This window comes from Gopherus evgoodei, chromosome 6 (assembly GCF_007399415.2).
Source record: "Gopherus evgoodei ecotype Sinaloan lineage chromosome 6, rGopEvg1_v1.p, whole genome shotgun sequence".
NCBI classification, from domain to species: domain Eukaryota; kingdom Metazoa; phylum Chordata; order Testudines; family Testudinidae; genus Gopherus; species Gopherus evgoodei.
Window position 1 is genome coordinate 120239798 of NC_044327.1, and position 272907 is coordinate 120512704.

Consider the following 272907-nt stretch of genomic DNA (forward strand, 5'->3'; position numbering starts at 1 on the left):
TGCATTGCCTCTCAGGGGCACAAATATGATTGCTTGCCCCAGACTCTAAAATGTTTTGTTACAGCTTTGGACAGAAAGGCAGCATGTGGCAGGCCAAACACTGTGGTAGTAGGGCCCACTGGAGAATCGCAACACAAAACTGCACAGCAGTTCTTCCAGCCCCTTTCACAGAAGAGAAAATATACTTTCCCCCATGCCATAGGGGTGATTGGCTTGAGGGCCAGACATAGTATGAGCCACCACTGCTCAGACCATCTGCAGCCACTTGGTTCTCCTTTTCCTGGGGACTTTTACCTCTCCAGTCTGATGCTGTGCAGCTTTGTTAATGTTAAAAAATGCAAAGCTATTAATATTGTCATGGTAGCTGTGATGACTCAGATGGGTAGGCATGCGAATAAGCACTGTGTAGTTAAGTGAGACAGAGTTGCTGTAGTAACAACTGTAATAAATATGTATGCTACAACCCTGTTTAATCAAAGCTCCCTCTTCTCCTAATCATGATTTTGAGCCCTGTTGTGAGTTACATACCCAGCTGCTTCCTCCTTCTCTCCCCTCTATTTATCAATATGGCTTCGATGACCCTGAAACATTTCAGATAAGCACAGTATGGAAGATGTAAACCAAAAAAACTTGTTATAGTAACATGAAAGTTCAAGGCTGCATGTCAGGCTAAGACAGCTTGAAGGAGAGAGATTTAAAAACATTTATCCTCAATGGGCATAAATCAATGTAGCTCTATTCATTTCAATGGTGCCATGTCTGAGGATCTGGCCCAATATAAGTGAGGAACATTTGATCATGGACTTGCAACCCCTTCTGACTTGGTATTGTCCACAAACTTTATAAGCGTACTCTCTATACCACTATCTAAATCATTGATGAAGATATTGAATAGAACCAGATACAGAACTGATCCCTGTGGGACCCCACTCAATATGCCCTTCCAGCTTACTGTGAATCACTGATGACTACTCTGGGAACAGTTTTCCAACCAGTTATGCACCCACCTTCTAGTAGTTTCATTTAGGTCATATTTCCCTAGTTGGTTTATGAGAAGGTCGTATGAAACAGTATCAAAAGCCTTACTAAAGTCAAGATATAAACACTTCCTCCCTATCCACAATGCTTGTTACCCTGTCAAAGAAAGCTATTATGTTGGTTTGACATGATTTGTTCTTGACAACTCCATGCTGACTGTTACTTATCACTTTATCATCTTCCAGGTGGAGCAAATAATTAAGCAATCAATATGCAAACATTGTCTTTCTGGGTACTGAAGTTAAGCTGACTGGTCTGTAATTCTTGGGTTGTCCTTATTTCCCCTTTTATGGATTGGCACTATATTTTCCCTTTTCCAGTCCTCTGGAATCTCTCCCATCTTCCATGATTTTTCACATATAAATCGGTAATGGCTCAGATATTTCCTCAGCCAGCTCTTTGAGTATTCTAGACTGTATTTTATCAGGCCCTGGTGACTTGAAGACATCTAACTTGTCTAAGTAATTTTTAACTTGTTCTTTCCCTATTTTAGCCTCTGATCATCCATCGTCATTGGCATTCACTGTGTTAGACATCCAATCACTACTGTCCTTTTTGGAGAAAACTGAAAAAAAGTCATTTAGCACTTTTCTGCCATTTCCACATTTTCTGTTATTGTTTCTGTCCCCCCACCCCAATTGAGTAATGGGTCTACCCTGTCCTTGGTCTTCCTCTTGCTTCTAATGTATTTGTAGAATGTTTTCTTGTTGCCCTTTATGTCTCTAGCTAGTTTAATCTTGTTTCATGCTTTGGTCTTTCTAATGTTATCCCTACATACTTCTGTTATTTGTTTATAGTCATTCTTTGTGATTTGGCCTAGTTTCCACTTTTTGAAGAACCCTTTTTGAAGCTTCAGACCATTAAGACAGGGTGGTCTCTTGCCATACTTCCTATCTTTCCTACGCAATGGGATAGTTTGTTCTTGTGCCCTTAATAATGTCTCCTTGAAAAACTGCCAAGTCTCTTGAACTGTTTTTTCCCTTTAGACTTGCTACTCTTGGGATCATAGAATATTAGGGTTGGAAGAGACCTCAGGAGGTCATCTAGTACAATCGACTGCTAAAAGCAGGGCCAACACCAACTAAATCATCCCAGCCAGGGCTTTGTCAAGCCGGGCCTTAAAAACCTCTAAGGATGGAGATTCTACTACCTCCCTAGGTAACCCATTCCAGTGCTTCACCACCCTCCTAGTGAAACAGTGTTTCCTAATATCCAACCTAGACCTCCCCCACTGCAACTTGAGACCATTGCTTCTTGTTCTGTCATCTGCTACCACTGAAAACAGCCGAGCTCCATCCTCTTTGGAATCCTCCCTTCAGGTAGTTGAAGGCTGCTATCAAATCCCCCCTCATTCTTCTCTTCTGCAGACTAAATAACCCCAGTTCCCTCAGCCTCTCCTCATAAGTCCCAGCCCCCTAATCATTTTCGTTGCCCTCCGCTCGACTCTCTCTAATTTGTCCACATCCCTTCTGTAATGGGGGGGATGTGGAAGCAAAACTCCAGGCGTGGCCTCACCAGTGTCAAATAGAGGAGAATAATCACTTCCCTCGGTCTCCTGGCAATGCTCCTACTAATACCGCCAATAAATATGCCGTTGGCCTTCTTGGCAATGAGGGCACACTGCTGACTCGTATCTAGTTTCTTGTCCACTGTAATCCCCAGGTCCTTTTCTGCAGAACTGCTGTGCAGCCAGTTGATCCCCAGCTTGTAGCAGTACATGGGATTCTTTCTTCCTAAGTGCAGGACTCTGCACTTGTCCTTGTTGAACCTCATCACATGTTATCTTATCTACCCACTCCTGGAGTTTGCTTAAGTCTGCTTCTTGAAATCCATTATCTTTATTGTGCTGTTTTCCTACTATTCTTTAGAATCATGAACTCTACTATTTCATCACCATGTTCATCTAAGCTGCCTTCCACTTTCAAATTCTCAACCAGTTCCTTCCTGTTTGTCCAATTTAAAACAGCCTCTCCCCTAGTAGCTTTCTCCACCTTCTGAACTAAAAAATTGTCTCCGGTGCATTCCAAGAACTTGTTGGATAATCTGTGCCCTGCTATACTATTATTTTCCCAACAGATGTCTGGGTAGTTGAAGTCCCCCTTCACCATCAAGTCCTGTGTTTTGGATGACTTTTTGTTAGTTGTTTAAAAAAAGCTTCAACCTTGTCTTCTTCCTGGGTAAGTGGTCTGTAGTAGACCCCTACCATGACATCACATTTGGTTTTTTATCCCTTTTATCCTTACCCAGAGACTTTCAACAAGTCTGTCTCCTATTTCCATCTCAATCTCAGTCCAAGTATATACATTTGTAATATATAAGACAAACCTCCTTCCTTTTTCCCCTGCCTGTCCTTCCTGAGCAAACTGTACCCTTCTATACCAATATTCTAGTCATGTGTATTATCCCGCCAAGTGTCATAGTTGTGTTTATTAACTAGCATTTCAAGTTCTTCCTGCTTATTCCCCATACGTCTTGCATTAGTATACAGACAACTAAGATACTGATTTGATTTCCCCCCCTACATTCTCTCTTGTCTCTCCCTCATCCCTGCTATAACAGTCCATGCTCCCCCCAGATTCCAACCCTTCTCCCAGGTCTCCATGTTCTTGACTTACCTGTGGGCTTGACTTACCTGTCACCTGCCTCCATCAAACTTAGTTTAAAGCCCTTCTCACTAGGTTAGCCAGTCTGTAGCCAAATATGCTCTTCCCCTTCCTTCCTCCATAGGTATAGTCCATCTCTGCTTAGCAGCCCTTCTTCCTGGAACAGCATCCCGTGGTCCTTCCTGGCAACACCGTCCTCGCAACCAGGCATTCATCTCCAATTAGTGAGATGTGGCAGGTCCGGAGTCTAAAACTCACAGCAAAAACCCTTCATAGAAGAGAGGAGTTAGGGGTGCTGTTTCACTCATATACCGAACACAGGCTGCACTGGTGATGCCCCACATAACTCATTAAATCATTGCTATCTTTATGTGATTTTCTAAATTGTATATAATGAAAGAAATAGTCCCCCTCTATCGCTTTTGAGCTCACGTTTTGTGCTCAACCCAGCAGCTTATTTTGGCTTCTGTGACGGTGGTGGCATTAGCTTTATTATTGCAAGAGACTTACTGGCCCCTTAGGCATCTTTGGACTCTTTCATCCCAGCTGACCAGACTTCGCAAACCCATATGGTCTTCAGAGAACTAGCCCCTCTAAATTTCACAGCTCATAGATCCATGCTGACAATTTAAAGCCAGAAGGGACCATTAGATCAGTGGCTCTCAACATTTCAGGAATCTGAGTTGTCTTGCGTACCCCCAAGTTTCACCTCACTTAAAAATGACTTGTTTACAAAATCAGACATAAAAATACAAAAGTGTCTCACACACGCTATTACTGACAAATTGCATCCTCTCATTTTTACTATGTAATTATCAAATAAATCAATTGGAATATAAATATTGTACGTACATTTCAATGTATACTATTTAGAGCAGTATAAACAAGTCATTGTATGAAATGTTAGTTTGCACTGGGATGATTTAGTTGGGGATTGATCCTGCTTTGAGCAGGGCGTTGGACTAGATGACCTCCTGAGGTCCCTTCCAACCCTGATATTCTATGATTTCACTAGTGCTTTTTATGTAGCCTGTTCTAAAACTAGGCAAATATCTAGATGAGTTGATGTACCCCTGGAAGACCTCTGTGTAACCCCAGGGGTACACACACCCCTGGCTGAGAACCACTGCATTAGATTATCTAGTCTGACCTCCTCTATATCAGAAACTCCAGAATTTCATTGAAGTACCCTGCGTTGAACCCAATAACTAATGTCCGACTAAAGCATATCTTCAAAAAAGGCATCCCAGTCTTGATATGAAAACATCCAGAGATGAAGAATCCACCTCTTCCCTTGGTTGTCCATTCCAGTGCTTAATCACCTCACTGTTAGAAGTGTGCGCACTAAGGCATTTTCTCTAGCTCTTGAATCATATTTGTGGCTCTTTTCTGTATCCTCTCCCATTTTCCAACATCCTTTTAAAAATATGGATCCCAGAACCAGATGCAATATTCCAGCATCAGGCTCATACTGCAATGTACAGAGGTAAAAGCCATCTCCCTACTGTTCACTTGAGGGCCAGGGATAGAATCCAGTCCTTCTGGCTCCCAGTCCCGTGCTCTTTCCAGTAGGCTGCACTACCTCAATATCCACAATGATAAATATCCCTCATAACAGAGAGCATGATGATTTGTACATACCACCTACATTTAATGTGTTACACTGAATTTCATATCAGTACCCTGAAGAGCAGAATCTGGCTCACAATCTCTCGCCCCACAGTATTACAGCCAGGCTTCACTCAGAACACAAAGGACAAACCAGAGAAAATTTTAAAATACTACTACTTCTTTACAGCTGTTGAAAAGCTGCAGTAAAAATATAGAAGTGAACAAGAGACTGTTTTTAACACAGATACATGAACTTTTATCTACATCCAAATCTAAGGAAGACGTCTTACTGTTTAGATATGGGCAGGTGAAAGGACAAACAAGCCATTTTATCTCTGAGCAAAGAACAAACACCAAATGGCGAAAGTTACCATCCTTTGGTAACAGTCACATCCTTCGCTGTCCCTGCTCAGCCAAATGGGTTGAGGTTTAAGCAGTCCCCTGCTTAGCCCCTTCCTCATAGATTTTAAAACCAGCCTAATGACGATAGCTAGAGATGAGGCTAATTTCCCTCCTCATGCATATTGTAGAACTGCAGCAAAAACTGCATGGTAAAGGTGGTAACTGCCTTTGCATTATGTGCCTGAGTTTGACTGCCCTCTGCCCTGTAACATTGCCAAAACAAAATTACTTTGCTTAAAATGGATCATGTGTGATCTTCTGCCACAGGAGGATTTGGGGGGTTAAATTTGACATGGAGTTCTTGACAGATGAGTGTTTTAAAAAAAATCAGAGGTATGTTTCACTTTGGTGCAAGTCTCCTAAACTGCTTGTGGCCTGTCACGTCTCAGAGCCTGTTTGGTTTACAAGTTTGAATGATTACTATTGGAAGGAGTGCTGATACCCTCCACCAACAGCCCAGTGGTTAGGGCACTCCCTGGAAGGTTCCAGCTGCAGGTTCAAATTGACACTTTGCCTGATTCAGAGCAGCAACTTCACCCCACATAAATGCTCTACCCACCAGCCTGTTGTGGGATGTTGCTTGAAGATGTTCCATGCTGTATGAAATACATAAATATTCACTGGGCCAGCAAGAGAATGGGAAGGTTATGATAGGCCAGCAGTTAGGGCACTCAGTGGGGAGGTGGAGACCGGCATTCAAGTCACTGCTGTAAATGAGTTAGAGGGAGAATTTGAACCCAGGTTTCTCACCCAGGCTAAGCAATGCCTCGACTATTTGGTGTAAGGGGGAAGTCCTGCTGCTATCTGTCTTTTGTGCAGGCAGGCATGCTCAGCACACACATGCAGGCAAGATAGGCAGGGAAGTGCCTAGCTTGAGAATTCCACTGGGGCACAGGTGTGTTAGGCCATGAGTGCGGGGACTGAATTAGATGACCTCTTGAGGTCCCCTCCAGTCCTACAATTCTGTGATTGTAGGTGCCTAGCAGGTTGGTGGTGTCAGGACTTTGGCAGCTTGCACATAGCCATTGGCAGAAACTTGGGGGATTTTATGAGTGGAAAGAGGTGCCAACGGACTTCAGGCAGCAGCTGAGTGGTGGTTCTGTGAATGCCAGTGGTGCCTAAATGTAGGTCTTAGGCACGTAATGGGGCAGTTAGACAATTAAATGCCCCTTGTGAATCCAGCCCTTGGTGTGCTTAATATAACATCTCTTGCCATAAAAGAACAACAAATACGTAACTTTGATCACTTTGCTTGTTAACTTCAGTTGGAATTTTTGGGGCCCAGTACCTCTTAAAGATCAGGCCCAATCTCCTCATCCACTTCTGGAAAAGCGCCTAGAAGCCAGTGGAAACTGCTGCAATAAAATTAATACTATTAATAATTTGATGATCTGCAGGTAGTAACACCTGTGCTGGAGGGCCTTTTTCCATCCATTGAAGCTATGCAAAGAAAACTTGTTTCTGAGCTAAGTATATGTGATTCTTAGATCCATTAATTTTTACAGCATTAAAAAATGCAGATGGTAGAGAGGGGGATGACTGCCCTCTCCTGTTCATTTGGTATATGATAGCCTATGATTTTCATTCTTTTACTCCACTTGACTGAAGTGGAGATTGACAAGAAGATGTGAGGAACTAGGGGGTGGAAATGGGGGGTGGAAAGCCTGGGGAAATAGTTTTACTTTGTGTAATGGCCCATCCACTCCCAGCTGCCCCACCACCAGTTCCTCACATCTTCCTATCAATTGCTGGAACTGGGCCATTTTCATTACCATTACAAACAGATCTTTTTCTCTCCTGCTGATGATAGCTCACCTTAACTGATCACTTTCCTTATAGTGTGTATGGTAACACCCATTGTTTCATGTTCTCTCTGTGTGTGTGTGTGTGTATATATTCCTACTGTATTTTCCATTGCATGCATCCAATGAAGTGGGCTGTAGCCCACGAAAGCTTGTGCTCAAATAAATGTGTTTGTTAGTCTCTAAGGTGCCACAAGTACTCCTGTTCTTTATAAGCTCAGAAAGTTGACAAGGCTGGGGGCGGGGTTGCTGGAGCAGCAGAAACCACAATCTCATCTCAGCTCTGGGTGATTCACAGCCTGGTGCAGCCTGAAGAGTGTGTGACACCGACTGGTGGGAGTCAGGGGATGAATTGAGTGAGTACATCCCTGCTATAGCCTCCACCTGCAGGGCTACTACAGAGCCTCTCAGGAAACTAAAGCGGCCCTCTCCTGAAGAGGGATGAACGTAGCCCTGCCCATGTACAGCTGGGTACACTTTGCACAAGTTGTAGTAGTGTCTGCCACTGCTGCCACTTGCTGAACAGATGTGGGGTGTGCTGGCTGCTGAGAGAGCAACCTTTAGAACAGCATAGTGGACAGGACTTACACTCCAGTTATTACTTATAGCTCAGGCTCTTCGTCCAAAAACATCATGTGCCAGCTCTCTGTGTTCTAGGGCAACATTTAAAGACAGATGTTAAACAAACAAACAAAAACAAGTTTTCAAGGTTCTGGCTTTTCCTACTGAGAGCCCCAGGCTGAGCTCTGGACAAGGAGTTATGGTAAAAAAGTTTAGGGACAGATCCAAACTGAAAAGAAACTTTCCTGTAGGGACAGTGGTCAGCACCAGCTGCTTCCAGGGAGGCGCAAGAAGCAGTTATGGGATAACCAACTCCCACAGACAGCTTCTTCCTGACTCCCCTGAGCTAGAGGTGGGCTCGTGCCCTGAAGCACTTGTTTAGAATTGTGCAAACTGGAGCAGCCCCTTGGAAGCAGGGATTATCCACTCCACTGAAGACATCGGGAGGGGAATGCAAACTCAGTTCATTAGAGTCACTTCTTCTGTCATTCTGTGCAGCTTCCCTAGATTACATGCTGCAGCTCTCTACATAAGAGCAGCCATACTGGGTCAGACCAAAGGTCTATCTAGCTCAATATCCTGTTTTCTGACAGTGGCCAATGCCAGGTGCCTCAGAAGCATGTGCTATAGTGGTCTGAGCCCCAGCAAGGAATGAAGACCCTCTGAATTTTAACCCAGCTCTGTCACTGATTCCCTCTGTAGCTCTTGACAAACCCCTTACCTCTTTGTTGCAGTTTCCCCATAGGGCTAAACCGCATAACTAGCTCACAAGGACATTGTGAGAATTCATCAATGGTAGAAAAGTGCTAAGTATCATTGTAGACCTGTATGTATGAGCAATGTACCCCAACTGCTTCCTGACCGTATCTTGATCTCACCCACCATACACCCCGCATTGGGAACATGGCAGACTGTATATGCTATGTGCCGTTCAATACCAAACTACTAGCATCCCCCTATACTCTGCATGCTACTCCCGATGATCAATAACTGACTTTTCAAACTCTCTGTATCGTTTATTTTTAAACATTTTCTAATAAACTTTTAAATCTGTTCTTTGTGCTTTTTGTATGCAGTAGTTAACAGAAGGGGGATGTCCCCCTGGAGTGCTGACAGTTGCTCTGTTAGAAGGTTCAGAGACTATAATGTGGTTCAAAAAGAACTAGATAAGTTCATGGAAGCTAGGTCCATCAATAGCTATTAGCCAGGATGGGCAGGGGTGGTGTCCCTAGCCTCTGTTTGCCAGAAGCTGAGAATGGGTGACGGGATGGATCACTTGATGATTACCTGTTCTGTTCATTCCTCTCCATAAATAAGGCACTTAACAGCACAGGAGGTTTCAAACAGAGTTACTATGGAAGGGATCACACAGCTTTCCTAGATTTTAAGCAGGACTGGAGCCAGTGAATAGTCTAACAGCTGAGTTTCACACAGGAAGATCTTTTTCACTGCCTATTATTATCAGAAAGCTTTGAGACACTCTCACAGAGCTGGGACCAAGCATTTAGGTTTTGTGAAATACAGCAGTTATAAACTCTAGTGTTAATATAAGCAGGCTTCTGCTATATGCAAGATCAAGCCATTAGAAGCTACTTTTCCCTTCCTGTTCCAACTTCAGAGGACTCAGATACTGATCCTGTGTCCCACAATGCATCAGAGCACTCACATGTACAAATTAAAATCAGTGGAATTACCCTTGTGCTTCAGAAGGTCTACCAACATGCTTAGAGTAATACGGACATGCTAAAGTGCATTGTTGGATTGGACGCATGGGGTCCAAATCCGCAAGACACCATGTGCCCTCTTACTTCATTCAGCAGGATTAGAGCACATTTAGCACCTCACAGGGTCAGAGCTGTGGTTTCTGCTTACTATACACAGGTCTGCTTCAGTTGTATTTCTCATCTCCCAGGTGAGCCCCAATACTGGCCACAGTCTCACCCTTCAGTTCTTCTGCACATCATAAGTGATAAACAAATAAAAGGAAAAAAAAATAAGTGCATGTGCAGGCCTTTCCCCTTGATAGGGAGTGTTCCTGAGCATCAATTTAAGAAGTCTTCCATGTAGGTTTGGCCTTTGGTTTTCAGTCAAGGCAGTGCAGTAAAAGTCATAACTTACACCAGATCACCAGCAGAGGGCAATCATTCCTCACCTCACATCAGCAGCTGAATTACTTACTGATGGAAAAGTTAAAGCAGCCTAAAATTCGCCACCCGTAATCCCAATCTCAATTGAGATGCATGGTTCCTCTTCCCACCTGTTCAGTGAATGGAAGAAAGTTGCCCTTCAGTGCTGACAGTAATATTTCTTGTAGCTCACTCAGACGAGCATGCTCTAGAATGATGTGTTCCTGCACATCCAGCCTCCCAGACACCTTTCTGATTCAACCAGCCTCCAGCACTCAGGCCTGCCTCAGTGACTCTCTGCCCATAGCTTCAGACATTTTTGTTTCAAATTGATACTGCAGCACATGCATCCTAATTGCCTACCTGTGCGTCCGGCCCAGGGACAATCCTGTTGCTTGATAAGTAAGGGTTGCGTTTTGAGCAGTTTACAGTAACAGAACACAGATACAGCATTTTCCCATTCTCAGAAAATTGTCAATTGACACTTAGCATGACTGTTGAAGAATATCATTACCTGGCTGCTGTGTGCTAAAAGAATAATATGCACAGTAAATGCAGTGTCACTTGTCAAATACTAACCTGTCTTGCAATGCTCGGGGTAAGCCCAAATATGAAAACTCCTGTTGAAGCTGGAAAGAGTGTCCAGTGGCTAGGGCCCTACTCTAGGAATTAAGAGACCTGGCTCCAATCTCCTGCTCTGCCACAGACTTTTTATGTGACCTTGGGCAAGTCACTTAGCCTTTCTCTGCCCCATCTGTAAGAGTGGGGATAACAGTACTTCCCACATCCCAGGTGTTGTGAGGGTAACTACATTAAAGACTGTCAAGTGCTTTGAAATAGGATTAGAGCCGATACTGTATCAAGATGGTTTTCGAGATTGCCTGAACAACAGGGCTTGATGAAATTTGCTGCTTTGGGTCTTTCTTAGCCTGGAAGGTCTTGCTTAGAATAGAATCTCTCTGGGACAGGGACTAGGTATCCACAGGAACGTGGGAAGCCTCTAGCAAGTACCAGATTGCAAATAAGTACTACAGCTACTAACAAACTGACTCCAACCAAGCCTCCAGATCCGAGTGCCCCTAAACTTGGAGTGTGTTTGAAACCCAAATCCAGATACAAATGTTGCAAGTTATAAGATGAACCAAGGCTCCATATCCAGACACTCCTGAAATGTGAGGGGTTCAAAACTGGGCCTGCGTTTTGCTGCCTGAGCCCATGTGTAGTTTCAGTTTGCGTTGGGCTCATTTCCCAGATTATCATGTGCAAACTGCGAAATTCAAAGCAGAAAGGGAGTACAACTTGCCACATTCCACCTGGCTGGGGAGGGTGGGGGAGACAATACTTGTCTTTGCTATAGAGGGGTGCAGACTCCCCGAGGCCCCACCTGGGCTCCCTAAGAACCTTGTGATAGTTTCAGGCTGGCAACATTTCAGGCTGGTAACAAAACATTCCCACAGCTGCAATATGACCAGCCAAGATTTTTAGCCTAGGCTCCTAAGTCCATATTTAAGGACCCAAATAAGTGGGCTGATTTTACAATGTGTGCTGCTGGGGGGCTCCATAATTCTGAAAATCTTGGCTACAGTCTTTCTACATACAAACTTCCTACTGAGAACAGTGGGTGTTACCCAGGTGCAAACGGTGCAGGATCAGGCTTTCAAATTGCTTGTTCAAATGGTTTTGCTAAAATATGCCCATTCAATCCTTTATCCACTGTAATGGTCTAGTCCAGCATGATGATATTAGCAGGTGCCATTTTCTCTCATGCACCAAAACCAGCTCTTGGCCAGACATGTTATCCAGCAGTTCTTCACTAGGGCTTTAGTGTGACCTCTCCTGGAATATTTTGAAATAGAAAAATAGTTATTGCCAGATAGGAAAGTTAGTTGTCGACTTATGGTATGGTTGGGGGCTGAAAGAGAAAAATTATAGATGAAAGAAGAGTCTGGGCACCTCCTTATTGTAAAGATACTGAAACTGGAGGAAGTTCAGAAAAAGGCAACAAAGGTGATCCAGAGGGCTAGAAAACATGAGTCAGAAGGGAAGATTAAGGGCATGATGTATGTGTGCAGGATATATGTGAGCAGGGAGGGACACAGTAACAGGGTACCTGAAAGATGCAAATACCAAGGAAAGAGGCATAGACGCAATCACCAAGGAAAGAGGCATAGGCGCCAACTCCATGGGTGCTCCGGGGCTGGAGCACCCACAGGGAAAAAATTAGTGGATGCTCTGCACCCATTGGCAGCCAAGCTCCCCTCCCCCTGCCCGAGTGTGCCGTGTCCCAGCCACTCTGCCTACCTCCCAGTGCTTCTCGCCCAGCCACTGCCAAACAGCTGTTTGCATGCTCAGGGTGGGGGGGCGGTGGCACGGGAACATGGTATGCTCAGGGGAGGAGGCGGGGAAGAGATGGGGCCGGGGCTTGTGGAAGGGGTTGGAATAGGGGTAGGGAGGGGGCAGAATTGGGGCAAGGACTTTGGAGAAGGAGTTGGAATGAGGCAGGACAGGGATGGGAAGAGGCAAGGCAGGGGCAGGGCCTCATGGAAGAGGTGGCATGGGGGTGGGGCTGGGGCAAAGTGGGTGTTGAGCACCCACAGAAAACGGGAAGTCGGCACCTATGGAAAGAGGAATTATTTAGTGTCGTCCATGGGGAAACAATTCCCAGTTATGGGATGAAATTAAGGATGGGAGAATTTTGGCTGACAGTCACTGGAAACTGAGAGGGCTGTGCTCCCAATGGAAACCTCACATAAAAGCAATGAAGTACATGCTGCAGGGAACACTCCTGCATTGGCAGAGAGAGAGACAACAGGAGCTAGCTGGTCTTCCCCAGCTCTGCTTCATGAGAGCTATTCCATATGGGCAGCGATTAAGATCTGCACTCTATCTGAACTCTGTAAAGCCACAGGCGAGGAGTAATTTAAATCAATGCTCTCTGCTGTCCCTCCATATGTTCAATGCATGTCGCTCTGTGAGGATACAGCTTAGTTGCTCAGGGACTCACAGAACGACATTTCCGCATTGTCTCAGACGGAAGCACAAGTTTGCTTTGGCCCAGCAATGATGTCATGCAAACACGCTGTCATTGCCAGTGCTCTGCAGAGACCCCTGACCCTGCTCTCCATCCTCAGGCACAACCATCTTTCACTCCCGCGGGAGTGAAGAATGCAGGGTCAGAATGTAGCTGTGCACGCTCAAAGCAAACATTTTAAATCAGAGCCCCACTAGACTGAGTTGGGGGTGGTTGGAGCACGGAGACAGCATTGGCCAGTGGCCAGAGACTGCAAGTCAGTTAGACTTGGGTTCCATGTAGGGTGACCAGATATCCCGATTTTACAGGGACAGTCCCGATTTTGAGGTCTTTTTTTTTTTATATGGGCTTCTATTACCCCCACCCCCATCCCAATTTTTCACATTTGCTGTCTGGTCACCCTAGTTCCATGGCTCATTTGCCTGCTGATTTGCTGTATGATCTTGAGCAAGTCATCTTCCTCTGCCATTCAGTTACTTCCTCCATAGAAAGTAGGAAATGAAACTACCTCAACCTCTGTAATCCACTGAGATTTCCAGAGGGGATGTACTCAGGATTAAAGGTAGAAGCACCCAGGTTAGTGCAGTAATTGCCTTGTTTTGCTACAGCTGCAGCCTTTACAGTCCAGTATGGCTAAATAGCACAGGATTTATTTCCTTAGGTTTGCTGGTATCACACACACACAAAAAATATCTATTCCTACTTCCCTGTCCTCCCAGGAAGGACAGATGCAGGTGATTGAATAAATGAACCATGTAGCATCTCTGAATTGCTTTATGCCTTTTCCCATGGGTGTTCTCTCAAGTTTCTTAGACATTTCTGGAGACTAATTTATCCACACACCAGGTATGGCACAAGTGTCCTTGCACTGCCCCAACTCTGCTTACAAGCCCCAAGCATCTAGGAATGAAAGCGTCATTAATTCTCCATGGCCTGTTCAGTATTGATCACCAAGCTACGACTGCTAACATAGGCGCCAACTCGTAGGCTGATAGGGCTTTCCCAATTCGCCTATGAACACTAGGCCACCAGAACTTGTCTGAGACCATTCAACTACTAATCAGATATTGATAGCATTCTTCGGCTCCAATGTGTACTAGATCTGGATCAGGTGACTTACTGATGGAAAGCTTAGCACCTCACTACCCAATTCTCTGAGTATCCAACGCCCTTGGTCTTACAGGCTTAAGGAAGGAGGAAGAGACACAAGCTCAAGAGATATAGACTGAGCTATCAGGCCCCTCCCCCAGAGTTAATAAATCAGATCCCACAAAGGAGCTTTGTGTTTTCAACCAATTTAGTCCATGTAAGTGATTCAAAGAACAAGAGGGAGTGCTGAGTGCAATGCATCTACAGGGTCCCCTGTGGGGAGTGGGGGATGTTGGGGACACTGCACAGTAGCCCGTGCTGTGTACTATGCAGGAGTGGGCTGCAAATGGAGAATCATTTTAACCAACTTTGTCTTGTCTACAGCAGTCAGTGCCTTGGTTGTTTGTGCAGAGTGGATGCAAAAAGAAAAAAATCCTCCAAAGGTTAGTGATCAAAACTGGATTTGCCATAAACTTTAAGTTGGAGGGTGAAGGGGAAAGGGAACAAGTGATGCAAAATAGTGATTGTGTTTTGCCCCTGAAGAAATGATGCCTGTATGGACTGGCTGACTGGAGTACGTGCATCCCCTATAAATGTTTCTATTGTTCCTCTTTCTGAGCATGCAGCTTCTCCCAGCACCTGGCGATGGTAATCCCACCAAAATGCGAGGCCCATTCCAACCTGGTGGTCAGCTAGGGATTGCTTCAGATAAGGAGGTGTGATTGTAGAACTGCACTAAGAGATATTGACCTTGGATATAAATCTTATTTGGTTTGGCATCTTGCCTAACATGTAGCTCTGTTTGGATCACTATACCTGTGTAACCCAGGCTTGCTCGGTGTGGTGCTCTGTCCACTAATGGCACCTAAACCATTTAGAGACTGAGTCTGCTACAGGCTTGGTAGGCAGTAGCGTCTCGTACACTAAGCTTCAGTAGATCCCAGGTTTGATCCTACCCGCTGACAACTGGGCCTGTTGGCTTTGCACCAGGCGGAGAAAAATCAAAGTATAAAGTTGTGAGGACTGCAGGCCATTTGTTAACCCTCAGTGGCTGAAAAACAGATATAACACCACATTTTGTGGCTACAATCTGACCCCAACCCTAACTGCCTCATTCAATAACCTGCTGCTAATTATTGTGATTGTATTGCTGAACCCCAAATCAGTTTCAAGAGCTAGAAAACAATTTTTTATAGCTGGATCTGCAGAAGTACTAGCAAGGGGATACATAGTATTTCAAACCCCTTTTCACTGTGTGCTTTCAATGTGTGATCAGGACATCTACAAACTGTCACTTTGTTAGTGGTCCCAAGTCACACAGCTTTGGGATCATGGAAGAGGCCTGATGAGCCCTCACCCCTGTTCAGGAGACCCCCAGCCCCTTTCTTTGAGCTGGGGTTGGCCTTCAAAGGGTCACACTCTTCTCCTTGGAGCTGGGCTGTAAGTTAGCGAGCGGCAGGGCCTTAGCCAGCATCACCCTCAGCTGGCCCCTGTTCCCCAGTCAGAGAGTTCCCAGGCTGGCCTTTTCCTGCTTGTGGCTGCCCAGCGGTGAGGGAGGAGGAGGCAGCATATAGACTGATCCTCTTCCTTAAAGCTCATCCCAACTGGTTGGGTGAGAGGGGAGCCTTGCACCACACTCTCTGCAAGGCTCCTGACCCTGGGCCCTTAAACAGTTACAGGATTTCTTCCCCAAACACCACTTATTCTCATGGCCACGTCCTCTCTATTATTATCTTCTAAGTCCTTCTATACACACACACACACACACACTCTCTCTCTCTGAAAGGGTCATGCCATGTGAAAGGTGGACTGACTCCAAGGCATCTCTACCCTTCCAGGGCAGATGACCCCAGTCGCAGCTACCAATTATGTCTGCTCATTGTATTGGGTGCAGGAATAAGGGCACAAGGAGTCTTCCTCTCCCCTGCAACACATGATTGCATCCCTCTGCATTTAGGGATGCACAGGGACTGTTCCCTTCTGGTGCTCCTGGAGGAACAAGTCACCCCAAAGTAAGAAGGGAGATGGTGCCCTGCATTAGCCAGGGTCATGCAGCACATGAACCGAACCTAAAGAACCGAACAGCACATGCACTCCATCTCGCCCACAGCAGCTGTCATGCAAGAGGATGTTTGCTAACGATCAGTTTCCCCTGGGGTGGTCAGGCTCCATGCTGCTCACAGCACAGGACAGTGTGTAAGCTGTGAAGAAGGGTGGTCAGCACAGCTTGGAGCCCGGGAGGGGCACCCAGTGTCCTGAGCACTTTCCCGCAGTTATATAGGCAGATTACATCTCTTGATGGGCACAAGAGTAGTAAAACCTGCCTGGCCAGTCAAAAACCAGGCAGGTGGCAGCCCTATTTTCTTCTTTTTTGTGAGGCACGTACAACTTCACACATGCCCAGCTTGTAACTAGCAGCCACGCACATCGCAGCCGGCGCATGGGTCCCCCTCTGCATGTTCAGGAAGCCAGACCCTCACCTGCCGGCTGCCAAAACCACAGCAGCCCCCAGCACCGGGAACCAGGACCTGTCACCCAAGGGTGAGGCTCACCAGCAGTGAGGGGTAAGGTAAGGAGCGGGGTGGGGTAAGGCAGGGGCTGATGGGAGGGGCTCCCTCCAGGGCTGAGGCTTCAGGCAAAGAGCAGGTGTAGGGGCTTCTTGGCCGGGAGTGTGTGGTCAGGTGAACCTCTCCCTACAGACACTTTAAATGACACTCCACAGCCCCCAGGCAGGAAGCATTTTGCAGAGCATAACTTACAGTCTAACCCCATTTATCCGACGCTCCATTATCCGGCTCTCCATGTTAACCAAACCACCACTGCATACAGGTGCAGAAGTGGGAGATCTCCCCTGTAGCCACTAGAGGGCGCTGCAGCCTTGCATTTTTCCCATTCTCTAGCTCGGCTGTTCTCAAACTTCATTGCACTGTGAGCCCCCCTCTGACAACAAAAATTACTATGTGACCCCAGGAGGGGGGACCCAAGCCTGAGCCCACCTGAGTCCCACTGCCCCGGGTGGGGGAGCCACAGCCCAAGCCCAATTGTCCTGGGTGGGGAAAGAGTCAAAGCCAAAGCCCAAGGGCTTCAGTCCCAGGCAGGGGGCCTGTAACCTGAGCCCCCGGCCCAGGGCTGAAACCCTCAGGCTTCAGCTTTGGCCAGGGCGGTGGGGCTTTGGCTTCAGCCCTGAGCCCCAGCAAGTCTAGCGCCAGCCCTGGCAACCCCATGAAAACAGGGTTGTGACCCACTTTGGGGTGAGAACCGCTGCTCTAGCTTAGCTGAATTTTTGGTGCTCGGATCAGGCCCTGGTCCCACTTGGCTCAGATAAATGGGGTTCTGCTGTAGTTGTCAAGCAGACTTACAAACAATGCTAGTTTTATTTGTCAGTAGACGGCACACTTTATACTAGCCAGCTACAGACAACACCTAATGCTGCTCCTTTTTTAAGAGTCTTCTCCTAGCATCAGTGACCCAGTCTGACTAGTGGGGCTGGCTGAGCAGACGTGTGGTCAGAATAGCTTGGCTCAGACTCTTCTCCATACAGCAATGTTTTGTATGGGAATTACAATCTTTGTGTGGGCTGAGCTGTCTCCTTTCACCCTCCAAGCCAGTAGTTTGGTTATGCTCGCTATGAGTATAAAGAAGAAGAATGGCTCAGTGGTTTGAGCATTGGCCTGCTAAACCCAGGGTTGTGAGTTCAACCCTTCAGGGGGCCATTTAGTGAACTCGGTAAAAGTCTGTTTGGGGATTGGCCCTGCTTCGAGCAGGGGGTTGGACTAGCTGACCTCCTGAAGTCCCTTCCAGCCCTGATATTCTATGATTCTCCTCTATAGCATTATACAGCAGTGGAACTCAGCAGCAATGTTTTGTTGGGACAGTCACTTGCCAGTACCACATATAACTGATAAATGCAATTTTTTCTTTGTGTGCCTGTTAAGCAGGGGCAGCTCTAGGGATTTTGCCGCACCAAGCACGGCAGGCAGGCTGCTGTCCACAGCTTGCCTGCGGAGGGTCCGCTGGTCCTGCGGCTTTGGCAGACGCTCTGCAGGCACGCCTGGAGAAGGTCCGAAACCGCAGGACCAGCGGACCTTCCGCAGGCAAGCCGCCGAAGGAAGCCTGCCTGCCACCCTTGCGGCGACCGGCAGAGCGCCCCCCACGGCTTGGCGTGCTGTTAAGCTAGAGAGCACCAAAGCAGTTAACAGTGGTTGTGAGCATGGAATCTTTCAATTTGTAAAAAATAAAAATAAAATAAAAAATTAAGGAATTCTTGTTATATTGTCATTCAAAAGCCTATTTACATCACACACCTGGTGTCAGCTGTCCCATGATGGATCTGATGCTGGGATGAGTGCTGGAGCTGGTGGAATGAGATGGAAAGTGTTCTGTCCTCTTGTCACCTATTCCTCTCTGCACTCAGCTGAAGATTAGTCCTAGCTGGTTTCAACTCCCAGCAGTCTCAGTTCTATTGTTAAACCAGGCTGACAATTTTCATTTTTTTAACGTTACGTTTATTTTCAGTTCACGTTTTGAGAGAGTGCTGAGCTATATTGTTAAAAGAGCAATAACCACAGTGAAAACAATAACACAGAGCTGCCATGTACATCCTTGTGATGGAATAGGCATCAATATTGCTGAATCGCAGCCCTGCTCTGTGTGTTTGCCAGTGTATCATGTTGTTTGTTACAATGAAGTGTTTTCACCTCTGGTCCAGCTTTACAAGTGAGAAAGATGGCTGGTTGGTAAATGTACCTTTTGGCCACTATGAAAGCTAGAGGGTAGGCTAAGACCACATACAACTTAAAATATCTCTGGTAATTGGCCATATGTGGCCTAATGTTTTTAAGATGCGATTATTTAATAAACCAGCACTGCATTCAGCATGAAATGGCAAGGGCTGATCTTTAGGGAGCGTGGAGAGCAGTCACTGGAGCAGTGCAACTCAACTCCAGCTTTTCACCTCCATGCCCTTTCTCCTGCACACTGTTTTCAAGGCAGCAAGCTGGCATGTGTTAATTGGCCATTTATAGCTTCATAGGCGGGCTGGGCACAGTGTCAGCTGCTATGCTGGTCCATGCCAAAATGTACAAGACGAGAATGAAGGATCATTGCTTCTCAAAAGGTTTGATGCTTTCAGGAATTGTTTCACGAGATGCTTTTAGCACAGCTGTAAAGCAGAGTCTGTACCCATATGAACCGTAAGCCATTTTCATTACACTTGGCACAGGCTGTTAAAAGTCTGTTTTGTGCAGAAAAAGCCTCCTGTTTCAGATAATGAGATCTCTGATTAAAGTTATCAGCTGTATGATTAAAAAAATTCTATTTCCCTCCTGTGGCAGGGCCACCTTACCCCATCTGGTTTCAGGCAGGCTGCTGCCTCAGTTTCCCCTCACTCAGGCTGGCTCTCCCCACCTAAGAAGGACTCACTGCCACACCCATGTCTCTTTCTAGGCCCAATTTTAGCCTTCGAACACAAAACTTAGGAAAAACATTAGACAAAACCAGCTGCTCTGCCCACCCTGGCTCCAGCTCCCAGAGGCTCACTCAATGCTGGAAAAGAGGACAGACTCTTCCCACCAGTCCCCCTGAATCAGTGGCTACTGCAGGAGCCCACCTCCCTCCTACTGCACTTCCTCCACCCTTTATAGAAGACACCTGACCCTGTCCCAGCTGGTTGTGATAAACAAACAGGGCTGACAGCCCCCAGCCCTTAAAGGGCCAGGCCACCCTGTTCCACCTCCAGAACCAGGAAGTACCAGAAGAAATCTTACGTGGAAGTTCGTTCTCATAAGCCTAATTCTGAAGGCTGGAGCAGTTCAGATATGATTCATATAACCATCCAAATCTTCTGGCTAGGTTTTTATACCACATCCATCACAATGGTATTCAAGTATCAGAGGGGTAGCTGTGTTAGTCTGGATGCATTCACTTCGTCGGATGCATTCACCCACGAAAGCTCATGCTCCAAAATGTCTGTTAGTCTATAACGTGCCGCAGGACTCTTTGCTGCTTTTAATGGTATTCAAGTGAACACACACAGGCAGTGTTATGTTTTTCATTTCCCCATAATGTGAACGGTGAACGGTACTTAAGAGAACAGTAAGTGAAGTTAAAATAGCAGACTTTACGTTTCATTGTGAAGGCACTGAACTCCTTGTTCATTCTGACCTCTTCCAGAAGTCAGTTCCACAGTACAGAGCCAGTTGTGCCAGAAATCTGCATCCTGTGTAATTTTTGGATGCTTAAACCAGATGAATCAAAGAGCCAGCACCTTAGAGAGTCCCCAAACACACACTTCTGTGGTAGCATAGTATAGATATAAGAAACTATTGACATTTAGAACATGAGCTTCTTGGAAACTGGACCATCTTTCCCTTTTATTTTATAAAGCACTAACCTCCACCAATCCTTATATTATCAGATTTGTAGGTAATCCTGCCCTTTTCTGCCTAGAGTGAGAATATTCAGACACTATGCGATGGGGTTATTTAGTAACTTCTGAGGCAGTGTAGAAAACAGTAAGTAGACTCTTCAAAGCATGCTTTGAACCATGGTGTTCACCCTGAAATTTTCTGGGTGCAGCTCTTCATTGGTGCAACAATGAGGTATTAAAATGACATATTTCAAAGTTGTTCTTACAGGGTATCTGTCCAAAGCATAAACAATTTATGCAGATTTACTAAAAAGTCATCCTTATTTTCAATGCAGGCTTAACCAGAGTCACACTCAACCATTCACGGATCCCTTTACCCAGCCTGTCCTGCCATAATGCATAAGCTCTAGCAAACAAGGGTCTTTTCAGACAAAATTTTGCTTATTTGAATAAGCAAATTCTAGCCTTTCAGTTTAACGAAGTGAATACTATAAATAGTGATTCCACCGTCCACAGTTTCCAGCATGTAATTTTCAAGGCTGATTCCCCACTCTGGCACTTCGAGTGCAGAAGGTGATGGACTGCAAGGAATACTGGCCACTCCAGGCTTTTATTAAACTCCCAAGGTTACAGCTTTTTTCTGACCTTGGATGGGTAGATGCTGCCACCACCCAAGTGCAAAAACCCCATTTTTGGAACCCAGGAAGGCACACTTGGGAATTTCTTCCAGTGGGGTACCCTCAAGCCCTTTCACCCCCCCTCTGGGAAAGAGGGGAGAAAGAAAACAAAGGAAATCAGCGGTTGCCACCAGCTAATTAAACAACATGTGCACAAACCTCTTAGGGACACAAAAATCTAATTCTGTTCTTAAAAAAGGTACATTTTATGAAAAACAAAAAGAAAATACATCTGGAACTTAGGCTTTGTGCTAGGGTTAAAAAGAATTACAAGGATTAAGCATCAAGATAGCTTCTTGACGTCCAGCTTAAAGGTTACAAGCAAAACAAAAGCATTTGGGGTTAGCATAAGAGGAGTCCACAAGCCATAAAGAAATAAAAGAGATAAACCTAATTGCATCTTCCTAGACATTTCCTGATCTACTTACATATCTGGGGTTCCAAATGAGTAGTTTCTAGGTTTGATTGGATGATTTTCTATACCTGACCCAAAGCTTTTTACAGCATAGTTTTAGCCCTGTCTCACCTCTGTCCCCTCTCTCAAGAGAGCAACAGAGACAGACAGACAAAGGGAAAGTCCCCCCCCCCAAATTTTAAAAGTTCTAGCCTTCCCATTGGCTCTTTTGGTCAGGTGCCCACTCCTTTTCTTTTACCTATGCAGGGAGACTTTTTAAACCTTTGCAGGTAAAGCAAGTAGAGAACTACTATCAAGAGGGATTCTACAGCTCACTGGCTGGCTGGGTGTCCACAAAAGGGAGCTACCCCCACTCATTTATCACAGTAATTAATGTAATTTTGTGGTCACTGTCTTCACAAAAATCTAAGATGCCTGCAGTTTGAGATTACTAGATTCACCAGAATTTTGTATTGTCTTAAAAAAAAAAAATCAAACGGTCTCTGAAATTGGGAGAGAATTTTACATGAATAAACACCACATGGTATATTGGTGCCCTTTTGAGCTCCCATTACAATCAGAGAAACCTGGATCAAGTCATTAATTATAGTAACAGGGCAACCACTTCCTGAGCATTCCCTCATGGCCAGAGCTTGCTCTGTAGGCATCCTGCCTCAGTTTACCCTCTTTAAGACTCCTTAAATAAACTCAACCAGTGCAGAGTCCTTAAAACATTCCCCTTCTAGATCAAATTTATTTATAGAATTTTAAAACAAACTCACTCCTGGGGCTTCTCCCCTTTCTGGTTCTTCCCTGATTTTTGCAGGCCACTCTCAGCCCTACCTGTTTGAAGTCTTTTCTTCTTGGTGTCTCAAACTCACTCCTCAGTCACTTTGCTTTGCCAAAATTTCCTCTTTTATAAGCCCAGGTGCCTTCCCTTGAGCTCAACTGGGCAGCAGGTAATCAATCCCAGCTGCGCTGGACCCCCCTACCCCTCATTCCTTCTCCAAGGGCCCAGTCACACTGTGATACTGCTCATAAGCAGCATTGTACAGTATTCCTATTGTAGATTCCAAAAGGTTCTGTTGCTTTGAAGTTGCTCAAATTTAGATTTGTCTTAGATGAAAACTGACATTATAAATCATCACCAATAGTGTGATTGACAACAATCCTGTTTATAATACCACTCGCCATAGCTCTGTTCAAGGGCTCCATAGTGCCTTATATAGGAAATAGTTACTAGGGTGCCACACAATCATATTAAAAAGTAGGGTTTAAGTAAATCTTTTGCATAACTTCAATGCTAGCGCCAGAATAGCCCACTTAATGCAGTTCTGCGATGGGGCCAAGACTCTTTATACAGAATTGCAACAAAAAAGGAATTCCTACAGTTTTAAAAAAATTGAAAGTAGATCATGAACAGTATTAGGGATGACTGAAGAATTCGTCTACACAGTATTTACAGAGATCTGAGATTGTCAGCGTCCATTATGGAGGTAAGGACCTGATGAACAACCATTCTCTAGCTGGGTAGCGAGTTCTCCTCCTACAGTGAAAAGTAATTTTTTCTAAAGATTTCAGATATTCCCTGCAACTTTTGGATACACAAGGCTGTAATGTACAAGAGATCAGAATTGAGTTAGGCTACAGGGAGTAGCGATGCTGCTTATTCTTTTAAATAAAAAACTAAATGTTGTTCACAAAATGATTTTCACCATAAATATCATTTCAGATAGAAGTAGAAGTAATTTATAAATTATAAAGTCTATGTCATCCAGTCAGGGGACTGAACCAATACCATGTGATTTAAGTGGCCAATCACACATTATGAATAATTAATAATGGTGACGCTTATTGTGCCAATAACCCATAGTGTAAAATGCATGCACTAAAATGATTCAAACAATTATGAAAAGAGCATAGTTGTACAAATCACTACAGACCTAGCTGTGAATAGAAAAAAGGTCTAAAATAATCAGATAAACTATTCTTCCAAATAGGTCACTTTGCCATGGGTCTGACCATTAAGCTGATACATTGTATTCTATTGCAACAACTGCTCTATGGAACACAAAATAACCTAAGTGCAAATGTCTGTGAATCAGAACAATTCTGACCTCTTTCATTAGACTGAATAGCATGAATGACCAAGAAAACCCCAGCAAATAAAAAGTCAGAAGCACCAATGTAACATCAAGAGCAGGATGAATGTCACAGCTCAGTGACATTAAACTATGGATGAAATGCAACCTTAACTAAAATGAGAAGTTTGGTTAGATCTCATCCAGTAGAAAATAACCAACTTGCCTCCTTATAAAACTTCAAGAAGTATTCATGATAATTTACTGAATGAATTTCAAATCAAGTTCTGTTTTCAGTCACAGCTCACTCCATATCACAAAAAGAAAAATGACAGAACATTGTCAAGCAGGGAAGAATCAGACCTTAACTTTTATTATAGTTACATACATGAGAAAAACCCTGGTGTGTCATTGGCTGAAACAACTATGTGACAAGTTAGAGATATTTCCACTGTTTACCTCCTTACAGGTCGATAATACTGACATTTGGAACAATGTTAACTGATCAGATCACAAATCAAAATGGAAAATCCTGAGTAGCTGCAATGAGTTCCATGAAAATCTATTATTTATTTCTTTGAGGTTTCTATTTCAGACCCTCAAACTTCACCTCCCCATTAAAATGCTACTTCCAAAGGAAAAACTGATAAACTTTTGACATTCATCACCACAGTGAAGAGAGTCCCAGATATTTCTGATGAAGACATTCAGATTGTATGTAGCAACAAATATAAAATGGCTTCTTGTTTCAGTGAACTTGAAGATTTATTGTCCCTCCAGGAAAATACTGACATTGTTTGATCAATATTAACTCCTCAGGTCAGTAAATATGGAGGTTTAACAGAACAGAAGTAAATATTTGCTTATTCTATCAAGATACAGTGTTAAGAGTCGCTTCCCGCACTACTTGTTTGATCCTACAATCTTACTCACTCTGTTGTGTCCCAAAAGTTTTCCTCTCATTTGGGCCTCCAGCTGCAAGGTTTGTGCATCTCCTGCTAGATATTGGGCACGCTCAACTCCTGACTTCAGTGGCAACTGAGGGCACTCAGCCCATTGCAGGACTGAACCCAGGCAGGGTTTATATTCACACATATTATATACTCTTTCCTGGCAGCTAAGGAGGTGGGATATGGATACCACAAATGTTGGGTGCTATGAATAATGTTTCAGGACCTCATGGCTTGCTGAAAGGTATGCTAATAAACTGAACAAGGGTGACAAGTCATACGCTCACTGGGTCAAATTCACCTGGCATAAACAGGAGCAGCTCGACTAGAGGCACATCCACTGTCTCAGTCTGAATTTGGCTCATCATGAGTAAATGCGCTGAGCTTCCGTTGAGGTATATAAATAATTTTTTACACACTTTAAGTGATCTCTTCCTGTCCCTCCCTTATTTCTCCTTCAAGGACAATGTGCTGACATTTAAAAGTAGGGCACCCAAACGTTCAGCTCCAAGAACCAGGACATAGCCCTTCTCGCTGCTGGATGTTTGGGTGGTCACTTTCTTTGCATTCCAGGTGCCTTTTACCTCTGAACTAGGTTTCCCTTGCCTCACAATCTGTTCAGCTGACAGCCTGAACTGGGCTACTAAGCAACTAGAGTAACAATATTTAAAGCAGCTTAAGTACAGTAAATTCTTAACAATAAGAACAAGCAAGTTATTCAACTCTTAAACACCTAGCACAAGTTGTCATAAAGCTGAACCTGTCCCTAAATCCTGATTCCACCAATACTAGAAATGTTGGTTAGTAATATTAAATTCTGCATTAGTTAGTCTTTCATCCAATCCTCATAAGATTTTCCTTCACATCTCACAATATTTAATAGATTATTTTTCAAAAGGGTAAAAATAATTTGTAATGTGACAGTAGTGACATATGAACCCTCAGTAGTTTATCTTTTCACAAACAAAAGTAATGCCGTCATGCTGGAAAACAAAATGGCAGGATGACAAGAATAATATATATATTTTTTAAAACACTATTTACATGTTTTCCATTTTTTTCAATTTGATCTGGCTGATTAAATATACGTATATAACATTTATTCAATATACAAATTCTAGTTAGCTGATTAGTTATTAAGGTGCCCAGAAGTGTGGATGAAAACAGAACCTACAATAGATCAGTTGTGGTTATACTTATTTACAAAGTAGCGTTGTTTTTCTATTGACTTAGTAACCGTCCAAGGAAGCTGAAAGCAAAGGGCCTTGGAAAGATCTGAATATTTCTTCATATCTGAAGTGTATATACTTCATATATACACACTGTATATATACATATATATATATAGTGTAAGAATCGAATGCCACCAGTAAGGGGATCACCTTTCCTTGCTGGTCGGTCCCTATTGTGCAGCCTGCACAGAGGACCACCTCCAACAGCCAAACCACTGGTTTAAGTGACCACTTGAACGTATCTTGAAAGTTTCCAGTATGATTTTGTTCAAATTTTAGCCAAAGACCACCAATTTCTGTTAGAAAAATGATACAACAATACTCAGCACTTATATAGTACTGTGGCTATTCAAAGCACTTTACAAGCTTTGGCTAATTTACCTGCCCAACATCTATTTGAGCAAGGTATTATACCTATTTTGCAGATGGGAAATTTGTAATGGAGACATTAAGTGACTTGCTTAAGGCTACATAGCAAGTAAGTGGATCATAACTCAGTACTCCTGAATTTCCAATTCTCTCCTCTCTTGCAGACCACACTGCCAGTATTTGCTGGTCCTTTCAGCAGTTGCTTAAGACAGGTTTTGCTGCATTATGTTTTTTCAATTCATCCACCCATAGTTATGGTGCTGGATCGTCTAAAAATGGCAGACTTCAGATCCACATCTAGACTGCAAAAGGAAAGACTTGTTTATTTGAGGAACCAGATTAGAAGAATGTGCTTATTAGTGAAAATTCTCTTTCCCAATGAGACAAACAAAATGACCCATACACTGTGGGTCAAATTCTTTCCCCATTAATATTGCAGCCTCATTTTCTGTCCTGATGGCCAAATTCTGCCCTTAGTTACATTCTTCCAACCCCTATTTCCTGATTAAAGGCAGAATTTGGTCAAAGCTGTATTTAGGACTAATTACTGAAAGAGATGCCCTTACATTACTCCTTTCTGTATAGACAATACTCAGATGAAGAAGACCTCTGGTTCAACGTGTTTTGAACCTGCCAAACCAGGGGAGCATCTGACCATAATGAAGGGATTCCCCTTCATCCTTATTCCTTTAAGATATTATATATAAAAAAGGAAGTTGATTCAACTTCTGTTTGTAAACTTGTACAGTCATCTCTCCATTGTACATTGAAGTACCAAATAGGTCCCAGAAGTTACAAGGCAAGATTGTTAAGGCAGCATAAGAAACTCAATATTTCATTCACACCTCTTGATTCCTTTAAGTGTATTTCTAAGGTATCAAAAGGGGTTCCTGGTTTGTGCTCACCTTTTAATAAAAAGGCATTCATTATACCGTAAGAAACTGACATGTTCAATGACAGATCAAACCTTAACTACTGTTCACCGTAGGGTAATTGATGCATTATCAAAGACTTACAAAGAGATTAGCAGTGAATATCAGACATTGTTTCTTTACCACCTCTCTTTCTGAAACACCTCTGTTTGTACAATCTCATTAGGGTGTTCTGAAATACAAGCCCCATTGATATCATTGAGCTTATTGTCTGGGAGATCCTCAGGTTTCGTGCAAAGTTTCAGCGCCCTAGAGATGAAGACATCCAAGTCAAACTGAGCATCTGTTTCACTGTTTACATCCTTGGATTCTTTATGATGATGGTGAGGAGAAGAGAGCAGACTCTGTTCTTGAAGCTCTGGAAGAGGACTAGGGCATTCAAGCCCTGACTGTGTGCTCTTTACCCATTGAGCTATCTCTAGAAAGAGGTTAGATGGTTCTTCTTCCAGTGATAACTCTGCAGTGGGTGCTATAGTTGCTGTTTTCCAGTGCGACAAGTCTAAGATAAGTTTGGGCTCTGAGTAATGATGGGGTTTATTGTCTCTCCAGAGCAGTTTGTCCAAGTAGGAAGGTGACCCCACTTTGTAATCACATGATTTCCCATAATCAATATCAAACATTCGATCCATTGAGGAATGTGATTGCTCCAAGAATCTCTCTGAGCTGCTTTGAGAATATTTGCGTGGATCAACTTGTGCTTCTTCAGCAATGGAGTCAGATCCTGCGCGTGGGTCCCGTTGTACCTCATCTATATCATGGTATTTGTCATGTCGCCACTCCAAATCAGAAGAGAGACTTACTTGATACCTGGGAAAGACATTCTGCGATTAGATGGACAATTGTTGGCTTTGTTCTTAAGTAGGAGGAGTGTTTAAATAGATGTTCCCACCACTGCTGCAGCTTTTACCTTTCCTATGCTAAAGTACCTTTTATCCAAAATTTCAGGGGTCCAGATCCTGAAAGGTATTTAGGCACCTAACTCCCATTGATTGCAATGTGTTTTACAAAGTGGAATTAATTATACCTTCAAAAGCTATTGTGAAATAAATACATTTTACATATATGTTAAAGGCAGAGGGTTTAAGTGATTTTCCCAAGCTTATACATGCAAGCAGGGGCAAAGATGGGAATAGAAACTAGTAGACCAAACATCCAGTAATTCATCTAACCACTAGACATATTCTCTCGCCCTAGAACATTAGACTCTTGGACCAAAATTAGTGAGCTTTGGGGATCTACCTAGAAACACCTTTAAAAGACTTGTTTTTCAGAGGGCAGGTGTACTTTCTGAAAATCAGATTCCTTTACAGTGTCCCCTGTTGGGCCCAAATATCACTAATGACTTTTTAAAATCTTGCCTTGTGTTCTGAAATATTCTTCCCTATATCAAAGATCTCCAGACAACTAGGAGAACAGTCAGAGCCACTGCTTTAATGTGTCATACCAGGAACTATAAGAGCAAAGGGATAAGAGGGTGACAAACTGACCCTGAGATATTGATTTGCTACTTCAATGACCATAACTGACAAGGATCTAGTATATGCAGGTTTACACTGAAAGCATGTTTAGTGAGGCTCCCAAAATTACTCTTTACTTAGCTTAGCTTGTTTGCCCCCAGATGCTTGTTCACTCAGGCAGGGAAATTAATAACGTTGAACAGGACGGATTTTTAAAATTTTTATTTTTTAGTGATGGTGAAATGTGGTGAATTGACAGTTCTGGAGACTTGACGCCCGACCTGATATGACGCCTGGAAGGAGCAGCTGTGGGGATGTGAGTAGAGTTAGGTCTCTCTGGCCTATTCTGTCATTGACCTCTCTGCTTCGACTGCCAACAGAGCTGCCAGTTAGCAAATGTTTTTTGTGATAAAGGACACCTGTTCACTGGGAACGGAACCAAGACAACCGAATTCATTTCACACAGGCTGCTGAACTGTATCAGATGGTAACAATACTTAGTCACTATCCACCTGCTGTGGATTTGAATGTGCAGCCTGGATTTCAAAGGTTCCATAGCACAGTAAAAATCCTCTGAGCCAACCAGGCTCCCCAGGAAGGAAGGAGTTAAAACTGAAACATACATTTACCTTCTCACACCTCCTCACAATTCATAGCCTCTGTCATTAAAAGTCATCATTTGCCAAGAATTGCCGAAAAGTAGTAGCTGATATACCGCAGTTATTCCCTACTCAATGTATATGCAAATTGAATATAATTAACTTAGGTTTAAACAGAGACTGGGAATGGTTGGGCCATTACACTAATTGAATCTATTTCCCTATGTTAAGTTCTCCTCACACCTTCTATGGGGCATCTCAATTATCACTTCAAAGGTTTTTTTTCCTCTTGCTGACGACAGCTCATCTCAATTGATTGGACTCTTCCAGTTGGTATGCATGTTTGCACCTTTTCATGTTCTCTGTATGTATAAATATCTCCTGTCAGTGTGTTCCATTCTATGCATCCGATGAAGTGAGCTGTAGCTCACGAAAGCTTATGCTGAAATAAATTTGTTAGTCGCTAAAGTGCCACAAGTACTCCTGTTCTTTTTGAGAACCTGCAGTATCTCGGATAGCGCTACGTGGAAACTCTAGGCAAAGACTGACTTTTTAATGGCAACTTTTAAATTACACGGTTACTAACTAAAAATCACTGATGTATTAAAAGACCAGCTTCCTGAGCACAATAAAACTATCCTCCTGGTGTGTCACTTGTCCATATTTTTAAAACAAATACATCTTTATTTTCAGTCCAAAGCGTCACAAGTCAAAACTAGCAGCACTTTTTAAACAGCAGAAACAATGAAAGAAGGTATTCAAACAGCTGCTGTCTCATAAGCAAATGCCTTTTTTAGAAAAGATGACATTTCGAAAGATCCTTGTAATTCATTCAATTGTCTTGTTCATCTCATCTATTTTTATTTCCCTCAAGACAGGAATGGAAGGGAAATTATGTCTCCAGGAGGAAATCACATCAGTGATGGCTTACAAGTCTTAGCCCCACTTAGATAGCTTTCAGAGCCTCAAAATATAAAAGTGTTAATAATAGCCAAAGGATTGAGACATCATTTGCCTTGACAAACTTTTACTCCTGGAGAAAGAGTGTCTATGAAACTCCATGAAGAGATCATTAATCTTTGAGACACTCAGCAGCTTAACAGCACTACTTTGCAAAGCTGCAGTCACTGTATCAGGAACTGCTAATGGAAGGCCTACAGATCCCAGTCGTCAGCAGATGGGATCAAACATGGGGCCTCTGGAGTTTAGTGCCTGAGTCTCTACTGCATGAGCTAAAAGCCAGCTGGCTGTTAGCTAAGGCTGTAGAGCAAACTCATTTTATCTCTCTCTCTAAGTGGTCTCGGTGCCACTAGACGGGACAGAACACCACACCCAGCAGGTGTGTGGTTTACACTAAGGCCATGGCTACACTTACAGTTTTGCAGCGCTGGTAGTTACAGCTGTGTTCGTACAGCTGTGTAGGGCCAGCGCTGCAGTGTGGCCACATTTGCAGCACTTGCAGCGCTGTTGGGAGTGGTGCATTGTGGGCAGCTATCCCACAGAGCACCTCGTCCCATTTTGGCGCTGTGGCTTGTGGGAAGGGGAAGGAAGTGTGCGGGTCTTTCCGCTTCCTGTTCCAACGCCCCGTGGTGCTTTGCTGCACATTCCGAGCAGTTTGGCGGCATTGTGAGTCTGCAGCGCGATTTCTGAGATTTCTGTTACAAATGGAGCCTGAGCTGCTGAGGACCTTGCTGATGAATGTTGCCAGCACATCACGCATGGCAGTAGAGCTATTCCTTCAGCTGCAAAGTGACAGTGAGGAGTCAGAGGATGATATTGAAACGCCTGACGCTCAAGACACTCAATTGCTTGTGGCAGTAACAGACGTGCTCAGCACCGTGGAACGGCGCCTTTGGGCTCGGGAAACCAGCATTGAGTTGTGGGATCACATCGTCCTGCAAGCCTGGGATGACGAGCAGTGGCTGCAGAACTTTCGGATGAGAAAAGCCACTTTCATGGGACTGTGTGCTGAGATCGCCCCTACCCTGCGGGGCAGGGACACGAGATTGAGAGCTGCCCTGCCAGTGGAGAAGCGGGTGGCTATTGCAATCTGGAAGCTGGCAACTCCAGACAGCTACCGATCGGTGGCGAACCAGTTTGGAGTGGGAAAGTCCACCGTTGGAATGGTGCTGATGCAAGTTTGCACACCCATTAATCGCACCCTGCTAAGAACTGTGACTCTGGGGAACGTGCAGGACATTGTGGATGGCTTTGCACAAATGGGTTTCCCTAACTGTGGAAGGGCAATAGGTGGGACGCATATTCCTATTCTGTCACCACCCCACCTGGCATCAGAGTACGTGAATCGCAAGGGGTATTTCTCCGTGGTTCTGCAAGCGCTTGTGGATCACCGGGGGCATTTCATTGACATTTACTCAGGATGGCCTGGAAAGGTGCATGATGCACGCATCTTTCGGAACAGTGCCCTGTTCAGGAGGCTGAGGGCCGGGACTTTTTTCCCAGACCGCAAGATCACAGTAGGGGACGTCGAAATGCCCACTGTGATCCTTGGAGACCCCGCTTACCCCTTAATGCCATGGCTCATGAAACTGTATAAAGGGAAGCTTGACAGGAACAAGGACTGGTTCAACTACAGGCTGAGCCGGTGCAGAATGACTGTGGAGTGTGCTTTTGGCCGTTTGAAAGCCCGCTGGAGGTGTCTTTATGGGAAGCTAGATTTGGGGGAAAGCAGCATCTCCGCTATTATATCCGCATGCTGTACCCTCCATAATATTTGTGAAGGGAACGGTGAAAGATTCAGTGAGGAATGGACCTCTGAGGTTCGACGCCTAGAGGATGAATTTGCACAGCCAGAGAGCAGGGCTCCTAGAGAGACCCAGGAAAGGGCTTCAAGGATTAGGAATGCCTTAAGGGAGCAATTTGATGCTGAGAGCCAACAGTAATGTTTGGTGCCTTTGCTGTGCTCCTTTCTACCTTGGGGTACACTATTTACCACTTCCTGCAATAATAAAACGTATTGTAAAAGCCATAAAATCCTTTATTCAAAGTACAGTACATAAAAGGCCAGGGGGGTTAGGGTGGTGGACTGTACATTTAGAGGTTTGAATATGTCCTGTTTGGATTACTGTTCAATGTCTGCTGCACTTCAGGATTACTATGCTGCAGGGTAATGGGGGTGGAGTGCACAGGGTAAGAATTGTAGTTATCAGGGCTGGTAGGTGATCGTACAGGTGTTGGGGGCAGCTGGGGGTAATAAGAAACTGGCTGCTGGAGAAAGGTGTTTTGTGCAAATACTGGGGAACAAGAAAGAGAGCTTTGGGAGGGGTGTGGGTTACCACGGTACAGATCTGCCTGCATGGCTACAAGAGACTCGAAAGAGTCAGTTTGGCGAGCCAGGAGGCTTATCATCTGCTTTGAGGTTTTTTTGGTAGCCAGTTCCTTTCTCCTGCTTTCTGTTTGCCTCCACTCATACATTTTCTCTCTCCATTCCTGCGTCTTCCTACGTTCTCTGTTGTAGTGAATCATAACTGCTTTGATCAATTCTTCTTTTGATTTTCGCGGATTTTTTTTCAAGTTCTGCAAGCGACGTGAGGCCGGTGATCTGGCTGCATTAGTCAAGGTCACTAAAAAAAACACAGATAGAAACATGTAATACACAGAGGCTACATTGTTTATTATCACACAGTGAAGGAGATTTTAGACTTTTTGTAGCATCCTTCCCACATACCTAACATAACACAGAGAGGCCAGGGAAGCGAAGGCATGGCGAGCAATGGGGTGAGTGTTTCTGCCCCGACTGCATCTGGGAGGGGGAATTGACCGATGGGTCACTGGGGTTTATCTGCACTGGGTACAGGAGGTAGCTGGTGTCCTGCACAGGGGACAGTAGTGAACAGGAAGGCGGTGAGATGCTGGTGGGGGGGGGGGCAGTCCGTGTAACTGCCGGCCTGCTGGTGAGGGGGGGGGAAACTGGAGCGCACCGCGGGGCTGGCTGCCTGCTGGAAAGGGGGGGGAGAGACCGGAGCGCACCGCAGGGCTGGCTGCCTGCTGGAAAGGGGGGGGAGAGACCGGAGCGCACCGCGGGGCTGGCTGCCTGCTGGAAAGGGGGGGGAGAGACCGGAGCGCACCGCGTGGCTGGCTACGTGCTGGAAGGGGGTGGGGAGACCGGAACGCACCGCGGGACTGCGGGGGGACCGTGAACCTGGCGCCCTGCACTCAGGTATCCCTAAATTCTCAACAGGATTTTCTACTGCCAGATATATCACTGCTGCGTGTTACCTGGGAAGAGAGGGAGGGTCTTCTACAGCAATGTGGATTCCGCCCTGGCCCCTATGCAGCTTGCCTGTGTGCAGCCATGGTCCCCCCACCCCTCCCTGCACAGTGGATCGGACGAGTTAGCCTGACCGGGACAAGGACCACGGTGGCTCTCCCTATAAACTTGCGAAAGCACATTGCGCACGCTCTGGCTGCAACTTTTCAAGAGATTACCGAGGCAGATTACAGAGACGTGATAGAGCAAATCAATGGGCTATTCCACGTTTAGGCATGCATGCAGGCAGCCATAACCCAAACCCTCCTCTCCCAAAACATAAAAATCTGCTTACCCCGAGCATGCTCCGCAGCTTCTTCCTCACCAGCAACTTCCAGCTGCTGCGACTGGCTAGCCTCCTCCTGGCTTGAGAAGAGCTCCTGGCTGCATGCCTCCTGGGACTCCGGGGTGTCTCCCTCCACCCCAGTAGCCTCACTCTTGGCTTCCTCTACACCCTCCCCCACTTCTCCCTGCTCTGAACTCTCCATCATGCTCCTCGGATTGGCAGTGGGGTCACACCCAAGTATGGCATCCAGCTCCTTGTAAAAACGGCAGGTTGTGGGGGCAGCTCCTGAGCGGCGATTTCCCTCACGGGCTTTGCAGTAAGCACTCCTCAGCTCTTTTATTTTGACCCTGCACTGCAACGCGTCCCGTTCATGGCCCCTTCTCAGCAAGGACTGTGATATCTGCCCATAGGTATCATAATTTCTCCGGCTGGAGCGCAGCTGTGCTTGCACAGCTTCCTCATCCCAAACACTGATGAGGTCCTGCAGCTCGGAATTGTTCCATGCTGGGGCTCGTCTGGGGCGTGGAGGCATGGTCGCTGATTGATTGATTGATTGATTGCACTCCACACCTGGCTGAGCAAACAGGAAGGGGATTTTTAAAATTCCCGGGGCATTTAAAGGTGGGGTCAGCTGAGCCCAGGGCAGTGGAGTGTGCATGATTACCAGAGAGGCTTCTAAGGTATGCTGGGATACCTCCTTATACCACAGAGGTCAATAAAAGTGCTAGTGGGCGTCCACACTTGCTGACCAGCGCTGGATCACCAGCGCTGGAATCCCTACACCCGAGGCTCGACCGGGTGTACAGCCAGCGCTGCAACCAGGGAGTTGCAGCGCTGGCCGTGCTTTGCAAGTGTGGCCACATCCTAGGTTGCAGCGCTGTAACCCCCTCACCAGCGCTGCAACTCTCTAGTGTAGCCATGGCCTAATACACACGGTGAATCTTCTCCAAGCTGTAGGGTTCCTCCTTGGAAATACAGGCTGTACACGGAATATCCAGTAGGGACAGAATTTCACAACTTGATTCAAAGAAAATGTGTTGCTGGATATATAGAGAAACAGAAAGATGCTCAGCAGCAGAATTGTTTAAACATGGTTATTGCTGGTAGGGTTCTGACCTTTGTCGACAGGGTTGATTTGTCTGAGAACCATGTCAGAACCATGACAAAGCTATGCTAATGACTGCCTAGGAGGATCATCTGCAGGCATGGTTCTCAGAATGAAATATCCCTGACCTTATGGTTAGAAGAAGCCCTGCTCAAACCATGTTAGCTATAACTATGTTAAAATATAATGAAGAAATAAAATAATGTAAAACACAGACCAGAATCCCATTCCCAACGTGGCTATGACAATGCTGAGTGCACTTATCAGCTGAAGCTGAGATGATAAAGTTATAATTGTACACTACAACAGAATAGATACTTTCACTATGCAAGTCAAAAGATCTAAATTATTTTGCATATTATTATGATGTCTTCATAGTTTGTATGGTTTTCCATACAAACAGCGACTGATTCACCTGAACAATCTACATTAAAATAGGATGGCAGCAGCTATCTTAAGTCTGTGTGTTCTGCAGAAAAGTAACTGATAAAGATGATTTTGTGGCTGATGGGCATTCATAAATTTATGGATTACAAGCCTAGAGGAGACCATGGCAACATCTAGTCTGACCCCCTGCATAACACAGGCCAATGGACTCTCCTGAATTCACTTCTGTTTCATTAAGAGCATGTCTTTTAAAAAAAATCCAATTTTGATTTAAAGATTTCCAGTGATGGAGAATCCATTACAAACCTTGGTAAATTGTTGCAATGTTTCATTACAGGCATTGTTAAAAATTTGCACCTTCATTTGTCTAGCTCAGCTCAAGCCATTGGATCTTTTATACCTTTTGGACTGAAGAGCTAATAGCAAATTTCTGTTGCCCATATAAGGTACTTACTGACTGTAATTGAGTCACACATTAGCCTTGTCTTTGTTAAACTAGACAGATTGAGCTCCTTGAGTCTTTCACTGTAAGGCAGGTTTTCTAACCCTCTAATCATTCCTGTGGTTCTTCTCTGAACTGTTTTCAATTTATCAACATCCTTCCTGAATTGTGGACATGAGAACTGGACACAGTATTCCAGCGCCAAATGCAGAGGTTAAATAACCTACTTGATATTCTCCTGTTTTTACATCCACATTAGCCCTTCTGGCCACAGCACCGCAGTGGGAAATCATGTTCAGCAGATTGGCTACATGACTCCAACTCATTTTCAGAGTCACTGCTTTTCAGCACAGAGGCTCCCATACTATAAGTATGGCCTACGTTCTTTATTCCTGGATGTAGTACTTTCAGTTTGGCCAGTATCATTAGCATCCTTGTGGCTGAGCAGCATGGGGTAGTGCTCAGAAGGAGAGATGGGATTTGGCAACCTTTCTGTGATGTCTGGATGTAGGCTCCACGCAGGCAGCACACCTCCCGGGACATCATGTCAGGTCAGCAGCTGGATGCCGCCATCTATCTTACAGTATCCTATCTTAACTATCTTAACCCTCCTTTCACTCTTTATTAATCCAGTCCCGTATCAGTCATTCCCTTAGTTTGCCTTGGGTTGACTTGCATCTGGTATGTTCTTAGAGAGCCTGTTTCTGTCTAGGAAAGTCATGGAAGCTCCTTCACTGGAGGTTTCCAAAAGGAGGCTGGATAGCCATCTGTCTCGGATGGTTCAAACACAACAAACCCTGTATCTTGGCAGGGGGTTAGACTAGATGACCCTTTTAGCCTTATCGTTCTATGAGCCAATCATAAGAGCAGTGTAGGTCCTCTCTGCAACTGTGTGAAGTAAATAGATGTGTACAGATCATGTTTTGGAGCAATTAGACAAAATGGATATTTACATGCATTGGAACTGATCTGGACATACAAGCCAATAAGGCTGAAAGATCCTTGAAAGCTCCATAATCACAGAGGCAACCAGATTTTTTTTAAGGAGATATCCCGCCCAGCCACTCCTAGTGCCTCTAGAGTGTTAGATGGTGCTCCTAGGAGTGGAGCGTGAAACTGCATGAAAAAGGAGCTCTTTGGGAGTATGCCCAGTAAATCTCCTAATGCGCTCAAAGACGAACCTTATTCCCAGGTACATTTTTAGTTTCTTAAAAACATGGTCCCCATACTAGGCTCAGACCTCTCTACCCCTCCTTTCCACCCATCTGTGGCAACGAGGGAGATTTATCCTAGCCACAGAGCTACAGTAACTCAGTCAGACTGCACAGCCCAGCCCTAGGAGGGGGGATGAAGTGTCCCAAACACGGTGAGATGCAAAGCACAGATGGGGAGAGCACCACATTTCATACCTGCAAAACTGAGAGCTTGTTGCCATTTTAGGAGTTCTGCAGCAAACCAGCCTTTCAGCTTCTCCATTGGCTAGGTCAGGCTACAACAGACCTAGTATCTGTGGCCTTATGCAGCTTGAAAGGTGCAGATATAGTGTTCTTAATCAGACCTTTAATGGTCCCAAAGGGTACCAGAATGAGTATTATAGCATTTGGATCGAGAAATAGAAAATGGAGAAAAGAAGCCAAATTCTTCTCATTTAAACAGATGCAACTCAGCTAAAGTCAAAGTAATTCCACTCATATAACTGAGAGCAGAATACAGCCCAGTAATTTATATGCCCAGTGAAAACTTGGTCCCACTGGAAATCAATGACAAAACTCTCATTGACTTTAGTGGGACCAGATTTGAGTTAGAATGGTCAGCTGTATAATAAAAGATCAGTGTCCTTCCTGGTTTTAAAGCATGTATTGCTGATTCGTATAACGATGGATCAGAGAACTTCCAAATGAAGTCATGGGTTTTGCCTGAGTAAGGAATTTATGACTGCCTAGCCTGTTAAGCCATGGATACTGCACCTGTCCCAGGTGGACATCTGGCTCTGGTTGGCTTCCATCAGTAAAATATCATCAATCTCATCCTCAATCCGAAATGGATGCTGAGAAATTGGTTCATCTTCAGGGCAGGAGTATGGGCTCATGTAAGGATGCTGCAAACCCATCTCTGCAGTCAATCGATCCCTGGGGTTAAATGTCAGGATCTTCTCCAGAAAATCAATAGCTGTGTATCACAGAGAAACAGGTTCATTAATTCCCCAAAAGCAAAACTGATTTTATTAACAGAAAAACAGGCTCCTGAATCCATACAGACCCATCTGTTTGATGTTAATCATAATTAAAATAAGAACAGAATTAAAGGTTAAGTCCTATGTACATCTAACACAGAGGCATATTTGTTCTGGATGCTTATGTATTGAACTTACCCTTGTTGGGAGTTATGGGCATGCATTGGAACGGTACTGTAGCCTACAGTTTTTAGTTCTATTAACAAAACAGAGAGTATGGCAGAGATAGAGCTACATCTCCAAGAGAGAATTGTAGAATCAAGGCTTTGATCCAGCAGGCAGGTCCTTGTACCTGAACAATAATCCAATTTAAGGATAAGGGGCTAAAATGTTATACTAACGTCCCAGTCCAGCTCCCACAGAAATCAGTGGGACTCTTCATGTGTAATTCTATAAATCATTCAGTTTCTCAGAGTAGAGACATGACTAATACTCTGAAACCTGCTTAATTTGGATGTGTAACCAGTACTTTCATGCTTTCAAATCCATTTTATGGACTCACTTCATAGCCAGAAACAGGGACAGCTGTAAACTGTTAAATGTTTATGTGCATTTGAGGTGGAATTAAATTAAAAGTGCTATTTTTAAAGTGCCTGGCGTAATCAAGACCATGAAATAATTCTGCCTGTTAACATTTAAAGAATTCTGTGTGCATAATTTTTTCTTCAGAAAATACAGTACAGTGTGACGCTTTCAATGTACGCAAACACGTGATGTAAGAGCAGCTATAGTGCAATTAAAGTGCATATGAAATTAAAGTGCAAGTGAAAAACATTTATGATTTTTCTATCTGTTTAAGCTTCCTTTGCATAGGGTATGTGAAAACATCAGCTCTTGTTGTTAAGGACATTTGGTTTACTGGGATGCTTCTCAGGCCATGGCCTTAAATCCAGATAATACAAATAGAGGTGTGCGTTATTTTTTCTGTCAGATCATGTTTTTAACCCTAAATCCTGGAAATATTAACTTACTGTACCTGTAACAATGGTGGTAAATATCCCAGTTAATCTGGAAAGAAACTGATCTGGAGGCTTCTTTGTGTGCTCACAAGAAGAGTTAACAGTTAATCACAAAGAGGAAGGAAGGGGGATACCTGTTATACCTGTGCATAAATATTAACCAGTACCTGGTTGTCTCTCACTGGATGATTTTACTGTTTGCATTAATTAATTATGATGGAATCAACAGTTTTATAAAGTCATTGGCTTGCAACAAGGATTATGGTGAAACAATTCACTCACAGTTCAAGTCATTTGGGCAAGAAAACTTCAGTAAATTATGTAAGCATGGCATTCCTTCCCACAAATCTTCAGAGAGAATAAATCCCTTCAGTACTTAATGTCTAGAATCTGACTCAGACTTGAGATAATGAAGGCTGATGGGTATCACAATTGATAAGGACCAATAATGGCCTTCTCTAATTAAGAGTCACATTGATCTACATGCCCAGGTCTCTGTTTTGACTCTTTACCCACATACAAGCAATTTTTTCCTTGCAGATCTTATGTATGGAATGCCAGCCACACTGATAGTCCAGGATTCAGAGCAAAGAGAACAGAGAAAATACACTGCCACATGGCAGCACCTGAGCAGGCTTGGCCAACCATGGATTTCAAATAAGAGCCTAGGGAGTTCCCTTCTTTTTCACCATGCAAGGGAACAGCACAAATATGAATGCAGAGCCCGTGACTTGGCATTCGGCAAGAGGCACAGAGACAGCCTTGGCATCTGCTCCCTGCAATGCTCTTGAAATTTCCCTGTCACCCCTGACCAATTAAAAAGCTGCTGCAGAGTACCGATGAAATGCTCAACCTCTGGGTCCAAAGGCTCATTGCTTGCAGCACTCAGGCACAGAAACAGAAGTCAGTTTTACCTGGCCCCTTGACCACAGAAGGGAACGATTGTGCTGGAAGTGATTGAAGTGCTACCAGTCATTCCAGGTGGGAAAGTCTTGAAGGTAAATACACCTTCTGCCCCAATCAAAAAAACACCAAAAAAACCAGCCAGGAGTTTGCAAAAAGTCCTGCCTTGGGATACTGTAGAGGGGTGTCAGGGATCTCAGATCTACATGCAAGAAAGGAATTATTCTCTGACTGTGCACATATGTATTTGTCCAAGAAGAAGGGAAACAAGAAAATTATCCCAACTTGGGGATAAATTCTGGGTCAATATATTAATAACAACTCCAAAACAGACACATATGAATGCAGACAAAACAGTGTTCACTGGGCTATAGAGGGCAACACATGATACTTTGCTAGCGTTACACCTCTGTAAAGCAATGTGCTCCCTCTAACAGTACTGCACTGCTGTCTTGTAGCCAGACTATTAAGGAAAATGTCTCCTTTAGGACCTAACACACCTCTCCCTTCCCCTGCGCAGGAGTAGGGAGGAACGAAGTGATTTGGGCTGAGGCACAAAGGAAAGGTTAGAGAGTGCCAGTTCTGTGAGATGATCCCCATCTCCGTTGGGCTCTGGGAAATCTCTGTGTGTGATCCACGAGGAGGTGGGGGAAGTGTGGCATGATGCACGCCAGCTGTCCTTCTCAATATCATTGCCCACAAACCTGGAGCAATTCCCCAGCATAACACTGATCCGGGTAGCATTAACTTACGACATTTCCCCATGCCCTGATGTGATTCCTTCCTTATGATGTGGCTGGAAGCCTAGTGGCCTGGGGGACACCTCAGGGCTTAGCTTCTGAGGGGGTGGGAGGGGCAAGATGAATCATGAAGGGAATTCTTCCTGGAGAGAGCAGGTCTCCAGCAGCTCTCCAGTGGTGTTGTGTTTGAGCTTGGGGGATGGCTGCTCTTGTATAGGTCACTGGGGGAGATCTGGTCTTAAAAGGAGGATGAGAGAAACCTGATCAAAATGTGACTTAAAGCTACGGTACCTTCGCCGTTCACTTCTGGAAGCAGCTTGCGTAAAGGTTTCTTCACTTCCCAGGTGCTGTTGATGAAAGTTGGCATCACTTTGAGCAGCTCCTCTTTGTCCTCTTCATGGACAACGGGGATCGTCTCCAGAATGAGCTGCATCTGTTCCAGCTCATGATTCCCTGTATGAGCAAACAACAGGCTGTCAGCGCCAGTGAGATTTTTTTTTCATCATTGGTGCCTCTATGTTGTTGTGGTTTTGGCTTGGAGTTTTTGAAGACAGAGGATTTTTTCCACTTTTTTTTTTAACCTTACGAAAATCAAGAATATAAAGTCTTAAATTCATTGGGTATTTCCCCCCTAAAAGTCTCCTTGCCGGAGCAGAAATGCGGGAGGAGAGCTTTTGCAGACCTTAGTTAAAGGAACTGGGATGTTGAACCTTTAACTAAAGTTTTCCTCTCAACGGCTTGTTTTTATTACCACTAATTCTAATCAGCTGGAATAAATATCCCTTCCCCATTCAGTTGCTGATGTTTCACTTCCTTGATACTTGTGATGTTGTTACTGGCGAATTAATTGAGAGTTTCAGTCCGATGGCCCAGACTGAATGGACACAGAGATGGAATTTCCCCCTTAGAGATGGGAACTCTCCAGGTCAGGGTTATAGCAACTAGTGGGCATTGCAAGAGAAGCTTACACTGCTACTGTCTGTGCTGTGTCTGTTGAATAGTTAAATAGAGGAGAACTTCACTCCCCTGACCCATTGACTTGCCACCTTCCATAAGCCCTATATACACTAAACAAAACAAGAGAGGTCAAACTTGGCTTTGGCACCTCCCTTTTGTTCTTGAAGAGGATGGGCCAATGACACAGGACAGGTCTACTCTGGAAAAGGCCGCCAGCAAACCCTCCTAGTGGAGATGCAGTTTATATGGGCTTATATATATAGCTTATATCAGAAATAAATGATACCAATAAAAGCACAGTAGTGCAGATATGTGTCTACACTAGGGCTTCTGGACGACATAGAAACATCACACACACACAAAAATCACACCCCATATCACATTGCTATGCCAGCAAAAGTTACTAGTGTGGACCTGACCTTAGGCAAATCCCTAGAGGAGGCAGCATAATGACCTGTGGGGTTTCACACTGGGATGCCTAGGGAGCCCACCCCCGTGCTTCCTCTTTCTATGTGCAGGTTTGGAACTGGGGAGCGGGGCTGAGTTGTTTGGAAAAACTCCTGATTTAAAGCTTCAGTTCTGGAGATGGGTGGACGGGAAACTGATTCTTGATAAGAAATATGTATACGGGCAGTGTTAGGATATAAATATTCAGGCCTGTCTGCAAAGGCTTAGACTTCAAGAATTTAAGTTTATTCATCACTTAGCTAGTTATAGAGGTATAAAAGAAAGAATCAAAAATCACTGTCTGTCTGTGTAATGGCCTTCTCTTATTGTGACAGTCTGAGGCCTGGTTCTTCAGCTAAGCAGCGGAGGCCAGTCATAAACTGGGAAATGTATGGTCACATCCTCACATTCCAAACTAGGCACATTGCAATAAGGCAATCTGAGGCTGTTAGGAAGGTGATCTGATCTATCTCCTCCAGAGAAAGGAAAGAGCTTAGAACATGTAAAAGGAAATTTAGTTTGATAGTTTTCTGTCTTGTAAGAACTCATTTATCAATAGACACAGCTGGAAAACCCTTATATCTGTATAGATGTAGTTGTGAAATCCTCACTTCTGTATAGTTTTGTATGTTTATTTGCATGGTTTCTGTCTGGTTCTGTGATTGTTTCTGTCTGCTGTATAATTAATTTTGCTGTGTGTAAATTAATTAAGGTGATGGGATATAATTGGTTAAATAACCATGTTACAGTATGTTAGGATTGGTTAGTTAAATTCAGTAAAGTGATTGGTTAAGGTATAGCTAAGCCAAACTCAAGTTTTACTATATAGTTTGCAGTCAATCAGGAAGGGGGGCGGGGAATGGGAACAGGGACTGGGGATGGGGGAATTGGGATCATGTTTTGCTAAAGGGGGAAATGAGAACAGGGGATGGGAACAGAAACAAGGACACAGGCAAGACTCTCTGGTGTCAGAGCTGGGAAGGGGGACACTAAGGAAGGAAACTGGAATCATGCTTGCTGGAAGTTCACCCCAATAAACATCGAATTGTTTGCGCCTTTGGACTTTGGGTATTGTTGCTCTCTGTTCACACCAGAAGGATCAGGGAAGTGAGAGGGTGAAGGAATGTTTTACAAACACGAAGCCAGATTACTCACTCCCCAGGCAGGACAAGAGGCAAGAAGCTCCAACCCTTGTGCTCCCACATTGTACCTGCTGGAGTCCTGTGCTTCCTCAAGGGTAAGGACTGCTCCCTCCTCGCACCCCAAGTCACCCCAAAGAGTATGGTGAGTGCATGGGCTGAGGAGCCAGTTCCAGAGCTCTCGCAGTCACTCAGCTATGACATCAGGAGAGAAAGGAAATGAGGCTGGGCTGATTTTATACCCTGATGTAACCTCTATCACTGGCACACTGTATCTAGTGCAGAGCCCTGCAATGCCTCATAGAAACCAAGGCAGGGACGAGGGGGAGACTGGTCCACACTACCAACCAGACAAGTGGCCTTTGCTGTCCCATTTGACTGTACCCAGTTGCCATGTTATGTCTCTGATCTGGCAGCCTTGCAGAATCTTTGCTAATTAAATGCCCCCCTTGCCTCATTTTAAATTCTCATGCAAAGGAACAAATGTACTCCTGACACACTCCTTCACAGTGTGGCTAAATGTCAGCTGCAGGCTGGTAGTTGCTCAGAAACTAACAATGAGAACTCCCAGTGAATCTATAGCTCTGCCTGAACTCCCCATCTGTCTTTTCCAGAATCACTCAAACAGCCAGGTATTAAAAAATCCTCTTAGCATTTGTAGATCCGGGCTTTTAGCCAACATTTTGGCCTCACGTGGGCTTTTTCAGGCCAGTGTTTTCCTGAGCACAGTTAAAGGTGACATCCTATGATTATTTATTTCTATAGCAGTAGCATTTAAGGGCTGCAAGACACCAGGCACTGCCTAAGGTTAGGCTCCTAACTCCGTACTTAGGAACTTAAATAAAAGAGGCCCGAATTCCAAAGGTCCTCAGTGGGTTTTCTGGGTGCGCCGAAGGACAGGCCTCTTATTTAAACAGATATACTGGACAAATCACACCCCCCACTAGGGAACAATCTGTTCCATTTAGCAGGGCACAGCTCGACTACATGATAGTTTAGAGTGGGTGATAAAGAATCAACTGCACTCAACTGTAACTTCGGGCAGTGTCTTAGCTGCTACCAGTGGGATTTCGGTAAGGCGAGGGGCCAATGCTCCTACTCTTACAAAAAGTGCTGTGAAATCTTTAATGATCCTCTACAATATATGGGTGACTGCTACAGTATTACAATCTGAAGAATGTCTGGTTTACCTCCATGTGGCTGTTCTCTTTACACTATCCCAGTGCTGGTGCATTATCTGAAATGACTAGCCCAGTCCACACATGACCACTATGATAGCTAGGATATTTGTCTCAGTGTTCCTCCATCTGTTATATCCATTTGTTGTCTCTTGTGTTATGCTTAGAGTATAAGCTCCTCTGAGCAGGGCCTGTCTTTTTGTTGTGTGTTTGTACAGTGCCTAGCACAATGGTCTAGGACTGGTGTCCCCTAGACGCTAACACAATACAAATAATATTTAACAGGATAAAAGTGGGAAAAAATTCAGTCACTATAAAATCACGTTTTTGCTTTTGTCCATGTTCACACTCCTTTTGTGTTCATTTCTCACAAACATTTAGCGCAGCGGACTTTTCCTGGCATAAATGTTTGTGAAAGCAAATTTCAGAGGCCAAGAATATTCATACACATCAGTGCCGTAACAAGGGCGAGACGAGTGAGGCACTTGCCTCGGGCGCACAAATCTGAGGGGCGCAGAAAAAGACAAATGAAGTTTTAATTAACAGGGAACAGGCGCTGGGCGCGGCAGCCCCAAGCAGTCGGCTGGGCTGGGCCTCCCTGCTGTCTGCACCCAAGGCCTCTTCAGGCCCTCCCCCACTCTGCCCTCCAGTGCTGCTGCTCTTTGCCCCGTTGCAGGGGGGTCCCGCACTCCAGGTGACAGGCAAGTGCCACAGGGCGGAAACGCGGCTGGGTTTCCTGCCTGAGGCCTGCGCTGCCCGGCTAGCACCATGGGCGAGTGCCACACAGATGGCTTCTCCTGCAGGTGGGACCCCTGTGCCCGGAGCGCTCCTCCTGGAGTGCCGCTGGGAGGATGTGGCTTTTGGTTCCTGTCCACTGTCCCGGTGCTGGCCTGGACCATAGCCTGGCAGTGGGAAGGGGCCCAATTCCCCCCCAAACTTGGCAGCTGAGAACCGCCATCTTCATCTGCCCAAGTCAGGGGCAGGTGTGGGGCTCGCCCAGGCAGGACCGGGGCCCCTCCCGCTGGGCTGCCCTGGAAAGTGAAAATAGTGGCGGCCAGGGCTCCTATTCTTGCTGTGTAGGGAGGGGCCCATGCAGGGTTGGGGGGCACAAGGGCCAGGAGCCCTCCAGCCTCTCCCCTAGAGCCTGGGGGGTTCAGGCCCCTCCAAGCAGGAGCCTAAGCAGGGTGGCCTGAGGCTCCAGGGTCAAGCTGTCCCAGTCTGGGGTGGAGGGCCGGGCTTTGTGTCGCTGGCCATGAGGTGCCCCCCACATGTCCGGGCCCCTTTTCCAACAGCTAAGCCGCCCGGCTGTAGGCTGACAAGCCCCGGCCCTGGGACTTTGGTACGGGTGATGGATGCAGAGCGCCTCGGGTCTCCAGCCTGATCTCCCAAGCAGGGTCTCCCTGGGACAGCACCAGCCTCAGTCCGGCGAGGCAGAGGCCAGGCTGCCTCTCCCTGCCTTCACAGCGAGGGCACCGAGAGCAGGGGCAACCCCTGAGCAGAGCAGCCAGACCGCTGAGGTTGGTGGATCACACACAGGCAGAGCCCAGCCCTACATGATTCAGATATGACACTTTTTCCTTTTTTTTTTTAACAAAGTAACTACTATGAAATTATATGGACGGGGAGGGCACAATTTTTTATTCTTGCCTCGGGCGCAAAAATAGCTAGTTACAGCTCTGATACACATGAAAGGGAATTTTGCGTGCATCAGTATTTGTTCTAGAAATACTTGAGCACTCATCCGAGCAGGGACCACAAACTCTATCATGTGACTTAGCTGACAATTCGCAGTAAAGCAACACAGCTGGAACAACAGAGAGAAGTGAACTGTTTTCAAACAATCAGCAATGTTCAAAAAAATGCCATCACATAACAAATTCAAAGGAACCAAGTTTGGCTCATGATTGTCTGTGACCAGAAAAAGAGGCTGAATTTTTCAAACAAGTCTTCATTACAAATGACCTGGCTCTAGACAGTAACATTTAGATCTGGTTCCACCATTCCTTTGCAGCTGAGCTCAACAACTGCAGTTTTCTAATGGCAATCTATCTAGCAATCTATCTATTACGAGCAAATAAAGGCCAGTTTTGGTGCTTGGAGATTGGTGCTTGGAGACTCTAATAAAATATGCTTTTTCTTGAAGCATGCACCAGCTGATATAAGAAAAGATTGACACAGTGAGAATTTCTATAAAGAAAACAAACAAATGTATTAAAGCTTCACAGACAGCACAGGCAAGGATTAGCACTGCCAAGGGAAGAAGTTTATCAGTACAAGCAGTTTTCAGATGTTCTCCGTGGGTAAAATGAACTCCAGTGCAGAGAGGGCTGGAACAAGGCCCTAAGCGCCATTTAAGCCCCAATTAAATCCTTGATGTGGGACTTGAGCTGCTCAGTTGCTTATTGATATGGAATGCACAGGAGCGTTTGTTGACCCTCTGCACTAGGATGAATTTCACCTTCGGGTGAATTTTGCTATATTCTTAGCTTTACTTTGCATTGGGCCAGCACTACCAAAGTCACTCAGCCCCGGTCTACTCTGAAGAGTTAGGTTGAGAAAAGGCAGCTTACCTCAATCTAACTCTACACTAAAATGCAGTGATGTCACTCTAACACTACACTGACTTAATAACTGCACCTCCGTGAGAGGCATAGTGCTTAGGCCGATGTAGTTAGGTCAACACAGCGTCAGTGTAAACCAGGAATCAGCAACCTTTGGCACACGGCCCATCAGGGAAAGCTGCTGGTGGGCCGGGATGGTTTGTTTACCTGCAGCGTCCGCAGGTTTGGCCGATCACAGCTCCCACAGGCTGCGGTTCACCGTTCCAGGCCAATGGGGGCTGCGGGAAGTGGCAGCCAGCACATCTCTCAGCCCGGGCCGCTTCCCACAGACCCCATTGGCTCAGAATAGTGAACCGCAGCCAGTGGGAGCTGTGATCGACCAAACCTGCGGACGCTGCAGATAAACAAACCATCCCGGCCTGCCAGCGGATTTCCCTGACAGGCCACGTGCCAAAGACTGCCGACCCCTGGTGTAGACACTGCATTGCTGACATTGACTGTTGCTGCCCACAGTGCCCCATACTGACAGTTAGCACTCCTGGGGAGAATGCACCCCGCCGATACAAGGAGCATAGTGTGGAGATGCAAAAGAGATTTAATTACTGCGGTGGCTGTAAACTGACGTAACTTAGGCCGACTTAATTTTGTACTGTAGACTTGACCTTAGACTACTCACTGCATAAAGTTAAGGACATGTGCAAAATTTTGCAGGATTAGGATTTAAATTAAATGGTTGCCATGCATCAATAGAACTGTCAAAGATACTTCTTTCAATACTAGTAAGTTTCTCCATTGCTTAAAATCCTGAGATTTAGCAAAAGATGTATTTTTCCAGATATTAGAATATTGGGGTTGGAAGGGACCTCAGGAGATCATCTAGTCCAACCCCCTGCTCAAAGCAGGACTAATCCACAGATTTTTACCCCAGTTCCCCAAATGGCCCCCTCAAGGATTGAACTCACAAACCTGGGTTTACCTGGCCAATGCTCAAACCACTGAGCTATCTCTCCCCCCCATTCAGGGGTGATTATCAATCAGTGGCAAGTAAATGGTGGAGGAGTTAGAATGGATCCAGAGTTCACTGTGTCATCAGCTCTTAATAGAGCAAGTCTGGGGCGAAGTCAATATTTTAATTGTTAATTCTATTCTTTATCGAATATTGAATTTGGATCAAGAGTTCCCATGACGGTTTTCACTTTCTTATGTGCACCGAGAAGCAGCACTGCATAAATACTGAGCTGTACTATCAGCCTTCTGTCTGCTTGAATCTCTGAATATAAACATCCCTTCACTAGTGCTAAGCCTATCTGCTAAGATCAGCTGCATGTCTATAGCTGATCAAGAGGGGACTTTTGTACCACAAAATTCCTTGACGGTTGAATGATATTTTTTCAACCTGCTTTGCCAGTAAACAGTGGACTGCAGAGCTACAGCAAGAGTAACGAGCACTTATCTGTGAAATATTTACAGGCCAGCAGTTCTGAGAATGCTGCTAGCGATGGCCAAGTGAGATAGAGCGATCCAGCCCAGAATGTGGCTACTGCAGGAGAGTTTGCTGGAATCTCATCAGTGTTGTTCTAATTATTAACACTGCTATCAAAGTCAAACTCACATCTACCTGCATTATTATTTTAGTAGCTGAAATTACCTGCCTTTATTAACCAGGGATGCTAGACAGAGACATCATTTACAGGGGGCAATCACCTCTCAGAGAAATAACGTAAGGAATCCATGACAACAAACAACAGACACCATAATCACCAGCTGAACTACCAAACTGCAGCCTCAAGGGCTTGTCCAGACTACAGAGTTGCAGCGCTGGTGAGGGGGTTACAGCGCTGCAACTTAGGATGTGTACACACTTGCACAGCACGGCCAGCGCTGCAACTCCCTGTTTGCAGCGCTGGCCGTACACCCGGTCGAGCCTCGTTTTTGTTAACCTCTGTGGCATAAGCAGGTATCCCAGCATACCTTAGAAGCCTATCTGGTAATCAAGCAAACTCCACTGCCCTGGGCTCACCTGACCCCTCCTTTAAATGCCCCGGGAATTTTAAAAATCCCCTTCCTGTTTGCTCAGCCAGGTGTGGAGTGCAATTAATCCATCAGTCACTCAGCGACCATGCCTCCACGCACCAAATGAGCCCCAGCATGGACCAATGCAGAGCTGCAGGACCTCATTAGTGTTTGGGGAGAGGAGGCTGTGCAAGCACAGCTGCGCTCCAGAAGGAGAAATTATGATACGTATGGGCAGATATCGCAGTCCTTGATGAGAAGGGGCCATGAACGGGACGCATTGCAGTGCAGGGTAAAAATTAAAGAGCTGAGGAGTGCTTACTGCAAAGCCCGTGAGGGAAATCGCCGCTCAGGAGCTGCCCCCACAACCTGCCGGTTTTACAAGGAGCTGGATGCCATACTTGGGTGTGACCCCACTGCAAATCCTAGGAGCACGATGGAGAGTTCAGAGCAGGGAGAAGTGGGGGAGGTTGTAGAGGACGGAGACAGTGAGGCTACTGGCGTGGAGGGAGACACCCCGGAGTCCCAGTACACATGCAGCCAGGAGCTCTTCTCAAGCCCAGAGGAGGCTAGCCAGTCGCAGCAGCTGGAAGTTGATGTTGAGGAGGAAGCTGAGGATCGTGCTCGGGGTAAGTAGATTTCTATGTTTTGGGAGAGGAGGATTTTGGTTATGGCTGCCTGCATGCATGCCTAAACGTGGAATAGCCCATTGATTTGCTCTACAACGTCTCTGTAATCTGCCTCAGTAATCTCTTGAAATGTTGCTGCAAGAGCGTTTGCAATTTGCTTTCTCAAATTGATCGGGAGAGCCACCGTGGTCCCTGTCCCGGTCAGGCTAACTCGTCCGATCCACTGTGCAGCGAGGGGTGGGGGGACCATGGCTGCACACAGGCAAGCTGCATAGGGGCCAGGGCGGTATCCACATTCCTGTAGAAGACCCTCCCTCTGTTCCCAGGTAACACGCAGCAATGATATGTCTGACAGTAGGAAACCCTGTTGAGAGTTTAGGGATAATTGAGTGCAGGGCGCCAGGTTCGTGTTTCCCCAGCCCATGGCGCTCTGTTTTTAAACCCCCCCCCTCCCAGCACGTAGGCAGCCACGCAGTGCGATCCTGTGTTCCTCACCCCCTCCTCCAAGCAGGCATCCAGCACCGCGGTGTGCTCCGGTGTTCCCCACCCCCACCTCCAAGCAGGCATCCAGCACCGCGTTGCTCCCCCCCCCACCAGCAGGACAGCGTGAACGCGGACCAAAAAACACCCCCCCCAAGCAGCTAGCTCACAACCTTCCTGTTCACTACTGTCCCTTCTTTAGGACACCAGCTACCTCCTGTACCCATTGCTGATAAACCCCAGTGACCCACTGGTCAATTCCCACTCCCAAGAAGAAATCGGGGCAAAACCACTCACCCCATTGCTCGTCATGACTTAGCTTGCCTGCCCTGTCTGTGTTATGTGAGGTATGTGAGAAGGATGCTACCAAAAGTCTTAAAAGTCCTTCAACGTGTGATAATAAACAATGTAGCCTCTGTGTATAACATGGTTCTATCTCTCTTTTTTCTAGTGATCTTGACTACTGCAGCCGTATCACCAGCCTCACGTAGGTTGCAGAACTTGAGACGGAATCCTAGGAAATCAAAAGAGGAATTGATCAAATCTGTTATGAGCCACTACAACAGAGAAAGTAGGAAGACACAGGAATGGAGAGAGAAGACCTATGAATGGAGAAACAGTGTACATGAATGGAGAAAGAGTGTACATGAATGGAGGCAAACAGAAAGCAGGAGAAAGGAATTGTCTGCCAAAAAACCCACAAAGCAGATGATAAGCCTCCTGGCTCGCCAAACTGAGTCTTTCGAGTAGCCATGCAGACAAATATGTACCGTGGTAAGCCACAGCCCTCCCAAAGCCCTCTTCCTTGTTCCCCAGTATTTCCACAAAACAACTTTCTCCAGCAGCCAGTTCCTTATTGTCCCCAGCTGCCCCCAATACCTGTAAGATCACCTACCAGCCCTGATAATTATAATTCTTACCCTGTTCACTCCACCCCCATTATTCTGCAGCATAGTAATCCTGAAGTGCAGCAGACATTGAATATTGATCATAATAGGACATATTAAAACCTGTGAATGTACAGTCCATCACCCCAACCCCCTTGCCTGTTATGTACTGTATGTTGAATAAAGTTTTTTTTTCTATTTATTTCACTACGTTATATTGTTGCTGGAAGTGGTAAATATTATACACCTAGGTAAAGCAAAGCACATCAAATGCATCAAACATTACTGATGGCTCTCAGCATCAAATTACTCCCTTAAAGCATCCCTAATCCTTGAAGCCCTTTCCTGGGCCTCCCTATTAGCCCTGCTCTCTGGCTGAGCAAACTCATCCTCCAGGCGTCGAACCTCGGAGGTCCATTCCTCACTGAATCTTTCACCCTTCCCTTCACAAATATTATGGAGGGTACAGCACGCGGATATAACAGTGGTGATGCTGCTTTCCACCAAATCTAGCTTCCCATAAAGACAGCGCCAGCGTGCTTTCAAACGGCCAAAAGCACACTCCACAGTCATTCTGCACCGGCTCAGCCTGTAGTTGAACCGGTCCTTGCTCCTGTCAAGCTTCCCTGTATATGGTTTCATGAGCCAGGGCATTAAGGGGTAAGCGGGGTCTCCAAGGATCACAGTGGGCATTTCGACGTCCCCTACTGTGATCTTGCGGCCTGGGAAAAAAAGTCCCGGCCCTCAGCCTCCTGAACAGGGAACTGTTCCTAAATATGCGTGCATCGTGCACCTTTCCAGGCCATCCTGAGTAAATGTCAGTGAAACGCCCACGGTGATCCACAAGCGCTTGCAGAACCACGGAAAAATACCCCTTGCGATTAACGTACTCTGATGCCAGGTGGGGTGGTGACAGAATAGGAATATGCGTCCCATCTATTTCCCCTCCACAGTTAGGGAACCCCATTTCTGCAAAGCCATCCACAATGTCCTGCACGTTCCCCAGAGTCACGGTTCTTCTTAGCAGGGTGCGATTAATGGGTGTGCAAACTTGCATCAGCACCATTCCAACGGTAGACTTTCCCACTCCAAACTGGTTCGCCACCGATCTGAAGCAGTCTGGAGTTTCCAGCTTCCAGATTGCAATAGCCACCCGCTTCTCCACTAGCAGGGCAGCTCTCAATCTCGTGTCCCTGCACCGCAGGGTAGGGGCGAGCTCAGCACACAGTGCCATGAAAGTGGTTTTTCTCATCCGAAAGTTCTGCAGCCACTGCTCGTCATCCCAGGATTGAAGGACGATTTGATCCCACCACTGAGTGCTGGTTTCCCGAGCCCAAAGGCGCCGTTCCACGGTGCTGAGCACGTCTGTTACTGCCACAAGCAATTTAGTGTCTTCTCCGTCAGGCGATTCAATATCATCGTCTGACTCCTCACTGTCACTCTCACTTTGCAGCTGAAGGAATAGCTCCACTGCCATGCGCGATGTGCTGGCAACATTCATCAATAAGGTAGTCAGCAGCTCAGGATCCATTTATAACAAAAATCGCAGAAAAAGCGCTGTAGAATCACAATGCCGCCAAACTGCTCGGAATGTGTAGCAAAGCACCACAGGGCATTGGAACAGGAAGCGGAAAGACAATCACACTTCCTTCCCCTTCCCACAAGCCACAGTGCCAAAATGGGACGAGGTGCTCTGTGGGATAGCTGCCCACAATGCACCACTCCCAACAGCGCTGCAAGTGCTGTTAAATGTGGCCACACTGCAGCGCTGGCCCTATACAGTGTGGCCACTCTGCAGCACTGGCCCTATACAGCTGTACTAACACAGCTGTAACTACCAGCGCTGCAAAACCATAAGTGTAGATATACCCTCAGTGACAGAAACTAGGACTTGCAGCTCCAAAACAAACTGGCATCTTCCACTTCAGTCACAGGAGAAAGTCTATGACAGTTACAGTAGCATCAGTGCTTACGCTGTGAGCAATCTAGAGGAAAACACAGGGTCAGAATCTGCTGTTACCCTGTGTAAATCCAGAGTAACTCCTACTCCCAGTCAGTGAAATCAATGCAGATTTACAGCAGTATAAATCAGATCAGTTTCTGGCCCACTGTCACAAACACTTAAACATGCCAGACAATCCACCTGGAAGACGACAATACACACTCAGGGCACATGGTGCCTGCCCCTTCTGTGGGTGCTTGGGGAAGGAGGGGACAGGGCCTGGCAGAATTATAATCCCTGGGTTTAGGGGAGAGCAGTGATTCTTCTGGACTTTCTTTGCCGGGGACGAGGCACACAGAGTGTGAAAGGGGCAGGGAGGAGGACCAGAGGGTAGATAGGATCATGCCTCCACCCCCAGGAACCAGCAGGTGCAGTGCAAATGGCATGCAGGTGGGAGGATACGCTGTGGCCTAGAAATAGGTATGGCAGTGGATGGGCTCCCTCTGTGTGCTGGGGAGTTCAAGGAGGTCTTTTTTCTCCCTAGTGTATAATACCTCCCAGGGTTCTCCCTGGAGCAATGCATCATCATGCCTCCCCCAGCCAGAGTTCTGCCTACTGGCCTGCTATAGCCCTTACCCAGCATGTGACAATGGGTTTAAATGGACATTCCAAAAGGCAGTGATTAAATTAGTGCTGATGGTCATCATCCCCCAGTACACACCATCAGTAGGGGCTCATATAAAGATATTTCAGATTTGGGGGTGAGAAGAAAAAGAAACAGTCTAATTTAAATGACAGAGAGACCTATTCTGAGGCCCTCCTGCAGCGCTCTGCTGCAGTGATGCTCCCTAATTTCCATCCAGCGGCTAACGAATACTTTTTCCTAAAGAAAAGCTATGTTTTGGACATTTAGAGATTTGCATAGTGACTCCAGGTGAAGCTAAAAAGAGAATAACAGGAAACAAATGGTTTGTTGTTAGGCTAAATCCCTAAGTGGGATGCAAATTACAAGTCGTTAAAAATCAAAAGGTCTTAATGGTTATTCTTATTTCACCGCAGATCCGGCCACTGATTACTGAATGTGTTCAACATGAGGGAAAGGCACATATCCATTCACACAAAAGCTGCTCACTGAAACCCAAGATAGCTATTGCTCTTAGGACGACAGGTCTCGCTATCTGTTTAGCCTGTATTTATACGGCAGTTGTGAGTGCATTAATTTATGAAAGACAAGAGAGGAACTAAAGATACTATGTAAATATTGTTATCTAGAGTATTAGGAGTTGAACATCATGCCATATCTCTTTGGAAAGCTGACTTCCCCTTAGACTTGCAAACAGGTCTAGGATTTGGAGTCAGGACTTCAGCCTCAGGATAATTAAACTTTTCAAATGGATCCCCACACTATGTTAAAAATGAGAGAAATGTGTCAGAGAAATCCCCCGTTGGCAGTGTTGTTGTAGCCGTGTTGGTCCCAGGATATTAGAGAGACAAGGTGGGTGAGGTAATATATTTTATTGAACCAACTTCTGCTGGTGAGAAAGACAAGAGTGTTTCTTCAGGTTTGCGTAAGCTCAAACCTTGTCTCTCTCACCAATGGACATATATCCTATAGAAGATATTACCTCACCCACCTTGTCTCTCTAATAGCCTGGGACAAACACAGCTATCACACTGCCTACAACAGTGTGATATCAAAATCAATCCATGTGACACCTATGAATTGTTAAGCTAAGCATCCTGAAACTGTCCAAACCAGCATTAAAAGCCATCACAGAGCTATTTTATTCTCCCCAATAACTAAGCTACTAAATTTAAATTGTTGGTTTGTTGCAAATTTCTATGACACTGACTGACAGGTGAGCTGACTCCTAGCTTTAATTTTTATAAATATGTCAAAATCTAAGAACTTTGGTCTGCAAGGGGCCCATGGAAAACTGCAGGCATCCCTTTCCAGACACTGTGCAGCTGGTCTCTTCTGCAATGGGGCATTTCTCCTTCACTAGAGACCCTGGGACTAATCTGCTCCCATTGAAATCAATGGTAAAATTCCCACTGATTTAGCAGGATCTAGCTCTTTCTGTTACATGTATTTCAAACATCATAAAAGAAACTGATAAATGCAATGTATCTTTTTGAACACTAGGAGGAGTGCAGGGAAGGAGTTGAGAGGAGAAGAGAGGAAAACAGTAAGATTAAGGTTAGAATCCAAACATTACGCAGCTTGTTTTGTTCTTCTATCACGCAGGAATCTGATCATTTCCATTGACATCAGAGAGACAGGCATAATGCACAGAACATAAGCTTAAACAATTACTTCATTAAATAAACCACTTAGCCAAGGATGCACGTCATGATACATTACAGTAGGCATCGCAAGGTGCCGCTGTTAAATATAGTCTTTCCAAGTTCTTTTTCTTAATGTGCAAGCAAGTTTTTAGTCAAGGAAGACATGCTGCGCTATTAGTTCTGGGGTATGCAAGCTGATATGTGGAGTGAGCAATGTGAGCAGCAGGAGAATTTACTGTCTGCACTGGGCTCTGATTGGAAGAGGGCTTTGGTGTTGGGCTGAGGTTCCTAGGAGAAGGAATTGCCCTGAATGCTCTTTGACCATCTCATTTCAGGGCTGATGCACCTGGGTAAATAAAACAAGTTCTACTCGGCATATACCCAGAATCTTCTTCACTGATTTCTCCACCGCTAGGAAGCCAACTTGTAAAGCCTGGGAAAGTCTGCTACAACTCAGGGAAGGGGCAATGCTGGTGTGAGAATGGGGACACTGGTGACAGGAGAAGAGACAATACAATAATATGCTTTCAGTCAGAATTGTTATTATTTGTATTACATCAGTGTCTAGGGACCTCAGCTAAGATTGGGACCACACTGTGCTAAGTCCTGTACAGACAGAGAATAAAAGCTAACTCCTGCCCCAAAGAGCTCACAATATCAATAGATAAGAGAGACAAAGCGTTGGGGGGAAAGGGATAGAACTTACAAGAAGAAAGAGCATTGGGATGATTTGCAAACAGCATGCTAGGCCCTTGATTTTTCTTGTTGTCATTACTTAGTTTCTTTTTTTTTTTTTTTTTAAATAGGAGGCGGGTATTAAGTGAAAAGAGACAAGGAATGTAGAGGGGCATTACATTGGGTGTTACAAGAAGAAGGGGAGCACAGAGGGCATGTGATCTGAGCATCTGGGCAAGACCCACCAGCCAGACACCTGGGAAAGAATTCTCTGTAGTAACTCAGAGCCCTCCCCATCTAGTGCCCCATCTCCAGCCAATGGAGATATTTGCTACTAGCATTTGCAGATGGACCACATGCCTGTGTAGGCAATCTCATCATACCAATCCCTCCATAAATCTACCAAGCTCAATCTTGAAGCCAGCTAGGTTTTTTGCCTCCACTGCTCCCCTTGGAAGGCTGTTCAGAACTTCACTCCTCTGATGAGAGATAAGGAGGCATTAGTACCCTTATACAAGGCACTGGTGAGACCTCATCTGAAATACTGTGTGCAGTTCTGGTCTCCCATGTTTAAGAAGGATGAATTCAAACTGGAATAGGTACAGAGAAGAGCTACTCTGATGATCCAAGGAATGGAAAACCTGTCTTATGAAAGGAGACTCAAAGAGCTTGGCTTGTTTAGCCTAACCAAAAGAAGGCTGAGGGGAGATATTATTGTTCTCTATAAATATATCAGAGGGATAAATACCAGGGAGGGAGAGGAAATATTTAAGCTCAGTACCAATGTGGACACAAGAACAAATGGATATAACCTGGGTATCAGGAAGTTCAGACTTGAAATTAGAAGAAAGTTTCTAACCATTAGAGGAGTGAAGTTCTGGAACAGCCTTCCAAGGGGAGCAGTGGGGGCAAAAGACATATCTGGCTTCAATACTAAGCTTGATAAGTTTATGGAGGGGATGGTATGATGGGATAGCTTAATTTTGGCAATTAATTGATCTTTCACTATTAGCGGTAAATATGCCCAATGGCCTGTGATGGGATGTTAGATGGGGTGGGATCTGAGTTACTACAGAGAATTCTTTCCTGGCTGTTTGGCTGGTGAGTCTTGCCCACATTCTCATGGTTTAGCTGATCACCATATCTGGGGTCAGGAAGGAATTTTCTTCCAGGGCAGATTGGCAGAGGCCCTGAGGGTTTTTCACCTTCCTATGCAGTGTGGGGCATGGGTCACTTGCTGGAGGATTCTTTGCACCTTGAAGTCTTCAAACCACAATTTGAGGACTTCAATACCTCAGACATACATTAGGGGTTTGATACAGGAGTGGGTGGGTGAGATTCTGTGGCCTGCATTGTGCAGGAGGTCAGACTAGACGATCATAATGGTCCCTTCTGACCTTAAAGTCTATGATGGTTAGAAACCTTTGCCTAATTTCAAGCCTAAACTTGTTTATGGCCAGTTTATATCCATTTGTTCTTGTGTCCACTTTGGTGCTTAATTTAAATAACTACTCTCCCTCCTGGGTATTTATCCCTCTGATATTTTTTATATCGAGCAATCACATCTCCCCTCAGCCTTCTATTGGTCAGGCTAAACAAGTCTTTGAGTCTCCTCTCATAAAATAAGCTCTCCATTCTTCTGATCATCCCAGCAGTCCTTCTCTGCACCTGTTCCCATTTGAAATCATCTTTCTTAAACATGGGGGACCAGAATTGCATACAGTGTACCAGATGAGGTCTTACTAGTGCTTTGGATAATGGACTAACACTCCCCCCTCTCTATGGAAACACCTCACCTGATGCATTCTAGGATGGCATTAGCCTTCTTCTGAGCCACATCACACTGACAGCTCATAGTCATCCTGTGATCAATCAATATACCCAGGTCTTTCTCCTCTTGTCACTTCCAACTGATACATCCCCAGCATATAGCAAAAATTCTTGTTATTAGTTCATAAATACATGACCTAGAATTTTGCACTATTGAATTCCATCCCAGTTCTATTACTCCAGTTTACAAGATTGTCTAGATCTCCTTATATGATATTCCAGTCCTCCTCCGTAATGGCAATACCTGCCTACCATGTTTCATCTACAAGTGTTATTAGCACACTCCCACTTTTTGTGCCAAAGTCAGTAATAAAAATGTTAAATAAGATTGTCCCCAAGACTAATCCCTGAGGAACTTCACCTTTCAGCATGACCTACTGTAGTTTCCCCTTTAACCAGTTCCTTATTCACCTTGCAATTCTCATATTAATCTCAATCTTAACTAATAACTTCTCATGTAGAACTGTATCAAATACCTTACTGAAATCCAGGTGGAGAAGATCTCCTGTATTTCCTTTGTCTAAAAAATCAGTTATCTCTTCAAAGAAGGAGATCATCTGGCATGATCTACCTTTGTGAAACCATGTTGTATTTTATCCCAATTACCGTTAACCTCTATTTCCTTAACTACTTTCTCTTTCAAAATTAGTTCTAAGACCTTGCATACAATTGAAGTCAAACTAACAGGCCGATCATTTCCCAGATCATCCCTGCCTCCCACTTCTTAAAAATAGGAACTATATTAGCAATTCTCCAGTCTTAGGGTACCACCCCCGAATTTACAGATTCATTAAAACCCTTGCTATTGGGTTTGCAATTTTATGTGCCAGTTCCTTTAGCAGTCTAGGATAGAGATTATCCAGGCCCCCCGATTTAATCCCATTGATCTGTTTGACTTCCACCTTGGATGTGGTAATTTCTACCTCCATAGCTTCATTGCCATTAGCCACTCTGCCACTACCGCTAAGCTCTTCATTAGCATCATTAAAAAGTAAGGCAATTATTAGTTTAGGTGTTGTGCCATGCCTAGATTATCTTTAATCTCCACCCCATCCTCAGTGCTCAGCGGTCCCACTTCTTGTTTTCCTCTTATTTATATGGCTATAAAACATTTTACTATTGGTTTTAATTCCCTTTGCAAGGTCCAATTCTGCTTGGTTTTTGGCAGTTCTCACTTTATCCTGGCACTTTCTGACTTCCAAGAGATAGCCTACAAGGAATGGAAAAAGGGAAGGATCAGCAAGGAAAGCTTTCTGCCTTCTCTTAATTATCTGTTTGAGATGCTTTTTCACCCAGATTGGTATGCAACCCTTCCCTATGAATTTTTCCCCTTGCTCGGGATGCAGGCTTGAGCTAGCTTCTGCAACTTCGATTTAAAGTAATTCCAAGCCTCCTCCACATTCAGACCCTTCAGTTCTTCAGTCTAGTCCACTTTCCTAACTAATTCTTTTAATTTTTTAGAGTTAGCTCTTTTGAAATCAAGGACCCTAGTTGCAGATCTGTTGTTTATCCTTCCATTTAGTTTAAACTGAATTAGCTCATGATCATTTGAACCAAGGTTGTCTTCTACAACCAGTTCTGCAATGTGGCCCTCACTATTATAAAGTGAATCCACAGACCATAACACACAGAAAAATTAAAAAGAGACAAAATCCTCATGACATTGGACATATCATGAAGCAGAGAAACAGGAGTGGAGTGGGAGGTGGCAATACTTTTTGCCACCTGATATTATACAATCACAGTACTTCCTCCTTTAATTTTTCACTCCCAATTTCATGTAGCTTTTACTTGTAAATTCATATGTCTATAGGAAGGACAGGTCCAATGGGCCAAATTCAGCCCTGGCATAAGTGGGTGCAGCTCTTTCAACTTCAATGGAATTGCACTCAATGATCCCAGCTCTGACTTTGGCCCTAGAATGCTGGCACATAAAGTATGCTGCATTGTTGGATTCTGCAATTCAATCACAGATTCCTTCTCTTGTTCACAGGAGGGAACCAATCTCATGTCCAAAAATATGTTTGTACCAGCAAAGCAATGAAACACATTCTGCATCCCCACTGGATCTTCCCTGGAGCTTCGCTGGGTGGAGCAGCACCGCCTCATCTTGACCTAACACGCTGCTCTGTTTTTTAAAATATCGAATTTACTGTAAGCTTGCTGTGCTGGGTTGGCTGAGAATGAGCTGAGAATGTGTCAACTTGTTTGCACCTCTGAGTCCAAACCATCCTTCTCACCAAAAATGGACTAAGCTATTGTTGTAAACTGCTAACCTCAGGGAGTGGATGGCTCGGGAGTTAGTGAAGGCCTTTAGAGCCTTTGTCAGAAGGCTACCAGTTCAAATCCAGAAAAGGTCACTAGTGATAGGCATTCAGTGGCTTCTGTGAAGCACACGCTGGTGGGTCTCAGTCCTACTCTTAGGCCTGGGCTACACTAGTGCGGGGGGGAGGAGTTCGAACTAAGATACGCAACTTCAGCTATGCTATTCGCGTAGCTGAAGTCAAAGTATCTTAGTTCGACTTACCTAGCCGTCCTCACGGTGGTGAGTCGACTGCCGCGGCTCCCCCGTCAACTCTGCTTACTCCTCCTGCCGAGGTGGCGTACGGGGGTCAATTAGCAGATCGATTTATCGCGTCCAGACGAGACGTGATACATTGAACACTACTCGCTGATCCAGTAGTGGACATATAATACCTCCCCTCACAAAGGGCATACTTGTTGGCAGTGCCCGAAGAGGCAGAATACCGACGGAGGCATGTCGGCAGCATGTGGCAGAGGGGGAACCCTGCAGTGCTATTTCTTGTGCTATACCTCCTTTGTGTGTAAACAGAGGATCAGCCTCTCCACGGCTATTAATCTGGCATCTTTCACAATCTGTTTCTCAGGCCCTTAATCAATAATCTATTAAAAGATCCCCATTGACTTCAGTGAGCCCTGGATCAGACCCGTAATATGGTTTAACTGAAAATCCCGGGTTTGGCAAATGTTGAGGGTAAGGGAAGCAAATAAACATGCAAAAGTCTTTTACAAACAGGGGGCAAGGTGTGGAAAACATGTTCCAAAAACAGGGGCCCATTGTATGATCATTACACAAAAACATGGAAAAGTTGAAGTAAAGATATTGAATGCAACCGCAAGTGGCCAGGCAGAATTTTTTTTATTCATGAAATTGTACCATCATGTTCAGGGAGGCAGTGTGACCTAGTGGCTAGAGCAATCAGGCAACCTTGGTTCTATACCTGGTTGTGCCACTGGCCTGCTGGGTGACTCTGGGCAAGTCATTTCCCCGCTGTTTCTCAGTTTCCTCACCTGAAAAATGGGGATAATGATACTGACTTCCTTTGCAAAGCTCTTTGAGTTCTACTGATGAAAAGCCCTGTCTCTGTATCACAGTATAGAATGATTCATGATATGCTTTTGGATTTCAAGCATTTTCTCTTAAGGGGACTGGAGAGAACAGGATTCATGTTAGTTCCTTGGCTGTGAATTCTGTTCTCAAGATAAAAACAATAAATCTGATTCTGGTTGTATTACAGATTACCAAAGCTTCAATTTTCTGAGCTATTTTGGTGTACTCAGTGCCCTTTGATGTATCTGTAGACTTCTCATTTATTTTCACCCTCTGTCTCTCACTCTCCTCTCCCCATCTACTGTACAGATAGGCACAGAGGACAAAAGTCTAACAATAGACCCTAGTTTAAGAGCTGTTGTTTCCAATAATTGATCATCATCATTCATCTAAATTGTTTAAGCATTCCAGACAGTCTATTGAGCTAATGATATTGATTCGTGGTAAGCACCCAAATTAAACTATATCATTGAAGCATGTACAAGAACCAATTAACCCAGTAGAATGCAATTATAAAGAGGTTTACAATGGTCTCTGTGAGTAAAATCACGCAATTGTCTTTTATGGTCAGAGACAATTGCAGAACCATGCTATGTAAGCTCAGAGTGACAAGGTCAGGGACCATATAGGCACTGTGTTTGTGCAGCAGGGATGGAGCAGCTAACCTGAGCTGCTGTGCTGCCTGCGTACGCACACAACCTGACCTGCAAACAGATGTAAACCAGACTGCCAGTCAAATCCCTGATTTAAAAACAGACTCGTAAAGAGGGAGCCGGGAGAGATCCTCAATTGTAGACAGAAACCTGCCTTTCTCTTTACACTGAGAGTTGTGTGTCCATGTAGAGAGATCCCTCTCCTGAAGCGGTCCTTAAGTGTCGAGCATGAAGGCCTGGGTAGATCTCTGTGCCATACCGTGTCTCTGTAATCAGGGAAGCAGAGAGAGATGCCATGTCCACAGCCACAGAAACATTTTTAGAGTGGCAGAAACTGAAGATCAGTAAGAGCTAGTGGTGTTAGGTTGCCTGGTCTCCACTGCTGTCAGAGCAGGAGTATTACCGATAAATGCACACACACTATGCTTGGTCAGGTTTGAGTGAATCAGACAATTGGGTTTTCATCAGTCCTCCCCCCGGGATGCTGTTGCACAGTATCATGTGTTTCAGACCTGGCCTGCACACAGCTTTTGTATCAGCATAACTATGTTGAGTAAGGGTGCAATTTTTTATTCGATATAGTAATACTGGTACAATCCTAGTAAAAATGTGCCTGATACTACTATAGTTTACGCCTCTTCTCATACAAGAATAGGTACACCAGTAAGCACACTTACACTGATATAACTGTATCCATACTACAGGGATTGTACTACATTAACTAGCCTCGTACAGTTAACATGATACAACTTTTGTGTGTAGACACAGACACAGTCGGGAAAGTTCTCTTCTTACGTAGCCTAAATTTTAACTTTTTAAGATGTCATCCTATTACCACTAGCTAGTAGAAAAGCCTTACAGGAGATGAAGCTCAGGGTACGTCCAGACTACCCGCCGTATCGGCGGGTAGCGATCAATTTTTTAGGGATCAATATATCGTGTCTCGTCTAGACGCGATAGATCAACTTCAGCGCACTCCTGTCAACTCCGGAATGCCACCAGAGCGAGCAGCGGTAGCGGAGTCGACAGGGGAAGCCGCAGATGTCAATCCCGCGCCATGAAGACCCAAGGTAAATCGATCTAAGATACTTCGACTTCAGCTACGCTATTCACATAGCTGAAGTTACATATCTTAGATCGATACCTCTCCCCAAGTGTAGACCAGCCCATAGACTAGTGGTTAACCTACAGAGCTGATAGGTTGTGTCTGTGTCTATCACCGATGTTGTACAGGTCACGGCATACCTCTCTATGCTTCAGCTTCCCCTCCTGTAAAACAGGAAGAGTAATACTTACCTTACAGGGTGTTATAGGGCTTAATTCATTCATGTTTTGAAAATACTTTGAGATCCCCTGATAAAAGATGTATAGAGATGCTAAGTACAGTACTACTCTTAGGAAAAACAAAACAAAGGGACAGGTGTTTTTTGTCATTTTAATTTTGATCTTCACCTGTAAACTAAGTATATTAGCATTATGGGGTCTACTAAGGAGTCATAAAATGGTGGAAATCAGAAAAACAAGGAGCCAAACACTGTTTTAAACTTTTGTCCAATCTGGTTTATGCCAAATCCTGCTGTCTTGGACTATAATCTGGTCTGGGTTCTTAAAAAACAAACAAAGTAGGTTTCAGGTTTTGCGGAGCAGTATTTCTGAGGGTAAGTCTACACAGCAATTGGAGGGTACTTCCCAGCACAGGTAGTCAGAGATGCGCTAGCTCTGCTTGAACTAGTGCCTAAATGGTGACACAGGGAGTGACTCGGGATAGCCACCCAAGGATGTACCCAGATGATTGAGAGGGTTACTCAGGCAACTACCCTTAGCTGTCACCTATGCCACCATGGCTACACTACTAGCTAGAGAACTTACAGGGGGGAGAGAGAGAAAGAAACAGAGAGACACACACATACACAAAGACAAGGGCAATTTTAACAATCTCTTCTACGCAACACTGAATGCTTAATTATAGCTTTTACAAGAGAAATATTGAAGTTGAAAGCTTTGGTCCTTGGCTGAAATAAAATAAAAGGGATGAAGAGATCCAGGGAGTGGCTGCAGACCAAGAGTTACACAGCTGCAGCACAATGCAGTGCACTGAAATATTTTTAAAGAAAGCGCTGTTCTATATTATTAATGGATCTGATGATTTATTTAGAAAAATCTACGCTTGGCTGCTTATGAATGCATTAAACTCCTCCTGTCTTTCAAAATAATAATAGGCAGTGATAATGATAATAGAGAAGGAAGACTATTAAATACCCAGGAAAGAAGACGGGTATTTTTGATCACTTCAGAGTATCCACTTGATTCTTGAAAAAATTACTGAATATCCCAGCTTCATATAGTGCTTAAGGGCCCAACCAGTGTTTAGCAAGTGATGATATAGCCCCTGCTTCTTACAGTAACAGCTTAGCAAATACATTGGATAAAGATTTTCTTGAGAACATCAGGATACCTTCTAGGCTTTTACTGCTAAAAGGTTCTATGTTTCTATGTGGAGCTACAAAACAATTATCCCTTTTTATTATAGGAACATAGGAGTAGAAGGGACTTCCAGGGTCAACAAATCTAGACATGTCATATGATCAAATCAAATGCACCTTTAGATTTCTAGTAACTACCCCTTCCATGCAGAGTTCAGCAGCCATTTTGTTCTCTGGTCTGGTTCTAGCCTGTACTAGCAGAGAAACATGCATATTGCACAGTAGCCACTGAAGTCAGTGGATACCAAGCCCTGCTCTGTGATGGGGCATTGACCAAAACTTTCCATAGTGATTAGTGGTTTTCGGTGCCTCTATCTGTAAGAGCCCAACTTAAATTACTAAGGAGCTTGCTTAGGCTTAACGCCTTCTAAAAATCAGGCCTCCTTAAGGTGTGTCAAGGTAAGCACCCAAAATCTTTAGTCGCTTGTAAAAATCTTGGCCATTTCTAACCTTTTCTAAACCTGATCCACTTCCACAGAGACTAGCCTCACGCCTTATTCTTTGTTTTTTGTTTTCCTTAATGAACAAGAACTCTTTCAGAGCAGACATGCATGTTTTGAAGTTAGTGTATGGAAACAGAACTCTCGCTAGCATAAATACGGCAAACGTCAGAGTCTGAAAGGAAGCAAAACTCTATCCTGAACTTCTGATGTGCTCACTAGTAGGCTGTATTCTCTTCTATGCAGCTTAGAACAATTTCAGACTTGTTTTCTGATCACACTTTTATTTTTTGCCCAGTTTCTCAGTAACTATACTCTCTTTTGCTGTTTTTATTGTTGCATCTCTTATTTCATGCTTCTTTCTCTATTACTTGCTGATATAACTTGTCAAACTCCCAAAACAGCTTGGGCCAAAGCTGTGAAAGGCAATCAAAATCATGTCTGCAAGATTTAGGGGCATGTTCATTTACAAGCCTCCATTGATACATGCCACGCAGGAGCCCTTTCAGTGCATTTCCAGAAGTGTGACCCCTGAGGAGTAGCGGTCACCTCCATAATGTGTAGCAAAAAACCAAAATGATGTCAATTTTTCCATCTTGCCTTTCACTATAACACAGTAGGCCTGTTTCTGAGCTCTCTTTCACAGGTGTTAATCAGAAGGTAACACCATTGGAGCTAATGGAGGTATGGCAATATGAATGCGAATCACACTTCATATCTGCTGAACACTAAAGTGGATTTTCCCAGTGACCAGTAGAACCCAATCCTGCAAAGGTGCATGCATGTGTTTACACAAGGGCAGTACTACCCTTTGACTTAAATGGAACTAGTCATAGTGCAGAAGGTGAAGCAGGTGTATAAGTCTCTGCAGGACTGATCTAAGATATTTTATAGGAGACAGTTTTTAGATGTAGGGGTTTTTACAGCTGGTTTTCAAGAATATTGTAGAAACAATTAGTGCAGGGTGACAGGATTCTGGCAGAAGAGCAGTAGGCACCAACCAGCATACAGCAAACTTCATGTCCTTTCCAAAGTGAAATGTTATTTGTGGAAATTTTGTAGCATACGTTAGGATGTTCTCTCTCACAGCAGAGGAAAAGATCTTTAAGATACTGACCACAATTCGAATCCACCACAGAGTATAGACCTCTTGAATAGGGCCATGTCATCTTATGCGTCTGTACTAGTTGTCCAAAACTTTTCATAATTTTTTTTCCAACCAAACTAGAAATTTTTGCAAGAAATCTCCATTTTTGCTGAAAACCCAAACCTAAAAAGTTTTCAGTTTTTAGCGTTTGATCAAAAATCCGAAAAATTCTGATAAATCTCAATCTATAGATAGAAACCTACCCATTACAAAACTGAAAACTTTCATTTTCATTTAACTGTTTTTGTGGAAAATAAAATCCATTTCCTGAGCAGCTCTAGTTTGTGCAGACCCTTGAACAGCGAGACCCTGATCCTAAGTGCAGTTTCTATGCATTGCAGCAATAAAAATGTTTAATGATAATTACATGTTTTGTGGCCAGTTCAGTTCCCAGAGGATACAGATGTAACAAAAGCCACCATCACAAGCAGCAGAGTTGTAGGCAGGGTTACTAGGCCTGAACGGAAATGAAGACAGTGAACTATCTTCTTACTCTTCGGGTCTATCTACAGTAGGGGAATTTGCACTAATACAGTTGCACCCGGGGCAACTCTAATGCTGCACCAGTGTAAAATAGGGCTTGGGCAGGTGCAACTTACTCTGGTCAGAGGCGTTACCTCTAGCACGAGGTATTATAGGATACTCGCACTGCTGCTGCCTGGGCTGTTCCTGACTGCAAGTAGAGAGGGATTCAGTTAAACAGCTAAACATTCGAAACAGCTTTAAACATTCACCTGAGGCGTAGAAGTGAGGAGGGGAGTAGCAAACAGGAATTAGAAACCTACCAGCAAACAACATCCTTCCGGTGAGCATTTCCGCCAGGATGCACCCTGCTGCCCACATGTCAATGGCTTTGGTGTAGGCGTTAGGTGAGAGGAGCAGGCGTGGAGATCGATACCATTTTGTTACTAGGCCTTCAGAAAGATAACCCTGAAAGATTAAAAATATACATGTCTATATAAATAACTATGGAAAACACACTTCATCCATTCCTGCCTTTTGCTGTCTAATCGCCGGGTGAAGGGATGAGTTTCACTCTCGTCATCCCAGCTTGGAAAGATTGTGCTTTAACTCATCACATCACAAAGAAGCAGGCAGCATTTTTTTTCTTTCAAAATGTCACGAAAAAGAGGAATGCTGAGCCAGACGATCAGTACTGTAGGAAACTGCAAGACTGACATCCTCACTGAGGCTGACAGTCAGCGGTAAATTCAATCAAACCGTGCGAGCGTGTATATAAACACACATAGCCACACAGCGGTGATCTCCGGGTACCAAACTGCAGAGCCACACGGTTGCATTTGTCATGCACCTTTCACCACCTCCCCTGCACTCTGACCATAATCCCTCCCCACTGAAAATACCAGTGCCTTTGCAAGTTACTGGTAGCTTGTTTTAATGATGGCTAGATGGCTGGAGAGCTGCATTTACTGCTACTGACTGCCTACTGATTGTATCCATGGCTAATTTAAATGAAAGCATCCTGTTATTTTTGTTACTCTATTCTCCCTTCCTGCCTCCAGATTGTGGGCTCATTTCATCTTCTCTTTTAGACTGCACGTTCTTCAGGATAGGGACAGTCATTTACTATGGGCCAGCATTTTCAAAAGTGCTCAGCACCCACACCTGGGGCCAGGCTGTCAGAACAGCCAGTACAGTGGTTGCTGAGCCCTTGAAAATCAGGCCTGACACATTTGTACAGTGCCTAGCACAGCGGGGCCCCAACCCCAGTGCTTTCTTCTACAGGGCCGGCTCTAGCCATTTCGCCGCCCCACACATGGCGGCACGCCACCGGGGGCGCTCTGCCGCTCGCCGGTCCCGTGGCTCCAGCGGACCTCCCACAGGCGTCCCTGAGGAGGGTCCGCTGGTCCCGCGGTTCCGGTGGACCTCCAGTAGGCGTGCCTGTGGATGCTCCACCAGAACCGCGGGACCAGCGGACCCTCTGCAGGGATGCCTGTGGGAGGTCCACCGGAGCTGAGGGACCAGTGGACCCTCCGCAGGCACACCTGTGGGAGGTCCACCGGAGCCGCCTGCCGCCCTCCCGGCAACCAGCAGAGCGCCCCCCGCGGCATGCCGCCCCAAGCACGCGCTTGGCGGACTGGGGCCTGGAGCCGGCCCTGTTCTTCTATCCCCATACTGCTCCCATCAAAGGGAGCAGTCTGCCCGCAGAGTGCACGAGTCTGAGATGCAGGACAAGCAATACAGAATCCTGGTCAAATGACAGTTTGATTGATATCGCACAGGAGGTAGAGAGGGAAACGATCAACTCTCCAGCACTCGCTTCTAACCCAAGATGATCTGTCTTGGGGTTTTATACAGCTGCCCATCACCGTAGTGTCTGAGCACCTTCCACAGACCATCAGTAATGAAAGATAAGTGAACTTAAAATCGCAACATTATTTTGCATGCAAATGCTATTTTAGATACTTGTTAAAGGATTCAGAAATGTATTGTATTAAACCCAATTCAGCAGAGCACTTAAGAACATGCTTTAAAGTTAAACATGTGCTTTACTGAACTGGAGCTAGTTATAATTTTTCTGTGTCTCTGAAATCTTTACGGCGGACCTATTGTTTCTATGCAAAGCACCACAACACGAGAGTGGACTGACTGATGATGTGATGGAACAGGTCTAACATTTTACTATTGATCTGGTTTTGGGTGGGGAGCCCGAGGATTAATAGAACTTAACTGTTCTGGTTTTTGTTTTATGTTATTTTATTGTACAGGCATTTAGAAAAATTCCCAAATTAAAAATCATCAGTAATTCACAGAAAGACACACGGTATATTTACTAAGCTAATTTGTTAGTGACTGTGTTTGTATACACACAGACATCAACACCTTAAAAGCGGAGATGAAACTGCAGCCTGAATTATAATGCTGAAGGTGTTAAATAGCTGACACCGCATAACAACTAGCTGTGGAGGCAGAAACCCTGAAAGCTCCATGTGTGATTCTGTATCTCACCTGAACTGGTACCTCAGAGAACATTAACTCTGATGAACTTGCAGGTTTTTTTTAAATACAATTCAATGTTGAATTTTGCATGCATTCATCGTTTTTATGCAGGGGCAATGGGCTTACACTTTATTCTGAAGTCTACACGAATGATTCGTCGGACCAGCACATGACAATCTGCTAATCACTCCTCAGTGTCGTTAATATCAAAATAAAGTCTTGCATGGGAAGGAGGCCCTGATTCTGCTCTCCTCTACTTTAGGATCAATCGGCCAAATTTTGCTCAGAGTTTCACCAGGACAAATCTAATTTCACAGTTGTTATTGACCTGTGTAACTCCATAGACCTCAACGGAGTAACATCTGATTTACACCAGTGTAAGTGACATCAGCATCAGACACAGAGCTGCAATTGGTGTACAGTATCTGAGAACTGAATTTGGACCATTAAACCATGTGCTTTCCGGGCCTGGGTTTCCATTTGGTACTAATTTTAAGGAGATTGCCCTTTTATTATAATACTACTACTACTACTTCGCTCTTCAATAGCGCCCTCCATGAAGAATTTCAGAACGCTTTGCAAACATTCACAGATTCGAAGACCAGAAAGGACCACTGTGATCATGCAGTCTGACCTCCTGGATAACAAAGGCCACAGAACTTCCCTGAAATAATTCCTAGAGCATATTTTTTAGCAAAACATCCAGCCTTGAATAACCTAAATCTCAAAACACCCTTGTAAGACTGATATTATTGCAGCTTACAGATGTGGAAACTGAGGTACAGGAAAGTTAGCACTTAACTTGACTAGGGCCATACAGGGAGACAGGCTTTCAGCTGGTAATAAAGTCCAGATTTATTTACACCCAGGCCAGTGCTTTAACTTCTAGGGCCAAGACTGTCAAACCTGGGACTAAAATTTTCAAAACCACCTATGATTTAGGAGCTTATGTTCTATTTTCAAAAGTGACTGAGGCATGTAGGAGCTAGAGACACAGGCTTCGAAAATAGAGCTTAGGCTCCTAAGTCACTTATGCCTTTAAAATTTTTTTACCTGGGGGAACTATCCTTCCTCTCCTAAATCTTTATTCAGGCATCAGAATAAGTAACGTGACTTTCAAAAATGTTGCGCATACAGAAGTCCATTGAAGCCAATAAGACTTGTCACATTATTAACAGTAACCTAGCTGGAGCACAGTCCTTGATATTAAATTAAAGGTACTGCTGTGAGCAGGGGCACCTCTATGTTTTTTGCTGCCCCAAGCACGGCAGTCAGGCAGCCTTCGGTAGCGGTTCTGCGGGAGGACCACAGGTCACGCAGATTCAGCGGCGGTTCTGCGGGTGATCTACCGGTCCCGCGCCTGCAGCGTACCCGCCGCCGAAGGCTCCCTGGCTGCCGCCCTCATGATGACCAGCAGGCCACCTCCACCCCCCAGCTTGCCACCCCAGGCACACGCTTGCTGCACTGGTGCCTGGAGCCACCCCAGGTTTTGAGAATTGCCCCTCTTATTCTCCAATAGTATTTTCCAGCTTCCTTAATTTACTCTCACCAAATTTAACCCTGGTGCACACCCACTCTGTTCTAGATTACAAGATGATGTTTCATTTTGTAATAGCAATGCTGATACTAATTTCATAATTATTTATTGCTTTGTGGACAGAACCCAAGGCTAAAGTGACCATTACACTTTAATTCCAAGCTAAGGCATAGCTTTCCCAGACAGCCACTGTTGACAGACATTAGAGAAGGTTAGTGGTGCTCAGCTGGGAAGGACAAGAAGTTATGCAGCAGAACCTAGGGAACTCAATTGTTACAAATGTGCTCTATAAACCAGTGATGTCTGTATAGATGTAAATAGTCCTTGGTAGGTGCCACTAGATGGTGCTCAAGAATACGAAGCATAGTTCCCAGGTTTGGTAGGATCCATATAAATTGTTTTTATTGTGCACTGCAAATAGCATCTCTCTTTAGGTGGCATTCTTAACGTGATCAGGGTCTCATGGTAATAGCCATGGAATAACAATGAACCACAGAGACTGTCCCCATCCCAGACAACTCAACATCTATGGAAGGATGGGTATTAGGTTTGCCAACTTTCTGACTGCAGAAAACCAAACACCCTTGGCCTGCCCCCTGCCCTGAGGCCCTGCCCCTTCTCACTCGGTCCCCCCTCCCTCTGTCACTTTCTCTCCCCCACCCTCACTCATTTGCTCATTTTCACCAGGATGGGGCAGGGGGTCAGGGTGCGGGATAAGGTCTCCAGCTGGGGGTGTGGGCTCTGGGATGAGGGGTTTGGGATGCAGGAGGGGGCTCCAGGATGGGGCAGAGGGTTGGGGTCTGGTGGGAGGTTAAGGGCCCCATCTGGGGGTGTGGGCTCTAGGGTGGGGCCAGGGCTGAGGGGTTTGGGGTGCTGAATGGGGCTCTGGGCTGGGGCTAGGGGGTTTGGAGTGCAGGAGGGGGTGAGGGGCTGGGACAGGAGGTTGTGGTGGGGAGGGAATGAGGGGTGTGTGCTCTGGGTGGCGCTGACCTCAGGCAGCTCCTGGAAAGCAGCGACATGCCCCTTTGGCTCCTAGGCACAGAGGCAGCAATGGGAGCTCTGCATGCTGCGTTTCCCGGCCAACGGGTGCTGCGGAGCAGGTTCAGGGTGGTGCCTGCGCTGGGGTTACGGGCAGCGCACAGAGACCCCTGGCTGCCCCTGCACCTAGAAGCCAGAGGGACATGCTGGCTGCTTCCAGGAGCCGCACAGAGCCGGGTGCTGCAGCCAACCAGACTTTTAGTGGCCCTGTCAGTTGTGCTGACCAGAGCTGCCAGGGTTCCTTTCCGATTGAGTGTTCCAGTCGAAAACCAGATGCCTGGCACCCCTAGTAGGTATACATCACCAGACTGGCAGTGCCAGACAGGGATTTGTAGCCATTAAACTACCTATCATTCCCAGTGATCAGACTGGACCTGCATCTCTCATGGCAGCACCCTAGATTCTGTGTTAGGTTCACCTAGATTCTGTGTTAGGTTCACCATATTACCTTCAATATGGAAGTTCAGCGTCTCCCAGAATGCAGTGCTCCATCTTCCTCTAAGCATCATTAAGGTTGAGCATTGCTTGCAGACTTCAGGCTGTAACTGCATATTAAATGATGGCAGCCACAGGTTACCTTATGTGACTCTGTGAGGCTGAATTTATTCCACAGGCCACATTTCGCCTGTCTCTTATCTAATTCCTTCAAAACAACATCCCTGGCAGAGGCTCAAGGAGTCTCTGAAAGGAAAGCAGTGTGGAAGCGATTAACTAATGAAAGAGGAGACTGGGCTACAGGCTGCTTTGTCCTCTGAGATCCCTGGGATGTAGGAGAGTTCCTCATTACCAGACAAGGAAGCATTTCTAGTGACTGTTCGGAGGGATGCTGAGAAGAGCGAAAGCAGAAGCCACAAGAAGCAGCAGCTAATTATGAGACTGGAGTCTGGCAAAAAGTGCAGCAAAACAAACAACTCCATTAACCCAGGGGAAGATGGAAGTGGGTGAGCACAGAGAACCTGCATCAAATGAAGATATGGTGGGAGAATACCAACCACGTAAGAAGAACAACAGCACCCTCTCTTCTCCTGAGGAACATAAGTACATAAGACGATTTAAGACAGGCTTTTTGTAGAGATAGGTGCTGACATTTCACCCCTCAAACTTTTGGGAAAATCAGATGTGGATTCCAACTTCGCAGCTCTGTAATAGGTCAAGTCAAAGCCCTAGATGTGAACGCACTGAACTTTGGATCTGAACTATCCCAGCCCCACGAGCCCATCTGGAGCACGGCAAGCCCCACAGCCCCCCTCCCCTGGCCAGCAATCCAAAGTGCCGCCAAAGACTGAGAGCGCTGCCCAGTGAGTACAAGCCCCAGGAATCGGGCCCTACACTTGCTAAAGCCAGCCCTGGTGCTCAGCACTCCTGAAAAGCAGGATCTTGGACTTTAGGTGTTGGTTATTTTTAATACTCCTTAGTGGAGGTAATTCGCTTGGTTCAGCCATCTGCTCTGTAGCAACGGGTCAGATTCTCTTAGCAGGGGCGGCTCTTGACATTCCACCGCCCCAAGCATGGCAGCATGCCACAGGGGGCGCTCTGCTGGTCCCGCGGCTCCGGTGGACCTCCCGCAGGCGTGCCTGCGGAGAGTCCACTGGTCCCACGGCTTCGGTGAACCTGCCGCAGGCGTGCCTGCGGAGGGTCCACTGGTCCCAAGGCTCCACCGAAGCCACGGGACCAGCAGACCCTCCGCAGGCACGCCTGCGAGAGGTCCACCGGAGCCACCTGCCGCCCTCCTGGCGACCGGCAGAGCGCCCCCCACAGCATGCCGCCCCAAACACGTGCTTGGCGTGCTGGGGCCTGGAGCCGCCCCTGTCTCTTAGGGTCCAATACAGACACAGAGTGTGACTCAGCTAAGTACCAGGTAAAAGCGCTGTGCAGGACAGAACATGGGAGGCCTGACCCTAGCCAAGTGAGGGCACTGAGATACCCCTGCCTAGTCATGCCCAAAAGGGAACATTGAAACTCAGTGCCCCATGATAGGAACAGTGTTTATGTCACTCTCTCTTCAGACACACCCATTTGTTCTCCACGCCCTGCCCATTTTTTGTTCTGTGATCCTGCAAGTAAAGGAGCTGGCGAGCTGTGGCCCGGAGATCCCTTCCTAGTGTAGGGGACAATGCCTAGCATTTAACCATGGCTGCACCTGTATGGAGCCTCCTCTAACAAGAGCCCTGCACCACAGGCAACCTGTCGTGCACCAGGGTCTGAACAGCAGACCTACAGTACTAACCACATGGGCCTCTGCCACTTGAACTAAGTCCTCTCCCCGGCAGCTGTAGCAGCCTCAATAACCTCTTATGGGGACTGGTTACTAGAGGGGGGCAAAGAGCAAATAATACTTTTATGCATGTGCTTGTGAACTGATACAAAGCTACTCTGAGGCACATTAGAACCAATGTGATTCCCTGCAGCAGGTGCGACAGCGAGTTTGTGTGGCATGATCTTGGGTTGCTGTGGGCAGCGTGGAAACAAAGTGTGATTGCTAGGTTAAACGTGCACAGGAGATTGTCTTTGAGAAGCAAAAGAAAGAGACAATTTGCCACTTGTGCTTTTGGGCTGTATGCACCATTGTGTTAAGCCGGTGTGGGGTGGGAACCCATTTATTTGCATGGTAGGAGGTGAGCATAGTGTCCAGTGGTGAGAGACGGAGACTAGGAACTGGATCTCTTGGGTTCTTTGCCCAGCTCCTGTAAGGTATGCACAAAAGGGAGTGCACAGTGACACAAAAGAGAATGCATGGTGGTGGAACTTTTTGAACAACCTCCATACTGCATCCCCCTGCAGTGGTAATCTGTAGACACTCCCTGTGCTTGCTGGCGGTTTGCTGAGGATGATATATTGTTTTGGAGCCCTGTTTTTGCACAGACCCCTGAGTCTTTGCTCTGTGTTACAGGTGTGTGCTGTGTGTTTGTATTGACTGAAATAATAAAGAATCCTGTGTTTTCAAAAGACAGAATCTGCATTTTGACACATTACACTCAGTCATTGATTCCTTGCGGGACTCTGAGCAAATCACTCAACCTTTCTGTGCCTCAACAACCCCTTCTGTAAAATGGGCCTGATACTTCCCTGCCTCACAGGAATGTGGGGAGGCTTCATTTGTAAAGCACTTTGAGATCAGCAGATTAATTGTACTATTAAGCTACCCAAAATCTAGGAAGAAAACGTGCGAGGTGACATGTTCTTGCAACATGCCAGGAAACACAGAGTTGTATTCAGAACGTGCAAAGCAATCCAAAACCGTAGAAAATATATTTGTTCAGTATGTGTTTACTCCTTCAATAAAAGGATCTCTAGCTGGGCAAAGGTCACCAGTGGGGTATGTCAGGGTCAGCAATCGAGAACACACTTGTTTAAATGTTTATTATTTAAATGTTTATTACTTGATCTGCCAAGGAAAGAAAAGGTCAGCTGTATAAATACATGATACCTCCTAAAAAGCCAAGATAAGAACAATTTAGCCATTTAAATCGCTGGGCAAAGCATAACCACAGCTTTGTTCCTCTCCCTGTCTAGGCAAGGAACCAGTCACCTCCAATTGTGTGTTGTTCAACTGGTTCATTTACATTTGGGATTAGCCTTGGCTACACTATTTTTGTCCATGTTAAGGATGGTATTTATGTGTGTTCCTGTGTGAGGGCATTAATGGGGAAAAGGTACAGGGAGCTCTTCTCACACACTTACCCAAAGGGAAAGGTAGAAGAGGAATAATGGCTCCATAGTTAGATGCTAGCTCAGAACTTGGGAGACCCGGATTCAATTTCCTGTTCTGTTACAGGCTTCTTGTGTAACTCTGGGTAAGTGACCTAGTCTCTCAGTGCCTCGGTTCCTCAGCTGTAAAATGTGGATAATAGTATTTCCTTCCATCACCAGGGTGCTCTAAGGATAAATACATTAAAGACTGTGAGGTGCTCAGATACTATAGCCATGTAAGTACCTTAGATGGCCATGAAGGACCTTAGATAGGCATTATTTGGCACAGAACGCTAGGGAAGAAGAGCCGATCAGTGCTACCCCTTGTTAAACCTCCCACGAAATCGAGATATCAACCTACAGTCTTAGGATACCTGAGAAAGAAATGAGCAGGAACTGTCAACTCTGAGGGCAGTACACTGTATCAGGGTGAATAGCACTGGAGTGGGAATCAGAAGATCTAGGTTCTATTCCTGTCCTAAACACTAACTAATAGTGTGATCTTGGAGAAGTCACTTCATTTCACTTGTATACATCTCCATGAGTCCATCTTGGAAATAAGACACCTGAACGACAATGCTCATGAGGCATCGTGGCCCCACTATTTCAGTTTTCAATATTTTGCTGAAAACTTCCATTTGTGGGTATTTTGTGTTTCATCAGAATGTCTACATTTTCTGCAGCAAGCAGACACTTGTAGCAAAAAGTTTTATTGAGTCAAAACCCCACTTTTCCTTCAAAAAATTTTTATCTGGAAAATTTTCAACCAATCCCACTAGCTCCCCATTGCTGCGGGTGTCCAGTCACCATTACTGTCAATGGGAGGTATGCTTGTTTATCAAGAGAAATACTAACACTGCCCTTAAAAATGATCATGAAATGGATTCAACTATTAAAAAGCCCAACACAGCAGTGTCACTTATTAGGGTAACTCTGGACTATACGGCTTGTGATCAATGGGCACATTATGATCCATTTTTTCTGCATAAAAGCAGGGACAGCTAAATACAACAAATGATAAGAGAGTTTATATTTTTCCTGTCTTCCCATAAATGCAGGTTTTTGTTCTGATTTCTAAATGCATGAGTCAGACAATACTTTAATCAACAGCATTTGCTATTAAAAGAATGCTGTAATTTCTCTCTCCCTAAGGTACAAATTAATTGAGACTGATTAGCCGAGCATTTGTTGCTGTATCAGATATAGCACACAAGCCCTGAAGTGTTATCAGATCAGACTATTGGTTTTCAGACACTGCTATTATTCACTTCAATGGAGACACTCTCCTTTATTGGAAGCTATACAAGAAAATCAACAAACGCTTGTTGAGTAACGTATGGAAATGGACAATTTGGGGCAATTTGTTTTTCTATTCTCCAAATGCTCAGAAGTAATAAATATTATAAACAAATCAAGTCAACAGAATAACAAATCCAATATTGATCGGGCCGATATCAATCCTTAAATGTATAACAATTCAAGGAAAAACACAAATGAGAAAATAATAAAACAGCAGCACATATAACATCTGCGCTTCTCTTGTATATACACCCATTGTCTCTTGCTTCTAATTAGACTGTGCACTCTTCCAGGAAAGACTATCTTTTTGTTACATCTTAGTATATAGACTAGCACAATGGGGCCCTGGTCTCTAATAAGGTCCCTTAGGTGCTATTGTAATACAAGCAACAAGAACAGAGGAACTCAACACTTCATTACAAGAAGCCAAAGCAGAATGAACACTCCTATGAGCAAGTCCCATGAACTACAGCTCTGTACACTATTAGAAACTGGTAAGTATACAACAATCTTATACTCTCAGTAAACTAGTCTATAAGCATTAAATTGATCCCATTCACTGTGCTGGCCCACTGCATGGATGAATTTCACCCTTGAGTCTCTGCTACTAAAGTTATTAACTAGAGATGGGCCTGATCCACAACCCTGAAGAAGTGGCTCTAACTGATAGAGCTAACCATCTAGTGAGAATGATGGACACTAGACCATCATAGATGGGAATAATCTATTCAGAAGAAAGGGAGCAATAAAATGGCCAGTGCAGATTTGGGCTGCAGATGCAGAGACATCAAGAGCAGGGAAGTGACTGTTTTCCCTGCTATGGGTATGTCTACACTGCAAGTAAAGGTCTGATTGTAGCATAGAGAAGCATACCTTGCTAGCTTTAGTCTACCTAGTACAGGTAACAATAGTAGTGTAGACGTGGTGGCACAGGCTAGCAATCAAGGTACTTACCCAGGCTCCCCAGAAGGATACTGGTTATCAATGACCTAGATTAGAGATGTCTATCTGTGCTACAATCACATCTCCATATGCAGTGTAGACAAACCCATTAATGGCTTCAGTGCAGTCATACCTGGAATATTGTATTCAGTCCTGGGCACCACATTACTAGGATGAGAATAAAAAACTGGAGGAAAGTCAGAGGAGACAAAAAAAAAATAATAGGGGGCTGAAGTGATAAGCAAAGATTAAAAGATATAAATCAGAGCTCAAAGAGCTCAGCTAAGCAGTGACTACGCTGGACATGACAGTTTAAAAATATTTGTAGGTTGCTAACACAAAGAATGGAGAGGAATTATTGAAGGCAGTACCACAGAGGAGAGCTAGGAGTAAAGGGATAACTTGGGCTAAATATCAGTGGAAACTTTGTGATAGCAAGAGCTACTAATTCATGGTGCAGCCTCCCAAAGGAAGTCCTGGAAGAACAGTCTCTTGGGGCACTTCAAACTAGATTGGACAAAGGACTGGGTGAGGCCCTGTCATAGTATAATTCCCCACTCTGAAGCTTAGCGTCCAAAAGATGGGGTACCAGCATGAATTCCTCTAAGCTTGATTACCAGCTTAGGACCTGTAGCACTGCCACCAACCAGGAATTCCAGTGCCTGGTACACTCTGGTCCCCCCAAAACCTTGCCCAGGGAACCCCAAGACCCAGACCCTCTGGATCTTAACACAAGGAAAGAAAACCCTTTCCCTCACCGTTGCCTCTCCCAGGCTTCCGCTCCCTGGGTTACCCTGGAAGATCACTGTGATTCAAACTCCCTGAATCTTAAACAGAGAGGAAAATGTACCTTTCCCCCTCCTTCTCTCTCCCCCTCCCAGACTCTCCCTGAGAGAGCAAGTAATCCTAACACAGAGAGAAAATAACCTTTTTCTCCCCCTTCCCTCCTTTCTCCCCACCAATTCCCTGGTGGATCCAGACCCAGTCCCCTGGGGTCTCACCAGAATAAAAAAAACAATCAGGTTCTTAAACAAGAAAAGCTTTTAATTAAAGAAAGAAAAAACAGTAAAAATTATCTTTGTAAATTAAAAAAAATGGAATAGGTACAGGGTCTTTCAGCTATAGACACTGGGAATACCCTCCCAGCCTAAGTATGCAAGTGCAAATTAAAATCTTTTCAGCAAAATACCAATTTGAACTCCTTTCAGCCAAATACACATTTGAACTCCTTCCAACCAAATACACATTTGCAAATAAAGAAAACAAACATAAGCCTAACTCGCCTTATCTACCTAGTACTTACTATTTTTGAACTTATAAGAGCCTGTATCGGAGAGATTGGAGAGAAACCTGGTTGCACGTCTGGTCCCTCTGAGCCCCCAGAGTCAACAACCACCAAAAACTAACAGCACACACACAAACTTCCCTCCCTCAAGATTTGAAAGTATCCTGTCCCCTGCTTGGTCCTCTGGTCAGGTGACAGCCTGGCTCACTGATCTTGTTAACCCTTTACAGGCAAAAGAGATATGAAGTACTTCTGTTCCATTAACTCTTAACTATCCGTTTATGACAGGCCCACTGAAGAACAAGCTTGCATTGGCAGGCAGAGGGACTGGATGAGTGGCACCCATCTCTAATTCCCACGAGCGGTAATGATTCAGATGAGACATTGCCTGACTGAGAAACCACCCAGCTTGATCTCCTACAAATGCCCGCCTCTCAGAAACAGGAAGTTGCAAACGTGCCACTGGAGCTGTAGCTGCCTCAGTGTACTCCGTTACACTACCTGCAGCTTTGGCTCAGGCTTCGGTCCGCCCTCCTTGGGTCATGTAATAATTTTTGTTGTCAGAAGGGGGTCGAGGTACAATGAAATTTGAGAACCTCTGGTATAGAGCCTAGCACAATGGAGTCCTGATAAACTTCAGAGAGTTTAATACCAGAAGGGACTATTAAGCCATCTCAATGATCTGTCATAGGCCACAGTCTTTAATCCACCACTTCCCTTGGTAGCCTGTTCTCACTGTTAATTTTTTGTGTTTTATGCCAAATTTGAATGTGTTGAAATGTGTATAGAGTGGCTAACACAATGGAGACCCAGTCTGTGACTGGGGGCACTAGTCACTACCATACAATAATGATCCTGAGAGGTGCTGAGCACCTAAACTCATTAATGGGCTCAATGCTTCTAACAAGCAGGCTCTTCAGTTAAGCATTAGAGTCCTTAATGGCTTCCTTGTCCTCCCTGATCTGTTTCCACCTGCTTTGAGGCGAGGATAGTCCTTTTGCATTTGTACAGCACCTAGCACAATGGGGTCCTGGCCCATGACTGGGGTTCCTAAGCACCACAAATAATAAACTAATACTGAAAACGGAACTCTGTTCAATGTTTGCTTCCCCCACCTCACATATTTTTTTGTGATGCGTATTTTGGACTTGCTCTTTTCTTTTACTGCTTCCTTCACTCTGGTTTTCTGTCCCCCCTCAGTTACTCCCTTCACTGAGCTTCTCGCTTTTTGTCCTTTCACTGAGTGTTTTCCCAAAAAGTGACAAGAACAGACGCAGAACAGTTTTTCTATGGCAGCAGATCTCAGCCTCAGGTTTTGGTGCATCACGCAAGTGAACGGCCGCATTGTGGGATTACATACAAGAAAAGAAAATGTAACCTCACTCCGTGAACACTTATATAAATTAAGCCTTGGTTCAAAGTTGTTCCTTACAAACCATTTGCTAACGTTCAAATATTTCAGATATTGAACAACTATGTCTCCTCATTTCCTTCCCCATCTCTACAGGAAACACAGCCCGCCAACAAAGAAAATGGTTGGGGTCACTTGATCACAATCTATAAAACCAACATGGGGAACAGAAATTTGATAATAGAGGGTTCTTTAATGTAGCAGATAAAGTTATAACAAGATCCATTGACTGGAAGTTGAAGCTAGATAAATTCTAACTACAAATAAGTCACACATTATTCAGGGGAGGGTAATTAACCATGGGGACAAGTTACCAAGGGTTGTGGTGGATTCTCCATCCCTGGCAGTTTTTAAATCAAAACTGGATGGTTTTCTATCAGAGATGGTCTAGTTCAATCCACAGCTATTGGGCTGGAAGAAGGAATTAATTCAGGAAGTCCTGTGGCCTGTCTTATGCAGGAGGATAGGCTAGAAGATCAGAACAGTCCTTCCTGGCCATCCAATCTATGAACCACCCACCTATAGGGATCTGATAGTTAAGGCCACTGGCTAGATTCTTGTACTGCACTAAAAGCCTCCTGTCCAAAAAAGGCACAAGCATCCATTTCCATATAGAATATCACCAACCAAAGAAGTATGCATGGATTGCTCTATGTTCACAGATAGGGCTGAAGTTGGGTTGGCACGTGTAGCCACAACATACCATTCTGACGAAGTGGGTATTCACCCACGAAAGCTCATGCTCCAAAACGTCTGTTATCTATAAGGTGCCACAGGATTCTTTGCTGCTTTAACATTCCCATGGTGATCAATGTGACAGTTGCTATATGACATAGTACATACCCTTGAAAAACATGATGAACTCCCCGCTCTCCTGTATTTTTCCAGAACTACACACAGCTCTGCAGATGCAGAAATGTTATCATAGCTTAACCTCTGTTCCCAAGGCAATACATTTGCTCAGTTGTAGGAAGATTATATAAGGGTTTAAATAATCTGGCCTTAGATAATTATGCTAGATTTTAGATGTCCTGTGTCAGAGTTTAAATAGTCATAGCAAAACTGACAAGGTAGAAAGGTTTTTAATCCTCTGTAGTTTTTGATGTGCTTAAGTTTTCTCTATCTTCGCATGGGCACACAGCCAAAGTGCCTGGATCCTACAAACCCTTTCTGAGTCTCATTTATTTTAATGCAATTTGTGAACAAGAACTACTTGCTTAATAGGGGGTTGGAAAATTGCCCCAGGTTACTTGCTGCTAATGCTTGCCTCTTCCTTGTCTGCCTTTTTTCTGATATCACCACTTAACCTCCTCTTCTGAATAACAGACGTCACTTAGGCCATGTCTACATCTAAAATTTTGCAGCGCTGGTTGTTACAGCTGTATTAGTACAGCTGTATAGGGCCAGCGCTGCAGAGTGGCCACACTTACAGCAACCAGCGCTGAAAGTGGTGTTAGATGTGGCCACACTGCAGCGCTGTTGGGCGGCTTCAAGGGGGGTTCCGGGAACGAGAGAGCAAACCGGGAAAGGAGACCAGCTTCGCCGCGGTTTGCTCTCGCGTTCCCCGAACCCCCCTGCAAACCGCAGGGAAGGAGACCTGCTTGCTCGGGGGTTCGGGGAACGAGAGAGCAAACCGGGAAAGGAGACCAGCTTCGCCGCGGTTTGCTCTCGCGTTCCCCGAACCACCCTGCAAACCGCAGGGAAGGAGACCTGCTTGCTCGGGGTTCCGGGAACGAGAGAGCAAACCGGGAAAGGAGACCAGCTTCGCCGCGGTTTGCTCTCGCGTTCCCGGAGCCACCCAGCAAACCGCAGGGAAGGAGACCTGCTTGCTCGGGGTTCCGGGAACGAGAGAGCAAACCGGGAAAGGAGACCAGCTTCGCCGCGGTTTGCTCTCGCGTTCCCCGAACCACCCTGCAAACCGCAGGGAAGGAGACCTGCTTGCTCGGGGTTCCAGGAACGAGAGAGCAAACCGGGAAAGGAGACCAGCTTCGCCGCGGTTTGCTCTCGCGTTCCCCGAACCACCCTGCAAACCGCAGGGAAGGAGACCTGCTTGCTCGGGGTTCCGGGAACGAGAGAGCAAACCGGGAAAGGAGACCAGCTTCGCCGCGGTTTGCTCTCGCGTTCCCCGAACCACCCTGCAAACCGCAGGGAAGGAGACCAGCTTGCTCGGGGTTCCGGGAACGAGAGAGCAAACCGGGAAAGGAGACCAGCTTCGCCGCGGTTTGCTCTCGCGTTCCCCGAACCACCCTGCAAACCGCAGGGAAGGAGACCTGCTTGCTCGGGGTTCCGGGAACGAGAGAGCAAACCGGGAAAGGAGACCAGCTTGATTACCAGAGGCTTCCTCCTTCCACGGAGGTCAAGAAAAGTGCTGGTAAGTGTCTACATTGGATTACCAGCGCTGGATCACCAGCGCTGGATCCTCTACACCCGAGACAAAACGGGAGTACGGCCAGCACTGCAAACAGGGAGTTGCAGCGCTGGTGATGCCCTGCAGATGTGTACACCTTCAAAGTTGCAGCGCTGTAACTCCCTCACCAGCGCTGCAACTTTCTGATGTAGACAAGCCCTTAGACTCTCTTTGCCAGCCCAGGAGGACGGATGTGCAGACAGCAGAAGGCACAGAGTGAAGAGGCTCAGCAGATACATTTTTAGGTGGGATACTTTCCACAAGAAGTAGCTATGAATGTAACAATACCTAAAATACTTTAGGGAGGACCATGATCCTAGCCTCACTGATGTCAGTGACAAAACTCCCTTTGGCTTCAGCATGGCCAGGATTTCACCCTGATGTACATGAAATCACTCGCTCATCACTGTACCCTTTAGGCAGTGGCATTTCAATGTGGCAGCCTTTACTCAGAGAGTAGAGAGCAACCTATCATGCAACACACTGGCTAATCTCTCATGATGGACTATAAAACTGCTAAGTGTCAGAGGGGTAGCTGTGTTAGTCTGGATCTATAAAAGCAGCAAAGAGTCCTGTGGCACCTTATAGACTAACAGATGTATTGGAGCATGAGCTTTTCTGGGTGAATACCCATTTCATCAGATGCATGAGACGAAGTGGGTATTCACTCACAAAAGCTCATGCTCCAATACATCTGTTAGTCTATAAGGTGCCACAGGATTCTTTGCTGCCCTTATAAAACTGCTGTGGAGTTGTTAAACTATATTATGCAATAAATACACCTTTCGAGAGTGACTAGTCTCTATGTTCTGGAAAGCCGATACTGCATTTAAATGTTCAGCCATTCAGTCATTTTCAGTTACTTGTGCTTCCATCTCACAGTGTAGCTGCCTCTACCATTTGGCTTTCATGGGGCAAATCCTGACCTAAGGTTCTCTGGAGTTCACAGTATAGAGTGAACTCCAGAGAACCTTAGGAGGTTCCACACAATGGAGACCCAGTCTGTGACTGGGGGCACTAGTCACTACCATACAATAATGATCCTGAGAGGTGCTGAGCACCTAAACTCATTAATGGGCTCAATGCTTCTAACAAACAGGCTCTTCAGTTAAGCATTAGAGTCCTTAATGGCTTCCTTGTCCTCCCTGATCAGTTTCCACCTGCTCTGAGGCGAGGACCAGCTCCAAGGTCCAGTGGTCTAAATTGGCTCAGAGGCTTGGAATACTGCATTAGAAGTAGGTTCAGGAGAAGCAGATCAGTGAGGAGAGTTCAGGTGAGACTGGCAAAGATGTAAGACAAATGCGGTTTAGTATGAGTCCCATCACATGAAATATAAATATGCGTAAACAACCGTAGCAGAGCAACAGAAAACTCTACAGTAAGATGTCGTATGTGTTTCCACAATAACCCCACGCTTTGAGTACATCATAACTTTCTCAAACTTTCACATTTTGGAGCTGAAATATACCATGGAGTATCATTAAAAGACACTGACAACTTAAAATCTAGATAATTTAAAATAAATGATTTAAAAGTAGTTTCCGGTGTCTCCATATCATTTTTTTTTTTTTTTTTGTAATTTTACAGTGTCATTTTCCTATTTTTTCCCTTCTAGGCCACTGTTATGCCTAAAGGCCCAGATCCTCAAAGGTATTTAGATGCAAGACTCCCGTTGATTTCAATGGGAGTCAAGCACTTAAATAACTGAGGATCTGGGTCAAGATCCACACAAACAATATGGGAAACTGACTAATCAGCTACAGGGAAATAGTGAAACTGACTTGTGGTGGGGGCCCTCACCCATGCAGCACCCCCAGGCAGCATAATATCTGACTCAGCTTCCTCTGGTGAGCTTTCAGTAAGTCCCATGAAGCTTATGTGTATTGAACAATACCTCAGGGGTCTGTCTCGTTTATTTAACCCAAAGGTAGAATATCATACAAATAGGCCTTCACCTCAGCATCTCCAGCTCAAGAGGGAAGAGGGCTGAATTAACCCCCAGTGGTCAAACCACAGCAACCCTTCCTCAGAACAGCATATCATTCCTCTCATCCAGGGCTTCTGCTGCTACCTGACAAAGTCCTGCCATAGGGCTAGGTTTTGCTGAAGTCAGCATTCAGAGTTCCTCCCTTGCAGAGCCCATCCCACCCAAGAAGCATTCTTCCTGGGTTCCCTTTCCTGGTAAGCTCCCTCACCAGCCCTTTCCTTGGGACCTCTCTCTTTCTGTGTTCTACAGACTCTTCCTTTCTGACCAGGAGCCCCTGTTCTCTAGCCCCCACTAAGGCTGTGTCTACACTATGCAGCTTTTAGTGACACGGCTGTGTTGGTACAGCCGTGCCGCTAAAAGGCACGCAGTGTAGCCACTGTTTGTCAGCTCTCCTGCCAACAAAAAAACTTCCACCCTCAAGGAGTGACATTAGCTTGATTGAAGTGCTGTTTACACTGCTGCTTATCCTCAGCAAAACTTTTGTCTTTTAGAGAGGTGCTTTTTAACACCTCTGAAAGACAAAAGTTTTGTCATTCAGTTGCCAGTGTAGACATAGGCTAAATGTGTTTGGGGGTGCAGTGTGGAGGGGTGGAACATTCCTTTCATCAGGCCCAGATGCTTCTCTGCCTAATTAACTTCTTCCCAACTACTCAGCGAATTAATTAGTCCCAGGTGAATCTGAACTGCCTCATTCCTCCTTGTGGAGCCTGGTAAAGGTAGGCTGAGCCCCCGATTAACTCAGAGGGCAAGTTACTCTCTGACATGACTACACACAAAGTAGAGTCAAACAATAAAAGAAAAACTGAAACATGGGGAAATATCAGTTGTTCTTTCTAATCTTTCAGCTACAGTAATTTTAGGTGTTGCTTGTAACAACAACAGAAGGTAAAACACATTAGAGAGAGAAAAGTGTTTGGTTTTTTTTCCTGTATGCCTTTAATTCACACACTGACTGGGAGGCACATGGCACATAATGAAATTTTGTGATGTAGTAAATGAACAGATACACACACGCAATCAAGATTACTGAATTACAAATGTACTTTGTTCTCTCTCCCCGTGCCCCGCCCTGCCCCAGGGTGTAGTTTTGTTCTGATCACGTCATACTTTACTAGTTAATATTCCTGGAATAATGGAAAAATCATACCAGCGTGAGACCTCACTAAACACTTTGCTGAGAAGTGGTGAGAAGTTTTTTAAATTTGAGATTCTCCTTTACTTTTCTAGCTCTCACAAATCAGGCAGCCCTGCAAGCACATGACCCAAAGCCAACTCTGCTTCATTGGATTTACTCCAGAGTTATAGTATACCTGACATTGGACCCTAGCCTTCTGAGTAGTATGTAAAGAGCAAAGGATGGGTACAAGGTACCAATCTCATATGACAGCTTGTAGCTCCTGCAATCAGTGGGATTTCTGCCACTGACTTCAATAGGAGCTGGAATGGTTCCTGGTTCTAAGAACTGCAAAGGGAAGAGGAGGGAATCTGAAATAAAAACAAATAAAAGCTTTGGGAATAATGCTGATACAACAGCAGATTGATTCCACGGCAGCTTTTTTTTTTTTTAAAGCATTTTTTAAAAAAGAGTGGGTGACAAATTGAATTTGTCTGGTTTACAGGCTGAACACTGTTCCTGGCTCAGAGCAAAGCACAATAAAACCGTCATTTTGCAGGACTCTTAAAAAACGTGACATGTATTCTCATTCTCTTTGGGTTACAGAATCAGTTTATTTAATTATCCTGGCCTATTATAAGCTTCGTCAAAGGATGGAATAACAAGGGCAAGGGGAAAAAATAAAAAATAACCAAAGTCTGTGCTCTTGAGAGCACCGTGTTCCAGAGGAGCAAGAGCAGCCAAGGACTGGCTCATCCATCAAGTGCAAACAAGCAATCAAGGCTTGGCATTGTCTGAATGTAGGGCATAGGCAGTACTTGAAGACAGCACCGGTGGGACCACCAGAATACCAAATGTTAGCTATTTAGTAGATATTTGTTCTGCAGCGATTGTTCAGCAGTGCTGGCTAAGTTACCTCAGAAGACAACACAGGCATATAAAATAATTAGAAGAACACACGAAAGGGATGAAAAAAAATGCATGTTATTTCCAGTTACTTTCCCCTTCTTAATAAAGCAATCTGCTCAAATTTATTTAACTGTGAGGGCACTGGGTTCCACCACTGTAACTGGGAGAGGTCCCATTTTTTCCTATTTTAAAGATTTCCTCATGATTAATCAACTGAGATTTTGTTTTGATTGAGCAGAGAACGATTATATTGGACCCATTAGCAAGTGCACAACAAATGAGAGGCTTTAACTTGCAAGATTTAAAGACATTTTGGAAACAAGTTACCAAAAGGTCTCCCTTAACAAGGGTAATTATGTCCCTGCTAAATGCAAATTCATGCTCATGAAAGTCATAATTAAATTTGCAAGTATTAGGAGTAAGGAACTTGCAAACGAGACTGAAATTGTAGTACCCTGTCATATCATTTACAGGGACTCACCACTACAAGTTTTTTTTCTCTCCTGCTGGTAACAGCTCACCTTAACTGATCACTCTCGTTAGAGTGTGTATGGTAACACCCATTGTTTCATGTTCTCTGTGTATATATAAATATCTTCCTACTGTATTTTCTACTGCATGCATCCGATGAAGTGGGCTGCAGCCCACGAAAGCTTATGCTCAAATAAATTTGTTAGTCTCTAAGGTGCCACAAGTACTCCTGTTCCATTCTAATTGGTTTCCTTACCATACAGAATGTGGTAGAGATGGTTAGGACAAACCAATCTAAATCATATCACTCATAAAAAACAACTCCACGCAACCTGTGATTTATCCTTCTCAAATGATAAAACCAACAGGGACCTTGGTGCAAGGATTTTACTGGAACTAAATGACCCATACAGGTTAACAGGATGAGACTGCCCAAGGGTCTGAAAATAAACCAAATGTTCACAAGTTCCAAAACAGCAATTTTCCAGTTATGCTAAAGAGGCTGCAGCAATTGGTCAGCTAATTAGCAGAAATGGGCCTGAACGAAAACCACGTCTGAAAGGGCCCTCCTCCCCACCCTCCACCCCTAGTTATGGAAAAGTCCAGATTTCACTGCTGGTCCATATAACCATACCTCCAGATCAAAACAGCTGCAAAACTGAGCCAACATCCAGATTCACACGTTTAAACTCAGGTCCATGGAGCCACTAACTCGTGGTATCTTTGACGTTTAAAAAATATTTATTTGTACAAATCTACTGATTCCACACAACATCTAACAGCCACGTGAGACCCTGAAAGTGTGATCATTCTAGCACAGTATGTACGGGCAAGTTGCATCTTAGGCGCATTTAACATGCGCAAATTCAGCTTTGCGCGGTCAGCAAAAACGGGAATAAAAGAAAAACAACAATATAAAAACTGCATCTGTAGTACGAGTGATTCCGCCCGCCATTCAACTCAATGAGTGTTTCACTATACGTGGTTTTCGCTTTACGCGCTAACCACGGAACGAAACCCCCGCATAAGATGAGACTTGCCTGTAGTATTTTTAACCTGATACACTGCTGTCAGGAGAAAGGCATGTGGAGGTTCTACAGAATCAAACAGAACTAGATTTTCCTCTCCCCAGGTTGCTTGTGCAGTGCCAATGAAACTCAGTTGAATTAATCATTCACTCTTAATGAACTTGATGTTATCTTTCCCTCTCTCACCTCTGAGCTCCTCGGATGGAATCCTTACCACCCAACATGAAACTTCAGTACACAGGCTTTGTGGCGGTGACATACAAAAAGGAAGTGGGAATGAAATTCTCCTCTTGGCCTGCAGAGCACCTCTGCTATCATGCAAACAACTGCTACTCTGGTAATGGTCAGGGATACATTTGTCTTACATGAGGTTCTGGGCAAAGGAGCTGTGTAGGTCACGGCCTTGCTGGCCAATGGACACACTGCTCCAAGCTACTGCAGAGTACGCTACCATTAAGCACTGCTCTGGATGCAGTCTCTTTGTATAGCATCTCTGGAACTCACAGGGAAACCTTGACAGTTCCCCTATAGTGGCAGAATTCAATATTTTTTTTTTATAAAGTTTATTTTTAAGCATTTTTTAAATGTTTATTGATTTAAATTTTCACAGTTGTGGGCAATTGGGAGGGGTTCAGACAATAATTATTTAATGACAGTGGACATTGAGATTCACAAAGGTGAAGCTTTATAATCATTTAAATATACTTATATCGAACTCTGGTAAGTTCTCAAGCAGCATTTTCCTTACTTTGCCTATCTGTACACTTCAATTTTTATCAGTGAAAATATTTTTTGTCAGCTTGTGTATATGGTGAAACTGATCAGTCTACTGACATTTACTGATAACAACAATTATCCTTCCAAGCCTCCTTATAGTCCAGGCCTTGCACACTCAGAGTAAAGAAGAAGCAGGATTTCTCCCTGAAGGCCTATTACTGCAAGCACAGCACTAATCACAAAGCCAGGGGGCACAGATCAGCATTCACGTTGCACTCCCCGTCAGTACCCAACCCAGGCCGGGCAAGCTAATGATCCAACCAGAGGACCAAATTTGGTGATGTATCCTAGTTGTGTGCCATCAGAGACATGTTGTGCATACGCTAAGAAGACGACGATGACCACAAAGCCATCTCCAGCTTGCGAGATGAATGGGTCAATGAATAAATAAATACACCAGAAATATTCTCCCTCTCTTTCATAATCTTAAATGGACTCAGAACGAGCATTATAAGCCCTGTTCTCACTACCACACCCAGGTCATTAGGAGCGGTTGGAAGATTTCTAGAAATTTGACAGCATTCTGAGGTCACTGGATAAAGTGCCAACAGACTCAAAGAGAGAAGAAGGCAAAGTGGGCTCTTTGTAAAGTCCATGTAAATGTAAAGTCCATACATTTTCTGTTAATTATTTGGTATCTCAATGTTTTTAAAATATATTTTGCTTTTTTAAAAGTAATTCCACTGAATTACTACTAACTTGCTAGCTGACCAAGTGTGTTAATTTTGAGGCCTAACAAACTTGACATTGCCCTTTTAAATCATGAAAACGAGTATTTCTAAAGGAAGAGCCATACCAGGACATTTTACAAGCATCAGTGGAGATGTCAAAACAAAGACAATTTCAGCTGTAGCAAATGGCAGGGATAGAGCCTTCACACACCAACTCATGGGCTTAAAAGTTTAAAGTTTTAATTCAACCCATTATAAAATATTAAAAGAAATAAAATACAGAAAAGAGGAGAGAAGGGAAGAATCTAATGTTTTTGCAGCAACTTGCCAGCTTTTTGGATCTTTGGATTCATCTTTTTGGATCTTTGCCTGAAATTCACCTCTGGATGCATGTGCATTTCCCATTGATTTCAAGTCATTGGGCTTGGCTTATAGTGGTTCTGAGTAACTCCAGCCCCTACTGATTTTATCTGGAATTGTAGGGCCAGATGTTCAAATGAGCTCAGGGTCAGATGATCAAGTGCTCAGCTCTTATAGATGGGGCCAGATTTCCTACAGTGCTTGGTACCCAGCAGACCCCAGGGGGACACTTATGACCTGACTTTGGAAAGAGTTGGGGCCCCAACAAGATGAGCTCTTTTGGAAGATCCAGCCATTAATTTAAGTACCCTAATGGGAGCTGAGCTCTGGTTAAAATCTGGCCCTGATTGCGGGTGCTAAACTCTTTGGAAAATTTGAGCCTTAAATGTTCTCGTGTTAGAGTAAATGAGTCTTTAAGGTTAAGCAACTGATGTAGCATGACAGTGAGGCAGTGTGATAAAACAGATGCAAATAGGAGTCAAGACCCTTGGGTTCTTTCCCAACTCTGCTGTGTGATTTTTAGTAGAAATTGGCCTAAACTGTAAAATTCAGATCCAGATTTTGAACCCATGGACAATGGGACAGTGGAGTTGAAGAGCTGTTTGTTTCTGCTCATTATAGAAAAGATGCCCTGACTCTGAAATACAGATCTAGGTTCAGATTTCAGACTCTCCTCTTCCAGTGAGTCTGCGGGGTGTCTGGATCCTGGATTTTGATTGTGACCCATCCGTAGCATTTCAGGGTGATCTGAAAGTGAGGGAGGCTGTTTGATAAATGCCAATTGGGCGGCAGCTCCAAATACAAAGGCAGTCTGCAAGAAAGCACAGAATCAGGAATGAATAAGGGAAACAAAGAGAAATGTTAAGGAGATTTGAGCAGAGTGCTGAGTGCAGGAGGGACATAGGAAGCAATGAGATCAGAGATGTAGGAGTGGTTCTGTGGAGTACTCTGAAGATGAGAAGCTTGAACTGAATGGGAATACAGAAGGGGAACTGGTGATTTAAGAAAGGAAAAAGTGGTCTTTGCTGTGTTTTGGATAGATGAAAAAGGCTTGGCGTAGGCATCAGTGGGGAGGATAAATTTGATGTTTTTAGTGGGAGGAGCAGCAGGAGGATTTATTGACTGCTGGGATATAAGACAGAAGGAGCTCAGATGAACAGACTGAAGAGGTAGTAGTATCAGTGACAGCAGCGGGAAGGGAGAGGGGCTGGGATCAAGATGATGAACTCAGAGTTAATTATTCACCATTACTAGATTTGATATTCTCTGTCCAGGAGAAGCATTTGCAAATGTCTCAACATCCAGGAGGGGAAATTTAGTAACTTGATCTGAGATTTAAGACTCCTGATCTGAACAGCCTCAGAATTTGGAGACCCGGACAGGAGTCTGAATTCTGCATCCTGAGCTCATCTCTCTGGTTAATTGAAACATCTAATTATCTGATGCGTGAGAACCTTTGAAAAGGATCAGAAGGATACCTCAGTGATAAGCACTGTACAAATGCTTAGAGAGACACATAGATGAGTTCTTTGTCATTGATCAATCTCAGTGATGAATGCGGCCAGCTTTTTCCACCAGCATCTTCCAATAGTGGAGCGCGCTCTCTTTCCATATAGAATTATCCTAATTAATGCCTGCTTGCTGTAATTCATATAAACAAGATACACTGCCAGGAAAAGACTATTATTAAGCCTGATTTTTTGAAAACTGTATTTACAGCATCAGTCACAATATGCAGTAGCTATTATCGGCCATTTTGTTACTCAGCTGGAGGGCTACAAGGGAGGGAGGGGTTGGACTGGAGACACATTTGGTCGGAACAGCTGCAGTCTTTTAGGGTATGTGATTGATATACAACGTGCAAGTTCTCAGATCCTAGACATCAATCTAAGCACATTCCAGCGATGACAAATCACCAAAAAACAAGCACTAAAGGGTGAAATTTTCTTGTCATGGAGTCTTGTAAGTGAAATGTTCTTAAGGGAAACAATTCTGCACTAGCCTCTATAGGGTTGGACCTGACAGATCTTTTATAGCAGTTCACTGCCTACAGATATAGCAGCTGTGGGTTGCATTTATTATCATTATATATTACAGTAGAGCCTAATGGACCCAATCAACATGGGCACAGAGTATGAGATAGTCTTTGTCCCAAACAGCTTACAGTCTAAATGGACAAGACTAACAAAGGGCCTTGTCTAAGGGCCACCCAGAAGGTTAGAGGCAAAACTGGGACTAGAACAAAAGGTTTTCTCCAGCCTAGTCTAGGGGGCCTATCCAGTGGACCACAGACCCTCTTCATGTCAGACGGTGCTGTGCCTACCACTTGCATTCTGGTCCTTGTAGCAATTCAGACTAACCGGGGATGCTCAGGGAACATTGCCGCTTCATTCAATATTTCCACAGGGAGTGACCCTTAGAAATGGGACAGAGCACTAAAAGAACGGAGGCTGTGAATGTTGCTGTTAATGAAACAACACTACTCAGCCTCAGATTAGACACAGCAACCATGAAACACACCCACTAGAGCTACGCAACTGCCTGTAAAGAGGGATGGAGGTAAGGTTCAGATGGGAATTCCCCTGGCATATGGAAAATGTTATATAACATAACTAGCAGAGTCATATTGCTATGACTAGCTTTAAGTTTATGATCGTCTCCTCTGATTGGCAAATACAGCCCTCCCCATCACCTGACTGCACAAATAAACTAACATATTCCAGAGTGTATCTGTGCTGGAAGCTCATAACACAACAGTTAATCTATAGCACACAGGCCTCTGTTCCTAGGCCTGACCCTGTCCTAGATTCACAAATTATGAAGCCAGAAGGGACTACTGTGATGATCTAGTCTGACCTCCCGTATAACACAGGCCATAGGATTTCCCTGAATTAATTCCTGTTTGCACAAGAGCATCTCTTTTAGAAAAATAGCTAATCTTGATTTTAGAACTGTCAGTGATGGAGAATCTCCTTGCTATAGCCCCATATTGCTGGTAATACCCGTAGCTCCTTTCTTTTTTCCCTTCACTTGTTCAGTACAGATTTTGCCCTACCATGGGAATCCTAACTCTTTGAATTTCGTGTGTTTTGTTTTCCTGTTGCAGAGCAGGGTGTTTTTATTCAACACCACAATCTCTTGACACCAGGAGGGAATCAGAAGGTGTTAACGTGAGACATTGACCCTCGGCATCTCTCTTTCTGCCAGCACTGGTTGTTATTAATCCAAAGCACAACTGTTTGGGAATAACAGTAATTCTGCTACAGAAGTGGTTAGACAACTGTCATTATCTTGTACTCTGATAGGAAGATGATATTCTTTAAGTCAGTTACTTTCCGTATTCACGCAGCATAGTGTTATTTGGAATACGTTTTTTTAGAAGTTACCTTTCCATAGGAAAGGCATTTGCTTTGTACATGTCTGGCCAAGACACCTATTTCTAAAGGTAGGAGCCTCTTGTTGGACTGGGAGGTGACAGTGTGCAATGATTGAACCAAGGGACTGGTAGTGTGCATTCTTGGCTTCTATTTCCTATTCTGCCAATAACACGTTATCTGAGGAAGGGGCTGTACGGCAGCATACACACTGGTCAGCTGGGGAAGGAAAAAGAAGAGTTGCAAATACAGGTCACTGCACATCCCTTTCTTCTGGGCTTGTTTTACTTCAAAGCCAAGACTCAAAACTCAAACCACTGGGTAAATAACCACCCAAGGTCTTTCCAGGTACAGCCAGCAGGAGAGGAGAAGGCACCGCCTTCCTCTGCAATAGCCACTTTACATCATTTCCCCTTTCCCTTTTATAACCCCACCCAGATCAGCCATGTGATGGGCTGGAATGGAGTAATCCCATGCATGCCGGAGTGCATTTACACTTTGCCACAGGGATAAATTCAGCAGCTGCAAAGAAAGAGACGCTCAGAAGGACCCAGTTAAAGAGCAACAAACAACATCCTACTCTATTGACCTACTGCACAATTAACTAGTAATTGTACCAGAAACTAGTTGGGGGTATTTTTTTGTCAGCAGACATGATATTTTTGCTCTCAGTTTGATCACAGAAATCTGTGATCATATGGAGAAGAACTGCATGTTTTGGCAGGTCAGATAATGGAAGGATAAATATGGAAGGAAACAGCAGGACCTAGCAGCACGACAGCTAGAGCGAGGAGCATGTGCTGTAGGGTTTGCAATATCCCAGCAGCACAGATAACGAAGTTTTGCAGCATGGTAGCATCTATTCCCGATAGAGAATGTTCATTAAATTTCAACCAGGCTTCACTAATACTGCAAAGCCACAGACTGAGGCCATGAGGCATTAAGCATCCCTAGCTCCCATTGAAATCAGTTAGTATCAGACCCTTAATTCCGCAAGTTCTTAACTCTCTTGTGTTTCCATTACTCTGGGGGAAGCATTAACTCTTCAAACAAAGGAAGACTTCTGGACAGAGTGTGTCTTTAATAGTTTACAGTTTCTTGGATCTGTTGGTTCCCAGCATTGGCAAAGCAAGCTTTGTAACATAGCTGGAGCCCAGAAAGAGGAACTTCATTGTTAATAGCTCAGGCATCGTCTCTTAACCACCCTAAAGTGTTATCAGGAGGTAGCTTATCTCAAGCTATTGTTTCACTTGTTGCTGTTTTGCCCAACAACTTACTATTGAGCTAAACCAACATATTCATACAGTAAACATCCCCATAAGCAGGTCAACCTATAGTATCTCTAACTAAGGCTACGTCTTCACTACCTGCCATATCGGCGGGTAGCAATCGATTGCTCGGGGATCGATATATCGCATCTCATCTAAACGCATATATCGATCCCCAAACGCACTTATATCGATTCCGGAACTCCACCAACCCCAACGGAGGTGCGGAGTCGACATGGGGAGCCGCGGACATCGATCCCACGCCATGAGGACGGTGAGTAATTCGATCTTAGATACTTTGACTTCAGCTACGTTATTCATGTAGCTGAAGTTGCGTATTTGAGATCGATTTTCCCCCGTAGTGTAGACCAGCCCTTACTGCAGAGCAGCCACCTGTCCAGCACACCATCCTTGTTGCCAATGTAGTGGTAGAAAAGAGAGAAGACTCTGTTGTAATGTACAGAAAAGGGATTCTTTACTGAGGCTGTTGGACACAGACAGGACCCTTAGTTCTCTCTGGCTCAATTGCTGCCAGTCTAACTAAACCCAGCTTGTGCTGCTACTGTGACCACTGGCCTGGCCTGGATTCAAAAGTCTTGCAAGGGACAGCTGACAACAGCTGGGTGGGAAGCTATTTTCCCATCCTGTGAAAATTTTTCAGATTTAATTTTTTTTTCCTGCATCAGGACAAAAACAGAACCATTTTCCATGAAAAACCAGAAAGATCTCAGAATAGTGTGGTGATTACGGAACTTACCTTGGATGTGGGACACATGGGTGTGAGCCCCTGCTCTAAATCAGGCAGAAGCAAAGATGTGAACTCTCCTAAATCTCAGCTGGATACCTAACCCACTCGTCTCGCTGACTCTAGTTTTGACCAAAAATTCCATCCTGTCCTGAGATCCTCTCACAGTGAAAGGTTCATCAGTACCCATAAAAATATTCAGTTTCGGCAAATTGGTATTTAAAAAAAAAAGAGGTTTAAATGAAAAATTCCGTCAGCTCTACTGCAGACAATGCTGCAAGAACCACAGGAAATCTAGCAAGTGGTCATCACAGATGGATTTGATATAGCTCCTTCTCTCCTACCGCTTCCCATAGAAAACTTAACAAGAGAGGCTGCCAGAAAACAGCAGTGCCTTGAAAGATGGGTGATCAGTAGCATAGATAAAACATGATATCATGAACGGAGAGCAGCATATAGGATTACTAACCATTAGGATGGCTTAACTGCCAAGACACTGCCATGCTGAATTAAGTATGTTTGCAGCAAAAATACAGCATGTGTTGTTTTAATAACTGAGGGTGGAATTGACTTCAGTACCTTAAATAGATTACTTTGTGGGATGCTGTAGCTGCCTGTGAATATATTGCTGCACAGAGGAGGCTACAGTATATAACTCAGTAATTGCTTTAGAGAAAGTTCCACTTTTGGTGCTGGGTCACTCCTCCCATGCAAACCCAGGGTCTGCGAGAGTGGGAAAGGGAAACTGTAAAGTAGCCCTTATTGAGCTTCCCAGATTATTCCATCGGGGAGGGGGGTTGGCTTTGTTCCCCCACCCCTGATGAAACAAACAGGTTCAGGCATTAGAGCTCAGATCTCTCAGGCCTTGGCTACACTTGGAGGTGTGCAGTGCTGGGAGTTACAGCTGTCTTCGTACAGCTGTGTAGGGAAAGCGCTGCAGTGTGGCCACACTGACAACTACCAGCGCTGCAGTGTGGCCACATTTGCAGCATTTGCAGCGCTGTTGGGAGTGGTGCATTGTGGGCAGCTATCCCAGCGTTCGAGTGGCTGCAACGGGCTTTTCAAAAGTGGGGGGTTGGGTGGAGTGTGACGGAGCGTGGGGGAGACAGAGAGAATGGATTTTTAGAGCTGACACTGTGTCAGCTCCCTGCCTTGCAAGTTCTATGGACTGGAAGATATACAGCACCAACCTTCAATCATTTTAAAAGTTTCGACCCCTTTCCCCACCCCTCTCTTATTCACTAAATGCAAATTATGCACTCCTAAATACCCTTCAGACCACATAAGCAGCTGCTCCAACACGGACTCCCCCTTCCCCCTCTGCCCTGTGGCTTCTCTACTCAAGCAAACAGCTGTGAACATTCCAAAGCAATTCCCCTGCCTGCCTCTTCTCGAGCAAACAGGAGCTGTGTTTGTTTTTTAGATAAGCAACTCCGGGGAGCCCGGAGTTCAGCCACTCTTCCGGTTTGTTGTGAACAGGCATTCTGGGATACCTCCTAATACCCTGGAGGCCAATTACAGCGCTTTTGGTGGCCACACTTGCGGAGCAGCACTGCATCACCAGTGCCGCAATCCTTATACCCGAGGCAGAGCAGGAGTACAACCAGTGCTGCAGCCAGGGAGATGTAGCGCTGTATGTGCCCTGCAAGTGTGGACGGTGAGTAAGTTGCAGCGCTGGTGGTGGATTTACAGCGCTGCAACTCTCCAGTGTAGCCAAGCCCTCGGACTAGCTGAAGGACACAGCATTCTGCAAGTCAGACGCTGCTTACCCTACATGGATCCCGAGGCTCCCTTCCCTGCACATTTACACTGCTCCCAAGCAGGCCTGGTGCCACCGGTGGGACATTTGCACCACCAAACAATCTTTAAGGGGACTCTGATTCCAATCAGAAAGACCAAAATTATAAATCACAGCAAAATAGTAACACAGTAGCCACATTTTACTTTTTTAAGCTCTTAAACTCCAAGATTTTCCAGGGTTCTGACTAGTTCCTGAACACCTGGAAGGTTGTTTGTTTTTCAAAACAGCAACATGCAGGGATCCCAAAATACCCACTTGCCCCCACAATAATGATACCCTACCACCAGCCCTGCTCCCAAGGACTATCCATCTGCCACCATTTTGGGACCTTCCATCCTATAAAGTCAGGGAAGATTCAAACCACAGAACGTTTTCCCAGAAAAGTTAGCAAAGGTTCAGATTCTTGTCATTGGGCTCAGCTCTAGGAAGGAAGGTCTGTGTGGTAAACTCTTCCTACCAGCAATTCAGTCCTGCCCCCAGAACACCCCATTCCTGTATACGGATCTAACACAACACAGTGAGTTCTCCAGGGATAGGGCAGATGGTGCTACAGAGGCAGTTGTGGACAAGGGTTAAAGTAACTTAAACGAGTTATCGATACGCTGGAGTCCTGAGCAAGGGTCAGGGCCTCGACCAGAAGGGGCGGGGCCTCAACCCAAAGAGGTGGGGCCTTTAGAACCTTGGACCCTTTAAATCCAGATTTAAAGGGCCCCAGGCTCCAGCTGATGTAGTGGCAGCTGGGAGCCCTGGGGCTTTTAAATCACTGCCGGAACTACCAGCTGCAGAGGTGGCTGGGAGCCCTGGGGCTCAGGGGCCATTTAAAGGGCCCGGGGCTCCAGCCACCGCTATCGCAATGGAGCCCCGGGCCCTTTAAATCACCACCTGAGCCCTGCTGCTGGAGCCCTGGGTAGCAGCGGCGGCCGGGGGCTCCGACGGCGATTTAAAGGTCCAGGGGCTCCCAGCCACCACTATCGCAGTGGAGCCCCGGGGCCTTTAAATTGCCAACGGAGCCCCAGGGGTCCCAGCCACCACTACCACCCCGGCCCCTTTAAATCTCTGCTGGCTCTGGCAGCGGGGCTCGGGTGGCAATTCAAAGGGCCCGGGGCTCCAGCCACTGGTGGGAGCCCCAGGCCCTTTAAATTGCCACCTGAGGAAGCCGGTCCGGTACAGAGTACCAGCTCTTGCCAGTACACCATACTGGGTCGTACCAGCTTACTTTCACCTCTGGTTATGAACCACATTTTCTGACAGTGTATGGCAAGAACCATGTATAGATTCTAAGGGGAAGACTTGGCTTTGAAACCCTGCCCACCCCCCATCCTCCCTTGCTTTCTGCTTCTAAGGCCTTTTCTGTACAGGGACATTTTCCTGGTCTAAGCTAAGCTGTGAATTTAAACAGATATAGTTACAATAGTTTAACCATTGTGTGGACACTCTGGGAGAAGAGTGCCTACATGGGACTAAACAGGTATAAATATATCTGTATAACCAGTATAGCTTCCCAGGTAAGCAGGGCCTAAAATATCCAAGTCCAACTCCTGAGCTCTTTCCTAGTCCCTGAACCTGCCTCCCTTGTAACAATGTGTTAGTACCTCATGCCCCGAGCAATGACTTCGATCTGGTGGAGTAAGGCGCTTACTCAATGGGAGTAAAGGTGACAGACTCTGCCCAACCTCCAATTTAAACTGTCCTGACTTAGGCAATACCCCCAATGATGGAAATAAGAGGTTGCTCTGAGTAAGGACTTCTGGGCATGGCCCCAACTGCCATGGCATAATACTTGTCCTTTGTCCTCCTAAGTAATATTTAATGGACCTACAGTTCTATTCTATTACTATGAGTGGTTAACTCTACTCCAGCGGCTGGAACGAAAAGGGCATTTGACCTTCAACCTTTCAGCCTTGACCACAGCACAGACCATGCCGGTTTGAACTAGGTTCTCCTGGTTTAATTCAACCTTAAGCTAATTATAAGAGGGCGGATAGTTTGGGTATGTATAGCCCAGTACAATAGAAATCTGTGCAATGAGGATTGGCTGTATGAACAGAACCTGTTTCCTACCTCGCTAACCTATAAACCCTACAGAACAGGATTTCTCATGAAACCTTTTTAATGCCAGATTTGTGTAGTTCACCTTTGTGCTGTTATCTGAGTCTCCCGACATGGAATGTACAGTATTTGCATTATAATGCACTATGCAAGGTGCCAAGGAGTGGGAGGCTTTATACTTTATTTGGTCCTTGACCTCAGTGAAAGAAGATAATTGCATCTCAAAGGTTTGCTCCTGGTTACATAAGAAGGAATAAGTATAATCCAGATAGACGTGGTAGGTTAAAAATAATGGTTTTTAAACAGTGAGCTCCATTCTAATCTTTGCTGCTTTCTCCCTTATAAGGTACAGCGTCAGGCATCACTCCCCCCTTTGGCACATTCTGAAGTTAGACAATTACATTTCTTTCCCTCTCAGTTTTACCCTCAATAGAACAGGCAGCATGTTTTCCACCATATGTTTCTAATAGAGATTGAAATTACCATGGCTTTTTGAAAGAGGGATCCAAACTGGAATACAAGATCTGAACACCCACGTCCCCCAACACCCCGAAGGTATTTAAAATTCAAAGCCTGATCCACAGCCACATTTAGTGCTTTAAACCCTTTTTCAATTGTTTCCTTTTGCACCAAGAGCTCTGATCATATAGGCATACTGAATCATGCCTTATCACGGGGGCTCGGGGGACCCCTTTCATAGCTACATTTCTATGAAACTACCCTTTCAGCTCAGCTCTGTGTAAAATATTACTTGACAAACCCTCACTGCAGAGCCAACAGGAGTGCATGATGCGGTGAAATCCTAGCCCCATTTAAGTCAATGGCAAAACTCCCACTGATGTCAGGATTTCACCCACTGTGCGCAGATAGGCCCTGTGTAAACAACAGTCTGTGCATTTTTTGCAATATTTTTTAATTTCTCAATGACAGAAGGATGGAGTTTTGACAAGTATCTACAAAGCCAGAGGCCAGGCTCTGCTACCTTAGGGCTGGTCTACACTACGGGGGGGGGGGAATCGATCTTAGATACGCAACTTCAGCTACGTGAATAACGTAGCTGAAGTCGAATATCTAAGATCGGATTACTCACTCGTCCTCACCGCGCGGGATTGATGTCCGCGGCTCCCCCTGTCGATTCTGTAATGCCGTTGGGGTTGGTGGAGTTCCGGAATTGATATAAGTGCGCTCGGGGATCGATATATCGCGTCTAGATGAGACATGATATATCGATCCCCGAGCAATCGATTTTAACCCGCCGATACGGCGGGTAGTCAGACGTAGCCTCAGACAGGCTGATTCTGCTACCCGTGGGTTCAGTGACAGCAGACTTCATGAGTAGCCCCGTTGAGTTCAGTGGGACGACTTACAGAGTGAAGTATCACTCAGTGGGTTCAATCAGAAGTCATAACCCATCCCAGGCCTGCTCAGGGGTCAGCACAGCTATACAATGCCCCTTATTTGCATTATTTACTTCCTGAATTGAAAGGTGCCAATCCAGCCCGATGAGAATGAAAATGGCAGAACCTATCCCTAGTGGGAGAGACATAAGAAGCCAATACTGTGTAAGCTGAACAGACTAGACAGGACACATTGCCTTCATGGGTGGGTGGGGGGGAGGCAGTGTGGATGAGTGAAGGGAGGATTAGACAACAACCCAGAAAATCTGTTCCTGGTTCTGCCACTCGTATGCTAGGTGATCATGGTTAAGTCTCATCTCTGAGCCTCAATTTCCCCACCTGTAAAATGGGGATAATGATACTGATCTCCTTCATAAAGCACTTAGCGATCTAGAAATAAAATCCACTCTGTAAGAGCGACATGTCATTACTATTGGCTTCATTCTATGGCAAATCACAACCTTCCACAGCACGAGAAATAATCTCCCCAGTGACAGTTCTTTGACGCATTAAGTCCTAGCTCTGCCTTAAACATCAAGCTTTTTCAAGTCCTAGGCTGCATATTGCTTCCTCGTTGTCTTACCCAAGCAGAGGGTTGCATCACGCAATGTCCAGAGGGATTTGCTTTTATTATTCATTGCTGAAGGCAAGGGATGTTAGATAAAACCCCATGGAAATCACCACCTGCATTTCCCTCCTCCCCCTCAGAACATATTTTACATTCCTCATTCTGTGCATTTCTCTCTTTCATCTGGATTAGTCAGACAGTTACGATCAGCTCCTGCGGAGCAGTAAAAGTGTACAGCAAGGGCACAAAGTGCCATTGAACAAGGTACCATGGGCATAGTTCTCAGTAACGGGATATTCCCTTTGCACAAGAATTTCACTGCAATTTGCTGTGTTAAGACAAGTTGATCATTTATCCTTCTCTCAACAGTGGAGTGGTTTGAACTGGTCCAGTCTGGTACCAAAAAAAAAAAAAAAAAAAGAACCCCCTCCACCCAAAAAAACCAACCAACCTTCAGTAGCAAACATGAAGGGATTGTGAAAATACTGCAGCAACACATTTTACAGTCTAATCCAGGTTTAACTATATGAAGGTATCTCTGCCTAAGCTCCATTCAAAATACTTTTCTAGTAAACATCAGATATTGTAAATCTGTGGCCACCAAGGACTTCATACTTGTCAATGTGCTGAACACCATAGCACAGCTGAACTTCAAAGTGACAGCCAGATTGCTGAGCCTTTTGCTGCAACTGAGATAAAGAATCTCCATTAGCTATAATTCGTATAAGGCCTATGATACACTGCTGAGCCATCCTAAGTCCTTCCAGTAGAGAGCAGTGGTGCACACACACTAGTCACACGATTACAGAATGAATGGTACACATTGATCATGCTGCACTAGGTCAAAATATAGGAGCGGGCTGGATGGACCTCACACTTGGTGGTGGTGTGTTTTATATAGCTGCAGTTTCTCCTGCTTAGAGAGTTATGTAAGAATCTTAAACTGTTATATGCCATTAATCGGGCACTTAAAATGTAAGTCAGGTACTACAATCTACTTGGTTGGATCTGTGATGTTTTCTTGAGTTTACATAGTGCTTCGTAAAGCCTTAAATGACAGATTTTCTGTTTCCTAATAGGCTGGAGTCTAAAGAGAACCCAGTCTTATTATTTAGATGTCTCGTCTCAGAAACAAGTGAGAGGAACTAATTAGTGGGACTGCCAGGCTAACCAGAGCAGAACATACATACAACAAGAATCAAGATCTGACTGATTTTGTGATAAGGGGCAAACAGATTGGCAAATATGTATCTTTAGTTGAATATAAAATATACAATGAATGACGGATGGGATGTTTTTTACATAAGAAAAACTAAGAGAGATAGACCTAGTTTACTAACAGCACCAGAATACGCACGGTGCATTGTTCACTGATTCAGATAAAGCAGAAAAGGGTTTGCATTGCAGAGTGGTTAGATACACCAGTTTATGATATATTCTACACTTGTTCCACGTACAAAAATCCCAGATGAGGTCAGCTAGACCAGTGGCTCTCAACCTTTCCAGACTACTGTTCCCCTTTCAGGAGTCTGATTTGTCTTGGGTACTCCCAAGTTTCACCTCACTTAAAAACTACTTGCTTACAAAATCAGACATTAAAAATACAAGTGTCACAGCCCATTGTTACTGAAAAATTGCTTATTTTCTCATTTTTACCATATAATTATCAAATAAATCAATTGGAATACAAATATTGTACTTACATTTCAATGTATAGTATAAAAAAAGTAATTGTTTATATGAAACTTTTAGTTTGTACTGATTTTACTACTGCTTTCTATGTAGTTTGTTGTAAAACTAGGAAAATACCTGGCTGAGTTGATGTATGCCCCTGGAAGGACTCTACGTACCCCGAGAACCACTGAGCCAAAGCACTGCATAGTGATCAAGTGCAGTATGTGTTTCTAGAGTTCAAAAAAGAACTGGGTAAGTTTAGAGGACAGGTCCATCAATGGCTATTAACCAGGATGGGCAGAGATGCAAAACCATGCTCTGAAGTGTCCTAACCTCTGTTTGGCAGAAGCTGGGAATGGGCTATGGATCATTTGATGATCACCTGCTCGGATCATTCCTTCTGAAGCACCTGACGTCGGCCACTGCCAGAAGACAGGATACTGGGCTAGATGTACTATTGGTCTCGCCCACTATGGCCATTCTTATGTTCTTATCACCATTTCACCTCTAAAGACTAGGCTGACTGCACTAGAGAAATGTGTTTGGTGGTTTCAGCTAAGTCCTAGTGGATGCTCTGATACAATCCTTTCTGGCAAGATGGTACAGACTAGAAGAGTAGGGCTGTGGCAGGCCAAGAGTAACACAGAAGAAACCAAGGAGAGCGCAGCCTGAGTCAGGCCTGCAGGATTTGACCTTAAAGAATGAAAAGTGATACAAATGCATCCTGCTGACGAGAGAGCCGAGGCCTGTTTCTCCACTGTTTGCACCCTGCAAAGCCATTTACACTAGGCAAAGTGGGTGTAAAATTCCATCACCGGTGAGCATGAATTGAAAAGTCAGATGTGGCCACACTTTTGCCTACGTGTGAAAGATGAAAGCACCACACAACTGTGAAACGTGTGTTATAGTCCCCATCCCCAAAGTAGCTAGGCCACGTAGAATTTAACAGCCTGCTATTGCTAGCTGCTACCTCCTCCAGCTCACATGTGCTTTGGTGCTGAAGTGCCCAAGTTCAAACCTGGCTGATGAGCTGGTAAGGAACAGAAGAGAGTGGAGAATCAGCTCTTTGGTATGCAGCCTGAAGCACTCATCCATCCCCAGATTTCAAGTACTCCAAGAGTAGTTAGGTCTAGGGGATTAGTTTGGGCTCATTCTAATCACTGTTCAAATTTATGTTGAACAGCTACTAAACCGGGGATAGGCAACCTGCGGCACACAAGCTGATTTTCAGTGGCACTCACACTGCCCCGGTCCTGGCTACCGGTCTAGGGGGCTCTGCATTTTCATTTAATTTTAAATGAAGCTTCTTAAACATTTTAAAAACCTTATTTACTTTACAACCAACAATAATTTAGTTATATACTATAGACTTATAGAAAGAGACCTTCTTAAAATGTTAAAATATATTACTGGCATGCGAAACCTTAAATTAGAGTGAATAAATGAAGACTCGGCACACCACTTCTGAAAGGTTGCCGACCCCTGCACTAAACAGTGCACGAGAGAGAAGATTCCATGGCATAGTTACAGCAGCCATTCACCCTGGAACAGGAAGACAGAATTAGAACCTGACATAGGACAAACCTCAAAAAGTGTGAGGTGCTCTAATTACAACAGCAAAATTCAGCAGGCAGTCCCTTCCCTCCCAACCACTGCCCGGAGGGCTGTGGCTGCAAAAAAAGCCTGTGGTGGCTGCATATGACCACAGTGACTACATCTGAGAAATGATACACTAGAAATGGATTGCTATGATTCTGCAGTGTGACACCCAGAAATATCTCCTAGAAATGGAGCATAATACCAACAGGTGCCCAGAATAGGAACAATAAGTAATTTCCCCTTAGGAGAAGTGCTGTGGTCCTATTGCTTGCAGTCACAAATATGTAGATGCTAAGAGGCTGAAGAAGCAGCAATGGAAGAGTGGGCCTAAGATGCAGGCTTTCCTCTTAAAACCAGTGTTAAGTCAGGAATAACTCGAATGAGGTCTATAGAATCCTGTGGATGCAAAACTAGTGTAATCAAAGTCAGAATCAGGTCCACTGCCCAGAACTGAACACGAATCCAGAGCTGAGCTCTTCCAAAATTTGTGGGGGCTGATCAGTTCTGGGGATTTGGTTTGAGCCCATCTCTCCTTGGGACAACAATCTGATTGACGCAGAAAGAGTAGTAGTTTCGTTTCACATACCTTATGAGAGTAATGTTGATCTACAATCCTTGCCAGCCCAAAGTCACCAATCTTCAACACCAGGTCCTCTGTGCTGATGAAAATGTTGGCGGGCTTGAGGTCTCTGTGCAGTATATTAGCTGAGTGGATGTACTTCAGCCCTCTCAGCAACTGGTACATGAAGAGTTTGGCATGTTCCTCAGTCAACGTTCCTTGCTCCAGCAGTCGAGCCAAGTCAGTCTCCATGTACTCCTGGACTATGTACACTGTGTTAAACTTGAAAAACTCCCCTTGCAGATCGGCTCCCTTAGGCCCCAACACCTCATACACTTTCACAACGTTGTCGTGGTCCAGCCGGCGGATGATCTTGATCTCTCGGAAGGCATGCTTCATGCTCCGTGCGTCGCTGATGGTGATCTTCTTCACAGCCACTTTGCGGCAGCTTTTGCTGTCAACCGCAGACAGAACCAGTCCATTTGCACCAACGCCCAGGGGCCTGAAATCAACAAAGCGGCAACCCAGATCATAGCCATACATGCTGGCGATACAGTCGCACTTCTCTGCCATTGTTGGACTCTGATCTTTCTTTACCACTTGAAAAACTGAGCAAGGCAAAGAACTTCCAGATCATAAATGTATCTTGAAATAAAGCAAGTCATTATTACCCACAGATACCTGAGGGGTTGCTTGTTCTGAGCCCATAGTTTCAAAAAAAGAGACTTCCAGATACGTAGAAATGGGGAAAATAGACGTCTGAGCAAAATGATATATTTCAAAATAGATGAGGGGAGGGGAGGAGGGAGACTTTCCAAAGAGCTTTGAAATTTGGAATGCAGAAAAAAAAGTGAAAAAATAGTTCTTCCTATCAAAACACAGTTAGTTTATTTTTCTTGAGGCTATTAAAAGATACACTCTGCTAAGTTCTTCAGCCCCTCTTGCTTTTTTATCCCTGAAGTCTACGATATATTGCTGAAATAATAGGCTAGCTGGGGTTGTAATTAGCCTTTCCCCTAGGTCTCTGTGTTCTCACTTACTTCAGGTGTTGCTTCACAGTGGAGTCAAGCTAGCAGATTTCAGCATTTAATGTGGGAACCTAGAATTGCTTCAGATGCTGCTAGCTTCCAACCATGACCTTCAGCCCCCAAATTCCTCAAATAACCTTCAAACTGGAGAGCCACACTTTCCAGAGGTGAATTTGAATGCCAGTTTTCTTTCTCTGAAGCCACTAGTTCAGCAAGACTGTTATTCTTTCTGCCACCCTCACTCTATACACAGGCCTCTTTTTCCATTTGGTAGGCAGAAGGGTTGACGGAAGTAAACCGCTTTTCTGATTGAAACTTGTTTTTCATCAGCTGAGCTCAGCACAGTAAATTTCCAGGCTCAGTATTCCAACACTTTCCCCTTGTATAGCTTTCGTTAACCAACCCAAGTGTCATTTGATCTTCATAGCCGGTTGTAACGTTTATTGCTGGTGGAATTGCCTGCATCATACCGGCTGGTTATCCCTCAGTGGTTCTCAGCCCTCCTCCTGGAAAAAAAGAAGAGATTGATTGATTTGATAAGAACATCAAATATGCTCCTCTTATGTAAATTCTTTCTCCTTGAAGGTTAAACATGAGCAAAGCAATAGGTGGGAAATAGCAGTTATGACCTTTAGGAAATTAATTAGTTATGCTCTCCAAACGCACACATCATTAGCAGCTTTTTTCACATGCTTAATTCTGTCTTTTTAAACTGAAAACATAAAGGGCCAATAATACGTACTTTGTGTTTTGCTGGGTTTTCTTTTTTAATGTTTGAATATTTTATGAGGTTATCTGCAAACATCTAAGATTTAATAATACTTGTGTCTCCAACTGTCCAGTTAGACAGCACAAGCATGCTTAACTGAATTGCAAAAAAACTGTATTAGCGGTGCATGACATGCACATGTGCTAAGCAGCCCAGAGTAAAGAATTTGTCATGTTTTTCTTCGGTTTGTAATTTACGCTCTTTTTGTTTAAAAGCTGGTCAGCTGGGTTTTTTTTCCTCTTTTGTACGTAAATACTCCACTGGGGGAGAGGAGGCACTCCCACTGGTACACAAATATCTGGCTTGCATTCGTGCTCTGCACAAGCCAAGATAATTGAAAAGCTGCTTCAGCCCAAGCTATGATAATCATCTCACCCTTTCAGTAGTGCCTTTCATTCAGAAGGACTTTAATGTGCTTTACAAACTTTTATCAGCTGACATGCAAACTATACACAGGAATACCTTCACCTGCCGCTGAAGAGGAGCCACCTCTAGGGTGGAATCGAACTACCGTTTAACTTCATAAAGCAGCCTCAAATAACAGGCATGCCTTATGCCACTCTTAGACTAAATTCTGCAAGGTAAGGACTGACTTTATATGTGTTTGAACAGGGCTCAGCCCAATAGGATCAGGGTTCCTGACTGGGCTTTTCATGGTATTGCTGTATTATCCATGTGAAATGAAGGTGATTCTTCTAACAGCAGTAGACAGGAAGGATGGCTCAGCTCTTAACCCACTACCCTAAGGCTTTGGAGACCTGGTTTAAAGTCCCTGCTCTGTGTGACTTTGGGCCAGTCACTTAGAACTAAGTTCACAGAAAAAACCTTAGGTGTGTGACACTGAGCATCACCATCCTTAACTTTTAGGCACCCAGAAAAAACACTAGGATTCACAAAGTCTGAGTTCGGAGCCTGAGCATGGGGAGAGTTAGGCACCTCAGCATGGGATTCACAAAAGCCAGCAGCACGCCAAGTGACTCCTCGCCGAAGCAAGCCAATGGGTGATGCCAAGCCGAGAGCTGTGAGCTCAGACCCTAAGGTTGCCAGGTGTCCGGTTTTCGACCAGAACGCCTGGTCAAAAAGGGACCCTGGTGGCTCCAATCAGCACCGCCATTAAAAGTCTGGTCGGTGACACAGCAGGGCTAAGGCAGGCTCCCTGCCTGCCATGGCTCCGTGCAGTTCCCGGCAGCAATGGCATGTCCTCCCTCTGGTTCCTAGATGTAGGGGCAGCCAGGGGGCTCCGCGTGCTGCCCCTGCCCCAAATGCCAGCTCCGCAGCTCCCATTGGCCCGGAATCGCAGCCAATGGGAGCTGCGGGAGCAATGCCTGTGGACGGGTCAGCGCGCAGGGCTGCCTGGCCACACTTCTGCAAAGTAGCTGGAGAGGGGACATGCCATTGCTTCTGGGAGCTGCCTGAGGTAAGCGCCACCCAGAGCCTGCACCCCTGACCCCACCACCCATGTCCCAACCCCCTGCCCCAGTCCTGATCCCCCTCCTGCCCTCCAAACCGCTCGATCCCAGCTCGGAGCACCTCCTGCACCCCAAACTCATTTCTGGCCCCACCCTGGAGCCCTCACCCCCTTCCACAGCCCAGCCCCCGAGCCAGCCAGGTGAAAATGAGCGAGTGAGTGAGGGTGGGGAGAGCAACCAACAGAGAGAGGGGTGGATGGAGTGAGCGGGTGCAGGGCCTCGGAGAAGAGGCAGGGCAAAGGTGTTTGGTTTTGTCTGAGTAGAAAGTTGGCAAACCTATAAGACCCACCCCTCTGTCAGAGATAAGTGCCTAGAGTCCAGGCTACAGGGAGGCGCTTGCCTCTGCCTGGGACTCTCAGCTGTAAACCCTCCCTTGGGGTTAGGCGCCTATGCTGTTTTGTCAAGAAGCCCAAGGGGCAGAGGAGCAGCAGCAGCAGCTCCCTCATAACTTTTAGCCCAAATGGTTGGGGTACTCATTTGGGATGGGGGAACCCTCAGTTCAGGTTCCCCCACCTGAGGGGGTTCAGGGATTTGTACAGGGACCTGCCACCTCTCAGGTGAGTGTGTAACTGTCTCTCCTGCTGAAGTTGTTCCACTGTGGCTTAATAATGAAAGAATCATCGGGGCCAGAGAGAGAGAGAAAAAGCAAGCATGAGAATGACTCTGTAGCCTGGTGGTTAGAGCCCAGACCCAAGAGACCCAAGATCTGCTCCCCTCCTCCAAGGATCTTTTCACAATTATTTATCCACAGTGGAACTGCTTCAACAGGAGGGACTGAGAGCACCCACAGCAGCATGTCCCACAACCCAGGGATTAGGGCACTCACCTGAGAGGTAGCAGATCCAGGTTCAAATCCCTTTACCTGAGGGGGGACTTGAACTGGGGGTGTCCCAAGTGAGCACTCTAACCACTGGGCTAACTGTTATGAGGGAGCACCTCCTCTTCCCTCCCCACATCGCACGCAAGCTCACCGATGGGGCCCAGTCCACATGGTGAGGTCTCAGCACGCTTACAGGCTCAGGCCCCATGGGTGAGTGAAGTAGAGGAACACCTATATTCCCCTGGTTGGTGCATCCCTCTGAGACTTAGATGTCTGGCATGGGACTGCAGTGCGTATGCTCAAGAGGCAGAAACGCAGGAAATTTTTACTGCAAAAATTTAGATGCCAAGTGAGTTTAGGCACCTACAGGATCAGAGGCAATTGAGCAGGGGCTTTGTGGATTCCAGAGGGTCCTGATTTTGGTGCCTGAAGTAGCAGATAGGTGCCTACTTTCTGTTGTGAATCTAGCTATTTCTCTGTGCCTCTGTTCCCCATCTGGAAAAGGATAATAGGACTTCTGTAAAGCACAGGTGTGCCGTGAGGATAAATACATTAATGACTGCGTGGTCAGCTGCTCAGATGCTGCGGTAGTAGGGCCACAGTAATCATACAGCACAGCTTAACTTTGTGCTGGAGAAGAGATTGACACCTTCTGAGTTCTCAGCACCTTGGGTTTTCCCAGAGACCTGCAAAGGTATGTTCTACACTGCAATAAAACACAGGCAGCTGACCCATGTCACCTGACTCAGGCTCATGGTGCTCAGGTTGCATAGCTATAAAACTACAGTGTAAACATCCAGGCTTGAGCTGCAACCTGGGCTCTGGGACCTGGCAATGAGGGAAGGTCCTGGAGCCTGGGATCCAGCCCAAGCCCGCAGCTCGGGCATCTACACTGTAGTTCTACTGCCCTGCAGCCAGAGCCCCATAAGTTTATGTCAGCTGACACAGGCCAGCCATGGGTTTGTAATTGCAGTGTAGACCTACCCTTATAAATAAATAGAGACATCCTATTTCCTAGAACTGGAAGGGACCTTGAAAGATCATTGAGTCCAGACACCAGCTTTCACTAGCAGGACCAAGTACTGATTTTGCCCCAGATCCTTAAGTGGCCCCCTCAAGGATTGAACTCACAACCCTGGGTTTAGCAGGCCAACGCTCAAACCACTGAGCTACCCATCCCTTAGTGTTTGCAAACAAAAAAAGGGCTACATTCAATATATGAATTGTTCAGCGAGACGAGCACATACAACTCCAGCACTGCCACATTGTTTTGTTGTGAAAGAGCAGTCCCACACGGCCTAGAACCTTTGTTACCTAAACAAATTGCTCCTTCAGGGTTTGAGAGCATGGTTTCTATAGGCTCGGTTGCTTTCCTCCAGATCTTAAAGACATGAGGCTAAATTCAAATCTGGCATAAGCAGGTGCAACTCCCTTTGAATTCAAGGTCCAGTGGTAAATATTCTAAACATTAGACTTGGTAGGTTGTTGGCCACATGCCTGTGCACTTTGGTGGCTGCCAAAATCTTACATCATGACAAACCATTAGATTTAGTACATTTATAAAGACAGACAGGATCTGGGACCTTTACCAAGGAGAACAAGAGTATTATCAAGAGTGGAGTAGGATAGTCAGCTAACAATGCAGCTCATTTCTCCTCCAGAAATGCAAATAGTCCAGTGTGTTCCAGAGGGAGGAGGAGAACATCTTTATTAAGATTCATGCTTTGTGTCATTCCAAAATGGGGGATGTGTCACTGATTGGCAGAGTCTGAGATGGAAGGGTAACATGTTCATTTGTATTTAGGTACCAATCTGTAAGGGTAAGAATGGGAGGAATTCCTTCATTCCTTGGTCAACTCTGTGAGTGACAAATATCTGAGTGGAAAATGAAAATAAAAGTTGGCTTTACTTTTCATGGTCTCTCTCATGAAGCTATGCTTAATAGTAACATTCTGCTGCCACACGCACCCAGACTGGAAGGGCTTCAAGTGTAGAGGTCTGGATCTGGATCTATATTTGGGCTTTGAGAACTGAAAAAGGCCAATTTCTGATTCCAGAAATGGAAATTAAGCCTGGACTTGCTCATTCTCTGGTCCCTTGCAGCCACTGCTATTGAGTCTGTCCATCTCTAGAGAGCTCATGTAGCAACCCATATAAATCTATTTGGGGGAGGGTAATAGGGAATACTTGCTTCTTTCTCTGCCTCAAGAATCATCCACATTAATACTTCGCTCTATATGGGGCTCTTTATCCCAGAGTATCAAATCAAATCACTTATAAACACAACTCTCCTATATGGTAGGTATGTTTTATTTCTGCTTTACAGTGGGTAAAGAGAGACACAGACATTACATGACTTGCACAAGCCACAGAAGGAGTAATTGGCAGGATTGGGAACAGTTCCCAGAAGCCATGACTCCTAGTGCCTTGTTCTAACCATTATACCACACTGCCTCTCTTGAATTAGTGTTTCCCCTATCCAGAGTCTCATTTTGTGTAGCTGCATATAGCACCTATTGCTAGTTTACTTATACAAGCAGTCACATACATGCTGTTAATCCCAGCACCAGTCAGCAGTGAATGAGACACTAACATCTTTTAAAATCCATGTTTATACAAGGCTGCCCTAAAAGATCTGAACTGTAGGTTTGCAATCAAAATGTGTCATATACATCAGATTGTTTTCCTTCTATTAAAAAAAAATCCACCTCAAATGGTTTGCTCTTCATCCTGTGGCAACCTGCATGGAACTTGGAAGGAGTACTACAGATTGCAGGTGGGAAGAGTTTGGAGATAGGACCAGAAAGTTAGTCTGTGTGCACATGGTTTGAATGCTAGCTGTAGTTACAGTATCTCTGTAGATGGATCTCTTGATAAAAAGCCAATTGCATGTTAGAAACAAATTTAGTTTGGAGTCCTTTCATATTATTACCGAGCCAGCAGTATAGGGAACACATATGATGTTCAGTCTGAATAACACATTTAAAATAGCATTATACTTCATGCCAATTAGGAAAGTTCAGATAGCACAGCAACAGCACACTAGCTCCTACTCCACCTTTTTTCCTTGCAGCTAGTGTATGGGCTATGACAGAAGGGACGTGGCCATGTGTCTCTCTGCACTGGGTCATAGGAAGACAGAATTAGATTAGAATTCCCTGCCCACTTCTGAAATGCACTGGGTGGTCTTCCGCCAGAGCCTTGTCACTATTCCCCGTGTATATTATTTGTTGTAATTAAATACACAGCGTTAAAGGCAAACAAAACATATGGGATTCTTCTTGTGTGTTTGCTACCACAGCTATTTGGCTCCATAACATAAGCACCTACATGGAAAATATATTTTGTTCTATTTGCTGTGGGTAGCTGCATATCCTTAGGTGAGAAGGCTCCCTTTTCAGATATCACACAGATGCATGGCCAAAGTAAGTCTACTCGCCTTTCATATGTAGCAAAGAGAACGAATAAATCCCCAAACAAGGAAATATTGTTGTTCTCTCTCTATCTCTCTCTGCAGGGCTGTATTTTTCTGGATCAGGTCTCAAGAGAGAGAAGCAAAGTTTTTCTTGAACAGGGAACAAACCTGTTTGTTTCTATTTAACAATTTTCTTTGAGGTTTGGCACAGTTAGTGGGGTGTGTGTATACAACACCCACACACCAGAGAGAGCGTGCAGCTTGAGGAAGTGCTATATCTGGTGGCAACAGCCACAGTTGGAAAAAAGAATACATTTGTCAGTCTAGTAAAGTATAATTCTACATGCATCCGAGACCCCAGAAGATCTTTGAGATACAGTGTGCACAGCAACAACAGATTTCATTCTCTTCCATATGACCTGGAAAACACAGATTTGGTTCCCAAGCTGGGGTGGCAGCTAGCTCTGGTCTGTGTGGGTTTCAGCTTATGAAAAAAACATTCAATATTTGATAGAGAATAGTGCTGTAAATGCAATGCGATTTTGTAGGGCTACATTTTTGGTTAGAATAGCTCTTCAGAATTTAGGTCAGCTTTGCAAAGTGAATGTGCCATGGACTCTTTCTGACTGTAACAATCTGGGGAATTTCCATGTCATGGTAGAATGAGAGAATCTGAGGGCTTGTCTAGACAAACAATTAGTGTGCAGCAAGCTGGGGTGTAAATCTACACTGCAGTAGCCTGCTACACACTGAAGGTATGTCTACACTACCTGCCAGATTGGCGGGTAGTGATTGATCTATCGGGGATCGATGTATCGTGTTCGTCTAGATGCGATACATTGATCCCCGAATGGGCTCCCCATCGACTCCCAAACTCCACCAGGGCGAGAGACGGAAGCGCAGTCGACGGGAGAGTGGCAGCCATCGATCCCGTGCTGCGAGGATGCGAAGTAAGTCAATCTAAGTCAATCTAAGATATGTCAACTTCAGCTACGCTATTCTCATAGCTGAAGTTGCGTATCTTAGATCGATTCCCTCCCCTTCCCCCCAGTGTAGACCAGAGGTAAGGGTTTATCTGCACTGCACACTAAGCCCAGATCCATGGGACCCAGGCTTGTGGACCTGAGGTTTCCAAGCCTGTGCTTGAGTGTTCACACTGCATTGTAAATCTGGATTTACAATTGCTTGACCCAGGTCTTGCAGCTCTGTTAACTTGTCCATGCTGCATAATGAAGACCTTCTGACTTGGGTCTGTGGCTTGGCCTATGTTCACACAGCATAATGACAGGGTTGGGAGCAGACTCACAGTAGGCTCTGATCCACTCCTCTGGCAGGTCCTGATGACCTGAATCTGAATGAATTATGTATAGATGGAAGGGGGGCTTTGGCTCAAACCTGAGTCAGAGCCCGGCCTTAGTGTGAAGTGTAGACATACCCACAGTCTCCATGTGAAACCTGCTGCCACACACTAAAAGTCCTCTACTGCACTTTGAGCTACCCTACTTTGAAACAGGAGTAGGTCAATATGCACCAAGAACTGTTACTGCCTGGTATCAGGATCCACATGGACATATATTGAGTGACAGCTAGTGCGCTATAGATTTACACCCCAGCTTGCCGCACACTAACTGTTCGTCTAGATAGGCCCATAGATATCAAACCAAATTTAGAGGAGATGCAACTTAGAATATCTCACACTGATTTTAATTCCGTGTCCACTCACATTCTCTTAGACCTCCTGACTCCCGCTCAACAGACGCATAAGTGAGTCTAAATTAGTGCAGTTTACACACAAAGCAGACCAAAGGTGTAAAAGAAGAGCATGTTTAAGTAACTGCTCCACCCCCTTTCACACCTCACACACTTTAACACAGTGGTTCTCAGTCAGGGGTATGTGTACCCCTGAAGATATGCAGAGGTCTTCCAGGGGGTACTTCAACTCATCTAGATACTTGCCTAGTTTTACAACAGGCTACATAAAAAGCACTAACAAAATCAGCACAAACTAAAATTTCATACAGACAATGACTTGTTTATACTGCTCTCTATACTATACACTGAAATGTAAGTAAAATATTTATATTCCAATTGATTTATTTTATAATTATATGGTAAAAATGAGAAAGCAAACTAATTTTCAGTAACGGTGTGCTGTGACACATTTGTATTTTTATGTCTGATTTTGCAAGCAAGTAGTTTAACTTAGGTGAAACTTGGGGTTATGCAAGACAAATCAGATTCCTGAAAGGGGTACAGTAGTCTGGAAAGGTTGAGAGCCACTGCTTTAACAGACAACTGCTCCACCATTTTTCCCAAATCCTGGTTTTGTCACAGCTTTGCTTGGCAAAGTCGCCAACTCTGTATCTCAGTTTCCCCATCCGTACAGAGGAAATGAAGCAGAATCTTGCTAATCACACAGATGCCTGAGTAACCCATTATAGGTTACATGAATGCCCAAATACTAACAAAGCAAAGCTAATGCATTACAGTGTTCTCTCTCGATTTACTTTGCAATTGCAGTTTAGCTCTATTTACAAATATTCTTTGTTAAAAAAATAATGAAGCCTCAGTAACATGAGATAGGCTACAGCATTTGATATTAAACTTCTGACAAGAGGTGTGGACAGTACCATTTTTGTGTGTAAATTAAGACCCTGTGATGGGGTGTATTCAGCCATTGCAGCTCCTTGCTGAGAGCCCTTTGGTCCTACTACTCCCACCCCAAGAAGCAGCAAGCTGGGAAGAGAGAAGTAGGGAAGGAGGAGTCTCCAAAGCAGCCATTTTGGAAACCATAGAGATCTGGTCCTCCAAGGGCTAGAGGAGCTAGCCACAGCCAATCAGGGCCCTGCTGGTCCAGATAAAAGGAGCTGCTTGGTATTAGCCGGTCAGTCCCTAGCTGGAACCAGAGGAGTGAAGATAGGTGCTCCTCTCTGGCTAAAGGAGTCTGACAATCACAGAGAGTTTATGGCTGGCTGAACTTACACAGCTGTGATTGCAGACGGAGCAGGACCTGGGGATGTTGGCCCCGATATAGGGCTGGAAATAAAAGGGTCCAGTAGGAAGAGGCCCAGAGAAAAAGCTGGGGCAGAGTGAATCAAGCAATACATAGCTGTTATATGTAGAGTCCCTAGGTTGGAACTGAAGTAATGGGTGGCCCTGGTTCCCCTACCACCAAAGGAAGGGGCAGGGCTTATATGAAAGACCGAACATCAGGCTGAATTTAAAGGGCCCAAAGACAGGGCTGGAGACCCTAGTGAGGGCAAATTTGTGGGAGTCTTTAATATTCCAGAAGGGGTTCATTAGAACTTTGACTTAGCCAGAGGGCCAAGCTACTGAAGACCTGCCAAGGTCAGCTGGCAGCCTGCAGGGGACACTAGGTGTGAGAGGAGGACTGTGGCACCGCACCAAGCCATTCAGAGATGCTCAAGAGGTGACTGCCACTTCACAGAGTCAAATTTTGCAGCCCTTCATTGAACAAAGCTCCTGATGTCTCTGTTAATTTAGTGGGAGTGCTGCTCCATTCAAAACCACAGGCTGAGAGAGCAAGGGGAGGAGAACTAACAGGCAATTATCACAGGTGAATGCTGATCAGGAGCCATTTCAGTTCTTCTGCCAAGGAAGTTATAGTTTTTACGACCATGCGCATTTATTTCTGATTTAGAATAAGTAAATGCATATAAAAATTAGGCTGGGCCCTTCAGCTCCTGGCAAGATGCCAACGCAACCCTCTGTGCAGTAGAGTCAATAGGGGTATTCACAAGAGTTAAAGGCCAGCAGGATTTGACATGGATAAATTATTAGTGCATTTTATAATAGGGCTGAAAGAGAAACACCTTTGCTTTAGTATAAGTCTGGCTCTCGTCTTCCCTCCCATGATGCCCAGCTCACGAATCGTTATGATGCCAGTCCGTCTGGAAAACAGGCTCTTTTTCTTTGTGCATGAGCTGGTGAGTGCCAGTGCTAAGCATGGTGGATGACAAGATACAGACTTGTTGGACTCCCAAACCATTACCAACATCTAAGCATTTTGAAATCTATGGGTGAAAAGCACTTTTCACATGTAACTGCTGAGCAGCAGCATCACCAATTCACCATCAATACTGCAAAAGCAGACACTTCAGTGAACTGGTTACCTTCTCCAGCTATATCATGGACTGTCTACCATACATTGGGTACCCTTAAAAACCAATTCTGTCATTTCTAGAATAATTTCCCATTACAGAGCTCTCTGTCTATACCCACTGATTTGTATGGTCCTTGTCACCACAGTGCCTAAGGATGGGATTTTTTTCTAAAGCATTTGGAATTGGGCGAAACCTCCTCACACTGCTGTCAGTGGGAGTTTTGCCACCACTGACTTTGATGAGACAAGAGTTAGGCCAGTGCAGAGTACTTCTGAAAAACTCTACCCACTATCCCTCTGTAAGGTGTCTCTGAAGACAGCAGAAACTTTCAATACAGTAAACTTTAAGTGCAATACACTGTGTGTGGAGTCATTTATTTGGCAAGTCAACAATACACATCAGCATCTCACCTCAGTTCTCCTGAAATGGCTTAGCTAATTGTATTAATTCAGATCCACACATGAACCCTCTCTCTCCTGCAGCTGTCTAGCCAAATACCCTGCATATAAGCATGAAATACTCTCAACAGTCGAATCCCTCTGGATTCCTGCATACCAGTGCCTCTCTGCTCTGATGCAGACGATTGTTAGCACCAACTGCTAAAACCCGGAGAAATCTGCCAATCTCCTGAAGCAGTGCGTGTGACACTCTGAATGTTTTCATCACTTCAGCTCCTGCATTCTTAGTGGTTCAGCAGGAATTCCAGGCACATCACAGCTTCAGCTGCCTCTGCGTAACTCCCCCTCCACCCTCCCTCAGTAGCTCAGCTTCACGATCACAAATCATAGCCTGAGCAGCCACTGCCCCATACAAAAGTTGGGGGCATCACTCCTGCCAATCCCATGCAGTGCAGGGGGTTCCTCCTTTCCAAACCCATCCTGTCCTGTGTAGTTCCAATCTGGTGATCTCTCTATGCATTCAAATCCTCCACAATTTCCAAATGCCAATGTGCCTATTTGCTTATTCCATTTCTTCTGCCTCTTCCCTTTTCCACCTCCCGCAAGCTATTTCCTATTGCTGCTCAGGGACATGTTTCCATGGCAACTAAATACTGGAGTTGTTCAACCCATCATAGCAAATCTTAAAGGTAAAAGGTCTCCTTGCCAATTCTTTATAATATATAGTGCCCTGTGTTTGTAGGTTAGGACATATCCCATATTGTACACATGGGGAACTCAAGCACAGAGAGATTAGAGGTCAGTTTTCAAAAGACTTTCAGCTATTTTCAGGTGCTTCAGTTTTTAGGCGCCAACGTGACACACCTGCAGCCTGAATTTCAAAGGTAACTGAAGGCAACGGGAGCTGTAAGTGCTCAGCACCTGTGAAAGCCAGACCCTGGGTGTCTCAAGGGGTTTGTTCAAGGCTGCACAGTGAGTCTATGGCAGACATGTCATCAAATTCAGGAGAGTTCTTGGTTTCCATGTCAGTGATCAGTCCACTACACCACACTGCCTCCCAAAGTAAAATGGAACAGAGAATTATCACAGGGCTGCTCCTTCGCCACTCTGACTGCATTATACATAGTGTTAACATACATAACATACATACATAAAATGCACAGACACACTGGCCTGATTCTCCTGATCCTAGTATAAATTGGGAGTAACTCCACTGACCTGAAAAATCTTCAGTCCCATCCCATGATCAGAGCAAGTCCCATTGTCTGAACTTATTCTGAGGGCGGGACACTTAGGAAGTAATTTCTAATAGCAGTTGGCTTTATAATTAACTCTTTCATACACTACACCCTAAGCAATATGATACAGGGGTTAACAGACTCTTAAAAAACAACCCCCCAAATGACAAAAGTTTTACTGATGAAAAGCATGGGTGCGAACAGTGCTTTGTCGGGAGGCACTCTCTCCTGTTGACAAAGCCACAGTCACTTGGGGGTGTGGGAGGAAGGTGGAGTGGAAGTTTTTGTTGGCAGGAGACCTCTCTCCTGCCAACAAACAGCACCTACACTGCACAGCGTTTAGCAGCAAGGGTGTAGCGGCACAGCCATGTCGCTAAAAGCTGCATAGTGTAGCCACACCCTTAGTTGAGGGACACTTTTGACTTCTACAAGCCTCATAATGTCTGTGATGTTTTTTTTTTAAAGTGCTTTTCTTTGTAACTTATTTCTCATAGTTTTTTGAGAGGAACACCGCCTTCCAACCCCGTTCCCCACCTTGGTGTTTGTTAGCTAGACACAAAACGAGAGACATCGCTATCATGCACTCACACCTGCCTTCCATTGACACTTATGTACTTAAAATAGGGCAAGGGGAACAGGACTCTGCCCAGGGAGGGAGAGAAGGCCCAGGGAGGGAGGAAAATCCCTAATGTTGGTGAATGGCTAGAATGTATCCGACACCTGCCTAAGCTGTTCTGATATCTTCTTTTTCCTAAATACCTCTGTTTTATCTTCCTATTTCATACTTTGGTATAACAACAATTGGAAAAAAGTTCAGAGAAAACAATCAATAATAAAATAACTGAACCCAACCAACAGTCTCACCTCCCCTCCTCCCCCCACATCAGGATCAAGGTCAGTTATGGAATTTAAGTCGGCGGGGCCTAACAGTCTACTAATCATCACATTGCTGCTCACAAGGCCTCTATTAATGAAGCCTTATGAGGCTACTCTGACAGAGCCAAGAAGTTTTCCTTGCCAGTGTGTTGCATGAAGATCATCTAGTCCTTTAAAAAAATCTTCAAATAAGAACACATAATAAAAGCACAAAAAACTCACCTCTGAAACCTTAGGGCAGTGGTTCTCAAAGTAGGGCCGCCACTTGTTCAGGGAAAGCCCCTGGCGGGCCGGGCCAGTTTGTTTACCTGCCATGTCCACAGGTTCAGCCGATCATGGGTTCGCCGCTCCGGGCCAATGGGGGCTGCGGGAAGCGGCGCAGGCCGAGGGATGTGCTGGCTGCCCTTCCTGCAGCCCCCATTGGCCTGGAGTGGTGAACCGCGGCCAGTGGGAGCCGTGATTGGCCGAACCTGCAGACGTGGCAGGTAAACAAACCAGCCCATCCCGCCAGGGGCTTTCCCTGAACAAGTGGCGGCCCTAATTGAGAACCACTGCCCTATGGCACCCAGACAGGGATCTATACTGAAAATAAATTGAGACAGAAATCGGACTATTTATATGTGTATGCTTATTTATATATTAAATGAGCCTTCTGATTTAATAGATGTCATTTGGATGACATATCCTCAATAAAGACCTCTAGCCTTCTTTCAATACTCCTAGATTCCAAGGCCAGAAAGGACCATTAGGATCATCTAGTCTGAGCTCCTGGATAACACAGGCCATAGACCTTCCCCAAATAATTCCTAGAGCGAATCTTTTAGAAAAACATCCAGTCTGGATTTAAAAATTGTCAGTGATGGAGACTCCACCTCCATCTTCAGTAAGTTGTTCCAATGGTTAATTCTTCTCACTGTTAAAAATTCATGCCTTATTCCCAGTCTGAATTAATCTAGCTTCAACTTCCAGCCTCTGGATCATGTTCTAACTTTCTCTGCTAGACCGAAGAGCCAATTATTAAATATTTGTTCCTCACGTAGGTGCTTGTAGACTGTAATCAAGTTACCCCTTAACCTTCTCTTTGTTAAGCTAAATTGATTAAGTGCCTTATTTTATTGCTCTAAGGCATGTATGTTTTCTAATCCCTAACTCATTCTTATGGCCCTTCTCTGAGCTCACTCCATTTTATCAACATCCTTCTTGAACTGTGGACACCAGAACTGGACATAGTATTCCAGCAGCAGTCACACCAGTGCCAAATACAGAGATAAATTAACCTCTCTACTCCCACTCTAGACTCCCGGTTATGCATCCAAGGATTGCATTAACTCTTTTGGCCACAGCCCTGCACAGGGAGTTTATGTTCAGCTGACTAACTTCCAAACCCCTCAAATCTTTTTCTCAACTGGAATCTCATACTGCAACATGGAACAAAACATTCAGAACATTCATGCAAGCATGGAAGGCAGAAGTTAACGGGAGAGGCATGATCTGCTTGTCTCAGCACAGACAGAGCCAGGAACTCTGGAGTTCTCTTTCCAAATCTCCCACAGACTCGCTTGGGTGTATAACCTTGGACAAGATGCTTAACTTCTATGTGCTTCTGTAAAATGGGGATACTATTACTTACACACCTACCCCTCCTGGGTGTTGGGGCTATGACCTTACGTGAATAACAGCTATGTCACTACTCCATAAGGACTTCAGAGTTGGGCTCACAGACATGGACCAGTTCAGAGATTCATGTGCCAGTGTTCAGATCTGGGTTTTTGATTCAAGCCCGTTGCTGCTTAGCTTTGTAGCAATTTATCCCTTAAGGCACTGACAGTGCTCACCTTCCATGTTCTGTTCTGTCCAATAAACTCGTCTTCTCATTCCTAGACAGAAGGATCTCGGCCTCCCTCTCTCCCATCTCTTCTATCTCCTAGGAACCCATGTACCCAACCTCTCTGACTCTGACCATGCTCCCTTTGTGCTGCCGCCTCTGCCTCCTCGCTAATTCTTACCCACCCCGATCTCCCAATGTGACCCATCTTCCCACTGCAGGTTCTTGGCACAAGGGGCAGATTGGAAACCAACTGCAAGAAGCAGTGGCTCAGGTTCAACAGGCCACACAGATGGTGTTACTCCCAACAGGCAGGGCTGGTTCTTCCAATGATTTATCTGTTCTTCCTCCAAGTCTGAAATGTCCCCTTCTCCCCACCACAGGATGCCCACAAGGTCCACAACATCCTTAAATGGCATTAAACCCCAGGGAATTAGTCTATGTCTTACGGAACAGTCTATGGTTCATCCTAGACTTTAATAATCAGAGATAGGTCCCAAATGGTTAGAGCTGGAGTCAGATAGGAATGTTGGCCAAATAGGGCCCGTTTCCCCCTGGAGCTTACCTAATTACACCAAGGAGGCACGGAGAACAAGAAGACGGGTACCACACCTTTATTTTCGTTCAGCTGAGCGGGTGTTTCTTCCCGACTAATGCCAGAGAAGAACACACCTTACATGGGCGACCTGAGCCCCTTTTATAATCAGCAACAAACAACTTAGTTTACGTCACTTTACTGACCTATAGATAACAGGTTACACAGAATACATGGATTATTTTGGGGAGGGGGATACAGGACACATCTGTTGCGGATACATTTATCATTTTGAAGGGAAGATAAGGTACATGTCTTGACCCCTGGCATCAAATATCTTTTGAGGATACATGAGAAAGCAGCTGCATACACTTTTGTGCCAAGCGGGCCAATTAGTAAATAGCTAACATGGTTAAATGTAAGATTAAATACATGCCCCGTCCTTGATTCCCTGGTCCCGTCCATCATTCAAATCCCTAGGCTCATCCTCTAGCTAGGCCCATCCTTTAGCTATAAGCAGAAAGAGCAAGAGCAAGACACAGGCCTTTTGATTCTTAGCAGGCCTTTTGATTCTTAGGCCTTTTCTATCAGGAACATCCTCCTTTTTTAGGGATTATATGGATCTGGGGCTTTGTTAGGGGCCCATCTCTAATAAGAATCGTCAAACACCCTTTTGTCCTGTATGTGTAACCTTTGGGTGGGCTAGAGATCACTTCATTTCCTGTCTCCAGTGCCTTAAAACAAACAAACAAACAAACAAACAAACACACACACACACACACACACACACACACAACTCCCACAGAATGTAGCTGGAGACCCAGAGTACAGTCTCAAACGATTTGCAGCAAGGCTTGCACAGGGTCAACCTCCCCCCAGTTCAAGTCCCAAAAGGAACTAAAGATATTAATTTAATTAAATAACTATAAAATCTTATGATAAATAAACAAATAATCTAATTTTGACAGCATGACATGGCTATTTTACAATCCACGGACATTACCTTCACAGTTTTACATAAACACAAATAAAGAAAACAAATTAAAATCTCAACAGTTCAGTCCCCACAGAAATGCAGTGAGAAAGAAACTGAAAGTTCCCAAAAGCTTAGGTTTTAAGTCTCAGTTAGAGTCTTTGATCACCGAATCTAGACTCTAGATTTGGTGATCAAAGACTCTAACAGTCTTCTGAGTCTAAAACATCTTCCCTCCACTTGCTTGTAGGAATCTTCAGTTGAAATCCATGCAGACTCTTCCTCTGCTGAAATCACTGCTAGCAACTAACTGATTAACCAATCACTCAGTTAAGTGTATAGATTTATGGAAAACCCTGCTACAAAATGCTTCTGAGTTAGGGACGACAGCCTGCTTCCTGCTCCTGGGCTCAGCTTCTCCCAGCTCCCACAGGGCACATGGCCTTCTGCAAAGCAGCTGCCCTGACTGCTTGCCTCATGGAGTCTGACCCCAGCAACGGGGAACTTACTGGAGCAGACCCAAGACTACCACACCAAATTCCAGAAGCTTCTGGATGTGGAGTGCTCAGTCTGCCTAGCAACAATGACCCAGACACAACTCCACTCCTACCTCCCCACAGTGGGTCTCTTAAAGAGGCATCTCCCTAATAGGCACATGGGCTACATATGCACTTTCCCCTTCTGCTTATATAACATGGTGTGGTGACTGACTCTTCAGACAATTTACCCCACACAATTTACCTGGAGAAATAATGGTTCAAAAAGCTCTAAAATTTTCTCTGTTAAAAGCAGAAAAATAATAAGTTGTTAGTTTTAAATCCATTGTACTGATGTAAATTTCAGAGGCATGTTTAGCTGATCTTTGAAATATTAGCATCACGGATTTAATTTCAAATAATTAGATTTCCCAAAATAGATCTTCTGAAAACTGCTTTGATCCTTCTAAAGTACTTTGCACCATTAAACTAAGTACAAAAGCACTTATCGTGTAGCTGTACGTTTCTTTTGCAATACCTACAGAATAATTAGCATTTTCCTTTCTAATATTCTGTTTGAGAAAGTTCAGTTTAGCAAGTGTACTGCAGAATTTCTCTCTCCTCACAAGTTCCTCAGTGATAAGTCCGAACCCACAGCAAATCAAGAATGGTCTTGCATATTTGAGAAATCTTTATTACTAATTTTTATTGAAGCCAAACATCAGGTCTTTTAGGATCCCCTGGCACCATTTTTATAAATCAAGAGTCTTAATCTAGGTGTCCTGACCCAGTTAAACTCAGGTAACCCAAATCTAAAATCCTTCCTTTCAGTTTCAAAGGATAAGTTATTCCTCTTTTCGTGTCACAGACTCTTGTGTAGGTGTTCAGATATTACAGCAATGCGGCTCATAAAGATACCTAGACAGACAGTGCAGTCTTGCTGTGTGCCCTTAAACAGCTGCCATGTTTCACCCCAGAATGGATGTATTTTAGTGGTGGGTGAAATATTCTCTAAACTGACAAAGATGATATATACTATTGGCCAGATTCTGAAACTTTACTTACATTGAACAATACCTTATTTCACAAGTAGCGTCACTGAATTCAGTAGAATCAGTCATGGACTAAGGTACTACTCAATATGAGAAAAGGTCCTAAATAAGAGACTGATACTGCAGACTTATTCACGTGAGTAGTGCTATTCAGGAGGGTAAGAGTCAGGTCTGATATAAAACATTTTAGAATGAAAAGCATGAGGCAAATGCAATGTATTATTATTCATGTCATAAATGACAATTAAAAAAACTTAAAAGTAGCAGGAATATAGATTCTAAAGGTAGCTGTGCGAGTTTTGCATTGACAGGATAAGATCACTTAGTTATATAGTGACCTTAAGAAAGGAAGAGCTAATCAATAACTCACTTATGGGAATTTCCAGCATGCAAACGCTTTCAAACCGCCCTTCTTGACACAATGTCCAAAGTAAGGTCTCAGTTCTAGACTCTAGAATCAAAATTCTCCCATGTTTCTAAAGCAGCAGTGATGGGATACATCCTTCCACATTCCTTAACATAATACAAACTGAGAGATACAACCCAGAATGATGCATCTGTGACAAATGAGATTTGGTATCTACAGAAAACATCAAGAGGCAACTACTAGAGAATTGCAAACTTCAAAACAGGGTTGGGGATGGGAAATCCCACACTTTTTTTGAGGTAGGAATACCAAACCAATGCATCTACCATTCCCCTGTGAGACCACTACAAGCAATGATATTACCAACTAATTAGAGTGATTGCATCAGTTACAGCATTATCAATTACAGCATTAGATAATAAAATAAGCTGCCTGTAGCCAGCAGCTGTCAGACAGCCCATGTTAAAAACAGACCATTTAGCACAATAGATGTAACAATAAAATCTAGCTTTTGCCTTATTCCAAGAAAACAGATCCCATCCTCCACCCCTGGTCACCAGATGCACCTTTCAAAACCAACCAGAGCAGATTCCTGTATAGCCTGGGCAAGAGACTTCAGATGTTTGTGGCATTTCCTTGTATGCTTAGTGAGAACTCAAACTCATTCTGCTTCAATGCAAAAGGAAAAGCATGCAAAGCCTCTGACACACAGGCAAACAGAATGAGAAGGCAGGTGTCATTTCTGCAGTGCTGCTGGAATTGCTTTCTCTGGTTCCATTTTCTTGCAGAGAGGCCAATTAGTTTCTTGTATTGTCAGCGTCTGTCAGGCTCATTTATTTTTCTCATAATAAATTGGTTTTGCTCTCTCTGCAAACTTGGACACTAGGTGAAAGTATGTAACATCCCTCTCTCCCCTCTTCCCATACCAAAGAATATTTTTATAACAGCAGTAGCTACAGAGCCAGTATGTGAAATAAAATCTTATGGTTTGACGTGGCCCGCTAGAATGACTCTAAAGCAGGTCAGCCCTATATCTTTTGCAGGGATGTCTACTATTAAAATAGTTCACTGAATCAGTGGTACCTCATGATAAGACTTTTTGTTATTTTCTGACCTGTGGCTACTGGTTTTATTAAAAGCCACCCACCCGAATCAATGCACACACTGCAGGACAAGTACAGGTGTCCTCTTAGAATCCTCTCAGATGTCTGCATGGTCCCCTCTGGGGCTGCAGATGACAATCAGAGAATCTCTCAGATGTAGCATTTAGAATCCTTGTTACACAGATGCAGTGTTACACTGAGGGGACATTCAAGCTCCCTTGACATTAACAAGCTAAAACAAACTGATATGAGCATGAACCTAGGATTCAAGCCCTCTTAACACATGACAAAAAGTTACCTGGCGGCCCTCCAGTCCTGTTTATATATTCCTGACAGGCACAGAATACGTTACTACTCTCATTAGGTGGAGGCTCCTACAAACCATCCCAGTTGTTGCTTTGTCTCACTTAGTAGAGAGCTCCCATCTCATTGCCAGAATCCAGTGCAAATAAGTTGAGCAAAGACAGCTTAATGTGGGGTCTCAGGAGCATAAAATTGCATTTCAAAGCCTACTTGAGCTTCTGGGTTTCAGCTGTGCTAACATACATTCCCAGGAGAGGTGGGGAGTGTATGTTAACAACTTCCATTGACCTTTAAAAGGAAAAGCAGAGAAACATCTGCTGAAATGATAAGCAGCTTGTTGGCCATGTTCAGCTGGAGGAGGATCTCTAGTGGAATAGTTCTACCCTAAGAATTACATGTTAGTGCAGTAGTTCCTTCTAGAAATTATACTCCAGAGAAGCAGGATGAACTAGTGGTTACAGCATGGAGCAGGCAGTATGGTTCCTTCGGTCTTCTTATTACAAAGCACCATCTGGGATGCTCTGTGAACTTAGGTAGGTCATTTTTTGGTACTATGGGACTCCAATTCCTGCAGCTGTAACTATAAGAAGTGTGACTAAATATTGGCTTCTACTGGAGACAGAGATGCAGATTTACCTGGAGGCACGATCAAGTCTTGAAATCCACTGAAAGGAGTTAAGATCCCATGGACTGGAACACCAAATGAGTGTAGCAGTCTTTTAGACAAGGCTAGAGTTCCATCTAACTGCAAAAACTACCTCCAGGGCTTTCAAACTAATATTCTCAAGCAGAAGGTGAATATGGCGGGGTGGGGGGCAGGAAGATAATACTCCCCACCTGTGCTGACCCAATGAATGCACGGGTGTAATCAGATTGATCAGCAGTGTTCCATACTGCATGTAATGAAGTACACTGGCCCTTTAAAAGTAGATGGGACCAGAAGATCCCATTCCAGGAAGCTAGAACGAACAAAAGCCAAGGAAATGGCCTTGTAGCAGAAGAGAGAAAGTGGTGTTGGGGAATTAGTAGTTGGATGGAGGGGAAAAAACCCAGGACACGATCCTTTTAAGGGCCTAGAACCAGAAGCCCTGTAGTGTAGGATGCAGGCAGTGCTCTCTTCTCTTCCAGCCAATCCAGAGAGCTCTCTGGTGGAGAGCAGTATATAAACTGCTTTCTTCCTCAGAATAGGGGAGCTGCTGGGAGGAGAAGGAAGCCGGAGCTAGAAGGCCAAGCGCCAGTTAGAAATGGCTAGGAGTGGTGACCTTGTGAAGAACAGGTGCTAGCAGAAAAAGAGTTCCATGTGGGTGGCAGAAGAGCCAGAGATAAGTGTGAACTCTTGGATTGCCCTGCCGCACTTGATTTTTGAGATATTAAGGACGACGCAGGACAGCTGGTGGCCGTCAAACCAGCTGCAAGTGGAGAATGGGTCCACTCATACAAGAAACTGAGTAGAGCTCAGAAGGGGCCCTGAAAGAGGGAGAACAGGCGGATGCCACAGGGACCTCTGGAAATGCGGGGCACTCAGTAAGTGGCAGCCCCATTACACTGTAGGATTATCAACTTCTGTTAGCTTTTTTGACTGCTGCTACACACTGAGTTCATGTTTTCAGAGAACTGCCCATAATGACTTCAAGATCTTTCTTGAGTTATAAAAGCTAATTTAGACCCCATCACTTTGTATGCATAGTTGGGAATATTGTTTACGTTGTACGCTACTTTGCATTTATCAACACTGGATTTCATCTGCCATTTTGTCACCTGGTCACCCAGTTTTGTGAGATCCCTTTGTAACTCTTCGCAGTCTGCTTTGGCCTTAACTATCTTGAGTAACTTTGTATCGTCTGCAAATTTTGCCACTTCGCTGTTCACCTCTTTTCCAGATAATATCTGAATATGTTGAACAGCACAGGTCCCAGTACAGATCCATGCAACAGGAAGAAAGTGGCATCAGCCCTATAGACAAATAATACAGCCCAAGCAAAACACCAATAGTCTTATTCGGTGTAGAGTCTGTGAGGGAGCCCCACAGCTTCAGCGTGCACTCTATATATTGTAGCATTACAATGTTTTACAATGGTGAGTATTATCATCCATATTTTACAGATGGGGAAGCTGAGGTGCAGAGGTGAGGGCCTCAAGATAACGTGGGAAGAGCTGGGAAATTGAATCCAGCACCCCTGCTTCCTACTTTCATGCCTCCCCCACTAGGCCACCAGTCATCGATACGAAATACCCAACTTCGCAAACAGTTTTGCAGCCTAGCTCTGTCCAAGGTTTTAGTTTGCTTAAAACAGGGTTAGGTACCATCTACATTTGGCCAACTATAGGCCAACAGTGCTGAAACCATAAACCCCTCCCTTCCCCCAACAACAACATGGTGGGTTATTAGGGGATTGCGGATAAGCACTTGCTAACTCATCACATGGTTCTTTTGCTGAGTCAGCTATTAACTAGGATTATTTTCTTCTATGTAATAATCATCAGCTGCTTTCATCCTGGATTTGATCAGCATCTGTAAAGCACTTTGAGACGAACAGCTAGAGACTGCCATATAAGTGTACAGTGACAACTACAGCAGCTTGGGAATTTTCCACAAACCGCGTTCTGAATGGAAAATGCCAGTTTGTTAAAACAGAAACTGTTCATCGGAAAGGGATCTCCCAATTAGAAAAAAAAATTGGAAAAAAAAGATGTCAAAATTGACACAACCTCCCATTTCCACTTTTCTTTTTCTTAACCCAGAATGTTTTGGGATTTTGGTTTGAAACTTTTTGTTTTGAAATTTTAGTTATTTTTAAAGGTAAACATTAAAAAGTTTAAAAAATTTTAAAAGTTTCTAAATTATCAAAATAAAATGACCAGATCAGATTTTTTTTTTAATTTGGATAATCAGTTTGTGAAACTTTGAGATTTTTGACTTTTCAACCCATTTGTGATGGGAAAAATTTTCAAAATCTCAGAAAATTCTCATAGGTCAGAAAAACCGGTTTTCAGCCATGCTCTGTTTACAACAAAGCGGCAACACATGTCCTGAAAGCAACATGCAGGTCTGTCTAACAAACCCTGCACTGACTCTCCCTTCAGCTGGATAATGCTGTATGTACTAGCAGAATCTAGTCCCTTAATTAACTGACAAGTTATATTATAATGTTTTGAGTTTTCACAGGCTCTTTGAAGTTAAGCAGTACATGCAGGAATGAAATCACAGTGAGAAAGTTGTGATCTTGAGCTGTGACTGACTAGATTTCATCCAGTGTTTATAATGACCCTAAAAGGAGAGAGAACAATTAAATGGAGTGAAGTTTAGAAGAGGCTTTAGCATCATGGGATATGCTCCTGTTACACTCTCTATGCAAGCCTTAGGTCTAGTCTCACAGTCCTTAATTACAGGAACTGTCCCATTAATTTAACAGCAGGATCATACCCTTTTACTTTATTGTGGATTTAACAGTGGGTTTTCTGCAAACATCAGGGCATCATACATGATACTGTTTTTGTTTTCTGTCCTTTAGCAGAAATTAAAAAGTAATAATCAGAAAAATACAAAACTTTAAGCTTTGTTTTAAATTACTACAATGAATAGTCAGCATAGACCTCATGCAAGAAGAGAATTGTACGAAGCCAGGAGACTGTAGAGTCAGTATTTAAATAGAGATTTAGTGAATGGATAAAGAACGATACACAGCTCTAGAAACAAACCAAAGTTAGGATGCAAGTTGCAGACAGGTGCAAGCAGGATCCTGGTAGCCACTAAAAACATTTTCCAACAGTCTGGTAATTTGGCTACCACTTCTTTTCCATTTATTTAGCGTACAAAATGCAGCATCTCAGATGCCACAGTGTGGCTGCTAGTAAATGTGGACTTTTTAATGTCAAGCCCTCAGCATGGAAAGCAAATATTGCAACTACATGGACAATCCAAAGCACATAGGATGCTTTGCACAGTAAAGAGATAGACAAGGTGGGTGATGTAATATCTCAACACTATATATAACAACACTGCAAACTTGCATGGTAAAGTCACATGGAGAAACAAAAAGGAAAAGAGGGAGGAAAAAAAATCAAGTCCCAAGGTCCTGAAAAGATGGCACCTTGATGCTGAATGTTAACAAGGTAGAGGACAATTCACAAGACTCTGTGGCAAAGAAATTACACATGTATCACAGTTTTAGCTGTGAAGATTGCAAAAAGGAGGCTTTGGTAGCTTAAAACCTGGGGGAAAAGATTTGGTGGTTCACAGGATTGGCAAAAAGAGATGAAGCCTAGGCTTATGGTTCAAATCCAGGCCAGCTGACTTAGCCCCAGAGAAGGGCCGGTGACCTACGGAAAACAGTGAATTCCTAGTCTAAGGCCTTGTCTACACTATGGGGGGAGATCGATCTAAGTTACGCAACTTCAGCTATGTGAATAACGTAGCTGAAGTCGATGTACTTAGATCTACTTACTGTGACGTCAACTCCCCTTGCACTTCTCATTCAGGTAGAGTACAGGAGTCGACGGGATGCACTGATCACTGCACGTCAAACTCCCGGTAAACGTAGACAAGGCCTTAGTCTAGTGTCCTATGCACAGGTGCCTGCATAACAAAAACAGTCGTCCAAACTTGTATGTACCTTCGTTGGCAGTTTCAGTGAAGAGGCATGGGAACTGAATGTGAGCTCGACAACTCCGGATTTCAGGGGGAATTGTGTACAAATCTAAAGCTAGAATTTGGACCCATAATTTGCAGTAACTAGCCAATAAGACAAGTTACAGTTTAGATTCCCTTCTCTGTATTTCCCTCCCACTCCATGGGTAGGGTTCACGCAACTCATGTTTGAGGCCACTTTTGAGCTTTGAATCCATAGTGAAGGACGCTAACTAAAGCAAGGAAGCTGTGGCCAGGTGTGAGTGGATGAGACACGGTGCTAAGACTGCCCTTTAGTACAGGAGGAAACCCCAGAGGTGAGGAAGTCCAGGACCAGGCAATAAAAGACATGACAATTCCACCCAGAAGGTTAAGGCACAGCTACCACAGCAGGCAACAACCATCTTATTCTGCCTACCCAGTCCAATAATGAATGAAGGGCCAGATCCTAGGAGGTACTGAGCCTAATACAATGGGAGTTTTGGGAGGCCAGCTCTGTCAGGGTCAATGAGCATAACAGTAATGGCACATCTACTTTCTCTCTTGATTCCCAAAGCCCACTGTAACCAAAAAAAGCATCGTTTCAGTGATCTTATGAAAATAGCTGTAAACAAACCTACAATGATCATCAAAGCAGCAGTGATGCCATTTAGCTGTGGATGATGGAATACTTAGTCCATTTAAATTGGACCAGGAATTGGAGTCCAACTGATGTGAGATTATGATTAGATATTAAAAACTGACCAGGCCATACATCTGCCACCCATTTTAAAGCACTCTGGGGGAGTGTTAGGGAAAATGCAGTGGCACAGTATGGCTGTCTGTTTTGAATGGATTTCAGAATAAGTCAATCTATCCAGCAGATGGGCATGATGACGGTGCAAACTTGTGGCTAGTGAGGGGGGAGTGCAGCAGAGATTTTGTTCTGGGTAGAGCAATGGAATCACTGAAAATTTAGCTCCCAGAGCTGTTCCCAACATGGTACATTAGTGGAACATCAGGGCTAGAAGGGGTAAGAACAGAGAGGGACACCAGTTGTAGGGTATATGGATGCTCCCTTTGTTGATCTAGCCCAGCTTGTGGCTATTCTTACTTATAATACCTAGAGATGAAGCTGCAGAGAGCACAGGCTGCAAGATGCCATGCTCCCTCTCAGTCCTACTGAAAGGCCCCTTAGATTCAGGAGGACATGTGGCCAGTTGTCAGTATGGCCCTTTGCTGGGAAGACGTCACCCATCCATATTTTGCTGCATTCAGACTTTATAAAATTCCAGATATGACAGAGATCACATGCAGGAGAAGCACCACAAAGAGGATGAAGTGTATATAACCAGCCCTGGCGGTAGGAGAACCACCTAACCAGCCAAGACAGTGATTCTGTCATTATTCTGACTGGTTACAAGTCCACATGAAAAGGTCTTGTCATCTTTCAGATTAGTGAGATCGGTGCTGAGAGCTGGTTTCCTTCCACAGTGTGCACAGGAAAGGCTCCTATGATAAATGGCACCAAGAGAGATTACTGACTGATGAACACGGTCAACCTCCCATTTAAGCAGGTGATGCTTTACCAAGGATTCCCCACTGCTCTGAACGCAGACAAAGGGAGAGCAGAAATTCAGAAGACAACAGGGCTTAGGGTAGGGCAAAGGTTTCAGAGGCAGGACACATGGTTCTACTTCTAAATCTGGTACTGACATGAGGGGAGACCTTGGGCAAGTCACTTAATCTGCCTATGCCTCCGTTTCCATAGCTATAAAATAAGGATAAGGATACCCTCCTTTAGAAAAAGCTTTGATATCTGCAGACCATAAATCTTAGCTATTATATAAATTATAAATACACATGACCTACAGAACATCACTGGCAGCACTGTAGTTCCCAGCTCAGCTTCAGGCTCCCAGCATGATCACAGAATCAGAAATTAGAGATAGAAGAGGCCTACTGGATCTATTAGTTCATTGCCAGTGCTACTGCAGCATGGTTCCCTGTAACCTTCTCCAGGACTTGTAAAAACAGCACAGGAGTCATATATTCTAAGTGTATTTTGTCACCCAGTAACGTAGTTATAGTTCAATCTCTTGCATCTGTGGAATAGCATGGGATTTAGCTGCATAATGTCCTAATTGTCATAGCTGAAAAGAGGGCAGGCTTATACCCCACCCCACTTAACAACACTCCCCCCAGTTGGTTCTTCCTTTATTGTTTGGGCAATGGGTTGATTTTAAATTGGTACGTGAGACATCCAGTGTCTGACCATTGGCTGTCACAAGCAGTCTTGTTGCCTTGCAACAGCCTTTGGGAATCTTAAGGGTGGGGGTGGAAAAAAGACCCCATAACATAAACAATACACACTGGATAATAATGAGCATTGATAAAGCACTTGTCACCTTCAAAGCACTGTACAGACATGAACTAATTCAGCAGCACAACACTCATCGCGACGGCAATCGTTATACCGTCTTTGCAAATGGGGAAATGGATGTGCAGAGGAGTTAAAGCCATAAGCAGTTTTCAAAACATGATGCTTCAATGTAGGCATCTAAACATAAGGCTTGCTGACAGAGCTGCTGTGTACCCACAGCTCCCACTGAAGTCAGCAGGAGTGGTGAGTGCTTAGTAGCTATGAAAATCAGGCCATTTTTACTTGGGTGCCCACGTGTGGATTTAGACATCTGATTTGGAGAATCCTGCTCATTTACCTGCCCAAGGACACGCATCAATTCTGTGGCACACCTGGCTCTCAATCCAGTGTTCAGACCATTAGAAGAAGGCACCACATCTTTTTCAATAAATAGAAGAAGAAAATGACATTGAGAACTATACAGTCAAATTCCCCAGGAATATTTAAAGGAGCACTGTGAAGACAAAAATAACCTAAGAAATTTCTTTGCATGGGTTTAATCACATTATCAAAACTGAAAAGATGTTAACATTTTAACATACTTTTCACTAACTTCCTGTAGATAAGTGCTGTTAAGAGCAGGGGCTACGTGTAACTCTGTTTAAACAGAAATTAGCATGGTGAGAGCCTACAACTGGGGCCACTTGGTCCTACCATATTACCACTAATAAAGAATACTAGCAGCTACTTATTCTGTCGATTTACTTCATGCCCTTCACTCTGTTTGGATGGTTAAAATATCCTGGCTGGTTTCACTTTATGGGTCTCATGCATGAGCAATTATATCTGGGTTTCAACAGTGCATGGAAATGACTTTCAATTTTTGTTTAAAATAAAATATCCATGAATATCGTCATGAAAGCTGGCCAGATCCTGCTCATTTTATAGACACATACAATCCCACTGAGTAGAGTGTGCAAGCAAAGCACTCAGGATTTGCTCCCATGTTGCTGTTCAGACTCTTTTACAGAATCACTTTAAATTCACCCTGCTGTTTTCTTAAGTGACATTAGTCTCTCCGGCTTACTTAGATTCTTGTGCCAGTCAACGGTATTTAGAGAGTCTTTGATGTTTTCTATTTTTTTCTTCTTTGATATGGGTTTTTTCTATGCTGTTAGATAGCCTTCAACTAAAATTTCCATGTGGTTTATTTATGCCTGGTGAATTGCTAGGGTTCCTTCCTGTATAATGTACAGGATCCAAAGACACTCTCAGATAAATACTATTTAACAAATAAGCCTTTTATTTTTGCTGGATTTATTGAAAGTCTGGAGTTCTCCCTAGTTGGATGGATAATTAAACTGTAAGTGTAGCAACATGTTGGTTATTATTAACACAGCACCACAGGAACCAATTAAAGAATAAAAGCAGACAGACATATCCCTTGCCTGAGGACCTTGTATTCTAAGAAGTCGTGATCCTGCAAACCCTTACTCAAGAATAGACAAGAAGACTGGGCCCTAAATTAAACAGTGCACTGCAAAATGGAGAGGGGCAGCAAAGAGGGCATTTCTGGGAAAGACCATGAAGTATGCTCATTGTATGCGCTCAGCTTATTAGCTCCTTCATAAACTGCTATACTAAAAAAACCACATGGGTTGAGTTGGGCAGGAGCGCAACAAGACTTAATTCTCCCTTTTCTCCACTTCCCCAGCAGCACTTAATTGTCCTCTCCCTCCCCTATCCCAAGGCCTTTAGAACACCCTTCCTTCCTGCCCCATCTCATTATTTGCTGCTTAGTTGTATTGTGGTAGACTCAACAAGCTGGGGCCCCATTGTGCTAGGGGCTGTACAAACACAATAGATGACTTTCCCTGCCCCAAACAGCTTGCAGACTGACTAAAAAAGACAGAACAGGTGAGAGAGACGAGCAGCGTGAGGAAGATGAATGAAGTAATAATGAAGGGGTGTTCTCGTGCAGACTGGTTGTGTGCATGATTCAGAGATTTGGACAGTTTTCTGTTCCCGATAGTACAGGTGCTAGTGGCAGATGAAAGGTGGGCAAATTCCCAGCAGCTTTTCCTTTCTCCTGTTCCCTACAGGATGGCTCCGTAGGAGCAAACAGTAAATCCAGCAGTTCCAGGAACTGTCGCCTAATGGGCCTGATTCTCTGCTCCAAAACCTACTTACCAACGTGAACTAGTAGGAACCAGCAGAACGTTTTCCTGTGGAACTCCCACTACAGGAGTGACTCAATCCCTGCCCCCTACCAAGGCCTGGATTGACTTCCCCAATGCCCCATTGAGAAGAATGGAGCAATTTCCCTATCTCACAGTTATCAGGCTGTATTCAGAGGAGGCAGATGTCAGAGCATCGGTTTGCACTTGAGTCACATTTTAAAGCTTTTCCCCACAAGCAGGAGGACTAGAGAATTCCCCTTATTCCAATGAAATCTGAGATTGTGACATTCATACGGCTCAAGGAGCTCAGGGCCTTGGCCTTAATCTAGCACTACTTAAATGCAGCTGCCTCTTCTTTTTTCTAACTCCACTATCCTCCTCTGCTGCCGTTCCAGCCAAAGTAGCCTGTCTACATTTACTCTGCCATGCACCTTAACATCTCCCATCTCCTCACACAGTATTACAGTAGATAAGCTGCACATTATCAAAGAATCATTAAAGGTTAGGTTTGGAGGGACCTCAGGAGATCATCTAGTCCAACCCCCTGCTCAAAGCAGGAACAATCCCAACTAAACCATCCCAGCCAGGGCTTTGTCAAGCCTGACTTTAAAAACCTCTAAAGATGGAGAGTCCACCACCTAAATTATGCCACCTCCAGGTGAGGAGGAAGAGCTGCATCAATCCAGCACTTACTCCTGCTCTGCAGAACACTCTGGGAGCGTGCAGCTGGGCTACAGATGAGAGCATGCTGGGAGACCAGCAGAAGGACTGGATTTCAGTAGAAGGGGAAAACTGAGCCCCAGACAACCATGTACTCCCCGGGACTGGGTCCAGTTTCAGGGGAAAGGTAGTGCCTCCCCACATCACACCATGAATGCAATCAGTGATGCAGACAACTTAGGTTTCCAAATGTTGCTGAAAAACAAGCAATATTCTTGTGCAGCTTGTCCTCATTTACCTCTGCACCAGTGTCTCCCATCACAGATGTCCTGTCCCGAGGCCCCTGAAAGGATCACAAGACTGTGCGCTGAGGCACTGGCAATGAATGGCACTTGGATCCATATAAAAGGAAGTTACATAATTAGAGAGTTATTGTGCTGAACTCCTCACTGAGTTAAGTTCCTTCTTATTGTGACAAGCAAAGCCGCCACCCCCCCTCCCCATTCAGAATCATCTCCTATTATGCAGGGATTGTTTAAAGCAGAACAATCAAAGGTTATAGATACTGACACCAGCATAATGCTTCAGCTGCTTCTGCCCCACCTGTTCTAATGTGGATCACCTTTATGGAAAGGGTAGGAGACCCTAGAGAAATTACCAGATATAATAACAGGGTTCTGTTATTAAACTACATTCAGGCAGTGATGAAGTGTTTTTATTACTGGTTCAAATCAATGAGCTCCCACAGAGTTTTGCAGGTTTGGGTTTTGGTTTGATTTTTAATTTTCATCTTTTCATCTTCCTAAACAGGCAGAGAAGTAGCAGCACAGGGAACAATTTTGCTTCAATTTTTTTCTGAGTATTGTTGGGCCTAGCAAAGCACAATACACCAGGTTCAAAATACACTTGGGTTCAAAAAAGAACTAGATAAGTTCATGGAGGGTAAGTCCATCCAGGGCTGGTTTTAGGACGTGTGGGGCCCGATTCGAAAGAGCTGTCACTGAAAGGCCGCCAAAGACAGCGGCAGTGATTGAGCTGCCACCGAAGATAGCAGTGGCAATTTGGCAGCAGCTCAATCGGTTGCCGCTGTTTCCGGCGGCACTTCAGCAGAGGGCCCTTCATTGGCAGCAGCTGTCTTCCTTACCTTGCGGGGCCCTCTTAGGCACGGGGCCCGCTTCATGAGAATCAGGGGAATCGGCCTAAAGCTGGCCCTGGGTCCATCAATGATTAGCCTCTGTTTGCCAGAAGCTGGGAATGGGTGACAGGGGCTGAATCACTTGATGATTACCGGTTCTGTTCATTCCCTCTGGGGCACCTGGCTTTGGTCACTGTCGGAAGACAGGATATTGGGCTAAATGGACCTTTGATCTGATCCAGTACGGCTGTTCTTATGTCCTTTTATGTTCTTAGGTGTCAAAACAGTTTGTATCTCTGGGATCCTTCATGCCTTGACAATTCTACTTTGCAAGATGCTGTGTATGCAGGAGCCGTATATTCAGTAACATGTAAACTACCTAGGACCAGATCATATTAGTTTTGCCAGCATGGAGGTTTTCCTCATTCTCTCATACTAGGATTCCTGGGAGAAACAACAACTATTCTGGTCAGCATCACCAGGTGTGAGGTCTTATGTTTTTAATCATTGTAACTGGCAGTCCCCAAAGATCACAAGGCATTCAGGGGCAAGATAATCTTGGATAGGGGTTTACAGCCTAAAAGTTGGGTTTATAACTGATAGTTGCCCACAACGTCAATCCAGACCTTTACCCTTCTGTGACAGGGAAATTGAATTCTATGCAGTTTAATGTTTGTAGTTCTTTTAGATGAGATCTTAAAAATAAACAGTCCTATTTGCTCTGTGTGAAATGTAAAAGATGCCATGGAATAATCTGTAGGAGGGTTTTTTCCCCAGGTATCTGGAGTCAAAATGCCCCACACGCTAATGTCTGCAAGACAAGATACCCTCCACCCTAAAAGTGGATGCTTGCATATCAATCCAGTATCATGGTTTGAATGATGGTGGAATATTTACAATTTATTTGGATTTAAGCACACATACACAAAACAAACACTCCAACATAAAGCACAGCAATAGCATTCAGTATGGTCCAACTGGATACTCTCCCAACACCTGCTTATATGGGGGAAGAAGGACTTTTCTTTTTAAATTATTGTGCTTATGGTCAGGCCAAATTACAGGAATCAGACAACACTCATTTGATCATGGAATGAATGGAAAGCAATGCAGAGACTTAAATAGACCTGAAATACTGCAGAAGTGATATTCGCTCAGCAGCAGACCCACAGTCAGACAGACAATCTTAGCAATTCAACCATGGTGTGAAGCGTCAGATCACCCGAATACAGAGCAGAAATGGGAAAGGATCACTTTTCCACTTGGAGATAATGTAAGAAGATGAAATGCTGGTCTAAAATCATAAATTCCAAAAGGATAACCAGATAATACCTTGAAAAAATAATTATTCATTACATGACCTTGCTAGCCAATGTGCCTTCTGCAACCAGCCCAAATAAAATATTTGCATGGAATGTTATACTGGGAAACCCCAGTTCCTAACCTAGTGATGTATTAACAATCATCCATTGAGATCCATACATTTCTCTTACCTGATCATTTTAGCAAGCTAATTCTTACTCTCATAGCCCTCACTTTTATTATTTTATTGCATTCCTAAGTACTTCACAGAAAAATAGACGTGATTTATCCCTAAGCAGACTGGTATTATAGCTACAATCTTTTGTTACAAGTGTTACAACAATTCTCCATTTGCAGCCTGGTTTAATCCTACAAACCATAAGTTTTTCAGTTTGATACACCACTCTTTTTAGAAAAAAATAACTAAACTTATTGAAATGGTGGAATTATTTTATTAACTAATGGATCATTTGGGACTCTCCTCCTTATGAATTAGTATGAGTGAAAACAAGATGCCTAATCATGGCAAATCACTTTGCTATCTTGGATTGGTATCTACAGCCTTTTATTACAAAAAGAAATGTGCCACCAGCAGAGTGTGTGTGTGTGCATGTGCGTATATGTATTTGTATACTGTGCACACTGAAAAAGGAGCAGACTAACATAAAAGATACTGTGGGCTTACTTCTGATCTCACACCAGTGCAACTCAGATGACTTCAGTGAAGTTCTTCCTGAGCATCCTGGCGTACATTAAGAGGAGGATCAGGCACTGTTACTGCTACTCCACTGAGATACCAACAAGAATTTGCATAAATTCAAATTCCAGAATATCAAAGGTGCTGCATGTAAAGGTTGCAAATAATGATGAGCAAATTTCAGGGGTTCTGTTTGGATGCTTTTATGATGCAGCTTGGATCTGAACTTTCCCAGTGTTGAAAGTGGTCAGATCTAGAATTTTAGTTTAGGCCTCACCTCTAGGGGCACGGGTTCCAGATGGTTTTTATGATGTCTGGAACTCATTCACCCATCACTTGTTTAAATGTGCTTAATATAGAAAAATTATCTATTCAAATAGGTTAACATTGGAGAGCTTTATTCTGTCCTGTATATGCATTAACACTAAACACCACCAAGCTCAAATGTGCTAAGAGGAGACATTCCTCCTCTTTTCAGAGCAACATTTTCTTCTAAATACAGAAATGGAGGATGCAAGTCCTTTCAAATTATTTTTTTCAGGAATTAATATGATAAAATTTTAGGAACATGTGATAATGGGAAACTGAGAGCCAGGTACTAAGTAGGCAGGCCACGTGCAAGTGTAATAGGCTTGGGGAAAGCACTATGCTAATCACTAAGTCACAGAATGTAGGGCTGGAAGGGACCTCAAGAGCTTCGCTGGTCCAGCCTGCTGCACTGAGGCAGGACAAAGTATACCAAGATCATCTCTGACAGGCGTTTGCCTACCCTGTTCTTAAAAACCTCCAATGATGGGAATTCCATGACCTCCCTCGGAAGCCTATTCCAGTACTCAACTACCCTTATAGTTAGATGTTGTATACTAACAGCTAACCTAAATCTCCCTTCCTGCACATTAAGCCAATTACTTCTTTTTGCACCTTCAGCGGACATGCAGACAAAATGATCACCACCTCTTTGACATATTTGAAGACTTATCAGGTCCTTCCTCAGACTTCTTTTTTCAACACTAAATAAGCCCAGTTCTTTTTTTTTAACCTTTCCTCATAGGTCAGGTTTTCTAAACCTTTTATCATTTTTGTTGACTATCCAATTTGTCCACATCTTTCTTAGAGCCAAGATGGTCAAGGGACACAACCCCATGCTCCAGATGTCCCTAAACCTCCAATTGTCAGAAGCTGAAGTCTAATCTACGCTAGAAAATTATGACCGTTTAACTACGTTGGTCAAGGATTTGAAAAATCCATACCCATAAGTGGCGTAGTTACGCTGACCTACATCCCCATGTAGACAGCTCTAGTTTAACAGAAGAATTCTTCCTTCAACCTCGCTACCGCCTTTTAGGGATGGGAGGTAGGTAGCTGTGCTGCTGTAGCATTTTAATTGTAGATAAGCCCTGAGACTGGACGACTCAAAATAGCCCTGTTCTGTTCGTTCCTTCTGAAGCATCTGTCACAAGCCAGGGTCAGAAGACAGGATACTGGGATAGATGGACCATTGGTCTGACCAGTATGGCTGTTCATATATTATGTTCTGATAAACCTTTGCAATAACTGTGAATACTGTCAATAACAACTGTTAAAGACAATACTTTGAGGAGATTTTCCCCAAGTTTGACTATTTTTGATTATCACATCCTCACATGCAAAATATCATTATGTGCACATGCTTATATACCCTCTCCCCAAGGCTCTTCCCTGGGAGGATTTACCCTTCTCAGTCTCCATGGAATAGTGTCCAAACCTCTGTTGAGCAAGACAGTTCCTTCAAACGAGGAAACAAGTGCTAGTCCCACAATCTCCTTCAAACCCTCATTGATTTTTTACAACAGAAGTCTTCAATTTGCACAGCCTGTTGCAGTTCTAGTCCTCTTCTCCAGTGGAGTGAGGGAGTCTGCCATCTAATCCAACAAGCCTGGCAAAGTCCCTGGAGCGCAATCTTTACAACAGACCCTTCTAGTTCTTGCACTGTTTCATCACTCAGCCCTTCAGTCTGGCTCCCACTCTTCCTCTTTATAAACTCTGCCCTGTCCCCTTAAGTTCTTGTTGGTTCCCTTCCCAGAGAGTGACCATGGGTGTGCTACCAGGCTGCTTGCCCACAGTGGAAGTCACCCAAGTACTTCAAACAGCTAATGAACACACTGCGTGCCCACCACACCCAATTTCTGGATAATTCAGGCCCATCCAACAGAGTCATCCTGTATGGCTCTGGCAAGTCAGCAGGCATGTCGAGCCACCCAAAAGAAGGGACTAAGTATTCTCCCCACTGTTTCTTCCCTTCTTTGCACCACTAAATGCTGCCATGCAAGCATGTGGGCTCCATAAGCTTCTCCAAAGACACAGCTCTGCCAGCCAACTACTGCCAGACCACCCCTCCTAGAGCGCTCCGATGCAGAGACTAATACATAGGGCTCCCTTAGGGCCAGAATTTCATAGCCTGACTCACAATGAGTAGTCCCTTACGAGTAGTCCCACAAGCATGGATTTCAATGGGACTACTCCCAGAAGAAGATACTACTCAATATGAGCAACAGTATCAGGATCTCGCCCTTTAACATAGGCTAAAACCATCCATACTAGAACTGAGTTCATTTTACTTTTAACCCATATACAACACATTGAAGGAACACGGCGTAAATCTTCATAGAAGAAAGGCTACTGTATGAAACTACTGTGCCATCTAGATCTCTTTTCCTATGCACTCCTTCTAGGTTACCAAACTGGCACAATGTTCCTCCAGTAGAACAGACTTACCATCACTAGGTACAGAATAGGAAGATTACTGTTAAAATGGTGACAATGCCAATCCAAATATCCATCCTAAGCATCTCAGGAATGTACAAGGACAATTTCATAACCTCAGGTGCGGGAGCCTAAAAGCCTGAACACTCCCCAGGACCTTATTTAGAAACTCTCTGTCTTTTACTTAGGGGGGTAAAGTGTAATGTAGAAACAGCCCCAGAGGCTTTTCACAGTGACCATGCAGCCTAACATGGAATTCATGCCAAGGGAAATAAAAGCAGCATTTAAAAGCTCCAGCAAGTAGAGAAATGGAATACAGCAATTCTGTCTACCGACTCCAACCTTCCAACAAACAGAAGGCTGTAATAAACCACAAGCAATCTCTGCAACGTGAGCTCCTGAGATCATTAGAAACACTAAGCTATCATCTCACAAGTGCTTGCATTTGTGTCTCCGAAATCAATGTCTGTAATCACACCCTTTATCCTGCTATTCACTGACAAAACTCATGCTGTATTGCATTATATTTTGGGGTGTTGTGCTTTATGGCTTGCAGATCCACAAGCTCAGCTTATAAACATCACAATAAAGATATGCCTTAAAAAAAAAGAGAAGGAATTTCATTTGTTTGCACAATCCATTTCACAAAATGTCAATATCTTCACTCTTCAACTCCTCGCCTTCCTTAGCAGTAACGCAGTATTGCCTAGAGGCCCAACCAAGAGTGGGGCCTCTTTGTGCTAGGTGCAGTACAAACAGAGCAAGAGAAATTTACGTCTAAATAGATGAGACAACAGGTGGGAGGGGAAACAGAATCCCCGAGAGGTGAAGTGACTTGCCCAGGGTCACATAACAGGTCAGTGATGGAGCCATGAACAGAAGCCAGGTTATCTGATTCTCAGTCCAAGTGCTCGATCTGCTAGCCCATACTGTCACCCACTTGTCTGAGTTGCCTCCCTCTATACAAATACATGTCAACAAGCAAACATGATGACAAAAAATAAAAGAAAGAATAGGAAGCAATGAGATGTGAATGGTCTCTTACTTCCCATATCAGTCCCTACTCCTCCAGCTTTGCTTGGCATTCCTTGCCGTCCCTTCTCTGACATCCATTCTGGATGCAAGGACCTGTCCTTTTAATGTGTCTGTCCAGTAGCACGTACCACTTAAGGGCTATAGAAATAAAATACTTCCCTGGGGTGGGTTGATAGATAACATTCATTTGATATCATTGCCTGTGGGCTCAGGAGAGAGATCAAGGAACGAATGACCCTGGAGACTTCCTTCCATGAACAAGCTTCTCATCCTTAGATCTGTGGCACAGGTGAGGAACACTAGCTGGATAGAACGTACATGTACTGACATGTCACCTGTGCTGTATAAACAGAGGACTAAGGCTTCCAGGGCTTTCCATACAACAGCTTTGGGGAACGCTGAAGTCACTTAGGAGATCTGGCATAAATTGGCCGTTCACCAGCCTGCTCCAGCTTCCCAGTCATTTGTCTTCTTGCAAATTAAAGAGATTTAAGCTTTACCTGTTGGCTGGGCACACCAGCTCTTCAGAGCATTGCAGCTCCAGGCTGCCCTCCATATTCAAACTTGCAAAGGCATTGTGGGCCATACTGTGCTACTGCTATTCAGCACAAGTAAAATCTTACTCCACAAGTAGTTCCATGTATTTTAAATGGCATTTATCTGAGGAGTCCGGTACTACTCAATATGAATAAAGGTGGCAGTTTGGTCTTATATGAGAATTAAACACAAATCAGTAGTTTTGCTGACTTGTGCAATTTTACTGGCACTATTTGGTGCTTTTCCTAGAGCTTCAGCTCTCAGAGTCAGAGGAATATGTGAGAATCTGAGCTTTCATTTAAAAAAAAATGAAAGTACATTTCTAGACCTCACGGTTAGAGAGAGACACTGGAAAACATGAATCCTAAACTAAAGGTTCAAAAGCAAGAAAACAATGACCATATTATTTTTTTTAATTCTCACGACTTTTAAGCCAATCTCATGATTTTTCGGGACCTGGCACAGGATTTTTGAATGTGTGGGGCTAGCAACGCAGAATGCCAAAGCAATGAAAATAACATGATGGTAGCAGCTTGTCACTATCAGAAATAATGTGGGAGAATTTTCTAAAGAGAATTCAAAATAAAAGTATTACAAGTCCAGATCCCAAAATAGTATGAACCAGAACAAAGCACGTACCAAGAGACTTAACTTTCGACATTACATGTGGAGAATAAAAAGTTATGCTGTGAACAAGCTTCAGCAGCAGCTCAGCACAATCACCTACAGGAATAATGAGATTATGTGGAATAACCTTCTGTAAAAGAGCATCACTGAACGGAGCAGCCCATCTGTGCAGAGTCTGGCTGCTATGTGGGGTGATAGAGAAGACTGAGCTCAAACCAGCTGGCTATTTTTAGGAACCACTTCGGTAAATAACCTATCATGCAGAGGTATGGCAAGGAAATAGAGGAGTGTACTGTAAGAGCCACAGCAGCCAGAGCACTGCACAGATATACTGAGCCAAATTCATCCCTGGTGTCTCGTCTGAAGTCAGTGGAGCTGCACTAGGGATGCATTTAACCTGCAGTTCTTTACTGTTTTGATGTGAAACAGATGCAAGAAGTTTGCTTTTGGGGAAATTAAAAATCTGGGTGATGTTCTAGTAAGAGCTAAAGCTGCAACAGTCGGATCCAAATGTTAAACACCCCAAAGTTCAGGGGTGTTCGGGGATTGATTATTGGTATTTGGGAGGCAGAGCTCTGAGCATGCCATAACAGCAAGACACAAAAGGAAGACATAAGCCCTGCTATGGGGAGATTACAGTCTAAGGCCCAATCCTGCCTTGTGACCTGCACTGACAAACCTTTACCCTTAGCAACATCCCACTGAGTTCAATGTTCGATGGGATGCTGTCATAAACAGATAGCTAAGGGTTAATGTCTCTTTCACCTGAAACACCTGACCAGAAAACCAATCAGGAAACCGGATTTTTTCAACTTTGGGTGGAGGGAAGTTTGTGTAAGAGGTCTTTTGTCTGTCTGCCTGTTTCCTCTGAGCTTTGGAGAAGTAGTTCTATTTTCTAGTCTTCTGTTTCTAAGTGTAAGGACAAAAAGATCAGATAGTAAGTTTTATGGTTTCTTTTCTTTGGTATTTGCATGAATATCAGTGCTGGAGTGCTTTGATTTGTATTCTTTTTGAATAAGGCTGTTTATTCAATATTCTTTTAAGCAATTGACCCTGTGTTGTATCATCTAATACAGAGAGCGCATTTGTTTGTATTTTTTCTTTCTTTTTTATATAAAGCTTTCTTTTAAGACCTGTTGGAGTTTTTCTTTACTTCAGGGAAATTGAGTCTGTACTCACCAGGGAATTGGTGGGAGGAAGAAATCAGGGGAGAGCTGTGTGTTGGATTGCTAGCCTGATTTTGCATTCCCTCTGGGGGGAATAGGAAAGTACTTTCTGTTTCCAGGATCGGGAACAGAGAGGGGGGAGTCTCGGTGTAGTTTCACAGAGCTTGTGTCTGTGTATCTCTCCAGGAGCACCTGGAGAGGGGGAAGGGAATCAGGATTATTTCCCTTTGTTGTGAGACTCAAGGGATTTGGGTCTTGTGGTCCCCAGGGAAGGTTTTTCAGGGGGACCAGAGTGCCCCAAAACACTCTAATTTTTTGGGTGGTGGCAGCAGGTACCAGGTCCAAGCTGGTGACTAAGCTTGGAGGTTTTCATGCTAACCCCCAAATTTTGGACGCTAAGGTCCAGAATCTGGGAATAAGGTTATGTCATGGTGGCAGTGGCGGGAGATAGACAGAATCCAGAAGCCAGTAGGAATATTATATTTTTCTTTTCTCTGCTAAGGGCTTTTTAGCAGAGAGAAACAGTTTGGTTTTAAAAGGGAACCAGAGAGAATTTTTTTTTCTGCTCTCTCTAGCAGTTTGTGGTTTGCATGTTAAGCGAGAAGACTGTTAAGGGTCTTTTGTCATGCAATAGCACTCCCATTGAGAGTCATACCAGCACTCTATATGCATGCAAATAAAGTGGTTTTTCTGGTTTCCCTTCATTGAACATTAGCTAGAGAGAGAAAGGGAAAAAAGTACTGTTGCTAGGCAGACTCCAGGAGGGAACAGAGCCTGCAGTTCAAAAGAGGAACACCGGAGGGCACCCCAACACAAGAAAACAGGAACCATGTCTACCAGGACAAAAATGGAGGCCGAAGACCAATTCAAAGAAGCTGAACACAGGCGAGAGATGGAAAAACACAAACAGGAACTAGAAATAAAACAAAAAGAGATGGAGATAAAAGAAAAGGAAGAAAGCCTCAAACTGGCAGCCTTCCAAAGAGAACAGGCAGCCCAAGAGGCAGCACACAAAAGAAAACTAGAAGAAGAAGAGGTGGCCCACCGCCGAGAAATGGAAAAACAACAAAAAGAAATGGAAAAACAACAAAAAGAGAATGAAGAGAAGGAAAAACAGAGAAAACATGAACTGGAGTTGGCAAAAGCTGGGCTGCATGTGCCAGCCAGCCCTAACAACCCGGCGCCAATTATTGCTCCACAGCACAGAAAATTTCCCACCTACAAGGCAGGTGATGACACCAAGGCCTTCTTGGAAAATTTTGAAAGAGCCTGTCTTGGGTACAGCATCCCCGAAGACCAGTACATGGTAGAATTAAGGCCACACCTCAGTGGACCTTTAGCAGAGGTGGCCGCTGAAATGCCCAAGCCGCAAATGAATGACTATAAACTTTTTCAAACCAAGGCCAGATACCGGATGGGGATAACCCCAGATCATGCCCGTCGGCGCTTCAGAACCCAAAAGTGGAAACCAGAGGTGTCATTTCCCAAACACGCCTACTACATTGCAAAAAACTATGAGGCCTGGTTAACAGGAAACAACATTCAAACCTTGGAAGAAGTGAACCTCCTCATACAAATGGAGCAGTTCTTGGATGGTGTTCCTGAAGACATCACACGGTACATACAAGATAGAAATCCCAAAACTATCGCTGAGGCGGGGGAGATTGGAGCCAAATGGATGGAACTGGCAGAAAGCAAAAAAGCTACTGTCAAGGGGAACGATTACCCCAGGGGGCACACAGACCATAAACCCTACAACCGAGGACAGCCAAAGACCCTACATACCACCCAAGTAAAGCCACAGATACCCTACTCTTCAACCTCACCAGTCTCCAGTAACTCACCTCGGCCCAGTGACCCATCAGATGGAAGATGCTTTAAGTGTAATGAACTGGGACATATCAAGGCCAACTGTCCCAAGAACACCATGCGAGTGCAATTCATTACACCTCCATCACACCAAAGATCCCCAGGCCCAGATGCCTCTCAAATACCCTTGGAGCGAAGGGAAAATTTGAGAGTGGGCGGAAAGAAGGTTACTGCGTGGAGAGACACGGGGGCACAAGTGTCAGCTATCCACCAATCCTTCGTTGACCCCAAATTCATCAACCCAAAGGCCAAAGTTACAATTTACCCCTTCATGTCACAAGCTGTAGACTTGCCTACTGCTCAACTGCCTGTCCAGTACAAAGGCTGGTCAGGAATGTGGACTTTTGCCGTATATGACAATTATCCTATCCCCATGCTACTGGGGGAAGACTTGGCCAACCAGGTGAGGCGGGCCAAGAGAGTGGGAATGGTTACCCGTAGCCAAACCAGGCAAGCTTCCAGACCCATTCCTGTTCCTGAGCCGTCCACAGATGCCCCGTCTGTGTTACCAGAGATCCAGACAGAGGTAGTGGACCCGGATTCCATGCCTACCACTGAAACAGCCACAGCACCTCCAGTCCCAGGCCCGGAACTGGAACAGCAACCAGCACCAGCAAGTGCAACCACATCTTCAAACTCAACGCCAGAGGGCGCCAGCGAGCCAGAACTGGCAGAAGCACACGACAGCCATACCCAAAAGGCTCAGCCAGAGCCTGAAATACCCTCAGGTGCACCAGCGGAGAGCGGTTCACCAGCAACGGAAACAACCCCATCACCTACATCGCTTCCAGAGGGACCAAGCCCAAGTCCACAGTCTGAGGAAGAACTGGTGACCCCAGCCTCAAGGGAACAGTTCCAGGCTGAGCAGGAAGCAGATGACAGCCTTCAGAAAGCGTGGGCGGCGGCACGGAGCACCCCACCGCCTCTCAGCTCTTCAAATCGATCCCGGTTTGTTATAGACCAAGGACTTTTATACAAGGAAATTCTTTCTGGTGGACACCGGGAAGAATGGCAGCCGCAAAAACAGTTGGTGGTCCCAACTAAGTACCGGGAGAAGCTCTTAAGCTTAGCCCATGATCATCCCAGTGGCCATGCTGGGGTGAACCGAACCAAGGACCGGTTGGGGAAGTCCTTCCACTGGGAGGGGATGGGCAAGGATGTTGCCAAGTATGTCCGGTCTTGTGAGGTATGCCAAAGAGTGGGTAAGCCTCAAGACCAGGTCAAGGCCCCTCTCCAGCCACTCCCCATAATTGAGGTCCCATTTCAGCGAGTAGCTGTGGATATTCTGGGCCCTTTCCCAAAAAAGACGCCCAGAGGAAAGCAGTACGTACTGACTTTAGTGGACTTTGCTACCCGATGGCCAGAAGCAGTAGCTCTAGGCAACACCAGGGCTAACACTGTGTGCCTGGCCCTAACAGACATCTTTGCCAGGGTAGGTTGGCCCTCTGACATCCTTACAGATTCAGGGTCTAATTTCCTGGCAGGGACCATGGAAAAACTGTGGGAAACTCATGGGGTGAATCACTTGGTTGCCACCCCGTACCACCATCAAACCAATGGCCTGGTGGAAAGGTTCAATGGAACTTTGGGGGCCATGATAAGAAAATTCATCAACGAATTCTCCAATAATTGGGACCTAGTGTTGCAGCAGTTGCTGTTTGCCTACAGGGCTGTACCACATCCCAGTTTAGGGTTTTCACCATTTGAACTTGTGTATGGTCACGAGGTTAAGGGGCCATTACAGTTGGTGAAGCAGCAATGGGAGGGGTTTACGCCTTCTCCAGGAACTAACATTCTGGACTTTGTAAGCAACCTACAAAGCACCCTCCGACACTCTTTAGCCCTTGCTAGAGAGAACCTAAAGGATGCTCAAGAAGAGCAAAAGGCCTGGTATGACAGACATGCCAGAGAACGTTCCTTCAAGGTAGGAGACCAGGTTATGGTCTTGAAGGCGCAACAGGCCCATAAGATGGAAGCATCATGGGAAGGGCCATTCACGGTCCAAGAGCGCCTGGGAGCTGTAAACTACCTCATAGCATTTCCCAATTCCTCACTAAAGCCTAAAGTGTACCATGTTAATTCTCTCAAGCCTTTCTATTCCAGAGACTTACAGGTTTGTCAGTTTACAGTCCAGGGAGATGATGCTGAGTGGCCTGACGGTGTCTACTACGACGGAAAAAAAGACGGTGGCGTGGAAGAGGTGAACCTCTCAACCACCCTGGAACGTCTGCAGCGGCAACAAATCAAGGAGCTGTGCATTAGCTTCACCCCATTGTTCTCAGCCACCCCAGGACGGACTGAACGGGCATACCACTCCATTGATACAGGTAATGCTCACCCAATCAGAACCCCACCCTACCGGGTGTCTCCTCATGCCCAAGCTGCTATAGAACGGGAGATCCAGAACATGCTACAGATGGGTATAATCCGCCCATCTACCAGTGCCTGGGCATCTCCAGTGGTTCTGGTACCCAAACCAGATGGGGAAATACGCTTTTGCGTGGACTACCGTAAGCTAAATGCTGTAACTCGTCCGGACAACTATCCAATGCCACGTACTGATGAGCTATTGGAAAAGTTGGGACGTGCCCAGTTCATCTCTACCATAGACTTAACCAAGGGGTACTGGCAAGTACCGCTAGATGAACCTGCCAAGGAGAGGTCAGCATTCGTCACCCATACGGGGGTGTATGAATTCAATGTCCTTCCTTTCGGCCTTCGAAATGCACCCGCCACCTTCCAGAGGCTGGTAGACGGTCTACTAGCTGGACTGGGAGAATTTGCAGTTGCCTACCTCGATGATGTGGCCATTTTTTCTGACTCCTGGCCCGAACACCTACTCCACCTGGAAAAGGTCTTTGAGCGCATCAGGCAGGCAGGACTAACTGTTAAGGCCAAAAAGTGTCAAATAGGCCAAAACAGAGTGACTTACCTGGGGCACCAGGTGGGTCGAGGAACCATAAACCCCCTACAGGCCAAGGTGGATGCTATCCAAAAGTGGCCTGTCCCAAGGTCAAAGAAACAGGTCCAATCCTTCTTAGGCTTGGCCGGATACTACAGACGATTTGTACCACACTACAGCCAAATCACTGCCCCATTGACTGACCTAACCAAAAAGACCCAGCCAAATGCCGTTAAGTGGACTGATGAGTGTCAAAAAGCCTTTACCCAGCTTAAGGCAACGCTCATGTCGGACCCTGTGCTCAGGGCCCCGGACTTTGACAAGCCATTCCTAGTAACCACGGATGCATCTGAGCGTGGTATAGGAGCAGTACTCATGCAGGAAGCAACAGATCACAACTTCCATCCTGTCGTGTTTCTCAGCAAAAAACTGTCTGAGAGGGAAAGTCACTGGTCAGTCAGTGAAAAGGAATGCTATGCCATTGTGTACGCCCTGGAAAAGCTACGCCCATATGTTTGGGGACGGCGGTTCCAACTACAAACTGACCATGCTGCACTAAAGTGGCTTCATACTGCCAAGGGTAACAACAAGAAACTTCTTCGGTGGAGTTTAGCTCTCCAAGATTTTGATTTTGAAATTCAACACATCACAGGAGCTTCTAACAAAGTTGCTGATGCACTCTCCCGTGAGAGTTTCCCAGAGTCCAGTAGTTAAAAAGTGTTCTTAAAATGTAAAAGTCTGTTAGTTATATACTTAGTAGTATATGTAAAGGTGCATGTGTTGTATTAATCTGTTTATTTTCAAGTTCTAGAAGGAAATTGCCGCCAGTGAGCTTCCCCACTGTCTGCAATTTGGGGGGCGTGTCATAAACAGATAGCTAAGGGTTAATGTCTCTTTCACCTGAAACACCTGACCAGAAAACCAATCAGGAAACCGGATTTTTTCAACTTTGGGTGGAGGGAAGTTTGTGTAAGAGGTCTTTTGTCTGTCTGCCTGTTTCCTCTGAGCTTTGGAGAAGTAGTTCTATTTTCTAGTCTTCTGTTTCTAAGTGTAAGGACAAAAAGATCAGATAGTAAGTTTTATGGTTTCTTTTCTTTGGTATTTGCATGAATATCAGTGCTGGAGTGCTTTGATTTGTATTCTTTTTGAATAAGGCTGTTTATTCAATATTCTTTTAAGCAATTGACCCTGTGTTGTATCATCTAATACAGAGAGCGCATTTGTTTGTATTTTTTCTTTCTTTTTTATATAAAGCTTTCTTTTAAGACCTGTTGGAGTTTTTCTTTACTTCAGGGAAATTGAGTCTGTACTCACCAGGGAATTGGTGGGAGGAAGAAATCAGGGGAGAGCTGTGTGTTGGATTGCTAGCCTGATTTTGCATTCCCTCTGGGGGGAATAGGAAAGTACTTTCTGTTTCCAGGATCGGGAACAGAGAGGGGGGAGTCTCGGTGTAGTTTCACAGAGCTTGTGTCTGTGTATCTCTCCAGGAGCACCTGGAGAGGGGGAAGGGAATCAGGATTATTTCCCTTTGTTGTGAGACTCAAGGGATTTGGGTCTTGTGGTCCCCAGGGAAGGTTTTTCAGGGGGACCAGAGTGCCCCAAAACACTCTAATTTTTTGGGTGGTGGCAGCAGGTACCAGGTCCAAGCTGGTGACTAAGCTTGGAGGTTTTCATGCTAACCCCCATATTTTGGACGCTAAGGTCCAAAATCTGGGAATAAGGTTATAACAGATGCCACACAGACATGTTCACACCCACACAAATCCCATTGCAGAAAAAAGGCCTAGGTAGGAGTATCACACCAAACGCACTGGGAGACCCATAAGATAGTGATAATTTACAGTGGGTTTTTTTTGCAGGGTAGGGTGCCCATTATGGAAGATAAGGGGTGTCTGCAACAGGCCCATCTGATTTTAGATTCTGAACACCCTGAAAGCACAGGCTGTTCAGTAGAGCTGGCTGGAAAGATTCAAATAGCTCAGATCAAAGATTAGACTGGTGCTGATCTCTGTGTAAGTGTGTTGGGCTGATCATTCATTCCCAATTACTAAGCTTGTCCTGTGGTCTGAGATACCCCCAAAGTGGATCAAAGCAGGAGCAAATAGATCAGCCAATCCAGCCACTAAGAAGGGGCCAGCATTCTTTGGAGATTATTTCCACTCCTGCCTCTGGTCCATCAAAGCACAAAAATGGGCTTGGGGCCCCGTATTTTCATTTGATCCAGGCCAGGTTACCTTGAATCTCTCCCTGATGATATACACGCTGTGAACACACCAAGAAGATGGGCAGGAGTCACCGAAATTCTTGGCCCAAATTCATCTCTGGTCTTATTATAATGGCTTCCATGGAGTTACACCAGGGGTGACATAGGCCTCTTTCCTTTTCTATTCAGCTAGTAATAATGAAGCCTGCTCCCTACAAAAGCTAGAATGCAGCCTCTTCCCTTCCTTGCCCCCTTAACCATCTTATTATTGCTTGTTTCTGTTTACTGGGTAGAGATGGGCTTAGAGGGTTTAAAGAGGCAACTAGATAACTCAGTAGGTCTGGAATTAGATCTTGCCACACTGAAACATACCTTGAGTTCTGAAATGGAGCAGCTATTTGCAAAGCAGAGATGGAGTCACTTTAGGTGTTGTCCTTGCAAACTGTACTGGGAAAGAAAAGAAGATTCAGTTTGTTCAGAGTTTAAAGGGGCAGTGACATTTAGGCATATGTTGCCATTTTGTTTAGGAAATCAATTTAGCTCTCTCTTTTTTTTTTTCTGTAGCTCAGTTGGTTTCAGGGTCTAACAAGAACTGCCAAAACAACAGTTCTTTCATTGCCTATTTGTTATGTTCCTGGAGCCCCATCAAGCAAAACTCCCACAGATTTAATTGTAAGTGGGATCAGGCACACACTCCTACCCCCCAGAACCTAAGTGCTTTGCACATAGTCGGTTGTCTTTGACTTTTTCACTGAAGAGAGGTTCAATCTGTGAAATTTTTATTTGGATTTTGAGTGTTCAGATGTTTTGGTATTCTGTGTTTAGTTCAACTTCATCTTCGTGGGGGGACATTTCCATGTTGTTATTCAGTTGTATTGCACCTTGAGGCCCCAAACAGGCATCAGAGCCCCATTATGCATGGCACCATGCAGACACACAGCAAAAGGACAGTCACTTCCCGCAGAAGCTCACAGCCTAGATTCTACAACTGTCACACAAGTCCAATGACTAAAATAACCCATTCAAATAGGAGTTCAGATGCCCAGTCAGTGCTTTGCACAAGACATTTGGGAGGTCAAAATGAATTTAAGCAGTGAATTCCCATCTGTTCTTCCCCTTCTAGTCTTAAATTTTAATTGAAAAAAAAAGTGACATTTGAAATGCTGCTGAAAGAAGCTTCAAGAAAAAAATTATTTTCTGAGTTCTACTCAGCGATACTGCATCACATATTAATTCTGACACATTTGCAACATTGTAGAAAAGGGCAAAAAACTTGTGACACTGGGACTTAAATGCAGACAGTGATACATTCTGGGGGCTCTTGTTTTTGAGTGAGATCTGGCAGGGACTCTACAGCTACAGGATCTGCCTGTATTGTTATGATAAAACCAGTTTTCCAGCCTTTATAACTGGTTCCTTTAGAGTCATATTCTGTTTCGTTTGTTATCCCCATCACCCTAGTATCCAGACTGTGCTGAGATTTAACATAAAAGTTGTTGGCTGGATGCAATTAAGAGCTAGTTTGTTTTATATGTTAAGTTACTGATTTTTCAGTTTGGTAGCTGAACCAAAAATAACTAAATAAATAAAAAATTGGTTCATTCTGAACCAAAAGTCTTTATTTTTCAGTTTTTCACACCATAATGTTTTGACATTTTGGAAGGTGAAAAATTAACTTTTTCAGCTAAAATATTTGCCTAATTTGACTCAAATTCACAAATAGTTTGGGTGCCCTGAAAAATGCTAATTTACTATTCACTGAAAAAGTTTGCCCAGCTCTCTCTCTTTTATACAGACACATAGAGAATGAGATTGTGAAAAGTGCTAGATCAACAGCCCTAGGAAAAGGTTCTCCATTTAGCTGCAGACGGGCAGCTCTAGGCAGTGGTGAGCTCCAGACAGTTCACACCGGTTCACAGGAACCGGTTGTTAAATTTAGAAGCCTTTTTAGAACCGGTTGTTCCAGGACAACTGGTTCTAAAGAAGCTTTTAAATTTAACAAAGGCTCGGGCAGCTGTCCACCCAGCCTCTGGCCCCAGCTCACCTCCCCCTCTCCCCTGAACTCTCCGCCCTCCTTCTCCTCCCCCTCCCCTGCTTCCCGCGAATCAAATGTTCGCGGGAAGCCTGAAACAAGGAGCAGGCAGGTAAGCCGGGCGGGGGCTCCAGGGAGGCACGGCACGAGCGGCCCAGTCTGGCTCCCCCTGCCCCGGCCAAGCGCCCCCGGCTCGGGCCAGTCTCAGCCAAGCGGCACCGGCCTGGCCTGGCTCGGGGAGTCGGGCGCCAGTCCCAGTGCCGGCTGAGTGACTCCGGCCCGGCCTGGCTCGGCTCGGGGAGTCAGGCCCCGCGGTGCCGGCCAAGCAGCTCCAGCCCGGCTTGGGGAGTCGGGTCCCACGGCGCCGGTCACAGTCCCAGCGGAGCGGACCCGGTCCGTGCCCCAGGCAGTGTGGTAAAGGGGCAGGGAGCAGGGAAGGGGTGTTCGGTGGGTTGTGGGGAGGTGGATGGGGTCGGGGCAGTCAGAGGGCAGGGAACAGGGGGATTAAATGGGGGCAAGGGTCTCGGAGGGCAGTCAGGAAGGAGCTAGGGTTGGATGAGGTGAGGGGGGCAGTCACGGACAGAGAGAAGGGGTGGTTGGATGAGGCAGGGGTCCCGGGGGACCATCAAGAATGAGAGGAGGGATTGGATGGGGCAGCAGGAGGCAGTCAGGGGACAGGGAAGGGGGGGATGGGTCAGGGGTCCCCGGTGGGGGGGTGTCAAGGAACATGGGGGGTTGGATGGGGCACGACCCTCCGGGGGGTGCACGACCCCCTCATGAGGTGAGGAGGAGGGAACCTGTTGTTAATATTTTGGCAGCTCATCACTGGCTCTAGGTATTTTGCCACCTCAAGCACGGCAGGCAGGCTGCCTTTGGCGGCTTGCCTGCGGCAGGTCCCCAGTCCAGCGGATTTGGCAGCACGCCTGCAGGAGGTCCACCAAAGCCGCAGGACCAATGGAGCCCTCCACAGGCATGCCACCGAAGGCAACCTGCCTGCTGCCCTCGCGGCGACCGGCAAAACGCCCCGCCATGGCTTGCCGCCCCAAGCACGGCTTGGCATGCTGGTGCCTGGAGCCACCCCTGGCTGCAAAACAGGAACAACATGAGCAGTAATCTGGTCCACTAACATCTATTATTATGATTTATTATTTGTATTAGTACAGCACCCAGGAGCCCTAGTCACAGACCAGGACCCCATTGTGCCAGGCATGGTACAAACACAGAATAAAAAGATGGTCCCTGCCCCAAAGACTTTATAATCCAAGTATAAGGCTAGAGCAGTGGTTCCCAGACTTGTTCCGCCGCTTGTGCAGGGAAAGCCCCTGGCGGGCCAGGCCGGTTTGTTTACCTGCCGCATCCAAAGGTTCGGCCAATCGCGGCTCCCATTGGCTGCAGTTTGCTGCTCCAGGCCAATGGGAACTGCTGAAAGCAGTGTGAGTCAAGGGACATACTGGCAGGGCCAGCGCAACCCATTAGGCAACCTAGGCAGTCACTTAGGGCGCTAACATTTGGGGGGCGGCGACTGCAGCAACAGGACCTTCCATTGCCTCTGTCGAGGGTGGCATTTCGGGGGCGGGACCTTCCGCCACCTCTGTCGGGGCAGCATTTTGGGGGCAGGACATTTTGCCGCCTAGGGCGGCAAAAAAACTGTCAACGCTCCTGCGTACTGGCTACCACTTCCAGCAGCTCCCATTGGCCTGGAGCAGCGAACCATGGCCACTGCGAGCCGCGATCAGCCGAACCTGCGGACGCAGCATATAAACAAACTGGCCCGGGCCCCCAGGGGCTTTCCCTGCACAAGCGGTGGAACTAGTTTGGGAACCATTGGGCTAGAGACAACAGATGAGAACAGACTGGGGACTACAAGTAAACAAAGAGACAATATTGATCAGCAGGATAGGCAGTGGTCATTTGGCATTTAATATTGTCATTGCACTACCCTATATTTCTGGCTGCATTTTCTCAAAGTAGTCCTTTAGGAAACCAGGATGGGCAGCTGCACCTAGAAACTATGCTAAAAAGCCAATAAATAAGAGAGAACCAGCAATAAGGAGTCAAGCCAAAAAGAAATTTTAAACTTGAGGAAACAGATAGCCTTTTACCTCTAGGTTACCAGTTCAAATCCAGCTCAAATCAATAGTGATGACAGGTCACCACTAGCTGATGACTTTTTACAAAATATTACCAAAAAATCACAAACTGGCACCCATGCGTGTCAGCTGATAAATGGATTAAATGGACATTTACATTGAAATAGACTGACAGGTTGTCCCTCCAGGTCAGGACTGAGACATGCTGGCATGGCAAGATGGGAAGCTTATGTATTATTATTCTTTATTATTTGTATCACTGTCGTGTCTAGGAGCACCTGTCATGGACCAGAACCCGAGTGTGCTAGGTGCAAGACAAACACAGAACAAAAAGACATTCCATGCCCCAAACAGCTTACAACAGAGATAGGCAACCTATGACACAGGTGCCGAAGGCGGCACACGAGCTGGTTTTCAGTGGCACTCACACTGCCCGGGTCCTGGCCACCGGTCCAGGGGGACTCTGCATATTAATTTAATTCTGCATATTAATTTAATTTTAAATGAAGCCTTTTAAACATTTTTAAAACCTTATTTACTTTACATACAACAATCATTTAGTTATATATATATTATAGACATAGAAAGAGACCTTCTAAAAATGTTAATGTATTACTGGCATGCAAAACCTTAAATTAGAATGAATAAATGAAGACTCGGCACACGGCTTCTGAAACCCCTGGCTTACAATCTAAGTAACTGCTGCCTTCTGTGAACCTGTTCTGGGGATACACATGGAGAGAATGTGTCAGTCAGGTCCCTTATTGAAAAATTCCTTTAGAATGTAACAAGATTCTATAGAAATGTGTTAGGATTCTACACGAATAACATTAAAATACAAGAGCTAAGATCTCTTTAAATATTAAATTCTATAGGTGTTTTAATCACTCTACCTAATTTTAAAGCAGGGATACAATTCTCTGTTAACTTCCACACATTCGCCAAAAAGTGTAATCAATTTCTTATTTTCTATTAATTTCACAGGACTTTTCTATAAGGGATGCCTTATAGAACTTTACATTAAAGATTTAATTTATGAATACTCTTACTTCATTTCAGCTGTTAACAGAATAATAAAAAATAATAAATAGACTAGGCTGCATATTGACATCAAAGGATCTTCTTTTGAGCTGGGACAAAACGGTTTCTTTGGGCTGAGATTCGGCTCAGTTTTTGCATTAAAGACTTAAGTGAGGCTTTGGTACTGCAGAGGGTTGGTGCTGCAGAGGCTACTTTTTGCCTTAAAGGAACACAGGATACTAGTTTGTGTGACCCTGACGTTACTGCATTTGTTGAATACTGGAGAAAATAGTGAAGAAAACACAGCTTGTGTTCCACAGAAAAGGTTGATGTCGTTGTACCAATAAAAGGTCATTAAAAATACAAAGGTATCTAATAGCAAAAATAGAAGCATTAACATAATATTGAGAGGCATACTCATTCTGTCCTTGATGCATGTTTGTAACTCCCATTAATCTTAGTAAGAGCTAAGCAGAGGAACCAGTCCCCTGTGCACTCAAAATGGGGAGCACCACCCTCAGTGCCACTAGACTGCTAGAGAATATGAATGACTCAAATGCCACTGGGTATTATTCTGGGGCAATCCTGCCATGAGGAGAGGGAGGGAAAGGACTGTGCTTCTTTGAGGTAATTGTGACATTAAGAGTGGGCTGCAGGGTCAGAGAGAACAGGCCAGGGCTCAGCCTTGGACACAGGAATGAGAGAGACTCACATTCATCTGAATCCCAGAGTTTAACTATTGCAAAAACTCAAAAGGATACAAGGTCAACTCTCAGGTTACTGGCCACAAGAGAGAAACAAGGACCAAGAAAATCAGACACAATCAGACTCATAGGACTGGAAGGGACCTCAAGAGGTCATCTACTCCAGTCCCCTGCACTCCTGGCAGGAGTAAGTATTATCTACACCATTCCTGACAGGTGTTTGTCTAACCTGCTCTTAAAAATCTCCAATGTGGAAATCTCCACAACCTCACTAGACAATTTATTCCAGTGCTTAACCACCCTGACAGTTAGCAAGTTTTTCATAATGTCCAACCTAAACGGCCCTTGCTGCAATTAAAGCCCATTGCTTCTTGTCCTATCCTAAGAACATCATAAGAACATAAGAATGGCCGTACCGGGTCAGACCAAAAGTCCATCTAGCCCAGTATCTGTCTACCAACAGTGACCAATGCCAGGTGCCTCAGAGGGAGTGAACCTAACAGGCAATGATCAAGTGATCACTCTCCTGCCATCCATCTCCATCCTCTGACAAACAGAGGCTAGGGACACCATTCTTTACCCATCCTGGCTAACAGCCATTTATGGACTTAACCACCATGAATTTATCCAGTTTTCTTTTAAAAACTGTTATAGTCCTAGCCTTCACATCCTCCTCAGGTAAGGAGTTCCACAAGTTCCTCAGAGGTTAAGAAGAATAATTTCCCCCTCTGCCTTTTAACAACCTGTTATGTACTTGAAAACTGTTATGTCCCCTCTCAGTCTTCTCTTCTCCAGACTAAACAAACCCAATTTTTTCAATCTTCCCTTATAGGTCATGTTCTCCAGACCTTTAATCATTTTTGTTGCTCTTCTCTGGACTGTCTCTAATTTGTCCACATCCTTCCTGAAATGTAGCGCCCAGAACCAGACACAATACTCCAGCTGAGGCCTAATCAGGCCCAATCTATACCTCTGATCTGTGTTCCTTTACTAGGGTCACTACTGAAGGGCCTGCCCGAACAACCTTCACCAGATCCTGCCCCAGGTTTCCTGAGCTAACTCTTATTTTGTACACTCGAAATGGACCTCAGCCTGCCCCATCCTGAAGGGACCTTATCACAATGGGCCTCAAAAGCCTTGTGTAGGGAGCATGAACTGTCATAGGGCTAGACTGTGTTTGGGTGTGAACGGGGCAATGAGTGTAGAAGAAGCATTCCCCATCCCCTCGGAGTATGTCTACACTGCATGCTAAACCTGCGCTCTGAGTCAAGTTTGAACCACAGCTCCCATTCTGTCCACACAGAAAATCAGTCTGACTCAGTTCAGCAAGCACTCGGAAGCCAGGTCTTAGGACTCTGCTTGCAGGTTGGACCAGAGCCTTGAGTCCAGCTGAGACTCAGGTCCAAGTCCTGTCACTTTGCAGGGTGGACACAGCTCAAGTCGCAGACCTGACTCAGAATATCTGCATAGTGCAGTATAGACACATTAGCATGGCTGTGAGACCAGGGTCATGCAACTGTAAATCCAGGTTAGCCATGCAGCATGGATGCTCACTGCAGGCTTGGAAACAGACCTGGGTTTCCAATGTAGTGCAGACATCCCTTTAGCGCCTTGCAGAGGGGCCAGACACAATCCCAACCCTTGCACTCAGGGACAGCTCAGGGCTAGTGCCAACAGCCCATGGCCCAGCCCTATTCCATACCAGCTATCACAGGTGGCCCCAATAGGGTAGAGAAGCATACGCTGCACCCTGGGAGAGGTTTTAGCAATGGGAGTGCAAGTCATAGCTGACCAGGAGCCCTGGGAGTAACTATACCTGCCTCTAGCACAATGGCTCCTTCCCCCCTCTGCAGACCCACTCATCCCACAAAGGGGTTGTTGTTCTCCATAGGCCCTCAGCAAGTTGCACCGTGGCCCATCTTCTGCAGAAAGTTCTCTGATAACAGAGAGCATAATAGCTCACCACAAAGGCTTGGTCTCACTGCAAAGGACACAAACAGGGGAAGAGACTACACCTCAGTTAAGGGCCAGATGGCAATTCACAGAAGCAAGGAAGCCCTGGTTATTGCAGCGGATATGGTCTTCTCTAAGGCGATCCTCTGAACAGCGAGCAACCCTGATCCCTTTGTAAGCTGGGCACACCAGAGCGGGGTGGGTAATGACACAGCAACCTGAAGTCAGAATTCTGGTGTGGTCTGAGTTTCTGTGTTGTTTTTAATTGCTTTTAAATTTTTATTAGACTCCATAGATACCGGACCAGCCCCTCAGCTGGTGTAAAGGGCAGCAGCTCCACTGACATCCATTTTCCCCATTTATAGAAGCAGAGGATCTGGCCTGCCAATGTTTTATATTTAGCTGAATACAGCTTAATAGTATCCCTGCTGCCTCAATGTACAGTAATAAAATGGTGATCTGAAAGGAGCAATTAAGGCAAGCATAATCTCACTCAACCTCTGGTCCCAGTGGGAGGTGGCATATCCATCACTGGCAGAGGAATCTTGCCAAGAAAACCTAGCTAAGTTGTTTGCTTTATAAAATCCAAGTTGAAGATTCTCTCTCTCTCTCTCTCTGTGTCTGTGTCTTTATTATTATTTTAGAAGGATACCTTGGATTTCCACAGCACCTTTCATCTTCAGATCTCACAGTACAGTACAGGGATCAAGAAAGGCTGCAGAGTAATTACTATGGCAAGGGAAACCTGCTTTTCTTAATAGTAACAAATACGTAGAATTTATTGTGATAAAGAGGCTCAGACAGAGGATAAATTTTGCCATGTAATCAATGCACATTACCATAGGTGCTGGAACTAGGGGTTTATAATTTGGTTCAACAGCTTTCACCACCCCCACTAAACAAATTGTTCCAGTATCCCTGCACATTACAGGACATAACCCTAAATTCTGATACTGTGGGGTTTAGCTAGGAGGAATTCAGGGCCACCCAAAAGGATTTGGGGGGCTGGGGCAAAGCAATATCGGGGGGGCCTTCCATAAAAAAAAGTTGCAATACTATAGAATACTATATTCTCATGGGGGCCCCTGCAGGGCCTGGGGCAAATTGCCCCACTTGCCGCCCCCTCCCCCAGGCGGCCCTGGAGGAGTTTGATTGCATCCTCTTTGCATAGATCAGTACATACGAGCACTGTTCAACATCACAGAGAAGGAGCAACAGAGCCAAAAGCAGAACCCAGGGATGGGAAATCAGACCTCCAGGCTCCAACCCTAAGCACTCCAATAGACCATCTGCCAACCTCTTTAGTGAGCAAACAGCCTTAAAACATGGGGATTGGTGCTCTATGCAATAATGCATAGACAGTTTGTCTTTGATTTCAATTTATGGGCTGCTTTTCCCCCTTCAGTCTGTTAAACACTTAGTTTAGATAAAATAAGCTAAAATAGCCCATATTATTCAAAAGGGAAAAAAAGCCAAATTTTCCAGATTTCAAGCTCAGATTTTTCCCTCCCGGTTGCTCTTTTGCTGCATGAATCTCTGCACCACCTCTGAAATTTGTGTAATGAAAAGATGTTGCAAGCATTACAAAGTGTCATTTACTTTAAACTTCTTCCCTCTTTTTAAATTGGGTTCAGCCCACTCCACTTCATTTGAAGAGCAGACTTGATTAACTTCCAAGTTTGTGGTTTTTAATCATTAGAACCTCTTTTTCACATAAGCGTCATGGCATTTCTAATGATTTAATGAGGCAGAGACCTTAAGCCTTTCCTGAGTATGGAATAATCTTTGCACTTTATTGATAGATATATAATGAGGACTTTCAAGCACTGTGATCATTCCTACCAATTTGATTAACACCGCTGATGCACATTCATTTCTGCTATCGTGACAAAGTTTAACACAGTGGTCTTTGAAGCATTTGCATTTTGCTAATGAGCTAGCATTTATTATACAGTAGAGACAAGGAAAGTGAGGACGTATCTTTTATTGGACCAACTTCTGGTGGTGGAAGGCTTTCGAACCACACAGAGCACTTCTTCAGCTCTGGTGAAGGAAGCAGAATGTCTGAGCTTAATACAACTTGAGACAGATTGTTAAGCAGAAGGGGTAATGCATGTCTGAGGCACTCAGTTGACATGAAGTGGACAATTGGGGGTTAGATTTGTTACACATAAAGGGTTCAAGTTCCCAGGCTCACCTTTGGAAGGTGTGAAGGTTTCCTTTGAGGACAAGTACTGAAAGACCAGATATGGATAATGGTGTGATCGTTTTATGAGAAGTTTCACCCACAGATGATATGATGTTTTTGTCTACTATCATTTCTTTGTGCGCATTCATTCAAGAGTGTAGTGATTATCTGGTTTCACCCAGATAGTTGTTATTGAGGCATTAGATGCAATGGATGAGGTACACCATATGCTTGATAAGCAGGTGTAGACCCATGGATCTTGAAAGATGTGTTGTAGGGCATATTGATCATCCTAGCAGTGGAGATATATCTGTAGGTTTTGCATCTCTGTTGTTCTAACAGAGCCTGGTGCTGTTTTGAGTTGGTATGTTCTGGTCTTGCTTCTGAGGATGAGTTTGGTGAGGTGGGGCAGAGGTGTTTGAAGGCCAGAAATGGGCATTTGGGAGAGATTTCTTTCAGGATGTGCCCCGTCCTCCCCAATATGGGTTATAATTGTTTGATGATAACTCAGATGGGGTCCCATGTGGGGTGCGAGGTGAGAACTAGGGAACTTAAATTCATAACTCTGCTAGATACCAAAAACCATTGGCTTAACCAGGACACTGACTGTATAGTTCATTACAACAATTTGTAACACACCACACTGCCTGCTACCCTTAATTACCCACTTCAAACCCCACTTAACAATTGAACCTCCAGTTGTCCACTTCATTTCAAGTGACCTCTCTAACACGCATTACCCCTTCTGCTTAACATTCTATCCCTACTTGTATTTAGCTCAGAGGCTCTGCTTTCTTCCCCAGACCTGAAGAAAAGCTCTGTTTAGCTCAGAAGCGTGTCTTTTTCACCACCAGAAGTTGGTCCAATAAAAGATATTACCTCACTCACCTTCTCTCTCTCACATGTTGGGACCAACATGGCTACAACAATACTGCAAACACAGATTCTAAGTTACTTAACCAACTCTCTGTTCCTCAGCCTTCTTGTCAGGTTGGGATGGCGATGCCATAGTATAAATTAGAGTTGTGTACTGTATAGGAATTGGGTAATAGCCCTTTAAATAGTTAGCAGCCTTCTAGTGGGCCCCCCTGTCTTCTGCAGTAGTAGCTATCAAAACCCTTTTAAAGCAGCAGTATATGTACATACCTAGGCCTAGCATATGGTTAGTGGGTATTTGAAATTCAACTGGGTCCATGTGGTTTCCTCATATTATTAATGTTGTGTAGAGAGCAAAGACACAACAGAATGCTTGAACAGTGAATTGCTATGTCTGATATCCACTGGATTGCATGTGTTTAGGGCAGAACACTACTGTGATGAACCACAGTTGTATACACACAGACACCACAGTCATCAACGGGGATAGTAACCAGATCTTAACTATCAAATGCACAAGCTTTTAGACTCCTTGTCAAGAGAGATCCTTTAGTGTGGAGGAAGCAGTAGGCTGTTGTAGTTGCTCAGGCCACCCACTAGAGGGAGACAATATCAAATTCCTAAACCAATATATGCTGCAAGATCAGTCTAGTGCACATAACTCCTCCCCAGTGCAGGCAAACACCTGAAGAGAAGGGAGTTACCTTACATGTGGAGAACCACTGTTGACAAGGCCAATTCAGTCAGGGTGGATATGGTCCACTCCCAATAATTGATGAGGAGGTGTCAATACCAAGAGAGGGAAAATTGCTTTTGTAGCGAGCCAGCCACTCCCAGTCCCCATTCAAACCCAAATTAACTCCTTGTTGTTTCTGTGGATACAGACTAACATAGCTACCCCTCTGATACTAAGGGTACGTCTACACTACGGGATTATTCCAATTTTACATAAACCGGTTTTGTAAAACAGATTGTATAAAGTCGAGTGCACACAGCCACACTAAGCACATTAATTCGATGGTGTGCATCCATGGTCCAAGGCTAGCATCGATTTCTGGAGCGTTGCACTGTGGGTAGCTATCCCGTAGCTATCCCATAGTTCCCGCAGTCTCCCCCGCCCCTTGGAATTCTGGGTTGAGAGCCCAGTGCCTGATGGGGCAAAAATCACTGTCGTGGGTGGTTCTGGGTACAGCCTCACCCCTCCCTTCGTGAAAGCAGCAGACAACCATTTTGCGCCTTTTTTCCTGGGTGAACTGTGCAAACACCATAGCACAGCAATCATGGACCCTGCTCAGATCAATACCGCAATCGTGGACGTTGTAAACACCTCGCGCATTCTCGTGCAGTCTATGCTGAACCGGGACCTGCAAAGCCAGGCGAGGAGGCGGTGGCTACGGCAACGCGGCGACGAGAGTGATGAGGACATGGACACAGAATTATCTCAAACCGTGGGCCCCTGCGCTTTGGAGATCCTGCTGGTAATGGGGCAGGTTCTAGCCACTGAACGCTGATTTTGGGCCCGGGAAACAAGCACAGACTGGTGGGACCACACAGTCTTGCAGGTGTGGGACGATTCCCAATGGCTGCGAAACTTTCGCATGCATAAGGGCACTTTCATGGAACTTTGTGACTTGCTTTCCCCTGCCCTGAAACGCCAGAATACCAGGATGAGAGCAGCCCTCACAGTGGAGAAGCGAGTGGCAATCGCCCTCTGGAAGCTTGCAACGCCAGACAGCTACCGGTCAGTCGGGAATCAATTTGGAGCGGGAAAATCTACTGTGGGGGCTGCTGTGATGCAAGTAGCCAAAGCAATCATTAAGCTGCTGCTACGAAAGGTTGTGACTCTGGGAAACGTGCAGGTCATAGTGGATGGCTTTGCTGCAATGGGATTCCCTAACTGTGGTGGGGCAAGAGATGGAACCCATATCCCTATCTTGGCACCGGAGCACCAGGGCACCCAGTACATAAACCACAAGTGGTACTTTTCAATGGTGCTGCAAGCACTGGTGGATCACAAGGGACGTTTCACCAACATCCACGTGGGATGGCCAGGAAGGGTTCATGATGCTCGTGTCTTCAGAAGCACTGCTCTGTTTAAACTGCTGCAGCAAGGGAATTACTTCCCAGACCAGAAAATAACAGTTGGGGATGTTGAAATGCCTATAGTTATCCTGGGTGACCCAGCCTACCCCTTGATGCCATGGCTCATGAAGCCATACACAGGCAGCCTGGACAGTGGTCAGGAGTTGTTCAACTACAGGCTGCGCAAGTGCAGGATGGTGGTAGAATGTGCATTTGGCTGTTTAAAGGCACGCTGGTGCACATTACTGACTCGCTCAGACCTCAGCCAAACCAATGTCCCCTTTGTTATTGCTGCTTGCTCCACAATCTCTGTGAGAGTAAGAGGGAGACCTTTATGGCGGGGTGGGAGGCTGAGGCAAATCACCTGGCAGCCAGACACGCGCAACCAGACACCAGGGCGATTAGAAGAGCACACTAGGAAGTGGTGTGCATCAGAGAAGCTTTGAAAATGAGTTTCATCACGGGCCAGGGTACGGTGTGACTGCTGTGTTTGTTTCCCCTTCATGAACACCACCCCCTTTATTGACTCCTTCCCTGTAAGCAACCCACCCTCCCCCTTCGATTACAGCTTGCTTAAGGAAATAAAGTCACTATCGTTTAAAAATCATGTATTCATTATTAAAAAGTAATCATAATAAGAGGCACAGAACTGACAAGGTATCCCGGGTGTGGTTTGGGAGGAGGATAGGAGGGAAAGAAAAGGCCATTAAACACATTTCAATGTAATGACAGCCTTTTGGTTGGACTGTCCAGGGGGGTGGAGTGGGCGGGTGCACGAAGCCTTCCCCCACGCGTTCTTACACGTCTGGGTGAGGAAGATATGGAACATGGTGAGTGGTGACAGTGGTTACACAGGGGCTGCAGTGGCACTCTGTGACCCCGCTGCTCTTCCTGAAGATCCACAAGACGTCGGAGGATATCAGTTTGATCACGCAGCAGCTCCAACGTTGCATCCTGCCACCGCTGATCTTCCTGCCTACACCTCTGATCTTCCTGCCACCACCTCTCATCTCGAGCGTCTCTCCTATCCTCACGTTCATCCCTCCTATCTTCACGTTCACTGGCATCTTTCCCGTACTTTGCTACCACGTCCTTCCACTCATTCAGATGAGCTCTTTCATTGCGGGTTACTTCCATGATTTCCGAGAACATTTCGTCTCGCGTCTTCTTTTTCCTCCGCCTTATCTGAGATAGCCTTCGGGATGGAGTAGGGAGGCTTGAAAAATGTGCAGCTGCATGAGGGAGGGAAAAAAGGGAGAGAAGTATTTAAAAATATACATTTTACAGAACAATGGTTATAGTCTTTCACAATGAACAACACTATTCACCTTACATAGCACATGTGATTTCACTACAAGGTCACATTTTGAATCTTAATATTGAGTGCCTGGGGCTCTGGTGTTACAGATCTCACAGACGCAGGTCCGGGCATCAGAATTCAGCTTGCATGCAGCCATGGTAAGCCATTGTCTTTCGGCTTCTACAGCCTTCATATACACAGTGCCCTCTGATGCTTCTTTCCTGTTAACATGCAGCAGCAGAAGCCAACCCCCTCCCAATCCAATTCTCTAGGATGATTGCTTTACCCCTCCCCCCACCGCATGGCTGGTATCATGGAAGATCACTGCTAATCACCCCCCTTTCCACCCCTCTCCGCGTGGCTGGTAACTGGGAAGATTCCTGCTAGCCAAACACAAAAAAGCTCAGCACTATCCTTCCTCCCCTCCCTCTGCTTGGCTACGTGCAAGGAAGGATTTCTTTTAAGCAACAGCCCAGTAGGAAAATGGCCATCTCTGTCCCCTTAATTAAATTCCTGAATTTCAACCAGGTTACCATGAACGATATCACTCTGCTGAGGATAACAGAGCAAGATAAAGAACAGATGTTTCTTGAATGCCAGCAATCACTGGGACCATACGCAGCTATGCTTAGTCATGCAATAATACCCAATTACTTGCTACATGCATGGCGTGGTAAAGTGTCCTACCATGGTGAACAGAACAAGGCTGCCTTGCCCAGAAATCTTCTGCAAAGGCTTTTGGAGTACCTCCAGGAGCGTTTCATGGAGATGTCCCTGGAGGATTTCTGCTCCATCCACAGACATGTTAACAAACTTTTCCAGTAACTTTACTGGCCGCGAATGCATCCCAAGCCCTCATGGCAAATCAATCATTAAAAAATGCTTGCTTTTAAACCATGTTTTATATTTACAAAGGTACACTCACCAGAGGTCGCTTCCATGGCTTCACTGTCTGGGCTAGTGGCTTGGGAGGGTAATTCCGTCTGGGTCACAAAAAGCTCCTGGCTGTTGGGGCTAACAGAGTGCTGTGTGCTCGCTGCAAGGTCGTCCTCCTCTTCCTCCTCCTCCTCATCTTCCCCCTCCGCAGAATCCTCAGCCATGGTTGAGATTACAACCCTCACCTCGGAATCCATGGACAGGGGTGGGGTCGTGGTGGCGCAGCCTCCTAAAATTGCATGCAGCTCAGCGTAGAAGCAGCATGTTTTCGGCCCTGACCCGGACCTTCTGTTTGCTGCTTTGGTTTTCTGGTAGGCTTGTCTGAGCTCCTTAACTTTCACTCTGCACTGCACTGAATCCCTGGTGTGGCCTTTTTCCATCATAGCCTTGGAAATTTTTTCAAATATTTTTTCATTTCGTCTTTTGGAACGGAGTTCTGTTAGCACTGAATCCTCTGCCCATATAGCAATAAGATCCAGTTCCTCCCGTGCGGTCCACGCTGGAGCTCTTTTTCGATTTTCAGGAGATTGCATTGCTACCTGTGCTGATGAGCTCTGTGTGGTCACCTGTGCTGATCAGAGCTCCATGCTGGCCAAACAGGAAATGAAATTCAAAAGTTCACGGCGCTTTTCCTGTATACTTGGCCAGTGCATCCGAGTTCAGATTGCTGTCCAGAGCGGTCACAGTGGTGCACTATGGTTTACCGCCCGGAGGCCAATACCGTCGATTTGTGGCCACACTAACCCTAATCCGATATGGTAATACTGATTTTAGCGCTACTCCTCTCGTCCGGGAGGAGTACAGAAACCGATGTAAAGAGCCCTTTATATCAATATAAAGGGCCTCGTAGTGTGGACGGGTGCGGCTTTAAATCGGTTTAACGCTGCTAAAATCAGTTTAAACGCGTAGTGTAGACCAGGCCTTAGAACCGGTAAAATATTTTATGGACAAAATGTTTCACTGCTCTGGCAAGTAATGAAACACTGGACTCCAAAGCATAAGTGTCTCCAAAGCCATTACAGGATTTCTCCCTTCAACTCCCCTCTCCCGCCCCCCGCAATTTGTTATTCTTGTCTGAGAAACTACTGAAATGTATTAATTAACAAAACAAAATTCATATTTGTCCCTTGGCTGCTTGAGTCCCAGGCTGCTGGCGCTATCACAGGCAGTTCAGGTTTGCAGGATTGCTAGGAGCTACATGGGCAAAGTTAGTTCAGAGAAGAAAACATCAGAGTTCTTTTATCTTCCATCCTACACTTGATATTTTCTTCACTGGGCAGTTGTAGCTCCCCATAAATATGGAAACAGGAAAGGTTTTTTCTTGGGTTAACAGCAGTCTACGACTTGATTCGTCTCTTAGGCTTTGTTGGAAGAGGGATTCGCAGCAAGGAAAAAGTATTCAAACTAATGAAGAGTTTTATGTAATTCACACCCAACAGCAGCAAATACAGTATTGGGAGCAGTTTAATTAGGTGACACTCCTGCATTGAAGTTCTGTCATTCTGATTAAAGATGGGTAAAAAAATAGTAATGTAATAAAAGATAGATCATGCTGTTGGCTTATTCCCTGTAATTCCTCTCCCACCCCCATCTGTTCCATTCCTGCCCTTCCTCATTTGCTGTTCCAAGAGCCTTTTGTCACCTGCACAGGCAGGCATATTTAGCATGGAGCTGTGCAATCTCTTCCCACCAGGTGGGCTCAGCTTCAGAACCTAGGGCTGTCATTAAGAAAGTATTTTCCCAACCACCCGAGTGATCCTGTAACAGCCCAGCATAGCCTAGGTCCACTCCCCATCTCCCAGGCTGGCTTGGACAAGGAGAAAGCAGCACTCCCAGTGCCTGGGTGGAAGTGGACATTTTGTAATCCATAAATCTTGCAGAATCACAGTGAGGTGACATTCACCTTAGAGTAGACTTTTAGGGATGGTCTGTGAATCAAGTAATAGCCAGTAGGATCAAATTGCTTTGAGATAACATTGTTCTCTGTAAGTGGGCAAGCTTTGGGAAAAAGAGTTTGTTCTCTCCTGCAGTTAGTATTAAGATATAGCCTATATTTTAGATTATCTGATACTGGCTTTATGTTTCATGTACCTATTGTTCCTTGCTTATTTTATCACATTCCTGTTTTTTATGTTATTGCTGTTGTGTGCAAACAAATCCAACTTTTCTTTCACCCATCTCTGTTGGAACATTACCTACTGTAACAAATCCATAGCCACCCACAGCCTCATGGTTTTCACTATGCTACACACCATGGCCACTCAGAACTGAACAGAATCATCAGCATTAGAACTGAGATCCTCCTGCTCCATCAATATAGGCCTCCACCTCTTGGCACATCTCCCAAATTATTAGCAGTATATGATCTACAGTTGAGTACTTCTCACCTCATGTAGCAGAGGACAGGTGCGCACATGCACACACCAATTCATTACAATATTAGCAAATGATATACAAGGGGAAATGTTTTCGAAGGCTGGTACACTCTGGAATCACTAAATCAAAGCCACAGAGAGATTGGGGTGTCCCTCTTCCCTGAATGGCAGGAAGCAGGAAGTGTAGCAACAGCATCATAAGCATTAAAGAAACAGTCAAAGTTTCAGGGTAACTGCATCTTTAAACCCCTCCCCCCACCCACCTCTGTGGTCTGCTTCAGGAATGCCTGCTCAAGGTCTCAGGCTGTTAGCTGCCAACTTTCTCTGGGAAAGGATCTCTTTTCCTCTCCCTGCAGACCTGGGATTTAGGTGGCAGTCCCTTGCACTCACTGTGATTCTCTTCAAGCAGATCTGACTAACATCCAACCTCTCTACTTTTTCTCCAAGGGCTATGACCAATGTGTCTCAGCAGCTACAAGTGACCCAAACAGCTCTTCAAAAGCAGAGTACCTTCATTTAAGGACAAAGGCCCACACAGAAACAGGGCCGGATGGGGGGGAGGGGGGCAAGAGGGGCAATTTGCCCCAGTCCCCGCAGGGGTCCCCACGACAGTTTTTTGGGGGGCCCTGGAGCAAGGTCCTTCACTCGCTCCAGGGGCCCCAGAAAACTCTTGTGGGTCCCGGGCCCCCGGAGTTTCTCCTACTCCCAGTCTTCGCCGGCAGAGGGTCCTTCTGCTCCAGGGCAGAAGGACCCCCCGTCAGCGAATTACCGCCAAAGTGAGACCCCCCCGCTGAAGTGCAGCCGGGTCTTCGGCGGCGGGGGACCCTTCCGTTCCAGGACCTGTCGCCGAAGTGCCCTGAAGTGCCGGCAGCAGATCCTGCTTTGGCAGTAATTCGGTGCCGGAGGGCCCCCGCTGTGGGTCTTCGGGGCACTTCGGCAGCGGGTCCTGGAACGGAAGGGCCCCCCGCCGCCGAAGACCCGGCTGCACTAGTGCTAGAGTCCCAAAACCTGGAGCATGATATTTCCCTTCAGGCAGTGAAAGAGCTGATTTAGTGGTGGAGCCCATAACTGATGTATTCAGACAAGCAGCAGCAGGAATTTCCACCACGAGCAGCTTGTTCGTGAATTTCATAGGAACAGCAGAACATTTTTTCTCTGGCATCTTAGGAGCACCAAACCAGAATAACTGACCAAATGCAAGAGCAGTGTATGAATCTTGCACTCCTAGTTCCCTCTACCCACAGTCTTACTGCGCTAAGCCTGGCACTTCGCACTTGCCAATTCCAGAAAGACTCCTGAAGCAGAGAGTGTTAAAAGCTATTACTGGAACTCTGCTTCTGTTGTCTCACCTCGCAATGAACCCGCCTTTCCTGCAGTCATAAGACCTTCCCAAAACAGCACCAATGAGCAGAACTAATACACTCCTCCTTGAATCAGTAGAGCTTAAGCTGGAGCAATGACCTGGATTTTCACAGGGCTTGCAAGTATGATCTGACTTGTGCTTTGGTTCCTCCCCCACCCTTTTGATATGCAAGATGAAAGATGAGGCACATGGATATTCTAAATGACAAGAACTGCTGGAGGCTCACGAGCAGTTGGGGAGTTATGAATACACCCTCCCCTTTCCGAAGATAACCACATTTTAAAATTAATACATGTTAGAGGTGGGAAAAAATAATTCAACCATCTAATCCATCCCCCAGGGGACCAGTGGAGGATTGTTCTCTCTGGTATGTCGCTTGAAGGTTCCTTGGAGATCTTGGGTGAAATCTTGGCCCCACGAAAGCCAATGGAAGTTTTGCCATGGACTTCAACGGAGACAGAATTTCACCCTGTGACTTCTTACCTGTCTAAAAGGCACCTACTCCACCGCTGAGGCTATACAAATAAATATATCATAATGCAGTTGTCAAGGTATTTTTCCCCCAGTTTGAACTTTAGCGTCCAAAAGTGGGGACCTGCACGGACACTTCTGAGCTTAATTCCTAGCTTAGATCTGATAGCGCCGCCACCAGCCAAAATATAGTGTTTGGCACACTTTCTGTTCCCCCAAAACCTTCTGTGGGGAACCCAAGACCCAAACCCCTTGGGTCTTAAAACCAGGAAAAATAAACCATCCTCCCTCCTTTCCCCCTCCCAGACTTTCCCCTCCCTGGATTACCCTGAGAGGCTACACTGATCCAAACTCCTTTGATCTTAAAACAGAGAGGAATTAACCTTCCCCCCCCCAATCCCTGGTGAGTTCAGACCCAATCCCCTTGGGTCTTAAACAAGGAAAAAAATACATCAGGTCCTTACAAAAGAAAGCTTTTAATTAAAGAAAGAAAAAAGTAAAAATTATCTCTGTAAAATTAGGATGGAAAATGTTTACAGGGTATTCAGCTCATATAGACTACAGGGACTTCCCCGCCCCCACCAGCCTGAAATTCAAGTTACAGCAAACAGAGGTAAAAATACTTCCAGCAAAATACACATTCACAAGTTAAGAAAACAAACATAAGACTAATCCGCATTTTCTAGCTAGTACTTATTATTTTGAACATGAGAGACTGTTTCAGAAAGATTGGGGAAACCTGGGGTGCACGTCTGGTCCCTCTTAGCCCCAAAAGCGAACAACAAACAGCACAAACAAAGACTTCCCTCCACCAAGATTTGAAAGTATCTTGTCCCCCCATTGGTCCTCTGGTCAGGTGTCAGCCAGGTTCACTGAGCTTCTTAACCCTTTACAGGTAAAAGAGACATTAACCCTTAACCGTCTGCTTATGACAGCAGTATATTCTCAGGCCTAAATGCCTTGAGTGATAGGCTTCGAACACCTCTATTAGGAAACTGTTTTACTGCCTGATGAATGTAACTATTAGGAAATTCTTCCTAATAGCCTAAGCCAGGGGTCGGCAACCTTTCAGAAGTGGTGTGCTGAGTCTTCATTTATTCACTCTAATTTAAGGTGCCCCGTGCCAGTAATACATTTTAACGTTTTTAGAAGGTCTCTTTCGGTAAGTCTATATTATATAACTAAACTATTGTATGTAAAGTAAACAAGGTTTTCAAGATGTTTAAGCAGCTTCATTTAAACTTAAATTAAAATGCTGATCTTATGCCGCTGCCAGCCTGCTCAGCTTGCTGCCAGCCTGGGATTCCTGGGCCACCTAGGCCAGCAGCGGGCTGAGCAGAGCCTGCGGCTGGGATTCCAGATCTGGGGGCGGTTCAGGGGTCAGGGTAGAGGGCTGGGGTGCAGAGCAGAAGGCTGGGTGTGTGTGGAGGTGCAGGGCAGAGGGCTGGGGGTGTGTGGAGGTGCAGGGCAGAGGGCTGGGGGTGTGTGGAAGTGGCGGGGTTCAGGGCAGAGGGCTGGAGGGTGCAGGGCAGAAGGCAGGGGCTGGAAGGGATTTGCCCTGTTCCACCCCCTTCCCTCAGGCTCCGTCCCTACCTCTCTGTGCGTCCTGCACGGAGTTGCCTGCACGCTGCCTGATGTTCTTCCCCCCTCCCTCTCGCAAGGGCCATCAGCTGATTGGCTCAGGGACGGAGAGGGGGAGAGGCAGGAAAGCACCACACTGAGGGAAGAAGCGGGCGGGGGGGAAGCTTGGCTGCCACAAAAACAAGCTGTCATAACATTTTTCCCAGATCTGGACCTTAGCGTCCAAAATATGGGTGTTAGCATGAAAACCTCCAAGCTTAGTTACCAGCTTGGACCTGGTAAAGCTGCCACCAGCCAGGAATCTATACAGTGCCTGGCGCACTGTGGTCTCCCCAAAACCTTCCCTGGGGTACCACCAGACTCAGATTCCTTGAGTCTCACAACAAAGGGGAATAAACCATTCCCTTCCCCCCTCCGGGTGTTCCCTCCCTGGGTTCCTGGAGAGATATACAGAAGCAAGCTCCGTGAATCTAAACAGAGGGACTCCACCCTCCCTGTTTCCAGTCCTGGAAAACACAAGTACTCCCCCCCCCTCACCCAGAGGGTATGCAAAGTCAGGCTAGTAAATCTAACACAAAGAGATTTTCCCCTGACTTCTTCCTCCCACCAATTCCCTGGTGAGCTGCAGACTCAATTCCCTGGAGTCCCCACTAAAGAAAAACTCCAACAGGTCTTAAAAAGAAAGCTTTATATAAAAAGAAAGAAAAGGACATAAAAATGGTCTCTCTGTATTAAGGTGACAAATACAGGGTCAATTGCTTAAAAGAAATATGAATAAACAGCCTTATTCAAAAAGAATACAATTCAAAACACTCCAGCAACTACACACATGTAAATACAAAAAAACAAACAATATAAACCTACTGTCTTATCTCTTTGTACTTACAACTGGGAAACAGAAGATTAGAAAGGCAGGAGACAGAAAGATCACTCTCAGAGCCGAGAGGGTCAGACACAACACAAAGAACAAAAAAGACTCTCACACAAACTTCCCTCCACCCAGATTTGAAAAAGTCTTGTTTCCTGATTGGTCCTCTGGTCAGGTGTTTCAGGTTACTGGTGTTACCCCTTTACAGGTAAAAGAACATTAACCCTTAGCTATCTGTTTATGACACAAGCTTCTGCCTCCTGCCCCCACAGGGGAGAGTGGTGGGCCGGGGGCTGAATTAGGCTGGGGGCCAGGACCGCAGCAGGCAGCTGCATGCCACTCAAAAATCAGCTCGCGTGCCATGTTTGGCACACGTGCCGTAGGTTGCCGACCCCTGGTCTAAGCCATCATCTAAATGGCACTGAGGCAGATATTACGGACACATGCATCTCTTTGCGACTATTGTATCAACTTTATATACTTAATCTGCATCATCTCAGCCATCACAACTGATGGCGCTCGGGCCCACATCCATTTCCCTCCAGACCGGGGATTTATGCTCGCAGTTCACCTGCTCTTCACTGTGTTCATCCCTGCAGGTCTGACATTAGTCTAAACCCTGAAGTTTTACTCTCTCGCTCAAAGAGCTCTGACAGTGTCTATCAATGACCCGCCAGCTGTCACAGAGCACAGTACATTTATTGTAGGACAAAAGCATGTCAGAGAAAACACACCAGAAAACAACAAACAGTCTACATGTGTGCTAGGCTTACCAGAAGTCAGCCACCTTTCACCTGGGGAATCTGGGAGATTTCAGATTTTCAAACCCTTCCAGCAGGGTCTGACCTCTTGTTGACAATCTGGTGTTAGTGTTTGGATCAGAATGAAGGACCCTCAGCAAGGGCAGGCTGAACCAGTACGTTCCCTCTCAGGGGTGGTACTTCTGTGTAGGCTCCATGGACCCTGACGTGTGTTATGGGCAGTGCTGATCATTGTAGCAGTGCAGATATGTGACCAGTTTTGCATCTGTTGCTCTGGCAATGTCTAGTGCTGCTTTGAGTTGGTGTGTTCTGGTCTGTGGGAAGCTGGCTTCTGATAATGAGTTTGGAGAGATTGGGGAATTGTTTGAAAAGCCAGAAGTAAGGGTTCAGGAAAGATTATTTTTTTCAGGATGGGGTCCTCATTGGATTTGGGTTGTCATTGTTTGATGATATCCTGTAGGCATTCCGAGGTGGGGTGGTAGGTGACAATAGCAGTGTGTGGTCAGACGGGATTTTATTTCTCTACTGAAATATGTTCTCTCAGGGTGTTTGTGTTGCCTGTTCCCTGATGTGATCAATTTCTTCTCTTGTTTGGTGAAGAAGGTTTTGAGTGTATTAAGGTATATAACCTGGACTTTCTCCTTGGAACAAATTTTGTGGTATCCGAATGCCTGGCTATAGCTGACAGATTTATTAGTGTATTTGAGGTGATTACTGGATCTATGAAAGTAGGTGTGGTGATCTGTGGTTTCTTGTTTAATGGTTGTCTGTACGGTCCACTCCTGAAACTGAATGTGGTGTCCAGAAAGGTACTGCTAGTCTGGGAGTGTTACAGAGGGAGTTTAATGGATGGGTTCCAATTGTTGACGTTGTGGTGGAAATCTATGAGGGAGTTTAAGCCGTCTGTCCAGAGGATGAAAATATCATCAATGTGACTCAGGTATATCATTGGTTTTGTGGTGCACTTTTCCAGAAATTCTTCTTCAAGGTGGCCCATGAAGAGTCTGGCATATTGGGAAGCCATCCTAGTACCCAGAGCTGTTCCCGTGGTTTGGACAAAGTGTTTGTTGTTGAATGTAAAATTGTTACAGATGAGGATGAAATGGATAAGTTTGGGGTGGATAGCTGAAGGTTGTCCATTGTCTTGTAAATATCTGAGGCAGGCAGCTATGCTGTCATTGTGAGGGATGTTGGTATACATGGAAGTGACATCAATGGCGGGGAGGATGATATTCTGAGGGAGGCTGCAAATGTTGAAGAGTTTGTGGAGGAAGTCAATTGTGTCCTGGAAGAAGCTGCCCCTTTATGTGGTGAGTGGTTTGAGGATGGTTTCTATGAGTCTCAATACTCCTTCAGTAAGAGTGCTATGGCCAGATATGATGGGTCTGCCTGGGTTCCCTTGTTTGTGTATCTTGGGAAGCATGTAGAGAGTCCTGGGGTGGGTTCATGGGGGATGAGTTTGTAGAGTTTCTCTTGGAGTTGTTTGGAGAAGGATTTTATGATATGCTTAAGCAAACTGTGGCGGGGGTCTTTTGAGTTCTTTATAGTAGAGTGTATTGGAGAATGGGACTCGTTAACATAGTCATCACAGTTGAGGGCTACAATGGCATACTTTTAGACTATGTCAGTTTGCATTCTACGTGTCTAGAGAATCCACTTGATGAGTTTTGAAGCTGTGATGTGTGAAGATGTAATAGACAGAAAGAAAGATCCCATGCTTACATGAACAGAAATAATAATTTTAAAAAAAAAGCATCCGATTTTCCCCAGCAGTGATACTGTTAATTGCAACAATATCTGCTATATGCTCTTAGGCCATAACCAGGGGGTTTCACTCTGCTTTATAATATTAAATTACAGTCTAATATACAAAGTAGCAATATTTGCCGTGTCTGCAAACCATGAGAGGCAAATAAATACTACAGTGATAATAAATAATGAATCATCAATAAAGAAATAAACCAGCTGATAAATCTTTCAGCAGAAAAACCAATGGCAATTACAAAAATTTTATATAAGAACATAAGAACGGCTGTACCGGGTCAGACCAAATGTCCATCTAGCCCAGTATCCGTCTACTGACAGTGGCCAATGCCAGGTGCCCCAGAGGGAGTGAACCTAACAGGCAATGATCAAGTGATCTCTCTACTGCCATCCATCTCCATCCTCTGATGAACAGAGGCTAGAGACACCATTCTTTACCCATCCCAGCTAATAGTCATTTATGGACTTAACCACCATGAATTTATCCAATTCCCTTTTAAACATTGTTATAGTCCTAGCCTTCACAACCTCCTCAGGTAAGGAGTTCCACAAGTTGACTGCACTGTGTGAAGAAGAACTTCCTTTTATTTGTTTTAAACCTGCTGCCTATTAATTTCATTTGGTGACCCCTAGTTCTTGTATTATGGGAATAAGTAAATAACTTTTCCTTATCCACTTTCTCAACATCACTCATGATTTTATATACCTCTATCATATCCCCTCTTAATCTCCTCTTTTCCAAGCTGAAGAGTCCTAGCCTCTAATCTTTCCTCATATGGGACCCTCTCCAAACCCCTAATCATTTTAGCTGCCCTTTTCTGAACATTTTCTAGTGCTAGAATATCTTTTTTGAGGTTAGGAGACCACATCTGTACACAGTATTCGAGATCTGAGTGTACCATGGATTTACAGAAGGGCAATAATATATTCTCCGTCTTATTCTCTATCCCATTTTTAATGATTCCTAACATCCTGTTTGCTTTTTTGACCGCCTCTGCACACTGCGTGGACGTCTTCAGAGAACTATCCACGATGACTCCAAGATCTTTTTCCTGACTCGTAGCTAAATTAGCTCCCATCATATTGTATGTATAGTTGGGGTTATTTTTTCCAATGTGTATTACTTTACGTTTATCCACATTAAATTTCATTTGCCAATTTGTTGCCCAATCACTTAGTTTTGTGAGATCTTTTTGAAGTTCTTCACAATCTGCTTTGGTCTTAACTATCTTGAGTAGTTTAGTATCATCTGCAAACTTTGTCACCTCACTGTTTACCCCTTTCTCCAGATCATTTATGAATAAATTGAATAGGATTGGTCCTAGGACTGACCCTTGGGGAACACCACTAGTTACCCCTCTCCATTCTGAGAATTTACCATTTATTCCTACACTTTGTTCCCTGTCTTTTAAGCAATTCTCAATCCATGAAAGGACCTTTCCTTTTATCCCATGACAGCTTAATTTACGTAAGAGCCTTTCGTGAGGGACCCTGTCAAAGGCTTTCTGGAAATCTAAGTACACTATGTCCACTGGATCCCCCTTGTCCACATGTTTGTTGACCCCTTCAAAGAACTCTAATAGATTAGTAAGACACAATTTCCCTTGACTATTGCTCGACAGTTTATGTTTTTCTATGTGTCTGACAATTTTATTTTTAACTATTGTTTCGACTAATTTGCCCGGTACCGACATTAGACTTACTGGTCTGTAATTGCTGGGATCACCTCTAGAGCCCTTTTTAAATATTGGCATTACATTAACTAACTTCGAGTCATTGGGTACTGAAGCCGATTTAAAGGACAGGTTACAAACCTTAGTTAATAGTTCCGCAACTTCACATTTGAGTTCTTTCAGAACTCTTGGGTGAGTGCCATCTGGTCTCGGTGACTTGTTATGTTAAGTTTATCAATTAATTCCAAAACTTCCTCTAGTGACACTTCAATCTGTGACAGTTCCTCAGATTTGTCACCTACAAAAGCCAGCTCAGGTTTGGGAATCTCCTTAACATCCTCAGCCGTGAAGATTGAAGCAATGAGTCCATTTAGTTTCTCCGCAATGACTTTATCGTCTTTAAGTGCTACTTTTGTATTTCGATCATCAAGGGGCCTCACTGGTTGTTTAGCAGGCTTCCTGCTTCTGATGTACTTAAACATTTTGTTATTTTTGGGAGGGGCTATAGAGTGTCTAATGTTTCAGTACTACTTTCATCATGATGTAAAATCCAGCATTATAGGACTGGTCCCACATCCAGTGAGAACAATTATTGGGGTTCTCCCCCTTCCTATACTAGCTGTACAAACAAGCACCCAAAATAATCTAGTTCCTAGTCTGGCCATTCCCAGGAGGTCTGCAATGTCCTAGTGAAAGTGGAGTAAATGCCAAAGCCAAGTTGAGCCTCTTCAAAAGGGTAATTTATTCCACTGGTTCTCAATGTTTTGGGGCTTAGGAACCATTTGTAAATGTTTGTGGCCTGTCATGACCCACTAAATAGTCCGGGGGTGGTTTTGGCCAGATCCTACCCCCTGAAGGGTTGGGTCCTGCCTGGCACTCATCCAAGAGTGGTGACTCCTGCAGCTCTTATACTGTGGGGCTGGCTGGGCTTGGCTCCAGGCATTTCAACCTCTGGGGTTGCAGTGCCCCTCAGGTTTGGCCCCACCCACCTGACTGGACCAAATCTGTGTGAGTGAAGTTGTGATCTGGCTCATGGGGTTGCCATGCCACTCATTCAAATTCGACTTACCTGGCTCCTGTTGTCGTAACGGCAGGGCTAAACCTGATTGGTGCTGGGACCTCAGAGTCTGCAGTGCCTGGAGCAGGGAGGCAAGCCCAGCCAGTCCTGTGGGACAGGAACCACAGGAGCCACGCGACCCTTTGAAACATCTGAGCGACCCAATTTTGGTTCCCAACCCATCAGCTGAGAACCCTGATTTATTTCTCTGCTCAAGCCTCATGCAGGTCTATGCCCTACTTAAATTCCACTTAACCCTACACTTGGAGGACTTAAATGGAGCATGGCCCTTTGCACAAGGTGAATTTCACCCCAAGACAGAAACATATTCTTAATCAGGTAAACACACTCAGTGAGTTATTTATCTATAACATCTTTCCTCCAGAGATCTCAAAACACTTTACAAACATTAACTGATCCTCACAACAGCCCTGTGCAGTAGGAAAATAGCATGCTCATTTCAAAAACAGATTAAGACAAACGGAGGATAAGGCCAAAGTTGGTACACTGTAGATGCCTAAACAGAAGTACTCTGAATTGCAAATGTTAATGGAAGGTGTTTCAGCCCCTCTGTAAGTCAGGGCACTTTTATTTAGGTGTCTAAATATGGATTTCAGTTCCTCATCTGGGGCACCCAAGTTTGGAAGTTTTGCCTTATGTAAGTTGCCCACAGCACAAAGAGTAGAAGCATAATCCTAACTCCAAAATCCTAGCTCCTTGCTTTAACAAGGTCACAATTCCTTTTCTTTGTTTGCTTTAAATATTTTTTTAAAATGTTAAAATGAGATCACAGTTGTATTTTTTAAACACAGAGTCTCTGGCCATTTGCACAGGATTTATACCATTCTACAGTCTGCCCCTCTGGTTCAATATGTGATTTATTTTTATATATTGTATGGCGTAATGATTTAAATATTCTCCTTAAGCATAAAAGTTCCTCTACATAAAGACATTTTAGAATAGGAATGCATTGTGGGATGAGAGCGCTGCCTCACAGTGAGCGACACTTCAATACCCCAAGGGAACTGAACAGTTTCAGGTTGGTTGATATGCTCATTACTCAGTTTCCTGTAGTCTGACCAATCAGGAAGAGCATTTGACTGGGTGTTCAGTCTCCATCTAAGGTCTCACTCACAGCCAGGCTGAATATCAGGACAAGGGAAGGGCATGTAGGGATGAAATTTCACAAAAGGCTGTTTTCAGAAACAAGAACATTGGACCCAATCTTCAAGAGGCTGAGTTCCTGCTGAGGACAACATGAGTGGAGAGTGTTCAGCATCTCTTGGAAGGCTCTCAACGCCATGCAGGACTAGGTCATTGTTAGTCATGATGAGTAAACCATAAAGAGTTGAGAATTTGAGTCTGGATCCTTCTCAGACGTATCCATATCGGTTGTCTCCAAAACAAGCTGGAGACCTCATAAGAAAAGGCTTTCTCATGAGACGCCTGGTATTTCTGGCTACTTATCCTGCTGGAACTCTGAATAGCACAGACCTACGAATAACTAAATAGATATATGAGACAGATATCAAGTGTTTCGGAGCCTCAAAAAAAGATTTGGTTCTACAGATGGACTGTGGCTCCAATTAAGAGAAGGCTGGGGGGGGGGGGATGGGAGGGGTTAGAACTGGTTTACCCAGCTCCAGAATTACTGACTTTCAAGGACATCGGCCCAGATCCTGAAAGGTATTTAGGCACCTAACTCAAGATGGGAATTAGGAACCTAAATACCTTTCAGGATCTGAGCCACTGTTACAAGTGTAGTCAAATGCCAGTGGCAATGGGAGCATAATACATGGTGTGAAGACTTGAAAGGTGTGTCTACGCTGCCATTAGACACCACGGCTGGCCCGTCCCAGCTGACTTGGGCTCAGGGGGCTCAGGCTAAGGGGCTGTTTAACTGCAGTGTAGATGTTCCAGTTCAGGCTGCAGCCTGAGCTCTGGGACCCTCCCACCTCGCAGAGCCTGGGCTCCTTCTAAGCTCAAATGTCTACACTGCAATTAAACAGCCCCTTAGCCCAAGCTCCACAAGCCGAGTCAACCAGCAGGCCAGCTGTGCATTTTTAACTGCAGTGGGAGACATACCTGAACAGTGTAGGTAGTGATGGACAGACACGAGCAAACATAGAGGCCACAAAAGGTAAGTGAAAGAAATAATATGATATACTGCCAAAGCATTCACTATTGGAAGATCCAGACAGCTAAAGGGTCAGTCACCCTGTCATAAACAGATAAGTAAGAGTTAATAGAACAGAAGTACTTCATCACTCTTTTGCCTGTAAAGGGTTAACAAGTTGAGTGAGCCTGGCTGTCACCTGACCAGAGGACCAATCAGGGGATAGGATACTTTCAAATCTTGAGGGAGGGAAGTTTGTGTGTGCGCTGTTAGTGTTTGGTTGTTGTTCACTCTGGGGGCTCAGAGGGACCAGATGTGCAACCAGGTTTCTCTCCAGTCTCTCCGATACAGGCTCTTATAGATTCAGAATAGTGAGTATTAGGTAGATAAGGCAAGCTAGGCTTATGTTTGTTTTCTTTATTTGCAAATGTGTATTTGGCTGAAAGGAGTTCAAATTGGTATTTTGCTGAAAAGATTTTAATTTGTACTTGTATACTTAGGCTGGGAGGGTATTCCCAGTGTCTATAGCTGAAAGACCCTGTAACTATTCCATTTTAAATTTACAAAGATAATTTTTACTGTTTTTTCTTCCTTTAATTAAAAGTTTTTCTTGTTTAAGAACCTGATTGTTTTTCTATTCTGGTGAGACCCTAGGGGACTGGGTCTGGATTCACCAGGGGATTGGTGGGGAGAAAGGAGGGAAGGGGGAGAGGCAGGCTAATTTCTCTATGTGTTAGGATTACTTTCTCTCTCAGGGAGAGACTGGGAGGGGGAGAGAGAAGGAGGGGGGGAGGTGGATTTTCCTCTCTGTTTTAAGATTCAACGAGTTTGAATCACAGTGATCTTCCAGGGTAACCCAGGGAGGGGAAGCCTGGGAGAGGCAACAGTGAAGGAAAGGGTTTACTTTCCTTGTGAGATCCAGAGGGTCTGAGTCTTGGGGGTCCCCAGGCAAGGTTTTGGGGGGGGCAGAGTGTACCAGGCACTGGAATTCCTGGTTGGTGGCAGCGCTACAAGTACTAAGCTGGTATTGAGCTTAGAGGAATTCATGCTGGTACCCCATCTTTTGGACGCTAAGGTTCAGAGTGGGGAAATTATACCATGACACACCCAGATACTCTGGGGAGGAGGACCATATAGTACCTAGACAGACAGACAAACTATGATTTTTAACATTTCTATTTATTCAAGCTACATCTATCTAACTTAAATCTAAGATAAATAATATACTGGAAGGTGCCTATGTGCTGACTTAAACTACATCATGTGCTTACATCATATTCACTTCAGTGGATGCCAGTAAAATCTGGGCATTTGCCACATGCAGCATTAAACGGAGACACATACTCTCAAGTCAGAATGATTTATGACTAAAAACAAAATAAATAAAACCTAGAACTAATATAAGTGTTTCCAAGAGACAGAAAGAAAGATGTCCCTCTATAAAACAGCCTTCTCAACTCCCTCGGCAGACAGAAAGAATCATATGTGAAGGTACAGTGCATAAGAAACAGAATCCTAATACCTCCCATGCAATCACGTCGCTGCATATGCCTCATGTAGTAGCAGTTGACTTACAGAGCTATTGATAATATTTCCCATTCTAGTTACAGGAAAAATCACAATAAAAGGTAATAGTAACCCACAATATGGTGGTGTATCAATTGTTTAAAATATCAGCCTTTGTACCACGCTGAGCTGGATGACACTGTTTCATGGCATTGAGAATATTGTCTGAGAGAGAAAAACTGACAGACAGAACAGGAACAAGAAGAGAGGTCATGGAGTGAGGCAAACTGAACTCGATTTGGTTCTACATGGACTTGGCCTTATTTGTCAAAGCTATTTACAAAACCAGAGAGATACAATGACAGAGAATGTTTGTTTATCGTGGCTTCTCTGGCACCAATCCCAAGCTGTAGGCACCTCATATCTAGGCTTGGCAAAATTCAAGGGGTTTTTTTGTTTGTTTGTTTTTAATAGTTTCAAAGAATATCATCAACAGTTATTTTTTTAAAAGCTCTAATTTTTATCTATTTAAATTTTTACAGTTGAGCAAAATTATGGGTTTTAAGCATTTTTTAAATTATTTACATTTTCATTCAATTTTACGGGGGGGGGGGGGGAAATCAAAATTTATTTAATGAGTAGTCTCTGAGATTCAAAAAGTTAAAGTCCTAAAACCATTAAGATACAAATTGTTAACATCACATCCAAAATATACAAAGTAAGTAGCCTTAAATCAAATTCTAATAAGTTATCAAGCAGCATTTTTCTTACTTTGCCTAGATGTAAATTTCAATTCTTATCAATAGAAATATGTTGCCATCTGTTTGTGTGTGTATTGTGAAATTGATTTCAACTGACATTTACCAATAAAAAAATCTAATCCTTCCAAGCCTACACATATCTTTTAAAAAATACCCAACACAATGACAACAATTATAGTCTCCAGTAAAAGTAATTCAGACTTTCAGGTACCCACCTACACCACTCTGCAGTTACTAAACTGCCCACAAGATAATCAAAGCTCAAGACTCCATCTGTGCCTTCCTAAGGCCTACAAACCCACTGACAATACAGTCACCTCTTTCCCTCCCGCCAAAAAAACAAAAACTCCACAGATGAGTTTAGCAACATTCCTGGAAGGGTATAGATAGCAAAATACCTGGGTAAGACAACATGAAATAAAAGAGAAACTGCTCTGGACAAACACATTAACAGGTGTGCTGTAAACAAGACACGAGAAGTCATTCTTCCGCTTTACTCTGCGCTGGTTAGGCCTCAACTGGAGTATTGTGTCCAGTTCTGGGCACCGCATTTCAAGAAAGATGTGGAGAAATTGGAGATGGTCCAGAGAAGAGCAACAAGAATGATGAAAGGTCTTGAGAACATGACCTATGAAGGAAGGCTGAAGGAATTGGGTTTGTTTAGTTTGGAAAAGAGAAGACTGAGAGGGGACATGATAGCAGTTTTCAGGTATCTAAAAGGGTGTCATCAGGAGGAGGGAGAAAACTTGTTCACCTTAGCCTCCAATGATAGGACAAGAAGCAATGGGCTTAAACTGCAGCAAGGGAGATTTAGGCTGGACATTAGGAAAAAGTTCCTAACTGTCAGGGTAGTCAAACACTGGAATAGATTGCCTAGGGAAGTTGTGGAATCTCCATCGCTGGAGATATTTAAGAGTAGGTTAGATAAATGTCTATCGGGGATGGTCTAGACAGTATTTGGTCCTGCCATGAGGGCAGGGGACTGGACTCGATGACCTCTCGAGGTCCCTTCCAGTCCTAGAGTCTATGAGTCTATGAGTCTATAAACCCCTAGGATTGAGAGCGAGCAAGAATACATACATAAGTAAATAAACCACACACCATAGACAGTTATAATGGAGTCCAAACCTGAAACTCATGTACTCCTACAGGACCCAATTGTAATCTAGATTGTAATCCCTTAGGAAAGGACCAGGGCAATGATGCCACTGCATGTGGCTAGGGAGTTACCCAAGGGGAGGGCAGGTGGAGTTGATGCCTCTGATCTCACTCAGGATTTTTGACAAAGTGGAAGCTTTAGTTTGCATCTGGAACACCATAAGAGCTCTGTCCATTGAGGAAATGCACTGGATCTGCGCCCTTTCCAATCACTGCCCATCCCTCCTTTCCTAACTGTGTGGGCCCCTCCACAAATCCTCACTGGTAGTTTTTCCACCTCAAGGCCCTGGCTACACATGGCCTTACAACACCAGCAACCAGCATGAACCAGTTCTAGATCTAGCCCATCTTGGCTCAGCAGTACCTGTGAAGACATAGTGCTCTGCCCGGATACTGGGACAACCATCCAAACTATAAAAATACCATGGATTAAGCAATAGACATAGGAGATTCTGAAGGACAAAAGCACCAAGGAGCAGGCAGGGGAAGAGGAATAATTTTAGCTGGTCCCAATGGACATAACCAGGAGCAATTGGAAGGAATATGGCAAAGGGTCAATATCAGAAAACAAATCTTAATAGTCTTTGCAGCCGTCTTTCCGGGAAAGAAGTGGAAACCCCATCATTTGATTCCTTAAAAGCTACGCTGGACAAAGCACTGTAGAATACAGACTGTAGGGAACAATTCTTCTAGATGACCTAATAGGATTTATCTCTGATTTCTCTGGAGATAGTATTGAAAACATCTGTGGGATGAAAGTTACTGGGTCAGCTCATCCCCTATAACATTAGTGACCTTCACCTGGAACTATAGGCACTGACTTGTATTTTTCCAGGTGGGCGCCCCACCCCGAGGCCACATCTCCACTCTGCCCCTTCCCCAAGGCCCCACCCTTGCTCTGACTCCTCCCAAACCTCTCTCGAGGCCCCACCCTCGCTACGCCTCCTCCCACCCCTTCCCCCGAGGCCCCACCCTTGCTCTGCCTCTTCCCACTCCTGCTGTGTCCCCTCCTCCAGCTCCCACACCCACCCTTCGCTCGCTTCTCTCAGCTCCCTCCCGCAAGGCCCCCCATGTCCGCCTGAAGCTGGCTCCTCTCTGTCCTCCACTGAGTGCATTCCACCAGCCACCAAACAGCTGACCAGTGGTCCCCCATATTTTTCCTCCCAAAGGTACTTCAGCCCCAGAGCATCCACGGAGTCAGTGCCTAGGCCTGGAACAGTGGATTTTGTCAGTTTTAGCTGGAAATCTGGACTTTTAAATGGGGAGCTCCAATTCCAAATTGGAAATGAATAGAGAAGGAGCAGCAATTTGGAAGAACCCTTCCAAAAATAGCCTGACAAAAACGTGTTCTCTTTTGTCTGGTAAACATGCAGCTTCACAGCATCCTTGGAACCGTACCATGTCCCCCAAGCAAATCTTTAAAATAAATGAGAAATTGGCAAAAGATTAGATGTTGAGGGAGTGAGGAATCCAAAGAACAGCTGGAGAGTGATTGATGTCACATTGTCCCATATGCTGCCACTTCATATGGCAGTGCAATGAAGCAGTGACTGCCTTAATGAAAAAAGCCCTGAACAATACCCAGCCTTGAACATCACAGTCCCATATACAGAAAAGCTTATTTCATTTTCATCTGTAGGTTTTGTGCATGTCCTCTGACCTCAGCCTCTAACTATAATGTCTATAGTCAGGTGTACCTATCACTTCGGCACTGGGGGTTAGCAGAATCAGGGTGGGATCATTGTTCATGTCGTAATTTCCATCTGCATCTTTGAGGGATCATATGCATGTCATTAGAATATAAATGTGGCATGATTAAAACATGACATTTCATAGGAACTCCCACTAGCTAGCATCCTAGAAGGAAGATTGTCTAGTGATTAAGGCTCTAAAATGGGACTCTGGAGAGCTGAATTCAGTTCCCAATTTGTCTATAAACTCCTCTGAACAACTCATTCTGCGGCTCAGTTTCATGCCCGCAAAACGAAGATGATGCTACCTCCACATCTCGCAGTGGTGTTCTGAGGATAAACTCTTTACCAATAGTGAGGAACATTTTTTTCAGATAGATTAGATAGACATGCTTACAGGGACAATGGATTGGCCCTGAAACAATATGTTGTCTGCTACTATATGATGGGAGGGCAGAAACCAAAAAAAAAAACCAACAGCCCACATTTCTGTGTGAAAGGTGTGTGACGCTTATGACTCCATGGCTCGTTGATAAAATTTTATCATTAGAAAAGGTTCCCCCACCTCCTCAGACAGTTTCTGCTTGTACCCAACATCAGACAGTGCAGAAATGACATTTTTTCAGAACAATTAGAGCTGATAAAAGGAGACTGAACCAAAAAGCAATGGGGGAAACTGTATATAGCCCTGGGAGAAAAGAGAAAGATGGCAGGGATAGTAACATGGTACAGAACAATCTGCCACCAAAACAGGAACAGAACAAATGGAGATCTTCCACTGTTGTTTGCAGTTGTAACAATGTGGGTCCCAGGATTCAGGAGACAAGGCAGGTGAGTTAAGATCTTTTACCTTCTCTCAGAAGTTGGTCCAATAAGAGATATTATCTCATCCACCTTGTCTCTCTAATGAGAGATGGACAGACGTTACATAGACACAGGCACACTAAGTTCTGTGTTAGGTTTGACAGAATTAGATTTTTCTTTTTTTCCTTCATAATTTCAGATCAGATCAACTTTTATTGTAGGCATTTTTCTTTATTTTAATTTCCTCAATTACACAAAATTATGAATTTTAAGTATTCATAATTCAAGTGTCAAGCGATTATTGTTTATTTTTGGATGTTTTTTACATTTTCAAATATATTGATTTCAATTACAACACAGAACACAAAGTGTACAGTGCTCACTTTATTTTGTATTACAAATATTTGCACTGTAAAAAACAAAAGAAATAGTTTTTTTCAGTTCACCTAATACAAGTACTGTAGTGCAATCTCTTTAGCATGAGAGTTGAACTTACAGATGTAGAATTATGTACAAAAAACTGCATTCAAAAATAAAACAATGTAAAACTTTAGAATCTACAAGTCCACTCAGTCCTACTTCAGCCAATTGCTCAAACAAGTTTGCTTACATTTGCAGGAGATAATGCTGCCCGCTTCTTGTTTACAATGTTACCTGAAAATGAGAACAGGCATTCACATGGTACTGTTGTAGCCGACATCACAAGATATTAATGTTCCAGATGTGCAAAAGATTCGTATGTCCCTTCATGCTTCAACCACCATTCCAGAAGACATGCGTCCATGTTGATGACAGGTTCTGCTCGATAACGATCCAAAGCAGAGTGGACCGACACATGTTCATTTTCATCATCTGACTCAGATGCCACCAGCGGAAGGCTGATTTTCTTTTTTAGTGGTTTGGGTTCTGTAGTTTCCGCATCTGATTGTTGCTCTTTTAAGACTTCTGAAAGCATGCTCCACACCTCATCCCTCTCAGATTTTGGATTGCACTTCAGATTCTTAAATCTTGGGTTGAGTGCTATAGCTATCTTTAGAAATCTCACATTTGTACCTTCTTTGCTTTTTGTCAAATCTGCAGTGAAAGTGTTCTTAAAATAAATGTGTGTTGGGTCATCATCCGAGACTACTGTAACATGAAATATATGGCAGAATGTGGGTAAAACAGAACAAAAGACATACAATTCTCCCCCTGAGGAGTTCAGTCACAAATTTAATTAACGCATTATTTTTTTAATGAGCATCATCAGCATGGAAGCATGGCCTTGGAATAGTGGCTGAAGCTTGAAGGGACACACAAATGTTTAGCAAATCTGGCATGTAAATACCTTGCAACGCTGGCTACAAAAGTGCCATGAAATGCCTGTTCTCACTTTCAGGTGATGTTAATAGGAAGCAGACAACAGTATCAGCGATTGGCTGAACGATAAGTAGGACTGAATGGACTTGTAAGCTCTAAAGTTTCACATTGTTTTGTTTTTGAGTGCAGTTATGTAACAAAAAAATTCTACATTTGTAAGTTACACTTTCAAGATAAACAGATTGTATGAGGTGAATTGAAAAATACTTTTTTTTATCATTTTACAGTGCATATATTTGTAATAAAAAATATAAAGTGAGCAGTGTACACTTTGTATTCTGTGTTGTAATAAAAATCAGTATATTTGAAAATGCAGAAAAACATCCAAAAATATGTAATAAATTTCAATTGGTATTCTACTGTTTAACAGTGCGATTAATTTTTTAGCTAATTGCATGAGTTTACTGCGATTACTCGACAGCCTTAGTTTTAAGCTTCTTTTATTTTTATCAATTAGAATTTTCACAACTGCAGGAAATTAAGGGGCAGGTGTCAGACAATTATTTAAGGACAGTAGATGCTGAGATTCAAAAAGTTGAAGTGTTATTTGTAACATGCCTAAATCACATAAATTTTGTGCATAAATGTCTTCAGTTCCCACAGCTAGGAGGTCTGAGCTAATAAATAAATAAAATCTCAGGTGTTTTATTACATGTACTGGAATTAGTTATTTTCTAGAACCAGCAGATGAGTTCAGATTTCAAAAGCTGTCCATTGGCAGCAGGTGCAGTTTTGGGGGGAAAGTTTTTGATTTATTATGCCCCACGCAGATTCTGGGGCGCTGAGGAGGTGGTAGCACATACCATCTCATTAGCCACTCCGGAACCTGCATGGGGCATAATAAATAAAAAACTTCCCCCCAAAACCCTGCAATGAGGGGTCCAATGGGGACAGCAGTGCCAGGGGAGGCTCCCTGGTCTATTATACCCACCACCCCTGCAACTCTCTAAATTTAAGGTTATATCCTTTTTGTAGTAAAAAATGCTGAGCTGCCAAAGTTGGTCTTTGAGATACTTGCATGTGATACTTGTCTTGAACTTTTCTGAACAAACTGAATAATAGGCACTGAAGTTACTGGCACTGCAAGAGCATATAATACCACTGGATATGACAGGCAATGACTGGGTTACAACTTCTCCAGTTAGGCTGCCATCACAACACACTTCATACTCTACGTACAAATCAAAATTGTGCTTGAACTCTTCTGCCTTACAAGGGAAAATAGGCAGAATATCTTCATTGTTGCTAAAATTGTGAGAAATCTGAGGAGTGTCAAATGGATCAAACACTGGACAGTTGGCAAAAAGAGATCCAGCTCCACAGAGGCTGTCTGGTACATTCCAGGTTATGGCTGCCTTCAGTTTGCTTTGAAATTCTGATAAGAAAGCATGCATTGCAGATTAAAGGAATTGCCTTTTGGAGCCCACTGACCTGAGTTCCACTCTTTTAGGCATTAATGTACATCAGCACGAACTTGTAAGTCATAGGTAAGCAGCGCATTAAGCCAATGTATGAACGGTGTATTTGTTTCCATTTGCAAATGAACACTGTAGATTTTCACCAAAAAATATACAAAGGAAAGGTAACTTGCAATACAATTCTTGCTGATTTCCATCATCCTTGACCACCTGATATAGCTTCATTGCCTTCTTTGAGATGAATGCTACACTACCTCTTCTTTAATAAGAAAGTCCATCAGACTGTCCCAATGCACATGAATTAATTTTGTTGCCTTAAGCCAGGAAAACTAACACGACAGCACAACATGAGAGAGCACACGCTCACATTGTTGCTCACGCAGACTTTCAAAGATAACTTTAAAAGAGCCTTTACCTGTTGGCATGTTTAAATATCACTAGAAAATGTACCACAAATTTGTTCATGTTGTAGAATGCATAAGGTTTGATTGCATGATCAATGGCTACACACAAAAGATAAGCAATGCATGGAATGTGCAGCAGATGTGGATACACTTCTTTCAAGTCCTTTACTAAGCATGGCATGTTTATTGTGGAGTCACTGTTGACTGACACACAGTATTCCCAGCTTTGGCTGTATTCTCACAACACAACTTGAAACCAAATTGACACGACCCCTGCAACAGAATAGTATTCATTGATTTATTTTTGTCACTGTAGAACACTGCAAGGATGTTAATTGCTGGCAGTCCGGAAAACTCTGGGGTTTAATCAATTACTAAAGAGAATTTCCGACCATTCAAAAGATCCTTTATTGTAGCTTGTTGGTGAGCAAAAACTTTAGGCGGGTATTTTTCTTCCAGCTAATGATGTTCTGGGACGTGCACATTGTTGGTGCATACTTGTGAAGCAGAGCTAATAAAAACCTCCAACCCCATGGACAGTATTCATTGGAATTCGCACAAAGCACAACACGCGTACTAGATCGTGTGGAAAATCTGCAGTTTCTTCCTTCTCTCATTCTTTCTAAACAGGCTTCTATCAAAGCCCGAGTTACCTTTGCTTGACTTTCTTTTCTTGTCAAATGAGATTTACTGTTCAGATGACCAGCAATACTATTTACCTTTAGATTTCTGTTTTACCAACTTTGCAGCACAAAATGTCCTTGTCTCCCTTTCAAGACTTATTCACTGTTTTAAATTGGAGGTCAGGCTATTCACTGCAATATTCCTCTAGGGTTTTCCTCTTGAGACCCATTACTAACATAAAACAACAAACTTGGCCTCCCCTACTGTACTAGCGCAATTGAGGCCACACCACAAATGTAACTGCATTCATACTCTTTCTGAACTTCAATCCCAGAGCACTCTTGTGTTCATCAATCGGATCTGCAGCTCCAATACTGTTTGGCAGCCACTGTTGCCCTTTGTCACATGATTGCCACTGTTCCAGTCCCACTAAGTGCTCCTATCCTGGCAAGAAAGGTGCCTGCTAGGACAACAAGGAGGATGAGTCCCTGGCTGTGGGGGAGGCCACACCTGCTGCTGACCAGCTCTGGCCTCAGAGCAGCAGATGGACCCTTGTATTCCTGGGTGATGAATAAGTGAGTGAGGTCATGGCAGCTGGGCTGCAGGGGGCTCCTTGCACAGCTGAGGGGCCAGGATACCAAATTCCTGCAGGCACTAGATAAGGGGGAGGCTGTGCTTACTTACTACTATCCATGGGGGGGGGGTGTTTTTTGGTCAACTGCTGCGTGTCAGGTGAAATTGACGCTTACCAATGACTAACAATTTACAATCCTTCCAAGCCTAATGAGAAAGAGAAGGTTAAGGGGCGATTTGATTACAGTCTATAAGTATCTACATGAGGAACAAATATCTAATAATGGGCTCTTCGATCAAACAGAGAAAGCTAGAACACAATCCAGTGACTGGAAGTTGAAGCTAGACAAATGCAGATTGGAAATAAGATGCAAATTTTTAATGGTGAGAGTAATTCACCATTGGAACAGTTTACCAAGAGTTGTGGTGGATTCTCCATCACTAGCAATGGTTTAATCAAAATTGGATGTTTTTCTAAAAGATCTGCGCTAGGAAATATTTTGGGGAACTTCTATGGCCTGTGTTACATAGGAGATCAGACATGCTCACAATGGGCCCTTCTGGCTTAGGACTCTATATTATTGCAGTGAATCGTATCTGCAGGTGTTTAAGTGCAGAGGGACATAGGCTCGTAATGAAAACTTTCCAAAACCTGAAACCAGACAAAATTTACCTGGGTTTATTACAAACAGAACAGGCAGGCCACGTTCACCAGGCTCTCTCTAACTTGTCAACAATCCTCATAAGAACAGACATACTGGGTCAGACCAAAGCCCAGTATCCTGTCTTCCAACAGTGGCCAATGCCAGGTGCCCCAGAGGGAATGAACAGAACAGGTAATCATCAAGTGATCCATCCCCAATCACCCATTCCCAGCTTCTGGCAAACAGAGGCTAGGGACACCATCCCTGCCCATCCTGGCTAATAGCCATTGATGGACCTATCCTCCATGAATTCAGCTAGCTCTTTTCTGAACCCTGTTATGGTCTTGGCCTTCACAACATCCTCTGGAAACATCCTGCTCTGCTTCCCCCAAACTCTCTTGCTCCCACTCTCCCATGTTGCCTGATCTATTGATTAGGTATCGATTACGCTGGCCATTTAAAATATTTAAAATTCCCAATTAACACTCCAAAATGTGGTAGGTTTTTGTCCCAAGATTGGGGCTCCACCTGAACAGTAATTTTGATAATACTGGGCCCAATGTACACACAGGGCTGGTGCTACCATTTAGGCAGCCTAGGCAATCGCCTAGGGCGCCAGAATAAATGGTGGGTGCCGTTTTACCGGAGGGGGCGGCAGGCGGCTCCGGTGGAGCTGCCGCAGCGATGCCTGCGGAGGGTCCGGTGCTCCGCGGCTCCAGCGGAGCTGCCACAGTCGTGCCTGCGGACGGTCGGCTGCTCGCGCGGCTCCAGTGGACCTCCCGCAGGCATGACTGCGGCAGCTCCACCGAAGCCGGGGAGCACCGGACCCTCTGCAGGCACCACTGCGGCAGCTCCACCGGAGCCGCGGGACCAGCGCGCAGGGCGATGAAATTGCCATCCGCCTAGGGCACTCAAACCCCTAGCGCCGGTCCTGTGTACACAGTAGTGACCATAACACTCACACTCAGGAAAAAACATTTGAAGTTGCAGAATTTGTATTATTACTATGATTAGTCCTATAAATAAACAATCCAAACAAGTAAGGCGAAGTAATATAATCCGGTAGTTATACCGAGCACTATTACATGTGTATGCTCACTCTATCCCTGGGGAGGACTAGAAGGGTTGAGACAGATCCTTTATAGACCATCATGAAAATTCATGAGTGGCTCGTCCCTTCTTCACCATATTTTAACTTCCTCACCCTCATAATATTTGGGTGCTCTTATCCTTTAGATTAGTATATTAATTAGTTTAAACTCATTAGCATATACATGAAAGTTAGTTACCATAGCTACCTGCGGTTAGGCATCTGCTGATATTTACCCACAAAATAGAATCATATCATAGAATATCAGAGTTGGAAGGGACCTCAGGTTGTCATCTAGTCCAACCCCCTGCTCAAAGCAGGACCAATTCCCAACTAAATCATCCCAGCCAGGGCTTTGTCAAGCCTGACCTTAAAAACCTCTAAGGCAGGGTTTCTCAAACAGTGGTCGTCGTTTGTGTAGGGAAAGCCCCTGACGGGCCAGGCCGGTGTGTTTACCTGCCCTGTCCGCAGGTCCGGCCGATCGCGGCTCCCACTTCCCGCAGATTGCTGTTCTGGGCCAATGGGAGCCTGGCTGCCACTTCCAGCAGCTCTCATTGGCCCAGAGCAGCGAGCCGCGGCCAGCGCGAGCTGCAATCGGCCAGACCTGCGGACAGGGCAGGTAAACATACCGGCCCGGCCCACCAGCCCATATGCAAGCGATGACCCCTGTTTGAGAAACCCTGCTCTGAGGAAGGAGATTCCACCACCTCCCTAGGTAACCCATTCCAGTGCTTCATCACCCTCCTAGTGAAAGTTTTTCCTAATATCCAACCTAAACCTCCTACACTGCAACTTCAGACCATTACTCCTTGTTCTGTCATCTGTTACCACTGCGAACAGTCTAGAACCATCCTCTTTGGAACTCCCCTTCAGGTAGTTGAAAGCAGCTGTCAAATCCCCCCTCATTCTTCTCTTCTGCAGACTAAACAATCCCAGTTCCCTCAGCCTTTCCTCATGATTACAGGGCTGGAGCACATGACTTATTTTTGTTGCCCTCTGCTGGACTCTTTCCAATTTTTCCACCTCCTCATTGTAGTGAGGGGCCCAAAACTGGACATAGATGAGGCCTCACCAATGCCAAATATAGGGGAATGATCACATCCCTCGATCTGCTGGCAATGCCCCCACTTATACAGCCCAAAATGCCATTAGCCTTCCTGGCAACAAAGGCACACTGTTGACTCATATCCAGCTTCTCGTCCACTGTAACCCCTAGGTCCTTTTTTGCAGAACTGCTGCCTAGCCATTTGGTCCCTAGTCTGTAGCAGTACCCTAAAACTGGTACATTACCCTAAAACTGGTACAAACTACCTTCTTGCGGTTACCTGTCAGTAGTTTTATGCTTAGTTTCAGCATTCTCTAATATGGCAAAACAAGCAAAACTAAGTCTTATGTCATCTTGTGATTTAAGGTCACTGCTAGTTTACTTACTTATGCTAATACTAAACAGCGGCTTACTTCTAGTAAGGCTGCGGGGGCTTACTCTTATGCTAAACACTTAAACTAGTTCTTATATGCCTGGACCTATAGGTATCTTGCGTTTCTGCATTCTTATTCTTTTCCCTTATAACCAACATGTGGGTTATGGGAGTTATACCCAGCCTGCTGCATCCCCTCCCTCCCCATGGTGGGCCACGATGCCTATCAGGGCAGGCCTGCTGACTCTGCTTGCTGGCTCCAGCTGCTTCCTCCACTCTGCTGCCCAGATCCTACTGCCTGCACCAGCCCAGTATCTGCGGCTCAGGTGGGGCAGGGTGTGAAGTGGGAGGGGCAGGGCAGTAACAGGCTCTGGGAGGGCATGGTCTCACTCTCCAATCCCTCCCCTCCAGGGCCTTCCCTCCACACCAGGCCAGTAACAGGCACTGCAAAGGGGTGAGCTTGCTCTCCAACCCCTTCCCCCTGGGACCTCCACTTGCATGTTGGCTGCTGACATTGCATCCCCACAGGCAGGTGCACGGTCTCTACCATCTCCTGCTCCTCAGAAAGCAGGACCAACCCTGCCAACAACTTGCTGCGTAGCCTCAAACAAGCTTCTTCATCTCCCCAAAGCCACAGCTTCCCTGCCTCATAAATGAGGTTTGTCATACTGACCTGTCACAGGGTCTTGTTATCTAACGGATATTCATACATTGCTTTGAAAGCGTGAAGTGCTGCTAATAATTAATAAGCAGCCAGGATCTTTCATGAAGGGCAGCAGTAAAAATCAGCTGCATGTTGTAAGTCACTGATGAGGATTTATTTAAGAGGATCTGATGATTAGTTTTACACATCCAGAGACACGGCAAAGAGAAGGAGGTGTAAAAGACTAAGCCTAGTATTATCAAACAACACTACAGTTAGGTCACTTATCTGACTATCAGGACCTGTAACTCCCCATAAAAAACAAATCACACAATTTATTTCAAGATCTAATTTTAAGCACCCAAATTGGCCAAAATTATGCCATAGGTATAATCATGTTTTGCTCCACAGCCCAGAACCACCACCGGACTTCATTAGTGATAGATAAATCATAGTAGGGCATCTAGTCCATCCCATCGGTACAAGGTTGTTCCCAGGAGTACAAAAAATACTTGACACCCAACAGTTTTCAGGTGCAGAAGACTGACAGTTTGATTCCTTCACTGGGGCAATTAAGAGCCGTATTAGTAACCGTATACAGTACGAGCTGGTGGATCACTCACACCACATCATAGTTCCGCATCTGTTTCTCTAAAATGTGCCTTTCCCACACAGCCAGAGAAGTATTAAACCGTCTGCAAATGAAGTGTCTGAGGTGATGCTACATTCACAAAGTCACAGTTCATTCATGCAAATACCATTTAGACATTTGCCGGTGAAGCAAACAGGAATATTCATGCTCTTTAGTGTATGCGAGGAAACACATAAAGCCTGATTCTCTACACACTTACAGCAGTGAAAGTCAGGAGTAACTCCACTGAATTCAGTGGAGTTAACTGAGGTACGGAAGAGAGGAATTGAGCTCATAAAGTGATGACAGCCCACAGAAGTATTTGAAGAAGAGTATAAGAAATGTTATAATAGAGGGAAGTAGTGCCAATGGACTCATCATCCTCATCCCTCACCAAGTCTTTTAAAAACAATCCTCAAGGCAATGCCTCTCACAAGATAACATACTTAAAGACACCAGTTGGCACCTCCCTTAGCCACCACAGGACATTGTACAGGTGCCCCATTTACCTGTCTGCCTTCCCTTAGCAGCAGCACTTGTAACTAGAGCGGGGACAGGAGAAACATATTTAGGATTTCCATGGAACAAACAGAGCTGGTGAAAATGGTGGTGCCCTTCTCCCCTAACATGCCAGGCACACACTTCCCCCCATCCATTCCCTTCCAGCTTCCCCTGCACTGCACCCCACAGGCTAAGGAGTGGGCAGCGAGTCCTTTCTCCCCGGGGAATGGGAGACTATCGTCCAGCTCTCCATGGAGACCACTGTCCGCACAGCCAGACCTAGTACAGGAGAGCACATCTCCAGCGCAGCACAGGGGATAAACACAGCAGCCCCATAACCCACCGTTGCACTGGGGCAGGGAAGGGACTACAGCGCTGCATGGTAGAGACCCCGGGGAAACTCGGGTCACCAAGCCTGCTTAGCTCTCTCCCCATCTCCAGTGCTCTCCTGGCGGGACCCACCCCCGCTTCCCACCTCGCAGTGAACCCGACGAGGGCAAGAAGCAAAGGGCTCCAGGAGCAGGCGAGCGAGACTCAGGTGCTGGGGAACAGCGCGAGCTCCTGCGGATCGCCCGCTCCCGCGGCTGGAGGGGCTGCCTGGGCTCGCCTGGTTCATCCCCGCGGGTGGCGGCAGCCCCTCAGCCCGCGCCCGCCCGCGCCTTCCGCTACCTGGCTGGGGAAGAGCATCCCTGGCCCAGGCACTTACCCACCCCGCCCGGCTGCCCGCAGCGAGCCCAGCAGGGAGCGCGCGCCTCCTCGGACGGGGCTCGCCTCGCTCCCGCCACTCCGTCCGCAGCGCGAGCCCCAGCAGCCCGGCACATCTGCCCCGGGAGACCGCCTCCCGCGGCCCCGCCCACCGCCTGACGTCAGGGCAGGCCTGTCCGTCGCGGGGCGGCCACCTGCGCTCGCGCTGCCTCCCCCCGCGAGCTGCAGGGCGCTCTGCAAGCGCAGCCTTCGCCTCGCTGCGCGGCTCTGTCTTCCCAGGGCAGCCACCGGAGCCCCCCACCGCCTGCGGATCGGAGGGGCCGGGTTCCCCTCTCGTTTACACCAGCTCCTTGGACTTGCCTCTCACCAGCCAGCCCCCAGCCCCCGGGGAAGTAACGCAGCCAGCGGTTGCAGGGAAGAAGAAACGCCCCAAAACTCGCAGCCCCAGTAACAAACAACTCAGCCAGTTTGGGTGTTGATTCCACCGGTGTGAATGGCCAAAGGGACCTGGTGACAGGAGCTGGTTTTGCTCTCTGCCAAATCTTCCAGTCAAGGGCCTTGAGACACTTGGCCATGAGTGGACACTAGGAGGTAGCCTTAAGCCCGTGTTGGAGGTGTAAGGTGCTCTGATGCTATTAGTATATAAATCCGACTAGCCAGCTGGAGAGATTTTATGTTAGATTAGGGGGAAATGAAGCAGAGAGAGAGTAGGTGATTTACCAGAGTCTCACAGGAAGTCTCTGGCATAGTTAGGAAGGTCCCAGTTGTCCTGACTCCCAGTCCTGTCCTTTAATCACAAGATCCTCCTCCCCTTTTGAGGTGGGACTGGGGAAGTCGGGAATTCCCACATCCCAGTCCCTGAACTCGCTCTCTCTGTTCTCTGGTCCTAGCTGATCAGTAGCTGTCTCAGCCCCTGGTAGTGTACTTTCCCCTTCTCCTTTTATTGAGTCTGACCTTGGCCAGCCCTTCATGATGAACAGGCACATGGGAGTGGTGGAACAATGTCCATGTATAAAGATGTTTCTCTGCTTTGCTCAGAGGCCAGCTACAATATAGCAATGAAACACAAGCATGGATCAGCTTCGAGGGGAGGGGCAGGGTGAGAAGGGCCAGTGCTGGTTCAGATCATAGGAAAGGTCGCTGCAAGAAAACTCATGTTCTCATAGTGCCATGCATCTCTGTCACCTGTTGATCTGGAGTCTAACCTGGTTATGTAACAGAGACAGCCATTGCTGCACTGGTCCAGGATCCTCTCCTGGTGATTGATAAAGACCCAGGCTTAATTTATTAGATCTATCAGCCACCTTTGAGTCCAGGGATCACAAGGTGATGCTGACTCACTGGCAGATGATGCGGGAGGTGGGGTAAGACAAAGCAGTTGCCCTCTGATAGCTTCGTTCTCTCTCAGAGAAGCAACCCAAGCAAGCTCCCTGGTGTAGGCACAGCAGGATCCAGTTCCAATATTCCTTCTGTTCAATACATCCCCAATATCACTACATCTCCTAACTTTATTACTAGTCTCACAATGGTTGGTGCTTCCCTTAAAGCCCCAGCTTCTGGAATCATATGATTATGAGAAAATAACTTTTGTTTTACAGTAAGTTTCTAGGCCTTGTGGTTATGGAGTAAAGCTTGAATTATGAGCCCTAAAGGCTCAGAAACCAGAAGAAAAACAAGAAAGGACCTCACATTTATTATTTTTAAAAATCTCGTTATTCTTCAGGTAATCTCATGGTTTTTTGAATGGCTGGGCTTGACAATGCTGTGCACAAGGTATGAGCTGGGAGGAACATCAGTAAGGAGATAGCAGTTGAACACCTCTGCTATGCTGATGATACCCATCCTTATATCCCCACATTTCCAGTCCAGGAACTGTAGTTGATGATGTCTCAGCAGGGTATGAGATAATACCTAGCCTTATATAGTACTTTTTCCATCAGTAAATCTCAAAGCATTTCACAATATTTTATGTATTTATCTTCATACCACCCCTATGAGGAACAGAAGTGCTTTTACCCCCTTTCAGAGCGGGGAACTGAAGCATAGAGAGGTTAAATGATTTGCCCAAGGTCATACAAGAAGGCTACAGTGGAGCAGGGACTTGAATCCACACCTCCTATTTCCTAGACTAGTGCCCTATTGAACCATCCTTAGCACATGGAAGTGGTTAAATTATGGTGGTTAAAGCTCAAGAGTGAGATGGTGATGATACTCAAGGTCAGAGGAAACGACCATTGGACATGGCAAAGTCTATATCAGCCCCTTTGACTGAAGGCATGTGCCCTTACTTGCACAGATTGATGATCTAATTAGAAATCCAGCCACTTTTAAATGATCAGGTAGCAGTGCTAAGACCAGCTTTTCTCTATCCCTTCTGCATGTGGTCAGGGGACTGGGATCTTCTCTCTCTCACAAACACACTATTGCCAACCCCAAATGTTGAAACACCACGAACTAGGCCCCAGAAAATCATGAGATTTAAAAATCAATAAATACATTTGAGGATCTTTATTCGCCCTGGAGTTTTGTCCCTTTAGGGTGCTCGTGGGTCATGTTCAAGCTTTTCTCTGAAGGTGATATTTGTTTGGTTAAATGAAAGCTGACTTTCTGATGCAACCTTTTGATTCCAGCATCTGGGCCTTTAAAAAAAATAAATATTGCAAGGCTCATGATAAAAATCTCAGAACTGCAGCACAATTTCAGCCATGGAGTATAAACTGGCTGCAGTTTATTAGCTTGTAGTTACTACGGCTCAAATCCTGCAAACACTTCACATGAAACTCTCCATTCACCTCAATGGGAAGTTCATGCACAGAGAACTCAGGGGATCAGTCTCAGGTAGGGGAGATATTTCCTGAGATCCTCTTAATGTGGTTCAGTTTCTTTTATTTTTAGTTTTTATGAAGTATGGATTATTGTCATGTAATTTTTAATCTGCAGATAAATAGGACATTTAATTAATTAAACATTGGGTCGCAAGCTAAAAATACTGAGTGAGGACTAACATTTTATGAGTAGCATGTGGTTGGTACATGTGTGGAATAGAGAAGTGTAAGGAAGAATCCATTTCCCCCTCCACCTACCAAGCACTTAAACCCCCATCCTGCAGTTAGGTCCCTGTAGTCAAAACCTTCCTATAACTCCACACAAGCTGAGGAATTTGCCCATGGGGATCTGCTTGGGGACTTCTTGTTCCCAAGTGGTTAACAATATGTTACATTTAAGTAGAAGACAAGTCTCTGGAACCCAGCAAGAGTTCACAGTTGAAATAGTGGCTTAGAATTTCAAACGTTAGTTCCACAAGTTATCATCTCTGAAAATAAGGACACTTCCATTTAGGTGCCTCACTTCCAGCAATCTAGTTTGGATTATTTTCCAAGTGTCCTTAATGTGGAAGGGAAGTCTTTTCTCCCTGCCGCTCATGTAGTGTTTGGGGGGGTCTGTAAACCAGCTGATGAGTCACCCCCAACCCTGGCTGCATTTCAGTAGAGAGAAAAGACAGGAGATCTTACACATTGTGACTTGTAACTGTTATGTTCACAGCAGACACACAGAGAAGTTCAAAAGAGTTCTTTGGTTTCCTCTGACACTGTTATTTCTTATGAAAGCCCTGTGGCCCAAAGCCTTAGAGAGTAAAGAGTTCTCTAGTCTCATCTGTTGGTGAAATAGGAGAAGAACAGCCCAGAGTTGCTTAAGAAGTGCAGATGAGCAAGGGGAATGGACTGAATGAGCCAGGCTTCATTTGCATTTTCAGTTAGGAGACAGTCTGGGGCCATTTCGGTTACAAAACAGTTAATTTGAGTTTGGGGGCAATAAAGTGCTTTTGACCCTTGTTGGAAAATACACGGACAAGACACTGACATCAAATGTGCCTAGAACTTGGCAGAGACTGTGATCAGGCACAGTTGGGCAAGGAGCCTGGACGGAGCAGAGCAAAGAGTAAAAAGCATTTTGTTGTCCAGTTAGACTGGCTATCTGGCGATGAGGCCCCTGAAGGATATTCCTGATTCATCTATAAAGCACTGAGATTGCCACAGAAGAGTAGATGGGCAGAGCTAAGGGTGGTTTGGGGAAAATGGATAGCACAGGTGGCAGATTTGAGGCAATGGACAGTGCAGAGTGGTGGTGACAGTTCTGAGATGACAGCACAGAGCAGCGATAGCTGGAGCAGAGCTGGGACAGCTTGAGCAGATGCCACAAAGAAAACCATAGGGACTGTGGTGTGGGCCTGCCTACCGACCAGTTAAAGCTAAACCCACCTCAGGTGGGTCAGAGCGTGGTGTCCCCCAAGCAGCACTGAGTTGGTGAGGAGGAGCTAGCTAGAATGCACCAGCAGACAGTTGCCAGAAGGCCTGAGATTGGGATGATGTTTAAGGAACCCAGGGGGCGAAAGTCTTACCTCACAGAAATTGTTGCTTTATTAATATCTGGTTTTCTTAGGGGGAGGGATAGCTTAGTGATTTGAGCTTTGGCCTACTAAACCCAGTATTGTGAATTCAATCCTTAAAGGGCCACTTAGGAATCTGGGGCAAAATCAGTACTTAGACCTGCTAGTGAAGGCATGGGGCTGGACTCAATGACCTTTCAGGGTCCCTTCTAGTTCTATGAGATAGGTATATCTTCATATATTTATTTACATTTATTCTGTTGTCTTCCCCCACCCAGTTTCCCCCCCTTAGTCAAGTTCTCTCTGTTTTAAGCACTGGCCTCCATGCTTGCAAGTAGGGATGTTTTGCCCATCAGGGGCACCCAGGCTATTAGTACAGTTTCCCAGGTTTCTGGTTGGGGGCTTGAGCTGACGTTAATGTAGACTTTAAGGAACCCCCTAGAAAATTGAACCCCTTTCTGCTGCTGCTCACACCTGGCAGAACGATAACGCTCACAAACCTCAAAACAGAGAAAAACAAAGCAGACTGCTCCCTGAAACAGAGATGCAAAACTCACCCACCTTACTTTAGGCAGGTTGGCTGCAGACTGGCTGCTGCTAGGCCCACTTCACATACAGAGCCCCCAGCCTGCAAATAGGCACAGGAAAAACCTCAGAGCATTTTAAGTGGCAGCTTACAAGTTCAATATCATTTGCAATACACCACAGTTACAATGGCTGGTAAAATACTCAGGAATCCTTCTGAATAAAGAAGGTATATATTCTATATACTATAATTACTCGTAAATACAATATGGGCCAAAGGCTACCTGACATAGTCAATGGAAAATGCGTGTGCATAGCACACCTGTATCACATCACTGAAGTCATATGGGTAACTGAAGACAGAATGTGATCCAATACATATAATTTGTAGTAGGTGTAGCAGTGGCACTGACATTATGCAATTGGGATGAAATTTGTTCCTGTACCAAGGACCAGCTCTATACGCTTAAGTCCCACTGAAACTTGTACTGACCCTTGGCACAAGGGTGAAGTTTCATTCTCTGAATAAAATACTGTAGGCACAACTGTTAGAGCCAACAAAACAAATTTAGGACCCAAATAAAAGCCAATAAATCTTGGCCCTGGCAGAGAAGTGGGAACAAAACTAAAGGACACACACAAGAAACAGTCTCTCATTCTGTAATTGTTCCACTTCTATAGCCTCAAGCCTGGTCTACACTACGCGTTTAAACCGATTTTAACAGCGTTAAACCCATTTAATGCTGTACTCGTCCACACTACGAGGCCCTTTATATCGATATAAAGGGTTCTTTAAATCAGTTTCTATACTCCTCCCCAACGAGAGGAGTAGCGCTAAAATCGGTGTTACCATATCGGATTAGGGTTAGTGTGGCCGCAAATCGACGGTATTGGCCTCCAGGCGGTATCCCACAGTGCACCACTGTGACCGCTCTGGACAGCAATCTGAACTCGGATGCAGTGGCCAGGTAAACAGGAAAAGCCCCGTGAACTTTTGAATTACATTTTCTGTTTGCCCAGCGTGGAGCTCTGATCAGCATAGGTGGCGATGCAGTCCCAAATCCAAAAAGAGCTCCAGCATGGACCGTACAGGAGATGCTGGATCTGATCGCTGTATGGGGAGACGAATCTGTTCTATCAGAGCTCCGTTACAGAAGACGAAATGCCAAAGCGTTTGAAAAAAATCTCCAGGCTACACAGTGCTGTGTGACAAGCGTAACGGAAAGCCAAAGAATCAAATGGACGTTCATGGAGGGAGGGAGGGGGTACTGAGGACTCCAGCTATCCCACAGTCCACAGCAGTCTCCGAAAAATATTTACATTCTTGGCTGAGCTCCCAATGCCTGTAGGTTCAAACACATTGTCCGGCGTGGTTCAGGGTATAGCTCGACAATTTACTCCCTCCCCCCCCCGTGAAAGAAAAGGGAAAGAAATCGTTTCTTGACTTCTTTCAATGTCACCCTATGTCTACTGAATGCTGCTGGTAGACGCGATGCTGCGGCAGTGAAGAGCAGTATCTGCCCCCTCCCCTCCCTGGTGGCAGATGGTGCAGTAGGACTGCTAGCCATCCTTGTCATGAGCCCGTGAGTGCTCCTGGCTGGCCTCAGGTGAGGCTGGCTGGGGGCGCCAGGGTAAAAATAGGAATGATTCCCGGTCATTCCCAGTAGATGGTACAGAATGGCTGGTAACCATCCTCATCATAGCAACTGGGGGCTGAGCTCCATTAGCCCCCTCCCTTTCCTGTGTAAAGAAAAGATTCTGTACTGCCTGGACTGTCATAGCACCGGGAGGCTGCCTCCCCCTCATTTTATCTCACTAACAAGTCACTGTTTCTTATTCCTGCATTCTTTATAACTTCATGACACAAATGTGGGGGACACTGCAACGGTAGCCCAGGAAGGTTGGGGGAGAAGGGAAGCAACAGGTGGGGTTGTTGCAGGGGCACCCCCCGTGAATGGCATGTAGCTCATCATTTCTGCGGGATCTGACACGGAGTGGCTGTGCTCTCTGGTTCTCTGATACACTGGTTCTCTAGTACACTTGCCCCATATTCTAGGCAGGACTGACTCTATTTTTAGAAAACATAAAGGAGGGATTGACTCAGGGAGTCATTCCCAGTTTTGCCTTTGCGCCTCCGGCCGACCTCAGCCAGGGGCACCCATGATAGCAGCAGACAGTACAGAACGACAGATAACCGTCATCTTACTGCCAATTTACAATAGCAGCAGACGGTACAGAATGACTGATAACCATCTCTGCTATCATGCAAAAGCAAACGAATGCTGCTGTGTAGCTCTGCAGTAACTCCTCTGTTAGCGGCATCCAGTACACATACGGTGACAGTAAAAAAAAAGCTGAACGGGCTCCATGGTTGCCGTGCTATGGCGTCTGCCATGGCAATCCAGGGAAAAAGGGCGAGAAATGATTGTCTGCCGTTGTTTTCCCGGAGGAAGGAATGAGTGACGACATTTACCCAGAACCACCCGCGACAATGATTTTTGCCGCATCAGGCACTGGGCTCTCAACCAGAATTCCAAGGGGCGGGGGAGACTGTGGGAACTATGGGATAGCTACAGGATAGCTACCCACAGTGCAACGCTCCAGAAATCGACGCTAGCCTTGGACCATGGATGCACACCGCCGAATTAATGTGCTTAGTGTGGCCACGTGCACTCGACTTTATACAATCTGTTTTACAAAACCTGTTTATGTAAAATTGGAATAACCCCGTAGTGTAGACATACCCTCAGTTTCAGTGCTTATTTCTTTAAAAGGGTTCATTTGTGGGGGTTGAGACAAGGCTTGGCAAGCCCTTTTGTCTTTGACTTACCTATTCTCTGCTGCTTTCAGCTCCCTGGAAAAATGATGAGTAGATGACAAGATATGTTTGTGGCAGGATGGGGAAAAATGGTTTGTTAGAGCCTCCATTATTGGCATATGCTTCAGGAAATGATGTTAATGTAGGTGCTTTGATCAAGTAGCCTGGCTCCTTTCTCCCCAGTCACTACAAATCCTATGTAAACAGTCAAGCACCTTTCAAGAGCTTCGATTTTCTCTGGTTTAAAAGAGGCACAATTCCTCCAACATTAGTATGCAGCACAGATCAGCCATTATCAGTTCAGGCTAGATAGTATTTAATTAGGTCACTTATGGTGCCATCACCTCTCCTCTCCCCATCTTGTTATTGAAATATGCTCCAATGCTATTCTGCTTCCAGCCTGTGACACTCTGTAGGCTGCAGATCCCCAGTGAGGTCCTCTTCTCTGCAATATTTGCTGTAGGTCCCACTGGGGTTCTCAGCTTGCTACATGAAGAATATAGAAGCAGAATGTGTATGTGTAATGATACCACTAATTGCTGCAGGTGCCAAAGTCTGGATATGCAGCAGTCTCAGCTGTCAGTTTGAGATTCATCTGCAGACTGTACTGTAAATACTGTATATTCATTAATTACACCTGCTTGTTTAATGATTAGTGAACTAATTACAGTTGTTTTGAGTTACTGCCATTTAACCATGCTGTTCAAAAAGAAGCCTCTTTATTTTGATAACATCAGGACTCAAGCCTGCTAACACTGTCATGTGTAGCACTTGCTACTGTGAGAACCCATGGGACTGCTCTCTAAGCCTTCTGTGTGGCAATAAATATTTGCAGAATACTGCCCTTATGCAGCACCTCCTGAGTGGTAACTGGTAATAATAGCTTGCTTCCTGTGAGCATCTCCTTCAGCTCCAGGCGAGCTGAGAGCAATCAGCATTGCACAGGAATAGATTCACTGCTTCATTTCCCTATAGCAGTTTGTAAATAAGCAGCTATTGACCGAATCAAGATAACCAACACACCTATCAATTGATTGCTCAGGTGGGCCCTAAACTGTGATCCCAGAAGTTAATGAAGGCACGTCCACACTTGCAAAGTTACAGCGCCGGCAGTTACAGCGCTGCTCAGAGAGCACAGAAGGAAAACCGCTGTTGTGTGTTCACACTGACAGCTGCTTGTGCAATAGCATGTTCACACTTACGGCGCTATTTAGAGCAGTGCACTCTGGGCAGCTATCCCACAGAGCACCTCTTTCTCTTTTGCCGCTAAGACTTGTGGAAAGGCGGAAGGGATCATGGGGCATCCCTGGGTCCTGTCCCAATGCTTCGTGATGTATTGCTTCGCATTCCAGCAATTCCTGTGCTTCCGTCCCCATTTGGCACCATCTTTCAACAGTTTGTGTACTGCGCGCCCTGCCCTGCCTCTTTCTGGCTGCAGGAATGGATCCCGAGCTGTTGACCAGAATGCTGCTCGCACTGACCAACACGTCACGAGTGGCAATGGAGTTATTCCTTAAACTACAAAGGCAAGAGGAGTGCAACGTTGATCTTGCCAAGCATAGTAGCTATGACATGAGAATGCTTGTTGCATTCATGGAGGTGCTGACCACAGTGGATCGCCGCCTTTGGGCTCGGGAAACAAGCACTGAGTGGTGGGATCACATCATCATGCACGTCTGGGATGATGAGTGGTGGCTGCAGAACTTTCGCATGAGGAAAGCCACATTCATGGGACTGTGTGATGAGCTCGCCCCAGCCCTGCAGCACAAGCACATAAGAAAGAGAGCTGTCCTGTCGCTGGAGAAGCACGTGGCGATGGCACTGTGGAAGATGGTACTCCAGACTGCTACCAATCGGTCACTAACCAGTTCGGAGTGAGAAAGTTGACCACTGGAGTCGTGTTGATGGAAGTGTGCAGGGCCATTAATCGCATCCTGCTCCGACTCTGGGCAACGTGCGTGAGATTGTGGATGGCTTTGCACAAATGGGCTTCCCTAACTGCGGAGGGGTGATAGATGGCACACATATTCCAATTCTGGCACTACACCACCTAGCCACCGAGTACATTAATTGCAAGGGGTATTTCTCAATGGTTCTCCAGGCGCTTGTGGATCATGGTGGGCATTTTACAGACATTAACACAGGCTGGTCCAGAAAGGTGCATGACACACACATCTCTTGGAACACTGGCCTGTGCAAGAAGCTGCAAGTAGGGACTTTCTTCCCGGACCATTAAATCACCGTAGGGGAAGTCGAAATGTCCATTGTGATCCTGGGAGACCTTGCCTACCCCTTAATGCTGTGGCTCATGAAGCCATACATGGGGAAACTTGACAGCAGCATGGAGCAGTTCAACAACAGGCTGAGCAAGTGCAGAATGACTGTGGAGTGTGCATTTGGCCGTTTAAAAGCCCGCTGGCGATGCCTGTATGGGAAGCTGGACATGGCCGATGACAATATTCCTATGCTCATAGCCGCATGTTGTACGCTTGATAATATTTGTGAAGGGAAGGATGAAAGCTTCACTCAGGGCTGGACTGCAGATGCTCAGCACTTGGAGGCTGAGTTTGAAAAGCTGGAGACTAGGGCTATTAGAGGGGCACAGTGCAGGGCCGTAAGGATCAGGGATGCTTTGAGGCAGCAATTTGAAGCTGAAAGCCACTAATATTTGTTGCTATGCTTGGGAATGCAGTACTTGTAATGCTAGGAGGTGATTGGTGCACATAATGCAAGAAGGGGCCTTAACTTAATTGTATGTTGCTTTGCAGTGCTCTTTTTGCTTTCACTTAATAGAATAAAGAGTGCTTTCAAACAAACACAATTCTTTTATTGAAAGACAACAATCAGAGGAGAGAGTCAAATGAAAAAATTCATCATCAGGGAGGAGGATGGGGGAATGAAAGGTCTCAAGAGGAAGAGGGGTCCCAGGACGGCTACAGATTTGTGTATGTCCAGGGATCATGCCCAACTTTCTCCTTTGGAGTACGATGCAGCACCTGCTGTGCTTCAGGAGGGCCAAACTACAGATGGATGTGTGTTGAGTGCAGTGGGTATTGGGAGTCCACACTGCTGGACTGTGAGGAGGGAGGAATGGAATGCTGCGGGTGAGAGTGGAACCAGGAGGTTGATAACAGTGTGTTGGCGGGGCTGGGGGAGGCACATGGCAGAGAGTTTTGCAACAGTGGCTGCAGGGGAGGGTGGGCGCAGAGCTGCTTGGTTTGAAGAGCTAGTATCGCCTGGAGTATGTCTGCCTGGCACTCCATAACTGTTAAGAGTCGCTCCATGGCTTCTTTCTGGTGTGCCACATTCTCCTTTCATTCCCTCTTCTTGCTGTCCCGCCACGCCTTCAGTTCCTTTTTCTAGGCAACAGAGTGCATCATAACCTCATACATAAAGTCCTCCTTAGTTCTTGGCCGCTTCCTAATTCTTCGCAACTGTTCTGCTGCTGATAACAAAGAGGGAGGCTGTGCTCCCAAGGTCATCTCTGTGAAGTTTAAATGCAACATTTTACAGAAGAAGTATTGTTTGCAACACAGACAACACTGTTTCACTACTTTAAAACTCAGCCAGTACTCACAAACCTATCACTAACTGGCTGACCCCAGGCAAGCACACATAAGCCACAAGACCCCCTGAAATGGTGAGTAGCTGCAGGGGCAGGTAAATCACTGTTCCTGGACCTTGCTGTACACTGGGCATGTGGCTCTGGGGCACTTGGGGAGAGCCAGCACTGTAAGGTGGGTCTGATAATCATTCCTGTTCCCACACTTTCCATAGGAGGTGATCATTATGGAAGATATCTTGCTGCTGAGGGTGAGCATGGAATCAAGGGAGGGTCTTCTCTATGCCTGCAGCTTCCGTCCTGGCCCCTATGTGGCTAGCATGTGTGCAGCAATGGTGTCTGCCCTCCCTCCTGCTGTGATGGCACAGTGGCGTGGGAAAGTTACCGTTAATGGGGCAAGAAACAAAACAGCCCTGCTGAGGAACCTGCGGCAGCGGATGGTCCAGTATCTCCATGAGAGTTTCCTTGAGATCTCAGGGAGATTCCGGTGAAGTGAGGGACTGTATCAACAGCCTGTTCTGCTGCTCAAACTAGGCATAAGTTGGGAGACAAGCCTCCTTTCTGCAACCCTCCTGCCCCCAACAACTCGCTTCAGCAGTTACCAAAATCAGATCCACTTACCAGGGACCTCCTCTCCTTTTTGTGGAGAGTCCAAGATCTGACTGCTGTGACTGGCTAGGCTCCTCCAGGGTAGAAAAGAGCTCCTGACTGCATGCATCTCTAGCCTCTGAGTCATCCTCTGCCTCTGGGTCCCCCTCTCTCTCTTCATCCAAGATTGCCTCCTCCTGGCTAGGTCCACTCTCAACTGGCTCGTGTATCCATAGGGGCCTTCGCAGTGGAGGTGGAGCTCACAACCAAGTATCGCGTCCAGCTCTTTGTAAAACTATCAGCTCATGGGTGCAGCACCGGAACGGCGGTTTGCCTCCTGCGGCTTGTGGTAGGCGATCCGCAGCTCCTTCACTTTGACCCTGCACTGCAGTGTGTCCCGGTCATGGCTCTTTTCTATCATACATCTAGAAATCTGTCCATAGGTACCATAATTCCGACGGCTGGAGTGCAGCTGTGACTGCACTGCCTTGTCTCCTCTCCCCACATACCAATGAGGTCCAGCAGCTCGGCATTGCTCCAAGCAGGGGATTGCCTGGTGCGTGGAGCAGGCATGGCCAACTGGAAAGATGCGCTGAGACCACTGCATGCATCACCGAGCAAACAGAAAGGGGACTTTCAAATTTGCAAAGGAATGTACGAGGTGGAGCTGACGATTGGTCACCTGAGGGCAGGGCAGTAGAGTTCAAACCAATGGCCAGAGAGGTGAGAACAGGCATTGTGGGACACCTTGCGGAGGCCAATCGCAGCGCTGTAATCAGCATGGAGTCTACACTGGCACTGCAGTGCTGTAGCCCCGGCACAGAAAGCTCTATGCCTCTCGCGGAGATGGTTTTCTAGAGCGGTGTACCTGCGCAGTTTCTGCTCACTAAGTGGCTTGGTAGTGTGTAAACTTCCATAGCTACAGCGCTCAAAGCTGCTTTACTGCACACAAACTTGCCAGTGTAAATGGGGCCCAAGTTAGTGCAAATCAGCCACCCAACCGCCTTTCCCACCCTCCATTGCCAAAGTGGCTTGTTTGTTTCTTTGTGACTTTGCCTCTCTCCATCTCTACTCAGAGAGATGCCCTCGAAGATCTTTCAGATTTAAAAAAAAAACAAGCTCCAATTCTTAACAAACCAATAAAAATAATTCAGACTCATTTTTCATCAAATAGCTTGTTTTAAGAGTTAAAAAAATTCTGAATTCTGAATCTAAATCAACTTTATTCTATGGAGAAAATTCATTGTACTTATTTTTTTAATCAAAAGGTTTTATAGAAGGAACTGATACAAAAACAGGGACAAGCATAAACATTTCTTGATTTGTGAAAGATATGCTAAAAGCCCAAAGTCCTCTAACCACCCAGAAACAAAGCAGCTACAACGGCAAAGCAGACTTCCTCAAGCCAGCCTGCTAACATGTTTCAACCTTGGTCAAGATAGAAGTACAACCTATAGGGCCAAACGGGTAAATTTATTTTCAGTGCCTGTTCAATCCTTGACATTTCAGTGAAGAGTGCAACTGGTGATAATTGTAGTGGACTGAGACCACCAAGCCATTCCACATAGGTAAAACACCAAGCCCCACGGTTACAACTTTCAGTCTTGACCAGAGAGGGGCAGACTCACTCTTGAAACATAGGACACCTATTTCCCGGTCTCATCTCGAACCTTCATTTGTGTTTTAATATCCACCTTGAAAAATATATTCCTGATGGGAAGATTATGCAGAACTAGCAATATGGGGTCACATTTATCCTTCATGTAACTCCACTGATGTCAACAGAATTATACTAAGGATTAACTTTTGTCCAGGGTAAGCAAAAGCTCTCCACACCAGCTACAGATAAGGCAGGGATATCTTCACCATGAGCCTAATGTCCTCATGTTCAGTGAAACAGTAATCAAGGGACAACATCCAGATTGGAAAACAGTTTTGATCAAATATTTTGTATTAATTCCATTTTTTATTCCACTCTGCTCCTTTGGACAGAGTCTTACATACACCTGCAATTTTCTCTGTTTGTTAACCTTGTCACCAATAGACTAGGTAATCTGCTGTAGGCTCAGCAGCCCGAGAGGTTCCTGGGCCCAAAATATTTTTACTTTCTATGGCCACAGCACTACTTAAGCCAATATTATTTATTATTTGTATTACTATAGCACCTAGGAGTTCCAGTCATGCACCAGGACCCCATTGTGCTAGGGGCTGTACAAACACAGAACAAAAAGACAGTCCCTGCCCCAATGAGCTTGCAATCTAAGGGCTTGTGTACTCTACCTGCCGGATTGGCAGGCAGCGATTGATCCAGTGGGGAGTCCATTTATCTTGTCTACTATAGATGCTATAAACCGACCGCTGATCACTTCAGCGTCAACTCCGGTACTCCACCTCAACGAGAAACACAAGGGGAATTGACAAGAGAGCGTCTCCTGTCCACACATTGCAGTGAAGACTTTGCAGTAAGCAGTTGTAAGTACATCGGCTTCAGCTACGTTATTCACGTAGCAGAAGTTGCGTAACTTAGATTGACAGCCCCCCGTAATGTAGACCAGCCCTAACTATAAGAGACAACAGATAGATACAGATAGATGGGGCATTACAAGGAAACAATGAGACAATATTGTCTGAATAGACAGAACAGACGGGGAAGGGCTATAACATACCAGCAGAGTGAACAATATGATGGCAGCAAATGGCATGTTAGTTTGTGGGGTTACTTAGGAAGGGATCAGTTAAATGGAAAGAAAGGGGAGGGGAAGGAGGTGAGAGAGATGGGGAGGAGGATGAGGCAAGTCCTCAGTAGGGGAGGGATAACTCAATGGTTTGATCATTGGCCTGCTAAACCCAGGATTGTGAGCTCAATCCTTGAGGGGACCACTTAGGGATCTTGGGCAGAAATCAGTACTTTGTCCTGCTAGTGAAGGCAGGGGGCTGGACTCAATGACCTTTTGGAGTCCCTTCCAGTTCTAGGAGATATTATATTATTATAATTGGAGATATACCTAAGTGTGGAATGAACCTGAGGTGAAGAGACTTAGGAGGGAGGGGGACGGTTGGAATAAGCAGCCCATCAGCACAGGGTAGGGAAAGTCAGAACATTTTACAGATTTGACTGGGATTCCCAGAGGACCCTGCTCGTACCCACTGTGATTCGGTGTGTACAAAATATTGTCTTAGTTTTTTTAATTCATCATTTTTTATGCTCCCATTACACGATATTACCTCTGGTTATTTTTACACCTGCCTGCAAAGCGATTATGTGCGGGGGCTTAAGCACCATTTTAATAACTTCCTGCTCTTAGATGAACAAACTGGGGACAATATTTTTAATCTCAGCCCAATGAAACACAAGAGTAGTCCCTCCTGCATTACTGTACCTCAAAAAATAGTTTAAATTCCTTCATTTCCTCTGTGTAATTCACCATGGGTTTCAATTTATTGGACCATTTCCTTTTTTTCCCCTCACTGCTTTCCATGCAGAAAACTAGACCGACTCTGTTTAACCTCTAAAAAAGCCATACAATTGGTGGAGAGGGATCAATAACTATTGAACAATGATGCTTCTTTCACTCAGACTGTTGGAAAAAGTAGCTCCCTTTAATTATTCTTTCACATTGTAAATATACTCCATTGTGCACTTTTCCATTAAGACTCCTCAATGGATCATAGAATCCTATAAATCAGAGATGGAAAAGGCCTCTGCTACATAGTCTGTAACAAATCTAAAACCCCTGTATTTCTTGCAATAATTTGATTTAGCTTCCCCTTCAGCTGTCTGCATGATTTTTTAGGCCCCATTCAGTAAAGCACTTAAACATGGGGTTTTAACATGTACTGAAGTGCTTTGGGGACTCAGGACCTTCGTGAGAAAGAGAATCTCTGAGAATATCCAAGACTATCACCAAAATGTGAGAGGTTAATCCTGCCCTTCTGGTCAACTTTAGCTTTGTGTTAGACTTTGAGATGGAAGTAGTGGCTGTTCCCTCCAGTTTAATCACAGACTCCTGAAACATTGATTTGCCACAGACATAGATTACAGACTCTGGAAATTAAGTAAATATGTATTCATAAAAAAGCAGCACAATACATTTTGCTCAGAAAAAAATTACAGAAATCAGCATAAAAATATTATGATCAATCCGCAACTTTTGGCCTTGGAGTTTTGGTGGGGTTGGTCAAGAACAACACATGCCAGATATGAATTTGAATCTTCTCCTGTCCAAGGAAAAGGACCCATATGCATGTTTTTATAGGAGTGACTAGGGGGGCTTCAGTTTACTGCACATAAGAAGAGGCCCAATTTTCAGGAAGTGAAACCCTCTGAAAACACTAACCACCCTAAAAACTTAAAGAGTCTCAATGTATGCACAAACTCACTAGATACTTGTGAAAGCCTCACCTGATAAAACTTAGGCCTTGATCTTGGGGTGAACTCAGCATGGACAGAACCCTGCCTGAGCAGGAGATAGAGAAGATGACTAGTTGGTTACGTAGAATGGCCAGCAGATAAGTGGAGAAGAGACTCTAATGGTAAAAGTACATGTACAGGGCCAGAAGGGGTTCAAGCAACAAAGGAATATGTGCAGAGGGAGAGAAGAGAACCATGGGACAGAAAAATGGAGAGGGAAACAAGAAGTTGGGAGGGAGAGAGATTAAAGGAGATGAGCAAAAGGATGCAGTGCAATTAACTTTTTAGAGAAAGGATACAATATTTGTCCCATTGCAGACAGCTAACAATACCTACTTACCTTCCCAGCATGGCTTTTCCATAGACATAACCACTACAGCTGCCACAGGGATATTATGTGATCAAAATGGGTCTGGGAAAGATTTGGCCCATGTGATCAAAAGTGGAAGGAGAAGTGGCCCATACAACCATTCATTAAGCTGTAGCCCACAGAAGTCTGAGAACCCTTGATCTAGGGTTCCATTCTCCTGCCAGTGAAGGTTGGGTCCCTAACGTATGTTTCAGAGTGTGTCATAAAGTCTGGGTTTGGCTGTTCCAAACTATGGAGCTTCCCTTTGGACACTATTCTAGTGCCCAATGGATGGAACCATCAGGACAATTGCCCTGATAATACCTGCAATTTTCCTTGTTAGTTTCATCTGTCACTCCTAGATATACCCCTTTCACTACTCTTCACAATACCTCCCCCTCCTTGACATTTAATGGAAGTTACATTCAAATGGACTAGCTGTCCCAGGAGAAGATGCTGCCTTCCGTGGATGCATGTTTGAGACCAGGATTAGGCTGCTGGCCAGTCTCAGGATTTTGAGAATTAAGCTTTGCCACCACGGTCTTACTCCTGTTCCATAGACATAAGTGACAATACTTCCATTGCCTTCAATGGGGAGCAGTGCCAGCCCCACAGGGTAACTAGACTGGGGCCATAGGCTAGCTTCTTGATATTTTAGTAGTTCTCGATCAGCTTTGCAAGGGTGATGTTTGCACACATGAACCCTCACAAAACCTGAGTAAAGGGGCATGGTGTAATCAAGCATATAGAACTGGAAAGTGTGTACTCTAATAAACCAGTAGGCTCATACCCTGCTGACATCCTACTATACAGAGAGTTGCACAGAGATCATTGTACTGTACTGGCCTTAACTATTCTACTTAAAACAAGCCTCACATTCGCTTTTAATTTGCCAAATAACTGGTTATCTAAATCAAGGCTTGGAAAGAAAGAAATAGCATTCAATATTTAAAGATCACCTTGAGGTCCTAATCTTTATTAAAGGAAAAGAAATACTTGTTTTAAACCGATAAAATTAATTGCTCTTAATCCAGGACTATTCCCCAAGTCCATGCTTCCTATTCAAACTAATTTTGCCACTGTTAAGGTTCATTTATATTTCTAGACACAGCATAGCACACATTGGTTTGGCGTGGGGAACAAAAACATGCTGTTTAATAAAGCATATACTTTTTTATTATTGAAAAGTGCACTACCTAGGAGACTCATTTATTAAAGACTTTCACCTAAGGGAAGTGAAATGTGAGACAAAGCAATATTAGATGCAATATTTTCTGCAAAGAATGAAAGTTCAGCAAGACAACTGTAGAAAAACTTGCAATGTTTAGCATCTGTTACTGGGGTGACCTAGACTAAGAGATGGATTTTGAATGGGATTCAGCTAAGCAAGGGAACTTGCCAGGTTCTGTGCGATGATATGTAGCACAGAATATACAGTATCCATTTAATTCTTGTTTGATTAATTAAGGTTTATTGTAGATAATATAGGCAAACTCCAGCCAAATGTAAGAGGGTGTAACTCCCAGGCCATTCTCTGGATCAAATTCAGCAGTGACATAAATAATGATATAACTCACCACTCAAGGCCTCAATCTAATTGCATTCACACTGGTATTAAACCTCTGATGTCACTGGAGTTGCTTTCAGTTTGCACTGGCGTTACCAAGAAAAGACTCACACAGGTAGGAGGATTCCCAGCCCAGCCTATGTTTTTGTGTTTTAGATTGCAAGCTAATCTGGCCGGAGATTGGTATTTCGTGTCTTTTACAGAGCTGAGCACGTTCTTGGCCCTAAGTAATCAACAGCAACTCTGCATCTACTAAAGAGAAGACTTTCAAAGGATGTGATCTTATCAGGTAATATGGAGATATACCTATCTCATAGAGCTGGAAGGGATCTTGAAAAGTTATTGAGTTGAGTCCCCTGCCTTCACAACAGGACCAAGTACTATCCCTGACAAATTTTTGTCCCAGATCCCTAAATGGCCTCCTCAAGGATTGATCTTACAACCGTGGGTTTAACAGGCCACTGCTCAAACCACTGGGCTCTCATCTCCTGCCCTGTTAGTTTACAAAGTGAATAGTTACTTTTCAAAGGTTTTGAGCATGAATGGAAGAAACTGCTCTGATTCTACATCAGCATCATCAGCATCATCATGCACAAATTGTGTCTTTGTTCAGTTTAGGCACATGCTTGTCATGATTGTTTCACCCAGACAACACAATTGTTTAAACAACCACACGATCACATTGCTCTAACCCTTGTTCTTCCCAACCTAGCCCCTTCCTACTACATTCATAGTATCATGTCTAAAATGTACAATGTAAACTGCTTGGAGCAGGGACCGTGTCTATTTCTTCTGTAGTTTGGGGTGCTGGGGGGAAAAGAGCAAGCATAGCTGTGTTACAGAGTTGAGTGAATTCAGTCCCCCTGTGATTCACTCTCAGAATCTTTCCAGCTTTACTCACATGCTGGTATTAGTGTAATTAGATCTGTACAAAGTTGCCAGAGTGCATTTAGCACATTTATCCATCCCAATTGTAGTATAACTTCTGTCTATAGCACTACAATCCTGTAAGAGAGGACATCGGAAGAAGAATAGGTGAGCAAGACCAAATATGGAAATAATTTCCTGTTCTTACCTATAGATCCAAAGCATACCATGTCTCTTCTGAATTTAAATGATGCAAGGTGAAAAGTGTTAAGATATAAAATCTATTACCACCATCTATGCTATATCCCTCAGTGCTCTTTAAAGAATGGAACATTAAATGGATAAAGAAGGGTCTGAGATATCTAGGCGCTATAGTAAATCTAAATAATGTGATAGTGGACAACTAGGTGCAATTGTTTCAAAGAATAATTGAGGCTCTAAATAGAGGTGGCACCTGGAAATCAAGCTCACAGGGATGACTAAATGCAATGAAATTGGTGTCAGCAGCCAATTTATTTTTCTATATGCTACCATTGCAAATTAAGCAGCACATACTCAGTCCCTACACAAAGCCTGAGCATGTGAGCTTTGCACAGAAGGCCTAATAATCCTTCTTCCCTAGCCCACATGGAGGGGGCTTGGAACAACCGTGCAGCCACTCCCCCATGGCTATTGGTCAGTGACCCCCTATGCACGGAGCAAGTGGACACACACCACAGGCTGAGATGCTGTTCTGTGCTTCCCAGAGGTGCAGCTTCATGTACCATTGCAATGTAGAGGGAGCAGCAAAGTTGGCAAGATAGAAGAGTTTGGAGGAAGCACCAGGAAGTCTGTGTGCACATGGTTACAATGTCAGCTGCAGTTGCAGCATCTCTGTAAATAGTTCTCTTACCAAAGAGGCAGTTGAGTTATAGAAGCAGTGCATCCTTTCATGTTACTTATGAATGAAGTACATGAAATGCAGAACTTGCAGACCAGGGCCTGAAGGGGCTATGGTGGCTTTAAGCCGCCTTTGTACTTTCCTGGTCTTGGGCCCTCTAAGAGCTAGAGAGGACCCCAGTGTAACTTAGACAGCGGGTGCAATCTAAGTTATGGGAGCCTCTCTGGGTTGCCATACAGGCCACAGAGCTGCCTGGAATCTCCATCAAGCTACAGCCCTGCCTGACACTCCTCTTCCACCCTAAGCCCTGCCCTTAGCACGTGTAAAAGTTTACAGGGTCCTCAGAAGGCAGCCTTATGGCTTTTATCCGTAGTGCCCACCTGGAGGAATCCTTCCTTGGATGGCTTTGAGTGTCAGGATTCCAACCCAGGCAGTCTGGACCAAGGGCCAGAGCAGGGGCAAACCTGAGGCTGGGAGTAGCAGAGGAGTTCGTAGTCAGGTTCCAGGCTAAGGGCAATACCAAGGGCCAGAGTCTGAGTCAGGTTTCAGGAGGCAAAGTCCAAATCAAGTCAGGCTAGAGTAGGGTGACCAGATGTCTTGATTTTATAGGGACAGTTCTGATTTTTTGATCTTTTCCTTATACAGGCTCCTTTTACCCCCATCCTCTGTCCCGATTTTTCACATTTACTGTCTGGTGACCCTAGGCAAGAGGCAGCCATTGCAGCTATAGGAAGTCTGTACTGTTACCTGGACACTTCCTGGAGCGCCCCTTAGGTTTATATAGGGCTAGGAACAGAGGTGAAAGTAAGCCGGTACGGGCCAGTACGGAGGACCGGTAAGAAAAGGTGCAGTAGCGTACTGGCAAGAAAATGGAGCATTCTCTCCCTCACTGACTCCTCCTCCTGGCTCCAGCAACAGGGAGGGTCTGGGGACTCGGTTCCACAAATGTTTGGGGCTGGATCTCTCCCCTGGCCCCCCCCTTGTTCCCCCCACACCTCCCCTGAGTGTGGGCTGGCCCTCCTTTGCTGCCTCTGTGCACCTCCCTTCCGTGTCTCTCCCCTGAAGCTCCATGCTGCCTGCCTGCATTAACTGCCATTGCAGGGTCTTAGGCACCCCCCCGCCACTACTGCCAGGGCAGGCTGCCTTTCCCCCTCAGACCTTTTCATTTTCCGGTGGGACCCTCCACCAGTACAGCCGCACCGCCTGCCCAAAGTCACCGCTCTTGCCCCACGCTGGGCAAGGGGCAGCCCCATTCCCCACCCCCAGTGAGGCTACAGTGAGGGACAGCAGCAGAGGAGGCGCGCACATGTGCTGGCAGCCCCACCCCCAGCATGGCACCCACCATGGGGGAGGCGAGGGATATTCCTGGACCTGAGAGGGGCCCTAGGAGCACGTGCAGTGACAGTGGGGGGGGGTACTGCCGGGGGGAAGAAGGGGGTCCCTATCCCAGAGCTTGCTGCTGCTGGCAGGGAGAGGGCTGGGGGAGGAGTCCTCTCTGGCTCCAGTCCTAGGGCAGCCTGCCTGCACCCCAAACTCATCCCCAGCCCTGACCCACCCCAGAGCCCACACCCCCAGCCAGAGCCCTCATCCCCCCACACCCCAACCCTCTGTTCTAGCCCTGAGCCTCCTCAACACCCCAAACCCCTCATCTCCAGCCCCAGCCAGAGCCCTCATTGCCATGCACCCTAACCCTTTGCCTCAGCCCTGAATCCCCAGACACTGCCCAAACCCCTCATCCCCAGCCACACCTCAAATCCACCCCCAGCCTCACCCCTGCACCCTCTCCCATCCCCAAACCCCTCCCAGAGCCTGCACCCTACACTCCTCCTTCACCCCAGTCCCCTACCCCAGCCCAGGGCCTGCACCCCAGACCTCCTCCCAGAGCCTTGGGCAAGTGGGGGGGGGGTGGAATTGAGGGGGCAGAGTTTGGGCAGGGGCAGGTTCTGGGCACCACTAAAATTTCTACAAACCTGCCACCCCTACCAGCAAGAGCTGGTGCTCCATACCATGGTGGACCTGCTTCCTGAGGCAGCAATTTAAAGGGCTGGAGCCCAGGGCCCTTTAAATAGTCACCAGAGCCCCACTGCCAGAGCCCTGGGGTAGTGGCAGCAGGGCTCTGGTGGCTATTGAAAGGGTTTTGGGCTCCCGATGCCTTTACCACCCCGGGCCCTTTAAATAGCCACCAGAGACCTGCCGCCGCTACCCCAGGGCTCCAGCAGCAGGGCTCCGGAGACTATTTAAAGGGCCCTGGAGGGTAGCGGCAGCCGGAGTCCCAGGCCCTGCTGCTGAAGCCTCGGTGCTCTGTCGGCAATTTAAAGGGTCCGGGGGTCCACTGCAGTAGCAGCAGCTAGAGCCCCAGGCCCTTTAAATTGCTCCCAAACCGCAGGGCTCCCAGACACCTCTACAGCTGGGAGCTCAGGGGGTGACTTAAAGGACTTGGGGCTCCCAGCTGCTGCTACCACAGCCCTAGCCCCAAGCCCTTTAAATCCTGATTTAAAGGACCTGGAGATTTAAAGGCCCCAACTCTTCCAGTGGAGGCCACGCCCCTCTTCTGGGCTCCAGAGTACTGGCAAGTCCTTTAAGTTACTTTCACCCCTGGCTGGGGATCCATCAGGAGTCATGAGGCTGCTGCCTGTCATGAGGTTTCCATGGTCTGTGTCCACAGTGGGTCATCGGCAGTGGCGCACAAGCTAGTTATAGCTGCTGCCGGGTCACAGCATGGAGCTATCAGCTGCCTAGCAGCTCTACAGGCCTGGCTTCTGGACCTGCAGGGCCTTACACTTAGTGCCTTTTAACTGGAATAAAGGAACTGAAGTGGAGGTGAGGATCTCACCTATAGGTTGCAAGCCGATTGGCCATGCACCTCCTCTGCCAAAGAGAAAGCAGAGCCCCTCCCTGCACAACCTGTCCTCATCCTGTCTCCTATTCCCAGCCCAGGCGGGGGAATCACGATGCTAGCACACTCCTTTTCAGACTTTTCACCTCAGTGCTGAAGAGGGCGGGATTTACCTCAAAACCATACGATTAACAAAGCTTCTCAAAATCCGCATGAGCAGACATCAACGCAAGAATAAAGCCAGGTGAACAACTCAGTCCACAATATTGAAAAGGACGAACATTATGAAGTACCAGCAAGTTCTGAACCTTGTGTGGACCCTGCCCTTCAGTGGGGACATGCAGCTGTGCAACCCATGGAACAACTTGGAAGTTAATAAATATTCACCTACGCCCCTTCTTTTTTACTCATGAAAACAAAAGAGAGAGAGAAGGGAACTCAATCCAGCGAGCCCACTATTTCTATATAAGAATGATCAGAAGGTATAAATTCCATAACAAAGAGAGGAGAATGGCAGCATGAGCTGGACTGTGCTAGAGCTGTAACCCCAAAGGAACACACAGGGACAAGGATGTATGTATCCAAGACCTGAAGGACAATTTCAACCAAAACCCAGTCATGCCAGGGGAAAATAGTGCTACATTCCAGTTTGGCTTCCCATCCACCAAACAACAATTAAAGGCAGCAGCAAATATGCCTGAAATGATAATATCTCTTTGCCATGATAGCTACAAACTTGGCAGTGGTTCGGAAGCTGGTGTGCTGAGACTGCTGTCTATCATGCTAACCATTATTGGCTCATTACTTCCTTTGTTCCCCCATCTGTCTGTGTCTTCCTGTTGTCTCTTGTCTTGTACGTATATTTTAAGCTCTTTGAAGCAGGGACTGTCTTTTTAATCTGTGTTTGTACAGCACCAAGCACAATGGGGACCTGGTCCATGAACTGCCCTAGACACTCCTGCAATACAAGTAATAAATAATTATATGCCTAGCCTCTTTTCTTCTTGCTTCCCATTTCAATGTAATGCTGATGCTGAAGTCATTAACTGACGATCATGAGTAGCCACCCAAGTGGGTGCAGAGAGCAGAAGCGCTGTGACATTTATAGGATACAGCAGCATTTAGAGATTTTTTTCCTCAATTCAAAGTAAAAAGTCATTTGAAAGGAGAGGGTTCTAGCAAGGCTTTGATTTCCAAAGCTGTCAGCACCTTTGCATCAACTTCCTCATGAGACTTCTTTCCCCTATTAACCTGACCTAAAACTGCCAAAGCAAAAAGCTTTCTGTCTACCACAGTTCAGGAAACTCCATTTTCACAGACATCAAAAAATCTTGTGCTTCTTTGCAAGTCCATGAGAATCAGGTTGCCACAATTTGTCCAGAGGGAGTTTGCCACCCTGGAGCAATCACTGTTGTATGATTAGGTTACAATCATTTTCCTGATGCTGATAATTTTTTTTAAATATTCTGTAAAAGACGGTTACTCACCTTTGTAACTGTTGTTCTTCGAGATGTGTTGCTCACATCCATTCCAGTTAGGTGTGCGCGCCGCGCGTGCACGTTCGTCGGAAACTTTTTTACCCTAGCAACTCCAGTGGGCCGGCAGGTCGCCCCCTAGAGTGGCGCCGCCATGGCGCTCTATATATACCCCTGCCGGCCCGCCCGCTCCTCAGTTCCTTCTTGCCGGCTACTCCGACAGTGGGGAAGGAGGGCGGGTGTGGAATGGATGTGAGCAACACATCTCAAAGAACAACAGTTACAAAGGTGAGTAACCGTCTTTTCTTCTTCGAGTGATTGCTCACATCCATTCCAGTTAGGTGACTCCCAAGCCATACCTAGGCGGTGGGGTCGGAGTGAGAAGTCGCGGCCCGGAGCACTGCAGTTCCGAAGGCCGCATCCTCCCTCGACTGCTGGACCAGGGCGTAGTGGGAAGCAAAGGTGTGGACCGATGACCAGGTCGCTGCCCGACAGATTTCCTGGATGGGCACACGGGCTAGGAAAGCCAGCGACGACGCCTGCGCCCTGGTAGAATGCGCAGTCACACGGCCCGTAGGGACATGGGCCAAGTCATAACAAGTCCTGATACAGGACGTAACCCAAGAGGATATCCTCTGGGAGGAGATAGGAAGACCTTTCATACGGTCTGCTACCGCCACGAAAAGTTGGGGGGATTTTCGGAAGGGCTTAGTCCTCTCTATGTAGAACGCGAGAGCCCTACGGACATCCAGCGAGTGGAGCTGCTGCTCCCTGCCTGAGGAGTGAGGTTTTGGGAAAAAAACCGGAAGGAAAATCTCTTGGTTGATATGAAAGGCTGAGACCACCTTGGGCAGAAAAGCAGGGTGTGGCCTCAGCTGCACCTTATCCTTGTGGAAGACCGTATATGGGGGGTCTACCACCAGAGCTCGGAGCTCCGACACCCGTCTAGCTGAGGTGATAGCCACTAGAAAGGCAGTTTTCCAAGAGAGGTAGAGCAGGGAGCAAGTAGCTAACGGCTCAAAGGGGGGTCCCATGAGCCGGGACAACACCAGGTTAAGATCCCAGGTTGGAGCAGGGGGACGGACGTTAGGGAATAAACGTTCCAGCCCTTTAAGGAATCTCGACACCGTCGGGTGAGAAAAAACGGAGCGACCGTCCGCACCCGGGTGAAAGGTGGAGATAGCTGCTAGGTGGACTCGCAACGACGATAAGGCCAGACCTTGCCCTTTGAGGGACAAAACGTAGTCTAAGATTTCGGAAACCGAAACTTCCATAGGGCGGAGATTTCTCTCTACGTACCAACAGGAGAAGCGCTTCCATTTCGCTGAATATGTGGCTCTTGTGGACGGTTTCCTGCTGCTCAAGAGCACCTCTCTCACAGGCGTAGAGCAGCGCAGCTCTGAACCAGTCAGCCACGCAGGAGCCACGCCGCTAGGTGCAGCGACTGCAGGTCTGGGTGACAGAGGGTCCCGTGGTCCTGGGTAATCAGGTCCGGATGAAGGGGCAGGGGAACTGGGTCGGCTATGGCCAAGTCCAGCAGCATGGTGTACCAGTGCTGCCTGGGCCACGCCGGGGCCACCATGATCACGAGAGCCCTGTCCCTGCGCACCTTCAGGAGGACCTTGTGGACCAGAGGGAACGGGGGAAATGCATAGTACAGGTGGGTCGACCACTGGATGAGGAAGGCATCCGCTATCGACCCCGGCTCCCTGCCCTGAAAGGAGCAGAACGCTTGGCACTTCCTGTTCCCCTTGGACGCGAAGAGGTCCACCCGGGGATAACCCCACCTCCGGAAAATGGAGAGAGCGACGTCCGGGCGAAGGGACCACTCGTGTGACAGGAAGGATCTGCTCAATCGATCTGCCAGAGTGTTCCGTACTCCAGGGAGGAAGGAAGCCCTGAGGTGAATGGAGTGGGCTACGCAAAAGTCCCAGAGACGTATCGCCTCGTGGCACAGGGAGGAGGACCTGGTGCCGCCCTGCTTGTTGATATAGTACATGGTCGTCGTGTTGTCCGTAAACACGGCGACACAACGACCCTGAAGCTGATGACAAAACGCTTGACAAGCAAGGCGGACCGCTCTCAACTCCCGTATGTTGATGTGGAGCCCCACCTCCTCCTGGGACCACAGGCCCTGTGTCCGCAGGGTCCCTAGGTGGGCCCCCCAGCCTAGATCTGAGGCATCCGTTGTCAGGGATACCGATGGCTGAGAGGGGTGAAAGGGAAGACCCGCACATAATACGGACTGGTCTAACCACCAGCCGAGAGAATCTAAGACCTTCTGGGGGATTGTGACTAACATGTCTAAAGGTTGCCTTTGCGGCCTGTAACGACTGATAAGCCACAGCTGGAGAGGCCTCATGTGGAGCCGAGCGTAGCCGGTCACAAAAGTGCACGCCGCCATGTGGCCTAACAGGGTTAGACATGTCCTCACTGACGTCAATGGGGCTGACCGCAAACGTTGAACGATCGCCGCCATGGTCTGGAACCGTTGCAGAGGCAGCGAGGCCCTGCCCACAGTGGCATCCAAGACGGCCCCGATAAATTCCACCTTCTGCGTGGGCCTCAGAGTGGACTTGTCTGTGTTTATCAAGAGGCCCAGACTTGCAAATATGGCGGTGATCATGCGGACATGGCTGTTGACCTGCTGTTCCGACGTGCCCCGAATCAACCAGTCGTCCAGATAAGGGAACACGTGGACACGGTTGCGCCGAAGATGCGCCACGACAACTGCCATGCATTTTGTAAACACCCTTGGGGCCGTGGACAGGCCGAATGGGAGGACTGCAAACTGATAATGAAGAGCCCCCACAACGAAGCGGAGAAAGCGTCTGTGGCGCGGCCAAATGGCAATGTGGAAATACGCGTCCTGCATGTCGAGGGTGGCGTACCAGTCTCCCGGATCCAGGGATGGAATAATGGTCCCCAGGGATACCATGCGGAACTTCAACTTCACGAGGTATTTGTTGAGTTCTCGCAGGTTGAGGATAGGCCTGAGGCCCCCCTTGGCCTTAGGGATCAGAAAGTAGCGGGAATAAAACCCCTTGCCTTTCTCGTTTTCCGGAACCGCCTCTATAGCTCCTTTGCTGAGGAGCGTCTGCACCTCCTGCCGAAGGAATTGCTCGTGAGAGGGGTCCCTGAAGAGGGACGAGGAAGGAGGGCGGGAAGGAGGAAACGAAACAAACTGCAGGCGGTATCCCGTCCGCACCAGGCTTAAGACCCAGCGGTCCGATGTTATTTGGGACCACGCCGGGAGGAAAAACGAAAGGCGGTTTGAAAACGGGGGGAAAGGATCCATAGGGGAAACTGTTACCGCGCCCTCGGGCGCACCTTCAAAATGAAGGCTTAGGACCAGGCGGGGGTTTTGAGGAGCCTTGGTTCTGCCCCCCTTGGTTCCCAGACTGCCTGCGCCTGCCGTTCCTGCCGCGGCGCCTGTAAAGGTCCTGCCGCTGGCGGAACTGGGAAAACGGCCTACGTTGTTGCTGTTGTTGCGACCTAAAGGGTCTACGCTGCGTCACGGGGGTGTGCATCCCGAGGGACCGCATGATGACCCTGTTGTCTTTTAGACTCTTGAGTCTGGGGTCTGTCTTATCGGAAAACAGGCCCTGGCCTTCGAAAGGAAGGTCCTGTATAGTGTGCTGGAGCTCCGGCGGAAGGCCGGAAACCTGCAGCCAGGAGATGCGACGCATCGTAACTCCTGACGCGAGGGTGCGGGCAGCCGAGTCCGCAGCGTCCAAGGAGGCTTGTAAGGCCGTGCGTGCGACCTTCTTGCCTTCGTCCAAGATGGCCGTAAACTCTTGGCGAGCATCCTGTGGCAGCAGCTCCTTAAATTTGTCCACTGCCACCCAGGAATTAAAGGCGTATCTGCTCAGCAGGGCCTGCTGGTTAGAGACCCTGAGCTGCAGCGCCCCAGCCGAATACACCTTACGGCCAAGGAGGTCCATCCGCCTGGCCTCTCTGGACTTGGGGGCCGGAGCCTCCTGGCCGTGACGCTCCCTATCGTTCACCGATTGCACTACCAGTGAACCGGGAGTCGGGTGAACATGTAGATATTCATAGCCCCTAGAAGGGGCCATGTACTTTCTCTCGACTCCTTTCGCTGTCGGAGGGATGGAGGCCGGGGACTGCCAGATAGTATTGGCATTGGCCTGGATGGTCCGTATGAAGGGCAGGGCGACCCTGGTGGGAGCATCAGAAGAGAGGATGGTGACAATTGGGTCCTCTATCTCCGAGACCTCCTCTGCCTGCAGACTCAGGTTTTGAGCCAATCGCCTGAGGAGGTCCTGGTGCGCCCTGAGATCCAGCGGGGGGGGACTGTTGGAGGAGGTACCCGCCACCGCCTCATCCGGGGAGGAGGAGGATGAGACCCCAGGCACGATAGTGTCCAACTGAGGGTCTTCCTCAGCCCTCGCCTCTGCCTCTGGAGCCACAGCGGAGTCCTGCTGTTTGGACCCTTCGTCCCCTTCCGGGGAGGGAGGGGGGCGAGACAAGGAGGCTTCAGGGGCCCTACGCTCCGCAGTCGCCGGTCTAGCAGGGAGCTGCTGGGGGCCCTGGGCCTGATGGTATGCCCAGGGTGTCCAGAATCCCCACTGTTGTGGGCCTTGGTCTTGCAGCGGCGGATCCCCGAACAGCGCCGCCTGCCGGTCGGTGCCCAGCGCATACCCACTGTCCGTCTGGGAAGATACGGACGGCTGTCTCAAGGGCCACGGCGGGGCCGACCCCGGATGGTAAGGGTCTGCGCGTGCCGGCACGGAGGATCGTCTCGGTGCCGGGGACCGGTGCCGGGAGTCATATCGGTGCCGGGACCGGGATCGGGACCGGGATCTATCACGGTGCCGGGATCCTGATCGGTACCGGGTGCCGCTTCGGTACCGGGACCTGCCACCAGCTCGGTGCCGGGAGGTCGACCGGGACCTGCCACCAGCTCGGTGCCGGGAGGTCGACCGGGACCTACCACCAGCTCGGCGCCGGGAGGTCGACCGAGACCGGGACCTGCCACCAGCTCGGTGCCGGGAGGTCGACCGGTGCGGCGAGTAGCGTCGGGACCTGCTCCTGGAGTCGCGGTGCCGGTGTCGCCGACTGGAGCCTGACCGCGACCGTCTCGATGCCGACCGTTGCCGCGAGTGCGACCGGTACCGCTGAGGGGAGCGGTGCCGGGACTGCGAGCGGCGTCGGGATCTGGAGCGCCCAAGACGTCGGGACCTGGATGGCGAACGACTGTCTCTAGGCGGCGCCGACAGCATGGGCTTGCCTCTGGACACAACCCGCACCGGAGGTACCGGGGGTGGCAGCCGAGTGGGCTCAGTCAGGGCAATAAGGTCCCGAGCCGAGGCGAAGGTCTCCGGTGTGGATGGGACCACTATCTCAACCCCAGATCTCATGGGGGAGCTCGGCGGCACCGGACTCAACGGACCCGCCGGGCCCGGAGTCAACGGTGCTGACGGTGCCGGCGGCGCCGCGGCCGATGTCGAGGCCGGGCGCTCAAGCCGGGTCTGCCTGGCCGGAGTATCAGACTTCGACGGCCTTGGCTCTGATTCCGGTGCCGGAGAAGGTCGGTGCCGGGGAGTCTTCTCGGTGCCGGAGCGATCCGGTGCCGGTGCCGATACCACGGCCTGTGAAGCCGACGGGTCAAGTGCCGCCTCCATTAGGAGAGTTCGGAGCCTCTGATCCCTCTCCTTTTTTGTCCTCGGCTTAAAAGCCTTACAGATGCGGCACTTGTCAGATCTGTGCGATTCCCCGAGGCACTTCAGGCACGCTTCGTGGGGATCGCTGGTAGGCATGGGCTTCTTGCAGGCCGCACACTGCTTGAAGCCCGGCGAAACAGGCATGAGCCTGGCGCCGGGTGCCGGGAAGGGCTAAGCCCCCGGCAAAGAACTACTTAACAACTATTTAACTAAACTATCTACTTAACAAACTAATTAACAACTATATGGAACTAGAGATAAACGATAGACAAGCGATAGAGAACTAGGAGAGCTAGGGACGTGGAGGACAGCTAAGCCGCGCTCCACAGTTCCAACGACCGACACGGCGGTAAGAAGGAACTGAGGAGCGGGCGGGCCGGCAGGGGTATATATAGAGCGCCATGGCGGCGCCACTCTAGGGGGCGACCTGCCGGCCCACTGGAGTTGCTAGGGTAAAAAAGTTTCCGACGAACGTGCACGCGCGGCGCGCACACCTAACTGGAATGGATGTGAGCAATCACTCGAAGAAGAACTGGCCTTTAAGATCATGAATCTTACACATAATTACTGTGGATTTGTGTGTGTGCTCAGTGGTTTGAGCACTGGCCTGCTAAACCCAGGATTGTGAGCTCAGTCCTTGAGAAGGCCATTTAGGGATCTGGGGCAAAAATCTGTCTGAGGATTGGTCCTGCTTTAAGCAGGGGGTTGGACTAGATGACCTCCTGAGGTCCCTTCCAACCTTGATATTCTATGAAAGAGAAAACCACCACCAGAACAGCTGTTCTCTGCTTCCTGCCATTTCTGTAGGCAAGTTGGAGAAATAAAAAAAGGAGTGTTTCATTATGCAGGAATTTTTGCTGTGGTGCGTCTGTTTTCTCAACTGCCATTACAGAATCGGGTTATTTGGCAATTGCCAGCCACAGGCAGGCTTTGAGTAGCCTTTCATGCTTCGAGTAGCCTTTCATGCTTCCAGCTTCAAACAAGTGGAAACACACAAGAAGGACATGGCTCATAAATTCCTCTGCCAGACTCACATCTATCATTATGCCTACATAAATTGTCACATGAGAAGATCTAGTAGAGAGAAGGCATGCTGGGACTCAGCTCTGTGTCCACAGGCTTCCTGTGTGATCTTGGGCAAATCATTCAGGGCCTTGTTCAAACTCACATTTGTTTCAATTGGCTTTTTGCAACACAAATAAATACCTTCATAATCCAGAAAGTAGAGAGTCCATGCAAAGGAAAAGCCATGCTGCATACACTACTTTTTCCATAGGAGTTTGAGATGTGAAAGTGTTATATATGTGCTTTGTAAAGCTGTCACGGAGTCCCTGGGCGATGCTTTGGAACTGCTCTCCACAAAACCAGTCAGGACTTTGGGGAGCCTCCTCTCCCTTGGAGCAGACTGTCTTCAGGGCAAGAAGCTCACATGGCTTCACCTTCCTGGATCTGACCTTGGAGCATTCAGCGTATGCCCTTCCGTGCGCTTCCCACAGCAAATCCGCCCAGGTGGGGTACTGGGGAAGCCAGAGGGTCCTGCACACCCCCCTACTTCACAGTCAGATGTGACTCTTAGCCAGCCAGTAAAACAGAGGTTTATTAGATGACAAGAACATGCTCTAAAACAGAGCTTGTAGGTACAGAGAAAGAAACCCCTCAGCCGGGTCCATTTTGGGGCCCAGTGAGTCAGACAACTCTGTCTGCACTCACTTCCCGTTCCCAGACAGCTCCCAACTGCAACCCCCCCGCAGCCCCTCCTTCTCTGCTGAATTCCTTTCCCAGGCCAGGAGGTCACCTGATTTCTTTGTTCTCCCACACTTTTAGCATCTCCATGCAGGGGGGAAGGGCCCAGGCCATTAGCTGCCAGGAGACAAGAGTGTTGGCCAGAAACTTAGGCACCCACACAGTATTCAAAGGAAACATTAAGAACAGTCCCACTTTGTCACAAAAGGATATTAATCCAGTAATAGAAGGTTAACTCTCTGATAGCATATCCACATGGCTCGAGTTCAAATTAACGTGAGGAATTGTGCTTCCATTGGTTAAAGTATCCTACAAACAGACACAAGATTGTTACGACTAATATTGGTACCTTCAAATACCTGTGGATCGTTGCCATATCCTCGCTTTTGTTGTTTAGGAAATTATACAGAGTTAGCTCTAGTGACTTTTCCTCATGGATCAATCCCTCAAATCTTTTTATCATTTTTCTCTCTGATTTGTCTTCCATTTTCTGGCTTTGTAATGCCCAGAAATGATCGCAGTGTTGTAGGTATGGTCTCACTAGAGCCCTGTTAAGAGGATCTTATCACAGACTTGCTCCATGCCTCAGTGTAGCTCCCCAAACAGCATTATTTTAATGCTGTCATATTTCTCTGCAAAATTATATCCAATTTGCTGCCCATTTTCACCCCTAGGCTTTTCTCTGCACTGCAGGTTTCTGTTTCCCACAGATGTATTAAATTTCATTTGTCCAGGTCAGAATTCATTTGGTTTCCTGAAGACATTTCTACCCTCTCTAGTTCTTTTGTGATTATTTCACTGCCCTCATCATCAACCACAACACTTCCCAATTTACCATCGGTTGTGACTACAGTAGATGTGCTGCTTATCCTTGCTTCCTGTCCATTAAAAGATATTAAATAGAACCATGGCTAACCACCAATTTCTGATATTGCTGCCTACTTTAGCAGGTAAATATGCTCAATGGTCTGTGATGGGGTGGGATCTGAGTTACTACAGAGAATTCTTTCCTGGGTGCTGGCTGGCGAGTCTTGCCCACACGCTCAGGGTTTAACTGATTGTCATATTTTGGGTTGGGAAGGAATTTTCCTCCAGGGCAGATTGGCAAAGGCCCTGGAGGTTTTTCACCTTCCCCTACAGCGTGGGGCAAGGGTCACTTGCTGGAGGATTCTCTGCACCTTGAGATCCTTAAACCACAATTTGAGGATTTCAATAACTCAGACAGAGTTCATAGTGGCAGGCAAAGCCATGACTCCACCAAGCCACGTTGCTATAGAGTCCATCTTGGCTCTTTCTCTGTCCCTTTGTCACAGTGTAAGGGGACTTCTGGCCCCTTGCTTACACTTAGTGTGGGTTTTTGGTTGGCCCTCTCCCAATACCAAAAGAAAGGGGAAGGGCCGATGAGAAATCAAGACCCTGAGACTGACAGTCCCCAGGGCTGATGGGAAGAGGCCAACACTCCAGGTCAGCCCAACTGACGAGGCAAGCAGGCCAATGAAGGAGTCAGGAGCTTGGGGGTCCAATCCTCTGGGTGAGCTGGAGCTGCCTGAGCAGAGCAGGGCCATGCTAAGAAAAGAGGAGCAGCCTGTGTTGAGTTGGCAGCAAAGCCTCAGCCAGATCAGAGAAAAGCAGCCCAGAGAGCAAAGCTGCGCTGAGGAAGAGTGGAGCTGGAGCTGGGGCTGGGGCTGGAGCCGAGTGCGGTGAGCAGCTTGGGAGAGCGAGGGGGGACCCTGGGCAGAGGGCCCAGTGCAGGAAGACACCACCAGACAAGAGGTGTTGTAGGCCAGACTTGGGGGAATTGTCGACACTGGGAAGCTAGACTCTTCCACCTAAAGTCTGAAGCCATGTGGCCACCGCTAAAGCAAGTGTCTGACCCGCAGCATCCCTGCAGCACAGCCAGGGCCTGGGCCGGAGACCAGGCACATCTGAGATAGGGTTACCATCTTTCTGACTGCAGAAAACCAAACACCCTTGCCCTGCCCTCATCCCATCCCTTACCTTCCCTGGTGCCCTGCCCCCACTCACTACATCTCTCCATCGCTCGCTTTTCCCCCACCCTCACTCACTTGCTTATTTTCACCAGGCTGGGGCAAGGGGCTGGGGTATGGAAGGGGGTGAGGGCTCTGGCTGGGGGTGTGGATTCTGGTGTGGGGCTGGGAATGAGGGTTTTGGAGTGTGGGAGGGGGCTAAGATGCAACAAGGGATGCAGGCTCTAGGAGGGAGTCTAGGTGCAGGAGGGAACTCTGGGCTGAGGCAGGGAGTTGGGGTATGGGAGTAAGTGTGGGGTGTGGGCTCTGAGAGAGAATTTGGGTGCAGGAGGGAGCTCAGGACTGGGGCTGAGGCACGAGAGAGGGTGTAAGGTGCAGGCTCCAGGTGGTGCTGCCTTCAGGTGGCTCCCAGAAGCCGCTGGCATTCCCCTCTAGCTCCTAGGTGGAGGTGCAGCCTGGTGGCTCTGCACGCTGCCCCATCAACAAGCGCCACTCCCACAGCTCCCATTGGCTGCGGTTCCCAGCCAATGGGAGCTGGGGAGCCAGATCTTGGGACAGGGGCAGTGCATGGAGATCCCTGGCTATCACTGAGCCTAGGATCTGGAAGGGGGACATGCCGCTGCTTCCAGGAGCCGTGCGGAGCCTGGGAGCCTTCCAGAAGCCTTAGCCCCCAGCTGTGTTGACTAGAGCCCCCAGAGTCCCTTTTCGACCAGGCATTCCAGTTGAAAACCGGGAGCCTTGCAACCCTAATGTGAGCAACAGACTGTGAACTCTCCTTACATTCCAGAGACAGCTGTTTGTGGTTTCCCCATGCCCAAAGAGTGGGGTTACTTGTCTCCTTTAAGCTTTCCCTAGGCAAAGAATGAGTTACAGCTGGCAAGAAATGTTAGAGACAACAAGAATTGGTTCTTCAAATTTTCGGACAACACAGAAAGATCAAGGACAGTGTGAGTCCGCTGTTCAATGGACAAGGTGAGCTGGTAATGGAAGACAATCGGAAAGCAGAGCTGCTCACTGCCTACTTTGCTTCAGTCTTCTCACAAAAAATAATGTGACCAGATACTAGAAAGGTTACGGTAGACAAAGGGGAAGGAATGCAGATCAGGGATAAATAAAGAACATGTCAGAAATCTTCTGACCAATGTGAATGAATTCAGATCAGTGGGGCCGGATGCTATTGAAGGAATTAGCTGCAGAAATCTCAGAGCCATTGGTAATAATATTTACAATAATATTTACAAATTCATGGATGACAGAAAAGGTCCCAGAAGACTAGAGACAGGCTAACGAACTGCCCATCTTTAAAAAGGAGTCCTACTTAGCTCTACCCTAACCAATCATTTTACACTAACATGCTACAAAATGGTATTTTCCACCAATCCTGACCCATTATGAAACGATTCTTTACCCAATCAGATCCCACCACCTCAGTTGATTTAAATCTTGCAAAATTAATTATGCAACAGACAGAAACAATTAAAGAATCAGACAGAGACCACATAAATAAACAATAGGGAATAGGGGCCATAGAGGCAAAACAATAGAGAAGTACAGATTTCACAACCACAAATGTTGCTAAGTGGGTTTCTTGCCAGATGGAATGCTATCAAACAATGCTTTCTTTAAACATCTTAAGATCTGTTTCTTTAGCTAGTGATGGTGGGTATTATTAGGACAGGACTGCCTTTTTAACAGCCCAATATTACGTTGTTTTCGTGCAATTGAGATGGAACCTGAGGATGTGACCAGGGCCGACTCCAGGCACCAGCTGAGCAAGCTCGTGCTTGGGGTGGCAGATTCTACGGGGCAGCATTCCGCCCAAACCTAGGGTGGCACGACCACTTTTTTTTTTCCCCGCTGCTCTGGCCGCCCTGTAGGGGACGGCAGCGTAGAGGAGGGGAGCGCCCTGCAGCAAACTTGGCAGGGCAGCCAGCATCCTTCCCTCCCCGCCGACCAGAGCAGCGCGGAGCCCTCCTTCTCTCTCTCCCCACCTCTCCCTCCTCTTCCCCTCCATTAGACTGGGCGCGAACTTTGCAGCACAGGGAGTCCCCTGGCTCCGGCCGCCCTGTAGGGTTTTTTGTCTTGTTTTTCCCCTGCTTTGCCGGCCACGCCGTTGTTTCTCCCCCTGCCCCCCCCCCACTTTGCTGCTCCAGCCGTGCCATGTTTCTCCCCCCTCCTGCTTTGCTGCTCCAGCCACATGAGTTGTTCCCCACTCCCCGTTTTGCTGCTCTGGTGGCCCCGTCCCCTTTTTTTTTTTTTTTTTTTTGCTTGGGGCAGCAAAAAAGCCAGAGCCGGACCTGGATGTTACTCTCTGCAACTTAGCTCATGGCTGCTGTCTCTCACTCTATTTTTACTGCAGAAGAAGGCCTCAGATCTTACAATGAAGCCACTGATGCAAAGTTCCCTGGAACCCACACCACATGACAAACAAGTTTTAATACAAACTCGACAACATTCCTGTCTTCAGCATTGGGCAGCTAGAGCAAATGAAGCAAAATTACTTTCTCAGCCACCACTGATAGTAGAGTCAGTTGCCTTTCACTAGATGGTGGTTCTGCTTTAGGAGAAGACTTTCCATCCAGCAAAGGAAGTGAGGGAAACTTGGATTTGGCATGGTATTCCCTAATGGCTCAGAGAACAGAAAGCAAATATAAAGAACTCACCTTGTATTATTATTTTAAATCTCATGATTTTGTGATTTTTGATCATTTGAGATTGACAATACTGACTTAGTTAGGAAATTCTGCTCCGTGTGTAACTGAAAGCAGTGGTGTTTCTCTAGAGTAGTACTGTTACATTGGTGTGACCAAGAACAGAGTTAACCCTAAGTAATTACCACAGATAATATCACCCAGAGGTGCTTCCCGCAGCACAGAGCTTGCTAACACCACAGTAAGGTATGTAGTTCAGTCCTGAGCCAGAGGAAACAAGCCCCCTGGTGAGTCATCAACACCACTTCCTGCAGCACCTAGATGTTCTTTGCAGGTTGTTCATGTAATTATTGATTTAATACGTTTGTTTTGTATGATCTGGCAGAACAAGGGTCTGAGCGTATTTGGTTATTTTTCACGTCATAGAAATCACTGCTTTGCTCCGTTTGCGGCTAATACTGGGTAGCTAGCTCTGCATTCAGCCATCCTAAATGCCAGTAGGCATCCAGCTCCTCTGTTTAGCTGGCTGCTCTTTCACTGCCCCTGGGTCTGCCATGTGCTTTGGGACTTGTACCTTCCCTTTCTTAACAGTATGTCATTCAGCTCACCTGTAATGCAGTGCACTCTGTTATGCACATGGGAATACGTTCTGGGTCACTGGCAACACAAAACAATTTGCGGCTGACAAAGCAATAATGAAACAAGAAGCCTGGGTTTGCTCTGACAAGCTAGATAGACTGCCCGTTACCATATGGCACTGTACAAATGCCATGTAATTTGTGTCATGGACTGTCACTAGAGATTTGTGAATGAGCCTTTTGCCCTGAAATCCAAACCTGAAACGGAACTTAAGTTAGGGCAGGACAGCTTAGGACCCTCCTCCACAAAGATTCAAATGTACATTGAGCTGCCTTAGTCTCAGAATCCTGTCTCCGCTAGCTGACTGCAAATGACAGAAATCAGAGAAAAAGAAATACAGCCATTAATATTTACACTTCTTAGGAATGAGAAAGAGGAAGGAGCCCTTGAGAGAAGAGGGGCTGTGTGTGCTGTACATTGCAGATGATTTCTGTTAGTCCAGCTCTGGGATGGAAAGATCAAAAAATCTGTTTGGGAAGGCGGGTCCTGCATAGCTCAGACTCTAGCAATCCGTTCATTTCATGCATTTTTCATGATGTTCTTGTCTTTCACCAGCTGTCTACCACCTTTTCTCATCCTACACTAGTGCCTCAAGTATGCCTGCAAGGAATTAACTGCTATTGGCTTCTGCTGCGTACCAGAAATCTCAGTTTCAAGCACAGGACACAAGATAACCAATGAAATAAAAAACCATGCAAGTATCTGGAAAATGTGTGGCAATTACAGTCTTTCACTCTTCGCATGAGATCAATACCACACTCACACATGCCTCAATCATGAGCAGAGCCTTTTATTTAAGGAATAAAAGGAATGCCAGTCCATCTTCATTTAGCAAAGAGCCCTAAAGACAGGCAAGGCGAGGCTTGAATTTATTCCCAGCTTCCCCTCATCGTGGTGTCAATAATAGATGAAGATGCTCAGTTCTGCTGGCACATATCTGCACATTGCCCTGTAGTGTCTCCCACCAAGGGAGGGATTGAATACGCCTACGCTGCCTCATTTGACTGTGAAAACACTAGCTCAGCTAACCAGGGCTTTAACAAATGGATTTGAAGGGAATGAAGGGGTTTTGTGGCAGGATGCAAAGGTGAAATACAGCCTCCTTGTTAGAAAAACATGAGCTCATTACCGCACGCTGCTTCTCCCTGACCTCAGAGTGACTGTGAAACAGAGGATGCTGCAATACACTCTTCTTTCTCACAAAAAATGAGTGCACATGGTACCTCTTTCCTAATTCCTTGCAGGATTAGGTGACAGGTACCATCCTGATGGATGTGTCTCACCCACCCTGCTCTTCCTAGTGATACTGGCACTAAAGGGAAAACCAGCTGTTTTTACTAGCATTCTATTAAGCAATAGGGCATTGGGAGTATGTACAATGGAATTTAGGGGCCAGGCAGATGTGACATATATAAGCACAAGTAAAGATCCTTTGGCCTCCATATCAACCAGGATCCTGCTGCTATAACCACATAGTCAGACTATCACTGAGTCTGACCTGCACTGGCAGGCAAGCATACACTGCATGGAACACAGGCCCCTCCATCCAGCTCCCTGGTTCCTGTTATCTTCACAATCCCCCTCTGCCAATATGCCTTCACCACTCCCAGGACCACCGAGCATTACCCCCTATCTGAAGTTGACTTCCTCACAAAACAGAGAGAATAGCTGTTGTACCACCTCCCTGCAGCGGCTTTGGCACAGGCCTGGTATCCCCAGGGTATGGCTACACTTGCAGCTGTACAGCGCTGGGAGTTAAAGCTGTCTTCGTACAGCTGTGTAGGGAAAGCACTGCAGTGTGGCCACACTGACAGCTACCAGCGCTGCAGTGTGGCCACATTTGCAGTGGTGTTGGGAGCGGTGCATTATGGGCAGCTATCCCAGCGTTCAAGTGGCTGCAACGTGCTTTTCAAAAGAGGGGGGTGGGGTGGAGTGTGACAGGGAGCGTGGAGGAGACAGAGAGAGTGGATTTTCGGAGCTGACACTGTTCTCAGCTCCCTGCCTTGCAAGTTCTAAGGACTGGAAGATACACAGCACCTACCTTCAATCATTTTAAAAGTTTTGACTCCTTCCCCCACCCTTCTCTTATTCACTAAATGCAAATTATGCACTCCTAAATAGCCTTCAGACCACATAAGCAGCTGCTCAACACGGACTCCCCTCTCTCCTCAAGCAAACAGCTGTGAACATTCCAAAGCAATTCCCCTGCCTCTGCTAGCTCACTGGAGCAAAGATCAGCTGTGTCTGTTTTTTAGATAAGTAGCTCTGGGGAGCTCGGAGTTCAGCCATTCTTCCGGTTTGTTGTGGACAGGAATTCTGGGATACCTCCTAATACCCTGGAGGCCAATAACAGCGCTTTTGGTGGCCACACTTGATGAGCAGCGCTACATCACCAGCGCTGCAATCGTTACACCTCAAGCAGACCAGGTGTACAGCCAGCGCTGCAGCCAGGGAGTTGCAGCGCTGGATGTGTCTTGCAGGTGTGGACAGTTACTAAGTTGCAGCGCTGTAAACCCACCACCAGCACTGCAACTCTCCAGTGTAGCCAAGCCCTAAGACTGCTGCTACTCTGAAATCAATCCAGCATTGTTTCCAAAGGAAGTGTGGGTGGTGTAGCCAGAATAGCCCTACCTTCTCAATACAGCAGGGATGGAAGCAGGATAGAGCAACTTCCTGGAGCTACCTCAGGCTCATAGACTTAAGGAACTGGCTAAAGAGATTTGAGCCATTAGCAATGATCTTTGAGGACTCATGGAGGATGGGAGAGACCCCAGAGGATTGGTAAATGGCAGTGCTTAATTTGTGCCAGGACCGAGCCCCGGCACTTCTAGGCTGGTCAGTTCATAGCTTCGCACCGCTTGGCTTGCTGTGTCAGTTATGAATGTAAAAAAATTGCTTAAGCCCTGGCGTGTAATTGCTTGAACCCCAGCACCTCTTTCATTACAAATCAAGCACTGGTAAAGGACAAAGATAGTACCGATCTATAAACGGGAGGAAAGGGCAGCCCAGGGAATTATAGATCAGTCAGATTAACTTTGGTACCCAGAAAGATAATGGACCAAATAATCAAACAATACATTTGTAAGTACCTAAAAGATAATAAGGTGATAAGGAAGAGTCAACATGGATTTGTCAGGAACAAATCATGTCAAACCAACCTCTTATCTTACTTTGACAAGGTAAGAAGCCTTGTGGACGAGGGAAGTGATAGATGTGGCATATCTTGACGTTAGTAAAGCTGCTGATGCTGTCTCACACGACCTGCTCATCAGCAAACTAAGGAAACACAACCTAGACAATAAGTTGGCTGCACTACTGGTTGGAAAAGCATAATTAGAGAGTAGTTATCAGTGGTTCACAATCAAGCTAGAAGAGCATACCAAGTGGGTTCCGGCAGGGATCTGTCCTGAGTTTGGTTCTATTCAGTATCTTCATAAATGACTTGGATAGTAGCATAGAGAGTACACTTATAAAGTCTGAAGATGATTAAGAAGCTGGGAGAGGTTGCAAGGGCTTTGGTGGCAGGATTAGAATTCAAAATGATCTTGATAAACTGAAGAAATGGCCTGAAAGAAATAGGATGAAATCCTACAAGGACCAATGCAAAGTACTCCACTTGGGTATAAATAATCAATTGCACAAGTACAAAATGGGAAATGACAGGAAGGAGTACTGCAGAAAAGGATCTGAGGGTTACAGTGGATCACAAACTAGATATGAGTCAGCAATGTAATATGGTTGCAAAAATGCAAATATCATTCTGAGATGTATTAGCAGGTGTGTTGTAAGCAAGACACAAGAAATAATTCTTCCGTTCTACTACGGCCTCAGCTGGAGTACCGTGTCCAGTTCTGGGCTACAGGGTGCTGGGCCCAGTCCCACAGGGAGAGGGAGACACAGGAGCCGCAGTTGCAGGGTGATGTCCTCAAGGGTTCCTGTGTTATTATTTGAGAAACAAGGTGGATGAGGTAATATCTTTTATTGGACCAATTTCTGTTAGTAATAGACGCAAACCTTCAAACTACACAGAGCTCTCCTTCAGCTCTGGGAAAGAGACAGTGTGTCACAGCTAAATACAAGATCGAATAGATTGTTTAGCATACGTAGTTAGCACATATTCACATATTTTCTAAATAGACATGACAGACCAAGGGTGGGAGGGGAAACAGAAAGGAAAAACTTGCCAAAGTCACACAGCAGGTCTGGCAGAGCAAGGAATAGAAGCCAGGTCTCCTGACTGCCAGCAATAAAAACCTGGTGTAAGGGACAAGAGAATCAGAGCTCTAATGTCTTTTCCCAAATATATGGACCTGCCCAGAAATGGAAATATTGCCACAGCTGTGCAGTCCCAAGCAGCAACATTGCTAGTGAAATGGCATCTTCTGAAATCCCCTTTGAACGGGAAGAAAAGGATCACCCACAAGTCCTCACCAAAGTTCTCCCAGTTAAGCAGCTCTTACCATTTCATCTGAGACATCACACACAGAGTTACTTGTTTTTCCTGTGCATCTACATTCATCTTCATTTTAAAGCTTCAATAACACTTTTCTACTGCAGCCACAAGATGTGTAACATCAGAAGAAGAGGTTAAAATCCCAGAGAACCAAATCACTGTGGCTTGAAAGAGTGCTCTATAGTTGGTGGTTTGGGAAAAGGCCCAGAGAAGTTACCTAATGTCTACAGAAGAACCCAGAAGTTAAAATGAAAATTAATTCCTTCCTGTCATGTTATATACAGTGGACTCAATCCAGTCAAAGCCCAGAACAGAATTTTTAGGCCTTTGTCCTGCAAACACTTATTCACATGCTTAACTTTAAACATGCATAAAATTAAGCATGTTTCCTCTTCCAGGATTGGGACCCTAGCCAATCACTCAGCATTGCTCCTTTTCTATTGATAATTCTATTGATAAAAGTCTAATGATAGTGGGTTTTTTATATCCATGGCTTTCTAAGTAGGAAATTCTCATATGCAGATAGCAAAACTCCATGCACCTGATGTTGCGAAAGGCTGAATTCCTCCTGCAAGACTCTGAGGACCCTCAATTCCTAATAAAGTCAACAGGAGTTGTGGGTTCTCAGCACCTCACAGGACTGGGTATTTAATGAGGAAGATAAACGAACAGTGCCTGGCTTTGCTCACATACGAGCATCTGCTACTTCTGGTTGGAGCTGGGTAGCTCAGGTGAACCTGGCTGTTCCTTTGGGCATGGGCTATACATTTAATCAGGTGCAATAAAATCCACTATGCTTCAAGATTAAACTGTGTTGGAGAATCATCAGCATATGGCACTTGCTCTTCTCTAAATGGCAGCACTTGCTCAGAGCCTCGCTACAGTAATTTACTGTATTTTTACAGCATTAGTCAGCACAGATCATTGAATGCAGAGTCCACTGCAGAGGCTACAGTAGGGAGCAATCGCTAGTCTCCTCTATCACTATTCTGTGAATCCATCTTTGCTTTGTGAGTTTAATGACCAATCATCTTATATTCATTCAACAGCTGTGTCAGGGCACGTGGGGCATATGTCACAGAGATGGCAATTTCCTGCAGTATCTTTGGGACATCTTATTGAAATAAGTTTCAAGCACTTTGGAGTCCATTGCATTAAAAACACAAAGCTTATGTATTATTGTAGAATTGTGTGTAACTGTCATTGCGGGGGGGCGGGGAATGTGACCAGCGTAAACCCTGGCAAGCATTATAAGCTTCAAAGGACTACCTGAAAGAATGTGCCAGACAAGAATGAATGTACAGGACACAAAAATTAGGTGGGTTTCCTAGGAAATCTCTAGGGGGAGGTGCATCCAAATGTATCCTCTCCAGTTATGCAAGAACTCAGCCTTTTGAAGCTTCATCCTGAGGAGGGGGCTTTTGTCTGCTGGTTACCTGTTACACAAGGACAGAATCAAAGACCCAAACTGTATAAAGAAAAGAATAAATGACTGATCTACATGCTTGTTCTGAGATAACAGTTATGAACTTGTAACCACAAAACAACCTCTTGGTGGGGTTTGAAGGACTGACTTCTGTCAGAGAACTTGTCAGAGTCCTTGCTGATCTCAGGTGAGCTTAGTGGCATGTATGTGGGTTCTTTTATTGATTTGAATTAGGGCGGTCAAGCAATTAAAAATTAATTGTGATTAATTCCTCTGTTAGACAATAATAGAATACAATTTATTTAAATATTTTTGGATGTTTTCCACATTTTCAAATATATTGATTTCAATCAGAACACAAAGTGTACAGTGCTCACTTTATATTTATTTTTTATTACAAATATCTGCACTGCAAAAAACAAAGAAATAGTATTTTTCAATTCACCTAATACAAGTACTGAAGTGAAATCTCAATCATGAAAGTTGAACTTACAAATGTAGAATTACGTACAAAAAAATAACTGCATCCAAAATAAAACAAATGTAAAGCTTTAGAGCCTACAAGTCCACTCAGTCCTACTTCAGCCAATCGCACAGACAAACAAGTTCGGTTACAATATGAAGGAGATAATGCTGCACACTTCTGATTTACAATGTCACCTGAAAGTGAGAAAAGGCATTCTCAAGGCACTGTTGTAGCCAGCGTCGCAAGATATTTATGGGCCAGATGTGCTAAAGATTCATATGTCTCTTCATGCTTCTACCACCATTCCAGAGGACATGCATCCATGATGATGATGGGTTCTGATCGATAATGATCTGAAGCAGCGCAGACCGACACAGGTTCATTTTCATCATCTGAGTCAGATGCCGCCAGCAGAAGGTTGATTTTCTTTTTTGGTGGTTCAGGTTCTATAGTTTCCGAATTGGAATGTTGCTCTTTTAAGACATCTGAAAACATTCTTACTACCTCGTCCCTCTCAGATTTTGGTCAGCACTTCACATTCTTAAACTTTGGGTTGAGAGCTGTAGCTGTTGTGACAAAGTTCCTCCTCTACCTTGGTGGGTCCTGTGCTTATCTGGCAGATTTGCTCACCTCAGTGATCTTCCTCACAGTCTAGGTCAACTTCTCCTGTGTCTGATCAGGAGTTGAGAGGTTTGGGGGGGAACCTGGGCCCGCCCTCTACTCTGGGTTCCAGCCCAGGGCCCTGTGGATTGCAGCTGTCTATAGTGCCTCCTGTAACAGCTGCATGACAACTACAACTCCCTGGGCTTCTTCCCCATGGCCTCTTCCAAACACCTTCTTTATCCTCACCACAGGACCTTCCTCCTGGTGTCTGATAACACTTGTACTCCTTAGTCCTCCAGCAGCACACCCTCTCTCTCTCAGCTCCTTGTGCCTCTTGCTCCCAGCTGCTCACACACACTTCCTCTCCTCTGGCTCCCCCCTCCCTGACTGGAGTGAGCTCCTTTTTAAACCTAGGTGCCCTGATTAGCCTGCCTTGATTGTCTGCAGGTGTTCTAATCAGCCTATCTGCCTTAATTGGTTCTAGCAGGTTCCTGATTACTCTAATGCAGCCCCTGTTCTGGTCACTCAGGGAACAGAAAACTACTCACCCAGTGACCAGTATATTTGCCCTCTACCAGACTCCTGTATCCCACTGGCCTGGGTCTGTCACACTAGCTTTAGAAATCTCACATTGGTACCTTTTATGTGTTTTGTCAAATCTGCAGTGAAAACGTTCTTAAAATGAACGTGCGCTTGGTCATCATCCGAGACGTCTATGACATGAAATATATGGCAAAATGTGGGTAAAACAGAACAAGAGACATACAATTCTCCCCCCAAGGAGTTCAATCGCAACTTTAATTAATGCATTATTTTTTAATGGGCATCATCAGCATGGAAGCATGTCCTCTGGAGTGGTGGCCGAAGCATGAAGGGGCATATGAATGTTTAGCATATCTGGCATGTAAATACCTTGCAACGCCAGCTACAAAAGTGCCATGTGAATGCCTGTTCTCACTTTCAGGTGACATCGTAAATAAGAAGCAGGCAGCAGTATCTCCTGTAAATGTAAACAAACTTATTTGTCTCAGCTATTGGCTGAACACAAAGTAGGACTGAGTGGATTTGTAGGCTCTAAAGTTTTACATTGTTTTGTATTTGAGTGCAGTTACGTAACCAAAAAAATCTACATTTGTAAGTTACACTTTCATGATAAAGAGATTGCACTACAGTACTTGTATGAGGTGAATTGAAAAATACTATTTTTTTATTATTTTTACAATGCAAATATTTCTAATAAAAATAATAATATAAAGTGAGCACTGTACACTTTGTATTCTATGTTGTAATAGAAATCAATATATTTGAAAATGTAGAAAAACATCCAAAAATATTTAATAAATTTCAGTTGGTAGTCTATTGTTTAACAATGCAATTAATCACGATTAATTTTTTTAATAGCATGTTAACTGCGATTAATCAACAGTTAATTTGAATACATTTTCTCTATAATGCTTTCACCTTAAGAATAAGTGTGCTTGCTGAGAAAGAGCAGTGAAATAACATAACAGATGGGCAATTACGCTGTTTATGGTGTCTGAGGAGAAAGCAAAGTGCAAATGCTGATTGTTTAGGCAGTCTGACTTGCTGGGAAATTAACAATGCCAGCAAGAAATTGTGCAGCCTGGAAAAACCCTAGTCAGGCAGGAGAGAGATGCAAATATCCCCCATTAGAGGTGACAGCTGAGGAGCCAGGGGTCTAGAATGCGTGTCCTTGCTGGACTATGGAGAGGGAATAAAGTGCAGTTCCCTTGAACTGTTGCAGCACGAACATTGCCAAAGCCACCAGCAAGAACACTGCCTTTGAGCTAGTGAAAATAGATGTCTCTCTCTCCCTGAGAGAGTCCCACAAGTGCAGAGGAGACGCTAGGCCTCCCTGGGCTGAAATGGGAGGGAGCAGCTAGCAGGACATTTTCCATTAATATCCTTGACTCTGCCTTGGCCTAGGATTTAAACATAATGCAAAGCCCTCCCTCTCCCTCCACCCCAAGTTTCTGGGTTGGGGGGGTTGAAGGCAATGGCTAAAGTAGATTGAAACAGGAGACGGAGTTTTCACTGCAGCAGCCAATAGAAGAGGGAGCTGTATGTGGGGGGAACATTTCCTAAGCCGTGGAGCACACAGGGCATTTCCTTTGCCCTTGATTAAAGGGAAGGGCTATTTGATAACAATGCTTTTCATCTGCTAGCTTTTTTTTTTTTCCACTGCAGATTGCCCTTTACACTGTACCATAGTTCACATGGCTGGGCATGTTTACACGTACAGTGCTGCAGCTGTACTGATGCTGTGCCACTGCAACACATCTGGTGAAGACGCTCTATGCTGATGGGAGAGAGCTTTCCCGCTGGCATAACAAAACCACCGCCGTGAATGGCAGAAGCTATGTCGGCAGGAGAAGCTCTCCCACTGACATAATGATGTGCACACAAGGGCTTATGTTGGTGCATTTTATGTCGCGCACACGCCTGCAGGCACTTCCATATGAATCAAAACTAAAACAGTGACCCAAGTTCAGAGGGATATTCAGGAGTCTGGATGCTTTTCCAAAACTATCTAATCCTCCTGAGTCTGCAAAACAGGGATGACGTTTCTGGCATTTCCTGTTTTGAGCCCAGCTGGAGAACAGAAGTGAAACAGCCAATTTAAAATGGTCACAATCTGTCTTCTCCAGACTTGAGGATTCTGTCTGCATCTGACAAACACACGTACCCAAGCCACTTACAGCCTCAGCAACATGTTTGGTTCAAGTATGTTTCCTGAAAGAGGGCAAAGGTCTGAGTGGGTATGACATTCTGTACCTCAAAGTAGCAGCCTGGAACCCCCATATTCATCACTGACATATCATGATACGCTTTGTACAAAGTACGCCTTGGGAGGTCTCCTGTTGAATTGTATGTACTATTATTGTATGTGAAGTTATGAAGTATTGCTGTCTGCATCACTGACATATGTTCTGAGGTTGGGAGACACCCACCGCTGACTTTTCAGTAGGGAGAAAGGAGCAACTATAACTGGCCAGACAGGCATTAATGGCGCATCAAGAAGAATCCACACTCCAAGAGGGACCTTAGGACAGCCTAACCCCAATGACACAGCAAGGATATTTCTACCAGTTGGAAGAAAGTATAAAATGGAGACAGTGACATCATCATTTGACATCTTCCCCCACCATCTCAACACTTGAATATTGCCTGCAAATTGGTCCCAGCTGGAAGGGTGTTTGGTCTGTGTAGTGAGAACTGTAAGGTGCCTGCAACACCTGTAGGGTGAGAGACCGCTTGATTTAAATCTTGCTTAGTCTGTTAAAGTTAGAATTTAGACTGCGTTTCTATTCTTATTTCTTAGGTAGCCAATTTTGATCTCTATGCCAGCTACTGATAATCACTGAAAATCCATCTTTCTGCAGTTAATATTTCTGTTTTATATTTTACCTCAAACAGTGTGGGTTTGGTTGAAGTGCTTGCAGAATCTCACCTCAGATGACAAAGGCTGGTGCATGTCCACTTTCCTTTGAGGAAGTGGTGAACTAATTAATGAGCTTGCACTGTTCAGGGGAGTCTTGAGCAGTGTCTCTTATCTCAGCTGGTTCACCCATCTCCAGTGAAGGCCTTGTCTACGCTAGTGAGCTTACAGTGCTCAACTGTAGTTGCTCTATGCCAACAGGAGAGCGCTCTCCTGTGGACATCATAAAACCACCTCAATGAGCGGGGGCGGCTATGTTGGCGGAGAATCTCTCCCACCAGCATAGTGCTGTGTACACTATCACTTATGCCTGCAAAACTTATGTCACTGAGGGGGTGTTTTTTACCTCTGACCCCAAGTGACAAAAGTTTTGCCAACATAAGTGCCAGTGTAGACATGGCCTAACCCTCTAGTGTTCTGAGTTTATCCACATCTTATCTGAGCTACTCAAGGCTCTTGCGTTTGCAAAACTAAGCTGGAAGCAGACTGATTTGTGTACATAGCCCTGAGTTCTGTCTGCCAAGACCTCAATATTTGCAAGCTTGCAGTACTATGCTGTTTTATAAGCAACCTGCAGAGCTGACAAGGAGTAATTAAACTATTTCTTTATTGCCCTAGGTCCTGAGGAAAATCTTTAAGAGGAGAACTAGAGATAAATCAGTAACAGTTGAAGAGGAGGAGAGGATGCCATAAAATACCCATAACATAAAACGAATCATTTCATGCACAGCCATAGTGCTCGAGAATCCAGACTTCATCAGCTCGTGACTCATGTACATGCTAGTCAACTTAATTTGGGCAGGTGTAAAGACAAAATAAAATCTTACTACAGTAATTGGTTTTCAAAGAAAGATGCCCCTTAGTCTGCATAGATTTGCTAATGGGCAAAATATTAATTCCACACCATTCTCTGCATTTTGAGGCGTGAGCTACTTAAAGTCTAACAACAGTGGCACCTTGGAGGGAAGATGAATATGCTGACCAAATTACAGTCCTGGCTGCTGCTGCTGCTGCTGGAAATCTGTTATCTAAATCAGTGGTCCCCAATGCAGTGCCTGTGGGTGCCATGGTGCCCACCAGGGCATCTATGTGCACTCGCGTAATGGCCGGCGGACAAGCATCCGCCAAAATGCTGCTGAAAAGCGGCATCATCAAGAGGCGTCACTGCTGAAATGCAGCTGATTTTTGGTGGCATTTCGGCGGCAACACCTCTTGACGTTGCTGCTTCTCGGTGGCATTTCAGCAGATGCTTGTCTGCCGGCCACGGTCCTCGGTGGCTCGTCGTCTGGTGCCCGCCATCCAGAAAAGGTTGGGGACCACTGGTCTAAATCATCTTGCTCCACTGTAGATCAATTCTTGAACAGACAGCTTGGTAGAACAAACTCAACATCCATCTCTATTAGGGCAGGGCTAAAAAACAACGACACTACTTATCATTAAGGTTAAGATTTTGTCACAGCTATTTTTAGTAAAAGTCATAGACAGGTCAAAGTCAATAACCAAAAGTTCATGGAAGCCTGTGACATGTCTGATTTTTACTAAAAATAATGAGGAGGGTGCTGATGGGGGGCAACTGAAGCCCCAGGGCTGTAGCGGAAAATGTCACAGAGGTCTTTGAAAGTCACGGAATTGATGACATAATCTTATCCTTAGTTATCATAAAAAGAGACAGTTTTAGTTTCTGTTCCCCCTGGCACCTAATAAAACACAGCAGCATGCACCACAAGAGTTTTTTGTACTAATATTCTGAGCTTGAGCTTAAAAAATAGTGTTGCCTAAGAGGTAGCCAGGTAGAGCAGATTTAGGAAATGAAGCCCTTCTGCCAGCTGTTGTTGGCAGCAAGAAAGGCTAGGTTCAATATCCAGGGATTCCTCTTAAAATTACAAGACAAAACCAGCTAGAGACTCCACCCAGAAACCTGGGAAAACAAAATACCTCCCCAAGGCATTAGGCAATACTTCCCCACTTGTAAACACAAAGAAAACTTTTATTAAGGGGAGAGGGAACAGCACTAATTTGTGGAAATGCAGTAATGACTCAGATGTGTACAGACAATAAGTACAACACTGACTGTGTACCAGAGGCACCGGAATGGGGGGGACTAGGGGCCATGACCCCATCACTTTTTACTAACTGTAAGGGTGAGCGGTGCGGGGAAAGGGGCAGAGAGGAGCGAGCAGGGTCTTGGAGGAAGAGGCAGCACGGGAACAGGGCCTCCAGGGAAGAGGCAGTGTGGGGGTGGGGCTCTGGCGGAATGGGCGGTGCGAGGGTAGAGGCTCAGGGAGAAGGCGTGGTGGCAGGGCGGGGTTGAGGAAGGAAGAGGCAGGGTGGGGAGGAGTCTCGGGGGGTGGGGCCACAGTTGGGCACCCATGGTCCCCCTACTTTTAGGGAGCTTCCCTCACTCCTGCCCCATACTATCTTGAGGAGTAGTCCCTTGCCTCAGTTTCCCCGTGTTGTGGTGTGAAAGTCTAAAACACAAATATCCCTTCAACATACCACTTCCCCCTTCCCTTCACTGCACCCAGTTCATGGTGCTCCCTGGCTGCTCGGAAGAGATGCCTTGTTCCTAGTCTCTCGTTTCACCTGTGACGCTTTCCTGCCTCTCACTCAGGGATGACGACAAGGGAAAGTGAGCCCCCCCACCCACTCCCCAATATTTCCTGCTGCTGCTCCAGCTATTCCAGCCAACTGGAGTAGAATAGAAGCCCTGGCACTATAGAGCATGAGCTGTGACTGCAGACATGCCAACTCTCATGAATTATTCACAAGCGATAGGATTTCTCACTAAAATGAAGCCTGACTCATGATAGAACTCTCAGCCACTGGAGAGTTCTAGCCCCAGATCATGAGCCAGGATTAATTTTACTTCAAAATCACTGTGGCGTGCAGGCCTCCTGCTGCCAGACCGCCCCCAGGGCTCCCATTGGCAGCCCACCCTGGGACTGACAGTCGGAGCCTCTCCTTATGGTGGCCAGGACTTCCACTGTCAGCCCCAGCCCCGGGGCTCCTGCTGTCTGCCACAGGCGGCCAGACCTTCCCTGACAGCCTATGAAGTGGGAGAGGGGACCCCACTGCAGCCCCCTTAGTCTGAGGAGGATGAAGAACCCTAAGAGGAGCAGAAGTCAGGCTGGAAGGATTGAACTATGGTCTGCGGGGTTCAGGGGGGCTGAAATGAGTAGGGTGAGGGCTGATGGGATGAGGGGGCTATATTGATGGTGGGTTCTGAGCAGGTGGGGTGAGTGCTGGGAAGGTGGTGGGGGTCAATGGGGTAGGGTAGCTGAACTGATGGGATGGTGGTGATGATGGGGGCTGGGGAACTGAACTGCGGCGGGGCTGAGTTGAGGGAGGTTGAGTGGGGACAGAACTGATGGGGGCTGCAGGAAAGGATTAACTGCAGGGCAGGAGATGGGAGAGAGTGAGGAGGGGCCAAAAATCACCTTATCTAGTTTGCACGGGAGGGTGGGCAATGCTTTGGCATGCGCACACCCTGCGGATGGGCAGGGGGAATTCAAAAATCAAGAGACTGACCTACAAAAAACACAATATAATCTTTTATTAAAATCTCATGATTTGGGGGGCCAATCTCATGATTTTTGGTCTCTTGAAGCTGGCAATACTGTGACTGTGGGAGTGATCAGTGAAATATAAGCAGGTAGTTCCTTACCTCAGAGAGCAGGGAGGTTGCTGCTGAAACACGCAGCCTACAGGACACACACCAGCAGAAGTGAGTTGCAGACCGATGACCATCCTGTGTCCCTGCTTGCGTGGGGAATATCCCCAAAGGCTATGTGGCTGCACTTCACAGACAGACACACCCACACTGTCTTCTCCCCACACCAGCAAGCAGGAGGAAGGCTGCTTCTGGCCAGGCCAGACCCCCTAGCTGCCTGGCCAGGGCCAATACCCAGCAAGTCCATAAGCAGGGGGCATGGGCAGTGGGTATAATAGGCCAGGAAAGACTTTGGCTTCCCTGGGTGCAGCTGTTGCTGCAGGATGCTGAGCTGGATTTGCTCTGGCCATGGGCCTGCAGGCATGGCTGGGGCAGCTCAGGCCAGGGCTCAGGTCGGTCAGCTGGCTGGGGCTGGCCCAAGGCTTCTCTGGTAGCAGGGCCGGGGAGGGGGCTCAGGGCTCCGGTTGCAGGGGGTGGGGCCTCATGATGAAGGGGCAGGACTAGTCTCCCCAAAGCAAGGGGGGGCTCCACCTGTCACCCATGGCAGGGGGGTGCAATGCATGGATCCTTTTATTTTCCAGATGATCTGCCTACTGCAAGCTTGGGCTGGCACCACCTGCCCCCTGCTGCATGGACTTGGTCAGGAAGAGGAAGCTGGCCTAGGACATCTGGCCTAGACTAGTCTAATGCAGTAGCCTGCAAAAGGGGGTTGGCCTGGGCCCCTGTCAGCCCCTTCCTCCCCCGCATTGCTGAATACAAGTAGCAAAATTTTTGTAAAAAAATATGCAAGCAAATGATCAATAACAATTTCAGATCTTTTCAGCAAAAGTGCATCAAAGAAAAACAAGTACTCTGAAAATTGCCAGGACTTACCCTCAACTTCAGAAATAGGCTTACTTTTGGAAAAATCAGTAAGAGTGCTCTACCAGCATAACCGCCAAACTCTAGACCTTAGATAACAACAAAGAAGATTGTATCATAGAAGTAGCACATTCAGTAGCAGATTCTTCATCACATGAAGAGGAGATGGAAGGATATGACTGAGTGATATGGTATCATGAATGGAAACTGGAAGAGAACCCACTTGATAACAAAGTAAGCCCAGGGAGTAAGAGTTCACCAGGCCAAAATTGTATCAACTGGCCCAAAACAACCACAGGTAAGATCTTATCCTTAAACAAAATACAAGAGTGAGTGGAAAAGTTTGAAAAGAGAGAGGTTTGATTTATATCCATGGGTCAAATATTGCAAAATGAAAGCTATGGAAAAGAATTCAGGATTCTGACCGCATGAAAATAGTCAAAATCACAAGAACTGTCAAGTGTTATAGGCTTTAGTGAAAGATATTCAGTCAAAAGGCAATAGTCTTTCCGTTCAGTCGCAAATTACTGATGCATATTTTGCTTTAGTGCATGTGAACCTCATGAATATCAAAGTGGTGGCCCATGTCCTGCAACTCACTGTATCCGGGGGTTTGCTCAAAGAGGAAAAGAAAAGAGTGAAAGCAGCAACAAGGGGAAATTCTGGGAGCTCCTGACTCTAATAGCAAAATACAACAATGAGGTACGAAATACAATTGAAAGTGGACCACACAATGCAAAATACACCCATTTGTCAATACAAAATAAAATCATTCACATGATGTCAGAAATGGTACTTGAATGGATAAGCCAAGATGTGAAAGAGGCGAATATTTTCTCGATAACGGTTGATGAAGCTAAAGACATTAGCAAAGTAGAACAAGTGTCAGTTATATGGAGACATTATTAGCATGAAATTAGTATATGAAAGATTTCTTGGTTTCCATCCTGCCGAGTTACTTAACGCAAAGTCTCCCTTTAAGTACATGAAGAACACAGTGTCACGGTGTGGTATTGATATACAGAACTGTATTGTCCAGACAATGACGGTGCCAGCATTATGAGTGGAAATGTTAATGGTATTCAAGCACTCTTACGGGAAGAAGTATTTCAAGCATTGTACGTTTGCTGTTTCAACCACAGGCTCGATTTAGTTATTATTGATGTATGCAAAGGAAAAAAAACATGCACTGAATTTTTTCACTATCCTAGAGAAACTGTACAGTTTTCTCTCTTGATCAGCTGTACACGCTAAAACTACAACCCAGAAATAAAGTCTTGGAATTGAAGAAGCTCTGTGACTCTTGCTGGGCATGCCACATTTCTGCTTGTAATGCTGTGAAAAAGACAATTTCATCCATTCTTGTAACACTTTTTGTACTATCTCAAGACATGCCAAGTGGTGACAGGGCAGTAGGTGCATGAGGTCTTAGTTCAGTATTAGACTAATTTTATTGTCTTCTTTTGCATGTTCACAAAAATTCAACTTGTTAAAGTTGTATCTGATTACTTGCAAGTAGATGAGTATGACTTGTCTCAGCCAGGCTTATCTGTAGACACTAATCAGCAAATTTCTGAACATGAGAGATTCAGAAGAGGTGTTTGATGAAATAGGAAGTGAAAGCCATTACCATTGCTTCAGAAAATGATTTGAGATTGCATGAAGTTTGGAGAGTTCACAGTTGTGTACAAAATTTGCCTAAAAAACTTCAGAAAACATGACTGAAGAAGTGTCAAGTGAAGAACATCCCCTTTTAGACAAAGGAAACTTCAAGAAACATGCCTTTTTGCTAATGCTTAAATCAGATAACTAGAGAACTTCAAAGATTTTCTGAAAATAAATCTATTTTTATTAGTCTCAGCTGCCCCAACCCAAAGTATGAGAACTTTCTTGACTTTCAGATACAACTTTAAGAAGTTGAATTAAAGCCACTCACAGAACACTATGGATGCAATATAGATAGTAAGGAGATCAAGATAAAACTCTTGCCAAAAGTAATTGAACACTATGAAGAACAGAAGAAATCCAAGACTGACAGTTTGCTGCAGCTGCTAATTTTTTTGGATAAATACATACTGCATACATTATGTGCGATTGGTGTGAGTGTTCCTCTGTCAAGTGCTGCATGTAAAAGAACATTCATATGCCTTCCACAGGTGAAAGAGCACCCGAGGAATTGCATGACAAGTGACTGGGTAAGGGACTTGGCTGTCATGGCTATTGACACAAAAGTTGTTTAAGTCTCTTGATCTGAAGAGAGTTGTTAACAGATAATTTGCAGCTGCTCACAACAACAGGCATTGCCAGCTTCAATAAGGTCCTCATCACCCCTTCATTGCCCCTGCTCTCACTGTGCCACCTCCTTCAGATGTGGTGCCACCTCTTGCTGCTGCTACCCAGAATGCCTCTGATCGTGCTGTTGCCTCTCTGGCATCTCTCATCTTGCCACTCCAGTCACAAAGACCTAAAACTGCCTGGCCCAGCATAGCTCAAGTCATACCTCTAGGACTGCTGGGTAGGAGGTACCGTGTTGCTGTGTCATTCACAGCTGAGCCTGTCTGGTCCGGTCATGCAGTTTCATGACCATCTAGCCCTGCTCTTTGCTCTTTGGGATTACAACTCTAATTCACTGCTGCCACCTCCTCGGCTTGGTCTCTCACCACAACACCGTCTTCACCCCAAGTCTAAGAAGGCTCTTCCCCAGACCAGCTATTAGTGACTTCTACTGCAACGATCACTGGAGAGAGAGAAAAGTCTCTCAGCTGTCGATTCAGCCCTATCTTTAAGCTTTAGGGGAAGGAGCATTATGGTCGCTATGTATATTATAAACCTCTTCCAAGAAAGAGCACTGTTGTGCCGAGTATTGTACACCCACATACTGAGACAATCTCTGTCCCCAAGGAGCTGACAATGTAAATAGGGAAGACAGACATGGGTGGGAGTCAAAACAGAGGCAAAGCGACTTGCCCTAGTTCAGAAAGCAGGTCAGTGGCTCAACCAAGTCTCAGTCTATTGCTGTTCCCCATTAGGCCAGGCACCACCACTGCAAGACGGCATTGTGATATGGATATTTGTACATTAGACTGAGACAAAAGCACTTTCACTTGTGACTTAAACCAGTGCTCTGCTGGTGGCAGTTTGTTGCATTAAGTCAACTTGCTACCAACATGCCTAACCTCTGAATTTCTAAACAAACGTCAGTGTGTTGCTGAAGAAATGCCAAAGTCCCTTCCCTGCTGACCACGGTTTTCAGAATCAGGCTGCTGCAACTAAAAATGCTCCCTGCACATTGAAGGAGAGACTTTTAAGTACCCGCGCTCTGGCCTTTTCGGCCTTCCATGGCTGTGTCTGAGTTCGGAAGACATGAATAAGTTATGACTCACCAGCTAAGAAGTTCTTTTGTCAGAAGCCCCTTTGTGCTACACAGTCACAATCTGCATTGTCACTGGAGCGGTAGCGTCAAACCAGCAATCCCAATTCCCCTTTAGGGCTATGAGTGCTTTGTCGGTACATGTAACAGCTTCCCTCTTTCAAAACCAGACTGCTTTTATTTCAGGTTAACGCAAAGGTTAGTCGGATGATATTAATGCTTAAAAATAGATCAAATGGGAGAAGGGAGACTTCCTAATTAGTTCAGCTTTTGTTAGTGACATTTCCTTTTCCCCTCACACCTAAATGAATTCAGTGCTTGTCAATGTATGGAATAAAAAGCCCTGGCCTCAGCCAGATTTAAAGAGCCTGATCCTGCAGCCCTTAATCTCATGTGCATTCTCGCTGATGTAAAGCTTGTGGGCCAGATCTTCAAATGGTGTAAACTGGGGGTCGTGCCTTTGAAATTAGTATAGCACTAGGGTAAGATCTGTGCTGTGCCTCTGAGAACTTGCAGCCCAAGGGAGAGGGAGGGCAGCCTTAGGTGCCTTTACACCACCTTTGTGCCCTCCCAATCCTGGGCTGCTCTGTGGGGTGGAGAAGCCCGTGGCATGATTTAGACAGACCTGAGAGGCCTGTATATATCACAACAGCCTGCCTGGGCTGCAGCATGGTCCCAAATCTCCAGTGCTGCCTGCTACAGCCCTGCCCATGACACACCCACCCTTGCACATCCCCTACAACAAGGCTTGCAAGGGGCTCCTTGGAAGCCAGCCTTATGGGTATTTTCAAACAGTGCCTGTACCAGTTCCTCCCTGAGCCAGAACTGTTATTTGCAGGGCCTCTTTCTGCTGCTCTGATCCCTTTACCTGCTGTAAAGGGGCTGGAGCAAGTGGGAAGGGAAGGGTAGGGAATTTCATCACTAGCTCCTGTAATAACAACAGTTCAGTGACCATAACATCACTTGATTGGGATGGGTGGTCAATACCTCTATTGTTCAAAATAAGTGATCTGTCCACAATATCTACTGAGGTATTTACCACCATAGCATCCCATCTGAACACCTCCCAAGTTTTAAAAAAGAAGGAACAAAAGTTCAAAACAATCTGCTTGTCTTCCTTCCCCTGCTGGTAGAATTAAAATGAACAGTTGATACATTTTTTTAAAATGTTTTTGAATTTCACCTGTAACGCAGTAAATTATTTTGGCTCCCAAGAACAGCGTTATATCGAGGTAGAGGTGTGTGTAGCAGTGGTTCTCCACCTTTCCAGATTCCTGTACCTCTTTCAGAGTCTGATTTGTCTTGCATACCCCCAAGTTTCACCTCACTTAAAAACTACTTCTTGACAAAATCAAACCTTAAAATACAAAAATGTCACAGCGCACTATTGCTGACTTTCTCATTTTGTCCGTATGAAAATTTAGTTGGTACTGACTTCGCTAGTGCTTTTTAGGTAGGCTGTTGTAAAACTAGGCCAATATCTAGATGAGTTGATGTACCCCCTGGAAGACCTCTGCATACCACCAAGGGTACATGTACCCCTGGTTGAGAACCACTGATGTAAAGAAACTCTCAGAGTTAAAGCCACTGGCAAGAAAAGGACGAAGCACACACAAACCTGATCAGCGATGCTACCCTCCCTCACTTGGTCACCTCTCTCGCTCCTCCCCCTCCCCGCCCCATTGCTTTTCAGTGGTATTTACAAAATACCCCCCAAAAATTGCCTTCACAAACCATCACAGAAATAAAGGGGCAATTGTCCACTCCAACCATTTTAACTCTTCTTTTTGACCAAAACCAACCGAAATCATCTCTTCAGAGGAAATCAGAACCTCTATGCATCAGAAAGCCAGAGATCACTACTTTGGAAACAAACAAAACCCTCACAACTAGAAATGGACGACAGGGAGAGGGCAACGTGTAGAAATAGATGCAGCTTCTGCTGCCTTTATTGTACTTCTCCTAGGAACAAACTTGTCCTTTCACTTCCCTGGCTGTCCAGCCTGCAAGTACTACATTCATTTTACTTTGAAGTATTCTGAAAAGTGGTTCTCTGGACATGTCATATTTGCATTCTCTCAGTGACTCCAGATAAAATTTGCTCAGTTTATAAGCCAAAAGATTATTTTATTTTTTCTAACTCGCAGGGCTCCAAACTCCACGTAGGATCTGAAAAATCTAGAGGAGTTCTTTCTGCATTTTACCCCATCACTGGTAGCAAAGATCCTGCAATCCAGATTTTAGCTGGCATGTTTTGTTGATGATGCACAAGGCAGAGTTGAATCGTGTTCTCTTCAGTCCTTCCAGTCAAGGGCAGGGGCCTTGGCAGAGACAGATCCACCCTGGAGGTGAATGCCTGGCTGCAAGGATGGTGTCACCAGCAAAGTTTTGGCTTCCTTGACCACAAGGATGCTGTTCCAGGAAGAAGGGCTGCTAAACAGAAATGGGGTCCACCTATCTTGGGGGGAGGAATATCTCAGTGGTTTGAGCATTAGCCTGCTAAACCCAGGGTTATGAGTTCAATCCTTGAGGGGGCCATTTAGGGATCAGGGCAAAAATCTGTCTGGGGATTGGTCCTGCTTTGAGCAGGGGGTTGGACTAGATGACCTCCTGAGGTGCCTTCCAACTCTGATATTCTATGATTCTATCAAGGAAGGGGAAGAGCATATTTGGCTGAAGACTGGCTAACCTAGTGAGGAGAGCTTTAAACTAGGTTCAATCAGGGCAGGAGACCAAAGCCCACAGGTAAGTCAAAAACATGGAGACCTGGGAAAAGGATCAGAATATGGGGGGGAGCATGGGCTATTATAGCAGGGATAAAGGAGAGAGAAGACAGAAGGGGGGAAATCAAATCAGTATCTTAGATGGGGAATAAGCAGGAAGAACTCAAAATACTAGTAAATAAACACAACTATGACATAGTTGGCATCACAGAGACTTGGCAGGATAATACACATGACTGGAATATTGGTATAGAAGGATACAGCTTGCTCAGGAAGGACAGGCAGGGAAAAAAGGGAGGAGGTGTTGCCTTATATATTAAAAATGTATATACTTGGACTAAGGTTGAGATAGAAATAAGAAACAGACTTGTTGAAAGTCTCTGGGTAAGGAAAAAAGAGGTAAAAAGCAAAGGTGATGTCATGATAGGGGTCTACTACAGATCACCAAACCAGGAAGAAAAGATGGATGAGACTTTTTTTTAAACAATTAACAAAATCATCCAAAGCACAGGACTGGGTGGTGATGGAGGACTTCAACTACCCAGACATCTGTTGGGAAAATAACACAGCAGGGCACAGATTATCCAACAAGTTCTTCAAATATAGTGGAGACATAAAAGGAAACAAGAAAACATTCTACAAATATATTAGAAGCAAGAGGAAGACCAAGAACAGAGTAGGCCTGTTACTCAATGAGGGAGGAAAGACAATAACAGAAAATGTGGCAGAGGTGCTTAATGACGTCTTTGTTTCAGTTTTCACCAAGAAGGTTGATGGCGATTAGACATCTAACATAGCATATGCCAGTGAAAATGAGGTAGGATCAGAGTCTAAAATAGGAAAAGAACAAGTCAAAAATTACTTAGACGAGTTAGATGTCTTTAAATCATCAGGGCCTGATGAAATGCATTGGAGAATACTCAGGGAGCTGACAGAGGAGATATCTGAGACATTTGCAACTATGTTTTAAAAGTCATAGAAGACGAGAGACATTCCAGAATACTGGAAAGGGGCAAATATATTGCCAATCTATAAAAAAGGAAATAAGGACAACCTGGGGAATTACAGACCAGTCATCTTAACTTCTGTACCTGGGAAAATAATTGACCAAATAATTAAGCAATCAATTTGCAAACACCTAGAAGATAATAAGGTGATAAATTACAGTCAGCATGGATTTGTCAAGAACAAATCATATCAAACGAACCAGATAGCTTTCTTTGACGGGGTAACAAGCCTTCTGGATGGGGGGGAAGCAGTAGATGTGGTATATCTTGACTTTAGTAAGGCTTTTGATACTGTCTTGCATGACCTTCTCATAAACAAACTAGGGAAATACAACCTAGATCAGGGGTGGGCAAATGATGGCCCGTGGGCTGGATCCTGCCCCTCAGGGCTTTGGATCTGGCCTGCAGGACTGCCTCCCATGGCACCGCAGACCCTGGGCCCTTGCCTCCAGGCACCTCCCCCCACAGCTCCCATTGGCCAGGAACAGGGAACAGAGGCCAATGGGAGCTTTGGAGGAGGTATCTGGAGGTGCAGCAAGGGCAGTGCATGCAGAACCCTCTGTCCTCCCATCATCCAGGGGCCACAGCGCTTCCTGGAGCAGTGTGCGGCTGGGGACAGGGCAAGTGTGCAGGGAGCCTGCCCTGGACCTGGTGCACACCGCTGCCACCCCAGAGCCTGAACTCCTCCTGCACCCTGCCCTAAGCCCCCTGCCTGCACCACGCACCCCTCCTGCACCCCAACCCTCTGCCCTGAGCCCCCTGCCACACCCCTCCTGACCCCAACTCCATGTCCTGAGCCCCCTTCCACAACCTGCACCCCAACTCCCTGCCCTGAGCTCCTTGCTACATCCCTGTTCACTCCAACCCCCTGCCCTGAGCCCCCGCTGCACCCTGCACCCCTCCTGCTCCCCAACCCCCTGCCCTGAGCCCCCTTCTGCACTCTCCACCCCTCCTGCACCCTAACCCCCTTCCCTGAGCCCCCCATACACCCCGCACCCCTCCTCTGCCCGAAACCCTTGCCCTGAACCCCTTCCTGCACACCGCACCCCCTCCCACACCCCATACTCCCTCTTGCACCCCAACCCCTTGCCCCAGCCCTGCATACTATTTCCCCACCCAGATGTGGCCCTTAACCCAGAAAATTTGCCCACCCCTGACCTAGCTGGAGCTACTATAAAGTGAATGCATAACTGGTTGGAAAATCTTTCACAGCGAGAGTAATCATCAGTGATTCACAGTCAAGCTTGAAAGGCATAACAAGTGGGGTCCCGCAGGGGTCAGTTCTGGGTCCAGTTCTGTTCAATATCTTCATCAATGATTTAGATAATGGCATAGAGAGTACATGTATAAAGTTTGCAAATGATACCAAGCTGAGAAGGGTTGCAAGTGCTTTGGAGGATAGGATTAAAATTCAAAATGAGCTGGACAAACTGGAGAAATGATCTGAAGTAAATAGGATGAAATGCAATAAGGACAAATGCAAAGTACTCCATTCCGGAGCATACTTACAAAATGGGAAATGACTGCCTAGGAAGGAGTACTGCGGAAAGAGATCTGAGGGTCATAGTGGATCACAAGTTAAATATGATCAACAGTGTAACGCTGTTGTAAAATAAGCAAACATCATTCTGGGATGTATTAGCAGGAGTGTTTTAAGCAAGACACGAGAAGAAATTCTTCCGCTCAACTCCATTCTGATTAGGCCTCAGCTGGAGTATTGTGTCCAGTTCTGTGCACCACATTTCAGGAAAGATGTGGACAAACTGAAGAAAGTCCAGAGAAGAGCAGCAATGATTAAAGGTCTAGAAAACATGACCTGTGAGGCAAGATTTAAAAAATTGGATTTGTTTAGTCTGGAGAAGAGAAGACTGAGAGGGGACATGTAACAGCTTACAGGTACATAAAGGGTTGTTATAAGGAGGAGGGAGAAGAATTGTTCTTCTTACCCTTTGAGTATAGGACAAGAAGCAATGGGCTTAAATTGCAGCAAGGGAGGTTTAGGTTGGACGTTAAGAAAAAACTTCCTAACTGTCAGTGTGGTTAAGCACTGGAATGAATGGCCTACGGAGGTTGTGGAATCTCCATCATTGGGGATTTTTAAGAGCAGGTTGGACAAACACCTGTCAGAGGATGGTCTAGATAATACTTAGTCCTGCTTTGAGTGCAGGGGACTGGACTAGATGATCTCTCAAGGTCCCTTCCAGTTCTATGATCTATGATTCTGTAGCTGTATTTACTCTCCAGTGCTAACAGTCATCCGCTTTTATAGCTCCCCAAGTAAAAATAGCTTCCTTTTGCAGAGCACTTTCATGCAAACAGTATTCCAGAATGTGCTTTATAAAGCTAATATATCATGTGGTTACATGGATCAAATAAGAAATGATAGAGCAGTGGGGAGAAATTAAGAGGGGCAGGCAAGGAAGATAAAATGTTTGTTGCTGTTCAAGATTAGACGAGCTGCAGAGGAGAAAGCTTTTGCAGGAAAAGTAGGAGAGTTAAGGAGTTGGAAAGTATCATTTTTAGACCTGTTTCTGGCTAAAGCTAGACGTTACCTTTTTTTTTTTTTAAGGAACGTTCCCAAGGGCAATAGTTCTATTCTAAACAGGTTTTTATCACAACCTTATCACCACGGTATCTGAGTGCCTTCCTGCAGAGCATTAAGGGAAGAGACTGATACCTGTCACATGGTTCATCCTCTCCCCAATAGTATGTTTTGGTAGAGGATTTTTTTTTTTTTTAATGTATATGCTCCTTGGTGTTAGTAAAGGCAGGTCATTGCATTTGGCTCCTTGCATTTGGAAAGGAAAGTAGTGAGGTTTGTTAACTATACAGAGAAAGTCAATGTTATGAAGGATGCACTATTCCTGTTATGAGGCAATATGAAAGGAAATTCAATCCATGATGTCACTTGGGCTTGGGGCTGCTGCTTTTCATCACTATTGGGGGGCAGAGGTGGGTGGATTCGGAACGTGAGTACCTGCTGGTGAATGGCTTAGTGAGGAAAAGGAGAGCTTTGATGGGAAATGCAGGGCCAAAATATCAAAGCAGCTTGGAAACCTGAGCAGAAACATTCATTAGGAGGCAATGGCTGCTGCTTTCTCTTAGCTCAGGAGCCTGTTTAAATTTCAATTAAAGTGTATATATACACGTTTGTACACACACAGCTCCTAGCTGACGTGTTGCCATGGTCTTTCTTCAGCAATAAGAAAGATGCACCCTGAAGGTAATTGTTTTATCAGCAGTTCCGCTGCCACCAGCAGGTCTGCTTAAATGTCAGCCCCAAAGCACCAGCATTTAACAACCATATTATTCACACTCCACATAACTGAACAAAAGCACCAGTTAATAGTCCAAAGTCATCAAAGGGGAAAATGGGCATATTTTTTCATTCATTGGATTTTAATGACTCAGTGACATTGCTATTCTTCTAATTTATTATCCATTTATCAAGTTGGGAGAGGAAATCCTGGAAAGTGTCTAGCGATTCCTGAATTTTACCCAAGTAGGGAAAAGCAAACATGGAGGAACGCTGGATTGTTGAACTGTAGGGAACATATATACACTGTTGCAGACATCTGTGCCACGTGCACTGGATACTTTGCACTTCCTCCACCTGCTCTGGAGGCCTAGCACGCATGTTGCGATCTAACCTGCCTGAAGCCATGTGTTCTTGTTAGGTGCATGAGGGTTTGCATCATGGCAATAATGATGCTGTCATGCAACACACACAAATTTTGTACTGCAATATTTTCCAATTAATAGGAACTTTAAAATCCAATTGGTGCTGCTTGTAGGGCTTACGTGGATGAGGTGGTGTGGCGCAGAGGCAAAAGGTTGAGGCAGTGCAGCCTACTGGGTAGAACACTGAACTGGGATCAGGAGTTCTAGGTTCTATTTCCAGCTTGGCCACTGGGTGACCCTGAGCGAGTCATTTCACCGTTATGTGCCTTAGTTTCCCAGTGTGTTAAATGGAGCTAAGGATGTTGACCTCCTTTGTAAAGCACTTTGAGCCCTACTGCTAAAAAGTGCTATAAGAGTGAGGTATAGTTAATTGTCATTTTATTTGATGGGTACATCAGTCCTGAACACTCCCCAAGGGTGCTGAGATGCCCACATCACTCACCACTGCCATCCCAGAGCACCAATAAAACCATGCCAGGCTGCCCCACATTATAGTCGGTACATACCACATATTGCACAGAGATTCTATTTTAGAATTATTTAAGAAAGTTTGAAAATATTTTTACTGGGACTATTTTTGCATCCCTCTGTCTGAAAAACCATTGTTGTTATATTTCATTAACTTAAGTCCAGCTGTACAAAGTTTCTTAAGGGTTAATGCATTCTACAAAGCAGACACATAACAACTGTCCTGGCATGTAATAACACAACTTTAAAGTCGAGTCACAGTGTCCAAATATTATGCTATTCAATAATGGGAGTGGGGGGGGAGTTTAATCCTTAAACCCATTGCCCCACAATTATTCAAAGGGAAAAAGGTAGCGGGCCAAATGGAAGAAAACCATGCTACCGAGAGAGACTAACCATATGACAATAAATATATTTCCAACTTGTAATAGACTCAGCATATTATTTAATTAAAAAAACCCTAGTAAGATCACTGCAGCTTCCCAGGGTGGGAAATATTTAAATTGGTTAAGCAGCTTACACTTTGCAGCAGCTACTATAATCCAACAAACAAGTTCTGTCCCAGGCACCAAGATCAATTGAGAGTAATGATAGGATTAATATTTATGATACTCCTCCCATGAAGCCAGCTTATGGGGTCACCAAGCAATCTAGATCACATTCATGGCATGTAATTATCCTAGCAGGCTGAACAATTTCATAGTCTATAGCCTGTTTACTCAGAAATGTTTAAATAACTAGCCTGGGCAATACATTTACGGGGGAGGTGTTGGAAGAAAGAGAGAAATTGAAGTATTGCATATTGTAAATCTAGAAACTTGAGTTAGCAAAATTATAAAAACAATTTGATTTTAATTATGTCTGACATTATGTAATGCTAGAATGAAAATATGCATTGTGATTTCATATATGTGGTTAAATTTAATATCTATCCTTATTCATTCTATTTCCCAAAGATGCATGAGACACAAGGGAATGAGTTTATAAAAGCTATGAAGACAAGATAACTACTCAAGTTTGAATTAAAAACCCCATTGCTTTCCTCTTCTCTTGGTTTCATAACCTGCATTTCTTACCTCGTTATAAGGAAAGGAAAAGCCATCTATTTCATAGCACAGATATCTGTGGCTCAGGTTGTCTTGGGTTGATGCTGCCTGGAGAGATGCGTGCTTACCTGTGATTGGAACAGATAGTCCAGTGGACTGATCTTGGAGTTGGTAAACCTGTCTTTTCATAACTCTGCTAGTGATTTGCTGTGCAATGGAAAAGCCATTTAGCCTCGTTATACCTTACTCCTTCCCTCTGTACAATGGAGACAATGCATATCAACTTTGTCTTGCACTTTGAGGTCTATGGATGAAGGCTCCGTGTAAGTGCAAATTATTATTGATCATTGCCAAAAGGTGGTACTTAGAAGAGATCCACATCTTCAGTTTGCTTTGAGATTCATAGATTCCAAGTCCAGAAGGAGCCATTGTAATAACCTAGTCTGACTTCCTATATAGCACAAGCCACAGAACTTCCCCAAAATAATTCCAAGAGTAGATCTTTTAGAAAAACATCCAGTCTTGATTTAAATCATGCCTGTGATGGAGAATCCACCATGGTGGCCCTTGGTAAGTTGTTCCAACAGTTAATTACTCTCACTGTTAAAAATGTACGCCTTATTTCCAGTCTGATTTTATCTAGCTTCATCTTCCAGGCATTGGATCATATTATAGCTTTTTCTGCTAGGTTGAAGAGTCCATTATTAAATATTTGTTCCCTATTTAGATACTCAGAGACTGCGATCAAGTCACTTCTTAGCTTTGGGATGAATAGCACATAACTTTGGGATGAATTTCAAAGGGATTGTGAATGACATGCATGGACAATAAGTCTACCCTCCATTTTTGCTATTATCCTGTGATAGAAAATTCTGATGGAGGAGAACTGGAAGAGTTTTCCTCCCAATAAATATCCAGGATGCAGGTGCCAGTACAGTGTGTTGTAGATAGACTAGGTAAATGCAGTGCAAGCTTTCTCCAGGCTAGCCCCCAGCCTACCTCAACACTGACCTGGAGGGACATCCAGTAGGGGATAGAAGATATTTTTGAAGCTATCCTGCCATTCAGTCCTGGTCACTAAGGCTGCCAGCAAGTATTCCAGTTAAAGGTGGCGATCTTAAAATCCTGTTCATTAGAAACTGAATTGAGCTCACAATCTCAGCCACAGACTGTCCACCAGCACACAAGCTTAGGCTACCAGACAACATACATAGACTATCAGCCAGCACTATCATGACCGCAGCGGGCTGGATTTGATAGGCATCTGGGGAAAATGACTGAAATGAAAAGGACATAGTTGAGGACTTCTATTCCAAGTCTCAGTCCTGTCTTTATTCAAATAGTTAGGAGGGGAAAAATAATACTATATAGCCATAGCCTTTTATACTGGATGCTGACTCAATGGAGGAGCTGGAAGAGCAGTTTGGGAATGGAAAATCATATTTCTTTCATTCTTGTAGTATGATACTTTTTCAAATGGTTATGGAATCAGGGCATCAAACCTTCGATCTATACTCTGCCAGGTTTCTGGAACTACAAAGTCAATCACATTCTTTCCTGCAGGAAGCAGATTAGTTACCAACTAATGGCTCTTAATTCACTGTTTGTCTTACAGCTGTATCAACTTCTGAATAATGGTATTTATCACAGCTAAGACACTCACCAACAGGATCCTACAGAGAAGGAGAGGCAGATGGTAAAGGCTAAAGGGATATCTTCTTTGCTGTCATTTTTGGAGTGCTCTTGAGGTGAAGTGGATGACGACATTTGAAAGTTAATATAATAGCACTAGAAACTGGACATCCACATGCCAGATACAGTCAGATTGAGCTGAGGTAAGGAAGCACTACCTACTGATTAGAGACTAGGTCGAGGAAAGCAGGAGCTCCTTAGGTTCTAACTCAGGGGTTCTCAAACTGGGGGTCGGGACCCCTCACGGGGTTGCGAGGTTATTACATGGGTGGGTCACGAGCTATCAGCCTCCACCCCAAACCCCACTTTGCCTCCAGCATTTATAATGGTGTTAAATAGATTTAAAAGTGTTTTTAATTTATAAGGGAGGTCGCACTCAGAGGCTTGCTGTGTGAAAGGGGTCACCGGTACAAAAGTTTGAGAACCCCTGTTCTAACTGTATCAAAAAAATTCGCAGTCTGAGCACTGAGAAGGTTTAGGTAGTACACTTCGCCCAGCCGTAATTGAAAGGAAAAGCAGATCAGGAATACAAATCAGATGCTCTGTCTATTCTGGGAGTAAGGGAGACATATAGCCACTGATCTATGTGGCAGGAATTTGGATGCAACTTCAGATAAAAAAATCTATCAAATCTAGCAGAGGGAGCCTAATTCTCCTGCTCCCACCACAACATAAGAGTAACTCCCTGCTTTTGTAGTCAAAGGCCTGGTCTACACTATGTGTTTAAACCGATTTTAGCAGCGTTAAACGGATTTAACGCTGTACCCGTCCACAAAACGAGGCCCTTTATATCGATATAAAGGGCTCTTTAAACTGGTTTCTGTACTCCTCCCCGATGAGAGGAGTAGCACTGAAATCGGTATTACCATATCGGATTAGGGTTAGTGTGGCCGCAAATCAACGGTATTGGCCTCCGGGCGGTATCCCACAGTGCACCATTGTGACTGCTCTGGACAGCAATCCGAACTAGGATGCACTGGCCAGGTAAACAGGAAAAGCCCCACGAACTTTTGAATTTCATTTCCTGTTTGCCCAGCGTGGAGCTCTGATCAGCACGGTGGCGATGAAGTCCCAAATCCAAAAAGAGCTCCAGCATGGACTGTACGGGAGATACTGGATCTGACCGCTGTATGGGGAGACAAATCTGTTCTATCACAGCTCCGTTACAGAAGACGAAATGCCAAAGCATTTGAAAAAAATCTCCAGGCTATGATACAGAGTCCACAGCACAGTGCTGCATGACAAGCGTAACGGAAAGCCAAAGAATCAAATGGACACTCCTGGAGGGAGGGAGGGGGTACTGAGGACTCCAGCTATCCCACAGTCCCCAGCAGTCTCCGAAAAGTATTTGCATTCTTGGCTGAGCTCCCAATGCCTGTAGGGTCAAACACATTGTCCTGGGTGGTTCAGGGTATAGCTCGTTAATTTACCCCCCCCCGTGAAAGAAAAGGGAAAGAAATCGTTTCTTGACTTCTTTCAATGTCACCCTATGTCTACTGCATGCTGCTGGTAGATGCGATGCTGCAGCAGTGAACAGCAGTATCCACTCCTCTCCCATCCCCTCCCCGGTGGCAGACAGTACAATATGACTGCTACCGTTGTCATCATCAGCCCGTGAGTGCTCCTGGCTGGCCTCAGGTGAGGTCGGCCAGGGGCACCTGGGTAAAAATAGGAATGACTCCTGGTCATTCCCAGTTGATGGTACAGAACGGCTGGTAACCGTGTTCATCATAGCAACTGGGGGCTGAGCTCCATCAGCCCCTTCCCTTTCATGTGTAAAGAAAAGATTCTGTACTGCCTGGACTATCATAGCAGTGGGATGCTGGGCTCCTCTTCCCCGCACCATTTAATGTCCTGCCTGGACTATCATAGCAGCTGGAGGCTGCCTCCCCCTCATTTTATCTCACTAACAAGTCACTGTTTCTTATTCCTGCATTCTTTATAACTTCATCACACAAATGGGGGGACACTGCAACGGTAGCCCAGGAGGGTTGGGGAGCAGGGAAGCAACGGGTGGGGTTGTTGCAGGGGCACCCCCTAGAATGGCATGTAGCTCATCATTTCTGCGGGATCTGACATGGAGCAGCTGTGCTGTCTGGTTCTCTGGTACACTGGTTCTCTAGTACACTTGCACCATATTCTAGGCAGGACTGACTATTTTTAGATACCATAAAGGAGGGATTGACTCGGAGGGTCATTCCCATTTTTGTCTTTGCGCCCCCGGCCGACCTCAGCCAGGGGCACCCATGACAGCAGCGGACGGTACAGAACGACTGATAATGTTCATCTCATCGCCAATTTACAATGGCACGGCAGACGGTACAGAACAACTGATAACGGTCTCTGCTATCTTTGCAAAGGCAAATGAATGCTGCTGTGTAGCGCTGCAGTACTGCCACTGTTAGCAATATCCAGTAGACATACGGTGACAGTAAAAAAAAGCTGAACGGGTTCCACGGTTGCGGTGCTATGGCGTCTGCCAGGGCAATCCAGGGAAAAAGGGTGCGAAAAGATTGTCTGCTGTTGCTTTAACGGAGGAAGGAATGAGTGATGACATTTACCCAGAATCACCCGCGACACTGTTTTTGCACCATCATGCATTGGGGTCTCAACCCAGAATCCCAATGGGTGGGGGAGACTGCGGGAACTATGGGATAGCTATGGGATAGCTACCCACAGCTCCAGAAATCGACGCTAGCCTCAGACCATGGATGCACACCACCGAATTAATGTGCTTAGTGTGGCCGCATGCACTCGACTTTATACAATCTGTTTTACAAAACCGGTTTATGTAAAATTGGAATAATCCCGTAGTGTAGACATACCCAAAGGCAGCCAATTGTATCCTGGGCGTATGGAGAACAGGACTTCTGGTTGGCGTTTACCAAAAGTCGTTTCAGCTTAATGGCTGCTCAGTAGCCTGGATGAAACGAGTTGGTGTCTAAATCCATGGTCTAGTGGACACACCACAAAACCACTCCACCAGGCATCCTTACTGGGAGTCTCAGCATAGCTGCAAAGGGCTGTAGGATACTGTGACACTTCCTGGGCGTACCCAGGGTTGGGAGCACCTCACTACCTCTGCCCTTATCTGTGCCTGCTGGGGGCCAGCTCCCTGATTGCACCAGGCACAGGCAACACAAGCGCTCCCCTACATAGGCTCCGTTGTCCCTCTGCAGATAAGCAATGGGCACTCTTCAACTCCCAAGACACCTGAATGTCTCCCTGCCATGTCCAGTCCATGATCCATTGGACATTCCTTTGAGAATAGCAGAGCTGCGAACTGTACATCTGAGCTTACCCATTTCCCATTAGGTGGCTGCTCCACTCAGCTCACAGCACTGTGATTTGTTTATAGTGAAAACCGTAACAAAGAACAGAGATTCAAATAGTAGCAAGTAGGTAGAAGTATTGGAAACATCTGAAGCAAAATCATATGTCTTCTAGAGCAGGGGTTGGCAACCTTCGGCACACGACCCATCAGGGTAATCTGCTGGCTGGCCGTGAGACATTTTGTTTATGTTGACCATCCACAGGCACAGCCCCCCGCAGCTCCCAGTGGCCATGGTTCGCCATTCCCAGCCAGTAGGAACTGCAGGAAGCGGCGGCCAGCACATCCCTGCAGGAACATGCATGCACCCTCCCCACCCCGCACTGTGTTTCCTCCTGTGATCCTGAAATTTTGTGATCTCTTGTCAACTTCACAATCTTCCCTATCTGGTAGCTCTGTATCAAAAGAGACTTATAGTAAGACACACAATACACAATAGTCAACCAGGGAGGCAAACATCTCCTACCCCAGCCTGAACAAAATCTGTTTATCACCTTCTGGTGACCTGTCTTAACTTAAATACCTTAAGAACACAGCTTTAGTATAAATTCATCCTTAAATATCATCCATACATGCATCTTGCACTGATTAAGACAGCCAATGCATTCCTGACTGTTGGTAGAGACCTCACGTCACCCTTTGGTGCACTCTTACATAGATATCAGGCCCAAGGGATCCCTCTAAATCCCTATGCACTCCTTATGCCTTCTTCCTGTGGGCACCAAGGTGTCTCTGGGTCACAGACACAGAAATAAAACTCTCCTTTCATGCCTCGCAGTAATCTCTCCAGGTCTCAAGGTACCTTGGCTGAATTGCAGACAGCCTGTCTGGATTTGAACACACCCTCTTAAGCATTTGGAACCCAAACATTGCAGCATTGTGCTGGTGCAGAAAGGCCAGAAAATGAAACTAATTTATTTTCATTGTCCAGAAATGAGTGTTTACTCTCTCCTTTCCTTTCAGCATTGGTACTGAAAAGTAAATCAGATTTTTAAAATTTTGTTTTACTGATCTAAGATTATTAGTAACATGGGTAAGGAAATTGGTTTTAAAATCATGCTTAAACATGACAGTGTCCCTTTAAAGTGCCACCTAACATGAAATACAGAGGTCTGTTTCACTAGTACCAGCATCTTAGTGTCATTTCACTCCTTTGAAACTAAAGGCTTTGTAGGATAAAAAAGTCAGTGCATTTCCAAAGGTTAATCTGATTTGCTGAGCCTCAGCTGAACTATTAATGATTAGCACTGTGGTTTGTATTATGGAAATGCACAACTAGCAATCGCTATGCCAACAAATCTTTTAAACTGAAACAGCTCATGTTTACAAAGCATCCCATCTGACACCTACTTGTTCTGTTTAGACCACAGGGAAATTTAATTATTTAGGTCTCTCAGTTGCTGCACAGATATCAAATATAAAATATTAGTCGTAATTGTAAAGCAGCTGTTCAACACAGTGAGAGCCACTTCACCAGCAATGATGAGTCAGCCTGAGACAGCCACTGTAAACAACGGTAATCATGATGTTGCCCCACTTTTGGGTTGTTAGAGGATTTTGTTCATTACAAAACAAAATTCAACTCACAAGGAGTTCTACTGAACACATAATAGGTTTCTTCAGGTATTAGCAGGATAGTCTAAGCCCACGTCCAGACTAACCCGCGGCATCGGCGGGTTAAAATCGATTGCTCGGGGATCGATATATCACGTCTAGTCTGGACGCGATGTATCGATCCCCGAGCGCGCTTACATCGATTCCGGAACTCCATCAACCCGAACGGAGTTCTGGAATCGACACGGAGAGCCGCGGACATCGATGCCGCGCCGTCCAGACGGGTACCTCGATTTTAGAAATTCGACTTCAGCTACGTTATTCCCGTAGCTGAAGTTGCGTATCTAAAATCGATTTTAATACCTAGTCTGGACGTGGCCTCAGTGTCCTAAACCCATTCCAGCTTTAAGAGACAAAATAGGCCACAGTCTTCCAATCCTTACTCAAAAGTCATAGAATATCAGGGTTGGAAGGGACCTCAGGAGGTCATCTAGTCTAACCTACTGCTCAAAGCAGAACCAATCCACAGACAGATTTTTGCCCCAGCTCCCTAAATGGCTCCCTCGAGGATTGAACTCACAACCCTGGGTTTAGCAGGCCAATGCTCAAACCACTAAGCTATCCCTTCCCTCCACAGTCATTGTTTTAGGTCTTCCCTCTTCTCCACAACCCAGAAGACAATTATCTCAGCTATCTCAGAATTACATACTGAGTGAGTCATAGGGGTGACTAAAGCAGGAGCTGCTAACGCCCTCAATGGAAAGGGCCAATTCTATTTTAATTATGTTCCGTGGGCTGCAGTACAAATTTAAGACTCCGTATCCCCCTCGATCCACAACTCCCACTGATGCCAAGGGGGAATTTGCATAAAGATCCAGGGTAGAGTCTGACTTTTATGTAGTTACTGAACTTTTAGTTATCATTTATTCCTGTATATGTTCAGTATCCTCGTGAATCACTGCTTCTGTGAGCAGACTGAGGAAGAAATCACGACATTGGTTTAAATCGGGAAGGTTTTCGATGAAGCCATTAAGGCTATTTGTTATGCAGCACTAACGGGCTCAGCACTGCACCAGCGAAATAAAGCACAGGCAGCTTAGCTCCAAAAGAGTTTAGCGTGGAAAAGTAGGCATGGGCAAGATAGGACACACTGGAAAACAGAAGAGGAAAAATAGGAAGGCTTTTTTTTTGGTGGTTATTACGATTAATAGAAGTTCCAGTCTCTGCTATTCAGTCCTCAGTGTCATGACTAGGACATGGGCGAGCTAGCCCAGTGGTTGGAGCAAGAGTGTGTAGCCAGGAATCGGAGCTGAGGGTCAGGACTGGGTTACCTGGAATGGGGTAAGGCTGGAGCCAAGGCAGAAGCAGGGCTAGGAACAAGTAGACACAGGAGCTATCACAATTGTGAGTGGACCTCTGAGGAACCACTGAACTGCTGCAGAACTTAAGAACTGGTCTGCTGCCCAGTGTTCCCTCTAATTTTTTATGTCCATGTGCGGAATGATTTTTTTTATGTGCACCAATATGGAAGTGATGTGTGACACATCACCTTCACATTGGTGCACATAACAAAATTCATGTGGTGGGGGTGGTGCTGAGGGATTCAGGGTGCAGGATGGGGTTCAGGGCTGGGGTAGAGGGTTAGGGTTAGGGGGGATGAGGGCTCTGCCTAGGGGTGCAGGTTCTGGGGGGGGGCAGGGATGAGGGGTTCAAGGTGCAGGCAGGGCTGAGCGCTGGGGCAGTGGGTTGGGGTGTGGACTCTGGAGGGGCCAGGTTTGGGTTGTAGGCTGCCCAGGGGTTGCAGTGGGGACAAAGGACTCTCCCCAGCCCTCTCTTGCTGCAGCAGCTTGGGGCTAGGGGAGATGCGCCTCTTCCTGGCTGTAGCAGCTTTGGTGGGGCTGGGCTGGACTAAGGGAGAGGTTCTTCTCCCCCAGCTGCAGCAAGTCCTTGCTGGGGCACCTCTCCCCCAGTCATGGCAAGTCCGTGCTGGGGGAGAGGCATCTCTCTCTGCCACAGCCCTGAGCAAGGCTTAAAAGGCAGCTGCGTGGCCGCACCACTTAAAGGGAATTTAGCTGCTGACTCTTACAGCCAGTCAGGCAGTGTAGCCCATCAAGCAGACTACTACAGGCCAGCTATGCTCATTCGGTAGCCCAGAGACTGGCTCTGGTGCAGGCCCTGCTTCCAGACTGTCTTTGCTGCAGGCCGATTCTCGACACTTAGTCTCTCAAGAACATCAGCAAGATTGTCAGATAGTGTCAATTTTAGAAGCACATTTTGTGATGTGGATACTTGTCCTCTGGGTGCTGAGCTGAGATTATCAAACTCATTTCACATAGTCCACCAAACAGTAGCAAATTTTTGTCAGCATTGACTTGAACTGGAGAGCTAGAGTTAAAAGGCTCTACATACCATTACCAGTCCAAAAGCCATGCAATCCCCCACTGATGGAGCAATGCATTTCTAAACAGTAAGAGCCTGATGAATAATCCAAGCCTACAGCACTGCTATCCCCTGTGAAGTTACATAGGTGATGGGAATTTAGAAAAAACAGTCATGTAAATCGAGCAAAAAGATCAATAGTTGGGGAAACCTGGGGATTCTTGAAAGTTAGGGTGAGTGCTGCCAAATGGTAGTGGCCCTCAAAGCAGGATCTATCTTTTTATGGCTGAACAGTTTTATAATTTGGTTTAAAAAATAAATAAAAGCATGCACACCTCTTCTGGGAGAAGGGATAAAGGGAAAAAAACTGTAACTTTGCCCCTTTATCCAGCTAACTGAAGGCTTGATCCTGCAAACACTTACACTTACTACCCGGTAAGTAGTCCCATGTGAGCTGTTATCTCAGGGCCAATCCTGCAGTCAGCTGCATAGCATGAAGCCCTCTGCATCATTAAACACTACTTCCAGGGTTCACTTGCTTGTTAAAAGGGAGAGCAAAAATCTTTAACCCTAACCCAGAAAAGGCGGGGATTTCCATTTCTCAGCGTCTCCCATAGGTTTCTGTATTTATTTACTGGTATTAATGAGGGGTTTATGATAGCCAGTGTTAATATAAATTAAACACTCGCTTTATTCCCGCCCACTGTCCGCACAAAAAGAAACAGGTGCTGTTTATCATGCAAGTTGCTACATCCCCACAAGCTCCCAAAGTAACAGGAGGCTGCATATTGAATGAAATACCTAAATGAAAACTTCCAACATTCACCTGCAATCAAAACCTTGTGTTTAACCAAAGGCATTTTACCAGCAACAGAATGGCAAACTGAATAGCATTTTTCTTCTCTTGTTTGACTGGTTCACTTTGTCTCTAAAGCTCTAAGACGTTTCCTTGTGTTATTAATAAAACACTAAAGCCCACCGGAAACATGAGTGTGAGTGTCTGTACTCTTTTAAACCAAGAAGCTGGGTAGATCATTAGACAGCCATTTATGCACCGCATTTGGGAGAAGTCACCCTTCAGCTTTTGCAAGATTCTGATCTGAATTTGTCTTGATGCCCATTTATGAAATCCTACTGTAAAGAAATCATCGGAGGCAGACAGAGGATCATAAATCTCACACAGGCAGTGGGATTAGGTCAGGGGTCTCATACTCAAATGATCACAAGGGCCACATGAGGATTAGTACATTGGCCTGAGGGCCACTTTATTGACACCTCCCCTGAGCCATCCTCAGCCCTGTCCCCACTCCACCCCTTTCATGAGGCCCCACCTCTGCCCTGCCTCTTCCCACCCTTTCCCTGCCCCCATTCTGACCCCTTCCCCGAAATCCCCACCCCAACTCCACCCCCTCCCTGCCTCCAGGAGGTGCAGGAGCGGTGTGGGGTGTGGTGGGGGCTCAGGGCAGGGGGTTAGGGTGCAGGAGGACAGGGTACGCAGGGGGCTCAAGGCAGGCCACTCTGGGAAGCATTCAGAACCTGGGGGAGGAGGGGCACAGGGGTCTGTGTGTTGCTGTTGCTTCAGGCACCGCCCCCAGCAGCTCCCATGGGCCGGGAATGGGGAACCGCGGCCAATGGAAGCTGCTGGAGGTGCTACCTGAAGCAAGAGTAACACACAGACCCCTGTGTCCCCTGCCCCTTCCCCAGGTTCCAGCCGCTTCCCAGAGCGGTGCAGGGGCAGGCCAGGCAGTCAGGGAGCCTGCCCTTCCACTGGTGTGCATCAGGCCGGAGCCACTCTAGGTAAACACTGGGGAGAGGGGTGGGGTGTGAGGGGCTTGCAGGTGCAGAAAATAATCCCGCAGGCTGCGTGTTTGAGACCCCTGGATTAGGTCTTTTGCTTTCTGAAAGAATCCTTTCTTAACAGCAGGAATAGTTTATCTGCAGGTTTTTCAAAGGTATTGATTGCAGTAGGGGAGGGATAGCTCAGTGGTTTGAGCATTGGCCTGCTAAACCCAGGGTTATGAGCTCAGCCCTTGAGGGGGCCACTTTGGGACCTGGGCAAAATCAAAATTGATCCAGGTAGTGAAGGCAGGGGGCTGGACTCAATAACCTTTTGGGGTCCCTTCCAATTCTATGAGATAGGTATATCTCCATGTATTATTAATTAGGTACCTTATTCTGTATGGCTCAGCCACAAGAAAGCAACATTCCTCTAACAGATAAAGTATAGAGTGTTTTAACCTTTGTTCTCTCCCCACAGTGCTCCATGTCCTATGAAAGGGTAAAGTGCTATTAAGTAAGTCAGGATTGGTTGGATGTCACTCAAAAAGGACAGAGGTAAGGTTGTGGGATTGGGCTAGTGTGTATTGTAACTCTGTTTCCCAGTACAGGGGTTTAAGTTTGTGTTACCTCAACTATATTATTTCCTGTTTTTCAGTGTCTAAGTGTCAGTGAACTTGACATTCTGAAAAAACACAAGTTAGCACTAGGCGACCTTAAGTCTGCATTAATGAAGTTTTTGGGCAATGAATTATACTATGCCATCTCACCCATCTGCTAGGATTGCTATACAAAGGTTCTCACTGTAACATTTAATGTTGCTGCCAAATGGATGGAAATAAGAGGAAAGATTTGGTGAGTGCTGACCAATCAAGAAAGGGGTAAATACACGTAAACTGAGAAAAGCTGGGTGTTTTTAATTCAAGAGTGACTCCAGATAACTTACCCCTGTAACACAGTAAGAAGAGTGATTTGAGTGTAGAAACAAGAAATCGTGAGGTGAAGAGACAAGATTGGTGTAATGCATTGGTGTCCCTGATCCAGCCTGCAATTCAGTGTAAACTACCTACAGAAGAACATTACTATGGTTTTGCCATTGAGTAAAGTGACTATAAAATAGTGGTTATATTTCCTCTAGAGAGTAACAGAAAAGTAATCTAAAGCAAAGGGATTTTAAAATGAGGAAATTTGTTAGAATCAGCCTCAAGGAAAATAATTTAGGAAATTAAAAGCCCAGAGTAACAGAATGAAGGCTGCTCACTAATATCCTGTTAATTACAGAAGGCGTGCATTCCCCAGAATAAGAGTGTTAACAGGATTAGAGATAGGAAAAAAGCTAGTATAGCAAGGTAACCAAGCTTACTTAGT

The 272907-nt window shown here is 45.5% G+C and overlaps 1 protein-coding gene across 1 annotated transcript; it reads right to left on the bottom strand.

The window, feature by feature from the left end:
* Positions 1–23844: 23844 nt before the first annotated feature.
* On the bottom strand, positions 23845–151883 carry MAPK4 (mitogen-activated protein kinase 4). Its single transcript, XM_030567702.1, has 6 exons — positions 151836–151883; positions 104697–106203; positions 66534–66678; positions 40938–41099; positions 37779–37980; positions 23845–28072 (listed from the first exon to the last, which is right to left on the bottom strand). Exons 2-6 carry the CDS (start codon positions 105240–105242, stop codon positions 27385–27387), a joined length of 1743 nt encoding a protein of 580 aa, XP_030423562.1. The 5' UTR covers positions 105243–106203; positions 151836–151883; the 3' UTR covers positions 23845–27384.
* Between the last annotated feature and the right edge of the window lie 121024 nt (positions 151884–272907).

Bases quoted from the DNA above. Each gene is read 5' to 3' on its own strand.
- MAPK4 (XM_030567702.1), bottom strand. From the start codon at position 105,242: ATGGCAGAGAAGTGCGACTGTATCGCCAGCATGTATGGCTATGATCTG. The intron at 66,679-104,696 runs GTATGTGAAACG...TTAATCTTTCAG, and splicing joins ATCAACATTACTCTCATAAG to GGTTATCTTTCTGAAGGCCT. The intron at 37,981-40,937 runs GTACCGTAGCTT...TGTGATACACAG, and splicing joins TCCAGAAGTGAACGGCGAAG to CTATTGATTTTCTGGAGAAG.